Source organism: Crotalus tigris, unplaced genomic scaffold (genome assembly GCF_016545835.1).
Source record: "Crotalus tigris isolate CLP2741 ecotype Arizona unplaced genomic scaffold, ASM1654583v1 scf7180000017550.10884619, whole genome shotgun sequence".
Lineage (NCBI taxonomy): Eukaryota > Metazoa > Chordata > Lepidosauria > Squamata > Viperidae > Crotalus > Crotalus tigris.
The window spans coordinates 1,236,477-1,471,467 of NW_024096468.1; the positions used below are offsets into that span (position 1 = coordinate 1,236,477).

Below are 234,991 nucleotides of genomic sequence, written 5' to 3' on the forward strand. Positions count from 1 at the left end.
CTATATGGGTTCTTAGTGGTAAATATTTTGGTAACATATGCTTTCTTTTTCCAATTATAAAGAAAATTTTTGTACTTAGATAAAAATATACATTGATGCACTGTTAAAATTAAACAACTTGAAAACATACAGAGTGTGCTTTAAATTGTATATCAGTGGAGTATATCACTGTATTGTATATCAGCATGAGCAACCACATAAATATCTTATGATTTAGACAAAGCCCTTCATAAACTTCCTCCTTCGGGATTACCACTTGATATGGCAAGGTCAGTGGACTTTGGAGCAGTGGGGAGTGACGGGATTATCGTTGCTAAGCAAGATGGTCATGTGATGCTTATTGACAGAAATTTTGGTTTCAATTACTATCATTAGCTGAGGGTTATCTATACTCTTATTTTACAAGAACAAATGTATTTGAAACTTGAAAAGTATAAACTAATGGAAATGTGAAATTGGTGTCTCTGTGAAAGCAGAGCCGACAACCACAGCAAATATTGAAGATCTGGTGAATAGGCTGTTTCTTCGGAACCTCTCTGGGTAAGGAGAGCAGGGAGGTTGCCCAAATGTACTCCAGACAGCTACTCATAAGGTGACTGTAGGATAATGAGCCGAGGTGGTGCAGCAGTTAGAGTGCAGTACTGCAGGCCACTTTAGCTGACTGTTCAGCAGGTCAGCAGTTCAAATCTCACCGGCTCAAGGTTGACTCAGCCTTCCTTCCTTCCGGGGTAGGTAAAATGAGGACCCAGATTGTTGGGGGCAATGTAAAATATATATATGCATTGCTTACTGGTGTACACCGCTTAGAGAGTGCTTGCACTTAAAGCGGTATATAAGTCTCATAAATAAATAAATAAATAAATAATGGTCTTCCACAGGTTTGAGCATTAGGAGACGAAAGAACTGCAGCAGAGCTTTTAAAGGGCAGTAAGTTTGCAAGACTTTCTAATCACTCTTGAAAATTGTTAACCATCTAAAAGCTATTAGAGACCTTTGAAAATACAAGTTTGAAAAGTGAGTAAATGTAATTTTAACTTTGAGCAAATGAAAATTAACAATAAGCTTAAGAACATAAAGGATTTGAAATAAACATCAAAAAGCTAAATAAGATTTAAGAAAGTTATGAATGGATTAAGGGTAAAGTTAAATTTGGAATAATTGACCTACTACGATATATAAAATTTTGGACTTAGCTATAAAAAGAAATAGCTTCTTGTGGGAACTACAGTTACTTTAACTATCTTGACTCATAACAAAGATGAGATGTTTTTAGAAACTGGACACTAGAGAGAACTAAAGATTCCAAGTAGAAGGAAAACAAATACAAGCCTGCTTTTGGTGCCAGTTAACCGGAGCTTACAAAATGATATGAAACTGCATTAGAAATATTAAAGGAGATCTTTGAAGAATGGAACCAGAAATTAGTAACTACAATATCAACAGGATTAATAATGATACCTGATCATATGGATAGTTTATGTCCAAAAGATGCTTCTGAGGAAACAACAGATGTGGAACAAATTTTGTCTGACAAAAACAGAGAAAGTAGTGGAACTACAAATGACAGGCAAAGAAAATGATCTGGAAAATATTTTCTTACCTGGATCTACAAGAGACTTTTTAAACCCTTGAAGAATCTGTGTGATGGAATAAAGAAGAATTGAACAGAAATCAAATCCCACAACAATATTTGAATAAACAGTAAACATTAAGTCTTAAAAATAAAAGGAAGTCATATAAAGTTGTTTTATTTGATCAAGATAAGGGATCCCCCCCCCTTTTTTTCAGTTTTGGTAATTCTTTATAGACTTTGCTGACACTAGCATTAAAAAGTTGATATTTTATGGATTTGCTTATATATAAGGGATGGGTTAAGGGATAAAAGATTGTAACCATATAAGGGTGAAGAGTTCCTCAATTTGTCTATACTTTAATGAAAGCTGGAAGTTACCTTACATTTTTATTTTCTTTATATTCTTTTTTTTTCTTTTTTACACTTTATTCTTTCTCACTATTCTTTTTTCTTTGAGTTTAGTTTGTTTTTACTGTTGTAAACAAAAATTCTTAATAACAATATATGCAAAAAAGAAAGAAACCTGAAATTGCTAAAGCAGAAATTTAAGTATTTAAAGTTATGTTTTAGGAGTAAATAAACTTAAATGAACTAGAATGGGCCACTTTAAATCAGATGATAATGCAGTATTTAGGATATGAGCTCATATAAATTAATGGAATGGCAAGGAAAATTAACAAGAGCATAACTAAGTATGTGCTTGACTACTAGGAGCACGAAACTTGGAAACAATAGCTCACACTCATTTAAAATCGTATGTTTGCAGACATGTCAAACTTGCGACGTCACATGATGTCGCACAATGTATCAGGACAGTTTTGCCATTGCCGGCAATGGGGTTGGTGTGGCTTCTGGATGACGCGTCCAGCCCGCGGGCCAGCAGTTTCACACCCCTGTGTGATGGGGACAAGCAAATAATCATGGGAAAGCTCTCATAAATATTAAAACAATCTATACTTATTTACAAGCAGAATTATAGAAAGAGAAATACGGTAACATTCAGGAACAAAAATTGTTAAAAACTAAAGTAGAATGGGTAATACAGGATCGGCTGTGTCATATAATTTCAAATTATTTTAAGCCATTGAAAGATGGTGTGTAAAATGTACATTTTTTAATTAAAATAAGTTAAAACATGTAATAGGTCAGGAACAAAATAGGAAAGCACTAGACCAACTAAATTGTTTATAACTGCAGAAGAACAGGCACTTAAGAAGTTTAGCAGCTCTGTGCCAACAGATATGGAGAAATATGTAATCTAGAGGTTTGAAAATACTGAAGGAGGAAGAAGAGGAGGAGGGGGGATGTAAGGGAATGTGCAAATTGCACCAAGTCATTATGCAAGACATGTTTTGATCAGATCTTATAGAAACAAGAATTAGAGCCATACATGACTCCAAAGCCAAATGAATGCCAAGTGAATGGGTACGTTTCAGAAAATATAAATAGACGTGATCAGATAGTTAATCATGAATAATGAGAGATTGGGAATACAGATCTCTGATAATTGATTACAGTAAGGTCTTAATTGTGTAAATCCTGTCAAATGTGTAATAGGTATACCAGAACATAAAATTATTTTTCTGAAAAAAACTTTACAATGAATAAGAAACTATTGTAAAACCAGAGTTGAAAGGAACATGGTGATTGGGAATAGGAAAGGGAATAACAAGAATGCATACCCACTTAATAACAGTGAATATTTTATAAGAATAACAGAATTGAAAAAGATAATAGCTGGAATTAAAACAGGAGTCAACATTCTAATAATTTCAAATATAGAGATAATTCAACCTTGTTAGGTAATAATAAATAATTATTAAAACGTTGGTTATTAAAGTAAAAATAGAATGTGAAAAATATGAAATATTGAAATTAAAACCAAAAAATTAATAACCAGTATTAACAGAATAACAAGGTTGGAAGGGACCTTGGAGATTTTCTAGTCCAACACCCTGCACAGGCAGACAAATGGTTGGCCAACCTCTTCTTAAAAACTTCCAGTGTTGAACAGTCACATCTTTTGGAGACAAGTTGTTCCACTGATTAATTGCTCTAACAGTCAGGAAATTTCTCCTTAGTTCTAGGTTGCTTCTCTCCTTAATTAGCTTCCATCCATTGCTTCTTGTCCTGCCTTCAGGTCCTTTGGAGTAATTATAACCACATGAATTGATTAATGGATGGATGGATGAATAGATAGATAAATGAAGTGCAAAGAAGGTTTTGTTTTGTTTGGTTCAAGATTATGGTGTGTAAGAGAAATAAAAAGGGCATTAATCCCGGGAAGGAACGCAAAGCCAAATTTACACAAAATTATGGCACATAACGATATATCTATGAAAGTAATATATTTATATATTTCATGTAATTATTAAAGACCAGAATAGTTGTGAAAGCTGGACACTAGACAAAGAGCAAGACAATAGCTGTCTTCTAAATATTAATCCAGGAGGGATTAATAAGAGACAAAAACCAATAAACTGCATTGAATACCCTAAAGAACTGCTCTTTTGAAGTAATGATGAGCACATGGTGCAAGTGGATAATGGATTTTTAAGAAGGACAAGATTGGAGGAAGTAATATCTGGCTTAGGAGACTTCCATAAGGCTCTCCCACTGCTTAATAGCTCTCCCATGGAATTCCTCTGAGGTTTGGAGTTCTCTCTGTAAAGCTTCCATTATTTCTTTTCTTATCCTTAAATGCTCTGGAGACTAAATCCATATTCTCCAGTCTGGTATCCCTTCATGTACTGGAGGAATGTTATGTCTCCCTATCGCCTTCTCTTCTATAAGCTGAACATGTCATACAAACTATTGTTTGTAGGATTTAGCCTCCAAGTCCCTTATTGTACTCGTTGCTCTTCTCTCCACTCTTTTCAGTCCCTTAGTGTACTTTTTGTATTGTGGCAATCAGAATTGGACATAGTATTCCAGGTACAGTTGGACCAGTGCAGCATATAACTCTGTTGCTATTGCAGCACAATTATGCTTAATCTGTGGTTTACCAAAACTTCCAGTTCCTTCTTGTAAGTACTACTGCAAAGCCTGACGTGTACCTGTGTACCTGTTTTTTCCTGCCAAAGAACAGAACATTACATTTGTGAACACTGAACATTTGGCTGGATAGGTCCCAATATTCACGCTTATAAAGTCCTTCTTCAATTGCCAGTTTCTTTTCTGGGGTGTTAGCAATCAGCCTCAGCTTTATGACATCCACAAAATTTATGAACATCCCTTCTATTCCCTCATCTAATTTATGAAGATGTTGAGGAGCATTGGGCCCAAGCAGAACCCGGACATACTCACTGCATACTCTGCTCCATGTGGACATAGACCCATTACGGACAACACGTGGGATATAGTTGTCAACAAATCTATCTAGTAGTGGGATCATCCATCCCACATTTTTCCAGCTTCCCTAAAAGGAGACTGAATATGTCACACAAATATGATTTGCTTGTTTGTGGTTCTGCCAATGTGACTTGCGAACTCTGTTTTAATGGTTAGAAACTTAGGCGAACTCAGACAATGACTTACTCAGTTTTCCATAACGAGATAAATCATGGCTTGGCATTTGTATGAACACACACCAAATCTCCTTTAAAATGTAGGACGCAGTTCTTTCTTATAAGCTGTTCAAAATTCCCGGAGATGAGGAGCTACAGTATTTTTAAAAAAGCAGCCCGATGAGAGCAAGCGAGTGCTAATCCATACGAATCAGGAGGAGCCGCGGGAACTTTTGCGCCTGAGCCGCTTCGCTGGCAACCAAAGAAACAAGAGAGGTTGCTGAGGCTGCTACTAGCCCTGTGAGCCAATAGAGGGCGCTGCCACACCGCCCGATTCATCCCGCCTCTCTCTCTCTCTCTCTCTCTCTCTCTCCAGAGGGCGGGGGCCCGAGTAGCTTTGTAGGACTTCGCCGCGGTGGCGGCCGGGATTCTGGCGGAGCCTACTGGAGGTGGCGTGGGGGAGGAGGGGACGGAGGATGGCTGGAGCTGCCGGCGTCCGCGGCGGGAGCTGCAAGAACAGCGGTCGTCTACAAAGGGAATGACGGGGCACTTGGGGCGATAGAGAGCCCGCGTCCTGTCTCTGGCCCAGAATGGCTGGTCTCATCAAGAAGCAGATTCTGAAGCACCTGTCCAGGTAAAGGTGGCCCAGGGGGTGTCCCCCTCTAAGGTGATGTTCGAGAGGCGGCGAGCGCAGAAACCAGTTGGGCGCCGGGCTGGAAGGTCGGGCCGGGTGCGCAGCGGAGGGAGAGCCGGCCCCACTTGGAAGCGGCTCTGCGGCAACTGAAGTCGTGAAAGCGGAGGCCAGGTTCGCGAAGCCCCCCTCCCCGTGACCCTCAGAAGGGATTTCCTTAGCCACTCCCCCCCCCCCTCCGGCGTTTGTTTATTCTTCCCTGGTTTGATATTTGATCTCCTTCTCTATGATCAGTTTGTTCCTTCTCCTTTGACGTCTCTTTTGCCCTTTTCCCTGTCTAGAGATTAGAAGAAACCAGCTGTGGATATTACATTGACTCTTTAGTTATCACCCTCCGTCTTGAGCAATAATATTTTCTCACTGTATTATTGTATTTGAATGAAGGTGGATTAAAACATTCCTTTGTGTGCCTATGTGTGATATTTACACACAGCAGATGAAGGTTGATTTCTGATCTCTTTCATTCCCAGAGAAGAGTCTGAGATGTTGCTGATTTTTGTTTTGTAAAGACTGTATCTTCCTAGGTGGTTTCTTTAATCTTCTCACAACTAGAGTCCTAGAGATTCTTCAAGGATTTCAAGTGAATGTTTCCTTTATGAAAGACAGGAAACATTGCAATATTTTAAAAAAACACATCAGTTTAATCTACTTTATAGGGAGAATAAAATTGAAAAAAAATCTCTATGCAATCCAGAAGCCATGGAGAAAGAATAAGGAACACTTTGTATTTTTTGAGGAAAAAACAGTAACCTATTATTGAACATAGACACACATTCCTGGAATCTGGGTTCAGATTTATCTGGCTTCAATAGATTTGCCAGCCCCATTAGTTAACCTGTAGAATTTGTGTAACATTTGCTTTTGTTTTCACTTGCTAATGTTACTAATATGAAAAATTTTGGGTTAAATATAGGTTTAAAGGAAAAATGCAAATTACTATGTGATCATTTAATCTGAGAAGCTTTAAAAGTCCCCAGATGGTTTTGCTTTCCTAGTCAGTATCATAAGCAAAACCAGACACAGAGAAGGAAAATAGATTAACTTCCTCAAATCCTCAATAGCTTGATGCCCAATCTGCATATTATGGAAAATGAATAGCTTTACAACAGAGTCATTCTGTTTTCCTCTATTTTCTTTTCTTGCATATGGCAATATAGAATGAGATTCTGATGCAAGAGAGTATAGTTGCTTTTTGTTACAGTGGCTTAGTTCAGCTCACTGACTTTGAAAACAAAATATCAACAATTGAGAATGTGCATAGTAAGGTAGACTTTACTGATTTGTATCATTTTCCTCCTTTTTGATTTACCGTATATGTTCCTTACCTTTTTCTTCAGAGACATCCATCCCTATTGATTATTTGATTAGATTTGATCTGAATGACTTTGAGTAGTTTACAACAGAAACATCCGACAATAGTAAGGTAGATTAAGTGGAAAGAAAGTGACTGAATGATTTTCATGGATGTATGGCATTTTAAACCTATGTCTCTCTAATAGTAGTCTAACATTAATCATACTCATTATAATTATGCTGGTTCGCATATTGGAGGGATGATCGTAAAAGGTGATTATCCTTAAGTACCAAAGCACTTTAATATTAAATACAGTAATGCACAGATTCTATGAAGAGAGAACCTTGCTTGCATAAATAGTTACTAAAGATGTACAACGTCAGTAAATTTCAGTGCTGCCTTTAAATCCTTAACAGAGCACTAAAGATAAATAGTAAAAGAGCCAAGAAAGAATGATAGGAAAGACCAACAATATCCTTCATAATAAATACATTTATTATCAAGATGCTAGCTGGCAAAATAACTGATTTTCACAATAATAGTGTAGGTCAAGTGTTAGGTAAATACTGTATAATGTTCTTTTAATGGAAGGGCCTGGTTTCCTCAAGGAAAAGAAGAACGTAATTATATGGAAACATTACAGGAAGCCCTTGACTTACAACCACAATTGAGCTCAAAATTTTGGTTGCTAAGCAAGGCCGCTGTTAAGTCAGTTTTGTCTCAATTTACGCCCTTTATTGTCATAGTTGTTAAGTGAATCACTGCAGTTGTTAAGTAAATAACACAGTTGTTAGGTGAATCTGGCTTCCTCGTTGACTTTGCTTGTCAGAAGGTTGCAAAACGTGATCACATGACCCTGGGACTCTGCAACCGTCATAAGTACATGCCAGTTGCCAAGTTCTGAATTTTGATTGCATGACCATGGGGATAATACAAACAGTCTTAAGTGTGAAAAACAATCAGTCACTTTTTTCAGTGCTGTTGTAACTTTGGTCACTAAAGGAATGGTTGTAAGTTGAGGACTTACATTACTTACATTACTTATATTGATACATTTGATATTGGACAGTGTGTTTCTGGATGAGCCATTGGCAAATATTAGTAAACAATATCTTTTGGAGGCAAGGGAGTGGGATGAAAGTAGGAGGACTGTACAAGGATATTAGTGAAAAAAATTCTGCCCACGTTATTCAGTGATTCACAATTTGCTTGTAATGTTTCTGTTCCATAAACTGTATAAAAACAAAAGGATCGTAATTCTATTAATTTAAATGCTCTTATTTCTACATCTGCTTTTGTTTTGGTGGAGAGTTAAGGAAAATCAGTCATGTTAAAATAATAGACTTGCAAAATGCATAAGACTTTGGCGAGACAAAGGAAATGCAATGCAATCTGTACAGTTTCCTTAACATTTTTGTGACTGCAGTGTAATAGGTTATGCCCTTAAATCTACTTTAAGGGCAAAGTTGAAAAGAAGGTTTGGGATAATGGAATAATGAAGACAATAGAGAGTGGGTTGGCTGATCACAGGTGAGAAGGGGGGAGAGGAGAGGAGGGAAGAGAGGAGAGGAGAGAAGAGAAGAGAAAAGAAGAGAAGACTTTATTTATTTGGTCAAGTGTGATTAGACCCACAAGGAATTTGTCTCCAGTAACAGAATCATCATCATTAATCATTATCATCCCAAAAAGAGGGGTTAGTAAAGAAGATAAGAAGGATAATAATACTACATGGTTAAATATACATAGACATTAGACAGTACTGTGAGAATTAGGTGTTCAGTAGTGTGATGGCATGAGGGAGAAAACTGTCCCTGTGTCTAGTAGTTTTGGCATAGTTATTACATAGTTACATAGTTATTACATAGATGCTCTCAGTAGAAATGTTCTCTGAATGAATTTTACTAATAATATACTGTAAAGCATCAGAAAATAAAAACAACTTAATTTAAGATTTTTTAATTAAGATTTATAGAAGAAAGTTAAGACAATATTTAAAAGAGGTAATCCTTTTCACTCTCTTCCACTACCTTTTAACCATGACTTGCTCTATAATGCTTTCTAAAGAGCCAGAAAGTCTAATGACTAAAAAAATCAAGATAGATAATAGACAATAATCTTCTAGGTAAAATGAAGAACATAATTTTAAGAGGAGAGATCAGTTTCATGAAGGCAAACTGATCAGCTAGGAACTGTAATTACAGGTATTCTTTGGCATAGAACCATTATAGACCCTTGCCCATTACAGTCATATGTTGTGAGGATTTTATGACCTTTTTTCTTCCAGCATTTAAGTGAATGTACTGGACAAAAAACAAATGGTACAGTCATTAAGCAAACTTATGGTTCACTATAGGCAGGATTTTGCTGAAAACTGGAAATGCTGTAATAGTTTTGTTGGAAACTGCAAATGTCATAAATGCAGGGGTCCCCAACCCCCAGTCTGTGGACCAGTACCAGGCCACGGCATGCCAGCAACTAGTCCACACATACAAGGAAAACCCCATCACAGGATGCAGGCAGCACACAAAACCGAAATCATGGTCTGCGGAAAACCTCTCTCCATGTAACCAGTCCCTGGTGCCCAAAAGGTTGGGGACCTCTGCATAAATGCACAATATCATATTTAGTAACCTGGAGCTCAATGTGATACTGCTTTCTGAATTTTTATTTTACTTCTTTAATTCTTCCAGCTTCCATATGTTGAACAAAATTATACATGATGTGGAAAAAGTGAGCAGAAGAGAAATCTTTCTCTTTGAGATGCTAGATCCAGGTTGTCTAACAGATTAAAAAAATTGAAAGTAACCCATGAAAGCATTACTTTCAAAGGGCATTAAGAATTAAGAAAAGAGTATTACTTAAACACTACCAATGTGTGGTTCTTACGTAATGACCATGGCACTGAACAAATGTTATTTAATGACAAGATCTTAAGCAAGGACTACCTATATGTACTTTTTAAGTATTTCAAGGACCAGGAGAAAATAACATTTGTTCAGTGCCATCATAATTTCAAACTGTCACTGAATGGCATTTATTTCTGATCTTTAAAGCTAGAGCTAATGCCCCTGCAATCATATGATCAAAATTTGGCCCTTTGCAACTTGCCTGCATTTACGATTGCAGGGTTTGCTTCAACTCCCCTCACAGTCCTCTCTCCTCCCCATCTCTGCTCTTCTGGCCATCTTGCACTCCACCTCCCCTGCTGTCCTCTGCCTAGCACTCCACTGCCTTGCTGCCCTCTGCTCTACACTAACATCCCCAGCTGACCTGTATCATTCCTTCCTCTGCTGACATGGCTGGCCTGATCCTTTGCAAGGCAACTTCAGGCCAAGCACTGGCTTTCTGAGGCCTCATGTGGCTTTAGAAAACAATGCAAGACCATTAGCTGCCTTTTTGATGGGCTAGACTAGGGGTAGGCAACCCAAAACACTCAAAGAGCCACTTGGACCCGTTTCCCACCGAAAACAAAACACTGGGAGCTGCAAAACCCTTTTAATATCTAAAATGAAGATAACACTGCATATATCCTTTTTTACCTTTATTATAGGTGTGTGTGTGTGTGTGTGTGTGTGTTACTAATTTCGTTAAAAACACGAATCCTGGGTATAGTCATATTATAAAAACAAACAAACACGAACACCAGGAAAAAATGTTTAAACTAAAAACGTTTAATCTAGTGCCAAGCTTTCGTCGGCCAACTGCCGACATCATCAGGGCTTAAAACCAGTCGATGGGAGTCTCTTTTATAGTGCTAGTCAGTTTGTGCATACGACTCCTGGACCTCGTCATCGGTCCTGCTTGATTGGGCTGTGTGTTGGTTATATTCTTGATGTTGATTGATGCTACCACTCCGGTACTTGCTATGCTTCCTCCTCTCTCCTTCTTTGTGCGTGTGTTGTTATCTATCTCCTCACTACAGGCTCCTGAGTTCAGCATACTCCTTCCCCCCTTTTTTGTCCGTTCGTTTCCTCCGTGTTTTCCCAGTTACTCCTTCTCGCTCCATTGGGCCGTGCGCTGGGTATTCTCCTCTCATCTGTCCCACCAACTAACCCTACATGCAAGCATAGGGTTACGAGAAAGAGGGGTGTAGGCTCAAACACACAATGCAACAATACCCCCGTGAAGAGGGAATGCATACGATCCACATTAGACGAAGGCAACGGATCAAAACGGAGACTGCAACGCGATGATCGGGATGATGCAAACGTAATGAGCATCGGAGATGAAGAAGAGGGGGGGGAGACCATAGGAGATGATGTATGCGAAGGACATGGCCATGAACTTATGGGAAGGATAGCGGGGGGGGGGAAGATGAGGGGAGAATACCCAGCACATGGGTATTTAACATTTAATTATATATATCATAAAGGTAAAAAAGGATATATGCAGTGTTATCTTCATTTTAGATGTCAAAAGGGTCTCTCTCTCTCTCTGTGTCTGCCTCCCTCCCTCCCTCCCTCTCTTTCTGCCCTTGGTCTGCCAGTCCTCTTCCCCCACTCTCTTTCTCTCTCTCTCTCTCTCTCTTTCCCCTCTCTTTCTTTCTCTCTCTTTCTCTTTCTTTCTCTCTTTCCTCTCCCTCTCTCTTTTTCCTCTCCCTCTCTTTCTCTTTTTCTCTTTCTTTCTCTTTCCTCTCCCTCCCTCTCTTTCCTCTCCCTCTTTCTCTCTCTCTTTCTCTCTCTTTCTCTTTTCTCTCCGTCTCTCTTTCCTCTCTCTCTCTTTCCTCTCTCTCTTTTTCCTCTTTCTCTCTCTCTTTCCTCTCCCTCTCTCTCTTTCTTTTTCCTCTCTTTCTCTTTTATGACTCATGGACTTTAACTCCCAGAATTCCTGAGTCAGCATAGCTGGGCTAGCTAGCTCTCTCCTGCCCTTCCTGCTTCCTCCAGAGACGCCAAGGCAGGAGCCCCACCCAGTAAGCTTGTCAGCTCGTTGAAGAGGGTGAGGCCACTCTCTTTTTTACAGAGAGAGGGGGGGGGCAAGTGCCTCTCTCTGTCTCTGTCTCTCTCTCTCTGCAAATGGCAGAAGAGGTGCAGGTTGCTGACCTGTGGGCTAGGGACTAGGCCATCAGAAGTGGGAACAAGAAGGCAAAAGACAGCAGGGGTGCCAGAGTGTAGGCAGCAGGGGCATAGGATGCAGTGTGGAGCAGCAGGATAGTAGGGGCAGCAGATTGGCAGGGATGATGGATGGTAGCAGACTGCCCCAAAGGGGAGAGGAGATAGGTTGGTAGGGGCGAACAGAGGCAAGCAGGACAGGAGAAGCATGAGGTCCTCACCTAATGATGGCACAATCTTGTCCTAATAACTGCAACTGGGACTATTCTGAACTTCTGGAACTAAGAATTGCGATCACATGGTGTTTTACCTAACAACCACAAGACTTAATGATGGAAATTCCAGTCCCAGTTAGTGTTGTTGAGAACTCTCTGTTATGATAAATATATAAGTGAGGGCAGAAAGAGGTTTGGGGAGTAAGAGACTTGTCTTGTTTCCAGACCTTTGGTGCAAATTGACTGCGCTGGCACAAGTCACATTCTACAATAGCAAACTTTTTTTTTCATAAGAAGCAAATTATTGGATAAAAATAGTAAATTGAATGATACTGTATTTGCATAAAGCAAGGAATACCTGTATGGTCGTGTTGAATAATATTATATATAATATTGCCACATGTATCATGTAATAATTGTAAATATTAGCTTCTATGTTAATAGTTCATGTATGTTTACATGCTCACTTTTAATATGTGAAGTGGCCATTATTATTATGTGATTTTGGGGGCGGGGGAAAAGAAAACTCTATTATGGATAATAATAAGTAAGCGCTGGCTGTAGAAATTGCAACATTTTTAGGAGCCAGCATCTAATCCTTAGTATACAATCTATATTCTTAGGCACCATATTGAGTGATCAAGATTTTTCTAGCTTGTTTCAGTATTGTCACAGTGATTTTTTCCCCCTTGCTTGCTTTAAAGTTGAGTCAATCCCAATCTTTACTTATATGGACAAATGCTTATGACATCTGCCTATCCCCAGTGATCTTGATTCTTTCAAGATATGCCAGTGTTTTTGATTTTTTCCATCTGCCTTTATCAGTAGATATCAAGCTTGCTAGTTTTCAAGACCATTATTGGTTTGCATGACATAGCCAGGTTTCAGGGTTTCTTCATGTTGATTATTACCTCAAGGAAGCAGATAGTCTTCAGGTTGGACTGATTGGTTCTTCATGCGGTTCATAAAATCATTCCCCAGCATCTATCTACTTTTTCTTGCCCTTTCTCAATGTCCTCTTTCACAATCGTATATCGCCATTGGAAAAACATTGCCTTAATTGTTCTAATATTTATTATAGTAGAAATATCTTTTTCTTTGATGATCTTGTGTAAGTTTGTCATTATCTTTCCTGGAATGATTATTTCTCCACTATGTTCTCCCTCTTTATTTTTGAGAATACAGACAATTATTTTATTTCTTAAGACAAACACAGCTCATAAAGCATATTGGTTGATACTTCATCCGTCTTTTTAATATTTACCAAGATTTTACACATTTCATTTTTATTTTCTTAATAAACATTTCTAGGTTGTCTTTGCTTTTAGCTAACTGGTATCATCAATATATTTACAAAACAGTTACTCTTTCAGACTCTTATTTTGATTCCAGTTGTCATATCATCCAATTTTTCCATTTTTATAGTATCATTTTTATGTTTACAGATAACATAGGTTAAACAGGCATGCATCCTTGTTTCATTCCCCTTTTTATTCTAAAACATGCTATTTCTCCAAACTCAGTTTATATTCTTCAGAAGAATAATCAAGGATTCTGGCACAAGTTTCACAGTCAAAGATCTTCCTATAGTCAATAAAGAAATATAGAACTTCTTCCTACATTCTTTTGGTCTCCTCATTATTTATGTTGCATGTATATGACCTCTGCCTTTTCTGAAACCTGCCTATTCAATTGGCATGTGGAGCTTAATTTTTAAGTACCTCACTGTCTGCCAACAACTATCTCTTCTCAGAGCGAGCTGAGTTACCAAAAAGGTCAAGATGGCAGGCAGAAGGTTTGGCTTTGATAGTAGAGTCATACCTGTCATTTTGACATTTTTATCCCTCTACTGATTTCTCTGTCCTCTATATTTTTCTCACTATGATGCCAAAAAACAACTTATGAAACTTCAAACTGTCTCTACTTTACCAAATTGATGTTTGTAATAATTTGAAGCTGTTTGTGAGTAATTTTTAGTAGTTTGAGACACTGCTTTGATTTTGGCCTGTTGTGGAATGTGCTGTTAAAATTCTGGTTACAAGATGTAGAGATAATTTCTAAAGGGATCCTTTTTGTTGTTTCTCTCATTTACATAATGTGTGTGTGTAAATGTAGATATCACTTTTATTTTTGTGAATTTTATTTATGGGTCTGCCCAAAAATCTCTTATTATTATTCTCCCGAAAAGCACATCTTGAATTGATCCTTACTTGTACAGTAGTTAGAAGCTTTTGTTTACATGAGACATGAAAATTCAAATCTTAAAGAAATATTTTTAAGTTCTCAGAAGGTGAAATGGATTATCTGAAAATGAAATGTTTGTTCTGTTGCTGTGAAATGGAATGGGCAATTAATTACTAATTAGAGATAATGAAGAATTTTTAAAATTTTTCTATAGTAGTTTTCAATCTAATTCACACGCAATGGGTGGACATTTTTTTAACCAATAATCATCAATTCTTGTAAAACAAAATATTTTTATGCATGTATATATGCTATTACAGTATCTAGTAGCCATTCCTTCTTAGCACTTTCAGAAACAGTGCTTTACCAGATCTTAATTTACTTTGAATAGAGAGATCTCAGGTGTAATATATACTAGAGGTCTCCAACCTTTCCGGGCTCGAGGACCAGAGGGAAGGAGAACGGCTTCAAAATTGGTGTGCGTGCACATGTGTGCACGAGGCCACGCACATTGGCACAGCACTAGCAGCCCCATTCATGCATGCGGCCAACGGCCATGCAGCCCCATGGTGGCTAGCGGCCCATTCGTGCATGCACAAACAGGCCATGAAAACCACCCGGGCTAGCAGCACATGTGCAAATGGGCTGCAGACACCCATTCCACGCTAGCATTCCCATTTGCGCTGGCACACATGCGCAAATAAGGCCATAGGTGCTAGTGCAAGTGGGGGGGAAATGCATGCCCATGCGTGTGCATACCAGCCAGCCGTTTCCGGGACCTGCTAGCCAAGAGCCCGCAGTCCGGTCCAAGGCCAGAAACCATAGGTTGGGGACCCCTGATATATACTATTTGATAAGATTGCTGCTGGTTAGTAGAACATTTCTTTTAATTCATGGGTCCCCAACCTCCATCCATGGACTGGCATCCATGCATGCATGAGTGCAGGCAGCTCATGAAACCACGCCCCTCCATTCTGTGGAAAAACGCTCTGCACGGAACCAGTCCGCAGGACCCAAATGTTTGGGGGCTGCTGTTTTAGTTCCAAGTTCACTGAGCTGTATCAGATCCCCAGAGAGGAATCTCAGCATTATCTCAAGATTCCTTTAGATTTCTAGAGCAAATAACTTACAATTTCCCTGCCTCTCAGTCTCTTTCAAACTCCAAGGCTCACTCTTTCAACTCGAAACCCAATTCTTTTGTTCTTTTCTTGGCTAGATTTAGATTACATCATCCTTATCTAGATTGGTAGGTCCTGAGCAGAAAATCATTTGAATCACAATATACTCTTTTCAAGGGGGAAGAAAGGATTTAACTATCTTGAGCACTTAGCTAGCAGTCTTTGTTTTGTTTAAGGATTATACCTCTGAAAATATCAAGACATAACATTATTATTTAAGTGCTACTAATGTGGAATAAAACAAAGATTTATAATTGAGATATCTTTCAGATAAGATAAAAAGAGAACAATGTTCTTTTGCTTCTCATTTCTAGTTTTTCCTCTTTTGAATTAGCTGGGGAATTTGCATTACCACATTAAGCTATAGATTGCAGTTGCCTAAAATAACTGTAGTGACTGAAAGTAACCTCTGAGGTGACAGAATACTCTCAGTTCAAAATAAGTTATGGTGACCTTTGGTGGGATGTAATTTCTTCATTCTGTAACCCTCAAAGAGGTTGTACATTTGAAAGTAAGCCCTGATGCCCAAAAGGCAGGATAAAAATCTAATAACAATAACAATATGCAACATTTTAAAAAAAGACAGTTTCCTACAATTAAGGAACCAGCCTCACAGACAAAAAAGAATCAAAACTGAACATTTGCTTTACTTCCTCAGCAAGAATGGCAGATGTTTAAAGTTATGGCATCTAGCATATTCCGGTGAGAGATAAAAGTGGATGGCATTTCAGATGTTCCCAGAAGATCTACAAGATTGTTTTTCTCTCTGATGGATATTGTTTCTATTCTTTGAAACTTAAGAATCTGGACTTGGCCTAGATGTCATGGATATTCTCTGTAGTTGTGATATATATTACATACATCTATACATCAGTTTCTTCAGTAGTAACTCATCCACTATAGTGTTCCCAAGGTTTGAGAGAGAAAAAAATTCTGGAAGCAAATGATTGGCTACACAGATGGCAATGAATGGTGCCCATGGAAATACTTTGGATTCTTGAATTATAGGAAGCATTTTCATGATGGGAGATTTCTGGCAAGAAATGAGAAACATTGTACTTTTGAGGAGGGATATATGTAATGGTGGTATAGTTCTACATTTTTATGCAACCTTCACAATCTGAGAATTTATGTGAAGTCAGTGATGTAAAATTCTTAAATAAAGAAATCATATTCAAGATAATTTTGTTATTAAGAATTTGCTTCTACTACTATGTGTATTTCATTTGATATTTGAGCCAAGTGACAATCTTACTATGAGATAAATTTTAAGAGTGTGTTTTATAAATTCATGATATAGATTCAAGACTTACAGCAAATGGTGTAGGGTTTCCTGCCCGAGCAGGGGGTTGGACTAGATGACCTCCAAGGTCCCTTCCAACTTTACTACTATTATTATTATCTCTATATTTATTTTTGTTTCGTTAATCACATACTCATTTCTAAAGGAGAATTATAGCTATTTAATGTATGCTCTTCATATATTATTGATTTTTTTTCCCCAATGTATTAGCATTTTTACTAATCACATTTTGGCCTTTCCCTGCTCTGAGAAGCTCAAGGTAGCTGGGCTTTTCTTAGTTTGCCCATAAATTTAACCCTATGACATAATATTTTGGTCTGAGGGAATGTGAAAATGCATCTTCTGCACATCTGATCTTAAGAGTCAAAACTACAGGTAGTCCTCAGCTTATGCCATTTTGTTTAGCAACTGTTCAAGGTTACGATGCAATCTGAAAAAAAAAAGTACTTAGAATTATGACTGTTGCAACATACTTGCTGTTTCATGATCAAAATTTGGGCACTTGGCAATCAGCATGTATTTAAAAATGAACCCAGCATTTTGGGGTCAAATGATCACTATTTGTGGCTTTCCCCGCCAGCTTCTAACAAACAAAGTTAAAGGGAGATACATGATCACATGATTCACTTAACAACCAGAGCAAAAGAGATAAAGTTGGATGCAACTCACTTAATGACCACCTCATTTAGCAATAGAGATTCTGGTCCCCATTGTGGTCGTATGTTGAGGACTACTGTAACTGGTTGGCTCTTGATAATGTGGAATATAATTACAAAACAAATCCAATTTCAAGTAAACAAAACAGCTTATGCCTAATTAGATAAGTTGAACAGCAATAGAAAATGTAAAGTAGGATTTACAGTATTATAATCATTTAAACTGTTGCAGTAACTGAAGTAGAGCCATTCTCTTATAGCTTTGTTTAACTTGGCACAGCCCAAATTTCTTCCTAAGCAGTCAAGAGAGATCAGTGTGGTTCTGTCAAATTCATGCCTTCTTCTAATTATGATAGGAATCAGTTCAGTAAATAAACAGTGAAAAGTAATTGTCTTTTGAGAGATTTCTCTTTTTCCCCACACTTTATAAGAGTTACCACCACTATAGCATTAAGAAGGGAGCCAAGAAACTCATTATGCACTTCATATATGCTGACCTGTAATTGTACAACATTGTATTGTTCCTTAATGTTATAATAAATTGGTTATTTAGCTAGGGAAAGTGTCAATACAAATTGAATTATATGTTGTTTTGCATGAATATGGAATTTAAGGTTGGCCTGCTGAATGTGATGATATGATGAAAATAAAGCATGTGTAAAGAATAATAAATATTTGAACAATGCAATAAAAATTGGTATGCCCCCAAGGTTGTTTAATATGTTTATACATATATGATTAAGGAATGCTTGTGGTTACATGAGGAGTGATTTGTTTGGAAGCATGAATGTTCATGATATATGCAGGAATGTAATCAGGGAACCTAAATGAGGTAATAAGAAATATGTTTCTGAAAATGTATCAGACAAAAGTAATTATATTAGTGGAAACTGAAGTGAGCGATTGCAAATTATGCATAAATAAAATTAGACCAAAATACCTTGATGTTTTCTAGCATCCAATTTGATGCAGTGGTTGAGGTGCAGCTCTAGAAACCAAGAGACCATGAGTTCTAATCTTATCTTAGGCATGAAAGCTAATGGGTGACTTTGGGCCAGTCACTGTCTTTTGGTCCAATCCATCTCACAGGTTGTTGTTATGAAGGAAATAGGAGAAGAAAGGAATAGTAGGTATGCTTTGTATTACTTGTAAAGTAATAGAGGCAATTAAAAAAGTAATAATATGAAAAAGGGAGTGATTGATACAAAAGAGATTGAAATGATTTGATAATATAAAGAGAATGAATAAGGACTGAAACACGAAAAATAAATATGAAAGAAGAATGCATCTCTAGGGAGGAAAGATAGACTAAAAAAGCTGTGGTTGAAAGAGTTGATAACATCCTCAAAAGAAATTAAAAGTATAAAGAATAAAAGGCTATGTATGAATTGATAGCGGAAGCAAGGATTGTTTGCAAGGAAGAAAGTTACCGTGTGAAAATCGGTGTGGAAATATATAGCTATAAACTAGTTTAAATTTCCTTTTCTCTGTATTTAATTTCTTTGGCCTTTTAATACACAATAGCATAATGAAACAGAATAGCATGATGAATAGGTATGCATGAATACGTATGTGCTTAAGAATGGAACAGAGCACAAAGGAGGATATGATCCCTTTACAGACCACATTTAGCAGCTGGTAACATCCTTATTACATCATCCCATTGTGATGCTGACTCATGTTTTATAAATAGAACATTTTCTTGAAAAGTTACCATGTTAGTTGCAAATTACTTATTGATGAATCTAAAATTTAAACAATTCTTCAGTAATTCTAGTTACATCTTTATTGCACATGCAGAAAAATTCTGAAGTGATGTTACTTTATAGAAGACAGCTAACTCAGTTTTAAACTGTTTAACATGTACATGAGGCTGCTGGGTAAGGTCATCTGATGGTGTATGGGGAGGTATCACTAGTATGCTGATGATACTCAGCTTTACCTCTCCACTCCAAGCCACCTGAATTATGCCATTGATGTCCTATCCCAGTGCCTGGAGGCTGTGGGGGCCTAGATGGGGCGCAACAAGCTTTGGTTCAATCAAAGCAAGACTGAGTAGTGTCTGGTGTTTGGAACTTCTGGCACTGGGAGTTTCCATCTTTGGCTTTGGATGGAGTGGCACTGCCTCAGATAGAACTAGTATGCAATCTGGAGGGCCTTTGCACACTTTGGGGTTGCACACCAATTATGCCCTTTCTGGTCCAGGAGGCCTTTCTCGCTGTCACTCATGCTCTTGTGATCTCACATCTGGATTAATGAAATGCTTTGTACTTGGGAGTGCCCTTGAAGAGCTTTCAGGAACTTCGGCTGATGCAGAAAGTTGCAGCATGGTGTCAATAAGCCAATGGAAATCAGTGGGGCCAGTTATTTGGTACACGTAAACCAGTATTTTGTGAGCTGCGTTGGTTGTCAGGTGCTTCTGTGTACAATTCAACGTACTGGTTGCACTTTTAAAGCCCTTCATGGCTTGACACTGGGTTACCTGAAGGACACTTTCTTTTCAGTTGTTTCTGTCTGTCCGATCCAGTAGGACGGGTATGCTTCAGGAATGCAAGTTGGTAGTGTCCAGGAGGTTTAGGCACCTGCCCTGTGGAACATTCTCCCTTCAGAGATTAGGATGGGCTTGACTCTGCTAATCTTTGGGAGGGCAATAAAGGCCTGGTTCTGTGTACAGACCTGGACCCTGACTAGGTGAAAGGGCCTATTTTCCAGCTGTATTAGTGGCTATTGATTTTAATACCTTCCTCAGTTGCTATGTATTTCAATTTTTGCATTTGGAGTTTTCATTGTTTTTAATTTTAGTTTAATGTTATTTACCACTCAGAATCACTTTTTGAGATGACTGGCATGTTTATCTCTTATCTCTTTCCATGAATTTCGAATTTTAGAAAAAAATTGTTGTTAGCAGATGCAATACATTAAAAGCAGTGATTTCATCTTTCATGCATACAAGAACCTCTGTCTATGTGTGCCTCAGTGGTAGAGCAGGTTTGGTCTGCAAATAGGAAAAGCTGTCTATCCGAAAGTATAAGTGCATATAATTAACGTACTGATGATACTGTGTCCCATGCTGTCAAAAGACATTGTCCAGTGATTTCATGTAGATGTTAAAGAGGAGAGGCAAGAAACCCAAGCCCTGAGGCACCCTGAATTTCACCTGCCTAGGGCATGACCTCCCTCCTGCCCCCATACCAACAGGGAACAGACTCATAGAAAGGAGGAGAATCTCTGCAAAACTCTCTTCCCCAGAGATGGTTCAGAAGAGTTGCCATGGTCAATTGTATGGAAAGCCGCTGAGAGATCCAAGACACCCAGGAATTATCTTAGCAAACAATCCTGCATGGATTGTGTATTGTAATAATTTTGACAAAAAAATGGCAGTTAGTAATTAAGATGTAGATTTAGTGTTTGCAATAAACCAGTGTTTCCCAAACTTGACAATTTTAAAGCATGTGGACTTCAACTCCCAGAATTCCACAGCCAGCGTTGCTGGCTGTGGAATTCTGGGAGTTGAAGTCCTCATGCCTTAAAATTGTCAAGTTTGGGAAACACTGCAATAAACAGTTAGAAAACATTTGTAGCCAATATGCATAGCTAGCATGGAAATGCCAGACAGTCTTCAAACAAATAGGAAAAGAGGTTTGCTGCCCAACGTTTCCATATTTATTTAAGTCAGATCATAGAAATACAACCTCAAAATCAGAGTTGAATTTAAAGTAGAATATTCCATGCATACTTTTAAATAGAGACATTTTTAAAAATTATTGCTAGTTACTTGATGTTATTTCCCATTCCATTTCACTGTAGTACATAGTAATATATCTTCAAAATTTCTATACAGTATTTTTTCTTCCGAATTAATACTATGAATCATGGTCCCTAATTTTAAGAACTAGCCACCCAAAATTTAATATAATTATGCTAGTAAAAACATTATATTTTTAGCATTCAGAGAAATGTCATGTTTTAATTCTCTTGCTAGACTAAACTTAAGCAGTAAGATTGTTTGTATATTAAAACAATGATATGTTTTCTTATTATTTTCCTGCTATAAATGTTTGTGACATGACACTGTGGCTGAAACTAAGATAATGGCATCCCACTTGCTTCTTGGATGTGATTTAAAACTATATCATCCAAATCTTAACTCAGTATTCCGATCAATGGAAGTGTTTAATTTTATCTCCAATTTTATTAACTACAGGTTTACAAAGAATCTCTCCCCTGATAAAATCAACTTGAGCACCCTCAAAGGGCAGGGACAGTTGACTAATCTAGAACTGGATGAAGAGGTTCTGCAGAATTTGCTGGATCTGCCCACCTGGCTAGCCATTACTCGAGTTTTTTGCAATAAGGCCTCCATTAGGGTAAGCCAAAATTCCCATAACTATTAATATAGTATTTAGTATTTTCCTGTCTTAATCATTTTTCTGATTTTTTACTTGGATGTAAAAGTTGCTTGACTTTTTCTATAAATCTTCCCATATAAGTACTTTTGAAATCTGCTATAGCAGCAGTCCCCAACCTTTCCAGATTGGCGGCCCACTGCGGGTGTGTGTGAGAGGGGATGGTTTCGTGTGAGTGGTAGGCATGTGCACAGTTCTATTTGCGCTCATGTGAGGGGAGGTTCGCGTGTATGCACTCACCTGCCCCTTGCCCAGCCCGATTCTGAACAGACTGTGCCTGGTAGTAGGCCACAGTCCAGGCGATGGGGCCCCTGTGCTATAGCAACTGGCAAAAAAACATCAAGTTCTGAATTCCAGATGCTTCAGAAATTATAGCATAAGCAGTCTGATTACATTTAGTTTTAAATGATTGCCAGTTTGCTGTTAGGCTTCACATCTGACACTTGCTTTCATGCATAATTGGAGAGATTATATTTTGTGTCATGCTTGTACATTAATATAAAGAACACAGTGTTCTCTTCTTGAAAAAATTGCTGTAGGCTTCTTCTGGAATGAAATTAATTTTTCAGTTGATGTAAGCAAGTAATCATTTAAGCACCATTAGGATTTGGTGTTAAGGGCAGAAGCTTCATGAAAAATGAATTGAAAGATTTATTAATAAAAAAGTATAGCTCTGATCTTTTTCTGTTGGAGTAGCAAAATTAGGTCTGCCTGCTACATTTTCTTGAATGAGGATTAATAATTGAAACATTTTAGGAAAAAAATGTATTTGTAACATCAGAATTATCTACTCAGTTTAATACATGCACAGATAAACTATGAAAAAACTGGGTAATGAAGAAACTGGATTTTGTGTATATATTTTTCTTTGTTTAGCCTCTCTAATTGTGTGTGTGTCTTATATGCATTCTTTCCTGACATAATGTCAATATACTTGCTGATAAATTAATATAGGTTATAGCCTTTGTTTACAGAGCTAAGTTCAAACAAGTTTGAACATGATTATGCTCCATATTTAAGGGCATGTAAAAATTTCTTATGCAGTGAACTCAGGACCCAACTTTTAGTAAGTATAGGAAAGATGTATATGATAGTTCTATTTTCAAAAGCACGCTAATGTGATTTCATTTTGCATAAGTCAGACATTCTCAGACTGTAATACTGTGATCCTCATAATGAGATCAAAAATATTTTATATGTTTCTGTTTCCAGAAGTCTGATGTCTGAGAAACAAACAACATTATGATTGCAACAAAATATATTTTATGTTCTCTGCTATCTTTATTTTCTTGTTATTATATAAACCAGTGACAAACAATATAAAACAACCCTGCAAGTTTGGCCTATATGACCATATGCTATTTACCTGGAAATTAATTGCATTTATTTATTAATATTTTCTTCCAAAATTATCTTGTGCTTGGTTAGAAGACGACTAGCAACTGCATTTTAATAAGCAATGGAACTATACTATATGTACTGAAAAAAGGGAAGAACAGGATAAAAGTTAGCTTCACTAGCTTTAAAATGTTATTCTCTAATTGGAGTTTTAGTGCCTAGCAAGCTTTTAAAGCAGTGGTTCCCAATCTTATTGGCACCATGGACGTTTTTGTGGAAGACAATTTTTCCACAGACCGTGGGAGGGAGGGTGGGTTTGCTTGCTCATCTACTGCTCACCTCCAGCTGTGCTGCCTGCTCACCTGCTAACAGGCCCGGAGGAAGGGGGGAGGTTGTGGACCCCTGTTGTAAAGAATAATGTTTTGTGAACTTCACGATAATTCATTACACATCCAGTGTTTTGTAAAATTCTTAATAACACATTCTAACGTTTGACTTAGGCTTTTAGTTTTTAAGACCATTATCAATTTTTATCAAACATTTATTTGCACTTTCATTAATACTGAGAAGTGGGTGATTAATTTGTGCCCTTTCACTACTGTATGTTAGTGGGTCAGTTACTCCTCTGAGTAGAATTCTGATAGGATAAATCTTTAGAGGCAGGCTAGAACAGTGGTTCTCAACCTTTCTAATGCCGCGACCCCATAATACAGTTCCCCATGTTGTGGTGACCCCCAACCACTTATACATCACTGGGTGCCAGGGGCGTGGCCAAAGAAAAGGGGGAAAAATGGCGGACAGCCTTGTTTGGCGACCCCCATGAAATGGTCATTCGACCCCAAATGGAGTCCCGACCCACAGGTTGAGAACCACTGGGCTAGAAAGAAAGACTGCTTGAGGAAGGAGAAAGATTTTTCACTTTCCACACCTGCTTACTTTTCTCTGGTGGCAATAGTATTCCCTAAGCAATCTCTTATTTGCTGATCAAGCAGCCATAATAATAGATTTTACTAACTGTATGTGTATTGTTGTGTTGACAGAGGCCACAGGTATTTTATATAATACGTTACTTTGAATATCTCCCTAGAGCAGTTCACTCCTAAGTCCTTATGATTTGAACATAACGAATTAGGTGTTCTAAATTGTGAATTTATAGGGTAGCAGTTCACCTAAATTCACCTAACTCAATCTATTTTCTGAAGTGACTGCATCATTTTCCCTAATAGAAGGGCTGATATTGGTGATACTTTTTCAAGAGCAGAAATGTTTTAATTAACGTAACCTATAAATAACACTATTTTTGTCTTAAATACACATTTGACAAAGGACATCAAAGTTCACAGCACAAAATATTACTTTATTTCCTTTAGCAGATTAGCATTTGTATGCAGAGTATTTAATAAGGAATGGTTTTGTTTTTAATGAGTGTGTATTTCCATGCAGCAAATTTTGTCATGCTACTTTTCAGAGCATATATTTGCTAGAACTGATCTTTTTAGTACCACCCTAAACCTATTTAGTCCTTTCAGCATTTCCTGTTTATTTAACATTAATTCTGTTGTTTCAGATCCAGTGGACTAAGTTGAAGACTCATCCAATCTGTCTGGTAATGCCTTGTTTATCTCCTGTTTATCTATTAGTAAGAATTTGTAATCTATGTCTTTAAAAAGCATTAATTTTTAAACCTAAAAATAAGGTGGATATTACTGTTATTGGTCTCCATATTCATATCTGTTATAGTTGTAAGCATAGTTCTGTGTAATTTCTGTGATGAACATATAAATATTGGAAATAATTAAGCTAGTTGTAAAATTCATTGATCTTTCTCTTAGTTTTCAGCATTATTGGGTTTGTAAGTCTTTTTCATAAGAACCCAGTTTTGGATGGATACCTTACCATGTAAAAATGTGAATTGATAGCATTTTACATTTATTACTCTGCTACATCTTTTCCATTATTAAGCTACATCTGATATTGTATATATGAGTAGACTCACTATATACTCAGCATGGGAATGAATTTGAAAAATGTTTGAAAGAAAATTAGCCAAACACTTTGGGTTGATTAAAAGTTCAGAGTTAGAATAAAGTTCTTCTTTATATATTTTATAATTAATCTGCAGTTCATTACCTCAAATATGGTAATGATTGCTAAATTAGATGACTTCAAAAGAAGATTAGATGAATTAATAGAGGTCTAATGAGGGCTATTCATACTTAAAATGTAATGATACATAGTTGGATTGGAGACTGTGTCTCAGAATACAGATTGCAAGGCAACAGTGACAAGAGACATGTGTCTTAGTCTCCTGATTGTGAGCAAGCCAGAGAAACCTGCTTATCTGCTGTGAGAAACAAAATGCTGAACTAAGATGAGACTTGGCCTGATTCAGCAAAGCTATTTTTATGTTACTAATGACATAATTTAAAGGCCCTTCTTTTTTCAGGTCCCATATGTCAGTCTTTGTCATTGCTTTAGTTGGGAGTGATTTTGAGGATGTAAAACTTAGTTGGCTTCTAATTTATGCTAGATGTTTTTGAATAATAACAGTAGTGATATTTATTAGTGTGGGGGATAGTGTGTAAATTTCTAAATAGAAATAGCATGTTGAAAACTGCACCATGTGAAACAGTTCTAAATAGCTTGAAACTAGTAGCAAAAAGGTGAGATTACTGTACACGATATTACTTTTACCCATTCTAAGCCAGATTAGCATTGTTTATTGCTAATATAAATTGGTAGTTTTACACATCAAAATCAGCCAAAAATAAAAATCACATTCTGGGTTAGGGTTGGCAAATTGGTTTGTTGAACAACTGAATTGTGTTATGCATAGAAGTGAACTTAGTCATTTTGACAAATTCCTAATTGGTTTGTTTGATGGTTTTCGTTGTAACTTTATTACTATGTTTTGCATCTTTGTGGATTCATAGAAGTTACATTAAGGCAGAAAAGCAAACCAAAAATGGAGTAGGAACTTACATATAGTTCTGTTCACACATCATGCCAAGCTAAACCACAGTCTAGTCAGTAGCCAATCCCAAAATATTTATTCCATTTATAGGCTTGGCTAAGAAAAACAAACTTTGTTACTATTAGTATGATGTGTAACCCGGTGACTAGATTAGGAAAGAATTCTTATTGTTTAACCCTCTAGTATTTTTTAATTTTACCTTATTTTCTCCTAGCTCCTTCCATGTACTTTCATACCACTTCTCCATGTTTTTCTCTTTGTTGTTTCAAAGTATTTGGATAAAGTTGAAGTGGAGATGCGAACATGTGAAGAGCCCAGGCCACCCAACGGACAGTCTCCCATTGCTGTTGCTTCAGGACAGAGGTTAAATCTGCTTCTTGTTTTTTCTTAGTGTGCTTTTTGATGCAGTCTTTGCTTTTTTAGTTCAAATGGTACTGTGATGCAGTGGTGTCTGTAGCAGGTTTTTAACAGATTTAAAAATGGCAGGTGCAACCAGGCAATCAAAAGCTCATCTTTTTTAAACACGTTTCAAACATAAAATAGGATGAACTTTGATTGCCTTGTTATTCATGTTAATTTGAAGCCTATAGGTATCATGCAGATTCCCCCTTCAAGTTTTTTTCTTGATATCTTCCTCTTATAGCCACTCTCATATTTTTCTAATAAGGTGCAACTAACAGCAGCATCTCTTAGAGCTAATCTATATGGAACCCCCATTATAAAATTACCCCAGATTAATTTTCCCAGATGTTGGATGGGTACTAAAAAAAAATTTGTTGTTTTTTTTTTTGTTTGTTTGTTTTGAGGTGCTGAAGAAGAAAGATGTAAAAGAAAGCATTCTCTTATATGACTCTGAAGTTGTCTTTTTGAAAAGAAAAATAAGATACATAGGATATGTTGCAGCTGTCCTTTGGGACTATATCACATTGTCATTTTGGGACCAATATTTAACAGAAACTGTGCAACATATAATATGCTTTGTGTTTGCTTGAAGCATTGATTATAGCAAAGAAAACTTTTTAAAAACAATCCATATGGTTCTTGCCCTCTTTTGTTATCAGCTTTATGGGGCAAGCAAGGTTTATTTGTTTGTAGATGTATGAAGATATTTAATATTCTGTTTAATATTTTTAATGATAAAATAATGAAAGAGAACAATCTAGCTATCTGTCCTGACCTAGAAAAAACATAACTTTGCATAAGGCTAACACCTTTCAGTGTTACATACTTTAATGGTTAAGATGAGCTAAAGCATTGTACTCTATTAAAAATTATTTCCTCCTCTACAGTGAATATGGGTTTGCAGAGAAGGTCGTGGAAGGCATGTACATTACTGTCAATTCAATTACCATCAAGATACACTCCAAGGCCTTCCATGCATCATTTGAGTTATGGCAGCTTCAAGGATATAGTGTCAACCCGACCTGGCAGCAAAGTGATCTTCGCTTTACCCGAATCACCGATTCACATAAGGGAGAGGTAGGTCCATAAACAGGTGTCCTTACATTTGGAATGCTTTCTGTAGACTTGCAAAGATTTTAACATTTGGTTCCCTTTTTCGTTGCCCTGCACATCTTTTTGATTACTGTAGTTTGCCACAACCATTTTGAAATAAACTAAGTTGCTTGTAATTTTTTGTTCTTTTTTAAATTGTCTGTTTCCTAATCTATAATTTGCAACACTACATCAGACACTTTTAGGAACTTTTAAAAAAAAATTGTACCCTTTGCTTCCCTCCGGGTAGGTTTTAACATTTAAAGAACTCACCTGGCAGACTCTTCGAATAGAAGCTGATGCTACAGAAAATGGAGAACAAGATCCCCTCACTACCCCTCTAAGACTTATTACTAACCAGGGCAAAATCCAAATATCGCTTAAGAGAAAGGTGAGTATATATATATTGCTGAAAAGTATTATTGAATAGAATGATTGATAGAACTAGAATTCAGATACTTTGCATAATACCTTTTGATGTGAACAATAAGAATTCCCAGCCCACCCAGAATGGAATACATCTTCCCACAGCTTCTCTGAAGTTTGGAAAACAGAAAGACCTATGGATTTTTTTAAAAAAACAAAAAACATGTACATTTGAATAATACATTCCAGCTGCAAAATGTGGCGCTCCCAGTTGCATAAGTTACAATTATTTTTATAAATGAAGAATTTCAGATCCTTGATTTTTAGTAAAAAAAAAAAAAAAAATAGATGTGATACACGTTATACAGGTAGAGCCCTCAATTATGGTTGTAAATTGTGATGGTCATTAAATAGATGATCATGTGATTGCACTCAGTTTTATGATCTTTTTTGTGGTGGTTAGGCAAATGGTGGTGATTAAGTGAATTATTCACTACGGGAAATTTTTTTGCTGAAGACCAGAAGTAAATATCAATTTCAGGCAAAAAGTTGAAAATTGTGGTCAGTGCAAACAGCTGTAAATGCAGACTGGTTGCTGAGTACCAAAAATGTCATGTGACTGCGGGGCAGGGGAGGGGAGGCAGACATTGAAACTTCAAATCTGGATTGTAATTTTTACAGTCTGTCATAACTTCAAACTATCACTAAGGACTGTGTTGTTGAAAAAAGGGTCTGAATAGAAACTTGATAAACTATAGGTTTTTAAAAAGTTGTTAAAGGGTTGAGAGGAATGCTTCCGTTAAATGCTTAGGATATAGTGGTAGTCTTCCAAGTAATTTGAAGTATAACTTCTTACCTGGCCTCAGTTCATATTTACAGCCACTCTGATCAATTTTTCTTGATTTCCCAGACTTTTTTCAGCAACAGTATATATCAAGCATCTTTAAAAAAAATTGTATTATTAACTCACATTATAAGGGAAGCAAGTTTATTCTATAAATACATGTTGAAAATCATACAAAGCATCTTGTTTAAAGTACTATCAAATAAAGATTGTTCCTTTCTTTTTCAGATAAAAGTGATACATTTTCTTGTGTTCAGAGATTATTTAGGAATTAGGAATTAGTCCATTTGCTAACTTATGGAAAAAATAATTTAAAAATGTCACCCACTGAAGCTGCTTATTCTTGGGAATAAATAAAAATCTTTTCAGACAGCGTGCTGATCTTTTTCTGTTTATGAGCCAGACAAAGGATTGCAATGTGGTGGCATCTAAGCTCATGTTCCTTCTTGATGACTTGTTGTGGGTACTAACTGACTCCCAGCTTAAGGCAATGATGAAATATGCAGAGTCCTTGAGTGAAGCCATGGAGAAATCAGCTCAGCAGAGAAAAAGTTTGGCTCCTGAACCTGTCCAAGTAAGCATCTTTAACACATGTAGTTTTTAAGATATGCTCTCTCTCTCTCTCTCCCTCCCTCCCTCCCTCCCTCCCTCCCTCCCTCCCTCTCTTGTTTATTACATTTATGTCTCACTATAAGAAGAATTGACTCCTGATAGTTTACACAATACAGTATAGCAAAATTAAACTTATATTTTAAAAGTTAAACAAATCTTTAAAACAAACAGCTACTCTTCCCATCCACTTAATCAGTAAGAAATATAAAGATGACTGAGTCTTAACTAGAATCCTTCTCAGAACAGCTTGGTCTTCAGCATCTTCCTGAATGTGTCATGGACAGGCCAGATTGCACTCTAATAGAAGGCTATTCCAGAGAACTGGTGCTGCTACTAAAAGGCAACAAGACCTGACCTTGGCTCCTTTTACTTCCCAAAAGTGGGAGGTTAAAAATAGCTTCTTCTGGGATGATTTAATAGGTAGGACCAATTTTGATTGGAGTAAGCAAATCTTTAGATTTGCAGGTGCCAAACCACAAAGAACTTTATAGCTGACAAAGTTTTAATTTGCCAAAATAGCAGAAGCACGTGCTGTTCCATAGACATTTAGGATTGGATCTAAATTGGATATTACGTGACCATGGGGCATACTAGGATTAAAAAACTTATTAGCAAGAGGGGAACAAACAGTAATATTGTTTTCTCTTCCTCCAATAGTTTACCATGTTGCTTCTCACAAGATTACATAGTAAACTGTACAAGTTAAAGACCACTTGTTCAGTCACCATTAAAGTTTCAATGGCAGTGAATGAGTGATACTTACAAGGTCCTTGCAGTTCCTGCTGTCGTAGTGCCCCAAGGTGACATGATTGAGATTTAGGCACTTGGCAACTGGTGCACATTTGTGGCACTTGCAGCCTCCCATGGTCATACAATCTTCGAATTCTGGGAAGAATATAAATCAGCTGTTTATTGTTAAAAAATTTAAAAACAATAAAAGCAACTATTTACAATACTAAAACAAACTTAGCTTTTGCTGATCCACTGTCAGCATCTTCAGAGTGAAGTGGTGGGGGTGGAGAGAACTCTTATAAGCCTTGATAATCTAGTTTCTTACTCGTTGACCATGTGATAGGGCCATTCGTCCTGACTGACCGTAATTGCTTTAACTGTCCCGCCTCCCCTTGTTTGTACTCCAGTTCCACAACTTCTCTCCCTCCCCTCCTTGTCCATCTTCTCCTTCCTGGTGTTGTTGCCGTTGATGTGCCTTCTAGCCACTCCCCCACACTCACTTTAGGCCTCGGGTCCGGATCCAGTATCCCAGATGCCCTTTCACTGCTGTTCCCCTTTCTTCCATTCCATTTATCTGCCTGTTGCTCCTGTCTTCCACTGTTTGTCATCATGAATCCTATTTTCCCCAGTTTCCCCTCATGTCTGAGTGTGTGTGCATGCAGCCCTGCCCCGTCCTTCCGTCCCATCTGTCTGCAATCAGCTGGGCTGCCTGCCGGCTCATTCCTGAATTCACTCCCTCTCATCCTTGCCAATCCTGTCCTTGCATCCATTGGCTGTCTCCCCGCAGTCATTCTGGGCTGGGCACTCAGAATTGGCACTGTCAGGGCTCCTCCACTGTTGTCCCCCCTCTCTTTCTTACCCTGCTGATCCATCCGCTTTTCTTGCCTTCTACTATCTGTCCCTATGGGCCTAATTTTCTCCGATCTTTCTCCGTGCTTGGGTGTGCGCACACACAACCGCACCCTATCCTCCTGCCTAATCTGCCTGTGCTCAATATATATATAAATAAAACAATCACCAAGCATGGTTACAAATCTTCCAGTGCCTGACTAGAAAACCATATCTTTTCAATATTAGATAAATAAAGAACCCGGCAATTACCTTACAATGAAAAAGACTTTTGTGGAAGGCATAGAGACAAATCATCAGGGAAGTATAGAGTACTGGATATAGTTGTTTTTATTTTCTCATTAGTAAGCTGCTTAAATGTGGGTGAACAGTATTAGGTGTTAGGTTTCACACCTGATTGGAGAACCATACTCAAGAATTCAGTATTCATTAATGGTTGCTCATCTAGGGCAGGGTCAAGTGAGATGCAAGAATCATCCCTGCATACTGTTTTCCTCAACATTTTTATTAATGACTAGAAAGAGGAAGGGGGGAATAGATGCATATTAGCAGATAATTCAAAATCAAGCTGCATCTGGAGGGCTACACATTTTAAAGTCTTAGCCTTTGAGGCTGGGTGATTGACTGGAGGTGAGGGACAGTGATTCTTTCATTCATATTTCCTTGGCTTCAATCATGATCTCAATGATTGTTACCCTGTGGTAAGATGGCAGACAATAAATTATAAATAAATAAACAAATAAATAAATGCTCATTTTCCAATGTGGGTTAATCCCATTCACTATATTTTCTATATTGTAATTTGGGAAACAGGTGTAATGTCCTCTCTTCCCCTTCCCCCTATTGCCTCTGCAAAAATAACAACAATAACAATAACAGTCTTTAGCAATTATCCCAAGATCCCTATTTTCCTGTCTGCCTTTTTGTTTACTAATATTCATTCAGGGATTTAAATATGAAGTATTGCCTTAAATTAATGCATTCCAAAGCCTTTTTTTTCCTGTTTCCATAGGATGATTTGAGGTCTGTTGATACTATGTCATTTCCATTGTTCCTCTTGGGTTCTTTATAGGTAATTAAAACTTATTTTTCCTGCATTACAGACTACACCTCCTATTCCCAGTACCCAACAGACTTGGCCCCAGTCATTCGGCAGCACCCATAAAGCAATCAGCCAGTATTTTGAGTTGTATGATATGAAAGAGTCTTCCTATCACCTTCTTATTTCCCGTCTGGACCTTCACATCTGTGATGATAGCCACACTCGAGAAACAGGTAGCTTTACGTGGGTTGAAATTGGGAGAGCAGTATGACTGGTGAGGATTTTTTTTCCCTAGTGATAGGGGCAGACATTGTAAGCAGGTGTTTCAGCTTGGTTCCTCTTTCTTCCTCATTCCAGCTTTTTTATAAAATCGTTTCAGTAGCAAGAACTCTTATTTTGAGCTCATGGACACACATGGAATGTTAGGTACAGTTACAATAAGGATGCTGTGGGGAATTCTATATTCACAGATGAAATGGTTAACTAGTGAAATGGCTCCCCACCATGTCTTCCTGCCCCCCCCCTCCCATATAATGTCTTCTTCCTTTTTATCTTTATTTTTGGGGTACAGATGTTTCTTCCTAAAAATACTAGGCAGCAGCAACATTCCCCATTTTTCTAATGGAGCCTAAATAGCTATGGCCTATATTGGAAATAAAAGTAATATTAAAGGCTGATGCTTTTTAACACAATAGCTTCATATTTGTTTGTTTGTTAAAAGAATGTTAGAAAAAGTAATGTAGATAGGGAGACATGCAAGCATCAAGGAAGGTTGCTATAAATATCTTGATGCTTATGGGCATCATTCAGCTTAGTTATCTAATTATATCTGCCCTGATCTAATTTTCAAATTATAAAGTTTGATAATAGAATCATGCTATATGGCAATATGGAGACATTTTGGAGAATCTAATGAAAATATTTTTAAAACAAAAATCTCAGTAAAAATAGATGTTGAGGGATTTATATAGTTGACATCATTTTTAAAAAATATTCCAAAAGGTGAGACCTAATTCATTTTTATTAAAACAATGCATATTATTCAGAATGTTGCATTTTGGAATACCAATTCATATTCTATTTGTGTAAACTAGGCATATAGCAACCAAGGTAGGTCTAATTTTGTTCCATTTTACTACAGGTGCTTCCAACCATGGTATAATGGGAGGTGCAATGCAATTAACTTTTAGGAGGATGGGCTTCGACTATTATCCTTTCCACTGGGCAGGTATGTTGCAAAATTAGTGAGATTTTCCATAAGCTCCAGTATTCTATTACCAGCAAGTGAAATGAGTGTGGCAGGAGGAAAAATGCAGGGGATACTGTTAGCTTTTGTCTGAATTTGCTGCAATGGAGATATTCTGAAGAGCTGAATATATAGCCCATTCCTGAAGAAGAAGCAATAGAATGCCCAGCTATCAATGACACTTAAATTTAAATACAATCATATAATTGTGATCGGAGAAAAAATAAGGAATTATGTCATTAAAGGTGGACAGATAAGATTTCCTTTAATAAAGAAGACATCAAGGGAAGTCAACATTATTGAGCATAAGTAACAAATATTCATATGAGTAACAAATATTCATATGCTGTGTACAAATTCCATTAGATATAGGAATAGTTTTAAGAATGTGGTTTCGAATTAAATGGGAAAATTTGTTAAGCGACAATGGAAAACAGACAATTATCTCTTAATAAATTTTCAATAGGAAAATTAACTGTACAGTTAACAACAATAAATCCTTTTAACTTGGTTGATCAGAGAGAAGTGGTCCAAATTAGAAGTGAGTTTCTTCAAAAATGAAATGAGCTATGGCAGAATTATTGTCATTTTGTCAATTTAAACTCCCTATTTTTTCCCCAGGAGATAGCTGCAGACATTGGGTGCGATATTGCGATGCCATGGAGACCTGGGTACATTGGGCAAAAAAACTAGTGAATGAATTCCAAAACAAGATGGGAAAATATAGTGAAGAAATAAGTTCTGCCTGCTTTAAAACTGGAGAGAAGGAATCTCCCTTGAAAAAGAGACAAGGTAACTCCTTATCAAGGTTTTGCGGTTGCGGATAGCTGGGAGCAGCTTTCAGAGTAAACATGCAAGGTTTAGCAACGGCATGTCTTTGTTAACCATTCAAAAGTTCTTCATATGTGCTCCTATATTTACCAAAGTACCTCTTTTGATTATTTTACTATTCTGTAATTTGCTCAGCCAAAACCTCATTTAACTTCCAAATACTTCTGAATAGTAATAATAATAATTATTATTATGAAGTTGGAAGGGACCTTGGAGGTCATCTAGTCCAACCTCCTTCTCTGGCAGGAAACCCTATGCCATTTTGGACAAATGGCTATCCAGTTTCTTCTTAAAAACTTCCAGTGTTGGAGCATTCACCGCTTCTGGAGGCAGGTTGTTCCACTGGTTAATTGTTCTAACTGTCCGGAAGTTTCTCCTTAGTTCTAGATTGCTTCTCTCTTTGGTTAGTTTTCACCCGTTGCTTCTTGTCCTGCCTTCAGGCGCTTTGGAAAATAGCTTGACTCCCTCTTCTTTGTGGCAGCCCCTGAGATATTGGAACACAGCTATCATGTCCCCCCTCGTCCTTCTCTTTGTTAAACTAGACATACCCAATTCCAGCAACCGTTCCTTATATGTTTTAGCCACCAGTCCCCTAATCATCTTTGTTGCTCTTCTCTGTACTCTTTCTAGAGTCTCAACATCTTTTTTACATCGTGGAGACCAAAACTGGATGCAGTATTCCAAGTGTGGCCTTACCAAGGCGTTGTAAAGTGGTATTAATACTTCACGTGATCTTGATTCTATCCCTATATTAATACAGCCTAGCACTGTGTTGGCTTTTTTTGCAGCTGCGGCCCACTGCTGGCTCATATTTAAATGACTGTCCACTAGGACTCCGAGGTCCCTCTCACAGTTACTACTATTGAGCAAGGTACCCCCTATACTATACCTGTACATTTGTTTTTTCTTGCCTAAATGTAGAACCTTACTTTTTTCACCATTGAATTTCATTTTGTTAGATAGCGCCCAGTGTTCAAATCTGTCCAGATCCTCCTGTATCCTAAGCCTGTCTTCTGGAGTGTTGGCTATTCCTGCCAGCTTGGTGTCGTTTGCAAATTTGATGAATTCCCCATTTATCCCCTCATCCAGATCGTTGATGAAGATGTTGAAGAGCATTGGGCCCAGAACAGAGCCCTGGGGCATCCCACTACACACTTCCCTCCATGTAGATGCAGTTCCATTGAGGACCACATGCTGAGTATGGCCGGTCAGCCAACTACGGATCCATCTGGTGGTGATGCTATCTAACCCACATTTTTCTATCTTACTAAGTAGTAGGTTGTGGTCTACTTTATCAAATGCCTTACTGAAGTCTAAGTAAATTATATCCACAGCATTCCTCTGGTCCACTAATTTTGTCACTTGGTCAAAGAATGCACTAAGATTTGTCCGGATGATCTGTTTTTGACAAACCCATGTTGGCTTTTAGTAATGACTTTGTTTGCCTGTAGGTGTTCACTGATTCGTTGTTTGATTATCTTTTCCAGAATCTTCCCAGGTATTGAGGTCAGGCTGATAGGTCTGTAATTTCCTGGGTCCTTTTTTTCCCCTTTTTTGAAGATGGGAACTACATCAGCTCTTTTCCAGTCCTCTGGTAGTTCCCCAGTGCTCCAGGATCTTTGAAAAATATAGTTCAGTAGTTCTGAGATCTCATCTGCCAGTTCCTTAAGAACCTTGGGGTGTAATCCATCTGGTCCTGGTGATTTGAACTTGTCTAGGCTGGACAGGTGTTCACTTACCATTTTCTTGCCTATCTTAACTTGTATTTCTATTTTGTTTTTTATGGCACTATTTTTGATAGGTTGGTCTGTTTTTTCTCTTTGTGTAAAGACAGATGCAAAAAAGGAATTAAATAGTTCTGCTTTCTCCCTGTTCCTTGTCATCTTCTTGCCACTTTCACCCATTAATGGACCAATCGTTTCCTTCACTTTTCTCTTGTTCTTTACATGCTGAAAGAAGCTTTTTTTTTGTTATTTTTGACTTTGGTTGCAAGCCTTAGTTCATTTTGAGCCTTAGCTTTCCTCACTTCATCTTTGCAGGCTCGGGCTATTTGCTGATATTCTGACTTAGTTATGTGTATATGTATAGTGAAGACAAGGCAACTTTTACTATATAAATAAACTACTGTTGAAGCATCCACATTGCATTTTGCTATTTATGTGTCTCATTAAAAAGTGAAACTTAAGAATAAGGATGGGGTATAACTTATGATACTGTGTCAAGATGTTCAATAATGCATTCACATTTGGGTTCTGTGTAACTGTACTAAAAACTAATGTCTGTCAGGAGAAAAGTAGATTTCCTAGTGTTTCAAACTGCAAATGATGCTGGTTCTACCGGTAATACTTTTAAGAGCTTATGAAAGCTAAACCCTGGAATCTACATCAGATGTGTATATTTTTATATAAATATGTGCTTTCCATTTGAAATTGTTTCACAACAAGAGCAAATGTACCACTGTCTTCTGTGTGTATTAAAGGTGGGAGGGAAGTTCTGAAGTTTTGCTGTCTATAATTGTGGGTGAGCCCAAAGATAACCTCTGCATATTAAGGTATTTTAAAATATCCTTATTCAAAAAGCAGTTTCTGCCTTCTTCTGTTATTAGTCAAGGAAAGGACATTACTAAAGAGGTAGCTATGAAAATAACTTACAAATAAGGCAAGCTGTAACTTCTGAGTCTCTGCTAGTGATTGTTTTCTAAAGTAGAATTTTCAAGCACATATATATATAACCAACAACACTGCACATAACATACATGCATACGTACATACGTACGTACATACATACATACATACATACATACATACATACATACATACATATATATATATATATATATATATATATATATATATATTCTGAGGTTTTCGCAGGTGTTTGTGTGTAGGTCTTTGGTTATTCGGGTTTTCTCCCGCGTCAAATTGGAAGTGTCGTGGCGACTTTTCGACGGAGTCCCATTCGTCATCTTCAGGCTGGTGTTTTCAGCTTCTTGCTACTAGAAGCAAGAAGCCGAAAACACCAGCCTGAAGATGACGAATGGGACTTCGTCGAAACATCGCCAAGACACTTCCAATTTTATGCGGGAGAGGAGATCGATCGCAACCCAATTGAGACACACAAAGGGGCTAGAAGAAAATTGAATGATCTGCACCCCCCACACACCTAGCAAAGAGAGTTACGCATGTGGAGGTGGGGGAATAGGAATGACCACCGTTAGAAAGAGAGGTGAAAAGATCCTATCTAGCCCCAGGGTTAATGATGGAAGTGCGCACGGTCGAGTACGGAGAGGGGATGGAAAAGAACCACATGCTGACATGAGAGATGCACTCGGAACTCAGCACGGTCAGCTGGGACCGGTTACACAATCTAGAAGCCGGATGCAGGCAATTAGAGATTGTATATAAGGCTTCTCCCAATGACTGCTTTTTTAAACCCTGGCGATGTCGGGATTACCCGACAAAAGCTAGGTTTGGTTTATTAAATATTTTTCTATTTATTCTTGGTGATCATTATTTATTCGTTTCTATAGCATATTTAAGGATTTATTTTAATGACTAAAACAGGGTCCGTGGACTGGTACTGGGCTGCAGCATGCCAGCAACCGGTCTGCACAAACAAGCAAAGCCCCATCCATGGGATGCAGGCAGCACACAAAACCACACACTCTGGTCCGTGGAAAAACCTTTCTCCACGGAACCGGTCCCTGGTGCCCAAAAAGTTGGGGATCTCTGGACTAAAAGGAAGAATTTGTTCTGATGATTATGATGTTTTTGCTTTAAGATGCTGTTTCAAGTTCTCCAAAAAGCTCTACAGAGAAAGGGTTACATCCAGCCAGCACTCCCCCTCATGCCTTGCTAGGACTCCAACGACCTGCATGGAATAGACTCCGATCCAGTTGCCTGGTTGTTCGAGTTGACGATCTGGATATTCATCAGGTAAAGTTCTAAAATTTATATAGAAAAGTGAGCATCACATAAATATGTTGCCTCATCTGTGGCTTGTTGCTATTGATGGGGGGAAATGCCACTTAAGTAAGGAATCAAGGCGTGTGGAGTTAGATGCAACAAAGCATCTTTTATTGGCATGCAAAACTAATAGTGGTCACTGGGCTTCTCTCCACACTAAGGAAAAGACAACAACCTGGTTTTGTTATCTGTCTTCTTCCCCTTCAGGGAACTTTTACTTTGACTGTTTTGCCTGATATGCACTTAAGAATCATATGTAAGAGTAGATGATTATTTATTTCAGTGATTCCAACCAATGTCATTGGTGGGATATGATGGACTAGACCAGCACAAGGGACCACTGTCATCTTTTATAAATATAATTTCATTCAATAAGATTTGTAAAAGCTTAAGTTGGTTTCTTAATTTTTTTCCCTTCAGAGCCAAATAATAAATATCTGCTTACTTTTTTCTGATTTTTAAAGAACAGGTAATTAAAAACATATGCCTGTTTATTTTTTATTTATTATTTTTTATTTATGAGACTTATATACCGCTTTAAGTGCAAGCACTCTCTAAGCGGTGTACACCAGTAAGCAATGTATATATATATATTTACATTGCCCCCAACAATCTGGGTCCTCATTTTACTTACCCTGGAAGGATGGAAGGCTGAGTCAACCTTGAGCCGGTGAGATTTGAACCGCTGACCTGCTGAACACAGTCAGCTAAAGTGGCCTGCAGTACTGCACTCTAACTGCTGCGCCACCTCGGCTCTTTTTATTATTATTTTAATTTTTTCAAGTTTGATTTTTAACTGGTATCATCACAAATATTTTATGACTTTTTGCATTTACAGTGGAGCCTGTATTTCAACTTTATAAGAAATTAGATTTGTAATATTGATCTAATTCACAACAGTTTGTAATTCTAGTCAGTGATTTATAGTGGATTAACCAGATACTCTGAGTTTAAAGCTTAATAGCAACTTTGTTTTGCCTTTAAGAAATGATATGCCATATTTTATAACTCTGTAAATAACTACAGTTATATTGAAAAACTGTTATATCAATGACATTTTAGATGCCTTGTTTACATATAGGCGGTCCTTTTTTTAACTATCACAGTTGGGAATGGCAACTTGGTTGCTAAGCAAAGTGAACTGACTCACTTTCTTTTATTTTGTAGACCTATAGTTGTAAATGTGAGGACTGGTTATAAAGTTACTTTTTTATCACTGTCATAATTGCAAATGGTTGCTAAACAAGACAGTCACTAAATAAAGGCTATCTATACTTGCATTTTGCTAATTATATTTTACTATTTTATTTTGATATAGCTCCTGTCTTTTATAGTTTATATTCTTTTTTTAAATGATTAATTAAAAAAAGAATTTCAGTAGTTGTTGTTAGATGCGAAGTCATGTCCGACCCATCGCGACCCCTGGACAACATTCCTCCAGGCTTTCTTGTCCTCTACCATCTTCTGGAGTCCATTTAAGCTCACGCCTACTGCTTCAGTGATTCCATCCAGCCACCTCATTCTCTGTCGTCCCATTCTTCTATTGCCCTCAATCTTTCCCAGTATTAGGCTCTTCTCCAGTTAGTCCTTCCTTCTCATTAGGTGGCCAAAGTACTTGAGTTTCAACTTCAGGATCTGGCCTTCTAAAGAGCAGTCAGGGTTGATCTCCTCTAGGACTGACCGGTTTGATCGCCTTGCAGTCCAGGGGACTCGCAGGAGTCTTCTCCAGCACCATAGTTCAAAGGCCTCAATTTTTTTGCGCTCAGCCTTTCTTATGGTCCAACTTTCACAGCCATACATTGCAACTGGGAAAACCATGGCCTTGACTATACGTACTTTTATTGGCAGGATGATGTCTCTGCTTTTTAGAATGCTGTCTAGATTTGCCATAGCTTTCCTCCCCAGGAGCAAGCATCTTTTAAATTTTTGGCTGCAGTCCCCATCTGTGGTGATCTTGGAGCCCAGGAAGATAAAATCTGTCACTACCTCCATTTCTTCCCATCTATTTGCCAGGAATTGAGAGAGCCGGATGCCATGATCTTGGTTTTCTTAATGTTGCGTTTCAAGCCAACTTTTGCACTCTCCTTCTTCACCCGCATCAAGAGGCTGTTAGTTCCTCTTCACTTTCTGCCATTAAAGTGGTATCATCTGCATATCTTAGGTTGTTGATATTTCTCCCGGCAATCTTAATTCCAACTTTTGATTCATCTAGCCCTGTCTTTCTCATGAGGTGCCTGCATATAAGTTAAATAGGAAGGGTGACAGAATACCGGACTCTTTTCCCAATTTTGAACCAATCAGTGGTTCCATGTCCAGTTCTCACTGCTGCTTCTTGACCTGCATATAGGTTTCTCAAGAGACAAATAAGATGGTGTGGTACTCCCATCTCTTTCAGAACTTGCCACAATTTGTTGTGATTCACACAATTAAAGACTTAAGCATAGTCAGTGAAGCAGAAGTAGATATTTTTCTGGAACTCCCTAGCTTTCTCCATGATCCAGTGTATGTTGGCAATTTGATCTCTAGTTCCTCTGCCTCTTCAAAATCCTGCCTGTACTTCTGGAAGTTCTCGATCCACATACTGCTGGAGTCTAGCTTATAGGATTTTAAACATAACTTTACTTGCATGTGAAATGAGTGCAATGGTGCGATAGTTTTGAACATTCTTACAAAACTCAAAAAAGGAAAAGGAGGGAATAAGAATCAGTTCAAACTGCTGTCTCATATTCTGCTCATTTTCCCAGGAAAACAAATTGATTACTTATAACACAAGATAATACTATTTGAACAGTACAACGAAATAGCACTTCCAACATTTTAATTTCTGGTACTTTTCTTCTTCTAAGATCTTCTAGTCCTAGATTACATATTACATATACTTAAGCATAAAACACCAAATAGTATCACAGTCATAATTCATATGTATATAACTATTTATGCTATATTTCTGTTGCTTTCCAGGTTTCTACAGCTGGACAGCAGAGTAAAAAACCTTCAACATTGCTTTCATGTAGAAGGAAATTATTGAATCTTCCTGAACATACGTCAGCAATCCATCTAGTATTCACGGAGTACTATTTTCCAGACCACACTACTTTTCCAGGTGACCATCTCAGGAATCACATTCCTCTAATCTTTTGCAAAATTTGATAAAGGTGTCAACATTACTATTTCCTTCAGTTTAACATATTTCCCTTTCATTTCAGTCACGTTTTAATGCAAGAATCCTGTAAAGATAGAATAGCAGTTGCACAGTCCTTTTATTGGAGCTCTTTACCTGGAAGCATCCTATTCTTTTTACTTCTTTGTTATAGTTTAGAACAGTGGTTCTCAACCTGTGGGTCAGGACCCCATTTGGGGTCGAACGACCATTTCACGGGGGTCACCAAACAAGGCTGTCCGCCATTTTTTCCCCTTTTCTTTGGCCACGCCCCTGGCACCTGGTGATGTATAAGTGGTTGGGGGTCACCACAACATGGGGAACTGTATTATGGGGTCGCGGCATTAGAAAGGTTGAGAACCACTGGTTTAGAAGGTGTATGCTCTGTCTCCCTGGGGATTTGGAAATTTTCCCAAAGAAGGCCTGTAGGAGGCTTGAGGCATCCCTCTAGACCAGGGGTGTCAAACTGCAGGCCCACAGGCCGGTTGCATCATATGGAGGCCACGCCTACCCCAGCTCCGGCAATACAAAAAAAGTCGTAATACATTGCAACACGTGACGCAGCGAGTTTGACACCCGCGCTCTAGACCCATTTAAGGCAATCTCCATATGTGTTGACTGCAATCCCCTGTCATCTCCAGCTAGCATGGTCAGTGGTTGATCTAAAGCATTTCAAAATTGGTTTCAAGATTGATTGCTGTTGGAGACAAGACAGTGGAACACTAACCTGTATTTTTCTTCTTTTCCCCAGTCCCATGTCCAAACTTGTACTTGCAGATGAATGGTTTGGTTTTCACTTTGGACACACGGAGCATACTTTGGGTGAATTTATTCTGCCTTGATCTCTATCGCAGTCTACAACAGTTTAAAGCTATATACAAGCTGGAGAGCTCTGGAAAAAGAGAGGAACACATTGATATTAGATTGGATGGCTTTATGTTAAAGGTTTGTTTATTTGCTTTTTGTTCTACTGTGTCTTAAATCAGGCAGACAAAAAACTCTTGAGGTTAGGAGGATGAATGAAGAAGAATTTGTTTCGGTGGAACAAACTCTTTACTCAGCTACTAGTCTGAGAGAAAGTGACCTACTGATAATTATTATTGATAATTAAGATTGATTATTTCTATGAAATTTTGTCAACTGGGGATGTCCTTTGTATCTTTGCACTCTCCTAAGTGTAATGGGTGTGCATGAGAAAGAGCAAGTACATTTCAAAGAAGACAATCTGTGAAAAGCCAGGTAGGCTTGTTTGTTTTATCCACTGACAGCTTCTACATCATCTGCAACCCCCTTTTTTGGTTCTGCATGGAGTGATAGTCTTTTAACTGGATAATTTCATACAGTCATTTTAATTGAGTTTTATTGTTACTCATTTAGGGGTAATTTTTTTTATTATTGCAATGCCATCAATGTATAACCCATATGAAAATCAGATAAAGTCAATCAAAATTATTATCCCAGTTCCTTAAGGGAAAAAAAATCAGAAGTCTGGTAGCACCTCTCCAACTAACCATTTTTGTTAAAAGGCATATGCTTTTTATGCAGTTCACATAAAACTTTGTTAGTTGAAAAAGGTGTTACCAGACTCTTTCTGATATTTTGCTAACATAGGCTAAGATGACTCTCCTCCTACAGGCTCTATTAAGTAAAATTCTCCTTGAATTAGTGCTTGCAGTACAAGTTTTTGAATAATAAAAAAGAATAGTCAAGTCTCCTAATTACGGTAAAACTGTTTAAACAGAGTATATTTCTGTAATATAGACAACAAATGTCTTGTGAGATCACATGTTAGATTTGGAAATTTTCAGTTTTGCTTACTCAAGCATAACAGAGTTCTGTGGTCTTATCACAATCTGCCAGCTTCAGTTCCCTAATTAAATAACTGGTTATCAAGATAATATGTTAGCGTTACGCTATAAGCATTTTTTAAATATACTTAAATCATATTAGTTTCATTTCTGTATTTTTACAGCTATACAGATCGTTTTTAATATTCCTTCTGTACCTCCTACAGGTAAACATCCCAGTGGACAAAAAAGTAATTGATCACCAGGACCGTCCCCAGGGTCTCTCCATTTCCACATCAGAAGTGACAGCTACTAATACAAGGCATGCACCTCATTGCAGCTGTCTAGCCCTGCAGAACCTGTTCCGCAGATTTGCTGCTTCTGAATTCTTCCATTCTAGCTATACCAAATTTCCTAAATTTCAGGACAACTTTAGTCTCTTGCATACTCTATTTCTACGTCATGCATACCAAGTGGATACTGGTGTCCAGCAACACAGAGATTTCTGTCATTTTCCTGGCAAATCTTCCATTTTTGAAGATCTTTGGTCTGTTAATTTTACCCAGGTGTCCTTAGATTTTGAAGGGACCAAAAATTCCAAAGGAGAGGCCCTTAATTTTATCTATCCTTTTCCACTCTCTGTGTGGGCTTGCCTCCCAAAGAAATGGGAACAAGCCCAGGCAGCAATGCTGAAAGTTCCATCTACTTCAAAAGTTAAACTTAAATCTTCCACTACTTTTAGTAATCATACCAAGAACCAGGACTTTTCCGGTAAGGAGCAATTCTGCCAAAGATCAAAGACTGAGCAGAATTTGAGAAGCATCTACCTTACCCCAGAGGCAAAGGAAGTCTTGGAAGAAAGTTGTACTGTTAATGATGAAGAAAACGATCAGGATATGGAAATATCTGCTGACATCCATGTTCTTCTGTATTCAAGTGCACATGTGAAGGTGCAACTCAATCATTATCAGTATTTGATGCTACTTAGGATGACGGAAATGCTACAGACTTTTAAAGAGCAATTTACCCTAGACACCCAGGAAATAACTGGGTCACCTTTAGATTCCATAACCACTTGTATAGGAATCATGTTCAACAGTACTGAGATGGCTTTCCTAATGCATCCTGTTCCTTATTCTTCACTAGAGGCTAGATCTGTAGATTCAGATACTACCAGTCTAGTTGAATCTGAACTCTCACTTTCAGAGAGTAGGGAAAGACTAATTGCTGAAAGCACAATGCTGAAGTCAGATGTTAGCTCCGAGAAGGAAAATAGTAGTCCCATAAAAATGTTAGAAGATACTGGAACTGAGAATACAGATAGGAATATGACTGCATCGCAAACTGACGGATCCTTGAAAGAAGAAGAAGTTCATTGTCAAATAACTGGACAGAGGAGCCCTATAGAAGAAGCACATGAAGCTGAAGAAATCCCCGATGCAGAGAAAGGGTATGAGCATGTCAGCCTGTCTAAGACATCTGAAGTTCTTCCTTCCAGACCATCTTCCATTGTAGATCCTTTAGGTGGTATACATGTCTCTCTTAATGGGCAAGAAGAGTTGATTCCATTGAGAAACATGGAGTTGGAATTATCTAGTGCATTGCATATAACAAAAGGTGCAACCAAGGAAGCCTTGCATGTTACTATGGACCTCACTAAAGAAGCCATATCAATAACAAAAGATGCTTTCAGCTTGAGCAAGGAAAAAATGGCTTCCACTATGCAGAAAATGCTATTCTACCCCCAAATCAAGTGAGTAATACTTCAAACTAACACTACAATTAGGATAATAGTGATTATTACCATCTTCTGTTCTGTCTTCCTTTATGTGTTTGGGCAAGTGTAATCCAGAGTTCATTTTCCTGCTATTGAAATATTTAATAGACCTTTAATTTTACTTCCTTTTGATTACACTTCTTCTGTGAGGCTTGTCATTAAGGGAGCCTTGCCCCTTCACTTATTCCATGTGCTGGTTTCAAGATGAACTACTCTGCTGTGATATTAATGAATCATAGTTTTATGATTTTAGAAACAAGCTGTGTACATTGTAGATTATCTTTAGATAATCTGCAATGGTAGTCTAGAAGCAATTTTACTAAGCTGGTCTTTTTTTCTTGCAGTTATTTTATCATTGCCTTATTTCCTCTCTAGGGTTTTCGAACTTTACATTATTATTTTTTCAGAGTTATAAATGGCATTATGGAAAGTACCAGTTAAGACAATCTATTTAGAGATCTTTATATCTTTGCTACTTTTTCAATAGAGATAATCATTGTTGGTCATGTAATGTTTGAGAGGGCGAAACGATCCTTTCGTCCCGTACACTGAAGCCACTGAAGCAGCTCATTGTTGTCTTCTAATTAATCTTTGTATTTATTCTTGTGAATGGGTGTGTGTAGTAAAATACTGCTTATAGAAAATAGATACATGATTCCAGTGAGACAAAATATATATTCCATTTCTCTCGGAGAAGTAGAAAGGAAGAAACTGCAATGTGTTTTTTTCTTGCAGAATACAAAATTGCATGTATAACATATACAGATATGACCAGAGGTATTGGAATGCCTCAACCTTTTTCAAGTACTGGTAGTCCTCAAATTACAACAGTTCATTTAGTGATTGTTCAAAGTTATAACAGCACTGAAAAAAGTGACTTATGACAGTTTTTCACACGACCATCGCAGCATCCCCATGGCCACGTGATCAAAATTCAGATGCTTGGCAACTGGTTCATATTTATGATGGTTGCAGTGTGCCAGTGTCATGTGATCACCTTTGTGACCTTTTGACAAGCAAAAGTCAATGGGCAAGCCAGATTCACTTAGCAACAGTGTTACTAATTTAAAAAACTGAAGTGATTTACTTAATAGCTGTGGCAAGAAAGGTTGTAAAATGGGGCAAAGTTCACTTAACAAATGTCTCACTTAGCAACAGAAATTTTGGACTCAATTGTGGTTGTAAATCAAGGATTACCTGCATTACCAATTCTATAAATTGAAACTGACACAAGTAAATGGCATCTACTGTTCATTGTTCCGTAGAGCAGATACTTTGCTTTTGATGTGTGATTGGGCATGGACATAATTATTGGTATACATAAACTAATATTTTGTATCACACCTTTTTGAGGCAATAACTACAGTCAAACTCTTTCTGGAGCCTTGAATAATACTTTTATACTACTCAACTGGCAATTTGTTTCATTCTACTTGAGCAAAATTGTCCCAGTTATCTCATGTTTGATGGATCCTTCCCCCAACTTTCTTTAAAAATATCATTTTTTTTTGTGAACACACAACAAAACAGAGCTGGTGTGACTTGCCAAAAAGCTCTATTTTTGTTTCATCTGGCCAAAGGATATTTCTCCCAGAAGAAGTATGGCTTGTGAACATGCATTTTAGCAAATAGTCTGCTTGAGGGATTACTAAAATTTAATAATGTCTCTTAACTTCTATGGGCTATCAATAATTATGTCTATGCCATTTTTTTATTACAAGAATATGTTAAACAAAAAACAAAATGGCTTTATAAGGACTATAGAACAAAGAATGGTGGATGCCATTTACTTCTGTCAAATTTAATTCATGACAAATTGAGACTCTCTAGAAAAAGTGAAGGGACAGCAATACTTATGGCCACATCTGTAGGCTCCCATGATAACTATTGTTCATTAATACCAACTAATTTTGATCTGTGATTGTCAGCAGAGATATTTCACCAAAGCCTGAAGAAGGAGCAGTGACTCAAGTAGGAAGTAATAGTGAAAATACTCGTTTCTCCTCCATGAAGAAGACTTCTTCACAACATTCCTTTGATACCAATTCATTAGATGGCAGTGGTCTTGAAGATAGACTGTCAGTAGATAGTGATGGCAGTGATGGCTTTGTAATGCTTATGGATGCAGGTAATAAGAGCTTACTTGATTTTGGTCTTATTACAGATTAACCAAATGGAACTTAATGGAATTGTAAAGTAAAAAGGTTTGGTATTTTAGAGGATAGCTTACAAAGTGGCTATCTTGGGAAAATTGCATATTCACAAAACAAGTGTTGTGGCAGGTCATCACAAGACGATCATTTACCAGAATGGTTGGTATCTATTGTTCCAATGGAGCCTCTATTGGGCCCAAAGATATTTCTGAAATAAATATGCTAGTGCTTTCTCTTACAACATGCCAACTTTCCATTTCATTTTTTAATTCAAAGAATATGTTTTTAAAAGGCTTCCAGGAGCGGAATGTCTAGTGGGCATTGATCTGTGCCTATCAAGTATAAGGAATTGGCAGGGAGCTACATGTTGCCGAGCTGTTACTCTTAGCAGCCCCAAGATGGTGTGACAGTAGTAATGTTGGGAATTATATAATCTGGTCTGTTAAATGGTTTTGTTTGAAAAAATATTTAAAAGTTATATTATGGATAAAAGTGAGAACTTCTTAACCCAATTACGTCTTTAACCGCTTTTTCTTATTTCCATTGTGGTAACACAAAATTTATCTACTGCATAGGTTATATAGTGAATGAATCATCCTGGAGAGGATGATTCAGATAAAAATTTATCTAATAACCTGGGAATTCGTTTATTGGGGTGAAATATAAATAGACTTTATGTCCCTCTGAAATTAGCAATGTAATAATATATGTGAGATGATTTCAATTTCCTTATCGCCACGTGGACAAATGCACTCTGCTATGGAGATTTTATTATGTCTGCCTTGAAGTACTGCTGATGGAAGAGTATTTTATCTAGCTTTAAAAATGCTTTTCTCAACTTGCAGAAAATTAGGTTTTGCATATAACACATTGATTCCCATTTCACTTCACATTCTAGGATGTCTGGTTCGAGGTCAATGACCATCTCATTGTGGTTATCTGGGATGTTAAGCTCATTCTTGTATAGTTCTTCTGTGTAGTTTTGCCAAGTTCTTAAAGAGATGGGAGTACCAGACCATCTCATTTGTCTCTTGAGAAACCTATATGTGGGTCAAGAAGCAACAGTGAGAACCGAACACGGAACCACTGATTGGTTCAAAATTGGAAAAGGATGCCAGCAAGGCTGTATACTGTCGCTCTGCCTATTTAACTTATATGCAGAGCACATCGTGAGAAAGGCAGGGCTAGATGAATCAAAAGTTGGAATTAAGATTGCCGGGAGAAATATCAACAACCTAAGATATGCAGATGATACCACTCTAATGGCAGAAAGTGAAGAGGAACTAAAGAGCCTCTTGATGCGGGTGAAGAAGGAGAGTGCAAAGGTTGGCTTGAAACTCAACATTAAGAAAACCCAAATCATGGCATCCGGCCCTCTCAATTCCTGGCAAATAGATGGGGAAGAAATGGAGGTAGTGACAGATTTTATTTTTTCTGGGCTCCAAGATCACCTCAGATGGGGACTGCAGCCAAGAAATTAAAAGATGCTTGCTCCTGGGGAGGAAAGCTATGGCAAATCTAGACAGCATACTAAAAAGCAGAGACATCACCCTGCCAACAAAAGTGCGTATAGTCCATGCCATGGTTTTCACAGTTGCAATGTATGGCTGTGAAAGTTGGACCATAAGAAAGGCTGAGCGCCAAAGAATTGAGGCCTTTGAACTATGGTGCTGGAGAAGATCCTGCGAGTCCCTTGGACTGCAAGGCGTTCAAACGGGTCAGTCCTAGAAGAGATCAACCCCAACTGCTCTTTAGAAGGCCAGATCCTGAAGTTGAAACTCAAGTACTTTGGCCATCTAATGAGAAGGAAGGATTCACTGGAGAAGAGCCTAATGCTGGGAAAGATTGAGGGCAATAGAAGAAGGGGACGACGGAGAATGAGATGGCTGGATGGAGTCACTGAAGCAGTAGGTGTGAATTTAAATGGACTCCAGAAGATGGTAGAGGACAGGAAGACCTGGAGGAACGTTGTCCATGGGGTCGCGATGGGTCGAACACGACTTCACAATTAACAACAACAACAACAACATTGATTCCCATGTACCCTAATTTATTCACATTCTATTATGTTGGGACAAGTGTTGACTTCAGTCTGAAACTCTACATCATTTATGCTATGATAATTGTTTGGCTTGATCATAGCCTATTGATATTAAAAATGGTAGAGAGGACCCCTAGGAAGTCAACTTATACTTCAGAGCCTGTTTCCAGGGAGAATACAAATTATCTGGTAAAATTTAAGGGGGTCACTCCAATTGGAAAGAATTATATTTTAAGCCAGCATATTATCATCATCTTCCAGGCTGTGACCTGGATAAACCTCATTCCTGTCTCGCGTCTTAACTGGGCATTTGGAATTCCATTGGGAGCAGCTAAAATTGATCGCAAAAAAAATAAATGTTTACACAATTTTCACTTGTTGAGTGTTTTGATGGCGAGATTTTTTTTCTTGTCATAGATTTTGATGGTCATGTAATTGATGTTGATAACCTTACCAAAGTAGCAGAAACTGAAAATCAAATATCGAGATGAAGAAACAGGGATTTATATTTAACACTTGGTGCCCTCTGAGCCTTGTTATTTGCTTATAGACATTTCATTCCCCAACTAGATAACATCATGCCATTGATGATGTTACCTAGTTGGGAAATGAAATGTCTTGCACACAAACAACTGAGCTCAGAGATCACCAAGGACTCCGTAGTTAAACCCAAGCTATATATATTCTCTACTGAACCTTTTTTTGATTCTCTTTAAGACAAATAAAACTATTTATAAAGCAATATTCTTTCTGGATATTTCTATTTAATGTTGATGTCTAACCTATAACCCTAAACTTCACAAATTGTTCTCGGTTTAAAGACCAACAAGGGCAAGCCCTGCTTAGCTTTCTAAATTTGTGAAAATTGGCTACGCCCTGCCAGTGTTGGCTGATCAATAAAGAGGGCAATGAATCACAAGTATATTTAGGGAAATAAAGTTCTTCAAAAGTCTTGATTATGACAATATTAGAAGAACCATTCATAACTTCTACCAAGAAGTTGTGTTGGAATTGAATCCATCTTTTTTATTATTACATTCAAGTCTAAATGTTACTCATTTTTATGGAAAAATATAGAATTCTTAATTATTTTTACAATTAAAGAGACTCAGTTTGGATTTTTTTTTAACCTCTATTTTCTTTTTTTTCCTGTGAAAAGTTTTTTCTTTGTGGAATTATTTCTCTTTTTGTTGAAGTGGCGTTTTAAATGGGGGAGGAGAAGCTTAAGAAAAGGACGAAATCTATTTTTGTTTTAATGGCTGATTCTATTTTTGAATACTTGGGAGCCCCCCTCCCAATTTTTTTTTAGAGAGACTTAAAAGAGGCTATGTATCTGGAGAGTATTATTTTCTTTTATTCTTTATGTTCTCCGAAAAGACTGATTATTTGATTAACTTTGATTATTCGTCAGGGGACATCTTCTGCTGAAACTACTTATTGTTCTTGCTAATTTTTTCCGTTCTCTTGGAATTTGCATAAAGGAAATAGACTAAGAAACTTGAGGGGAGATGGATATTGATTGATTGTGTTTAAACATAGTCTCCCCCAAAAAGATAATGTCTTCAAATATGATAAAAATGGAAGAAACCCGTTCAGATTCTATTTATAAATATATTTTAGATAAAATCTTAGAAAACACGGAGATGATAACTGCCTGCAAAAAGGAGATTTCTTTATATCGATGAAGTCATGCACAAGCTTTAAGTGAAACTGTAGTTTGTATTCAAAAGACTTGCTCTCAGTTCACTGAGATGGAAGAAGCAAATGTACAGTTGGATTATCAGTTGATACCGGGAAAAAGCCTTGATATAAATGGTCAGATGACCTATAACAAGGAAATGGAGGAGTTTACTCCAGAAGGACAAACTGATTTGCATTCGACTTTCTGATACAGGAAAAACTATTGGAAGAAGAGCAAAACTTGACTAAAGAGGACTATACTAAAAAAATGATTTCAACTAAAGTTTATGCAACTTTAAAAAAGATGGGAAATGACGTTATGGCACAAGCTTTTCAGAATGACTATAACTTTTATATCAGCCTAAGAAAATGAATAATGGGAGACCTCTTGTTGCTATGTACAGTGTGGCAGGAGACAATGGGAGAACTATTTGCGGAACTAGAGACTCGACTATGGAAACCTATTTGGAATAGAAGGAAACCCAGAATAAAATATAAATATTAAATCTGAGATGATAATTATGGATAGTAAAGGTTTTATAGCGATTTGGACTGTCTTGGATTTGGTTTTTGTTAAATGGGAGGCTATTATGAAATTATTTAGAATTTAATACTGAAGTATAGCAAGAATATGTGGGGGGGGGGTTGTGTGTGTGTATGTTTGTTTTTCCCTTTTTGTGGTTTTTGTTTTGGAATGAGATGGATTGACTAATGAAATTTATATCCGGCAATATATTTAATGAAAATCTGTGTTAGAAATGTACTAATGAGACTATAATAATTTAAATAAATAGAAAGCGTTAGTTTTGATTTAAGCATTTAATTCATATACAGCGATATATTAATGAATGAATTGACTATAGGATTGTACTAATTTGATTATTATATTGATATTGAGCGGTTGAAAGTTTTTATTGATTAAGGAAACTTATATTTAGATATATTAATGAATGAATTTATTTGAATCTATTTGATTATAATATTTTACATAGATAGAGAGGGAAGTTTTAAGAAACATTGTGTGAATTGTATATATATAATGTTATTGTTTTCTTTTTGTAATTGACCACCATATCTCCACGCTGGTTCTTAAGCTTCTGTTGGTGTAAAATGGAAAAATAATAAAAATTCTTTATTAAAAAAAAAGACTCAGTTTGATATAGTTGTTAAGGTACTGGTCCAAAAAGCAGAAGACTGAGTCCTCAGCCTCCTTTAAGCTTGAAAGCCAGTTAATTATGATTGTGTATGGTGTGTGTGTGTGTGTGTGTGAGTGAGAGAGAGAGAGAGAGAGAGAGATGAAATAATAATTATGGCAATAATAATTCCCCAAACATCTGGAACATCACCTGAACATCATCGGCATTAACAAAATCAGTCATTTTCAAAAAGGCAGTTTACATCTTGAAATGATAATTTTAACAACATTAAGTAACAACATTTGTTTATTCAAAACCCTTGGGAAGGATTAAGTAGATAAAAAATGCCAAATCCAATCTAAATATCTGGCTGACTGCAAACAACAGCAGCAGCAACAACAACAGTAGTAATAATAATATAGTATTCTTTATTCAGTTCTAAAACTTTCCTTTCTGGGGGCAAAAGAAGTTGGAATTCTAGATAACTCATACTATAATTAGTACTGAAGAACTGCAGAAGGTTTTTTTCCCCAGAATTCTTGCAATCTTTTCTGTGCTAAAAAATATTTAAAATGTTATATTTCTTTTTATTTCAGAGCCCAGTCTTGATCTTCTTACATTAGGACAACTTCCCCAGATCCTCAATGATAGAGACATTAGAGCAAGCTCAGTGGGTGACGAAGAAAGAGGATCAACCTGTGTTAACAGCTCAGCTTCTCTGAGTGGACAGGATCCTAATACTCAGTTGGTCAGATTTTTTTTCTTGTTATTTTACCAACAATTTTTCTGTGGAATTTGAGAGCAGCATCCATTTATTCTGAGCTTTCTCTTTTAGGTTTCTGTGCTGGTGTTAAAAATGAATGAATTGAACTGTGTAATAGAATCAAAGGGAGATAATATGATACTTGCTCTTCAAGCTATGGAACTAACTCCTGAGCATGTAGGAAATATCAGTATGTGGCAGTATCTGCAGAATGCTCCCACAGGTATGCTAGTGGCCAGCAAAATATTTAGCTTCATTTGTCAGCTTTGATGCAAATGTGCAAATCTGTGAGTAAAACCTTTCTCTTCTAGCACAGTTGTGTCTTTCAGTACATAGGTGATATTGAAATAATAATCCCTCTTTTCTTCCTCTCACCAACAATGGGGCAAAAAAAAGCAGGTAATTTTTAAAATCAGATATGCTAAGAGTTAGTATCAGCTTCCTTCATGCTAAGTGTTATAGGCAGAGCTGAAGAAAATAAGTGGTGAAGCATTTGCTTGATACTGACAGGTGCTATCAGATTGCTGATTTTTTGCTCCCATAGATTAACCCAGCTCTTCTCCTATCGTATCCTTAAGAGTGATGAAGCATAACGATCCAATTGTTCTTTAGCTTCAACCACTCCTCCTCTTTCCTAACACATTATTATTATAATACGGCAGTGTTTCCCAAACTTGACAATTTTAAGGCATGAGGACTTCAACTCCCAGAATTCCACAGCCAGCAACGCTGGCTGTGGAATTCTGGGAGTTGAAGTCCACATGCCTTAAAATTGTCAAGCTTGGGAAACACTGTAATACGGGAACAACCCCCCACCCACCCACTATCCTAAATTTTAGAATATTATTTTCTATTAAGGGTCACTTTTCCTTAGAATTTTCTATAGTGTTTCGGTGCTGCTATCAGATGTGGATAGAGCTGAAGTGTGTAGCTAGGGCTGTTTATGGCCCCAAAACTTTTGGTTGCAGTTTTCAGGATATTACTACCAAATTGCAGTTTTGAAGAATGTCAGAATAAAAAATTATTAAATACATATAATAATTAATTGTAATTAATTTTCCCCAATTTTGTTTTTATCCTTACCCCATCTAATTTCTAGAGGTAAATTCTTAGTACCCGGTTCCAGTGCCAACCATGCCCTTAAACCCTTAAAACATTCAGTTAGAGTTGTAGGTTTTCATTCTCTTTTTTACACACCTTTCATTCCCTTTGCCATCCAGATCTCTATATTTAATTTATAGTAATGGTAATATAATTATTACTGAAAACTCTCTGTTGCAATGATTTTATTCTTCAGCAGATCCAAACACAGAGAAGTCTACAACTACTGAAACTATCCAAACCCAACCTGTGGTGTGCTTACGATATGAAATTGGACCAAGTGCTGCAGTGCACTCACCCCTGGCTGTCCAAAATGGATTTTTTCATATGCTGATCCATAGCTATGAGGCAGAACTTCTGACATCATCTCTTTCCAGCATTGGACTCTTCTTTGAAGATGAAGTCATTCCTGAAGTTATTCCCATGAAGATTGAGATTGTGAATACCAAGATTACATTAAAGGTAAGTTTGTAGTCTTAGCATTAAGAAAGGTTGGGAAATGTAGGAAACTCCTGTGGGAACCATTTCTGTTTCTACAGTGTTCTGAGAGAATTATTTATATAAAATATTTAAATTAGATGAACGGTTTATTCTCAAATAATTAAAATTTAAGATGTTCGTATAATTTGATATTGAATGTCATTATTTATATTGAAAGTCATTTTGATAGCTCATAGTAAAATAAATAAGTGGGTAATAAAATGTTCCTCACTGAAGAAAAATGAACATGGTTTTTCCAATGCTAGTCTCACTAACCTTTGGAATATAACAGATAACCCGCAATGTACAGGCCCTACGTGACCTTTTACAGAGGCCCCAGACCTCGCCATGTTCCCCTATAGCAAACAGTTATGCTCAGTCTTCATTGTGAGGACAAAGAGTAGGGCTTATCCACTTAAACTCTTTTAAAAACAAAACCACGAAGTGAAGTATATATAAATAAATATGGGTAAGAATAAAAGGATAATTGTTATTGTGTGGGGAGGAAAGAAGTTAGACTATCTGTTAGTTTTTGACAAATTAATAAAGGATTTGGAGTTATGGCTGAACCAGTCTGATGGATAGTACCAAATATTCAAAATACTAAAAATAAAATTAAAAAAGCAAAGTACTCTAGAGTCTAGAGCAAGTCTAGACTGGCACTGGGCTGTAGCATGCCAGCAACCGGGCCGCGCAAAGAAGCGAAGCCCCAACCATGGGATGCAGGCAGCATGCAAAACCACGCCCCCCTCTGGTGTGTGGAAAAATCTTACTCCATGGAACTGATCTCTGGTGCCCAAAAGGTTGGGGGGCCGCTGCTCTGGAGAGATAATTAAAATAAAAGGATTGAGAACAAAATAGCAAATACAATGGAACATTTGTGTAAAAAATCTGGCATACACACTGGTAGGAGTATTGAAGCTAGTAATCACGAAAAATGGGATCCTACAAAACCAAGTGAACCAAGTCAAAAACTGACCTAAACAGCAAGTAGATTCTGATTTTGGGGTTGTTAAAGGATTAATATTAATATTTTGTAATACCCTTATACAATATTTTCGTATAGCAGTACTTGGAAAACAATCTATCGTTCTGATCATTATATTTCAAAGAAAGAACTTGAAAAATCAGATATGGTATTGAGATTCAGATATTTAGGAGATGGAGTATTTTTCCTTTGAAACAAGTTAAACACTAAGAACTATGGGTAGTCCACAATTAATGACATTCTTTCAATGACCATTCAAGCTTAGGGTGGCACTGAATGAATGCTACTCATGGCCGGTACTCAAAGTTCTGGCCATTCCAGCACCCCTGTGGTCATATAACTGGCTCACACTTTATGATGGTTGCAGCATCCTGCAGTCTCGTTATTTGCAATCTTCCCTGCCGGCTTCCCACAAGCAGAGAAAACAAGTAGAGAAGGGTAGCAAGTTGCTCAGGTAGGTCTCCCCCACCTGCAGCACCCACTCTCAGCCCCACTATCTTCATAGCACAGTAGCCCTTCAGGCACTGCAATAGCCAACCCAAGCCCCACGGCACTCATGTCTTATCCCAGTGATCTTTGTCATGCACCTTGCAGCAACCACTTATCTACCCTGCTTGGAAACTGCCTGGGAGTTACAAATTTCTACCGCTTCCCCACTGATTTTTCTTGTTGGAAATTGGCAGGTTGCAAGGAAGTCCTCTCTTAATGACTCGCTATCCTTGCTTAATGATGGCAATGTGGCGTGCCAGGATTGCCATTTCTAAGTGACGTGGGTCACATTGCGCTTTACAACTGCTTTGCTTACTGATGGAAATTCTTGTCCCATGTACCATCATTAACTGAGGACTACGTGTATTTGGTTTAGAAGAAAAGAATACCAGAGATGCAAAGTTTAATTTTTTATTTTATATTATCATTTTCCTACTAAAAAACATCACAGAGAAAAGCTAATTTCTTATAATCTAGCAAGAATAGAGAATAAAGGGGAGAATACAAATTCAGGCACAAACTCTTAAATTTAAATATTGTTTTTTAAAAAATCAACTGGACACAGTTTAGGAAGTGACAGAGCCTACTGGAGCTGGCCTTTTAGGTGGGCTGATAAAAAGATGCTTCTTTCCTTCTCATTCTCCCTCTGTTATGCTTAAATTAGGATGAATAGGTACATTCAAATTCCTCCTGTCAAGATTGTTGCTTGGAGTTTTTCAACTTCCTGACTTAATTCCCCACTCCAGAATAGTTGATAGGCAGGTGCCTACTATAGCAGAGTGCTTTTCTTGAAATGTAGATTAGTTTATAATTAAAAAAGTTACATGAATTTATACATCTGTTTTGGTACTTATCAGTGAGGACAATCCTAAATCTATTTTCAGTCAAGGTTTAGTACTTCATTTTCCCTTCTCTTTTATGTTATTTTGCCTTTTAAGCTCATTGTAGAGTTAATTGCCTCCAGCCTGCGGCACTTGCCTCTGTCAGCAGAGCTCTTAATTTCATTTTGTAAATTAGGAGAATGAATGCCTGAAATTGATCTGAGCAAACAGATGGTCCGTAACACACTACAGATGTCTTTCCTTTGTATCTGTGTGGAAAGCTTCATGGATTTAAATGCTCTTCAGCTTATTCAAAGGGGATTATATTGGTTGCTGTATCTTCTCCTTCTTCTCCCTAGCATAGTGCCAGATCTGCTTTTTTTCAGATCAACCAAAGAGTTGATCAATTGCTTGTGACAGGAATTGATTGCCTGACTTATTACATTGTAGGCTAGGACAGAGTAGCCCAAAGTCGCCCAGCTGGCTTTCATGTCTAAGGTGGGACTAGAACTCACAATGTTCTGTTTTCTATCCTGGTGCCTTAACCTCTAGGCCAAACTGGCTTTCTATTGGTTGCTATAGCAGTGCTAAATATTTTTGAAAAATAGATCACACTAATCTTCACTATTCTGATGTAATTGTCCCAGAGTACTTTTTCCAAAAGGGAATTGGTCTCTCTTAATGTTTTGCTTCTTGTTCAAGAAGCTTCTTCAGTTCTAACTGAAGGTGGGGAATGGCAGGGTTAGTGAAGGAGAAACATATGGACAGTGGGGAGACAAAAAAGTATCTGAATGTTTCCAGGTAGAAAAATAACACAAAATCTTAGCATATCAGAGATTAACCAATTTATGATTATGTTAGTTTTCATGAATTATGTGCTCATAGGGGTAACATTAGATGTGACATCTGTGGAGAGAGAAATGATAAAAGAAAAGGTACATCAGATTAGTTTGCTTAATATTCAGAGATAAATCCAATCTGCAAACTATTAAAAAGCAAAGGCCAAAAAGGAAACAAACTGCCCTGACCAGATCCTCCACTATTATACACCAAGCAAACATAGTTAGTGAAAGCCAACACAATAGATAAGAACAACTAAAGATAACCCAGTGCATGTAAGCAAGCCTTATCTAACAGGCATTCAGTATTCCCGATCAAGGCATATAAGATAAGCATCATAAAAAAGCCAGAAAACCCCACTTTCTGATGTCAGAACACTGACAATATTACCTAATTTGGTAGGGGAACTTTACTAATTGATAAGGCACTTGTAACCTGCATTTGCATAAGCAACCCTTTTCCCACTCCCTATTCTCCAACCGTCTGAAGCCAGTTGCAGTTCACCAAAGCTTATGCCTTTTAATAACATTTGTTAGTAAAGGTGCTATCAAACTCCTTCTGATTGTTTGTAAGAGAAAAAAAAACAGGTCAGCGAACACCAAGATCCCAACATTTCATGTATTCTCCACTCTTGCTGTTGTGTATGTGCATCATCAGCCTTAAATCCCAGTCTTGAATTCATTTTATTTTTTTTATTACCTGACAGTTTTTCTAGTTTTAACAAATACAGCATATGGAAACAGCCATATTAATATTAATATTAACATAAGAATATTATAGTTAACACAGGTAGTTCTCGTCTTACAACAGTTCATTTAATGACCGTTCAGAGTTGCAACAGCAGTGAAAAAAACTGACTTATGACCATTTTTCACATGTAACAACTGTTACAATATCCCCATGACCACATGATCAGAATTCAGACACTTGGCAACTGGCTCATATTTATGCAGAGTCCCAGGGTCTTGTGATCACCTTTTGCAACCTTCCAATAAGCAAAGTCAATGGGGAATCCAGATTCGCTTAACAATCATGTTACTAACTTAACAACCGCAGGGATTCACTTAACAATTGGGGGAAGAAAGGTCGTAAAATGAGGCAAACCTCACCTAACAAATGTCTCACTTAGCAGGAGAAATTTTGGGCTCAGTTGTGGTCGTAAGTCAAGGACTACCTGTATAAGTAATTAGAAAGAAAATATTTTATAACATAGGATAATTTTCTTTGTTTTTTTAAGGATGACAGTCCTCGAGTATATCATACCACTCCTGGTCCTGTGCCTATAATTTTAGCCATGGACCACATTGTTGTTCATTGTAAAGATGATGGCATGTTCTTTATAACAGGTTAGTACCCTACATTCCAGTAACACTGACTTATATGAGGCTGCAGTTCATGTAACTATAGATAAGATAAGATAAGATAAGATAAGATAAGATAAGATAAGATAAGATAAGATAACCTTTATTGTCATTTTTTTTACTGTGGGCACACTGGCACACATCAAAAATGAAATTTAGTTGCCCGCTCTCAAAGTGAAACACATACATGACACAACCTAAAAACATACTATATATAACATATGTATAGACCCACACCTCTACATATACATAACAAATAAATATTAAATACTGTCCATCTTGAATATATAACAGAAGGAGGAAGCTTGAGAGTTCACAAGGTTAATGCTGTAAGGAATGAAACTATGGCTGAATCTGGATGTTCTGCTTCGGATACCACGAAACTTCCTCCCAGAAGGTAACAAGGAAAACAGGTCGTGAAGAGGATGTGTAGTGTCCCAGATAATCTTACGGACCCTGCTCAAGCAGCGCTTCTGTGCTATGTCCTGGATGGGAGGGAGGGGACTGCCAATGATCTTTTCGGCCATTCTCATCACTCTCCTGTCTGAAGCAGTGATGCTTCCAAACCAGACTGTGATGCTGTATGACAGGATGCTCTTGATCATCCCCTTGTAGAAAGTGGTCAGGACAGGGGAAGGAAGATGTGCTTTTCTCATGAGATGCAAAAAATGCAGGCGCTGCTGTGCCCGCTTCACCAGTTTCTCACTGTTGAGCGACCAAGCCAGCCTACTATACTGTATCTCCTAGAAATCTCTAACTCAGCTTTCCCAAATCTAGCACCCTTTTTATGTGTTGGAAATGTGTTATGTCTGGGAATTGCCATTATTTAGATTGTAGTACATGTACAGCGTGTCAGTTTGATGAAAACTATTATAATCTGTCTCAGTTTCTCTTTGTTCTAACTGCTGCACTGAAGTACATTAGAGAAGTGCTAATATAGGGAGACAATAATGCTGTTAAATATTGTCATTCAGCAATCTGACTCCATTATATTTAGTTGTTCAGTTAAAAAAAAAATGAGACGGTAAGCTAGAATTACTGTTGTGTAATTGCAGAGATATTATTTTATACTTTACCCTCCAGCTGCACAGAGAGAAGAAACTTCTGCCCTGAAAGCAATCCAGAAAAATCTTAAGGAACAGCGTATTCCAGCAGAGAGAATCTCTATAGTTTCAGCAGGAAGTGATGATGAGCCAGAGGTATACCCTATGTGTCCCTTACCAAATAGCTTGTAAACACAAAAGAAAAGATGGTAGACAGAAATATTCTCTGTGTGTATGTTTATTTTTTTCTGGGGGTATTTACTTCTATGTAAATACCATAAATAGGGTGCTTCTAAAAACCCTCATTTCAGCTTCCCCCTTTCATTTTTGGAAAAAGAGGAGCAAAAATGCCTCCTTACCTTTTAAAAAGATGGTTATTCGAAACAGTGTTGAAAAAAGAGTGTTGACATTTAATAATTGGTTTTCATCAAAAGCTATGATATTGGAATATTCATTAATTCAGATATTGCTGTAAAGTGCCCATGATTGGAATAAGGAATAGTGATAAAAAACAAAAATAATATGATATGGTATTATACTGATGTGATAGTCTTCAGTAACACAGCTTCTTTGTTATTAATGTTTAAATAATAAATCCCTAGTACTATAACTAGATCATATGCTGATTAGCATATGCGTAACTTCATTAAAACAAATCCCAACTCTAATTATATTGATCGACTGTAATCTAAAAAAATTCCTCTTAGAACTAGGGTTTCTCATTTGTTGCTTCTTTTTCCTCTTTCAGAAAACTCCAGTTTATTTTCATAAAAAAATAAATAATTCAGGCATGAAAAACAGCATTAACTGCATGAGTTAAAGTATGAGATTTAGGCACTCAGTGGTATAAACATTATGTTCTTTATTGTAAGACAATAAGCATGAATTCTGCTTTATGTTGTTCAGTGAGGCATGCTAATTCATGCTGGTTTATTGCTTTTGCTTGCCTCCCCTTAAATTTGCTGCTCTCTAGGTAAGCAGAACACTGAATTGCTTTTCAGATTGATAACAATAGTTAGAAATCAGATAACATTCTCTTAATATTCCCTTATAAGAAATGCTGAAATTAGTTACTGCATTAAATTATTGGCTTCCAGTAAATAATTAGATTTCTCATTCTGCGAATAGTTTTCCTGGAAAATTTATTCTAGTTATAATTTCATTCATTCATTATATTCATCCCTAGCTTTAATTCATAGACAAAAATCACAGCATATAGTACTGCACTGACTATTTTTTTCATCTTCACAACAGTCTTTTGAGGTATGTTAGGTTGAAAGATCATGAATGTCCCAAAATGATTAATGGCTAAATAGAAATAGAATTTGAATTCAGGTCCAGCACCTTTGCCAGGCCAAGTTTACCCCACATTTTACAATCTTGTTTTGTATTTTGCAGTTGAAAGCAGCATTCACTTTGGAACAAGAGTTACAGGACACTCGGAGAGCTCTTGCAGAAGCCAATCAGGACAAATTACGCTTATTGCAGGAAATCAAGAAATACAATCCTCTCTTCCAGCTTTGACAAAAAGACTTGAGCAAGAGATGCTCAAAGCATTCAGAACTTACTACCAGCATTGAAAAGGTTTGCTAAAAGCGAAGCAGTTAATTTGTTCGCCTTCATTCAAGAGCTGCTACCTTGAAAACAGAAGCAGCATGCCATTACAGGAGATGGAAGTGGAGATGTAGCAAGAAAGCACATGGGAATAAGATGAACGGGAGACTGGATTTAGTAGCCCAGCTGTATCTGGAAAAATATGAAACTGTACTCTAGCTAAAGCATGGCACTATTATCAGTTGAATAGTGAGACAAGAAAAAAAATTACTCATGAGTTATCATAAAGTGGTGCTAATAAACATGTTTCTTGCTATGACCTGTTTCTTACAGATAGCTGTTTGGGACATGCTCACCCCATTCTGCTTAGCTCAGGCCTAATTAGACAATTCTGCTATAGCAACATGAGTTTGAAATATGGACTGGAGATACAGTTACAGACCCAGCACAAGAAAAAAAAAAGTGCTCGGAACAGAAAATACAAAATCCATCATCATTGTTCTTAGAGAAAAGAATTGAGGTGGCCATAATTTCTCATGAAATTATATTTTCCCTAGTCTCCTTTCTTTATAATACTGTAATCTATCAATGCAGTATTGGTACACTAACCTTCCTTGTGCTTAAGGTTCACCACCTCCATTAAAATGGATTTACAGCCATTTTGGAGTACAATTTGATGAGAAAGTGCCTGATTAAACATTTTATCCTTATTCATGAAAATATAAATAACTTTATTTTCATAACTATAACTAATAATGTTGGAGAGGTTTGGAAATGAGATCTGTCAAGTCACAGGTCATGTCAATGGAACAAAAACTTTTTCTGGAAGATGTGGAATGCTGCTAGAAATTGTTTTAGCTGCAGAATGGTTGACCTTTTTGCTATCACTTTTGTATGATATTTGGAATGAAAGAAAAACAATTTGGCTCTAAAATACACAATAGCAATTTTTATGAATGTTTCTAAAACTAGAATGATATCTCCAAAGAAATATTAGAAAAGTTATATATTGCTTCCCAAAATAGTTATGTATCCATAACTATGCCAAAATAAAACAGAAGCAAATAGTTGCTAATAATCCTTCTATAACAGACCATAAGATTTTCAATTAAAGTTATCCATACCATCCAACTATAACAGAAAACTCTCATGGATTTTAATCTAGATTTTTATGACTTAGTTTTGACCACGTATTGAATGCATTTAAGTTTTATTATAACCTGCTGTAACTGCCAATCAAATAGATAACTGGCAGAATCTAAAGTGAACAAATTTGGAAAGCATATCAAAGGCAAAGATTCCTTTGTTTTGAATTTAATTCCTGTTGATTATTTGGGCAGATAAAATTCAAAATCTGAATTTATCCTTGTGAAAGCAATTAGGGTTAGGCCAGGTTCTAGCAGCATTTCTCACTAAAATGTAGTTTTAACTCTAAGCCTGATGTTCTTACATAGAAAAGAGTGACTTTTAAAATATGCTGAGTCTTATTATTATAAATAGATATAGATACTCAAAGTTTATTTAGACCAAGGCATGAAGGATAATAGAAATTAATTAGTATGAGTTGGTAGGTATCAAATTGAACAAAGTTTATACTGTTTTACACATTTGAATCCAAGAATGGAAATGTGCTATAGGCATTACTGAGCTTACCTTTACTAAGCCAGCTCAAAATTCACAAAAAATATGTGTAACATTGTCAGTTGTCCAGAATACTTAATTGACTATCTAGTAACAAAATAAGAGAGGAATAGGAAGAAAACAGACTGATTTTGAAGCTCTGGCATCTGTACTCAGATAAATCTTGAAACATAATACAGGTAATCCTCGAATTACGAATGTAATGGAGCCTGCCCATTCCGTTCTTAACTCAAAAACTTGTGGGAGTGAATCTTGTACCTTGAACGCAATTCATTCCCTACTTGTTAAGACACACGTGGCTCATTAAGTGAACATAAGGTATCTCAGGGTGGGGAAGGCCATGGAGGGCCTAGTGGAACAGGTCCCAATGCCTTCCCGACCCACTAAGATACCTCTTGCTTCCCTCTCCCTTCCTGCCGTGCGGGACTCACCTTGAAAAGATCTTTTTTTCTGCCACAGCTCCTGCTGCCGCCCGAATCTAAGGCTGGGGAGCGCTTACACAGGTCTCTGGAGGCTGGATTCGGGTGTCTGAGGCCTTTTCCAGGCCGCTGCCACCCAGAAGTGAGGCCGGGAGACACTTCCGCAGCTCTCTGGAGGCCCGTTTCTGGGTGGCAGTGGCCTGGAAAAGGCCAACAACGCCTGGATCAGGCTTACAGAAAGCTGTGGAAGCGTTCCCCGGGCTCAGATCCAGGTGGTAGTGGCCTGGAAAAGGCCTCTGGCGCCTGGATTGGGCCTACTGAGGGATGCAGAAGAGTCCCCCGGCTTTGGTTCTGTTCTCAGTTGCAGAGAACAAAGGCCTAAAATAGCATGAGATCACACAAGATCAGTAGTGTGAGATTTCGCGCCACTGATCTCATGTGATCTTGCGTTACTTTAGGCCTTCATTTTCTGTGAATGCACCAAAAGCCTGGAGCAGCCAAGAAAGTGAAGGATCACAATCTTTGCAGGGTGAGTATTGAAAAGACCTGAGGTGGGGTTGGGGAGGGAGGGAATAACCAGGGTGAATGTTGTATCACTGTGGTCGCTCGTAAGGGTGAACAACTGCCATGGTGCTGCAACATTCGTAATTTCGGGACTTGCTTTTAAGCACTAGGGGTCTCTTATTGTGTAATTTTGAACATTCACTAAGGGAATGCTCATAACTCGGGGATTACCTGTATAGGAAAGGATTGTGAATTTTTATAGCAATTTTTCAAGCAGCATCTTGTCAAAACAATATAATGGATCAGAGTGCAGTTATTATATGTCCTTTATAGATGGCATTTTCTGTTTTTTAAAAAATGGAACATGGTGAGGATAACAAGCTTTAGTAAACAGCTGTTTGCTTGATATTATCCAATTTGTTTATAATAACATGCTAAATTTAGTTTATGCACTACAGCTAATCTTTGTCTAATAATTATAGTTCTTAGTTGAAGCACCCACCTGTTACAGAATGATCTTTTTCTCAAATTTCTGCTTTTCTGCCTGGATTGCAATAGAGCAGTCACGATCTCATTTTCACCATGTGAATTATGAAGAACTTTTTTTAAAAAAAGCTTCTGCTTCTAATAATTTGTTAGCCTTTGGGGTTATTTGTAGAATTGCTGAACTCTAGGAAGTTTTGCAGCTGTGCTGTGCTTCTGTCGGTTTCTTTAATTTAATGGTAATGTTTTTTGCTTATAAGATTGCATGTATTCTGGATTTTGCCTGTTTGCTATGTAAGGAACAGTTGTTGCTTTTACACTTTTCCTGTTATCTCTGTTACAATATTCTAAACAAACCCAGGCCATGCACTGGAGTAAACATTATTCTGTCTCTCCATATTGGATAATGCCCTTATGGGACAGTCCTTCTTTAATATACTTGCAAAAGCACTCTTTATCTAAAGAGTAGTGTGCTTTTGCAGATGTATATGCCTATTTTTTCTGATGAATAGAACAGTCTGTGACTATATGAAACTGCTGATAACCAAAATAACACATGTAACTGTATTTTCTGTCAACTTTGACAAGAAGTTTGTTAATGAATATGTGGTTGTTTTTTTCTCTAGATCTAATTGTTGAATAATTGCCCAAATATGTTGGTTTATTTGAACAAATACATGTGCACCCAATTTTTTGAAATTAGAATGAGGCAAGTGTGAACATTTACATTCGGTGAAATACACATTCTGTTCACAAAGTAACTTTTCATTTAGAAATGCAGCAGGGTACAAAAATCACAGTGTATTTTATTATACTATATAGTCTCTGCATTTTTGACTAAAATAATTTTATGTCTTCCAATATAAATTTGGTTTAAAATAAGGCAAAATGTAGAAACTGTAAACTGTATACTGTGGCAAATAAATTGGTGTAGTATGCTTGTTTCAGTTAATAGAAACTACAGCTTATTAGCCTGTTATGGCATGAATGCCTCAGATGCTTCCGCTATGTTGAGAACAATTATTTATCTAAACGTAACACGAGAATAAGAGGAAATCCATTGAAGCTGATATTTGACTACAAAAAGTATTTTAGTCTGGTTCTGTTTTTGAAGATGTTTTCCTTCTATGCTGTATTTATATATGTGAAGAACAAAACTCTTTATATAATGTCATAGCTGACATATCAAAAAATTAATTTTAAAGCTCTACACTATAAGTCTGTATAACTACTTCTGTAATTTCAAACAGGAGAGTATATGGGAATAGACAATATGTGGTACAAGTCTCACTTGAAATCTAAGCCTTCAGTATATTGGATCTCTTTCTCACACAATATGGTTTCCTCTTGACTATACTGGTTCTGTGAACCACTTTTAAAAAAATATGTATTAAAATGCTTAACTTCTATTTCCATTTATTTATTTCTCAGGCTTAGGTTCCTATCTTAGACTTTATTTATATTTATTAATTTATTTGTATTGATAATTGCAATTAATATACATTGTGAACATTTCTGAACTTTTCAAAAACACTTAAGGGCCTTATTAAAATGACAAGTTTTAAAAGTTTAACATTAGCTTTATGATGCACAATTGTTTTTGATAATTCTTTACAAGTATGTGGCATGTTTCCTTGATCTTGCTGTAATAGTTAACAAATTCTATATTTAAGTTGAGAGATCAATGCAAACTTAAATATTAGGATTAAGAAGAAAAATAACTATAATTACTATGCTAGATATAGGTGTCAACAGATGTAATGGTATCTGCAATACTGATAGTCCTCAGGTAACAACCCTTATTGGGATTGGAATTTCTTTTACTAAGCAAAGAAGTCATTAAGCAAAACATCACATGACGGTGCTGCTTAACGATGGCAGTCCTGGCAGCGGTTGTTAAGCAAAGGTATGTGACTATGACTTACGACCTCCTGCAGCTTCTCCATTGACTTTGCTTGTCGGAAGCCAGATGGGAAGGTTGCAAAAGCTGATCACATCTCCTGTCAGCTCCCACAATGATCCAATCCATTCCCAGCTTGATCCCTGCCAGCTCCATTCCTTGATTTTTCCAAGTCAAAGGACACTTTCAGGGGATCACTCAGCCAGAAGCCAATTGTCCTGCTCAAGCTGTGTCCTGTTCCTCCCATCTGCCATTCTCTTCCCTTTCTCTAGAGCATAGTCAAGATAAAGATGCTGTTATATTCCACCACCCTCTGCTAACCATCATCTTCCCCTCCCCTCCCCTGGCTGATGATGGCTGGCTTCAAGCCCATAGCACTGAAGGTGGGACAGCAGCAAGGGGCAGTGGCAGAATAAGCAGCATCTTTTATCTTAGCCATGCAGTGCAAGGTAACCAAAAGGGCAGAGTTGAGCCCAGTACTGTCAGCCCCTGTGCAGTGGGGCTTGGGGCCAGCAAGCCCAGGGGAAGGGAGCAAAGAAGACAAAGATCAGCTTGGAGTGGGGACAATGGAATATAGTGATCTCTTCATCTTGGACATGGTATCTAAGGCAGCCGAAAGGAAAGAGAGGGGAGGAGATAGGCAAGAGGGGAGAGCTAAGTGGAGGCTGTTTGCACAAGGCAGAGAACATGACCTCGGGAAGCTATGATAGTTATGTGGGCTAGTCCCCAAGCATCCGAACTTTGATTACATGACCATAAGGACACTGTGAAGGTCATAAATGCAATGTTGGTTGTAAGTCCATTTTTTCAGCAGTGTAGTACATTCAAATAGTCACTGAATGAACAGCCATTAACCTGTAACATTTTTTAAAAATTTTTATTTCCTTTTAAGAGAAATCTCAAAATCATGTTTCAGAAGTTTCATGTAATCTTGTTACATCAATGTTTCTTATTCTGCCTTCTTAGAAAATGTTTTTATATTTAGCACAATATACCTGCAATGTAGTCTTACCATTACCCACTCAGAATTATTGCACAAGTAACATCTTAATTTTGCAGAACTTGACACTGTTAAATAATCTGAAAATACTCTCAGAAGTCATTTTCATTTCAGTGAAAACATCTCCATTCCACTTAGATACTTTTTCTGCTTCCTCTTCAGTGATAGAGAATTTTTTTATATTTTGAATTTGGAATCTGTCCTCGTGATTTCAGTCGTCTGACTGCTTCACGCATATGCTTGGGTTGCAGAGGTGGCGATTCTCCCCACTTTTCACATACATCTAACGCTGTGCAAGACAAAAGTAAATCTGTTATGCTAGCTGTCAATTCAGTGGAATAGAGCTGTGCAGATGTGATAGCAAAATCCTTCATATTTCTACATGCATTTTAGTAAACACAGTTACTGCCATCTATAAAATTATTACTTTTTCTATACTTTGCTATTTTGTGCAGTTCAGTGCAGTACATAATGTTTCTGCCTTCTATTTGCCTCACAACAACCAACATAGGAAGTGGGTTGGGCTATGAAAAAGTGACTAACCCACTCAGTCAACCTAATACCTAAGGGAGGATTAGAACTGTTTCTAGTCAAAAGCACTTTAAAACATTGCACCAGATTGGCCTCTTTATGTCCCAAACTCTAATAGAAAGTCTGTAAAACTTAACATTAGTTTTCTCTGCTGCAGAACACACTCCATATTTACATATACACTTTTGTAAAATAGTAGGGGAAATGTGTTCTGTTTGTAAGCAATGGGGGGAAAATAAGTAAAAGCATTTGCATGTGTATTGTATTACTGCTATTACATAAGAAAAAATATCTGAACACTAATTTTATTCATTTATATTTAAGTGTCCCCTTTGCCAATTAAAAAAATAAGCAAATATATAGCTGATAATATTTATTGTTTGCTGATTTAACAATCTTGTTTCTCTTAAAAATATTGACCTGTTATGTGTTAAGTAGCAATATGCATACTAGGGAGAAGAATATTATTTAGGAGTAAAATACTACACAAAATAGGGATGGGCAAAACTTGATGTTTTGGTTTTCTGACATCAATATAGTTAATTCACAACTGGAATACAACATCCGGAAGACATTTTTACCATACAACTATTTAAAAGATGGATTACTAAAAGCTAAATAATATATATATATACATACATATACATATATATACATATACATATACATATACATATACATATACATATACATATATATATATATATATATATATATATATATATATATATATGAAAGAATAGCAACATTGCAGTAATTAGTAAGGCATGTCTTCAGTTAATGGAAGCTACAAATAATTAAGAACTAGATTATTCTTATACTTACCCTCTTCAACTACTTCTCCAACGAAGACTTTAGAAATTCCTGACATGGCAATAACAACGTTCTGAGACACAGAGGTTCCAGTAATGGACTGGATCAGCTGAGAAAGGAGGAGAGGCAATTCCAGAGAACCCAATTTTTTAGATACTTCTTTTACTTCCAATCCTGAACATTACTGTGAACAATAGCATGAGCAGAGGTGGGCGACTTTCCCAGGGATGCAACTCATTTCTCCATATCATCTGGAAACCACAGGTAGCATAACCCCATGGAAGGTGAAATCACTGGAAAGGACTTTTTAATGCTTTCTGAGGTTTGAATGAGAATGGGAATAGAAAGTCTCTAGAAAGCAAATCCACTCCTACTTAAGCCCTTAAAACGCCAGTAAAACCCCTAGAACTAAATACTGTACTATTGAAATTGAAGGCTTTAAGGATAGGAGTGGAAGAAACCATCTCCAGTTCCCACTTTTTAAAAGGAAAATTCAGAATTACACTTTCCATAGTGAAAAAAAGGCAACCATTTTCAACAGCTCAGAGTTGAGGTGCTGAAAGGCTGCAGAGGTAATCCCGGGGACACATGTGAATTTCCCACTTCAGTATTGGCAGCAGAATTTTATGGTAAACTGAAACTGAGTCTATTCATGTATAATAATCAATACACATCAACAAATCTGGGAGGGAGATGGGCGGTTTCTAAATTCGATAAATAACGGGTCCTTGGTGCTCTTTGAGCTTGGTTGTTATAAATAACCAACAAATAATCAATCAACACATACAAATCAATCTTACCCGTTTAATAGCAGCCTTAGGGAAAGCTGATCGTCGATACATCTCATATCGATTTAGCTGTTCTTCAGAAAAAGAAGAAACCAGGATTCTGTGGCAAACAATAATTACAGCGCTTATTTAAAATTATAAAGTGAGAAAGTTAGTGAGATTGTGTAACATTCCATTGATAAACACTTGAGTTAAATCTAGCATTTTATTTCAGTGGTGATATTTCCTGAATTTTGCTCTAAACGTTTTAGTTAAAGGACGGTGACTTTGCCCATTTTTCCTAGCCTAGATGCCTTCCAATACAACTTCCCACAATTCACAGAAAACCATTGGGTTTCAGGAAAAAATAGAAAAAAAAAAAGCTAACATATCTCCTATTGCAGTGCTTCTTAAACATGGTTCCCACTTTTAAAAATTATGGAGAACCCCCAAAGAACCTTTTGTATATGTATTTTTACCATATTAAAAATTATGCATCCATAGAATAATTAACTGGAACATATTGCAAATAATATAGTCCTTGAATTATGACCACAATTGGAACTGGAGCTTCTTAGCTAAGTGAGGAAGTTGTAAAGCAATTCACTCTACAAAATCTTTTCTTTTTGGAAAGGGGAAATGCATATATGCAAGTTAATAAAAACAGTCCGAAGAGGAAAGTACAACTTAATGCCAGTTGATAATTACCTATAAGTGATTGACAAAAAAAAAGAAAAAGCTTTGCACTGGTAGTTCAATGGTAGAGTTCTTGCCTGCCATGTGGGAGCCCTGTGTTTGATTCCCAGCCAATGTGGGGAGTTGCCTTTTTTGAGAGAGCTGGTTTGATGTTAGGGTTTCAGGCTAGGAATGAGAGACTATGAATTCTAGTCCCACCTTAGGCAGAAAGCCAGCTGAATGACTTTGGGCTAGTCACTTTCTCTCAGTTCTGAGAAGAGACGATGGCAAACACTTCTGAAAAACCTTGCAAGAAAACTGCAGGGACTTGTCTAGACACTGCAGCTCATACTTGTCTAAGTAATCCCTGAGAATCACACAAAATTGAACAGAAGAAAAAAGAAATGACAAAATACCTGACATCACATTGAATGCTCCCCTAAACCAGGGGTGTCAAACTGCTGACCCATGGGCTGGACGCGTCACGCCAAAACTGCACCCACCCCATTGCCGGCAATGGGAAAAAAGTCACAATATGTCACAACACATCATGTGACGTCGCGAATTTGACATCCGTGCCCTAAACAGTTTCCATAAAGTGTTCAGTAGACAGTCTTAATTTCTAAAAATCCCTGACAGAAAAAAAACATAGTTTGCCTTCCTAAAGACAAAACAGCAGGATACACCTTTTCTCTACTCAATTAGCATTAACAAAAGCATGTAGATGGAGAAATACTCACTGCATTTTTTGAATCTCATCTTCATCAACTTTATGTTTTTTTTCTTTTTTCTCCTTTATCTCTATTTTCTTGGCTGCAATAGATTGTGATGTAGAGTCCTCTAACTCTCCAGCGATCAATTCTTTGCATTTAATCTAGACAGAAAATTGATTATAACTCAATTATGTTTACAGAAAGACAAGCTTTCTCTGAGTCAAGCTCAACTCCTAGTTAACTGATATTCATGAAGCAAAACAAAAGTGGCTTGACACTACTTCCTGATTGCTTTTAAACTTTTTTAATTTTAAGCATCCAATAATTGTACTTATAAAGTACAGCTGTTGAACACCTAGTTTTTATAATCTTTCCATCATACTACATGCATGATACATAACATAAAGGTCCGCAACTTAATAATACAAGGTTTGAATATTTAACTATTATTCCTATCCTCTTTAATGCTGATAATTTATATATTTGTGTACCTTCTGTAAACTATATTTACCAGTTATAATTCAAATGAGGGAAAGTGAAAAATCTGATGAAAATAATTGGTGGATATAATATTTGATTTTATGCTAGAATCATAGTAAGCGTAGTACAGTGGCTAAAGAAATAAAATGAGTACTCAGTATTATTTTTCGTGTTTTAGTCTCTTCCTATACATGTTACTGAAAAGTCTTGAGCTGATCAGTCTTTTACAATGCCATGCTTTGCATTACCATTTTTAAGTATAACTTGTTAAACATAGGTTAAATCTTTCTTCAAAAGAATAATGAACAACTCAAAATGCAACCAGCAACATTTAATATTTGTGTATGCAGAATAAAGATGAGAAAAAAAATACTCTTAACATTTTGTATTCATTGTATGCCACAAGAATCCAAATAGGGAAATGAGTTTCCAGGATCTAAATGACTATGACTGTGTAGATATACACACAATAGTCTAAAAGATAAATAAAATTCACCAGAAAACAGCAGTTACCTTCTATCTATATATAACTAAAACTCCAGTTCCTGTTTAACTGAATTAATTTTTGAACCAAAGTAAATTGCTTTGGGCTAGCTTACAGAATGTGTCCAAAACCTGGAAATAGAGCATCATAGGACAACAATGTTTGAACCAAGCTATCTATGATCTAAGAGAATGCATTCAAAATCTCGGACCCATAACTCCGGTGGAACCGAAATCAGGCAAATTTTATAACATATTTTATGATATAAAAATTATCCCAAACAGCTTATTACATAAAATGTCATAAAATTTCCTGTGCTGATATTTGACTGTGCTGTACAGTTCAGTAAGGGCTATTTTGAAGATAGATCTTTCAATGCATCCCAGCCTTTCCAATGAAGGCAGTAAATTAAAATCTCCGTCATTGTTGAAGGTATCCAGGAATCTGCTAAGGAAAAACCTCTAAAAGGGATCACGAATTTCTAGTTCTAGTTAAATACGGAATTCCAAGGAAATAGCAGGCGAGGAAAATCCCCGTTACTTCGGGGCAGCAATCACCGTGGAGCAAGAGGACAGGATCAGCAAGGAAAGCGAAGCCCCCGTTTCTGCGAAGAAATTGCGTTGCAAGGTTTTTCCCTCCTCACCTCTACAAGTTGTACTTCCTCTTTGATACCAGCTGGTTCTCTCTCCTGGCGTTCCGTCACTTCTATAGCAAGGACAGAAGACTCAACGGAAGAGGGGGACGAGACAACGGGCAGAAGACCATCCTCTTTACCAGACTCCACGGCTTCAGCCATGCTAAACAGAAAGTAATAGTGCGTGTCGCGCCTTGATGACGTATTAGGGCGGCGCTGGACGTCTTGTTTCCATGAGAACGCATCTCCCCCCCCCATAGGCGAAACTAGTAATGCGGAGTTTTGTTTGCTGCCGTTGGAGAATGAAACCTTGCAGGCGAGATTGAATTTGCAGATCCCAGGCCACGTAGTAGCTGTCTAACCGACAAAACAATGCAAACTTGAGCCCCTTTTGTTTTGACATCCAGCAGCAACATATCAACAGAAGGAAAGGTAAACTAGGGCAAGAAATTCCAAAATTACGAATGCAAACAATGCATGTACATTGGAATAAAGACCGATGCAATGCGCAGTACTCTATTCACACAACGCACTAAGCAGCGATGCGGTAACGTGGGATTTGAGGTAGCGTTTATATGAACCCCACCAAAGCTGATTTATACAGTACAAAAATGGTAATCAATAGGTAAATGTTTTGAGTGGACCCGGATAATAAAGCATTCCCCTGAAGCCACGTGTTCCTATTTCCTCAAAAATCTATGCACAAAGGGTAAACTAAAGCATGTGGCTTTTAAAGGCTCTAAAGTAAATTGAAATATAAAGAAAATTATGCACAAAAAGAATTTAAAAAAATATAAGAACCTTCTTATATTAATGCTGCATTAATTGTTCTAGTACTCAGGTCACTGCTTCAAAACAAACACAGGAAATTAAAAATAAGTTCTTAGAACTTAGAAAGTCCATGCAATAATGTTTTTTTACAAATCCTATATTTCCAACTTTGAAATGAAAAAAATTGCACTTCTTTAAAGCAGGTATCTGTCCATGTTGGAATAGATCACTTAGGGGTTCCTTAATCTCATCCTAGATTACTTCCCTTTTTTCAGCGCAAGCTTTCCAAATATAAAACTTTAAAATAATATTCATTGATGCAAATAGAGATTGCTTAAAGTTTTATTACTGCTAGGAAGAGAAAATATTTTTTTTCTTATCAACCCATACCATTGTGTCTGCACAACTCTGACAAACCACAATCGCTAAACTAAAATTAAGCATGACATATTGGGATAATGCACACATCCTGCTTGTTCTGGCACAAAAATGTCTAACTACAGAGGACATCTCCTCAAAATGTCAGCTCCATCTAACTGCTGACCCATTGCTGAGACAGCCTGAAGTCAGGTGTGGGAAGTTAGCCCAGAGAAGGAAATATTAAAAGGGCAGAAAAATATATTTTTCCTCAAAGAGATTTTTTAAAACCAAACCTGGCCCCAAATCTATCTCTCTGCCCCAAGCAAGAGCTAGCCCCATACAAGCGCAGATGTAAAACCATCAGAAAGTTGAAGCCAGAGCAATCAAGAAGACAAAGAGAAAATCTGCATGCCCCACCCAAACTCCAGGAGTCATTAGCCCCATCACCTGGAAAGCAGGATATGATAATAGGATTCAACCACAGATATCAAGGCCTAGAAAAACACTCAGAAATAGCCTCAAGGTTCATGCCACAGGAACAGGAAACTTCCAAACAAAAGGCTAGAGGGGGTATAAAAACCTACAGCCCATTGCTCAAGATCTTTTTCTTCTCCTCTGCTCTTTCTTGCAAGGACCATCTTTCTGCTTCTTCAATAAACTGTAACCTTCTTCCCAAAGCAGTTGCCATGTTGCTTATTTGTTCCTGGCTTGGATGAACCAGGATGACGACTTACTTCTGACACAGGTTTACATGTTTCAGTGTGAAAATACAGCATTTTCTTTCTTGACAATCAAGAGTGCCTGGAGGAGAAACATTGAGTTGATATGGCTGGGTTCAGCTTCAACCTGGCAGGTCTACTGTGAAATCACTCTGTCCTGTCTGGTTGCTAGGTACTGTGTCACTACTGTTGTTTGGCTGTGGCTACAAGAAGATCAGACCTCTTGTTTGTGTAACCTACGTCTTATTCTTTTGCAGGATTTAGATATTACAATGTTGATCTTTGGGAAGAGAGCTATCCTGCACTGTAACTTTGTATCTATATTTCACTATTAAGGAAAATATATTTATCTCCTAGTAAGTAAATGATTCTAAAAAAATAAATGGTGCTATCTAGAAATTTTCCAAATTCATGCAGATTAGGATTCTGATTTCAAAATGCAGTAATATGGCTGGGTATTAAATAGCATCTATGAAAACTTTTCATAAAGTTAATACATACTTCAGTTAATACATACTTCAGTTATTTTTCACTGTGACAAGCATATTAAATTCATAAAATTGATAACCCTGTGGTGAAAACTTTAAAAATTTATTGGCAGAATGCCCAGAATGCACTGCATCAATACATTTTTTCCTGTGGTTGGGGACTTTGGACATGACTCTAATTTCAGATGGGGAAAACCACAAGTCTTTGCTTTTGTAATATTGACTGATGGAGCTGTCTAGACAGCAGTAGCACATGGTTCTGTCTTAGGCATGCATTAAGGGCACATTCAGTCCCACATTCTGAAATGGGAGGAAAGCATTGTAAAGCTGCTGTGCTAAAACCATTATGTCTTAACTTGTTATGTGAATCAATCCACCACATTATGCAGTAATGGCTTGTTTTGGTATTAAGGACATGAATATGATTAGATATTTTTGATGTTGGTCTTTTTGAGAGAGATGTTGCAGAGGTGAGAGCTAATTGTCTGAAATGCAGTAACAAATTTCTCCCAAGTTGCAATTATGTTTAAAATAGTTTTCTCAGTTCAGCTATGCTTCTTTTAAAGCCTATTTGCAATGGAAGTGAATTTAAAATGTGCATTTTGAATAACAGCAGTTGGAAAGCAACTTAAGCCCAGGCAAAAATTGTTTTGCATGCAATCAGTTTGATGATTTTTTTTTTTACTACCGGTAAGTATTGATGACATGCAAGCATAGTAAATAATTTACTGGGTCCCCACTTCCCAATGCATATGTCAGTTTGTTGTAGTATCCCAAATTAATCTGAATTAAATTAACCCAATATTCTGCATTCACATAAAACTCTGAACCTTTAACTAACTGTACTGAATGTGACTAGGTGGGTTTAGCATATCTTGCATACATGGCAAATCTCTGATAAAAATAGCTGGGTAGGAATAAGTTTTCAACAGATCTACCTCCTTTTTCCTTCCATCCATTTGTGACTAAAGCACTTTTAGTACAGTATCTTCAAGGCCAATTTCAACCCCCCAAATTTGTCCTAATCAGTATTGAAAGGATTGGCTTTTAAATATTGATCTTTCAGTAACAAATGACATTTTTGGACTATTAATGTTAAGTGAGCATTCTGACAGTCTGTTCCGCCTTTCACTCCATCCAATTGATTTTCCAATTTTTACACCCCTTTTTTTCATCTCACAGATTTGCTGGTTACATTCATGAGCTTGAAGTTCATTTGGTCAATTTGTTTTCGTTCCATACAACGAACTATTGGTAGAAATTGGAGAAGAAAAATATAGGTTTCAAAGAAATGAGCTTGAAAATAGCTGAAGCGATCTGGACTATAGTAACTTCTGGCACAGATTACATTAAATGCTCTAACTTCTAAATGGGACTCAGTGGGCATGAGCCTTTGTTTACTACACTAAAAATATGTTGATAAATGTTCTGTGACTTACCTGACCTTGGTGAGCAAAGTCGAAAACTGCTGCTCGGTTGTTCTCAGCGAAATATCTAGCGTGTGTATCGCTGCGCGTTTCCCTACAAACTTTGCATAGCTGGACTCAAGTTACTTGAGAACAGTAATCAGATAAACATCTTCACCTGGAAATTTCTCAGCTTCTTATTCTTAAAGGACGAAGAGTTGTTGTTTTTTTCTTTGAGAATTTTGTTCTTTTGTTGGGAAAGACCTTCTGTCCTATTCGAGTCAGATCCTTTTCCCCCCTTAGAGTGCCCAAAATGTCGCGAATGCGTACGGAACTGCAACAGCTAGCCGGTCCCTTTACCGTGTTTTACCACATCTTTGCAAGCACTACCCGCCGTAAGAGACAGCCACCAAAGAGCGCGACCGACCGCTCTTTTCTGTCTCGGCTTCATTAGCCGGACCGGGGTTGTCGAGGCTCAGTCAGGAGGTGTGGCCTTTCTGGCCCCGCCCCGGAAGGACGCGCCGGCCGGGTTGAGGCAGCGGCGGTAGCCGAGGAGGACTAGTAAAGATCGGGGGCTGGTTTCCCGGCCCGCGTCGGGCCATGGGGAAAGAGCAAGAGCTGCTAGAGGCCGCCCGCACTGGGAACCTGCCCGCCGTGGAGAAACTGCTTTCGGGCAAGCGGCTTAGCTCGGGCTTCGGTTCTGGGGGCGGCTCCGCGTCTTCAGGGGGCGGCGGCGGCGGCGGGGGGCACCCGCTTTCTAGCCTTCTCAGGTAGGTGCCTGGGGTGTGGCTTGCGGAGCTCTTGAGAGTGGCCGGGGTGGCGCTGCCGAGGTTGACTGCGGGAGCCCGTGTCAGGCAACTGGTTTGCCTTTAGGAAGCTGGGGGTGTGTCCCAGAGACTTGAGAATGCCCGGCGATGCAATTGACCCATAGGTAGAATCTCCGCCCCCCAAAGTCTCACGGGCGTCACGCTGGTTAGTGGTCCATTCGTGTGTTTAGTCGCAGCGTTGTGTTGGGATCTTCTGGGGGAGGAAAGGTCTCAGACCTGCGCAGCGAGGAGAAGCGAATCGAAGCTGCCTTCGAGGTTCTGAAGAAAGCAGGGGTGTTCTCGGGTCTCCGGATTCCATGAAGGAAGGAAGGGGCTTTTGGTCGGCTTTTCTATTAAGAGGGGCAAGAGCTATGCCTATAGGAGTATCTCTGTGAACGTTGGTTGGGGAGACGCGTGTTTAAAGTGTTAAAACCTTGTAGGCTGAGGCTGTTGTGTGTTATAAGAACGGAGTTCTTTTGTTAATTAGTGAAGCCTCTTAGGCTGCTCCTGCCTTCTTTTGTATGTTTTTAATTAAATATCATAGACATTGTTGGTATACAGCTGCGGATCAGGTCCGGATTTAAGAGAGGTTCCAACACTCACTCCGGTGGTTTGTTTTCCTTTTTGTGGATGACAGTTTGTTTTTAGATGTCTGAGAAAAAGAATAGAAGATATGAAATGTATGCAAAGAGAAGGAAGCATAGGAAATGTGAAGTTCACAGGTACAAAAAAGTAGAAACAAAATTGTACTATAATTGTGTACCACTGCCAAAGTTTCCAAATCTTTGTAGTATTCCTCTGGGTTTTTTTGTTTTCCTTACCCAAAGGATCATTTTACTTTTACAAAACAATTTTCTGCTATGCCTGTTTCAAAAAGCTGGAAAGTTTCTCTTGATACCTGTCAGGTGACTCTTGAAGATTCTGTGTACTTTTAAGGGAGGAAGTACATATGTTGAAGTGGCTCAGAGGCTTTTCAGTAATGCAGTTTAATGTCTAATGAATTTTTGGCTATTTAAAGCTATTATGTGTAAAATGGTTCTTGACTTTTTTCTGTGTTTTATGCATAACTCCAATATTAAGAATAGTTGCTAAAAATGCAAAAGTACATATCTGGAGGCTTGGGGGCCTCGCTGTAATAAAAATCACTTTTACCAAATGAACTTTAGACAAAAAGAAATCTGCTTAGGCTACTTGCCTAAACTGTGTCTGCATCTGCTTGCTTCACGTTATATACAGACTTGGTATATATTACTTGGTAATTTTGTGACTAAATGCAAAATATTGCAACTTGTCTTTGCCTTCTGTAATTGTAAAGCAACACTTGGCGGTTGAATTATAAATATTGCTTGGGTCCATATACTGCATTAAACTACAATACAGGTTTGTTTGGGTTTTTTTTTGGTTTTAACATATTTTATGATCCTAGCCATTGTGGTTTGTAAATCATGGTTGATAGCAGTGTATTCAAAGACAACAATTTGTGGCTTATTATGTAAGGCACAACTCAGTGCAGTACGTGAACTCTGTCACTGTGAGCTGTAAAAATATTTAACTATTCAGTCAAAGTAGCAAATTGTAACTCTAGTTACAGAGAAGCTGCTTCCTATACCATTTGAAGTACAGTTAATTGTACATTTTTCCTGAACTTTATACAGTATGCACCTTCCCCATAGGTGCCAGATTATTCCGTGCTTTAATATTTCTAAATCTTATTTCCTGAAATGACAGTGATCTGAAGGTCTTAATAGATGCTTCTCCACCTATGACTTTCCTAGGCTCCCATCACCCTTAAGCAGGTTTCCGATCATCCTATGGTAAAAGTTCCAGTCCTACAAACAATTAATGTGAGTAAACAATTGGACTCATTAGGAGAATATCTTTGCATTTGAAATTAAATGCATGTCTGTTGGAATTGGCTAGAGCCTGTGATATGGCATGTGGGCATATTCTGTTTGGAAGCATGGTTTGAATACTGTTTCTGGAATGTATGCTTTAGAGGAATTAACTTTTGTCATGTCTGAAAATTTGGCAGTGAATTATAATTTACTGAATTTCCTACCAAGCTTTGGTGAGTCTGTGGATTATCTGTTATACAGAATATACAGTGGGGCTATTATAAATGTAGACCTGTTAGAAAAGCCATATTGCTTTAGGAAAATATTAAGTAGCATCCAGAATGTGTGTTGGTTCTTCAATATGACTTATTGCTAGAGGAGTGGAAAGATTTTTAATTTATAAATATGGCCAGTATATTTAAATGTCTTAATCATAGAAACGCTAATCAGATTGAAAGAATTTGAGGATGTTCTTTGTGTCCTTTATGATGATAAAGACGCTATCATTCTCAGATTTTATATGATTTCTGTAGGTACTTATAATAACTTGAGCTGTGATGGCACGGTGGTTAAAATGCAGTATTGCAGGTTAATTCTGCTGACTGCAAACTGCCAGCAGTTCAGCATTTCGAGTCTCACCAGCTCAAGGTTGACTCAGCCTTCCATCCTTCTGAGATTGGTAAAATGAGGACCCAAATTGTTGGGGGCAATATGCTGACTCTGCAAACGACTTAGAGAGGACTGCAAAGCACTGTGAAGCAGTATATAAGTGCTATTGTTATTACTAAAGAGAAGAAGGATTGCCAAGAAGGAAATCCGAATCTTAACCCATTTACTGTAGTTGAGATAGAATTCCAGACACCAAGGCTTTGCATGGGAATGTATGACTGGCTTTTCCTTGCTAACACTAAGGTTGGACTGGAACCTTGAAAAAACATCCCAAAAGAAAGCAAGGGCAAGCTACTTCTACACTGTTGTCAAGAATACAACATATACATGTCCATGGAGTCATCAGGAGTTGAGATTATCTTTACTTAAATACTACCTGTCCTGTTGTATGTAATATTAACCTGTGTTAAATTAGTATATTACTAAAATGGTTACATTGTTTAATATTTTTATGGGAAAAAACTGTGGTCATTAGAAGCAGAGGGTCATTGAATATGAGATGGGTGGCAAATAAATGTCCTAAATAAATAAATAAACAACTCAATGACACATAATCATGTAATATTTTACTGTTCGTGGATCTCTCCTCCTGTTACTCAAATTTGTTTCTTCAAGTCCATCTTGACTCCTGGCAACTCCTGATAGAGTGCTGTCTCCTTGGCAAAATTTTCAGAAATGGTTTGCCATTTTATTCTTCCTAGAGTTGAAAGAGTGTGACTTGTCCAAAGTTACCCAGATGGTTTTCTATTTTGTCAGGTCTAGAACTTGGCAATCTCCTAATTTCTGAGTTGGTGCCTTTGCTTACTATACCAAACTCGATTTCTTTATTATTACTACTACATAAATCATACTCGATTTGCAATTGAAACAACACAAAAGAAAACAGAGAATTGCAATGATATGAGATTTCAGGTGAGTTTGATCATAGGGGCTACACCAGATTAGGTTACTTATAAGTCAAGAATGCAGGACTTGGAATTTGCAAAATAGAGAGGTACCTGAAATAACTGTCACTCTTATGGATTTTCTTAAAGGTGCACTTCAGAACTAAAAGTTTCATAATTTAGGAGCATGAAGAGGATTCTTTTTAGTTAAACTGAAACTTGGCATACTATAATGTATGTTCAGTAAAAACTGCCTCTGAAGAATGCAAGTGAGATTCAAAAGATTAGCATTCTTATCATAAATTCCTAGGTGGTGGAAGAATTTAACTGGTATGAGGAAAAAGCCATAAACTGGCTAAAGCCAAAAGCCGGCAACTCATTTCTAGTCCATGGGTTTGTAGTTGTTCATTCACATATTTTGTTTAGTTTGCTCTGGATGGGATTGTGCTTTTCAAATGATCATAGTTACAATTCAGCAACATTCAAATATGGAACGTTTTCTTTGGGAGGCTCACCTAGTACGTACGTTGATTTTTTTTTTTTTTTTTTGTACCAGGCAATCTGTCTTTCATTGCAACATAACTAAAAGTATGCTCTGGATTAAATAAAAATAGGGGAACTTGCAGAATTGCAAACTCTTAGCTGGCGCTCTTGCACACTCCCTATGCATCTTTTGAACAACATTCTAATCTTTTACTTCAAATGCTCATATTCTTGATTTTATTCATGTTACTTCAAGCAGAAACAACATTAAGAAACTTATTTTGGGGTTGGGGGTATTATTTTTAAATAAGAATTTGAAACAGGCATTGTATACATGTTTTCCTGCCCAAATTATGCCTGTGTATCAGACTGGAAAAGCATATCACTTCTGCTTTCTCAAAAGCGTGTACATTTAGTTGCAAAACTGCAAAGCTGTAAGTAGGGAAATGATCTTGCATTCTCTTAAAATATCTTTAGTTGAATTCAGCAAAATAGTACCATGCTGACCAACAATTATTTTCAAGAATACCTTCAGATTGACTTACGTATTTAATAAATTCATATCATTTTATTATTTGGAATTTTCTGTTAAGGATTACATTTTTTCACAATACTTTCCCAAATGGTGGGAAGCAGTGAACCGATTGAGCTAAACTAGAGCCTTCTTTATGCTAGGTACCTGAAATGTTTTGGTACATTTTGAAGTAGAACAACAGAATGTAAATGAAAACACTGCTTTTTAATCCAATACATTTTTAAAAAGATCTGACTGATCTACAAAATTTAAATTTCTAACATAATTAAAGCCAGGAAAAATATTTTCCTCATTCTTTTCCAGAAGAAGGAAGCTGTGAAAAAATTGAAAGACATTTTGTCAATCTTCAGTCACGTTGCTATTTTAGCTACATGAATTATGTATAGCTTCACTTGTTCATAAAATTATTGTGCTTGGCCTATTACTTGTAGAAGTGTGATTCATCATTAAAAGATTGGTTGAGTGATTTTTCTGCATCTCAGATTTTAAGGATCCAATGATAAATTATATAGATTAACATGTTTTCATAATAAAAGCAAAATAGTGGCTGATCTAGTGAATTCAGAACTTTTGAAGAAAGTAATATATAGCAGGGCTCTGATCAGTGTTTAAAAGATGTGTTTCAGGAAGTATGTTAGCATAAGTAAATGTAATTCTGAATTGTACATGCACGCTCATGTGCAGATCAACATATGTAAATCCTTAAAGTAGTCTTGTGGGCTTTCCAAAGATGTAGTTGTTTTAGAGCTTTGAAGAGAGATGTTTTACTAGTGTTGAGCACATCTCAGGAAGCATCCCTTTTGAATGCTTGGCTCAGTATTAGCATAAGAGCAGTTCTTCTGTTTCTTCTTCTTCTAATGTTACTCTGCTAATTGCCTGAGTCAGGTACCAAGAGTGCCCAAATAAAATCAGCATCTGTAGGGTGGAGAGATGTTACAGTCTCCCACTGGCCAACAGTTAATCAGAGATGAAGGATGTAAAAGGAACTCTTTTCCCCTCTTTTTCCCTCTGAATAACATATTTGGTACCCATTATTCAAATATAGTATTATGCATAAATCTAACACGTTCATTTTAATATTTACTAAACTCTTTTTAAAACAATTAAGAAACATGACTGTATCCCCCAAAGTCTGCAGTGTTGTGTGAATGTTCTACATTGACACTCATAAACAAATTATTAACTTCTTGTTGTTAAAGAAAAGGATATATGACTTAGAGCGACCTTTTCCAAATTAGTGTCCTCGGCTATGTTAAGATATCTTCATTACTTGAGGAAGATGAGACAACTGTCTTAGATGAAGAAGCAATCAAAATTGGCTTCAGGATAAGTGCTGAAAAATCGAAGATCATGCATGTGAGATCCACTGCATAGATATGAGGAATCACTCTCCGATCACAACAACTTGAGGAAATAGAAAGGTTTACCTAGACAGAGTAATTGCCCGAAATGGAGATGCAGAGATGGACATCAAGGGGCGCATTGGAAAAGCAACAGACGTTTTCTAGAGGATGAATAAAATCTGATCCTTGTTGTAATATCACTAAAACTTAAATTCTGTTTGCTTGCCTCTATTTATGCCAGAGGGATCTGGAAGGCATCAGCGAGTATTAACAAGAGACTTAATGTCTTTCAGCAAAGATGCCTTCACTGTATCCTAACGATTTGCTATTTTGACCATGTTACTAACGAGAAGTCCTCCAAAAGAATTTTTCCTGCAAATTACATAACATTGTAGCACACAGAAGACTCCAATGTACAGGTCATATTCTCTGTATGGAGAACAGTTGAATCCCCAAGATGGCAATGAGATGGACCCCCCCCCACAGTATATGTTAGGTCAGTTTTGTCATTCCAACTTACAATCTTACAGTAAGTTCAAAGACAATAGTAGATTTTAAAACAGTCCCACTGGATTAGAATATTTGGATAAATAGTTGTGAGTGAAGATAATGAGTTCTACAGGAACCAGAGAACCAGGAAGCATAAATGGTTTAAAGGGGGGAAAGAATAAGTTTAAAAAGTGAAAGTAATGTCCTTGAGCAGAACTTTAGAACTGGAACATATCTACCTTTAGCAAGAACTAATCCAATAAACTGAAACATGGCATCTGTTTGATGAGTTCTCTGTGCACCTATTGATGATCGTAATAAAATAGATAGCACAGTGTACAGATTCTTAGAACAAAGAATTGGGGCATAGAGACTGATGTGATAGCAGACAACCACATGATAAGCTGTTTTAAATGTTATACTTGAAGATTGGAGTGTACACCACAGGGATGCTGTTTTCAATGGCATCACTTTAAAGCAGACTTCCTGTCTTGGATTCTGTCCAAATTTATGGTCTTCAGCTCAGCAATTTTCAGCCCTTGACATTTGGAGAACATCTAGCTCAGTGAAGATTGTTTTGAGGAATGTAATGTATTCCACTTCTTAGACTTTCTGAGTATATTGAATGACAGTCACAAATTGAAGGATATGAATAATTCCCATCTGAAATACAACTATTTCAGTTGATTATTTCTTTTTAAATAGAATCATCAAGACCCTCCCTCCCTAGTCCCTCCCCTCCCAGACCCTCTGAGAAGTCCACAAAATCCAAATTATTTGCCAGGCTATGTTGAAAAATAACATAGTATTAAAATCCCATTAAATGATCATGAGAGTAGCGGCTACAACAGCCTCAGTTTTAATTTTAAAATATAGTAAATAATGATAAAACCCATACAAATAAAAGCTCTTTGATGTCCTCCATTATTTTTAAAAATAGGATGGGGCCCTGAGAGAAATACTGTATAGGGAAAAGACTTCTACTTTTAAGCCCATCTGTCTTCAGTCCATCATGGCAATATATCTGTGTCTTCTCTAGAGGTATGATTTCAATAAGATACTTCTTTGAGAGTTAATGTAGCTGGAAGATTATCTGAAAATATAACAAAAAAAATGGGATTTTGGCTTAGGCAAGCTTTTAAGGCATCGGACTTGATTTCCTTCCCTCTCTTGAGAATATAAATTCAATTCAATAAGACTCTAAATGGCCTTCCTTTTAATAATGTTTTTCTTGATTGGTGAGTGTTTAATGATTGCTTTCACTTTATTTCCATTTAAGAGCAACGGAACCATTAAACTTTGCTAGTGTCCTTATAACCTACAGTGACACAAGATAGCACAGAAAAAGGGGAAGGAGGGGGAAGAAGGAGAACCTGAGAAGGGACCTTCCTGAGAGTGAACATGACATAATCTGGAAGCTGTGTAGATTCTATAAGGCCAGTTTGTACAAGGCTTACCAACAAACCACCATACAGACTGATCATACAATTCTGAGGTTTGCTGGTTCCTCCCACAAGTAAGCATCACTGATAAACCGTGGACATATTTTTTGTGCAATATGTTCTTTAAATAAAAAAATTATCTTGTTCCTTTCCATATAAGCCAACAAAAGAAGCAAGCTACTTTTCCTTTTAAAAACAAAACTTGTAAGAGGAGCACGTATTAGGAACGAGTATAATCCTAGATTGGTGGTTAGCCTTCTAGACCCAAATCAGAAACTGCTGGTTTCTTGGTTATTCCCTCCATTACAGTTAAGGCGAGTGCTAAAACAATGCCACTGCCATTCTGAGCAAAGGATTTTGCTAATCTTCCACATGGGGCACTTGGAATTGATGGCCCAGGAAGGGGGGGAGGGAAAAACCCAGTTTATAGAGAAGGGGGAAAAAAACACCAGGTCAATCAAAGGTTCACAAGGTAAAATATACAATAAAAGTATACAGCCAAAATATTAATAAATATTTAATACAGAATCCAAATAAAGTAGCGCCCATCTATAATCCCACCAAGATAGTATCACAGCCGAAAAGCCCATCAGAGGAGCCCATCATGTTGAACTGCTTCTGGAATGCAGTCAAGGTGGGAGCCAATCAGAGGTCTCCACTAGGAGGCCCTTCTGAATGATTGGCAACACCAAAAAGCAAGGTGGGTGAGTTGCATCCCCTCTTTCCTAGAGTGGGGAACTACTGGCAGCTTCTCCCAAGTGGGTCAAACTGGCCAGAGTTAAGTCCAGTTGGAGGATGTAATCCTGTACGTAACTTGGTGCCATGCCATGTAGGGTTTTATAAGTTAGCACCAGGACTTTAAATTACACCTGGAAGTAGATTGGTAATTGGTGTAGCACCTGTGGCATTGGTGTAATGTACTGCTATCAATTAATGCTTGGTAACAAATGAACTACTATAGTTAAACCAACTGCATCCTTTGAGCAATCTTTAAAAGTGCACTATGTACAATATTTTATAGCAGTCTCAACAGGTAGTGATAAGGGCATAGATTCTCCTATCCTAGGGGTAGGCAACCTTGGCTCTTTTATGATTCTTGGACTTCAACTCCCAGAATTCCTGAGCCAGCATGGCTCAGCTTGGAAACCTCTCCCTTTCCTCTCAGCATGGCTGGCTCAGGAATTCTGGGAGTTGAAGTCCACGAGTCATAAAAGAGCCAAGGTTGCCTACCCCTGTCCTATCCCAAGGAGGGCTGCAGTTGGTATTTCAGCTGAAACTGGATAAAGCAAAGACATCCTTGGATCTGACCTTCACCTGCTGTTCTAACAGGAGCTGCAAGTGCAGAAAGACCTTCAAGTTGCAAACTTTTGCAAACATTCAGAGTGCATGGAATTGTTACCAGTACTATCTAATGGAGATAATTACCTTGTCTGTTCCTGCTTTTTTATGCATTATTAGAATATCTGTATATGAGAGTATCTATCTACTTATATAAGACATGTACCATTAGGTTTTACAGACGTTCAAAAGATATGGACATAAAAACTGGAGGAGGGAAAACAGTGCTGCAAAATATTGAACATTCTCAAACGCTATATGAATTTTTACAACTTTTGGGGAGGAAAAACTACATAAATGAAGATCAACATTAAAACAAGGTTTTGAAGATTCCAGTTGTAAGGTTTATAATAACAATGCTGCTTTATTTTTTAATCTGTGCTTGGTAATATTGCAATTAATTATGACTTCTCACTCAGTTGGCTTGTCTGATATTCCACACCCTGTATAGCAAACAACTGTTAAGTAGGGCAGGCCTCTCTCAACTGTGAGAAATGTCGTAAGTGTTGATTGTGCACTGATTTATTTGCACCTCATTTGTGTTTACATTATTCTTTACCATGTTAAGGTTTCTATATTTGCAGGCTCCAAACAGTGACTGCAAGTTTATGAAAAAATGTAAGAACTTTATGACATAAACAACAGACTTCCATTTGTAACTTGTAATAGGTCAGTAATACATTTTTTAGAAAATTAATATTCATAATTTGAATTTTTAATTCTGAAATGAGAAACATTCTATTTTTATTAACTAATAATTCTTAATTCTAACTTTGAGTGGAGGAAGCCGATAGCTTGCCAAACTGTTTTTGATGTCAGAAATCTAGAATAATTTGGATAGTCTTTCAATCTCAGTGCCAGGTGTACAAATTACATATTCATCAGAATATCTATAATTATTAACTTGACATAGGTAGGGTTTGGTATCATGAATATATTCTTCATCTTTTCTGCAACTACCTTTCAATCAAGCACATATTCTTTTTTTCTTCTTCATTGATTTATTCAAAACATTAGCTTGCTGTGACATTTGGGAGGACAGTAATTATCACTAACTATATAAACTGCCTCCAAACTATGATTTGAAATGTGTTGCTAAGTAAAGGAAGAGGAGGGGGTATGAAACCTGTGTAGTGATGTTGTTGACAACATAATGATTTGACTAACACATTTTAACTGTGACCATATAATAAGAGGAAGATCTTCATCGCTGTGATTTTGCTTGCATCTAGTTTGTTCACTATAGTTTATGATAAGCAACAGGAAATTCAATATGATTAAAATTGTTGACGGCAGGAATTATTAAAATTATTGATATGGAACAGTTTCTACTGAATATGTCTAATATAATTGACAACTTTGATTGTCAATTAACTGCAGCCATTTGGCTAAATAATACATGAGCCATCTGGGAGGGAGCATTTCATTGAGCCAGTATTTCAGACATTGAATTTAAGTGAAATTTATGATAAAATATTTAAAATAGCTGTTTCCTATAAATTGATATTGGATGTAGTAGACTGGATGAGATTTAACTATTGAAACCTCTAAGTGGTCATTTGATAGGCAGTTCAACTTTAACTTATTTTGGATGGAGTTATACTCCGTTTGAAAATTCATTTTTGCTTTTTTGGCACATTCCCAACTGAACATGGCGCTCTTAGATGATGATGATATAAAAAATGATAATGGGGTAAGACTTAAGGAGCCCAATCTTGTAAAATCTCTGTTTTCATATGAGATTTCCTGCGTTCTAAAGCTATTTATTTCATACTTGAAACATCATGCCAAATTGCGTAGTGGTACTTATTGCTTGAAAAAGTTGTTTGCCTCTGTCATAGATTGGTATTGAAATCTATGGATCCTCAGGTTTTGACTGGGTGTGTACATGCACAATTAAAGCTAGAACGCCAAAGGCATTCTGAGAGCTGTCCATATTCATATATGTCTTTATTACAGCCCATTTGGGATTTCTGTGTTCTGTTTTTCAGAAATGTTCAGAAACTACAACAGCTCTGGATAATTAATTGGAGCTGGGCATTGGGATCGAGTAACTGATCTATTAAACAGTTCCATTACTTGACTATAACTTGTAAGCTTATGGGACTTAGTGTGAGGATCATATCCTCTCTTGTAATTTTTCCTGTGCTTGAAATTCTAAGGTTCTTTTGTTTGGGTTGCCAAATCAAAAATACATTTTTTATATTTTACAGAAATATGAAAGTGGGATTTTCAGTTGCCATTCTTAAGGTTTATAACTTCCTGATAAGTGAGTCCAGGCAAGTTTTATCTTTTATTCTTCTGATAGTGTGCAATATGTTTATTTAGTTAATACTTTCTGGAGTAAAGAGGTTTGTTACCTAGTTAGATTTAATTGTATATTGTTTGTTTTATTGATGAGTCTTTAATGGTATTTTGTTTATGTTTTGCTGTGTTTGAACTGTGCAATATTAAGAAACATCACTGTTTATTTATTCAGCAGATATGTATGGCTAACCATCTCCATTCAGTGTGCCTATGAACAACAACCAGCAACGATTAAACAATATCATGACCATGAGGAAAATAATTTTAAATAAAAAGCAAGATTGTGGGAGAATAACCACCAATTAGATACAATCCAATCATCTTGCAGGCTCCTAATGGGATCCCCAAGCTATTTGGAAAATAAATGGTCAAGCAACTTTTTTTTTTACAGCTATAGAACCATATTTTCTTCCCATTTTTCTCTCTTCAGAGGTCACAGCTTTGATGAAACTGACATTTTTATTTTTAAAGAACAAAGCAAATATGCAAAGTCATGATAGGTAATAGAAGTTAATATTCTTGAGACTATCTGTTGACGATAATTGCATATGGAAGATTTTAGCTTAGAATGTAAGAGATATATAAGAATGATAAACAACATGATTTATGAAAGAAATGAAACTAGGAAAAATAGACATAGTGTTTATTGAAAGTAAAGCAAATACGAAAGATACGGATCTGAATAGCGATGCTCTGAGGTTGTATAATAGAATTAATGAATGGAAGCAAAGCTGTAGTTTTAATTACAGGCATATCTAGGAGATATTGTAGGCTTGATTCAGGCTTCCACAATAAAGCAAATATTGCAGTAAAGCAAGGTACGCATTTTTTTAAATTTTCCCAGCATATATAAAAATTACGCTTACAGAACACCATAGTCTATTAAATGTCTAATAGCTTTATGTCTAAGTAAAATAATGTACATACCTTAATTAAAAATATTGCTACAAATGCTAATTTGAATCTTCAGCGAGTTATCTTTTTTCTGGTGGAGGGTCTTTTTAAAAAATGCAGTATCTACATCAATAAAGCAAACTGCCAAGAAACAAGGTATGCCTGTATGAATGAGAGCTAAATATATGAATTGGCTTAGATGGTAATGGGTACATATGAAAGGTGTATTTCATAGCTTGGTGATAATTGCGTGGGAATGATGACTGATAATGAAAGAATTACATATGAGCTCTGGGGAAAAATTGCAATATTTCCATTAATGCTTTCCATTAAGCGAAATGATTGAATAGATGCAAATATGACATGAGGATAGAGCAAAAGTGATAGACCCAAAATAAATAAGAATAGCATTTTTTTAAAAAATGAGTATCTGGTAAGAATGGAAGAAAGAGAAAAAAAAGAGAATACCCAGCAGCAAGGATGGTAGATTTGATTACAGAGGCAATGGTAGCACAATTGGAAAACTTATAGGCCAGTTTGGAGATCTGCCTTTGTAGTTGCAAAGACAGATTTGATTGCACCTAATCAATCAATTAATTTATCTAATCTGTGTAGAAAAATATACTGTGTTTCCTTGAAAATAAGACTGGATCTTATATTAAGTTTTGCTCCAAAAGTCCAAAAAGGCTTATTTTCCAGTTAGATCTTATTTTCGGGGAAATACGTACTAAATGGGTCCATCTGGCTGACGATCTTAACTGGGGCTTATTTTTGGAGTGGGACTTATATTACGAGCGTCCTGAAAAAATCATGCTAGGGCTTATTTTCCGGTTGGGTCTTATTTTTGGGGAAACACAGTGGGTCTGACAAATCTTCATTCATATATACACCAAGCAAAGAAATGAATCTAAAAGCATGATTAATTTGGGCTTTTGAGCTTTTATCAGAACAGATGTAATTAAACAAGAAAGTGTTGAAATAATTTGATATAAAACTGAAGCGGAGGAATGATGCAAAGAGTATTTTAGAAATATGTATGGGAATGATGAAGGTATGCCCAGCAATGGAATTGAAAGAAATGCTATCAGTGATGAAAAGGAAGTCACACCTGTGGTGAGAATGTGGAAAATTGGCAAGACTACAAGGTGTAGATGATGTAACTGCAGAAATACTAAATTGTGTATGTAGCTTGCTTATGGAATGACTGTGCCTCTTGTTTAATGTTTGTGAAGATTTTATCTGCCTCTGATGATTATAAGAGTGATGTTATTGTTCCCTTCTATAAAGAGAAAGATAATGAAGTAGGTTAACATCTATTAAGGGAATTTGTTTATTAAGTTTGCCTGGGAAAGCATTTGACAGAATTGTAGTGGAAATCATGTAAGAAGGGTTTATTAGTAAAATGGGGAGTGCATTTTAGCTTTATGCTGGGCAGAGGCTGTGATGAGTGTATAAATGTGAGAAGGTTTATTACATATTTTCTGGTTGAGATAAAATGCATTAGAAAGTGAAGAGATTAGAATTATGGTAGGTTTTGAATGTATATGGAGTTGAAGATTGGTTGATGAATTACATAAGTGTTGTGTATAATATTAATAAAGCATATGTAGGAACAGAATGTTTAGCAAATGTCTCAACATTAAGCACAGAGTAAAACAAGAATGTGTAATTCTTTTGGATGTTTAATGTAGTTATGTATAAAACTATGGGGAATGCCTGTGGTCATATTAGAGATGTATTGGTTGGGAATATAAGTAATCCTCAATTTATGACCATTTGTTTATTGTTCAAAATGAAAACATTGCTAGGAAAAAAAAGACTTACAATTGGTTTTTATACTTACGACCCTCACCGTGCCCCTGAAATCACATAATCAAAATTCAGGTGCTTGGCAATTAGCATGTATTTATGACAGTTGCAGCATCCCGTCACATTTCTCTGCTACCAAGTACAGGGAAACAAAGGTCTGTGGGATTAAAACAAAAAAAGTTCCATCAGACTTTTCACGAGATTTTTCGCGAGAAGTTGGAAGTTCATAACTCGAGAACTACCTGTACCGCTTGGTGACAGACGTTCCAGTCTGAATTTTGCTAGTAAGTCAAGGACTATCTGTATGCACCTTTATTTACAGATGATGTGCCTAAGAACCAAACAATTTCCAATGAATGTTAAATTGCATGATTCAACAAACAATATGGATTTGAAAATCAATGTATCAAGGCTAAAGATAATCATATTTGAAAGAGAAAAAGGAGTACATTTCTTGTATAATACACGTAAAGGTCAAAACATTATAACAAGTGATTGAGGTTTTATAACTTTCAATAATATGTACTAAATATTTGAAAGTTCAGGAAGAAATGTTAAGATATACAAAATTTTGGCGTGAGGGAATGGTTCATATCTAGGAGGAATGAACGTTGCTCAAAATAATCTCTACTCAAAAAAAGAATATTGACTCATACTTCTGTTTGAAGTGGTATTTTTTGTTGTCGTCATTGCAATATATAGTTGGGTTTAAGTATGCATAATATCGGGCCAAAGATAACCATATTTGACAGAGAAAAAGGAGTACATTACTTGTACAGTACACATAAAGGTCAAAACATTACAACAAGAGATTGAGGTTTATAACTTTCAATAATATGTACTAAATACTTGAAAGTTCAGGGAGAAATGTTAAGATATGCAAAATGTTGGCATGAGGGAATGGTTCATATCTAGGAGGAATGAACGTTGCTCAAAATAATCTCTACTCAGAAAAAAAGAATCCTGTCTCCAAAGAAATAAGAAATGACTAGTAGATGATTGTAGAAAATGTTCCATTAAAAAAAACCTGCTGCAAACACTTGGGCAGCACAAAACAATATTCAAGTCCTAATTAGCTATAACATCCAAGTTATCCCCCTTGCTGCCTGCTTGGCTACAACGGAAAGACCATTTATGTCATACTATTATTATAAGCCTTACCAATACTTTCTTAGCAGAATTGTTCAGAGGACACAGGTAAGATAGAGGTGTTCCCCAGAATGGCAAATCTTAGACAATTAAGCATGATTATGGCTTTTCAGATCTCAGAGTGAATTGCTATGATTAGGTAGTAGTTGATTAGATTAAATATGTTCCATGAAAATAGTGAGTTACTTACTATATAAACAATGTATTTTGCTTAAGTGTTGGATTACTGTTCTGTTATTTTTCCAGTAGATTTTATGAAAAATAATTTAATATTAGGGCTATGCAAGCTTTGAAAATGGTTAGGAAGATATACTTGACCAAGCAGCACCTAGTTATTTTCTAAAGTTGCCCTATTTTATTAAGGCTTCCACTTGAATATGAAAAAATAGCTTCTTTATTAAAATTAATATGATTCTTAAAAGAGTCACAATTTTTATCAGGCTTGGGTAGAAGCCTAAAAAATTGGGTGCTTAGATGCACAGAGGTGCTGTATTTCTTTAAGATATAAAGTAATTCCTGAGATGTGTATAATTCTAATAAATATTAGAATTACTACAGTATTACATTCAAGCACAGAACTACAGTTCTTTAAACTGGAGATAAATAATACTTTTTATCTATACCTGTGCTGCTACCTCCCTGCAGTGTTTTCTGTGCAGTTAAATAAATTGCTTTGAGCTTCTGATAAAATATGGGTTGTTCATTTATTTAAATAATTGTATGATCATCCATCTTGCTCCATGACTTTGGGCATTTAATAGTAAATTAAAAGCATAGCAATGAAATGTAACATTTTTTAAAAAATAGCATGATAACATTAATACAAAGCAGTCAAATTCCTAAAAAAGACTTTACTTCAACAACTATACAACCAGGCCATTGGACTCAACTAGAATCCCAACCTAATGCTTGAGGGAATAGCCAAGTTTCCAAAGCCTCTGAATCTTCGGGAGAATGATGTTCCATAGGACAGGCACTGTGGCAGTAAAGACACCTCTTTTGGTTCCACTAGATAAGGGGTCCCCAACCCCCCGGTTCGTGGATCGGCACCAGTCCACAACTTGCCAAAACCCGGTTTGCTCAAACAAGCAAAGCCCCATCTACGGGATGCAGGCAGTACATGAAACCATACCCCCTCCGGTCCGCAGAAAAATCTCTCTCCATGGAACTGGTCCCTGGTGCTCAAAAGATTGGGGACCTCTGCACTAGATGACATTGGTTCAAGAAAGGGATCCAAAGCATGCCCAGCCTTGTTGGTTCTGGGAGGATGAGCAGAAATGATCAGAAAGAAACTTCAAAAAAACGCAGCCCTATGCCATGCAGGGTCTAAGATATGACAATCAACACCTTAATTGCACCAAAAACTGAATTGGGAGCCAGTTCGGCTTGCAGAGCAGAGATGTTAGGTGGGCATACTGTGGAATGTCCCAAACCATCTATACTACTACATTCTGGAACAGCTGTAGCATCTTAATGCTCTTCAAGGATATGGAGCTCAATGTGGAGCTCATTACAACTGAGAGATGACCAGCATATGACTGACTACAAGGAGGGTTTTCCAATCCAGGAATGAGCACAGTAGGTACACAATAGGTACACTATGCAATGATATTCATAGCCATGCCTCCAACTGCTCCAACTGTGGAAAATATCTGGATCCAGGAGACTTCAGAACCAATAGCTACTTATCTTGCCAGTAGAACTGAAATCTGTTCTTCCTTATCCAGACCTCTATAGCCTCGAGACAAAGAAAAAAATCTTGGTAGCCCATGTCAGAAATGTATATAAGTGTGTATCATTTGCATACTGGATATGCTTTACCCCATGGAGCTTGATCAACTCACCCAGCAGCTTCATTTACGTATTGAGAAGTAATGGGGAGAGAGTAGAACTTTGTGGCATCTCCCAAACTTCATCTCAAATGAAACACTAACAGTGCAAAAGACTTCTTCCCATTCCCATATCTCAAATCTGGTTTTATTTTATCAAAATCTTTTGGATAAAACAATGGTTTCTTGAGAAAAAAAACAAATGACTGCTTCTTTCAGAACAGATGAAAACATCTCCTCCCTCGAAGTAGCATTTACTACTACATAGATCCAACCACATGTTGTTTCTGGAAGGCTTTAACCAATGGACATGTTTCTAAAACTCAGGTGGCCAAATTCACAATCTCAAGAACTCTGGCCATTTCATCAGGACTAACAGGCTTAAACATTTCTCAGGTAACAAAACAAGATTGTGACTCAGCGAACTCCATATGATATGAAGAGACAGAATCTAACTGAATAAATCTAAATCTGATCTGACACATACTTTGAATAGTGCCCATAAATGGAGTATTGGCTTACCCATTTTCTGGCTCGGTCTTATAAATATTGTATTTATAATAAGCTTAAAACTATTTTCCATGATGTGTATCTTTAATGTCTATCTATAAGTTACTTATAACTAGCTATGCTAATGTGAATTTTGATACAAGAATTCTCTTAACACAGATAATAATCCTGAATCTTGTCCAAAAGGGATGAAAGATAAGAAAAAATATTTTGAACCTGCTTCTAGAAGATTAAAGGGGTGAACTGGTGTCCAGATTTATGTCCTTACTTAACCATGCAACTCACTAAATGGTCTTGGGATGACACTAGCTGAATTTAGACAATACCCAGAGGTATGGATTGCTTAGCTATTTTCTTAACTGCAGTAAACTACAATTGGTTTGTTTGCACAAACTCTTAAATCAGAAACAATCCAAATTGTGGCTTTTGGTCTTCCACCGCTACCTCACAGTGGTTATTTTATAATGAAGTGAAAACAGATTCCTGAGTAAGCTTCCAGCAAAAAAATTGACAAAAACAAATAAAGAAACTTGAACATTTAAAACTACGGTATATTCTTAATATTTGACTGGCCTGAATATTTAGCAGCAGAACAAACTAACAAGGGGCTGGATTGTAAGACAACAAAAGCCAAATAAATAACTGAGGCAAAGAATGAATCCATTATTATGTTCAGAATTTTGAAGAAATTCATTCTCATGATACTGCTAAAACCCAACAAAAATTTCTTGTTAATTTTACTAAAACATAGTTTGCATCAGATAAACATTTTTGCAGACATTTAAACTCTCTAGAAGTCCAGTTCTAAAATCCAATATTAATCCTGTATGCTATAATGCAGTCCAGTATATGTTTTTTCTTTCCATTCAATTGTGTCTGATACTCAAAGATTGCTTGGACAAGTCCCTGCAGTTTTCTTGGCAAGATTTTTCAGAAATGGTCTGTCATTGCATGCTTCCTAGGGCTAAGAGAGAATTACTGGCCCAAGGTCACCCATTTACCTTGTGCCTAAGGTGGGACTATAACTCACAGTCTCCCTTTTTCTAGCCTGATGCCTTAACATTATGTCAAATGGACTTTCTTTAGTATAACTCTTCAGAGTCAAATACAACTGAGTTAATTTTAAGACATTTCTGAGCATGTCTGAGTATAAGATTGCAGTCTGAGTGCTTCTTGGAAGTAGTGTGTCTAGCTTTTTTCCCACTTTGATAGTGATCTTTCTTACTATGTTGTATATTACAATAGTCTTTTAAAAATAATTAGCATATACAAGTAGAAATTCTAGTTTATAATTTATAATTTTTCTCTGTACTTTTGTAGCTATGTGAAGTATGGGTCCCTTTTATAGATCAGTCTATAGTTCTCATCTCTGCAATGATGTAATCTCTTCCTTATGTAATTTATATTAATGAAAGGATAATTAATTTGAATTACTGTTTACTAAGCACATGTAGTGTGTTAATGTCCAGGTAGAAGGCAACAAATAGAAAGCAGAATTTTAATATTTTTAAATAGAACTTAAAAAAAATTCACAAGATTTGGCTCATCAAATTGTGAGAAATGCTCAGAAAGATTGTCTTGCATAACTATCAAGCTACTGTGTGTTCACTAACATACTTGCACACATATATTAAAAGATTAAGCTCATACAATTGTTCAGTCCTTATGCCCTCTCTTAAACAGTAAAGTTTGATTTGTCAACCTACCAAGTTATACACACACACAATTCACAAAGTTTTGGCATGAAAATAAATACGGTCTTTCCTAGATACCAAATTACCATGTGGTCACCATTATATATATATATACGTACACGTATTCACAAGCTCAAAAGTTCTAGCTCATCAGATTGTCTTATATCTACCTATTTTTTTAACAGTCCCATAAATATTGTCTTACTGTACTTTGCTAGCAATTTCTAGTGTATGCACCAGCATAGTCTCTTCCCAGTTGTTTCTCCCACCTGATCTGATCAGGCAGGATCAGCTTCCTTCACGTCCTGTTGACTAAGTAATGCCAGGTGGTCAGTCCTAAGTTCCTTTTCTGCCATAGCACTCACCTTATGAAGTATTCTCTCTTCAGAGATCAGGATGACCCCTACCCTGCTGGTTTTTCTTAAGTCCTTAAAGAATAGCACTGTGCCCAGACCTGGAGCTTTGAGTTTTTACAGGGACATTTCTTGGTTAATTTAATGATTATAATGAGTGAATTATTCTCAACTGCTCTTTATTTTAATTTTTGTATTGTTTTAAATTGTTTTTATTATTTAAATGTTGGGTGCCCAAAGTCATTTGATGAGATGGGTGACCATACAAATTGAATGATCATAACTCTTTGATAGAGAAATCAAGTGCAGGCGTTTCTCTTTGAATTGATAATGAGTGAAGAATAAGACAGTAGCCAAGAATCATAAATTGTTTAAATGAGAATGTAAAGAAAAGGTATGTTTGTGGATAAGGCCACTAATGGTTCATAGGAAAAATAAGAGACATGTTATATAAATACAGGGGTAAAGCTATAAATGGTTATTACTTATGTTAACTATTTAAGAGTCGGTTTGTTATATTGGTTAAACTAGCATCGGGCTAGAAACCTGGAGACCACGAGTCCTGCCTTAGGCATGAAGCAATTTCCCTTCCTCCCCCATTATCACTAAAATCTGCAACAGGAAGATTTTTCTACACAGAATTATTTCAGTTCTTATCTTGAGGACAGGCAATATTTGGTAATATAAGATTGTTCCAATTGCATTGCCAATTTTGCATGCAAAAAAAGGATGATTCAATTCCAATTTTGCACATTTACTCTTGTCCACTGTAAAGAAAGTCAGGTAAATTGCTTTCTGTTCTGTCAACTTAAAGGACTTGAAGATGGATGTAAGGGACTGAGACCATTTATTGGGATAAAGATTAGAAGACAGAAAGTGATTGTCCTGCTTACACAACAAGACAAAGCACGTTTTGGAATTATAAGAAACTGGTTTTGTGACTTTAGCGTTGAAATTTGCAAGAGAACAGAACAACACAAATGAGCTGGAAAAAAAGCATTATATGCTACTTTTTTGAAAGACAAATATATTTCTACATCTTATGGTTATAACTGATGATCAACATTTGATACTGTAGCACAGGCACATTATCCAAAATTGTTATCCTGAATTCACCACATTTTGCTGATTTTATAACTGTTCTGTATACTGCAATTTTATAGCTGAAATAGCAAGCTGATTTTAGATAGGGCAATAAATAAATCAGAGTTGCATCTTTTCCATCTACTATAGCACATTTTATGTAAAGGCTTAAGCTTTCATGAGCTGACCTCATAGCCTAACATGGTTCTCTCCTACAATACATAAGGAAATATGTCAAAGATTCTATCCCCATTTTCCCCAATTTTCTGTTTGAGTAGAAGAATGAGAAAAACATTTCTCCTGGCTTTAGAATTTCTAGAAAAAAAAATTTCATTTTAGAAAAAAAAAAACCCTATACTCTAATTACCCTGAACTCTTTCTTTGGGTCCCTGCAGTTGAGTTTTAAGCAGAGTTCTGAAAGACAAGGTGTGTTTTCTAGCTCTGATCTGTTCTGCATCAACCCTAATATGTAAATGCTATCTTGTTGTTACTTGTACAGTATGAAGGTGATAATGAAGCAGGACAAGTTCTCAGTCCTCAAGTATAGAGGTCAAGGTTAAGGAACTCTTACATATTTTGGCAGCCCATTTTACATTTGAAATGTTTTAAGAACTCTCAAAATCAGGGGTGTCAAACTCAATTTCATTGAGGGCTGCTTCAGCATTGCAGTTGCCCTTGAGGGGCCGGGTGGGTGTGGCCAGGGTGGGTGTAGCCTACTGGATGGGCATGGATGGAGTGGGTGTGGCTTACTGGGTGGGCATGGCCAGCTCTACATCGTTTGCGTCAAGGATGCCTGTGGGGGCCTGGGCAAGAGTGGGACAGATCTGAGGGTCTCTGGCAGAAGGGGGTGGGACCGGGGCAAGCGCCAAGCATGGTCCATTTCTTCATTCCTCACAAAGGGTGACACCTCCCCAGCATGCACCCAGGAGGCGGGGCCGACACGGCAGGGGCTGGTTCCATGCTGTTTCTAGACGACCTTGTGGAGCTAAGACTGAATGCGCTTCAGCATAGATGGCCACCGCAAAATTGTACATTGGCTCCCGGCCGGCCTCACTGTTTCCAGGATGGCTTCGTGGGCCACATGAAACCACTTCGCGGGCTGCATCCGGCCCCCGGGCCTTGTTTTTGACATGTCTGCTCAAAATGATATTATCTCAAGTATTTTTTTTTTTGTTGGTGGTGAGGTTGACAAACTCATTGTAAGTTGTCTTTGACTTATAACCAGTTGGTTAACAGTTCAGAGTTACGACAGAGTTCGTCCCCCAAAAGGTACTCATGATCTGGTTCCAAAATTCTAACAGTTTCCCCCCCCCCCGCAGTCACATGTCTGCATTTTGGATGCTTGGCAACTGGGCAGCATTTGTGGCTGTTGCTTAACAACTGCAGTGTTCACTTGATCTCCATCACAAAACATCAGGTTGGTTACATGGATGACTTGCTTTATGACTGTCAATGTATGTCCATACTTGCCTAACTTAATTACAGTCATAAGTCAAGGATTATCTTGCACCTATTCACCTCAGTTTCTTAGGCTCATTTCCTAAAAAGCATCAGTTCAGAAATGGTTAACTGTCCTAAAAGAGGACAGTTAGCTCAAGAGTTATGAGAAGCTGCAGCAGGTCCTTGTGCTAGTGAGCAGATTAGCAAACAAAACACAAACCCATCAAACCAAATTGGCAGAATTAAGATTCAAATAATAACCAACTTCTCCCCCCCCCCCAAAAAAAAGCCTCTTGATCTTTTCAGTGCCTGAATGGTTTCCTGGCAAATCCAATGTAGAGTAATATGGAAAATGCCTCAAATCCAGTGGTGGGATTCAGCCAGTTCACACCACTTCATCAGAACCAGTAGCTAATTTTTTGTTGCCCAGGCCCAGAATGGACTTCCAGAAGCGGCATCCACACAGAAAACCGGTTGTTCACATATCTGAATCCCACCACTGCTCAAATTTCATAAAATCTTAATTAAAAAATAGTTGGTTCCTTGAAAGATGAAAAGCATTCGTTGCACAATTCCATATTATTGAAAGTGTACTTCTTTGAAGTAAAGATACATTCATAGATATATGCTACTGTTATAACTCTTTTGAAGGCTTTTTGAGGAATAATATATGTATCCATCTGTAAGTATCATCCAACAGATGTTACAGAATTGTATCACAGAAATGAAATCTTCATTCCTAAGATGACTTTTGTTTCTTAAACAATATAAGCTTATACAAACAATAAATTGCAACTATGAACTATTTTTACCAGTCATATTGTTTTCGTATAAATTATTAATTTAATTTAATCCTTCTCCCTTGTTTTTTCTTCCCTCACTTCCTTATTAAATACCAAATTATTATTAAATATATTTTTGCATCTTTCAGATAAGAATATAAAACAAAAAATAATTAAACTAACCTCCATTTATTTGGAAAAATCTCATACTGTGGCTCAGCCAGGAGCTAATTATTTCATTTTTAACATGTTGGTGTCATTGTTGTATGCTGCTAAAAACATCTTGAATTCAGAAATGCTTGTTTTCTCCTATAAAAATTGAAATGCTAATATTAGAACATTACACATACCAAACAAGACTAGAATATTAAGTACTATTTGTGCCATAATGTGTCGCAGTGTAATTGGCAGTGAAACCTGATTAAGTCTTCATTCAGCTGATGAGAATTTGTTTGAATTAACTTTGTAATTCAGAGCTTAAGGTACTTATAATGTCATTTCTCCTTAAAATTGTCATGCTACTATAGAATAAACTGTATTTCCTTAATACCCTTGGAGTCAAGAGAAATTGCTTTTTAAAGAGGTCCTTGATTCTGTTCTTCATTTTAAAAATTATCTTATACTTAGGCACTATGAGTTATTTCCTTAGTGCAGGGGTGTCAAACTGCCGGCCCACGGGCCGGGTGCATCATAGCGAAACTGCGCCTACCCCATTGCCGGCAATGGCAAAAAAGTTGCGATACGTCACAACACATCATGTGACGTTGCGAGTTTGACACCCCTGACTTAGTGGTTTAGAATTGTTAACTTGTAAGGAGCTTATAGTTTGTAAACTCAGTTGTGGACACTACTTGATATTTATTTTACTATGGATGACTAAGGAAGGCATAAGAATACTAAACATCATCTCATTACAAACTCATCATGCCTTTACAGGAAATTATGCTTTTCCAGTTTACATAAGTGTTCATTTTGCTATAAAATAATGAGAAAACAAATAAGTGTGAAATGAGCAATATAATCACTTGCAAATAATCTGTGCTCATGTTAGTTTTAAATTCAAGCATGGTAATATTTGAGAATTATTACTCAGTACTAATAGCACTTATTAGCACTACCGGTACTTCTAAAAACAGAAGAGAAAAGGTGAAGCATTTTAATAGATTTATGCTGCCATTAATAAAAGCAATTAAGACTTCATTTAGTTTGAATTGTTTTTGTATGTAGGCATTTTGAGGTTATCTTTACCTTTGTATATGCAATATTTCAATGCTATAATAATAATAATTTATTAAATTATTAAATTATTATCATTTGATTGATTCACAGCAATCAATCAAACAAACAAAAAATATAGTAAAACCAGTAAAGCACCGACCCCCCCCCCCAACCTTTTGGGCACCAGGGACTGGTTCCATGTAGAGAGGTTTTGGCCTGATTTCACATGCTGCCTGCATCCTGCAGATGGGGCTTTGCTTGTTTGCGCGGCCCACTTTCTGGCATGTTGCAGCCCTGTGCCAGTCCATGGACCGAGGGTTGGGGACCCCTGCAGTAAAGCATAAAAGATAAAATATTTGTCAGGACTTCACAAAAATTTGAATTAATGTATTTCAGCATTATTAATTTTAAGATATCATAACACTTCTTTTGCCTCTAGGAATCTGCCTTCATGAATTTGCAGTATAGGAATTAGTAATTTATGTTTCTTTGTATTATCCTTTATACAGAGATATTTTGTGATTTTTATTACAAATCTACAATGAACCTTCTCAGGGAGGAAGTCTGATTTGAAAACTCAGTATCATGAAATATTATAATATTATTGTGTTTGTGTGTCACTTGTTTTAAAAAGAAATCATTTGCAAAAGCAATATGAGATTTCCAAATATTACTATGCTTGAATTATAACCAACATTTTGACTATATAGTGCATTTCACACCCATTTGCTATTATGGAGATTAATCTAAGCATTTCCAGTAGTATTGCTAAATTCTGTACTCTCACACAATACATGTAAACCAATGTGTCCGGTTTGGTAGTTAATTTGACTTCTAGTGTTTTAAAAATAGCCCTTCTGTATTATGACTTGGTTTTATGATGAAATTGTTTTTCATTTCTTAAGCAAAATACATTGATCTGACTGTAAAAATGCATTTAGTAGGACTATGAATATTTTCATTGGTAACTAGTTGTGTTATCAGATTGGAGAAAAGATGAAGATGAAAGATTCATTTAAATAAACATGTACAGTAGAGACAAAAACAAATTATCTAGCTTCCCTTATTTTCTCTTTTGTTTTATATATTGCTTCATTGCAGCTTGTGCTACTTGTGGATCAATTCGCTTGAATATTGCCTGAAGAGTGCTATCACAGATATAAATAATAACCATTGAAATAGTAATAAAATACTGATTAGATAATTGGGATAATCCATCTCTGTGATCACCTGTTGTTGTTTTTTTGTTTAAGATAGCAGCAAGTTAATATTGTGTCTTAGTTTGTGATTACAGAGTATGTTTTTTTAGTGTTATTCTCAGAAAATCTGTCTCAGTCTGATACTGTTTATTTACCATACACTGTGTCTTAATGTATAATAATTATTTATTTACTTTTGCTTTACAGTATCTGGAGAGGACCAAATGTGAACTGTGTTGACAGTACTGGATACTCTCCATTGCATCATGCTGCTTTGAATGGGCACAAGTAAGTTTCCTGTGTCTCAAATAACTTTTTAAACAACCAGCCTATTAAAGTAGCTAAAACTAAATAAACCCTATAGCACTTTGCAAATAGCTTCCTTCAAATATCATAATCATCAGGATTATGCAGTGCACTATGCCATATTATTGTTAAATGTATTTATTCAGAGATGTTGATATTTTGGTATTTTAGACATGACTGCCACCTCCTCTTTGAGCAGGAGCTGTGAGTCCAGAAGAACCCCTAAGTTATGGATCAGGTTCATCTGCAACCCTTTCCATAATTAATTTAATTAAAGTCCCAAATCTTGAAGCTCTGAAGAGCCAAAGCCATTCGGCCTTGCCAGGGTTCAGCTGAAGACTGTCATCCCCCATCCAGGCCCACACAGCCTCTAGGCCAGGGGTCCCCAACCTCCGGTCCTGGCGCGGCATGCCAGCAACCAGTCCGCACAACAAGGAAAGCCCAATCCACAGGATGCAGGCAGCACATAAAACTATGCCCCCTCTGGTCCATGGAAAAACCTCTCTCCATGTAACCGATCCCTGGTGCCCAAAAGGTTGGGGACCTCTGCTCTAGGCACTGCGAGAGGGCGGCAGTAGCATCACTTGAATTACCAGGAATAGAGTGATAAAATTGAGTATCATCAGCATACTTACATATAATGCTTATACAGAGAAACTGCAGTTTCTCTGTTCATCTTCATCAATCCAGAAAGCTTTTCTTTAAAGAGGAGAAGCAAAAGACTTTTCAAGATTCATTTTCTCATGCTTGTTATACATTGGTTATAGTGGGATGAGAAATTTTGAAATGTAGCGATTACTTCTGCAGCCCAGAGACAGTTGGGAGACATATATATTTAATAAGTTATTATAATATTTAGTTTACATGATTTAATAGGGATTTTGCTAAAATCCTAAAATTACTTTAGTTACTTTGTTAGGAGTCTAGTTTAAAGCACCCCCCAAAACTGGCTGTCCAGATTCTACATGAACATGTCCAAATCCACAAAGGATTCTATTTGTACTTTCCATATTTAGTCTGTACTCAATTAGTACTCCAAGGCCTCTATTACAAACTCTGCTGCCGGTCATATATCCCCAATTTTAAATCTGTGCATCTATCTCTGTTCTCCACTTCTTTCTCTTAAAATTTAATCTTTTGTCATCAGCCAGTATCTTAATTTCTCAAGTTTATTTTGACTGTTATCGTATTTTCCGGCGTATAAGACGACTTTCTAAACCATGAAAATCTTCTCAAAATTTGGGGGTCGTTTTATGCGCCCAGTCGTCTTATACACCGGAAAATACAGTAGTTTTGTCTTCTATGCCATAGCTATCCTAGCCAATGTTATGTGATCTGCACATTTGACAAGCATTCCTTTAGCACCTCATTTAAGTCCCTAATATAGATGTTGAATACACGGACAAGGCCTGAGTCTTATAGCATCCCACTTAACTTTCATTGTGGTTCTTCTTAATGAATAGCAATTAACAAACACCCAGTGTGAGCTTTCATGCCAGCAGTATATTCATTTAATTGTCCTTCTATACAGCCAACATGTAACTAGTTTGCTAATCAGAATACTATGGCCTGTTTTAATAAATGCTTTGCTGAAATCAGAACATATTGGAACTGCTTTAGTAATTCCCAAGTAAAAGTAGTACTTTCCATCCCCAATAGGAAAACAAAATTATTAGTAATGTTGCATTTTCATGAAATTTTCCTCCTTCACTGTTTTCTTCTTTTTATGAACATATGTTGTTCTTTAGGTTTTTTTTTAAATTGAGCAGCAAATTATTTCTGTGGGACTGAAGAGTACTTGCCTTTCACATCTATATCTATTCTGTTCTGGAGAGCTGTTATCAGTATGTTTCTCAGTCCTTACATTGGCTGGAAAGTTGCTCTTTACTGCCATTTAAAGGCTGCAAAAGAAAATTCTTTTTCTAGAGTAATGAACAGACAATGCAGCTGTGGATTCTCTGTATCCTTTTATAAACAAACAAACAGAATAAGTTCAGTGTTTCATTTTCAGTATTTGTTAAGGTTTACCTCTCCTCCACAACACTATAATTGGCTAAACTCACCACAGATTCTTTTGCTACTCTTTTTTTTTTTTTTTTTTTATCCCATTCTGGGCCCTCCCCAACATGTTAGCAGTCTAGAAGAACAGGCTCTACAGTTGTTCACTTGCAGCTGTGTAATCAGCATAATTTGCAGTTCATTTGCATCTTTGAGAAAGAATGAGCATTGGCTACTTGCTTGTTATCCTTTAATTTGAAAAAATCATGATCTTTGCTGATAATTTCTTTACACAGTTGTTTATACAATACAAGTAAACAATATATGCTGAAACAGTGAAATCAAAAGCTTTAATAAGGATAAGAAAGGGCCATAGGAACCTTTGCAAGCGTGCTATGAAGATTATGTAAAACATCTGTTAAAGTGCCTAAAATCTACTCAGAGGTAGCGTCTGCCTGTGCTGGTCCTATGGAGATGACCTTTGGCTTGGGCTTGTCCAGTTATCTAGGTTTGATTTGATTTGATTACTTCCAAGTAAGTCCTTAGGTTGATGATTCTGTTACCTACATGTTAGGTTCTGTCCCTTCTGGTTGGTCAAGGCATCCTGAGAGGTGACATTTAGGTAGGTGACATGTAGCTAATCAGTAGTAAATGCTTTTTTGTAAAAGGGGATGGTTCCATGTGCCCTGAAGGAGACAGTGGTTTACCCCTTCTCAAGAAGTTACTACTGGACAATTTTTTCTCAATATCTAATGTTCCCTTTTTGGGAAAGACTATTGAGAAGGTGGTAGGTCTACAATTTCAAAGGGCTGTAGACAAAGCAAATTATCTGGACCTGTTATAATTTGGTTTCAGGCTAGGATACTTATAGCACTGAGATGCAATTGATCACACTGGTGGGCTTGGAATGGGTATGGTGTATCCATTTGACCTCTCATTGGTTTTCAGTACCATCAATTATGGCATCCTTCTCAACTGGCTGACATGTTGGGAGTAGGAGGTCTTATTGGGAGTAGGAGATCTAGTTCTCTTTTCTCCAAGGATGGTTCCAGTTGGCATGTGAGGAGGAGAGGTCCATCTTTAGACCTCTACTTTTGGGGTGTTACAAGGCTTAATTTTCTCTTGTATTTACCATCTTCATGAAACCTCTGGGGGAGATAATTGATTGCATATGTCAATGCACTAGCTAGACCAGGGGTAGGCAACCTTGGCTCTTTTATGACTCGTGGATTTCAACTCCCAGAATTCCTGAGCCAGCAATTCTGGGAATTGAAGTCCACGAGTCATAAAAGAGCCAAGGTTGCCTACTTCTGAGCTAGACCAAGTGAAAAAAATCCACTCCAGAGCAAGGCTAAAATTACTTTTCTTGAAATTGGCTGTAGTAACAGAATCATGCAACTTGTCCTCCTAGTTCAATAATTTGTAGAATTCTGTCTAAGCTATAATATCAAGATACTATCTGTCTATTGTAGATTTAAAATATATCTCGTACAGACATACCCCATTGCCTGCGGTAGCAAATCATGCATATCTCCATCAAGATCATCTTTCTTACTCTTTATGGCATGGGTCTCAGTTTTACATCTGTGACCATACAAGTGGTGCTGGGTAAGTGTCTTCCCAGTACCTAGAAGCTGTAAAAATCTGGCTGGAGAAGATCCGGCTTCAGCCCAATCTTGACAGGACTGAATGGCTGTTGTTTTTTAGGGCCACCTCAAATCTGTTGATTTACCATCTTTAATTCTGACTGAAGTTATACTTTCCTGGTCAGAGTTGGTATATACTGCCGGTCCACTTGGACTCAGTGGCAGCCTGAATAGCAGATGGCAACTGTAGCCAGGAGAACCTTTGCACAAATATATTTTATGTGCCAGTTTCACCTTTTCTAGATCTGGAATCATTGCTGACAGTCACTTATGCCTTTGCTACCTCCCATTTCCAATGTGTTCTGTATGGCATATCTTTTCAAGAGCATTTGAAAACTTCACTGGTCCAGAATACAATGGCCAGGGCACATATAGCAGCACCGGAGTAACATCTATGTAACACAGATGCTGCATGAGCTGCATTGGCTTCCAGTGGATTTCTGGTTGAATTTAAAATGCTGATTATCACCTTTAAAGTTCTATATGGCATAAGGACAAATTACTTGTGGGACTGCCTATCCCTAATGGTTCTGTTCATCCATCTAAATCTGGGTCTTCTTGATGGAACAGTCTTGCCAGGTTGGAGTTTGGAATTTTACTTTCTCTGTCGTGGTGTCTGCCTTAAGGAATAACCTCCTCTTAGAGATATGGATGCCCCAATCTGGTTGGTCATAAGGAAAACAATCAAGATGTGGCACTAGGATTAGGATCATAATGAAGCTAGCATGATATGTTTGATCTATGGATGTGAGTCTTATTAGGGCCTCAGCACTGTCTGTTTTGCTTTAATGGTACTTAGTAATTGTATTTTTATTCTTGTTCATCATCCAGACTTCCTTTAGGTAGATGGGCAGCCATATTAATTTGTTAAGAAAATAATCAAATAAACTGTATATCTAACTCATAAGGAAAAAAAAGTTTATTCTTGCAAATTAGATTTAAACACTTGTCTGCTTATAGATAGTTTGAATAACTAAATGCATTCCTAATGCATTAACCCTAAGCCTGTTTATATAGATACATTTCATCAACTAGGCTGAAAGTTACCTCCCAGTTAGTGAATTGCAACGTTATTTTCTTTTGGTGGATGAACATAGGCTGTTTTCACTTTCCAGTTTTGAAGCAACCCTGGTGAATATTTGAATTTGGAAATGTTTTCCAAGTTGACTGATTACAAACTGATATTCTTATTAACACATGTATCCAATTTACTGTTTGATTTTGATTGTCAAAATTCTTCTGAAATTTCATGGCATTATTCCGTCCTCAGGGATGTTGTGGAAGTTCTGTTGAGAAATGATGCATTAACGAATGTGGCTGACTGCAAAGGCTGTTATCCTCTCCATTTGGCAGCTTGGAAGGGAGATGCTGAAATAGTGAAACTGCTAATACACCAGGGACCCTCCCACACTAAAGTAAATGAGCAGGTCTGAATATGTTCCTTTTTTGTGCTCTTAATGATCTTACATGGTTTGTTGTGTTATTCCATAGGAGGGGATGAATACAGCATCTGCAAGAATGAATTTGTTGTTTGACATCTTGCTTGAGAAATGGCTAAAGGTTAAATACTATTATTGTTCAGCAAATTTGAAAAATTGTATCCTGAAAGCTGTATTTTTGGTTGATCAGATTGAGAACTTAGAAATGAACAATGGCTGAATTGGTTCATATACAATGGGAGAATTTTAATCATTATTCCTATACCCCACCCCCATCCTATGCCACAATTTTCTGCACAGTTTGAAATTTGACATAGTTGGTGCATCCGTTTATTTCTGTGGTGAAACAAATCTAAACAGCTTTATTCTCTTTTTGCCACATTTTGTAGTTAGCTTATACTGCTTTACTACTTATGCTTAGTAAGCTAATCTTGTGCAGTTAACTACAATACAGCTTTCAGATATTAATAATTAATTTACTAAAATGCTGTGCTCAAATGGAAGAAAAACAGCAATTGTTTCTGTTGTTTAAAATGCTACCATTTGACTTGTATGATTGAAAACTTTCTTGTGTACACGGATAGACATATACACCTCTTAGTGCTAGTATTGGTATCAAGACCAGGTAAACTCTTACAATATTGCTCCAAATTAAACCGGGACTAGTATATGGAGAAAGAGAAATATTGGGAATACTAGTGAGTTTTCTCATGAAATTATTTCACTTGCCTTTAGTTGTATGTATGTATTTGTTTACTAAGACATCTATGCTGCTGAATACATATTCCCAGAAATCAAAGCAGCTTACAGAAAGACAAAACAAAGGATCAAACACTTATCTCACATAAAACATTTAACAGACATTTAACAGACATCCATGGAGGTAGGCTAAACCTCAACTTCCACAAATGCATTTCTAAAAAGTAAAGTTTTCAGAGCTCTTTGGAAGGCCAATAATGTTGAGAAGCACTGGGTATCCAGCTGTAAGTTATATCATAGAAGGCATCACCAAGAATGAGGCCCCAGGGGTCTATTGTCCATAGACCGGTAACTTTTTTCTTGCGGAAAGTAAAATTATAACAAACTCATGATTGTGAGGCTTATTACCTGTGTTAACAAGCAGCTTAGCATAGTCTCTTACAAATATTCAAAGAAGTTCATTTGCTGACTAGTAATGTTTTTTGTGATTGAATAGCCAAATGTACACATTCAAAAGTTTTTAATAATATTGTTTGGAAATCTTTTTTGTCAGATATTGTTTATTGTGCTTCTAGGGAAAAAAACTTTGTCAATCATTTTATTGTTAACATTTTCAATTTTACAATGCCATTTGCAATTCGTTAATAAATTGGATGGGGCCATATGAAAATGAAGGCTCTTGCAATCTATAGCTAGCATGAGGCCAAATATTTGTAAAATGTCATAGTGAAGTGTTAAATAGAGAACATAAGATTTTTAGTTGAGCTTTGCATGTTGTCTTTAAAACAATATGCATGATCAACTATTGACAGCTGGAATGGCTAGTTTACTTGATTCCTTTTCATTGGAATGAAATATTGTCATGTTCTATCATTTCTTCCCTTCAGAATCACTCACTGCTTTTTTACTATATCCTGCCATTTCATCATCACATTTTCTTTTCCTCTCCTTTTTGTAGAATGCTCTTGAGATCAAAGAACTCAAAAAGTACGGCCCCTTTGACCCCTATATCAATGCCAAGGTGTGTACTTTGCTGACAGGATTTCACTGTATCATTACTCCAACTTGTATTTTTGTGCTCTTAGAAGCCTTGTCATCTAGTTCATTGATACTGCCTATCTCTTTAATGTGATATTTGTATTAAGCCATGTTTGATTTGGCTGGTTGGTAAAAGTTTACTTGATGTTAACAAGGTCTACCAGTGCTTTCTACTTGGTTACTTGTTGATTCCCAAAGCAGTAATAGCATTCAAAAATATAATTTCAAAACATTCTGGTATTGTTTCCCTATTTAATAAGAAAGGGAATAATATTGATAATGTTTATGGTATATTATCCAAAACAAGTGTGCATTCTTAGCAATACTGAACTTCATTTTGTTAATAGTAATGATGCTACATAACACAGAACTATTTTTGTTAGTGCTTGGATGAGGATAATAATGCCTTTATTGTCTATGTGGATGTATGCATGTATCCATTTGTGTGAAAGTATGTTCATTTTTTCTTATTTCACTAGTTCCTTTTTCACATCTGATTCTCTCTTAAACTGTATATGGCCTATAGCCTTCTGCTTCTAATAATCATAAGAAAAATAGAAAAGCAAATCCGAAAATATTGAAAATAATCTTAAATTACTTAACAGATAATCTAATAGAATATTTAGAAGTATCTTAAATGATTCCTTGTTATAATGAATCTCAAAATAAATGTTTGTTGTAAATTAATTATTTTAATTTTTAGACCATCATATTGGATTAGCTTACATATTGATTTTTGAGGTCCAAATCAAATTGGGCTCTAAGGGTATGGTTTTAAATATATTGAGATTATCAGAGTTGGAGATAAACAGGGTGAATTAGTTTAAATTACATGCTTTTATAGATTCAGACCGCAGTGAATATAGTCTGTAAATGTAGAGTAAACATTAATGTTTGATATAGTAAATTATAGTCTGCATAGTACTAAGATTCATAATGTACAAGTTTTGGTGAGGATTACAGCATCACTCTGCTTGCTCAGTTTTACCTATATGTCTATGATAGTTTTTGGACATTAAGGAAGTTTCAGAAGCCATATTCAATCTCTGTATTTTTCAGTCTAAAGTAGATCGACCCAATGGTAAAAGCTGAAATTGAAGTGCTTAGACATTTAAATCAGAAACTGAAATGTTTTTAAAATCACAATAGAAAAATACTAATTTAAATAATTGATTGAATTATTTTCTTTTTGATAGTTCATATATATACATATATATTCATATATTTCTTTACTATAATAGTTGAAATATTTGCACCTGAACGAAGGAGTATAATCGCTTTTGTTGTAATGGATTTTTATTGCAGAATGTGTATCTATATTTAGCTAGGAAATTTATGAAATTTGTGATTGCCTTGGCTATCTGTATATAAGTTAGAACATTAAAAAGTATAATTTATTTAAGTACCAAAACTGGAATCCAAAGAACTGTAAAACTAGTTCTCTGTGTCTGAATAGATGTTTAAAAAATTTCCAAGTGTTAAAAAAATCTGTAACACATATAAATAATAATAAGTCAGTATCTATTTGTGAGTATACCTTAGATTTCCAGAAACAAGAAAAAGTAGATACTCTTGATGATACATTTTTCCATTAAATGAAAAAGAATGTTGTTAGGAGTCATACATTTCTATAAATTTTCAAACACTGTATGACCCATTGTAATGTACACCTCATGATAAAATAATAATAAGTCAGTATCTATTTGTGAGTATACCTTAGATTTCCAGAAACAAGAAAAAGTAGATACTCTTGATGATACATTTTTCCATTAAATGAAAAAGAATGTTGTTAGGAGTCATACATTTCTATAAATTTTCAAACACTGTATGACCCATTGTAATGTACACCTCATGATAAAATGTTACAAATTATGATCCACAAAGCATTTGATCATTTAGCTAGAAAAGCAATCTTTAAGCAAACTGAATGAAGTTAAATTTTAATACAGTAATTATTTTAGGCAAATGTCATTCTAGCCACATTTAATTTCCAACCACTTTCTTTGCAGTATAGAGTTTATGCTGCTTTTTAAATGATTTCTTAGTTGGTCTTCCTTTCTCGGTGGAAGCAAAAAACATGATCTAGAAGTCATCATCTAAGTAGGTTATATATCAAACATTAAAATGCCAAAAGTACACAAAAATGCCCCTTGTTCTATTCTCTGTAATCTTTAGTGGAAACACCAGCAACAGCAAGGTGAAGATATAGAAAGAGTGCTCGCTCATTCATTGTTTTGTTTCCACCAAGCCAGATCCCTCTGGAAATCTGGAGGAGAGCATCAATGTCTTTTTAAATAAAAGATATTTTAAATCTTTAAAATGTTGAAGAGGAAAGTGAGATTAATATGTTTCTACAAGGCTATTTTCTAAGCCTTTTGTAGCTTAGTATTATTTTCAATTAATGAATACTATTAAAATCAAATGTTTAAACTAATCCAGCCTAAGAAGCATATTCCTCAAAGCTCACTTGGAAGGCTAAACAGCATAGAAATGAAGATACAATAAAATATGTTACTTTAAACAATACTTCTGAGAGTCATGCTGATCTTCTCCATATAGTGGATCAATGTTTCTCAATCTTGGCAGTTTGAAGATGTGTGGACTTCAGCTCCCAGATTCCCAAGGCTGACTGGAGTATTCTGAACTAACTGGAAATGATGCTTTTTATTTCACCAAACATTTGGTTGGGTTGGGACCCAGTTTAGTATAAAGTTTGAGGCATCAGGCTAGAAACCGGAAGACTGCAAGTTGTCATCCCACCTTAGGGCCAAGATCATCTGGGGATGCTGGGCCAGTCACTTTCTGTCAGCTCTAGGAAGCAGGCAATGGCAAACCATTTTAAAAATGTTGTTAAAAAACTGCTGGGACTTGTCCAGGCAGTTGCCAGGAGTCAATCCTGACTTGAAGACCTTTGTCCACAAACACAGAGAATTTTGCTATTTTTTATAAAGCACACAGTTTTATTTAAAAAAAAAACTAGGAAAAATGCTTATGAATGTTTAGTTTTGCGACAGCAGGCATTTCAGTATAGATGAGTTAGACAGTGGGTTTTGATAAATTGGTAATTAGACATATTTGTGCATTTTCCCCCAATTGAATTATATATGTACATTTGTTTATAGTTAAAAGGTACTTTGGCCTGACTGTCAGAAGAAGACCCATGATACATAAAAACATTATGTGATCATACATTAGAATTGGAAATTTTTTTTCTAGAGTTAATATAGTTAAAATTACCTCAATTTAAGTCGCTGTTTTCTTTCCCTCAACTATTTCTTCTTAGAGTTTCGTTGGGCTTGCCAATTGTGATCACGGTCTCAGTTTTATGGGCTTTTCTCCTTTTTCTCTTAAGAATTACAGAAATCAGTCTCAGGCATTTTCAAAAAGGCTTGCTTTTTAAAAATCTCAGTTGGGCTGTAAAATTTTTGCATTAATAGGCTAAAGCTTTTGAAAGAATTGGGGAGCTGTCAAAGCCATCCTCTTAAGGAGTAGCAATTTCATCCTATTAATGAAGATTCTTCAGATTTAAGTCCTGTCAAATGTGCAGCTATTTGGATGCACAGCTGGATCTAAACAGCACAGATTACACTGGTTGTAAGAGGTGGCATCCAAATTTTTAGAATAAATAAAAATAATTGTTTGCCACAAACTTGAAATCAAACCTGGGCTTTATAAGGATTTGTAAAATTTTGCATTTCAGAAGTGCCTATATCTTCAGATGTTGTTGGCCAGCAGATTTAAATGTCTAATTGATGACTTGGTTAAGAGGCAAATGAGAGGTTGATGACAACAATAAGATGTTAATCATATTAATCTTTTTTTTAAAATTCATTCCTGCGCATTCAATCATTATTTGTGCGTTAACCTTGTATAAACTAAGATACTGTAAATTATATTTTTTCTGTTAATACTGGAAGTTACATAATATGCAGAGTACAACAAATAGGTAGCAGCACCTGTCTAGCCTTGTTTTTCCCACAAGTAAAGCAGCAGCAAGCCTAGTTATTGCTGGGATAACAAAGGGCCAGGTAATACTAGGGCTGTAGGTTAGACTATGCAATTGAAAAAAAAATCTTGGAAAAAGGCAGTGGCAAAATACTTTTGTCTTTGGTCAAAACTCTGTATGTATATGTCCATACAATCCCTAGGATTTGAGCTCAATTTAGCCAAGAACTATCTTTAGTCCAGTTTATGTCTCCCCCCCCCCAATGTTTACTGATGTGGTATATTATGTATAGTTTGTAATATAATGTGGTTAGAAGATATCACGATTTTTCATTATCTTTCATTAAACCCTACATCTTAGTTATAAATCCTGAACCATATGCTTTTCCCTTTATTCATGGTGAGATTCTCTGCATGCTGCTGAATGATGCATTACCTCATTTACAATCACCTTCACTATAAATCTCTTTTTCCTTGGCAAATGTTTGGCTTGAATTGTTTCTTCGCCATCGTTGGAAGTGTCTTCCTCAATTTTTCAAATGTTTGTGCATGTCTGTCATTGTTCATAGTAACTTTCATTTGTACATTCCATGTATTTTATGTAAAGCACTCTGACTGTTCATCTATTTCCTTTCTGTTTCAGCTAGTTTTGTCAGGTGCCCATGAGACATTGAACATTATTGATACTGCTAGAACAAAAATAAATTACAATGAACCTCTCTTATATTTTGTCCAGTATAGTACAACTTTTAAAGTTCTAATTTATTTACTTTTTAAACAATTGAAATGTTTTTGTGAAGCCAGGGTTTTGTTTAGGTATATTTAACCATTATAATTACACACAGACACACACACACCATTTAAATGGTTAAATACACTGTTTGAGTAGAATTTTTGTGTTCATTTATGTATCAGCTAGAATCTTAAAGTACTTTGGTTTTCACATAGCGTTTAACCCAATGCTATTTTATAATTCAATGACTTCCCGATATGAAGCCCAATTTCAAAAAAGCATTTGGTCACATGAAAGAGCTGTTTCTTGACATATAATTCGTTTCTATAAGTTGATAATATTAGTCATAGCAGTGGCCTTCTATATAAAATTAAAATAAAATATAATAACAACATAGTGTCAGATTAGTTAATAAAAGGTGAATTCTCCAGAGAGAAATAACACAGTCATGAAATATGATTTATTATCGTTGTTGGCTTGCAAAATGTAAGTTTGTAGCATTTGTAGTAACTTTTATTGAATGGATAAGTAATGCTTGGTGAGTTTTAAAAGTGAAAAAAATTATAGAACAGTACAAGTAATATTAATCTCAAAATGCAATAATAGATATTTTATCTATTTTTTTCTGTAGCAAATGTTTGCATGTGTGCATATGTACATATAAATAACAATGGGACCATGATGTACTCACTATGCCACTGCATGCATAGTAGAAAAGAATTGAAACAGTTTTAATACATTTATATTTAAAATAAATGTTCTCTTTATTATAATTGTCTCTAAACTCTAATGGTTTTTATATTTATGTAATCTTAGAATAACGACAATGAGACAGCATTGCACTGTGCAGCTCAGTATGGCCATACAGAAGTGGTGAAGGTTCTTCTGGAGGAGTTGACTGATCCTACTATGCGCAATAACAAGTTTGAGACTCCTCTTGATTTAGCTGCTCTCTATGGGAGACTAGAGGTTGTGAAGATGTTGCTTAATGCTCATCCTAATCTATTAAGTTGCAATACTAAGAAACACACTCCCTTACATCTGGCAGCTAGAAATGGCCATAAAGCTGTAGTTCATGTACTTCTGGAGGCTGGCATGGATAATAACTACCAGGTATTTGTTTAAAATTTTGTGTATGGAGTTTCAACATTAAAGTAATGTTTCAGGATCAGATTTAGTATTATAGCTCCCTGTTTAATAAGAACTTTTCTATTCACTGTTTTATTTCATCATTTTATTTCATCATATTTATTTCATCATTTTAATATCCCAATTATATGCTGCTCAGAATTGGCAAATTGAAGCAGCCTATAATCCCAACAAATACAAAAGATTGTTAAATACATTTATTTTGAATTCATGTTAAGTTTGAAATTTAATAGAATTATGCTTTCAAATTCTTTCAAGTTTAGCGGATTCTGTTTTACTCTAGAAATCTAGACTTTTTCTAATAGTCAGCTAGAAAACTTCTGGTGCTTAAATCCTGTATTTTCAGCTGGATATTGTCTTTTTTGTTTTAAATTCAAATTAAATAAAATTCAAATTAAATACAGAGGGTTTTTTCTCATTGATTGATTAGAGTGATCAGCCTGTATTTTTAAAGAAGCTGATTTAAGTTGGAATACACTGCAACAAATAGCTTCAGTTTGTGAACCTGGACATACACTTTTATTGTTTTCTGATGGTATTCTCAACCCATACTTGTTTTACAGACAGAAAAAGGTAGTGCTTTGCATGAAGCTGCTTTGTTTGGCAAAACAGATGTGGTACAGATATTGCTAGCTGCAGGTGAGGATCTTTTAAACATATTTTTAAATTTCCTATTTTTGTTGGTGGTCTTAGTGTTGTAAACATTCAGCAGCCTTAGCATAGTTCTTGAGAATGACCAACATAATTTAACTTGAATCTTTCACCCTCCTGTTTAAACTTCTTCAAGCTAAAGCCTCATGAATGTTTAGTATAAACTAGTAAAATTAATAAGAGCTAAGCAGGAATTGCTAAAACCTCTAATTGGATACGGAGATCAGGAGATTATATACTCCAAGAACTTATATTCATTTCCTTTCTGGAATTATTATTTGCTTTCACTACAATTGAATTGTAAGTTATAATTTAACATATTTATTGCTTTATTATTTTAAGTATTCCTATTCTGCTTCATTTAAGTATAGGCTTAATTGCTTCTTATTAAAAATACAATAAAATATACTTGTCTTAAAATTATAATTAAAATAAAAGCACTTCCCAAATTAAAAATGTTTCTTCTAAAATTAAGAGCCTTTATATGGCATAAGGGCAGCTTTAACCAATAATAATAGTAACAACAACAACAACAATAAATGAACATCGATGTAGGGCCAAAATGTACATTTAGGAGCAGTTCTATTTATACCACATTTTGCTATGTGAGTATATGCAATATTTCTTAATGTTCCTGAATTACTGTGTATAATGTCAAGTTTCTCTTTGTGTTGAAGGCATTGATGTGAATATAAAGGATAACAGAGGCTTGACTGCTTTGGAGATTGTCAGAGAACTTCCTTCTCAAAAAAGCCAACAAATAGCAGCTTTCATTGAAGGTAAATAATTAAACATGAAAGAAGAGAGGGCAAAGGTTGAGAAATAGGAAGCACACTAACATGACACACTATCAACTATAAAATGTGTGAGTTGTTTTTCAGTTAGGCAATTTCTAAAAAGCCTACATTGCTCAATTAACTACATTGTGGATACAAAGAAAGCTAAATTGAGCAAAAAGATGTTTTCCCTCATTTTTGTACTTCCTCAAAATATGGTATTAAATTAATAGTTTCCTGGTTCTTACTGAATTTGATCATTGTCTCCTCAGCATTGTACTGTATTTTTATCCCACTTCAAATTAGTTATAAATGTAATGCATCCCTTGTTTATTTTTGAGATTTATAACTTCCAGGTCAGACACTTTTGAAAGCAGTCTATATTGCAAGATGCATTAAGTAGGCAGAGGAAGAAAAGTAAAACAGAACCATTTTCCAGCCATAAATTGTTTGTAAATTAATTAAATGCATCCTTAAAAGATGGGGTTTTAGGTGGGTTCATTTTTTAATAACGGACTAGTGAAAGATCAGTGCAAATGCATCGGGACTGAGATACAAAATCAGGCATCACACAGAGAAGGATTGTTGACCATTTAATACTATTGGGGAAGCAGCCATCACAACATTTGCATGAGGAAAAGAACAAGTCTTTACGTTTTGAGAGAGTACAGAGGACAGATTTAATATTATATAAATCCAGTGTCAGTGTGCCAAAAAGGGGTTAGCAGGAGTGGCTTTTTTTTTTTTATTTCCCTCCCTTCCACTGTCCATTTACTTTACAAAGGCCTTCCTGAATGGAGTGAAGTAAACGAAATGGAAATCTATAAAGACTGGAAAGAGTCATGATCCATTTTTTTAAAAAAAAAATATAGGTAGTCCTCAACTTAAGACCATTTGTTCAGTGATAATTTGAAGTTATAATGGTACTGAATGGAGAAACATTTCCTGACAGAAGTTACGGCTGTTGCAGGTCATGTGATCAAGATTTGGACACTTAGCGTATCTGCCCCTATGACTGAAGGGTGCTGCCAACACCCCCCTCCTCACCTATCTCTCTCCCATCCCAGCTGCTCATTTGGTCCACTAGTGCACACAAAACTGCCACAACCCTGGAGGCCTCATCCTGCTCCCTGCCACCCCACCATATCCAGATCCACTTACCTTTGCCTTTTTGTGCAGCTACTGTCAGGTGTGCCAAGCCGATGCAAGGCTCAGCCAGACATCTAGTGAACATGTTGTTTCTGAAGGGTAAAATAGCTTGAAAGAACCTTTCTAACCTTTAGAAACATCATGATCGCTAAGCTAGAAAGCTAGTGAACATGATGTTTCTGAAGGGTAGGAAGAGACTGATGCTTTTCCTGTGATTGTTCTGAAGGCTGTAAAGACCCTCTTTCTAGCCTTCAGAAACTTCCTGTTCGCTAACTGCCTGGCTCCACCTTCAGAATAGTTGCAGTGTGTTAGCCTTTCTACCCTTCAGAAACGTTGTGTTTCTGGCTAGAAAGTTGGTAAATATGATGTTTCTGAAGGGTCAGCCTTTTTGAGTTTCAGAAAAGATTGTGTTTGTTATTATTCTAGCCAAAAAGCTAGAAACCTATTCTCTACCTATATTAGCAAAATCACAGTGTTGGATTCGCCCAAAATAAATATGCAGAACATACCTAAATATATGAAAAGTAGATTACTGTATTTTGCTTTTGAAGACTTCAGGTAGCAAATATCTTACATGTCATCTTATTTCTGTTGTATTTCATTTTATTTGTTCAGACTGTACAAGAAAGAATCTTGCAACAGCAGAGGAAAAGAGATCGCCGCCTTTAACTGCTTCTACTGAAACTTCAGTTCGGATACCTCAAGGTAAACTATGAAATGTATTAAATTATTTGTTTAATAGTAATTTTATTAAAAATTAAAGCTGCAACAATAAAAAAAACTTATATAAACTAAAAAATAGTGCAGAAAAAAAGAAAATAGACAAAGTGGAAAAGAAAGGAAAAATAAGAATATAATAAAAAAAGAAATTATAAATAAATGATTTCTGCTTTCCCCATAATAAGTATGAACAATTATCACCTTTTCGTAAAATACAACAAATGATCTCTTCTTCCCATAAATCAGCTCTTATCTATAACTAGTTCTTTAAAAACCTTATCATTTCAGTTCTGATAAGCTCTTAATATTGAGATTATTAATACAGTACTCTTTCCATCTTAGCTGATTTGGATTATAAAAAACATTTTGGAATGGCTTCCACAATATTCTTACATCATCTGTTTCAAGAATTTAAAGCAGATAGTAAAATAATGCAAAAGAAGATTTAAAAAATCCAGTGTATTTCACTGGTGATCTGTAGGGAAAGTACTAGTCCTCTCCACCCCCCACTCCCTCGTCAAAATAACTCTGCAGTTCAGAACAAAACATATGTCGATCCCAGTTCCTAGTCCATAGGCAAAGGTGATATATGAATTAGAAAGTTATGGAAATAATGAAGTCCACCTTTTATGCCTCTGGCATTGTGGAAAGGAATGATTGTAGCCAGGCTTTCAAAGACCAGAGTTTGTGAGTAGGATCACTGCAGCTATTGAGGATTTTGTACAACTGTTTCTGATTTAACATGTTTGCTTTCTTTAGGGAATGTGGAGAAAGCAGTGACAGATCTGATAACAGATGTTGATGGCAAGCCAGAAGAGTGTCCATATGAAGTACTATACAATGCAACCTCCTGTCATTCTTTGGACAGCCTAGCCAGTGGAAGATCCTCAGACAGAGATTCAGTGAACAGGGAAGCTGAGATGACTGGTATTAAAGTGACAGGAGTGAGACCTGTATGTAGCCTGATGTGTGTTATCTTTTCTTTTTTATAGGAAATAGACTGGGATAGATCACCAAGCCTCCAAACTTGCAGTAAATTAATAGCCCAGCTGTACAGTTTGGAAGTGATAGAAAATAATTGTTAAGAGCTTTAGTTACTGACTACTTGGAGGCCATTTTCCCTTGCTATGAAATTCTCCCAGGAATTGTCTCAAGTTCATAGTGTGATGACTATTTGAATTTGGGTGAATTTCTACCACTATATATTTTGCTAGGGACTGTAGCTCAGATTAACTATTTAGGAGCAAGGGAAAAAATTCTTGTCTAGAATATGACTTTCCTCTGAACATTTTTGCATGCAGTTTTCTTCAGATTAAAAAATCACTATACCGTAATAATCCTGAATGTTAGATTTGTTTGCATTGTTTTATTATATTAATTGGCCAGTAAATCAGTTTGTCATAGAATTTATGGATATAATCCAGCAGGGGGAGCTTGGAGGCTTTACAGGCTAATTAAAATCACTTAAGTTAGTTTCTCTGAAAGCAATCAGTTTTATTTAAAGAATCCACCAGAGTTGATAAGTACTGGATTTGAGCATGTTATGGAATTTTATTGCACATTAAAATACGGATGGTTGCGGTTTATTATAAATATACAAAGTTAAATATGAATTTGTACATGCAGCCCAAATATGCAGATTTATTTTGAAGTTATCAGTGGTTGACATTTACTAGATCAGAGGTAGGAGAGCCAGTTAAGGCACTGAAGCAGGAGTAAGGAGATTCAGGGATTGACTTTTCCCTTAGGGACAGAAGCCAGTTGGGTGACGTTAGGCCTCTTACCTCCTCTCAACCGAAATCAGTGTCAGGGTCTTTGAAAATCAGTTGACAAACTTCACAGTAAGAACTTGGTGAGTGCAGTGCAAAAACACTGCAACTATGTGAGAAAAATGCTAAGAAGAAGACAACTAGATTTTGTATGTGTTCACATCATTTAATTTAAATTATTTCATTCTAATGGAAGTCATATTTTTATTGGGAATATAACATTGGATATAGCCAATATTGTTATATCCATTTAGAAGTGAAATATGCAGAAAATTTATCGAATGTGAGAAGATATACATAATGGGACATATTTACTTCTTATCTCTCCATAGCAGCTTTGAAAATGTGAATCTAGAATGAGAGATTTGTTACATAAATTCTGGCTTCAGCATTCCATTATAAAAATCCTTCATTGGGTCAGTGTGGGCTATTATCATGTAGGTTTGTTTCTTTGGCTAGCACTTCTTGGTTTCTAGATTCAAGTCCGATATTCTGTGCTGTCAATAAATGTGTATATGCGTTTGTTTTAGAGGTATATTTGAAGATTGAAACAGGTTAATGAAACAGGTTTAAAGAGAAATATATGATATTTTTAATGTCTGCAATATGTGCATATATCAGCAGCTTTTTAAGTGTCTTCTGAGATCAGTAACCCAATATTAACGGTATTGATTGATTAACTGATTAATTGATTATGTGCCATCAAATCAGTGTCAAATCTTAGCAACCACATAGATTTTCTATATAACAATTTGTCCCTAACTTGGTCTTTCAGTGGCGAACCCTTCTTCACTGTAACTGACTCCATTTACCTTGCTCCTGGTCATCTTCTTCTTACCTTTCCTTGTATCTTTCTCTGCATTAGAACTTTCTTTAGAGAGCCAGGTCTTCACATAATGTAACCAAAGTAGCATAATATGAGCCTGACCATTTTCCCCTCAAGTAAGAACTTGGGGTTGACTAATTCTCTTCTTGTCCTGCTTCTTCAGTGTCCAACTTTTTCCTCTGTAGCTGCTCTATCAAGCACTACCTACCAAGTCTGTGAAATATTTATTGAATGATAATTGTGCCAGTTTTGTTATTAGAGAAATTGCAAATCAAATAGTTAGGACATCTATGTAGTCTACAAAGTTCAAGGGAAGACAAGCAACAAAATGTACACAATTCAGGCTCTCCACTTTTGTATTTTTATTATGACATTGCATGTAAGAAGGTAAGGCACAGTTTTGTATCCTGAGGCCACATCATTTATTTCATCATTTTGATCAAATCACTTATTTGCTTTGCTGCAGTAAATGTGTTAATGTTGCATCAAAAATGAATTTGAACTGAGTCATTGACGATTATTTTTTTGAAAATTGTAGAGAGAGCGTCCACCACCTCCTGCAAAACCTCCCCCTGATGAAGAAGAGGAACTTGAAGATAAAAAACATGATGCATCCTCAGTGGTAAACATCCTTATGTGTCCTCCTTGATGTTAGTGATGTGGAGGGAATGCCAACACATTAATATGTTTAGAGGGTAATGTGACATTTATAAAAAAAATATTTATTAGTGGTTTTAACTACCATATCAGCAGGCTTTTGCCAGGATTTTTTGCCATGGTCTGGTTTGCATCTGGCAGTCCTTTAGCCTACTTTCGATTGATATGTATGGATACTCTGTAGATATCTTGGTATTACTCTATAGAGTGGAGTATTTTCAGTTGATATGTAAATATATGCTACCTAAATTGTTCTTCATTTTTTATTTGCTAGAAAAAATTCCTTTGGAGAAAAAGTGCTTTCCTCACAATAAAATAAGTTGTAGCTCAGGAGCCATGTTTTTCCATTGGGGGAATGAATCTTCCATATTTAGTTTTCCTGCCTATGAAGAGAAGTTCAGAATATTGTTAGCAAATCAGCATTCTTTGAATTCTTTGAATTCACAAACCTGTTAAAAATTATAGGGGTAGCCTTCAAAGGGACTATCAATCTGTAATGTGACAAAAGGAAAAACAAACATATTAGGAAATCATCCCTACTTGATTGCATCCACAACTTTGGAGGACAAACTTGGCATGTTACTCCAAAACTTATAAGTAGGTTGTTCATTTCAAATTTAACTTAGGGTAATAAGAACAAATTGAGATCAAACTGATTCTAGAGTACATTTTTAACTTAAACTATAATTTACAGAAGCTATTTACAGAAATTGGGCTTGAATTAAAATAAGAAAAAGTGAAAAGGAGAGGGAAGCATATAAATTAATTAAAACTTATCCAAGTTGGATGCTCAGAATCTGCAAATGTTTAGTGTCCAGCTTTCATTGATACAAGAAAACATATGCTAGCTTTCTGGCAAAACCCTCTGAGATTGTGGTTTACACAAAATAGTATGATCAGTTGAAGGTAGATAAATTCATTTTCCTTTTTATATATTCATTCTCCATACTTTCATAACCAACACAGCAATTCTGCCTTTCCCAAGTATTTCTTTTGATACCTGGAGAAAATGATCATTCAGTTCTAAATGCTTTCAGATGAAATTTACTATCCTAATCCATTCCAGATTTTAGTTAGATCCAGCTCTGGCACTGAAACAACCTTTAGGAACTGAAACAAGAACAGAGTTTGTTTCCTACATTACTAACAGTGCAGCTAGATGTAATTGCATAAGTATCATCCCGAGGGAGCTGCATGTGTTGCCTGTTTATTTCCTCTCCCAGTTCAAGAAAATAATTTTGATCTTTAAAATCATATATTGCTTGGCATCAACAGGTATAAAATATCTATCTGTACCAGCCTGTGCTTTAAAATTTGCTGGAGATAGTTTCTTCAAAGCATTTTCTATGCATTATGGTAATATGAGATTTGTCACAGTACCTGATTTTTGGATTGCATATATGATTCATACCAATGAAGTTGTGTTTTTATCACAAGTTAAAACCTTTTTTGGGATACTTTTATTTTAAATTGGATTCTAAACGCATAGTGTTTTAATATTGTATTCACAGTTACATGATTGTTCTGGAATCTTATTTCATATCTCAGTCAGATAACTTTAAATGAATTAATAGGTTTAAAAGAAATAATACTATATACAGTACAAAACGTGTACACTTTCTACCTAAATGGAGGAATGTCAAAATATGTAGTTCTGAGACTACCATGCTGTGGCAAATATTTACCATTACTTGCCACTGCCTGATGCTTAGTATAATGCTGAAAATTTATGAAAATACACCAGTTGGATTCCAAAGGGAAATGGGGACTGAAAAAATACAGAATTAATGGAAATTCAGCATAGGGAGAAGTGATTCAGTGGGGCTGTAGGGCCATAGAAATGCTGAAACTTATATTTGTTTCTCATGTATACGCGTATATTAATCTCTTTTATGTTTTGCAGCGATCATGAAAAGTAGTCAATGCACTATTAGTTAATAAGAGATGCAATTATTATTAATTTATGCCTGTGTCTGATTAGGGTTTCGTCACCAAAAGAAAAAATAGAGGGAGCACAGCTGATGAAGAAGAAGAACATCCTTATGAACTCTTGCTAACAGCAGAAACAAAGAAACATGTTACAGTAGATAAAAAAACAAAAGGTAAAGACTGTTATTGCAAATTGTATATAATTAGCTATCCCCAAAACTAATCTTGGGCAGAAGGTAAGAAACTGAAACAGTTTTAGCTTTTCTTTTAAGTTAGCAGGATTGACTTGTTTTGTGTGCCCACCTAGCAATTTCTTTTCATAAGACTTTGATTAAAATATTCTTGCTTTGGAATCTTCCTGGTAGCAGAAAATGACTCAAACTTTTGTTGTATGTTTATTATAGAAAACCAAGCAAAGTGTATGGTTAAAATAGCCACAGTGTTTTGCAAGACACCTCAACTATTTGGGAAATTTCTCCTTGCTTTCCCAATTTGTGTGCTCATGCATACGAACTTTGCTCTCTTCATTTTGCAGTACCTAGCAAATTCATTCAAATGTATCTCTTGCTGACCTAGTGTCCATTGTCCTCTCATATTACTGAATTCTCACATCTGTAAGAGCCTAGCTAATGTGACTTGTTTGTGAAACAATCTTAGTTCTTCGCATTTTAAAGGCTGATTTGAGATTACTTTATATGTTCATTTTCCAAGCATGAATTCATACTGTAATAGAAGAAGGGTTGATTGTTTCTATTCTTCCTATTCATACTAATGGTTTCTCATATTCTGATAAAGGTAGAATTAATAATAAGAGCTATGGCTGTTGAAAAGGTAGCACTTTAGATTTTGTGCATTGTGACTTGAAATTAGTCCCATTGTGTTTTCAGGTATAGACATTAGGCATTAACATTCTTTTTATTTTTTCATCTGAAACGTATCTTATTAAGTCAACCCATTTTCTCTATTGTAACATTTATTTCAGTGGATTTTGTACAATATTTCTGAAGTAGCTTTGGAAAGAAATGCCTACTTAGTTTAATATTTTTTCCAGAAGAAATAATTCAGTAGTTATATAGCTTTTCTAACTATATGACTTCAATAAGCAATTGCAATACTAAATAATAAGAATTAAAGTAATCTCTTAAATAGAACACTTTTGATTTGCTTCATAAAAATAGTATGACTTCTGAATCATACATCCTCCTTTATTAAAAAGAGCATTATGTGAACAGTAGGAGAAAATAATCAAATTTGGAGGATTCCTGTCTAAATTTAAACCATATTTTAATATTATAAGTATGAATTACAGCAAGGCTTCAGTTTTCATGATTCCTCATTCCTCATTCTCTCCCATAATTACAATATTTTATTATCCAGAGCTTAGTTCTAAAATACAGCTAAAATTTACTGTGTTTTGAGATGTCCATTTGACATTGAAAGGTCTTTTTCGAGTCTCTATGCATCACACATATTAATTATGCAGATTTTAAAAGTCATCAGTGGAAACCTTTTGAATTTAGGTAGCTTTTTTTAACAGGAAGTACTCTCTCCAGTGTGCATGATCCTAAGCATGATTTTTCACCTTTTCTCATAGTTTATTTTAGACTATCACAAAAAGAGCAATAAGATCTGATCCTTCTCCATATTCATTTGTTTAGTTGAAGGCAAAGTCCTGGGTTTCTTTTTCCTGCATTTATCTTCTTCATGTTCATTTCTCATTTCAAGGAAAATTCTATTCCCAAAATGTTGGGTGAAGAAAATAGTTTAGAAATTAGCCTACACTTTCCCAATAGACTGTTGCCCAAGTCCCATTTCTGAAGACCCAAAATTGCCCAAAATATATTCTTTCTGTCCAGCATTATCAAGAACAGTTCTTATTATCAAGAACTGTCCTTGTTTCCAAAAATTCATCAAACTGACTACCGGTTTTTCCTACCTGCATTTATTACTGCTAAATCAATACTGCCAGTTTTTAAGAACATATCCCAGCATGTTGTTTTTAGCAACTGTTCTTACAACCCTCAGATCTCAGATCCTCAAAAAATATTAGCACTAATTGTTCTTGGCCTATAAACTCTGGATCTTCAGAAACATCAGCACTTTTGTCATCTGAGAATGGACTTCAGACTCTGTCTTCCAGTACTCATGAATAAGAATTCACATCATGCACTGCTTCTTTAAAATATCCTAGGAACTTAGATTTTTTTCACTGGAACCCTACCCTATGCAACATCATAATATTATCTAATTTAATTCATTAAATTTTGAGGCCACCCAACTCCCAAAAAATCTCTTAATGTAAAATATATAACTAAAGAAACATGACCGTCAAAAATTCATTTGTGGCTCTTCCCAGTGCTTTTTTTTGTAAAAAAAAAAAAAAAAAAAGTGCCGGAATTCACACATGTCATACAACCCGCCTTGCCTACCTACAAGGTTCCATCCAAAAAAGGTGCTGGAACTCCGTTCTGGGCGTTCTATGACAAAAAAGCCCTGGCTCCTCCTATTTCCTCAGTTTTGCCTGCCATAATGCTGACTTCTAAAAAGTACTTGCTATTGATGCTTGCAGTAGAAGTGCTTGACATTGAAGGTACCATTTCATATGTATATGCATTGCAGCAGTAGACAACCTCTTTCAGATTCCTCACTACTTGTGCATATGGATGGTTATGGAGAGTTGTGTCATTGACTCTTATTCCCATTCTTGGGCTTTCACTGACCAGCAAAGAACAGATTGTCCTAATTGTCTGGGAACAAGTCTCTTAAGAAAAACAATTAAGCAGTGTCAAAGATCTGATTCATTCCGTATTTTCTCCATTTATAAATATAAGGTTTGGAACAACAATTTCTTTTAGGAACCAAGGAAAAGCATTCCTCCATTATGGAGGAGACTTGAAAACAGAAAAAGGAACCTCTGGTATAATGGCTGTCCCATGATAATCCCAGGTTCCATTGATCAAAAGATGATGGATCAGTTTTGAGCTCTTGAGTCCCACTTTACAGATATCTGTCCAAATGAACAACAACAAAAGGACAAAACCAATGCACAGGATAATCTTAATTCTTCTTGTCTTATTCTCAATTCAGAAGTTCAGGACCAGTTGAAAATTCTGTGGCTATAATTCTAACACCATTCCAATGCTGATCTCTCTGATCTAGTAGAAAAATTATACACCATCACTAAGAGATCATTTAAACTAATACATCTTATCTCAAAGTATAAGATTAGAGAAAGTTAACTGCTTTTCAATCACATTATTTCAGGCCAATAATGTCCTCACCATCTTGTTTTATTGTGGAGGTTCTTCCTCAGTTCCAGACTCTTGTAGCTGCGCTTAAATGTTGTGACTTATAAATTGGCAGGCACTAAATTATTTGGTTGTTTTTTCTCTCTTTCCCAGTGCAGGCACACTGAGGTAATAGTCACAATATAACCTCTTGCCCTTGCAGCTTGCTGTTTCTAAATTCATTAGTTGTAATATAATGTTAGTTATAATAAGATATTTTAATAACTTCCTAATTATAACCTATTGTCTGTCCTCCCTTCTCTGCATTGTAATTCTCTTTGAAAAATAAGCTCCAAAATGAATGACAGGTCAAATGTTCATAGAAGGCTCATGATGCCCTCCAGACATGATTACTCTTCTTTTGAAAGGCAAGCATTAAAAAGGCAGAAGAATCACCAGGCTTCAAACAGGGCTCTGAAACATTGTGTTGCTTTTGCATTCAGTTTACTATTGTACTCTACTAGTAAGCCTACTTCAAAATGATTTGAGAAAAAGGCATTCTGTGATGGAACTCCATTCAGGAAGAATCACATCCCACATTTTGAGTAATATGGTATTGAGACATTGTCCCAGCAGATGGTAGAGTCTCACCTTTGGCTTTGTGACTCCAATGAATGACCATTATTGAAACTCCCATCACATTCTATTGCTGGGAATTCAATTGTAGATAGCCATCTTTTCTTTGGAGATAAGAGATTATAAATCTGGTACTCCTGCTTCCGCATGCCAGGAAGGCTCACCAACACAGTAATCAGATGCAGAGTTCAGAACAGGAAGTACCATTTTCTCAGTACTAACAGGTTGTTTTCTTGAGGCTAGAATCTTCAGCCTTATGATTAAGGAGCAGGCACAACTGCTTTAAGATCTTGTTTTCAGTACTGTTCAAACATGATGTAGCTGCCGTGTTAATTACTGTGCATTATTCTTTGTGGATCTGGCCTCCAAACATGTTTTATCAAGTCAAAGATTGTTAATACTTTTGATATATATTATAGCCCTTTCTATTTTTCAATACTGGAAAGAAGTTTTCAATACTGGTCCTATGAAAATGTGCATTCTGCACCAATGGATAAGGACTAGTAGAAGCATGAATCATGAATGAAGGTTTTATTGCCCCATAGCCTTCATTCTGTACATTTCCAGCTACTGAGCTTGCCTACTGAAGTATTGGCAGTTTTTAGGTGAGAAAGAACTGTCTCCAGAGCCTTATATCTCAAAAGATGATAGAACGATCTTTCAGAAGCAAAAGAACTAAACAGCAAATCAATATTTCCAGGTATGTTAGAGTCAGAGTGAAACGAACATTATGGCCATAGTGGGCACCCTTAAGGAGATATAAATTTCATATCTTCTGGATTGAGCTATGAAGTCATGGTCAAGACTGAAAATTTCCCATTTGAAATGTGAAGCCTTGTTTAATGAGAATAAATCATGATAACCCAAATGAGGTCCAGAAGCACAGGACTGCAATAAAAATATTGGACTTTTACTTACATCAGTAGTAGTGTTTCTGATTTCAACATAGAAACTGAAATTCCACAGTTCAGCATTGTTTGCCTGGATATCTAGAGTGCATCTGGGCTTAATCTCCAAGGTGATAATTCTTCCTTAAAGATTGGATACAAAATTCTGAAGACACCAATCATGCAAGCCAGTTCCTTTAATTATGAGGATACTGTAGCATCCTATGTGGAGATCTACTGATCCACTATTTCCCAAACTGGGTTTCTGTTATCACAGATTCATAAGACCTTGCTATGAGGATTGAGGTTACTGGGCTCAGTTCCCTGAAACATCCCTCAACATCCTACCCAGCCTTTTGATACAATCCCAACATTTCTAAAGTATTATGGTGTCTTCTTTCTAAGGATGTTCTGGTTGGGACTTTATTCTAAACATTTTACATTTCCTAAAATGAAAGAGAAACTCTGCCTCCTCCCCATTGTTAGTGCTTCAAGTTCATGATGATTACACTCAAATCAACCTACTATTGCTCCACCAGATTGACTACTTAGTATACATAGATACAAAGTTGCCTATATTCTTATGAGCCTCATTCTTTTTGCATAAGCCCTGATAACTCACTTCAGGGTATTCTCTTCAGCTTTGCTATATCATTGTCAAATTGCATACATTTATTGTGATAGCAATGATATATTTAAGATGAATTACAGTCTAATCCAATTGGATTAAAAGAGCCAGTTAAAGTTAAAGCTATCGGGCAAAAATTGAAAGACCTTGAGATCCTGTCTCAGTCCTCGGAAGCAGCCAATGGCAAATCACTTCTAAAAAATCTTGCCAAGAAAACTGTAGGACAAGTCCAGGCAGTTGTCAGGAGTCAACACTGATTTTAAAGTGCAAGCTCTCCCTGTCGCTCCCTCTCCCTCTCCCTCTGATTAGTGGCTAGTCTTCACGAACTACCTCACTCATTATGTATTTTTCACTTTGGCATTGTGCGTCTAACCTAGATTAATTCTTATCCCTTTGTAGCCAAATATTGATTGGTTATGTTTCAAGTGAGAGATTTTTCCAGCTTTAGGTGAAGATGCCATGAATTAAAATGTAATATTTATATTCAAAACCTATAATTAAAAATGGTCTATTGTAATACTATACCATTCACTTGGTAGGAATCTAAAATTATGACATAAAGCTTACAGAATGTATTTTATTATCCCTCCCCCCCCACCCTCTAGGCAATACAGTATGTTGTTGCTCATGTGGTAGAGGAAAAGTTGAGCCATTTTGTTGTAGAACTAAAATACGGGTGTCAAATTTGCCACGTCATGTGACATGTTGTGACGTATCATGACTTTTTTCGCATTACTGGAGCTGGGGCGGGCACGGCCTCTGCATGATGCAACCGGCCCGTGGGCTGGCAGGTTGACACCCCTGAACTAAAAGGTAGTAAACCTTTTGAGGGGAGATTTTAGAACAGAATTCAAGTGATCCCGTTCTCCAGGATTGTATGTCTTGCTTTTAACAGTAATTTGCTAAAGACAGATTTGTATTGCATACAGTAAAAATATTTTTTTTATTTTTAAATTCTTAGGTGAATCACCTTTAGGTGCTGCCTGCAGTGTCCAGCCCCAGGTAAGACAGATATAATTTTAGTATAGATTATATCCAATATGCCAATAGACGTTCACTCATACCAAGGAATGTTCTCTTCTTCTCCTTCCTCTGTCCCTGCTTCCTAAGGAGGGACTTGCTATGGAAGGACCTGGCTTCTGGAGTGTATTTAAGAAGAAAACTCTGTTCTGCTGAGGACTGTCATTGTAAAAGTAGACCTAACACTATTTGACACTGTTGCATGCAACAGTGCACATATAGTATATACAACGCAACAGATCCAGTTTACATTTTACAGCTGTAGAGTTAAGTATTAAGAAAAACCGTTTTAAAACTATGAGATGGTTCAATATTTATGAGAAGTTTCAAGTTCAAGACACCTCCAGAACAGTCAAAACATCCTGCTTTGAATTTGAGACAGCTGTTTGCTGTTGAAATAAGGTGTTTTCAACTCAAGACAGTTCAGTTGCAGCGTGGTTCAAATTTAAAACATTTTTGCAAAATCCTACTGAGATCTATCAAGGTATATGTTTTCATTTCCTATATTTTATAGCAAACATTGAAACAGAACTGAAATTGTTTAATGCTAAACAACAGTAAAATGATGAAAGGATAATTCTAATTAAGAAAAATGGAATACTTTATACAGTGAATCAGAAGGGGTTTTTTGTGCCAGGGTGGATGGGTGGGGAGGACGACACTTGCTTTTTATATGGATTTATGTTCTTAACCATTGTAACCTGCCCAGAATCATTGAGAGTTAGGTGGCATATAAATTTAATAGGTCACACAGTCAGCCAGATGTTGAGATATGATAATAACATGATATGATGATGTTGATGATGATGATGAAACAAATACCAAATGTAGTAAGCATCTAGATCAGGCCTGCACAATTTGTAGAAGGGAAAAGACTACATCAAAAAAATTAAAAATAATCGTGGCTGTAAAGACTACTTTTGACTACAGATCAGCTGAATTGTGGCTGGCGGAGCAGTGGCAGTGCTGCAGCTGGAAGCCTCATTGAGGCTAGGAGACACTTATCATGATTTATGAAATGACAGCAATGGTTATGTTTGGTGGCAGTAAATTTATTGAGTTTCTGAAAAACCTGAAGTCTGAAAACAGTCTGAAAACACAAGGCTTTTTGATGGGCTGTATGTAGTCCATGGGCCATATGTTGTGCAGGCTTGATATAGACCTTCTGGTTGGAGTAGTATATAGCTAAAAGTATTGATTGCTTTTGGTTTCAGGAAAAAAATTCAGAAGTCATATAGATATTATTCTTTGTCCTTTTTTAAAATAAAATTATTTATTTTAAATGTATTTATCAAATATTTTTATGATACCGTTATAGTAAAGTGGAAGTAGTTGTTGCCACCAAAAATTTGATTCAACAAATAATACAGGCAATAGAGTTTTCCTATCTATCGGTTCAAACTCAAAAATGGTATCTAACATTTAGATTTTGCATTCTGTTAAAAATACTGATATAATCAGTAACAGCATTTCAGAATGAACAGTGATTCTCAACCTTTTTAATGCCGCGACCCCCAACCGGTCGTAAGTCGAGGACTACTCAACCGGTTGTAAGTTGAGGACTACTCAACTGGTGCAGCACCGTTTGCAGAATGGGACTTTTGGCAGGCTCAGCAGGGCAGAGACAGCCTGGACAATTCCTATTGGCTTTTGAAAGCCAATAGAATTAGACTCTATTCAAGAGAGTCTATTCTATTGGCTTTCAAAAGCCAATAGAATAAAAGGGAGTAGCACAGCTAAGGAAAAGGGGGAAAAAAATGGCGGACTGCATTGTTTGGCGACCCCCATGAAATGGTCGTTCGACCCCAAATGGGGTCCCGACCCACAGGTTGAGAACCACTGAACTAGGCATTGTCAGAGATTAAGGGCTCATTATTGCCTGAAAGTATTTTTTGTCCTTAACCTTGTTTAAAAACTAGCAATTTCCCATCATCTCTGGCTAACATGGTCAGTGCAGAGGAACGAGGAGCCACAGATGAGATCAACATATTAATTCTAGTTGATTATTTATTTTTGCACTTTAATTATTACCATTTGTCGAAGTTTGTACTAAACATTTGAAAATATTTGGAAGCATGATACATAAGGTAAAGAGGTATATGGAATTATATTTCACTTACATAATTTTTATTTGAGGCATAAAGGTTAACTTTTGATAAATCATAACTAATAATATTACAGTATAATATTTTACATGATTCTTTATAGGTATGGTCACGAAAAGGTCTATCTTCTCAGGATGGTCAGTGGCCACTAAATTGCCAAGCTTCTTCCGATTTTTCTTCTAGCCATTCTGAACAATATTCAAGTCCTGAATCTCAGTTGGTTGAGATGCCAAAAGGTAGGTAATCATTCTGAGTGATTCCAACTTCATAGAAACCTATGAAGAAAAAAATGGTATTTGCTTTTTAATATATGCAAGAATCCTTTGATCTAACTAGCATGACAAAAAAAATTCAAAAGTCTCTTAATAGGCCTTTGCTCATGCTGGGAGATTTTTTTTTGTTTGTTGTTTTGCTTTTGGGAGATGGGAAACACAGCCACAGTTTCATTGCAACAGTGACCACTTTGTTGGATTTCATAGCTGCCTCTGGAAGAATGCAATTTCCAGTGTGTGATACACATTGTCAGCTGCTTTTCCACCCTCTGATAGCAGTGTTGCTAAATGTTAACACTGTGTATAGATGCCATATTAAGCATTTTGTGCAAACAGTAAAGTGCAGAGGCATTTTATTCATCTTTTCATATATGTTGCTATTAATATATTATCACAGCAAATCTATGAAAGCAGACAAGATGTTCCTTTTAGACACTATACTTCCTCTGGGTAGCTTAGACTGATACATTTCCTCTGCTATACACATATTAAGATAAGAATCTTAATGTAAATCTGGTCAGGATGTAATTTTGTTCTGTAAAATGCTCTCAGACCAATTGTTCTTCATAATTTTGCGTAAGAAAAACAAATGCAAAAACATTTTTGCTGGGAAAAAAATATGCACTGTACCAAACACAAGCATAAAATACTTTGTATCTCTACAATAAGTGATTTTATAAAAAGTATTTTCTTAGATATTGAGTACATTTTAAGCTCAGAGGAATAGCAGCCAATAATCATAATTTTGTTAAACCTACAGAATATGTCTTAAGGAAAAAAAAATCAATAATACATAAAGCAAATAAGGTTATTAAATTGATATCAGCTGTAGCTTAATATTTAAGAAAAGAGTAATGATTTATTCTTGTGAAAGCTTTGTGGGATATATATCATGTTAAATAGAAACAAAAACCCTTAGAAATGACTATATAAGGTGTATCATTGAAACAACCTTTCCTGATTTGTTCTGATTTCTTTGTACTGATTAATGAACAAAGGCTCCAATTGAGTCAGAGATAAGTACTTTCTGATTTGATTTAGGAATAATGAAGCACTACTGAATCCTTGCAAAATGTAACCTAACTTTGGCTGAATAGAGCCTACCAGAGTAATTTTATTTTAATGTTCTTCTGGATTTGAATTTAGTACCTTTCATATCTATGTTTGTATGTCCAATCTAAGATAAGTACAATAGAAAAAAGCTTCACTTTCTGTTTCTCAGATATTCTTCAGTGAGTAAAGTACCATTGTGAAGAACCTAGGTTGAATAACTTGGCTTTTATCAATATTAAATATTGGGCAACACATTAATGATTGTTGTTCAGAGTGGCTCTTTGCTATAAGCTTTTACATAATTTACATCAGTGAATTATTCATGCTTTAATCAGGTTTTGATTTTTGATACAATATATTAAAGCATGAGTCTTAAGTTATAATGTTATCTCTCTGCTGCAATACATATTCCAAGCTGAAATTCAGTGCAGCAGTAGATCATTTTATGTAGTGAAATAAGTTAATAGCAAAGTGAAGCTTTAAAGGAATTATTGCTGTTGCAAAAGGAGGTGAGTTCAAGTCACCAGGGAAGGAAACAGCTGTCGGGTGGAGGGGGGAATTTGTTCATATTTGCAGGTTGTTTGCAGCTCATCTTTCCCCACCCAGCATTCTGTGCCAAGGAATAGGGAGCGTTGCTCTAAATAACACTTTGGCCTTTATAGAAATATGTTCCAGGAGACTCAGTCTCTCCCCTCCCCCCACCCCCATCCCTTTGCTGGGTATAGTTAGCACTTCTCCAAACCTTATATAGCAAGGGCTGATTGTTAGTGTTAACAGGAATAAAATGAAACAGAGCGGGCTGCCAGATTGCATAAATCAGGCCACTGTTTAGAATTTCATAAATGCTCCAACTTTGGGTAAAATCTGAATACTCTGAACAATGCTGTTCTTTCTTCTTCTTCTTTCTCTCTCTCTGAGGGAGAAAAGCTAAAATCTTGTTTCTCTTGATCTTTATGTGTTGGGTTTTATTTTGGGGGGGTTTCTTACCCTTTTGAAGACCAAAAAAGGTTCAACAGAAGCCACAGCCAAGCAGATGTCCAAGATGCCCAGGTACTGGATCAATTCTCAGGTCTTCTGCATGGTTCTTCTCCAGTGTGTGACATAAGTGAGGACCCTTTGAGACTCATTTCTGCTGTGGGCAAAGGAAGTACAGAAGGAACTGCTATGCAGCTGGAAGATGTTGAGGCTTCTGGATCGGTACAATCTAGTACTGCAGACCAGAATAAAGTGGTCTATTCAGCCATACGCCATATCCGTGACAAGTTGGATTCTGGAACTTTAGCACATCCTCATTTGCCACAGCACCCCGGTAGTGCTGAGGATGGAGACAAGAGCAGTATTGTGGGAAGAGTTCATCCAGGAAGCAAGTCCAAAGCAGACCTCAAACTTAGCCGTAGCTTATCAAAATCAGATTCTGACCTTTTGACCACCTCACCAACAGAGGACGATACTATGGGGAGCAGAAGTGAATCCCTTTCCAATTGTAGCACTGGGAAAAAAAGGCTGGAGAAATCACCTTCCTTTGCTTCCGAGTGGGATGAGGTAAGACCAAGCTGGATTTTTTTTTTAAGTAAAATAAAAATTGCTGCAGGAATTCAATAATAAGAATGGATCAGGGATGAAAGAGTAGGAAGCTCTGGTAATTATCCTAGCGCTGGATTTATTTGACAGATAATTAAAATTATACCTATAAATTGAATTCAGTTATTTACTCTTATGTGATGCAAAATTTAGGGAAAGTTTTAAAAGTATTCAGTGTTGTCTGAAACAGTGATGTTCTGTTCAGAATCAGTTGTCATATTTGAGTATGTTTACATAGCATATTCTCTCTAGAATAGCTTGTGAAAAAGGGTGGGTCGTACTATATATCTAGGGCTCCTTTACATTAGTGACAAGACTTCAGTAAGATCAAGGAGTACCTGAATGTTTTTGCACTTTGTCTTATAATAGTTAATTCCAAGGATTAATGGGAAGTCAGCATAATATGTGTGAAATCCTTCCTTAATAGAAATTTGTTCTGATAAGAAGTCAGCAGAGATTAAGTGCTGTTGGTCAAACAGCATTAAAGCATTTCTTGCTTATTCTACTCTGGCTTAAATGACGTTGTGTGAGCATGCAAACTGCCTTTTATAGATTGGAAAATCTATTATTAAATAGTTAAGACTTGTTGGGGAAACATTATGCCATGCCAGGTCTAAAAAGAATATTAAAGAAAATCCATTAGCAAATAAATTAGGGAGGTGAAATTGTATAGATTATAAATTGAAAGTATGAAATCATTATTTTTATTGTGTAGTGCTGGGTCTTTTGGAGTACCTTGCGTGCAAAATATTGCAATTTACAATATTTACAATTTACAATCTTTTTAGAAGATTGCACAGCTGCTGTGCAGTCCTGGGAAAAGATGTCTATATTTTAAGATACACAGATGTTGCCTGTGTGACCCTATATACCAGAGCTCTTTTTCACAACTGAATCAGAAGTATTGCACTAACTGCTATTTATTTAGAGTGCAATGGTATTTCTTATAATAAATACATTAAGCTTTCTATTAAATTGCAGTTCTTATATAAAACATATTTCATTTCAAATACATGGTGATATATACATCTGTATATACATCTAACCAGCTCAAGTGCTGGAAAGCCTGTTTCAAATTACTACATAATATTCACTTTATGCTACAAGTTACATAATTATGAATATCACGTTTTGTTCTGAAACTGTTGCTTGCATTGTAGAAACAGTATTTGTTACGTTGAGATTGTTACTAAACCAGTCTAAAATTATTATTGTGAAGAAATAGGTCTTCCAGAAATGAAGTTATTTTAAATACTTCAAGTTTTTTTAGCTGAATTACTAAAGTACTTACAAAATGCCCTTTTAATATTGCTATAATGCTTAGCCTGTTTCTTCCAAAATTTTTGCATATATTATCTTTTCAAAATCTGAGGAGGATCAGTAATTATATACCCTAACAGAATAATTTACTTTTGTTCCATTGGTATTTTAATGACAACTTGAATTGTATCTTTATTTAAAAATTTAAATTAAGTAAGTTTAATATTTGTATCAAAGAGTAAGCAGTGATACTAGAGGTATAATGAATAATTAATCATTACTATTAAAATATTCTGCAGTTCTTTGCGATACTTATAGACTAGATCTTTTCTTTAATAACAAACTGCTTTTTCCTTTCTTCTTAAGCATCTCTCCATCTCAGGAATAATTGTGATTTTATGGATTGAATTCAAATTTAGTTGATCACACTTTGTTCCTAATAGAATAAATTAAGTGTGAATTATTTTTCAAACTTTTTGACTGATTTATTGGAACCTAAAAATGGGAATAATAATGCAGAATTGTGTATTCTACTTAAGAGGAAAGATATATTGTAGAACTAAAATGCAGATTTGGAGAACGGCAGATTATTAATCTGATTATAATGCAGTGTTTGCATGAGTATCTGTAGTAACTATAGAGTTCAGAAAAAAATATTTTTCTTTATAAGGCAAGGTAATCAAGGGAGGGAGGTGTTTCAAAAATAAAGATACAAAGAAAGTAACATAAAACAAAATAGAAACAGAAACGTTCTATTTCTAAATGTTTTGTGTATGAATTTTTGTGAAACATCCAGTTTCAAGCATGAAATGGGATGTTCAAGCATTCTGGAGATGTTTTAAGCTTGAAATAAAGATATTTAAACCCTGAAACATTTCCAAAGAGCGGGGTGGCCTGTTTTGTACTCAAAATTGGGACATTCTGTGAAATTTTTATGCCCCTAGAAGTTTATTATATTGGTATTTGTATATTTATACCAGAGTGCCATCTATTATTTAGATTATGTGCAATTTACAGTTGCAAAATACAGCAGTTAAAACAATATTATTTAGGCCCATAAGGTCCAGTGGAAAAATCACAATTTTTATTGCCTTCCTATTAACAAGATTTAGGGGCATTCTGACTTCAGGAAGGCAGGCTAGGGGGAGGGGGGGTGTTCACTTGGCAAAAGTGGGAAGTGTAAGTGAAATCAATCAATTCTAGGCTACAGGAGCCTAGAGCAGTATGGGCTCTAGAGTGAGGAGTGCTACAGCCAAGAAGGCCATCCAGTAACTCTCCACCCAAATCCTGGCGTGTATGTAGAAAAATGCAACACATCCCTCCTGGCTAGGGCTTATGGAGTGAGCAGATTCCAAGTGGTAGAAACAGTTTTGAAAATAACGAGAATCAGTTAATCTTAAAGCAAAGTGATCCATCCGTGTCTTCAAGCCTAGTATTGTAGAGCAGTCCAGGTGTTGGGCTAGAACTAGAGAGACCAGGTTCAAGTATGCTCTTGCAAGGACAGTCACTGGATGATTCTGTGTCAAGCACTTACTCTCAGCCCAGCCTACTTCCCAAGGTTGTTTCTTAGAGGAAAAAAATGGAGAATGGAGTGCTATGTGTACCACCTTGAGCTCATAAATGAAACAATGAATAAATTGGTGGTTCAACCTTGCAGTTATATGGAATTATAGATAATGTCCATCTAGCCATAAGGTTAGTTATTTTTGTCATTTTCTCTTTAATTTGCTGTCACAATTGCTACACTTTTATTATAGATTATTTAAAGTCTGAAAGTCTGTAAAAATTTCTCAGTATGTTTCTATAGACTGATCTAGAAATTGGTGTCATGTAAACTAGTCCATTGCTTCTTTAGGGTATTTTCTGTAAGGTAAAAGAAAAATGTTTGATATTATAATAATCAAATATTATTATTATATTATTAAATAACTTTTAAATATATAAAAATGATTGCTATTTATTGCCATAGGAGCAAATACATATTTTACTTCAGCTTTGTCTAATGTGATTTCTCCAACATTGTTTACTATTCTGTGATTCTGTTTCTTGTTATTAAGATTATAAGCTGGATCAGTCATGCTTAGATCAACTCTTTTTTTCCTATGGATGGTCACATTCACTTTCAATAGGACCATACTGGATGTTTCTTAAGGAAACACTATTTAGAGCAAAACAAAAATATATTATAGATATTATATGTTGGATAATATAATTGATTTCCCTCCCCTAAAATATTGTAAACCTAGACTTAAAGTACAAACCAATTCCGAACAAAGTTGGAGAAGCTTGATGTAGCTGTTCATTTTACTTCTCAAGCAGAAGAAGCTACATGGAATCAAAGATACTTTGTGTTGATGCTTTAAGTAAGATAGAAGGAGTTGAACTGATTGTCAATAAGTTCCATTTTCAGCTAGTATTGCACCATTTCTTACATTTTATTGAAGTTAATATGTTGAATGGCATTTACAACTATTTACGTATAGAAATATGAAAGCACAAAGCTACACATTAGCTAAAAAAGCTGCTTATTAGATTATTTCACTGGAGAATAAATTAGAAGGAATGAACTTTTATATATTAGGCTGTGGGTAGCATAAATATTTGAGTGCTTTTAAACATAGCTGAAGGCTAAAGTGGTAAATTTGTTTTTGTAATGTGTTTATAAATATTCAGTACTCCCCAAATCAATGTGCAGCACTCAAAGCACATTATATTTTACATAAAACTGTTATTGTTGTTTTTGAAGATTGAAGTGAGATATGTAAAAAATTGAAGTGAGATATGTCATTCTATGCCAGGATGTAGCACCCAATTTTTGGAGATGTATGTGTATCTATTATAGGACAGCATAAATAAATTTATTCAAATACTTAATATCTATTTAAAGTGATCTACTTCTAAATATGCCTACACTAAATATAAATCATTTTGGGGAAGTCTAAGAACAATAGCATAAAATTAAATATTTACAAATAATGAAACACTGCAGAAATAAGAAAATATTATTTGGTTTTTCAAGATTCAAAGGTGAAATTCATTGTATCAGGCTTGATTATTTCTCTCTTGGTGTTCCTACTTTGTAATCCTACTGAGATGCTAATATTATTCTGGTGACTTGGTCTAGTGCTTTTATTATTAGAAAGTAATTAAATTGTAAGTTATGAAACAAGACTGGATTGCTTGCATCAGATGTATGAGGTATTTTCTACAAGTACTGTTTCTTTTCATAGAGTAGATTTATCACTGTTTAATATACATTGGTGGGCTTCTATACATGTACACATACAAATAATTTGCATACTGAAGTATACTGTCGAGGGCTTTACGCTGGTAGGATGTCATGCCTTCCCCTTAGCTGTCCTTGAAGGCCAATATAGGAAGGTGACTCTAGACACACGGAAACAATAGAACATGTGCTTCTCCAGTGCATATACTACAGAGATTCATACTAGGCATATCTCACCATTATTACATAAATACCCAGGGTGCACAAGACAATTCTACACTTTCCTGCTGCTTTCATATATTAATCCTGCTATAACATATAATGTTGCCAGATTCTGCACAGCAGTGTTTAAAATCTGTCAGACGATGACTTGTGTGATAAACGAGTCCTAATTACCATCTAGCTTATCATACTAGAGTGTTCTCTACTGTGATAGATTTAGTCAGCCACATGCTAACCTTTATGCTCCTCTACACCCATCTAATGCTCCTTCCCCTCCTTTTAGATTCCTTTCAGATTTTGAGTTTTGTATATTTACTTTCTCTTTTATGTTTTTGGCTTTTAATTATTTTTTAGACTCTGATGTATTTTCTACGCTTTCTAATTTAATCTACTCCACCCTCCATGTGCTGGCCTTTGACCATAATAAAGATTTGATTTGAATAATTTTACAAATTATTTTGAGAAAATTCAGAGATTTATAAACATCCAGGAACTTGCTCTCTAAAACAGTGGTTCTCAACCTTTCTAATGCCGCGACCCCATAATACAGTTCCCCATGTTGTGCTGACCCCCAACCACTTATACATCACCGGGTGCCAGGGGCGTGGCCAAAGAAAAGGGGGGAAAAATGGTGGACAGCCTTGTTTGGCGACCCCCGTGAAATGGTCGTTCGACCCCAAATGGGGTCCCGACCCACAGGTTGAGAACCACTGCTCTAAAACATTTGTGGAGCAGCTCAGGAAGTCTGCCCTGTGCTTTCCATTGGCTACATGCAGGATTGAAAACTATATTAGCTTGACTGACTATGCAGAAAAACAATCCACGTGCTTAAAATTCTCAGATACATGTCCTTTTTGGCCACTGATCAAGTTGCCAGACACCAGAACTTGTACTTCAGAGAACTATGATACCATTGCTAGAGTTTAGTGTCGATATGCTTATGCCAAGTCATTCCATGACATAGGGCAGTGGTTCTCAGCCTTTTTAATGCCACGACCCCCAACCGGTCGTAAGTCGAGGACTAGTCAACCGGTCGTAAGTCGAGGACTACTCAACTGGTGCAGCACCGTTTGCAGAATGGGACTTTTGGCGGGCTCAGCAGGGCAGAGAAGCCTGGACAATTCCTATTGGCTTTTGAAAGCCAATAGAATTAGACTCTATTCAAGAGAGTCTATTCTATTGGCTTTCAAAAGCCAGTAGAATAAAAGGGAGTAGCACAGCTAAGGAAAAGGAGGAAAAATGGCGGACTGCGTTGTTTGGCAACCCCGTGAAATGGTTGTTTGACCCCAAATGGGGTCCCGACCCACAGGTTGAGAACCACTGACATAGGGGTTCCCACCCACTGTACCTCACAGTTTATTTTGTTAAATTGCGTGATGTCAGATCCATGGCCATTCTCATTTAAATGCCACCTTATATTCCTTCTTTCCTGTAATATTCCTATTTCCAAAGCGCCTGAAGGCAGGATAAGGAGCAACGGGTGGAAACTAATCAAGGAGAGAAGCAACCTAGAACTAAGGAGAAACTTCCTGACAGTTAGAACAATTAACAATTAATTCTGGAACAACCTGCCTCCAGAAGTGGTGAATGCTCCAACAGTGGAAGTTTTTAAGAGGAGACTGGACAGCCATTTGTCCAAAATGGTATAGGGTTTCCTGCCTGAGCAGGGGGTTGGACTAGATGACCTCCAAGGTCCCTTCCAACTTTACTATTATTATTATTATCTGGGGAAATATTTTTATTGCTTTCCTCAACCTTTGCAAAGACCCGTGAACCCCTTCTGTTTAATGCAGCAGTATAGGCATGCCTCAGTATGCCTTAATATACACCACTATGCCTATGTATTCTGTGAGCTGCACTGGTAGTCAGTGACGTTTGGGTGCAGTTCAGAGTGTTGATTATCACCTTTAATGATATGGAGGGATAGATGGATCGATTTTGTGCCATTCAGTTAGAGTCAGTTCTTAGTGACATAGGTTTTCTCCATGATAATATGAAATTTGCCACCAGTGAGATTTGATTAATGATGGCAATTGGGATTGCCATTGGTAAGTGATGCAGCAATCATATGACATTGCACTGTTATGACTGTATCACTTTGTAATGGAAATTCCAGTCCCAATGATTGGCATTAACTGAAGATTACCTATATTGCTTATACACTCTCTGTATGGGACAGTATATACCCTTGTCTCAATTTGCCAACCTGGAGCCAGTTTCAACATGTACTGTCCATTCTATAGCTTCTTAACCAGTATATAGCGTAAGGATAGGGAGATGTTCTAAGCTTCTGATTTTTCTAAGCTTCTGCAGCTTGAAATGATTAACACATTTGAAGGCCTTTCTGTAATTAATAAAGCACATACTGACTTCTTTTTTTAGCATTCTTTGATTTTTCACAATTATTCAGCAAGCATTAGCAATAATGTGTCATGTTCCGAGGAATTTTTCTAAATCCAGACAGAACATCTGGCATTGCTTTTGCCATATAAAGTTCTAATTTGTATTGGATGATCCTAAGCATTATTTTGCTAGCATGCGACCTTCGTGGCATGGGGCCAGGTTGTTTCAGGGAACGCCTAGCTCTTATGATTTCTGCTCTTTCAGTAAGATCAGGCGGAGTTTGTGTGCTTTAGATCAGGGTTTTTCAACCTTTTCACCCATTGTACCACTTTTAGGATATGGCAATATCCGAGTACCATCAGTCACCTAGCAAGGTGTCAAAAACTTGATGGCCAAAAAAAAAAAGGAAAAAATTGATAAAGTACAGGTAGTCCTCGACTTACAATAGTTCGCTTAATGACTGTTCGAAGTTACGATGGCACTGAAAAAAGTGCCCCCCAAGCCACAGCCGGCAAGACACCTGCCTGCCCACCCGGCGGCACTCTTCCTCCTGTTCGAGGTTTTCATTGTTGTGCGCATTTCTGTTGGGGATTGGCAGTGGAGGTGGGGTGGGGGGTGTTTGGTTTTTATTCCACCCATCTGCTGGGTGGTTGCAGCAGGTTTTGGTCACTTCACATGACCCTGGGACACTGTGACCATCATAAATATGAATCAGTTGCCAAGCATCTGAATGTAAATCACAAGACCCTGGAGATGCTGCAACATTCCAGCTGATCGGCACTTCTGGTCTCAGCAGAAGTGCCAGGATCAGTGCCGAGCTCCAGCTGGAGCCTGGCGCTGATCCTGGTGCTTCCACTGAGCCCTGACAGCCCCGAAGAAGCGTCAATCAGCTGGAAAGCGGCACTGATCCTGGTGCTTCTGCTGAGCCCTGATAGCCCTGCAGCTCCAGCCATCTCTCACTCAGGCTTGTGCAGTGCTGCCACTGGTTCAGCTCATTCCCCTCCCCTGCTACCACTTTTCTAGGATGGTCGCGTATCACCTGCCAGGTGCCAATGTACCACAGGTGGTACCCGTACCACTGGTTGAAAAGCCCTGGTATAGATTACTTCAGCCATGTCATCTCTTGGGACCAGGAAGTGTGTCTTTTCTTTCGTGGTGCCTGCCCTCTGGAGCAATGTCCTGTAAATATTTCTTTTTATTGTTTTTCTGTTTCAAACTGTAAGCCACATAGTGTCATTCTGGATTTGGGTGATTACCAAATCTGTAAGAACTGTTGTAAATTCGGTGCTTCTTCCATGCACTGGGCTAAGCCCAACACAAGCTTGGATTTGCATTTAAAATCTGAACTGTCCATCAGCTGTCAGTTTTGTCCCCATGCATTTTGCTCTGCAAAGTCAAATACAATAGATGCCTCTCAGTGGATAACACAGAAGAAACAGCTTGAACAATCATATGGCTCACTCTCATATCACTGTCACTCAATATTACTTTTCATTAGGATTTGTTTCACTTTGGCTGAATATTTAGAAGGGTTATCTGGCTGTGTTGTGTATTTAAGATGCCAGATCTGCTGGTTTGTGGTGATTCATTCGTAAATTTCGATTATTGTGGCAAACTGTCTGCTATAATTTAAGGTTTCCATTCACATTGAGAAAAGTGATGGGCTAGAAAATTGTGATTTCTCTAGTCTAGACAACTAACCTGGTTTTTACTTCTCATGAGGAGCAAGCAAGGTTACTGACTCACTAGCTTGTTGGCTTTCTTGTAGGACTAGGCTGTGGTTTGTCAGATAATTTCTCAAATCAGAAGAATAGCGTTTCAGATTTCTGAAATTGTACAAACTGGTATTTTCAGTCACCCTATTCTGGAATATATCCCTGTGATTTTAGTTGAAGTTAAAAATTGTTCAGGGTGGAGTCTTTTGCCATTGAAAACAGATATTTCCAATGATAAACTGTGTGGGACCCTGACAGAAAGGAAAGGTGCTTGCAGTTAAAGATGAGCTTCTTGCTGAAATAATTAGAAGATTCCCTCTCATGGAACAGCAGGATTTTTTTTCAGATAATACTCATTAATTTTAGAGCAAGGGAGATACAATGATAACGCTTGTGAAATTGATAATAATAACTTGAGGAGAAATAATTTCAGAAATTTTGCTGAGTTTAGATAACTTTATGATTATACATAGGATGACATTTTGAAGACTGATCCCCTTATGTCTTGCTCTAATTCCATTCTAACAAGAATACAAGAAACCATTCAAAGTATTTTTCTTACCTTTTAGACAAATATTATAGTAACTTTAGATTTTTAAGTAAGCTGCTTCCATTCATTGCCTTTTTTAAGTTGTTAAATACAGCTTTACTTGAATTAAATGAAATGCTGTCGAGTAGAAATTTTCATATTATCCAGCTAGGCACATTTTTGAAATTGTTTTGCACTATAATGGTGGGCAGTGTTTTTTTTTATAGTGCATCTATTTTGAATATTCTGATATTCAGTATTGGATATGGACATCTATTTTGGGGAAATCATAATGATATTCTCTCCATTTCCCTTTCCCCATAAAATTTATAATTTTCCATAAATTATGCTTGAAAATTCTTGTAATATAATTGAATGTAAGGTAGAAATCATTTATTATAAATCTAATCTATTGTATTGATTTATGCCAATAGCTGTGATAAAGTAAATTCAAAGCTCCTCAAAAAGAGAAAAATATAGACATTGTTTTTCTTGTATAGATCAAGGATCTATGGCTTTACTATAATAAATTCAAACTTGGCTAATAAACATTGCCATCTTATGGTAGAATAAGGAAAACACCATCTTTAAGAAAACTGTTCCTTTTATGTCTTATATTAAATATCCCTCAAAGCAAGAACAATGAGTATTGGGGATTTTTTTTAGTAAATATGGAGATAAACTAAGGGCCTTAAAATTATTTTTGTCTTACTCTTCAGATGAATAATTTTAACTTTCCTAAAATAATTCTGATTTTCCTAGAAATCATTTTCCTGATTTGAATACTTACTGCACAGAATAGTATAAGGAGTAATTCTTCTGATTCTATAGTATTATTGCTATTTTAACCAACATTACTCAGGCTTCACAATCATAAATAAATTTCCCATTATCTTATTGACTCAAATAGCAATGAATGTGGTATTACTCAAGTGTTTCTGACCCTTTGTGACCTGCTGGACATCATTTTTCTAGGATTCTTTACCAGTAATTATGCCTTTGAATTCTAACTCATTCATATCTATACAGAACATAGTTCTGATATATTCTTTATGCACATATTTAATATAATTTATTGTGTAACTTTTCCAATAATCCTTAAACAAGTACCATAGATATGACAACTACTAAATTAAACTGACCAAAGAGTGAGGGATCTTTGATGCTCTCTGACCTTGGTAGTTTTCTTGCAGATGTTTCATTACCCAAACTAGATAACATCATCAGTGCTAGTAAGGAGTGGGATTCACTCTCAGTTTATATTTGGGCAGAATTGGGGTATTGCATCTATCCTTGCCCTACTTTACCTCTCAATGATTTTTGATAGCATTGACCATGGTGTTCTTCTGCATTGGCTCAGAGGATTGAGAGTGGGAGGTACAGTGTTGCGCTGGCGTACCTCCTTCATTCAAGGCCAATTCCAGAAACCATGGCTCCTGTGTCATAGATCTCAGGCCTGTTTTAAGATGCTACATATGTACCTACAAGGAAGCAGCTTTCTTTTAAGTATATAGTTTGTGTGTTAAGGGGCCAGTTGCCTTTTGGCCTTGGGTGTCAATGGAAGCTCACTGGCTGGAAGAGGGTCCATTTGAGTTTTGGTTGGAGCAGTGAACAGGAGGAATGTTGCTTTTTTGCTCTTCTAATCATTACATCAAAATTAAATTAACCTGCTGAAAGAGGAAATCCTATACTTTTTACTTCACAGAAGTTTATCAATGTATGTTCTAGTCTAAAATAACTCTGAAATAAATTAACAAGGAGTGGTAAGTATTTAATGAAGGAAGTAAAATAGAAATAAAATCCAAAATATATTAATTAATATGTCAGATTATTTTCCAGCAAAGAGATGTCAAGGTTCTTCATTTTCTTTCTTTCTTTCTTTTTTTCTGTGGATGGATGGCTGGTGGCTTTGAATGAAGCCTTTTGGCAAGTGGCCATATTTCAACAAAAGGAAGAGCACAGCTGTTCTAAATCAATGGAATTTTTTTTAGATTTAAATGCTGCAGAGCTTGCATGTTAGGGATGCATAATAGGATTTATCAACCCGACAGAAGATCAGAGCTGTTACTTTTACCAAAATGAACTATTTACTTGAACCTTTAAAATCTGCTAAAAATGACTCTGTATAAAAAGGCCTTAAGATTACATGAGTGTTTGTAAATCTATGCCCTTCTTTCCCCTGCCCTCCTTGAAATGTCCTTAGAATGATTGATGTCAGAGACACCAGAATGAATTAAGTATAAAAAAAAAATGTCTCAAGTTGGCTACTGACTAAAGAAATGAGACTCCACAAGATTTGGGGGTTTCACAAGGTTTTTCAGTTAGGATAATCTCATTTTGCTTCTTTCAGCTACTATTATTGTGCCACTTAAACTGAGAGTATTTATTTAAATATAGCTTTATCGCCTTGTGATTTCCAAGTGGTATACAATGAAAAATGAGAAAATGGAATTTGTCTTGCTTGTTCCAAAGGTCATTTTTCAAAAGGCAACTGGACTTTCTTTGTTTTTTTTCCCTTGAAGACGTTTCACTTCTTCAAGGGGGGGGGGGAATAACAAAAGTCCAGTTGCCTTTTGAAAAAGCATCTTTAGAATAACCATGACCTGGATGACTTTGAATCTCCATAGACATTTGTCTTGCTTCCAAATGTATTTGACATGAGTAAAAAAAGCATTTCAATTTTCATAAGTTAGGGTTTATATTTTCTATTTGATCTGCCTCCATTTGTAGTCTTTACAGTCTATTTTAGCAAGGCTGACTAGGCAATTAAAGCCCAGCATTTTTGGAATGCATGAGATTTGGGAAGACTGTACAAAATCAGTATTTTGGATACATTGGAAGCCTCAATAAGGAGTCGAAAGAAAGACATTCTAGTTTGATGAATAAATCAGTTCACAAATTTTGGATCCAAATTGCAATATCAGCTATTAGAAAAATTGTACTTTTAAGTTAAAGCTATAAAATTTGACAGTATACAGTATACATGTGTTCCAGCAAATATTTTTGTGCAGACAGTGAGAATACGAGAATGAGGATAAATTCTAGATTTGTGAGGAAGTCCATGTATGTATATTTACTTACATCTGTATAACCATATAGAGTTCACAAAAATCTTTCTGGTAAGCTGCCCTCAAAGTTTCTCATCTTTCTTCATCACCCTCTCCTCAAGGCAAATCTTGAATTCTGGCAGAAACTGGAACTCAGATTACATTTGTTACAGTCAAGCTGAGAAAGAAATGTCGTTATCTTTTGCTATCTGTTTCTATTATTGTACTGCCATAGTTGCATCCTGTTTTGTAAGGCAAAACGTGGCAATGTGGATAAATGTAATTGCATCATGTTAAAATATAATATGGGTTTAGTTTGATTTGGTGTGATGTGTAAACCATGCTGTTGGATAGATGTGCGTGAAGTCAGCCAATTGTGACTTATTCAAATTATGCCTGAGCCAGAAGAATGAGGGCTTAAAGTCAGGAAGCTGCTTAGAATGAAGCAAAGAAAACTTTTTTTAAAATGTGAAATTATGGAAAACTCTTCTTGTCCCTTGTTTTATATTTTCTCTTAAGTCGAATTATGTTTCATTTGATTGAATTCTTTTGGAAAACATGTTTTGCTCTTTCCCAGCAGTTTCAGGAACAAGTGCCTGATGACTCCGAAGTTCAGTCTTTCTACAATGTAAGAAACTCACAAAGCTTTGTTCTGCTGGGAACTAGTCTGATGCTACGGTTGCTTAGTTGTGCAATTAATTTGTGCTTTCTTTGTGTTGGTGTGTTTTCTTTACTAGTAATGAGGGTCCTGTGACATTAGATGCTTGCAAAATTTTGTATGGTAGGGATCTGAAGCTTTTTTTTTTCTAAACCTCTGCAAGATCCACTTAATTCTGACTTCGTGCTTAGTGCTATTGCTTTGTAGAATCAAGTTGAGAGAGAGAGATAAGTAAAAGACATTGTGGCTCTTCTGTCCCAAAATGCTTAGAAGATAAATTTTGAGATGAAAAGGGCAGGTTAGGGGGGAAAAAAAAGGTGTGATGTCCGGTAGGCCTGTGATTATTAGAAACAATTCCAATTTAATCTCAAGCCCTGTCTGGAATCTCTATTTCCAAATTTAGTTTTCCTTTTCCTTATAACTTTTTGCATTTAAAAAACAAATTTCTTGTTTCTACTGTTATTAAAGTGCATCTTAACTTGACAAATTAAATAATTATATGTTGCAATCTTGGGTTTTGTTTTTATTTCCTCTAATTTGCACTTTATACCATCCTTAACAGTGACAGCTACAGTATTGTACTTTAAACAAACAGAGAATATTTGAAAATTTCTGAGCATGCAATTGATGTGGTACAATTCCTTTATTTGTTTATATTAAATTCCTTGGGAGGTTCCTGGCCTTCAAGACTACCTGCGGAAGTACTTTCCTAATTTTTAAATTGCCTTACTTAAAAACCATTCTAACTACTGTTTCTTTTTTTTTCTTTTTGAATTCTTAATGTTTGTGAACTTCAAGATGATCCTGCAGTTTATTCTGATTTGAGTGGTCTTTCTCTTCTTGATTGTTGACATATTCCCCAGTATGCTCTTTCTTTATTTTACTTTCACTTATTATTACATTTCTGCTGCCCAATTCTCAATAACTCTGAGTGGCTCACAAAGCTGCTACTTTTTGCATTTTTTACAACTTACGTTAATGCTTTTGCAAGTTTTAGTTGAAGCAACTTGGTATTGGGATCTGTGCCTTGAAATCTCTCCTTAGCTGTAATAGTGTGTTCTTTGTAAGTAGAAGGATTATATATTTTGAACATTCAAAATGATTCATATTTAAGCAAATCATAAATGGGAATTTACTAAATAATTGGAAATAACTTCTGTAGACTTGTTTCTCTAATACTAATGTACATACAAGTATGTATATATTTATTTTTGAAGATGACATAAAACAGTCTCTTTTGAACAAACAGCTTTTGTAATTAAGAATTTCTCTACTGCAGTTACATTTTTTGTGAAAAAATGTTTACTAATGTTTAATATATTTTTTCAGATTGAGAAAATCATGAGTTCGATTGGTGAAGGCATTGACTTTTCACAAGAGCAGCAAAGAATGTCAGGTACTGTACTGAATTTTATAGACGGATATGAGTTTTGTCTCAGGCTGCCATTTTTATTATGTCTGCATTCAAAAGAAAAAAACAAAAGCCAATGCAATAAGTTTAACCTGTTTGGGGTTTTTAATTTTTCAAGCCATGTTTCCATGTTTGGTGTTATCCTATTTCCAAGGTTCCAGATAAACTATTTTAAATAATTATTCTGTATTTCCAGATTGGATCGATAAACCCAAGGCTTAATTTAATTTAATGAACTACATTACTATAAGTAGATATTGTTATTTGTGTTAAATGCTTTGCACAACAGAAATTAAAATGTATGTACAGATGAGTGACAAAAATCTATCAAAAAGCCCAGATTGCTTCCCTAGCACTATTTGTAATATTTAGATAGGCTACATGTTCTGGAAGTCTTCTCCCAGAAGGCTACCAGAAGAAAAAGCTGCTTAAAGACATCTGCTTGCAGTCTTCTCTGGGACAGCTGGCTTTACCCATCCCTTACTTTTCTTTTTAGATAATTCTGGATCAGTGGTTTTAAATGGACTTTCAGCTGTAACAGTTGAGATCTGCCTTTCTTTGTTTCTTCCTTTTCCCAAAAGGGAAAAATAAGGGTAGGCAAGGCTCTAAGGAGCTGGCATTTGCTTCCAAAAGTGGTTAGAGGGAAGACCTTCAAGGTGGATGGGGTGGCGGTTGCAGATCAGAGAAGAGAGAGAAAATTCTGCTTGTGGGAGAAAGCTTCTTCATCTGTAACTTACAAATATGGCTAGGAAAATGGAGTCTAAAGAGAGAAAAATAAGGGCAAAACATATTAAATATGCAGAGTTTTAGTTTTGCTTAATAGTTTTTATTCAATTAGATCTATTACAAGGTAATGCCTTATATGTATCAGATGTAATCCCACTTATCATAGAAAGAGAGTTGGGCCAACATTTATCTAACCTTGATTGGAAATGGGTTTTGATAAAAGTTAAATAAAAACATTAAAGGAATCATACTGGATTGTATGAAAGTCCAATTTAGTCTAATATTGTATTCTTACAGTAGCCAACTATGGAAGTCCCACAAGCAGAACATAAAGTACTGAGTTTCATCTTTTTAACTGATCTTGCACATGAAACCAAATCCTACCTTAAAGGATTGATTTTAAACTTCTTAATATCTGTGATTTGCTTTCTAACCTTTTTGTGCTGTTGTGTCTCTGTGAGGATTTGGTTAAACCTTCAAACCCCTTCTCAAAAAAATGTATTTCAATGCAAAAAATAAAATGCACAGTTATAGGTTGTATTAACAAGAAAACTAATAATAGTCGAATGCAATCAAAATATTAATAGCAGATGTGTAATGTAGTAATACTCTATTCATCCATTAAATCACTAACAAGAAAAACTAAATTTCAGATAGTGGTTCATGAAAATCAAATTATAATTATTCCCATCTAAGTTCACAGACCCCCTGAAATCTTCCAACTTATGAACCCTTCTAGGACTTCACAGTTACATTCCCCACATCAGTAGTACCAAAGTATATCACAATTGCTGACATGAATCTAGCACTGTCTGTTGATTCAGATGGCCACATGATATATATTATCTTTTTATTAGGCAAGCATGTCACTATGCAACATACACCTCCATCACAATCTGAGTTTCCCTAGCTTGGAGATACAGCTTCAACTTTAGAGAATATATGTTCACTCTCTTGCAAACAGACTCATTTTAGAGATTATTTTCCTTTTTTCTGGAATAATACCCTAATTCTTCCAAGACTGTCATTTTGAACTACAGCAATGAACCATTATCCAGAGACTGAAACACAACTACCATAGCTGCAAAGATTCAACCATCAATCTTCAGTTTTTCCCCCAGATTAACGATGTTAGTTTCAAGAGAATAAACTCATTTCCTGAAAGCTAGGAACACATTAAAGTATATTGACAAATTTATGTCCAGCTGGCAGATAACAATAAATATGGCATCCAGTACAATATACAGGATAATGCCAACTATTCTGTTATAAAATTTATATTGATTCATAGCTCATCTTTATGCTGAAGTTGAAACTGTAACATTAAACTGTTTTGTCAGAGGCATTCTCACTCTGGTCATAGCTCCCTCTATCTTGAAACACCCTATTTCTATAGCTGCAGGTAGCTTTATGTGAATGATATTGCAACCAATTGAATTGGAAATTCTCGTGTTAAAAAAAAAGTTGTGGGTTAACTGATGTTGAATAATTTTTAATCTAAAAGATGTTATTTATATGAATAAGAATAAAGATCATAAGAATTGTAATGCTGTATTGGTATCATTTAATAATCAACAGTCTAGAGAAAGAATACAATTGTAACATTTTCAGTAATACATGGTTGTATAATCAGTATAGAAAAAAATACACTGAAAATTTCACTTTTGCATAATAACTAATGCAGAATTTTGGCATTGCCCTTTAAAAAAAATACAGCCCCGAGCAGAAGAGCTTTGGCAATGAATGAAATGCCTCCCCACCCAAAAAAATCAGAGGAAGATAATCAGTCTATCTCTGCTTCAAGTGAATATATATTTATGTTGCCTTTGAGCCAAAATTGTGTTCTGTACAGTCCATTTAATGCTTTACTCTTCTAGGTAGTCATACAGGAATTATAAATTACTCTAGTTCCGTGGTGGCGAACCTATGGCACGCATGCCACAGATGGCACGCAGAGCCCTCTCTGTGGGCGTGTGCACCATCGCCCCAGCCCTAGGCCTTCAGTCGGATTTTATAAAACCTTTTCGCTTTAGGCCTCCGCCGCCATGTGCAAAAAAAAAAAAAAAAGGTTCAATCAATCAATCAATTTCAACTTCTTGCGGGGAAAAAAAAAGATCTCGTAAAGTTGGAATTGATTGATTGAACTTTTTAGTCCCACCTAGCCTGCAGTTACCACTGCAGCCATGCCCACCCAATGGGCCACGCCCACCCAATGGGCCACGCCCACCTGGCACCCGACGATACATAAGTGGGTTTCAGGTTGCAGTTTGGGCATTCGGTCTCTAAAAGGTTCGCCATCACTGCTCTAGTTCTCTTAAAAAATGTCAGTCATGCAAAACTGTTTATTCTCTAGAGGTACTGTCAACATCTAGCTCGAGAATCCAAACTCCAGGTTCAGTTCATTTCCGAAAAGCTTATTGAATACACAACTTGGTTATATCAAAGAAAAACTAACTCTGAGGTTCCAACACCAATTCATAGACTTACACAATAGTTCTCCCAACCAACCCCCCAGTCTCTTATGTAATATATATCAACAAGTTCACTTTGTTATGGGAACCGCCTGCTTCAAATCCTCACTGTTATGGCAGGGGTGTCAAACTGCCAACCCACAGGCTGTTTGTATCATAAGGAGGCCACGCCCACCCCAGCTCTGGCAATGCAAAAAAAAAGTCACGATACATCGCAACATATCACATGACACAGCAAGTTTGACATCCGTGTCTTATGGTGTCCGTGACAAGGTTTCAGCCTCTCACGGTCTCCAGCTGAATCGAAGAGATTACATTTCTCCATTTAACCCATTTGAAAGTAACACCCCCCTCCCCTCAATATAAAGGTAAGATGAAATGCAGAGGCACATAGCTGCCAAAGTTTTATCCTTGACAGGTACTTCTTCCGGTGAACCCCCAAATGCACATATTATCTCCATATCCAAAACAAATAAATAGATAAGGATGCAGATTTAAATTATAAGTTTTTATGATAAGTCAGGAATGAAAAAACCAACCCCCCAAAAAAAGTATTTATGGATTCCAGTTTGAGTTTATTTAAAATGAAGAAAGGTTGGTCCACAAGAGATTTCAAAAAACTTTTTAATACTTTAAAAATAGCCAGGATTGTTTAGCTTATAGCAGACAATAGGGAAGTTAAGTATATAGTATGGGTAAAGGAACAAATTCAATGTTGCATCTGATTTCTAGACTCCAGAAATAATTCAGTGATCTATATCTTAATAGAACAGCCAATACATTATTATACGACTTCCATTTATTGATTATCTGCCATCAAGTCAGTGTCTATTCTTAACAACTACATAGATTGATCTTCTCCAGAGTGATTTATCCCTAACTTGGCCCTTTAGGTTTTCCAACAGTGCAGCCATTGAATCCATCCACTTACCTCTGGCCATCTTCTTTCCTTTCCTTCCACCTTTTCTGATATGTTGTAATAGAACAACCCCTATAATGTTTTAAGAGTTCCATTATATAACTGAAAAAATACAGATCAGCCATCTGGTAAATTTAGTTTATAAAAAATAGTGGAAGGGACATTGAATGTATTATGGGTTTGCCACAAAATAATTATAATTTATTTAGTATGCCTCTGAATACCAGGAGTTGGAGAGCACAGTTGGTAGGAAATATTGTAGTGGTTTCCTGCTTGGTATTTTCTCAGAGCCATCTATTTAGGAACTGTGTAGAACAAAATACTGGATTAGAGCTCTGACCCAATTCAGAATGAATTTCATACGTTATAGGACTTAGCTGCCACCCTGCAATGTGAATCTAGATGTATAGCTTTTGATTAGAAGTTTTTATTGTTCAGTACAGTACACAAAGTGGTATTTTTCATTTTCTTCTGCTGAGACCTGAATTTACTCTAGGACAGACATGTCAAACGCAAGGCCCGGGGGCCAGATGTGGCCTGCGAAGTGGTTTCATGTGGCCCGTGAAGCCATCCTAGAAACAGTGAGGGAATGGCCCAGGCCAGCCTGGAGCCAATGTACAATTTTGTGGTGGCCATCTATGCTGAAACACATTCAGTCTTAGCTCCACAAGGCCATCCAGAAACAGCCAGGAACCAGCCCCTGTCACGTTGGCCCGCCCCCTGCATGCATGCTGGGGAGGTGTCACCCTTTGTGAGGAATGAAGAAATGGACCATGCCTTGGCGCTTGCCCCGGCCCCACCCCCACCCCCTTCTGCCAGAGACCCTCAGATCTGTCCCACTCCTGTCCAGGCCCCCACAGGCACCCTTGACGCGAAGGATGTAGAGCTGGCCATGCCCACTCAGTAGGCCACACCCACTCCATCCACACCCACCCAGTAGGCCACACCCACCTGGCCCCCTAAGGGAAACCGCAATGCTGATACAGCCCTCAGTGAAATTGCTCTAGGAGATTTTTTTTTTCCTGTAAGAATCCACATTTCCAGAAGAGTCACATTCTTATGTTTAATGCATGGCTAACTGAAGGTATTGCATGCTCATCATAATACAGTGTTGACTGAAAAGTTTGCATGAAACTGTTAAAGTTCAGGTTTGCTACAGTATATGTTATTGTATATATGTCACCAATGTTTCATGTAATAATGTGATGCTTTATTTTACATCTTGCACTCATACTGATATTAACAAATGTGCTCAAACCCTCAGTGTATGAGGGTGTCTTCTGTTGAAGTTCAGTAATTACTATCCCTTGTCTAAGACCATACGGGCTGGAAATTTTGGGAGGCTATTGCCTACCTACAAACTTTTCAACTTGTTTATAAATATATTTAAGTATCTCGCTTTTGCAGCTATTCTACTATGAATGGTATTTCAGATTCTTTTACTAATAGATAATATGAGGGAAGAACATATTATTCAACTCACATTCTGTTTCTCTGATACGGCTAAGCAATCATACATAGCACTCCAAGAAAAATGTTTTTTTTCATACAGTACTTATCAGTGGAGAAATAGCTTTGTGTGATTTGAGGCATTTGCTGAAATTTGAGAGCTCCAAATAACACAGAGCAAGTACTTATATCTTAAAATGTATTATGTCTTGCCCTGCCTGGGTGAGCCAGAATATTACACATTCATTTCAGATTATATTAAGTGCCTCATGTAGTTAGCAGTGTCTAATATGACTCTGAATGTTTAGATTTACTGGACTGATCTGAATTTCTCAAATGTATGGTTCCAGTTTTGATTCCATCATTAACTGTTTGATGCTTTCATCTGAACTCTTCTGGAAGATATTAATATTTGCTAGAAAAAGTCACATCTTTTTATATCATAAATAGATTCAGCTTCAACCGTCAGCAAGTATAAGGAAAAATAGCATCATTGACAATTAGAGAGAAAATACAATTTGGAAAGTGAATGTAAGACTAGTTGCAGCCCACTCCTTCAAAAGTGTAATCAACGCATAGAAAAAAAATAGATTAGGAGAACTGTATTTTCCAGCTGTATCCCTGACATTCCTCTCCGTTCTTTCAAAGGGTGCTTAATCAGGAGCAGCTGAATTCCCACCAGCACAGAAAACCCATGTGCTTTGTCTCTTTATCTGTATTTGGCTCAATATATTGTATGGTGCTAAGGATCATACAGTTGATTATAGGCATGTTTCAATTTCTCCTCCACACAATTTTTAGCCTTTATCTACATTAATGTACTGATCTGGGAAATAATCACAACCTTTTCTATTCTCCATAAACACTTGACTGGAACATAAATTATGTTGAATACTACTTATTACTTTATGCTTCAGAAATACCAAATAATTTAGCTTTGTGTAACTGGATACAGTTTCTACAGTTATGCTTCTTTCTATTTTTTTTGTTTCTTTTAATGAGCTAATGGAATTAATAGTACTTGCTAGAAACTACTAGACCTATAACCAAATCTCCTTTTTTATATACCATACTTTCCAGCGTATAAGACGACTTTCGCAAGCGGTAAAATCGGCGCCGAAGTTGGGGGTCATCTTATACGCCGAGTCGTCTTATACGCCGGAATATACGGTAGATTACTACAGCATCACTGAAGGTTTTTGCAAATAGTAATTAAACCAACTAAGATTTTGATGGGAACAGCAAAATGCTGGAAGATCAAAAGTATCAAAATGTTGTAAGATTTAACTACCTCATAAGATTTCATTATCTCATGAGATTTCATCAATTTTTCAAAATGATTTACAGGTGGCCCTTGGGTTTTGACCACAATTGGGATCATAATTTCCATAGCTAAGCAAGGTGATTGTTAGGTGAGTTACAATTGATTTTATGACTTTTTTCCAAAGTTGTTAAGTGGATAACTACAGTTGTTAATTGCATCACACAATTATTAAGTGAATCTGGCTTCTCCCAATGATTTTGCTTGTCGAAAGCCAGCTAGGGAGGTTGCAAATGATGATCACATGACCACGTGATGCTGCAACTGTTGTAAATATATGCTGCATCCCAAGCATTTGAATTTTTTTTAATCACATTACAATGGTGATGCTGAGGTGTTTGTAAGTGCAAAGTCTAGTTGTAAGTCACATTTTTGAGTGTGGTTGTAACTTTGAACAGTCGCTAAGTAAATGGTTGTGAGTCAAGACCTACCTGTACATTTTCCTCCTGTCCTTGCAAGATTTTATTATGCTACCATAAAAATTGCTCATCATTTTATTCTACTTGGCTTTTTATAGTGGGGCCTGAGACCTATTTCTAGATATTTTCCCATTTTGCTTAGTATAAATCAGTGTTTCTCAATCTTGACAATTTTAAGGCATGTGGACTTCAACTCCCAGAATTCCACAGCCAGCAATGCTGGCTGTGGAATTCTGGGAGTTGAAGTCCACATGCCTTAAAATTGTCAAGGTTGAGAAACACTGGTATAAATGAAAATACAGATCTACATATATTTCTTACAATAATTAATATTCCTGCAATAAAGAAGACATTTTCCAAGAATTTCATTTGAAATTTCATGGGGAGGGGGAGGGTAATTAAAGTCCATTTGTTTGTGAATCTAGATGCCATAATTCAGTAAAGAAATAGTTTTATCTATGCATTTTCCAAATATAAATCCTAAATATGTCTTTTTGATCACTAAGTGAATATTCTGTTTTAATACCAAGAAAGGAAATTGGTTCCTGGATAACAAAAAACTGGAGTGGAATCTGATTTGTCACATTTTCTTCATTACCTTGGACAAAATAAGTAGAGTTGTCTCAGCCCCAAACAAGCCTTAGGCCCCCTTGAAGTATTTATCCTCAATTAAGAGAGCTAGCAACCACTGTATATTCAAGAAAGCAGACCTAGTCTTGAACATATGAGTCACTCTGGGATTGAATGATAGCAGCAAGGACTCAGGGCATTCTCTTGAGAGAAGAACAGCCCTGTGGGGAACATGAGTATTAGGTTCCAGAGTTGCAAATCTCTAGATGAGGGGTAGGCAACCTTGACTTTTTTATGACTCGTGGCTCAGGAATTCTGGAAGTTGAAGTCCACGAGTCATAAAAGAGCCAAGTTTGCTTACCCCTACTCTAGATGACCACATACCAATGAAAGTTCTATGTATGCTTTCACTGTTACCTTAGTAACTATCTTTGTCAATATGCACTGAATCTATTTGTTGTGCTCAGTTCTGTCTGTAGCTCCCCGCCTTACTTGTCATCCTGCACAAACCTAAGTTCCTCTCTAGGGGTATGCAATCCTGGAGCAGATCTTGATTGGGTTTGTTTTGAAGGCAAAGTTTTGGGTTTCTTGTGCCTGTGAGCCGCAAGATGGCCACTGTCTCCATCTTGTCTGTATTTGAACCACTGAAAAGAACAACGTCTTAACAATTTGTAGTATGATTTTATTGAAATTGATTGTCTGGTTTCAATAAAACTGTCTTAGAATTTTAACAAAGCAGCTGGATTCAGTTTTGTTTTTGTTTTAATGTGAAAACAAGTGGTTGCCATGGGTGGCTTTTTTGTGGTATCTCTAGATCCAGTTTGTTAAACGCTGCATCTCTAGTGCAGCCTTCCAGATAGAGAATCTTCTAGTTGAGGAATACAGATGCATTGAACTGGATATTGACAAGCCCCAGAGAGATTATATCAATTGCTGCTTATCCATATGACAGTCTGGTGGATCTTGAAGTTGTCGGCAGGCAGGGTGTATTATAACATCAAGATAAATTGTTGCACAAGCCTCTTTAGACAGCATTGCCTCTTTTCTGACATGTTTTTCATTGCTGGAATTTAGCATTCCCGCACTTTCATTGTAATCAGATCCATCTTACTTGACGGAGGAAGTACCAGAAAAGTAGCTACATAGGTCTTCATTTGGAAGCAGATACATAATTTCGGCTTCACTTCAAACATTCACTGGGGGATGGAATAGTGGGCATATTTGAATAATAGCCTCTGTTGTGAATTGAGCTAATATATAATGCTACATAATATGGTGTTGCCAATTGCAACAGTAGAATTTGCTCTGCTGGATAAATCTAATCTCAAGGTTTTGCAAATAGTGAGGTATTATGGTTACCTTAGGTCATTTCCTATGGCCATTTGGCCTGTTTCAGAATGAGGCAATTTATTAACAGTCTAATTTATTTTTTTTTATATTACTGACCTTGGGAAAATGCTTCATGTTTACAGATATTTTATAACTGCAGCAGTCATTTTTAATCTTATCACTGGCATAATGGATTTCTTTGTCAATGAATAAGAAAACTTCTAGTCCTGCTTCAGCCTTGGACTTCCACAATGATTCCAAGTGAAGTTCTTTTTGAATTGCTGTCCTCTGATGTCTTTCAACTAAGTCTTTTTTTCTTACCAATTGGATTTTGTTCTGGAATTTGGAATAGCTCCACAGTGCCTCTTAATTGATAGATCTTGGAGTTGTTCATCTGAAAATACCCGTAATTAGGAACTAAAAATGTGATATAAATATGTTTTTTTTAAATTTTTACTGAATATCTGTTCTGCTTTCAAGACTCCTGTGTCTTACATAGTTATAAAACTTACATTAATATCAAAACTACTAATACAGTTTTAATTATTTATTTAATTTTAGTATCTGTGTGCTTTATTATCTATTTTATTATTTATTCATGAGATTTCCTAAAGGCTGTCAGAAAAGCTTAGTTTCTGGAAGTCCATTACCAAAAGGGCCACTTTCACTCCTAAGTGGAGGGTGTTTCACATCATTGGTGACATAACTAAAAAGTAATATGTTCTGGTTTCAGCATCCTTCACATCACAAAAATGGGGTATCTCTAATAGTTTCTCCTGGGACATTTGCCTTGAACAATCAACCCTGGTTGGAGCAGGTGGTCCTTAATGTATCTTAATAAATAATTGCATACATATGCACTTTGAAAACTATTGGTGCCAATGGAGGGCTCACATGATCATTATAATGAAGCAACAGTTGTGAGTGCCAGTCAGTAGGCAATCTGCTTCTGTTAACCCCAGCTTCCAGGTAGACTTCAAAGTTTGCTTCATTACATAAATCCAACCAGGTTAATTATATGGCCCATACTGTACGTTCACACGAAGTAGCTTAACATCCTTTCCCTTCATAGAGTCTTGTGGTATCCATTTCGTACCTGATAGCCACCACTAAATGCAATTGACCAGTTTTTCCAAGGTGTTTGTCTTCCTGTGCAGCAGGTGACTTATTTTTTATTATCTAGAACTATTGTACAATCAACAGCCTTTTGAGGTTCATCTGGTTTGTTTTGCTTTCTCATAATGGCTCATGTGGCCAAAGTGTGGATGTAACTGCTTTGCAGAAAATATACTGATCCTGACAATATAGGCACATAATTGTAGGTATGCACAGTTCTGTAGACATTAGGCATCTGCTTTGTTGCCAGTTCCACATTATAAGATGACCTAACTGACTGCTGTAATTGTATTGTGAGGGAAGCAGATGATGGATTAGCTTTCATTCCACAACCATGGCTCCTTAAAATTAAATAATGATAAAATGGATACTTGTATACTTGAAACGGGCGTGTGGCTGGGTTGCATTTTTATAAGGCAAAACAAAGTACAGGTAGTCCTTGACTTACGACCACAATTGAGCTCAACAATTGGGAGACATTTGTTAAGAGAGTTTTGCCCCATTTTTATGACCTTTCTTGCCACAGTTGTTAAGTGAATCACTGCAGTTGTTAAGTTAGTAACACAGTTGTTAAGTGAAACTGGCTTCCCCATTGTCTTTGCTTGACAGTGAATGTTGGCTCAGAGTGTTGAATAAAAACCTGATATAATACACTATTTTGTGTGTGCAGTTTATTAATCAGAATTCTTTATGTATTAATTAGACTTGGATGAAGCTTAAGTCACATCATAAATCACATTATTGTGTGATTACAAATAGTTCTAAAGAGTTTACACTACACTGGAAGCTTCTAACACTACACAGAATTCATATGGTATACTGCTGGTAAAATACATTTTAAAAGCATTTAAACCATTATTTTAGAAGTTCTTCTAAATCAGGTTTTATTTCAATTTGCATTCTACAACTTTAAATTCCAATTTATCTAATTAAGTTTGACAGCAGTGTTTTCCATTCTAATATCCGTCTCCTGACTGCATGAACTTTCCTGCCTGAAAAATAAAATTAATCTGCAATAGTCTTAGTCCTATCACAGGTACAGCCATGAATTTAAATAACTGCTTTTGCTTGTCAAGATCACTCTGCCTAAAGATTAAGCAGTTACAATCCCACATGATATATTTCTACAGGAATTAACTGTTATAGTTGATTTTGCATAGACATCATGAGTTGGCCTTACCTAAACAATTTGTCTCATTGTAATGCTAATACGGTTGTCTCTTTTGCTGATATTCAAGACAGTGTGCCTAATAATTTGCTAGTCTCCTCTGAAGATTATAAAGTCTGTTATCAAAGTAGGACTGTTTGATGCTTTCAGTGTTTGTTCTCTGTAAGCAAGATGTGTCCCCTCATAGTGTTGGAAAGTATACCTTTTATCCTTGTATTACATCATCACACTTAATAGAGGCAAACCTTATTAAAAATTCCCAGCGCAGCAGTTTTTGCAAACAAGTACACAAGGTACCACGATAGCATTGTATATTTCGGTCTAATTTCCCTTACCTGCCTTCAACTGTACCCACTTTCTGAATCAGAATGTTTCTTCAGTTTACCTCTGATAAATTAATCCTAACAGATTATGTCAGCTTTACACCATAAAACTAAATAGTGTAACTCAGACTCATTGAATCCCTTCTGTACATTTAAAGTAGGCATTACGGGGCTTATTTTCTTCTCCTTTGCCAGCTTCTGTTCTGAAATCTGATCACTGCTTCTGCTGGGAGGGGTGTGGGCATGAGGAGAGGGAAGGGCACAGCCACTGGGAGAAGAAGAGATGCAGCAACTGTGGAGCTAGCTGGCCGCCTTTAGACAAAGCAGTCTGCTGCAGCTTTTTGAAAGAGACACACATGCCTGCCTGGGAAAATACGTGGTCCTTTTGCCTGCTCCCGGAGTGGAAAAGAAATTGTCCAGCACAAGGAGAGACTCTCTGAATAAGACAGAGGCTGCTGCTTGAATCTGGGGAGTAAATCACCCTGTGGCCAGGCTTTATCAAAGAAGGGAGGCGGAAACCTTTCCTGAGTGCTGCATCCCTGGTGCTGCAGTATGCATTAAGAAGGCAGGCCAGCTCCCGGGCGCTCATTAACATTGCTTAACAGAGGATCTTCTCTGCAGGCCAGTGCAGCAGGATTTCGAACCCTTTCCAATTGTTCAGAATCTAACCAGCATTGCATTGTGTAGGCATCACAGAAAGGAAGGAGCGGGGACTAGTTTTAAATGTGCAGAACTTCGAACAACCACAGGGTTCAAAGGCTGCAACCTGAGTGTCATCAATAATATTGTGCAAATTGTCTTCAAGGGCGGGCATGCTAAGAAGGCTGAGAAAAATACTGCGTGGTTTGCATAGCAATTTATCTGAGGACTGCAAAGCTGTGGAATTTGAACTTTCCTGATTACAATCAAGTGCCTCCAGTTTCAGCAAAAGAAAGTAACAAATTCCTAGACTTTCTTAGGTGTAGACAAAAGAAGAATTACTTTGCATAGCATCTAATTGTGGTTTGCATAGCAATTTACCTAAGGACTGCAAAGCTGTGGAATTTGAACTTTCCTGATTACATCGAGTATCTTCTGTTCAGCGAAGGAAAGTAACTAATTCCTAGACTTCTTATTTGTAGAGAAAAGAAGAGCTATTTTGCATAACTTCTGTTGGCCTTTGAAGAACTTACTTCTCATTAACTGGCTGAAAGGAGCTGCCAGAACAAATCTGATCCTAACTGCTACAGAGGATAGGCGAGGGGGGTGGGTGGGTGTTCAGCAGTTTTTGTTCCTCTTAAATCCAGGACTTTAAAGGCTTTGTTCTGAGAACTACTTGTTTATCTGTGTGAGGAGTGTGAAGGTGGTACTTGCATTTTGCAGAAGAAAATGAAGGACTGGCAAATGAAAGTCAACAAAGAATTGGCAGGAGCAGACTTTGGATGGAAAATGAACTGAATCTTTTCATTTTGCTCCAGTGTATTCATTTCTGCTCTAATCTGAATGTTGGTGCTGACTCCCAGCCCAGTTCAATCAGTACAGGCTGTCAAAATGTCATATATCTGGATAGGTAGTAAAGTGACAGTGGCAGGACTTCTGAGCTTAGGCTTGTCAATCATGCCTCCGCTCCTTATAATAAAATAACAAAGAAGAACCCTTATCATGGTTTGCCTGTTTCGGGACTGTTGGGGGAAAAAAAGTATAAGTCTCTATTCTTCTACTGCAGTGTGTGTGTGTCTGGGGGGGGGGGGGTTTGCATGTTTTCTTTGGATAGCTGCTTATTAATCTGGCTGATGTTGCTTTTCCGAACTCCTATTGTGTCTGTTTGTTTCTTTCAACTGCATGAAGATATATTTTCTCTCTAACTGCTTTGCATCTCCAATGCTAACGGTTTTCCTTACTATTGCACAAGGTAATGAATCTGAAGTAATGCATCTCAAGTTGAAGTTGCATGAATGCGTCTGCTGGGCTAAGTGTATTTATGAGCTGGACATTCTTGTTACTCCTAGCTCTGGCTTGGAATGATGCTTTGGAAAGTTTACAGCCCCTGCAGATGAGAGAGTAAGCTGACCAAGATTCTTGTGAGGTTTGGAGTGCGTACACCTGGTGAGGAGCATACTCAAGCCAGGAAATCAATGCATGTAATGCTTGGACCAGAGGGACAATTATAAACAACGTGGATTCCGAGTCTTAAGTATAACTGTGCGTCTAATTAATGCTCTAGATTGAACAAGACAGAAGCTTATTGTTCATGGTTGGTGTGCGGAAGAGGCGCTGTCTGCCATCTAATTGTGCTCTGGCCTTGGTTTGGCTCCTTTATGATAATGACGATGATGTGGCAATGCCACTTCTCTTCCTCAGAGTGCCGCTGCTACCGCCTTTATGGGTTTTCCTTTTTCAAGCGTCTGCCGATTCCTCTTTCATCAGGTTCACGGATGCTGGAGCAGAGTGTTGGGGAGTGGCTGGAGTCCATCGGCTTACAGCAGTACGAAAGTAAATTGCTTCTCAATGGCTTCGACGATGTCTGCTTCCTGGTGAGTAACTACGTGACAATCTGTGAAAAGGGTTTTGTTGAGCAAGTCCATTGATTTTGGAAAAGTATATTCAAATCAATACAGAAAAGTATCCTACTGCAGTGTTTCCCAACCTGGACAATTTTAAGGCATGAGGACTTCAACTCCCAGAATTCCACAGCCAGCAACGCTGGCTGTGGAATTCTGGGAGTTGAAGTCCACATGCCTTAAAATTGTCCAGGTTGGGAAACACTGTCCTACAGGCATATTTTCATGATGTTTGGCTCTCAGATTAAAAAGTTTGAACAGTCTTGCCTGACGATAAATGCTGGACTTTCCTTTTTGGAGTGTAGATTTGTCCTGTAAATTTGATGTTCAAGAGTAATTCTCAGTAAGAATAGTTGTATAGACATCTAGAAAGTAGTGCTGTGGAGAATTGAGCTGTAACCTTAAATGGAGATGTCTAATCGAAACATATCTGAAGTAATTCAACCCCTAAAGTACTCATATCTTAGTCCAATTTCAGCAGTCCGTCAGTTTGAGAATATATATTTCACTGCCATGTTCATTTATATACTTAGTTGCTTGTTGGTAAATGCCTGCAATGTTAAAATATATACCACATGCTAAATACTATGAAAACAAATGTATCTAATCTCCAGTATATTGTATACACTTACTGCAGATGTGAATATATTTCTTTTTTAAAAGATTCTGTCTTTATTGCTAAGCCTACTACTTAAGAACAACATTATTGGGAGAAAAGAAGCTTTAGCCCTAGCCATCTTAATTAAGATAAAAAAATACACAATTTATCTGCCTGGTATTCATTTCTTCTCTTAAAACAGAATGTCATTAGTATAGCTGAAATTGCTGAACGTTAGTAAAAATCTGCATAATTTTTACTCATTCATTGGCACAACGGAAATGAAAATTTAGTGGGAGATACATGACTTAATATAATTCCCTATCATTTTTTTTTACATTTAACCATGGAGAAAGTATTGTGAGATGGTGATTTATCAATCTTCAGTATATAAAATACACATTTGCAAGTCCTTCAGTGTAGAATATACCTAGTGAAATTCCATCTTTGAAACAGAGGCTTCTGAATTACTTTTTTGGGGGGGAGGGAAACAAGTTAGAAAATATGTTTCTCTTTGTTCAGTAGGTTTCATATGGAAGCCCAAAATAAATTTCCTGAATTGTTTAGATATCTACTTGTAAAACTCTTTGTTACTCAAAAACATCTAATTAGTTCTGAAACTGAGAAACAAACCCAGATTACACTATAATATTTTGCAGAACACTGCTTTAATTTTGGGTATTTCTGTGGTCAGTTTTAGAAAGTAATAGGGACAGAATGCAGTATTATTTGTTAGTGTTGTACTAGTTATTTCAAGGTTTCGCCTTCCAATTATCCAGCTACATTTGGATCAGCATACTGGAATGAAAATATTTTCTTTTGTTCATGACTGTTCTGTTTGTATCATGAAGTTTGATAATCATGCCAAAATTGGGACAGTTGAAGAGATGTTAGAGAAGGATATCTAAGTTTAGTTATTGTCTATAAAACTTTTGCATGTATTTAAATTTTTAACATTTAAATTAATCTTTAAAATTCAGTTATTATTCTAGTGTATTAGGCTTTAGGGCACACATGTTTATCCAGACTCCAATTGTTATAGTAATCTCCCACTTCAACACTTAAAAGCTTTTGAATATTTCAGTTTTTTCTAATAAAGATGAATGGAAGAATATTTATATTTCCTATTAACACATGCGCACATACATACACGTGCACTTTTCCTAGTTATAATTTGTGCTGAAATCTGAAAAGATGTTTGCTAGTCCTAGCAAGTAATCTTTTAATTTTTTAAAAAAACTTGGGATGCTATATAGTCTGTACTACTGTATTCTTTTGGTTTTCATAAAAAAATTGTTAAGTAAAGCAGGAACAAAATACTTAAATTCTCTGCATTTTGGAGGCTGTTATATAGTGTAAAAATGTGCACAGTAACGTTTTGCATATATATGTTCTCTCTCTCTCTCTCTCTCTCTCTCTCTCTCTCTCTCTATATATATATATATATATATATATATATATATATATATATATATATATATAAGACGAAAGCTTGGTGGATTAAATTCTATTTTTGATAGATATTCTCTTGGTGATCATTATTTTGACAATATGAATACCCCCAAGAGTCGCATTTTTGTTTTTATTTCTAAATATATATATATACACACACACACACACACACACACATTTATTTATTTATTTATTTATTTATTTATTTATTTATTTATTTATTTATTAGCCCTAGATTAGGAATAGGGAATGCCCCCTTCTCTTAAGAAATCCAGTTGTGAACTTTCAATACTTGGCTAACAATTTTGATTCCTGTGCACAAAGTGAGGAGGCACCAACTCAATTTAGTTACTTTAGCCCTCTCTTTTTTCTTAAAGAAAAATGTGTTGAAAATTCTAATTGACGTTTCTACATTTTTCAGATATTTAAAGTAGAACTAAACACAAGTGAAGAATTACACAAACCCAACCTTGGATTTTCTACTCACTTTCATGTCTTTGGTGTTCTTTCTTGCATGAATCTGGACATGGATCCCAACTGCTCGTATTTGAGACATATATTATAGATGCTACTGTTGACCAAAGTGTTCATTCTCAATACTCTTAATAGATTTCATAAAAGAACCATAATATCCTTTTAAAATAATTTATATTGAACCATAATTAACAAATATTAAGTACTTTATGGACTGGTACCTTAAGTCAAATTGGGGAAAATGTTATGGAAAATTATGGTCCCTTGTTTCATATTTTGTCAGTCTAATTTTTTAAGGTTTTGTTAAATAGTGAGTTTAGAGTTATATAATTCTAAAGGACTGGCACAAAGAAGTTACATTAAATCTCACTGATATATAAAGTAGCTAAGTACATTGAGTAATGATTTTCATTTTGCCAGATGGCTATTAAGCTAATTGCTTCAGCCATAATATAAATTAAGTTAGTTTCTGTTCATAGAATGATAAAACATAGTTCATTTTTTTGTCATTGTAGATAACATTGCCTAAAATATGTGTATATTTTGTTTTTAATATTGAAAAATTTCTAACTATATCAACATGGAGTCAGCAGGAGGTTTTTTTGTAGATTTACAAGAAAAATCAGAAAGGAGTTCTTGAAATATTCTGCTTTATGTTGAGATTAAAATAGCTTACACTCCACTACTATACATTTCAGTGTTAAGTTTCAAAATTCCAAAAGGATTAAAATCAAAAATAATAATTGGTATGAAAGGCAAGAGGATTGTGTCAAATATATTTTGAATAATACTCTGTAAATATTGCATATTATGAACCTTATGGTTTTCTGATAAATGTAACCAAATTGAGAGATGTTTTTGCAGCAATTACTGCGTTTCTCAACATAAAACATAATCTGTGAATAGTCCTTGGTTTGATCTTAGAGAGTAATGAATAGGTCAGATCATTCACAGTCCATTTAAATTAGGCAATTCATATAGTATGTGGGAAAATTAAATTCTGGAATCAAAGAAAGGAACAGTCAGTTAGTTCCCCTTTTCTCAATGCTAGGGAAGAACTGTGTTTTTTATAGACAGATTAGGACAAGCGTGGTTTGTCTAATGTAGCACATTCCTCTCCCATTCATGGATAACATTGGTAACAAATGTATTGGGGAAAAGAAGTAAATACCTTGCTAGCCTCCAATGTATTGTATAAAATTCACACACTATGAGGGGATAAAATCAAACAGTAATATTGTGTTTTATTCAGAGGCTGAAAGGCTAATTCAGATGCTATGTTTTAGTAGAAACTATTCATCAAATTGTATAGTCATACAATGAACTATAAATTACATTTGTTATTTCAGTCCAGTATTTTACCAGTTTACTTAGCCAATCTCTCGCAAAATGCAGGCTTATAAACAATTTTTTATTTCCACCAATGGAACATCTAGCTATGTTCCTAAAGTTATTGGGATAGTAATAGAATCCAGAGCTTTCCATCTGTGCAAATTTGATTTTAATTTTTCACAATAAAATATGCCATATGGGTAATGATTGTTCTGAGGATTTTCATAGTTATAAATTTTAATCTCCTGGTTGAACTCTTGCAGTGCATTTTACATGAGGCATCCTTGAAAAACCATTCAGAAATGGAGTTAGTACAAAATGCAGTGACCTCTGTGTGTAATTGGTGCTAGAGGCCACAAACATTAACACCTGTGCTTCAGTCCTTTGCAGTGGTTGCCCTAAGTTTCCACTGTAATTCAGAGTTTACTCCAAGCAATAAAAAAATATTGGCAATTCAGTAAAGGAGACTATTTCTAGCTCAGGATTGAAATGATGGGTCCTGGGTGCTCTCTGAGCTTCATAGATTTTATGCAGACATTTCATTACCCAAACTAGATCACATCAACAATGCTAGTAATGAATGCGGTTTTCCCTCAGTTTATATTCCTGTGGTTTGCTAGGTCAGTGTTAATGGGAGTGGTCTTAGATGTGTTACTGCCCCAATGGCAATTGGTTGAGCCATTTACTGTTAGCCTGAATGGCAGTTTCTTGTTTGGGGTATTGTTTGCTTCTTGATTAATGGTCTGATCTTAATTTTGGAGCTAATTATGCTCATCTGGACATAAAAACATCTTCCCACCAACAATCAACATCCAGATGTATTGTATAGTGAGGTATGGAGATGGCTTCAAATGTCATAAGCCAATACCTAGCATTGCCTCATTCAACTATACCTGCAAAAATGCTTCTCTAAAAGGTATTGTAATGAAAATTCAAAAATTGAAATATTTTATATAATACAGTATGCTACCACATGAGTCTTCTTCATATAAAACTTAGCACCCAGGTTGCATTTATAACTGGTTCCAGCATCCTGTGTTCACATGACCATGATTTGTGACATTTTTCTATCAGAAAATGGCAAAAAATCCAGCCCACTGGATACGCTGAATTTGCTTTAAGTGTGGTTCATTTAAAGACCATGTGGTTTGCTTAATGACTGTGGTATCTCAATAAAAATTGAGTCATTTCATGTGACTCAATTTGACCACCCAGACGTACAAACAACATTTCAGGTTTAATTATGGTCATTCAGTGAAGACTATTCGTAATACAGTTGGAGCTAGTTAACTTTTTTGCAGTTGTTTATTTTATTGTTTTCCTTGGTTTATTTTCCACTTTTTTCCCTGAAATTGCTCTGCTTATTAATTTTGCATTAATCTACTAATACTGATATATATAGTATATGTATAAATATGTATTTTCTTTTGCTGATTAAACATAACAACATGCTTATAAAATAATAACATAAATGTTCAAAACAATCAAAGTAATAAAAATGAAGAACTGATTAATGTAATGTAACATCTAAAGCTTTTGTGAAATATAATGTTTTAGAATATAATGTTCAAAAAAGAAGCTATATTTAGTTCAGTATTGGATCACTAGAATAAATGTTTTTACCTCTTAAAAATACATATATAATTGCAATATTTTTTGTGAATAGGGTAAGACCTAATATACCTACTAATTTCTAATTTCACCAAAAGAAGGACATAAAGGATGAGATGGCCTAATTTTTAATGTGTCAATTACTTTTAAGGGTTCAGTATGGGCCAAGACAACCAAAGATTGGATATGCAAAGCTGAGTACCATCAGTTCATTGCATCAATACTGAATTTCATATTTTTATATTCACTATCTGCATGATTCAACTATTAAGAATAATCAATATTTTTTTCTGTGTTCATTATAGTGTTCCCTCAAATCCACTGTTACAACTGTTTTGAGAAGTATTTGTTTAGTTTGGTTTTCCTGGGTTTGTTTAATTTGATAAATTGTTTCTAAAAAGATTGGATAGGAAACAAAATGCTCAGGTAATACTTCAGCTTGTCTTCACTGAAGATGAACCAATGCTAATTTTAACAGAAATGTTCCTAGCTGTACTGTATATCTAAAGGGTTGTGTTTTCCCTCCTAGTGTTCTGACAGATGACTGGCCAGTGGCGTGTAAAATGCTAAATGACTTGCCATTTTACCCTTCAAAGTGAATCATATTCAAAGGGAGAACCTCCACCACTCAGAAAACCAGTTAATATCTATACATGCATTACTGCCTTAGGCCAAATAGATGCAGCGAACTTTTTGTCATTCCTAAGCAATTTGTAATACAAAAAGCATTGGTACATAATGTTTAACATTTTTTTCTAATTAAATTGAAGTTAGTTTTGAGGTGGAAGGATAAATGCATTCAACTAAAATTTCAGATAGCAATGAGTGAGATGGGCATTCTTCAGGAATATTTTGGACAAACTGCTTTTGGTATTACATAAGCTCAGCTCCTCTCTGCTATTCATTAAATTAGCCTCTTCTTTTTCTAGGCTTCTGTGAGATCCTGAACAAAAGGGGTAATTTTTTTAAGAAACATTCATTTTAACGAATTAACTACTTAAAGCAGCCATATCTAATTCCAGACTTATATGGAAGCCTGAAAAACATAAAGATTGCTTTAATGAAGATAAAGAAAATGCTCAGATGAGCCTAAAGCACTTCTTTGAGTCATTTTCAAAGCGTATACAGCATTAGAATCCAGACTATATCCCAATTACACCAACAAGCAATGATTATAATTTTAAAAATCATTAATCTGTTCTTCTCTGTTGCCTACTGAATATGTCCAGAAAAAAATATAGAAACTGCAGAAGTATTGTCAAGAAAAATTAGAACATATTTTTGTAAAGGGAACATTTCCAGAAATTTTTTTATCAGCGTTAGTGAAGGTGATAGAAATGTTGACTGAGGTAACTGTATTTTCATAAACTGTTTAGCAAAATATCTTGCTGAAGCTTCCTTTTAAAAGTAATTATAGTAAAACAGAATTATAGTTCTGTTTATAGTAAACAGAACAGAATAGAATAGAATAACTTTATTGTCACTTTAAATGTACTCCAATCAGTATACATTAAAATGAAATTTCATTGCATACAGCTCTCAAAGAATCACCACCTCCAATATATACTACATAAATAATTGCATATACAGACATATATTCTATGACACAGAGAAACAACAGTCTAGTTTGGATGTATACATGTACATGGTGAGAAAAATGAACGAACATGTAATCTTAGCTGTTGGCAAAAATATAGGAAATGAATGCTATGTAAATGATCTAGCTAGCTGAATAATAAACAGGGTTATATGACAGATCCAATCTTTATTCCTCACTCTTTCTAGACAATGTTTGGAGCAAAAAAGCTGTCCAGACATAAATAAACACTATATTCAAAGCTTTATTTCAAACAGAAATCAAATGGAGAGTATTAAAGGACTTATTGAAAGATGTTCACAGGAAGACATTGAGCACTTCCTGTGTCTTCAGGTAGATGGCAAAGAATCAAGATTAACCCCAGAAACCTCTTTGAATAATCCAGTTTAGGAAACATATTCCTAAGAAAGCAGATTCATAGGTGCTTCTTGTCTACCTGTGAATGTATGGGAGGCTTCAATGAACTAATTCTAAGCACCATGTGGAAATAACAGCCAAATACAACAATAAAGTACAACAATATACAATAAAAAGTAATAATGTAGTTCAATTAAAACTTAGAATTAATCACAATAATGATTACTTTGTTTTCATGTTGTTTCAAAAGCAAATGCTTGTTTCCAAAATTCTTTTTGCTGCTTCCTTTTAAAAATAAGTATAAATTGGAAACCCAAAGCAATCTTTTTTATTAACTACTTTTTATTACTCAAAGAATGGTGTTATTCATGTGCTGTGCTGCTGGGCCTGATATAAAAAAGATAAAAGGGAGCTCTTGAAAAGGGTTCATCCTTTTCCATTAGTTATTGTGTGGCCAAGGCTAGCGGGAATCCTACTTCCTGTGAGACAACACAGAATTTCTATTTTATTTCAGATTGGAAAGTATCAATGCCTGTCAGAGTATTTGCATCCTAAAACTTTTAATAAACAACTAGCTAAAGGATCTGGAAAACTAAAATGGGACTACCGATCTAAGAGACAACAAGTTGCTTTCTGTATTTCACAGCAAATTGAAGTTCCATCTGCCTGTCTGTACTAGTCCTGATCTCCAAACAAGATACCACCATTTGCCAATGAAAGGAGATCCATAAAATGTGAAGGAACTCCAGCTAGGCTTGACTGACCCAAAGGGGAACATTGTAGTTGGTAGAACTTAAAATTCTTCACACTATAATGTTTTGCTGCAGGCTGAGCTTCTATACAATGTTAGCAATGATAGCTATAAAATATAACTTCTTAGAAAGCATTGGCGTTTATGTACAGTAAGGAAGAAGAGAAGGGGTGCATGAATTGTATAAACCCTTTTGTGACATTACCTTCACAAAAATCATACTTGTTTGCTACTGGTTAGATCTAATTGCAAATTTCCCTGTTTAATAATCACAGATTGTTATGTCTATTGATGGTTAAAACGAGCTAGGGCTTGGACATTTTCATCCTCCTTCAAACTGCTTCCTGACACCTGGCTCACCATGTCATCATGTCATTGTTTCTGATTGTCAAAAGCAGCTTATTTTAAATGAGAAGTTATTCAGGAGACTAAGGCCCTCAACTTGGGCGTTTTGAACCAGCTACGTGCATGTTAATTTTTTAACCATATAAGATAGCTTTTATTTTAACTATGTTGGTTCTTCGTAGACAGGGATTGTATCAAAGTAAATTTATATTGAGATAAGGTAAATCTTATTGCCATCCAGTATTGGTCATCTGGATTTTTACAGTCCAAATTTGGTAGTGGTGATTCGGTCATTTCTGACTCATAGACAGAACAGTGTTAGCAACTGTCTCTTTAAAACTTTGTAAACTCATGTTTGTCTTAACTTCTAGCTCTCTTATCTTCTGTCAGATTCTTTTTCTATTGTCTTTGATTTTTGCAACATCAGGATCTTCAACAATGACTCTTGACTTCACAAGTCCAAAATATTTAAGATTTAGCTTCATTCTCGATGCTGTCAGTGAGCAATCTGATTTTACTTCATCCAGTATGAATTATTGTTTTACTTGTGATTCAAAATATTTTCAACAATTTTCTCAAGCACTGCAATTCAAATACATTATTTTTTTCAGACTTTCTGATGACCCATTTTCACAACATTACAACTGAGAAATCACAGTCTTGGCAATATCTATTGTCAGTGTGCGATTTGTTTGCACTTTAATATTGTACCTAGTTTATCACATGGCTACAATCCCTGTCCTGTAAACCTTTGAGCCTAGGAAGATAAAGCATGTTATTACTTCAGCTTCATTTGCACTGCTTTGTCTCATCTTTTACAAGAAATTCCTTAAATCTTCCTTTCAGCAATCAGTATGGTATAACCAGCATATTTAGGTAGTAGATGCTTTTCCAGGAATTTTAATTCAAATTTCTATTTTTCTAGTTCTTGTATACCTCTGGATACAAGTTAAATAAGGTGACCTGAGTTTTCGCATTTACTAATGTCAGAGCATGCACAGTCTTATTGTGCTGAGGTAACCCATGAGTAAATACAGTAAATTGGTTTGTATTAAATGGTGATTTGTATTACACTATCTACAATATACACTAGGAACAAAATACATACACATGGTAATACAGCAAACTCCAACACACAGCAGTTACAGCAGGAAACGGACAAGAGAGAACACAGCAGCAAAAGCCTTCCCTTTTATACTCAGGCTCTTAAAGGGATACAGACACCTGCTGAGTCATTCCTATCATTGCATCATCCACCTTACATTACATCATTATATAAGCTGTTTAGCTATTAAATTATTACCTTGACAACTCATTACTCTCATGTTGTCCAGATCTTCTTCCCAACCTCAGTGATATTCTGTAGGGAGGTATTTTTGTCATAAAATAGGAGGCTCCAGTTTTTAAGAAAACTCCACAAACTCCATAAACATATTGATTCTCCTTAAAAATGGAATACTACCTGCTTTCAGAACAGCAAAAGATTGCCATGAGGCGGGTAGCCTCTGTAAGAAAGCTGAGCCTTACATCGTCAGGTGCCTCTGCAAAAAGCAAAAGGGTAAATTGGGTGCTGCTGGGCCCTGGACCTGGGCGAGGAGTAGGCCAAATTTGAGTTCCCAGGTACCAGTAGCTTCTGCTGTCCGGCTTTAGGCTGCCTTAGGTGGCTGAGTGGCCAGGTTGGGAGGAGGTCAAGGCCTGTGAAGACCTCAAGGAGCAGAGAACAGAGCATTGAATGCGTCAGGGTGATGGAGCCCTGGGGCAGATGGGCCTTGACCTGGGCTAGGTCTCCCAGGGCCTCCATTTGAGGCTCCCTGTGCTTTGCTTAATGACTTGGACATTCTTTTAATGGCCACATCAGGGAGAACAGGGAGTGCTGGTCATCAAGCAAGGCTGTCTCACTTAACAGCTGTGACAACATGCAGCCATAATGGGCAGGCTCGATTATGGTCATATCTCAAGGACTACGTGTAATGATTTTTGCATCTAACAGTAAAAGATCTGATTCTCCTCTAATGTGAAGTGACCAGTTCCAGATGTCTTTTTGACAGATTGCCAGAATATCAGTGTTAAATCTTGACATTTCTACTCCATCAAAATCTAGTTTCCTTGTTTCACAACTGACATTCCATATGCTAGTATCTTTGCAGCATTGAACTTTCCTTTTTCTCTGACCATATATACCTGAATGTTTTTGGATGTCCTTTCAGTTTTAATCCAGAGTATAACAATGCTATTTATACCTGCCTTGTACTTTCCCCCCAGTAATCAGTTGAATAATTTCCAAAGTAGGGAGCTTGTGTCATATTAACATTGTCCTGGTTGTCAATGCCCATTTGGTTTTCTTGACAGAATAGTGGAGTCAATGACAATTTTCTTCTCCAGGGAATTGTATTTAATAAGACCCTTGTCTGTGACTTGCTTACCATGGGTTACCTTGTTGGGAATATGCACTCCTATCTATACAGTTTTTAGCATCGTTGGGCTGTGCAAGCTTCCATTCGGTAATACTTCATGAAGGAGCCAGATTTTGGTAGCCATATCTTAAGGTACTCTTTTTGGAAAAAATGCTTCAGGGCCACTGATGTTTCTAATTTTCAACCTAGTCATGCTGATGTTCATATGAATGAATACAAATGATAGAGTTCTAAGCAGAGGGACCTATACTACAGGGAGAGACTCCATCCAGTTCACGTGCTGTATCTTCTCTTATTTGATGCAGGGAGTTCAGAATTGTTTGATCCCATGCCAGGCCATGGAACCAGGCCACTTCTTTTTGCATCCAAAAAGAGGGTCAAATTAAAGCTATCCATTTCACACCATTTTCTCTAATTAAAATCACATAAAGTACAACACTGCATTTTTCCTTTCAGGGAAGTTAAATATGCATTTTATTTTTTTTTTTAAGGCGCAAATAGCAACTGGGGAATTTGAACCGGGACAAACATGGGGAAAGCCTCATCAATCCTAATCGTGCTTGCAACTGCTATTTGTAGCAATGTAGAGAGTAGAGAAACATTAATGTCTATTTTGGACATGTGATTAAAATATTTCCTACTGGTTCTCCAGGTTCTTTGCATATTATTTAAACAAATCATGTTATTTTATTTATTGGTTACATAATATTCTTTCCTCCTCCTACTTTTCCTGCAACAACCTGTAAAATGGGTTGGGCTGAGAGAATGGCTGGCCCAAGGTCACCCAGATAGATTTCATGCCTAAGGTAGGACTAGAACTCACAGTCTCCTGATTACTAGCCTGGTGTCTTAACCACTAAACCAAACTGGCTCTCTATAATTTCTTTATAGTTTCCTATTTGTCAAAATAAATATTTAATACTGACCCAAGAAATGGTAAGTCTGGACTGATTCTTTTCCGGTGTTTATCCCAGTTTTAATATGTTGTTTATTACATAATCTCTTATAAATTGTTTCTCTTTGTGTCAGTCCAAAGATATTTGTGCAGACCACCAGGATTATGCTCTCTTAATAGAGGAAATCCAATAATAAACCCTATAATTCAGGATAGGCAACTAGTTGATAATGCAGTTTAAAGTTTGGGACTGCTGGAGGAGTACAGTTTTTCTTAAACTTGGCAACTTAGAATGTGTGAGCTCATATTTTAAAGTTGCTAAGGATGAGAAGCACTGCTGAGATATTTCAATTTAACCTTCTGTCTTTTATTAGACTATATAACATTTGTTATGTGTCTCTGTCATTTAGTACCTTATTTTCAATGTTACTGGTATCATCTAAATAGAATATTAAGCTTGTCATAATATTCATTGTTATTGCTGTATTTTTAAGGTTTTCTAGAAGATGAATTCTATGTTTCATAGCAAGTCCTGCGTTTATTGGTCTAAAGCAGAATTGTATTTCTAAATATTTCTTTTTTTTTTTTTGTTCTCTGTAGGGATGTAATGTTATGGAAGATCAGGACCTTCGGGAAATTGGTATTAGTGATCCACAACATCGCAGAAAACTTCTCCAAGCAGCACGTTCCCTTCCTAAGGTTAAAATAATAATCTATTTTTACATACAGAAAAAATGTTTTCATGTCAGTGTAATGATGGATAGAAAACTACAAGGCATTTCTTAAATGTTATAATAGAGTTTATTTTGGTGATGGACTAGATTTGAAAATAAAACACATTAAAAAATGAATAAAACCCCCAAACAGAAAAAATATGTTACAATTAATGTTAAATATTTAACATTAGTTAAACTTAAATAAATTTATGATTATGACAGGTAGTGGGCAATCTGTAGACTTCAGGCTGCTTTCATATAGGCTTCAGCCTAATTTCAAAGCATCTTAATTTGGTTCAGATCTGTGATCACTCTGAGCTTCAAGCATGGGTAGGGACTTTGAATTGCATTTCTCCAATCTCACTATAACACTGTGGTAACCTGTTTATTCAATAGTGTCACTTTTTGAGAAAGCATAAAAGAGCTAGCATTTTTCTTTCATGTAGGAGGTCAAATTGTAAAGTATTGTAAAGGTAAAAGTTCCCCCTGTCCATCTGTGTCCATCCCTAAGGGGTGGTGCTCATCTCCATTTCCTAGCTGAGGGATTCAGCATTGTCTGAAGACGCTGCCATGGTCATGTGGCTGGCATGATTATATACTGAGGTGCACAGAATACTATTACTTTCCCACCTAAGTGGTACCTATTTTTCTACTTAAATTTGCATGTTTTTGAACTGCTAGGTTGGCAAGATTTGGGGCAAGAATTAGAGCTCACCCCATCATGTGATGCTTGGGTCTTGAAATGCCAACTTTCCAGTCGACAAGTCCAGCATGTTAACCGTTGTAGCAAAGCATCCGATGACAACACTGAATATTTCTCTGGTTGAATTGTTGTGAATTGCCAAGTTATACCTTTCCGTTAAGGGCCATTAGAAAAGTTTCTCATATGTGGAATAGACTGAAAGAACCTGTTTCCAAGAGATGGCAGGTTTTAAGTGTCATAAGTGGGATTTTATCTCTTGTTTTTTTTAATTTCTCACTAAATAGCAGCTGTGATTTTTGCACCCTAGGTATGAAGTCAGACTTATATAGTCAGGCTTATATAGTGACCTGTCCCCATAAGAGGACTGGTCAGCACTTTGTAGAATTAAAGACAGTGCTCTTTCTATGATAGTCTGGGACTAGCTAGCAAATTAGTATGGTATAATAGCTAAATCACTTTTCTAAGAAAACTTAGGGAAATTTAAAGGCATGATCTGATGTTTACCAGTTGTGCTGGTATATAGATTAGTTTGCACAAGACAGGATTGGGGGAAAACAAAAGCTGAATTCCATCTATTCAGTGTAGAATCTTAAAGAGCTTGTCATGTACCTTCTTAAATCAAGGCTTTTTGAGACAGCACATCTGGACGAAATTGGAGAATCAAATAGATTCTTACACAACTTTGTATACAGCTTATGGAGTTAATGGATACAATAAAAAGTTGTTGCTGCTTAAAAGGTATATTTTGAAAATAGTATATAAATAAGAGATAGGAATAAATCATATCATAGACTCTAAGTCAGTGGTTCTCAACCTTTCTAATGCCGTGACCCCATAATACAGTTCCCCATGTTGTGGTGACCCCCAAGTGGGTGTGGCCACCAATAAGAGGGAGTAGGACAGCTAGGGAAAAGGGAAAAAAATGGCGGACAGCATGGTTTGGCGACCCCCATGAAATGGTCGTTTGACCCCAAATGGGGTCCCGACCCACAGGTTGAGAACCACTGCTCTAAGTAGTCTTCTATGGTAGGGATTTTGTTCATAAAATAACTAGAACAAGAATGCATGACCATAGACATTTACCTAAAAAGGAAGACTACTGGAAGCTAAAACTGTTTCTGTGTGTCTGTTTCCTGAACTGCTGCAGCAGCTGGCATTAATTGAACTGGAAAACAGGGTATCTTCAAACATAGCTTGCCCAGAAGACTGGCAGAAAATAATATAAGAAGTAATTACCCCAACACACACACACACTTAAATTTCTTATTCTTTGTGGTTGTTATCCTTTTCTCCAATATTTCTGTAGACCCAACTTTCAAAGCAACATAAGATGATATCAGATTTGGGAACATGGCAATTCTTGTGAAGAATTTATGATCCAGATTTTCCTTTAGAACCCCCCCAAAATTGCTTCTTCTTTCAGCAATTTTAGGCAACTTCATAGTTCTTAGGCAGTACTAAAGTATATTGTATTATTGCACAAATCTGCTTGTTTTCCTTGAATTCCAGAAGGCTGTAGTTAACAAAAGGAAATGCAGTTGCATTCAGTTCCAAAGATGTAATATCTCAACTTTGACAAAGAAGACATTCTCTCTCCCTCTCCCTCCCTCTCCCTCCCTCCCTCTCTCTCTCTCTCTCTCTCTGTGTATCAGAGAGAGAGAGATTGTGAGTTTCTTTAGGTTCACTACATTATTCATAAAGATAAAGGAATATCTTCCAAGTCTATTTTTACTCCAGAGTTAAAAGCAATTGTTACAACCATCACAACTATTGTGAAACGGTATTAACATTATCTAATTTCTTTTCCATTCACACTTTAGGGGGCCACTATTGTATCATACCCAAACTAGGTATCTCCAGGCTCTGCTCCCATTGGATCTGTTAAGAAGTACATTTGACTGTAGATTTTAAAATTAGAGTGACAGTCTCACTAATGAGAGTGGCATCTTGCCTCTCCCCTTTCCTATTTTTTATGGCATAAAATCAATTTGACCTGGTTGTTAAGGGAACTGTGTGACTAACTAAACAGCACATGACACTGATTGCCCTTTTTCTATAAAAAAGAATTGTAGAGAGAGGGGTGTTGAACAGAAAAATATGTGTATGTCTGATGCAAAAGCTATTTGGAATAGCTAATAATTTTCATGGAATAGAAAATTAACATACTGGCATTAAACCTCTTCCCACCAATTTTGCCTTCCAAAATTGATACTTTATCAATACTTAATGGAAAAAGAGAAGAGCCATTGAGATCCAATTAAACTAAGTCATTTGCCCAATGATTTATTTCCACTTAATACAAATTATTTATACCATTTGTTAAAAAAACCTTGCATAGCTGAATGCAATCTGACAATCACATTGAAATATCTAAAATGTTTTAAGGGTTGTTCAGTTATAATGCTCTATTCTTTGTGTTCTTTACAGGTGAAATCTCTAGGCTATGATGGAACTCAACCTTCAGTCCCTGCGTGGCTTGATTCCTTGGGGCTTCAAGATTACATTCAGTCATTTCTGTCGAGTGGCTATAGCTCTATAGACTCAGTGAAAAACCTCTGGGAACTAGAATTAGTAAATGTAAGTTGATACTTTATTGAATTCCAGTTTAGATCAAAATTTGGACATTCACTGTGTTAGGATAAACCTTAGCATTGTAACTATTTGAGAGAAAGTGTGGAGAGCCATAACATGAGAATCTTTAGTAACAGTATATGCTAACTTTGCCCTTCTCTCCAGGTACTCAAGGTGAATCTTCTTGGGCATCGTAAACGTATAATAGCGTCTCTGGCAGACAGACCATATGAGGAACCCCCACAGAAGCCACCAAGGTTCTCTCAACTAAGAGTGAGTTTTCAGTGTCTGCTCAGTAATAGTTTAGAGAATTATGAAGAATAGCACCATGGTTGTGTTTATGGGTCTTGTTACTCATTCAGATTTTTTTTTTTAACTAAGAAAGGTCTACAAAATAAATATTTTTTCTTTAAAAAAATCTCACTAGAAAGTGGAATTCAAAGTGCTAATTTTGATATATGAAATGTTATATGATTTGGAACCAAAGTAATTCCAGGACTGCTTAATCAGAATGCACTTCCTGAAGACAAGAGGAACTTCTACTGGCATTCTGGGTCAGAGAAGTGCAAAGGGGGAGGCCAGAAAGCTTCTGGCTTTGCAGAAGTTAGCAAAGACCCAAGTTTTTCTGAAACATCTTCAAGGAATTATTGTTAATCAATATTTCAGTTTGTATTTTTTGGTTCTTGATAATTTTGATTTGTTTTGAAAATGATTTTACTGTTTTGTGATATTATTGGTGTGTTTTTTCCCTTAACTATGGATGTTTTAATATAATTTATATTGCTACAATCCACTGAGAGCCTAGATAGCTTGGTTGCATATGTATTTTAATAATGATCATAATTATAATATAAAACGTATATAGACATTGACCTGCTTGGTATGCATATAAGTGACTTTGAAAATAATCAACAAAACAAGAGGGTTTTTTTTTTAAAAAAATGTCAATTTCTTGAATTTCAGTGCCAGGATTTGATATCCCAGACATCTTCACCTCTGAGTCAGAGTGACTCTTGCACAGGGAGGTCTGCAGATCTCCTGCTGCCTTTGGAAGATGCTGGGAAGAAGAGACATGAGAACATCCATGATATTGCATCTTATCCAAGAGCAGAGAAGTTTAGGACACAGGTCAGAAAAATCTGATCCCTTGAAATCATTTTGATAGTTTATCTTTGGAGATTATTGTATATTTCATAGAAAAAATGCCCAGTCTTGCAGTATCTATATCAGTTTTTCTGGCTGGAGAATATGGCTATATTCACTGTAAAAACAACAGCAATACTCTGTATTTCCAAAAAGGATGTGTGGGAAGGGATGTGACTAGTTCTGAATATTTTCTTGACACTGTGTCTGGGGATGGGAATGATTGATTCTTTCTTCCTCCAGTGGAGTAGCCAATTAATTCAAGCCAGTTTCTGTCTCCATATCTTGTATTGTTTGGCACTGGCACTGTGCCACAGGCAATTATAGTTCACCACAGGGACCAGGTATTATATGATCACAGAGTTGATAATTATACAGATGAATGTATGTTTTAGTTAGACAACAGTTGTTGAAGTAACAGTTGTTAAAAAGTTAAAGTAAACTGTGACCACAGTTTGTCAAATTAGCCTATCTCAATCCATTCTGTAAAGCAATAGAGCTCAGAACAGGACTTTTAACAATTCCTTCCACAGGACCTATACAGCACCAGCTAAGTTAGCAGTTACACTTTTTAATTTATTTATTTTGTTTATAAATTTTATTGTCCCTCCATTTTAACACAGAGTAACTCTGGGTGGAGTTTTCATCAGTAGCCTAAAATCTTTGAAAATTTTAAGAATTTCGTAAAGTAACATCATATTTTGCTGAAAAGTGTTTGAAATCCTGATTTTCACTAAGCCTTTAAGTAACAGTTTTAAACATTTTAGTGTGATTATTTTTATATACTTTTTACATAGCTGTAGATATTTATATACATAAAGAGAAGTGTGTATATTTATATATATTTAGATATAGAGGGTTTTTTGGAATACATGACTTGAAATGAATGTAATCTGTTTGGTTTCTTTATTTATTAATTAGTTCCTAATGAAAAGTTCTGATTTGAACAATTATTTGTGTTGTAGGAGGAACATCGTGAATCAAAGCTTACACTCAGACCTCCTAGTCTGGCAACTCCCTATGCTCCCGTCCAGCACTGGCAGCATCAGCCAGAGAAACTTATATTTGAGTCCTGCGAGTATGAAGCCAATGTAAGTATATTCTTGATTCTTGTGCATAATCTTGTAGTCCTCATACATTTTTATTGATTGCTACTTACTTTAGTCAAGTTAGGTTTACTAAGCTTACAAAGCTAATTTCAGCTGATGTGGCAGAATCTCCAGCTAGAGTAGAGGGGGAAATGACGAAGCAGTCTAACATGGCGTCTCTGTGAGAGGAAGCTACAGAGGCCAGCTCTTGAAGCCCTGACCTGCCTGTTCCCAAGAGAATGCAGTTAGTCTGGCAAGATTCTTCTGAACAGAGGAATAACAATAAAGTACTATGGCCTACTCATGGAGTTGTTCTGTTTTCTTGTGCTGACCTTATATGTACAAATAATTATACTATCAAGTGCTTACTATTTTCCTGCTTTAAACAGTATCTGGGGTCCATGTTAATCAAAGATCTTCGAGGAACAGAATCTACACAAGATGCCTGTGCAAAAATGAGGGTAAGTATGGAATTTATAAAAATTATTTTGATACCAAGGAAAAATAAATTATGTAATGTATAATTCCACAATTGAAGATTCTGCTCAGGATGTAGACTAAACTTATTAAATGCAAATACTTTTTTAGTATTCATTATCCTAAGCTACCATTTGGCCATAACTGTTTAACAGATTCAGTATAAACTTTTAAAGTATTTTGAAGTCTCTTTCCAAGCTCTGGTCCCTTGTGACATTGTTTTAAAAACCCAAATTGTAACAGTTGTGTTCCAGCAGCAATAAAGATCTTCAAGCACAGGTTATGAATCATTTGGCACTGATTCTCAGATCTGTAATTATCTTTACTCCTCCCAAGATTATCCAGAATACATTTTTAATGGCTTTATTGCAAGTTTCTGGCATATTGAAACTCCATTAAGACTAGAATCTGTTTTAATTTCTATAGAAATGTACATGAAGTGCTGCTACTTAAAATTTTGGCATAAATATTCTTTGCAAGCTTTGTAGCCCCCTTGATTGTACAAGTTAATTTTTCAACAATATGATTGGTAGAAAATAATTTCAACCAAAAAATTTGCAGTATTTCTGGCCAACATCTTTGGTTTGAGTTGAAATAGTAAGTATTTGACATAGATTTGCAAAATGATTTAAATTCTGGTTTCATCTGAATTATGGTGGGCTTGTATGAAAAATCCTTTTCAACTGCCACTTTGCTAATATTTTATTTCTGTCTCACAAGAGAACTGTAGTTTAGCCATTATTGATGTTTTTTCTTCATCTCTGCTGGGAGATTAACAGCATCTTCTTGCAAATGCCCTAATGGGAGAAGTTGAACCAGTGCTTTGAATTAGTATTTTATGTTGTTTCTTTTATTTGACTTGCCCAAAAGTTTGATAGTGTTTTTAATAATAGTCATAGAAGTTTAGAAAAGGAAATTATTCTATTCCCCCCAGTCCACAGGTCAACTGCAATTTCTAAAAGAATTGCAAAATTCTGTTAAGTTTACGTCGTTGTCTCTCTCATGATATACTAGCCTGTCACTCCATTTTAGTTTGTTTGTGTGTGTCAGTGTTCTCTGACTATAATCTAATTTTCAGCATTTTTAACTCAAGAATTTAGATTTTTTCTTTTATTATGTAATATTTCACTGCATTCCAGATCTCAGAAATGCAGCTCTATAAAATATTATTGCAAAATATCTTATTTCTGTAATTATTACTTTGAAAACTTAAACTGAAGTGAGAGAATTTGAAATATTTTGTGCACATGGTCTCCATTCTTGAGAAATTATTTAATCTGTGTCTATTAACTGTTTTTCCCTCTTTTATAAAGAAATCAACTGAGCATATGAAGAAAACCCCAACAATAATATTATCTATTACTTATAAAGGAGTGAAGTTCATAGATGCTGCTAATAAGGTAAGAAAATCCTTGCATTCATGATTAATATTCCAGCCTTAAGTGAAAAATGATAGTGCTGCAATAACATGAACATAATATCAATCTATTCTGAAAATCCTCAGGCCTGATTAGTAGAAAGACAAAGTATTCTGACAAAAGTGTAGCCCTGCACTGAGATGGGAGGTAAATACAAGTAGTCCTCGAATTACGAGTGTAATGGAGCCTATCCATTCCACTCATAACTCGAAAGCTCGTAGAGTGAATCTTGTAGAGTGATACGAGATCACTCCCTCGCTCATTAAAACGCATGTGGTCGGTTAAGAGAACATGAGCTATCTCAGGGTGGGGAAGTGCTGGAACAGGCCACCAAGGCCTCCCCAACCATGATAACACATGCTTTCCCCTCCCTGCCGCGCTAGACTCACCTGGAAAAGATCCGTCTCCTATCTGCCGCGGTTCCTGCCGCTGCCTGGATTTGAGGCTGGGGAATGCTTCCGCAACCCTCCCACGGCCCAATCCGGGCTCCAAAGGCCTTTTCCACGCCCGATCAGAAGCGTTCCCCAGCCTCAAATCCTGGCCGCAGCAGCCTGGGAAAGGCCTCCAGAGGCACAGGGAAATGTCTCCCAACTTCGGTTTCATTCTCTGTGGCAGAGAATAGAGGCCTAAAGCACCATGAGATCACATGAGATCAGTAGCGTGAGATCTCGCCCCACTGATCTTGCGTGATCTTGCATTACTTTAAGCCTATATTCTCTGCGAACGTGCTGAAGGCCTGGAGCAGCCAAGAAAGCGAAGGATCTCAATCTTCGCAGGGTGAATATTGAAGGCCTGGTGCCTAGGGAGACCCAGGCTGGGGTGGGGAGGGAATAACCACGGTGAATGTTACAGAGTCACTGCAGTCACTCGTAAGAGCGATATTTGTAATTTCAGGACTTGCTCGTAAGCACTGGGGGCACTCATCACGTAACTTTGAACAAGCATTAAGTGAACACTCATAACTCGGGGATTACCTGTACATACATACATATTTTTTATAAAGATTGTCAGATTGATTTGTCTTTATCAAGTGCTACTTCTTTCTCTCTGACGCAGTTGCACAGCTGTAACTCGTCTGTTACAGTTGCTATTAGGCAACTCAAGCTACCACATCCTGCTTCTACCCTGAAGTTTGGTCAGTCATATGCAGCCTCCACCTGGGCATATTGTGCCACAAAAAGGAAGCCTCAACTACATACCTAGGTTACCTTGATGGCAGTAATTGGTAGCAAAATGTTGTGTTGAAGTCCCAAGTCCAGTCCCTGGCAACTACAAGATAGAATTGGGAACCTAGTCTCTCCTGAACATCTACATTTACAAATGTAGTTTTGCAGTGTAGACAATATTGAGCTAAAGGGATCGATGGTTTGTAGCAGAAGGCAAATTTCAGTGTGAGCAGTGTGTAATTTTTATGGAAGTACAAAGTAACACAATGAAACTTTGTTTTGTTAATATTTACTTATGGTAATTTTACTATACAAATTGAGTAAAACAACTGTTTATGTATTGCAGAATGTAATTGCTGAACATGAAATTCGGAACATCTCTTGTGCTGCCCAAGATCCAGACGATCTCTGTACATTTGCCTATATCACTAAGGATTTGCAAACTAGTCACCACTACTGTCATGTCTTCAGTACTATTGATGTAGTAAGTAATATAACAATCAGTGCTTTTTTTATGGAGACTTTGTATTCTGTTTAATGATGTTCATCTGTAAGTCACTGGGCTGGAATGAAATCCTCTGTGAACAGGAAGTAAATACCAAGTGCTAGAATGCAAGACTATAAGAAATATATATGCCCCCTCTTTAAATTGTCTCTGGATATGAAGGGATCAAATATGCGTTGTGGGGCCAATATATTTTGTCACTACTTTCAAACATAATACTCAAAAATAACTTTCAGTATTAAAAATAAAAAGAAAGTTTCTTTAGTTTTGTAAGTTTAATGACAAAGTATTTTTCTCAGTATATATTCCTTATTCAGATCCCATTAATGTATATATAACAAGCAATTTAAAAACTGGCAACATATGTAATAACATCACACAGATGCCAATTATGTACTGCCAGTTGTCATTTAATGCGAATAACAACTCTTAGCATTTGTGTGATGTCATCATCACGCATGTGTCTTCATTTGCCTTCCCTTCTCTCTCTCTGCTTTCTTTCTCCCATGTAGATCAATTGCATTCAGATTTGAATATAAAATAACAAAATTTTATCAGTGAACATCATATTGTTCATTTGCTTCTTATTTTGAAACTTAAAAAAGAACCTACAATGCTTTTTTTTGCAAAAAATAGCTCTTCCAGGTTTCCTTCAGAAGTGTTGCAACTTTCATCATTATGGTATCAAATGGATATAGCATTTTACACTTTTGGAGAATACCATGTTAAGGAAGGCTTGTATTGGAAGAGGAGCGGAGTATACCAGAATTCAAGGAAAGAGTGTTGTTGCATGCATTTGTATGCAAACTCTATGATGTTAATATGGAACTATGCTAATAGTGTAGAATTCTAAAGTCTTCTTCAAATCCTAAATATCTTATTATAGCAGAAATAGTTCAAGTTCCTTCCTAATTAAGTAGTTTTATCTCTGCATTAATAAAAAAGGGAAATGGTTGCATTTTAAAAAATGATTGAATTCAGCATTTTTAAACGTAGGAGATGTACTGCTGTCCATACTTCATAATTTTTAAAGTTCATAAAAAATAGATTTCCAAAGGGCATTCAAAGATATGTTAAACATACAGTGCCACTTGAAAATAATGAAAATAAAATGAGATAACAGTAGCTGATTTACAATTGCAATGGACCTGCCCATTCTGTTCACAAATAGTGACAGTTGTTAAATAAGATGCACTCATGACCATCTTGCTTAATGACCTCTATCCCTGCTGTCCCCAATGCAGCTAAGTGACCACATGGGTCATTAAGTGGAATACCAGGTGCTTTACAAATGATGAAAAATCTTGCCTTGCTTCCCCAGTACCTTAGGTTCTGTACTGCTGTACTATCAGTCTTTGGGCAATAAAAGCAGTATTGATTACATGAATATTGAGGATAGGATTATTTTTTCCCCTGGAATCCAATAAACCCCCAGAAGCTGATTGCTTTGTGTATTTTTGGAAGACCTCAAAGAAATAGGCTAAAGAAGGAAAAAATAAAACTGACTCAAGATTCATAAAGCTGGATATTTTATTATTTATTTATCATTACCACTGATCTGCCTCAGAGAGGGACTCTGTTTCTTTATGCAACATTAGTTCTTCCTTCTTAGTCTGCTCACAAGGGTAGGGATGGTCAGGGTATATAGCAATAGCTCTCTTTGGAACAGGAGATTGAATTTTAATATAGAAGATAATCCAAAATGGCCTATAAAAACACCCTTAGAAATAATGTCTAATAATATTTTATCCAACCCTTTTAATTGAGTCCTACTGGAATTGATTGGCTGGTGGAAATGAGTTTTGATGGTCCTGTTCATCCATATTGATCAAAAAATTCAAATCCCAAAATGCTCAGAGTAGACAGATATGATTTCTGTCCATAGGTATTTATTGCAAGCCACAATACAAAAATAATAAGCATGCAGGAGCATCACAATATAAGCTTCACCTTTCCATATTTGTTTGATTTCCAATGCCAAGTACTTGACTTGGGGGAGGGGAGAGGCTTACAACATTATCACTTCCTTCCCATGCATGTCTTCCCATATGTGGACATCTATTTTCTATAAAAATATCACTATATTCAGCAAATTATATGCTGAAATGTAGGTTGGTTCAACAGAATTGAACAGCTGACTTTAGGAATAGTGGGGTGTCTGCCAAACCTAACACAGTAAATATATGTCCTTCAGTTTGATACCATTAGAAATGGTGTTTAAATCAGAGATCTTTTTGTTGGGTATTTTAAATAGAAAATACAGTAAAGAAATATGGTACTTAATTTTACATATAATAACGGTGGCAAGAATAGCATATGCTCAGTGCTGGAAAAATGAGAATATACCATCAGAGGAAGAAGTAATAAGAAAAATCCTGGACTGTGCTGAGATGGACAAATTAACAAAAGAGATAAAAGAAAAGGAAGACACAGAGTATTATATAGTATGGAACAAGGTGTATGTCTGGTTGGAGACTAGAAATAATAGAGGAGAATAAATATGGAAAGGTCAAAAGTGAAAATATGTGTACAATAATGTATAATAATAATATGAATTATTCTTAGTAAGAAGTAGAACATGAAGGAAGAAAAATGTAAATAAGAAATAATGGGGCTATAAGGACAAATATTTAAAGAAGAATAAGGGGGAAATGTAAATATTAGATTACCGTTACGTAATTGCTGTAAAAAAAGGAGTATATATTGTGTGTGTATGTGTGTTATGTTTTGCTTTGTTCTGTTTTGTCTTGTTGGTTAAAAATAAAAATTAAAAAAAAAAAAGAAATGGTGTTTAAGAATCTAGACTGATATTTATTTTTCCTCATATAGAATTGTCTAATAGTATGTTGTGAAATATTATATCCACACAAAAATTTCAGATTTCAGGAGATCCCAAAACAGAAGTGTATGAACAAAAATAGTATTCATATTTATTACTCTGTAATTGAAATTCTTGCTAATTCTCTCATATACCCTTCTATATAGTATTCCTATATTGAAATAATCTTGCAATACTTTCAATAACCCATTCTTTGAGGATTTTACATGCACTTTACATTTATTGAAAAGAGGAACTTACTGTTAAATACCAAGGTAATTAGTTAGCTGAAATTTCATATTAAAGGAACCAAATGTTATATGGTGGCTAATTCCATAAAATAACATTTAGTCAGTTCCTTGGAGGTGTAGCTTAGTTTTTTGTTTCACTTTTAATGATAGAAGATCCATTGTAGAGTATCTTCAGAATTAAGACCCTCTACAACAGGGATGTCAAACTGCCGGCCCACAGGCCGAACGCGTCATGTGGAAGCCACGCCTACCACATTGCCGGCAATGGCAAAACCAGCCCGATACGTTGCCCGACATCACATGACGTCGTGAGTTTGACATGCCTGCTCTACAGTGTGGAGGATGTTCAGGATTAAGACAAATTTAGTAAGAGAAAAAATTTAGTTATTTTATGTATTTATTGTTGGTCACTAACTATATGCAGGATTCATACACTATGTATGTTTCTAATGTGTCTTTTTTTAGTTGAATGAATATAATAAACTGATAACGAATATCAGATTTAAGACTCAAAGTTTCCCCAGTAAAATATAACAGATTTCCTGTATTTTTAAATATTGTTCATATTTTGTTTCTTTTTTCCAAGAATCTAACATATGAAATCATTCTGACATTGGGGCAAGCATTTGAAGTAGCATACCAGTTGGCCCTTCAAGCTCAAAAATCAAAATCTCCAGCTGTTTTGACTGCAGAAATGATAGAAACAAAATCTTCAAAACCAGTGCCTAAACCTCGAGTCAGCATGAGAAAGTCAGCAGTATGTATATCACATGCTTTTATCCATTCCTATAGAACTATGCACGTACTTAAATTTGTCAGAACACATCTTTCTAAATCTATCTACTTTCTGTACAAGACTGTTATTTTTTAATCTTTTATTTCAACAAATGTTCTAGAGCTCCCCAACCTTTGCGGCCCAGGTGTTGGGGACCCCTGGTCTAGAGAAAGGATTGGCTCTCTGTGGCACTCAAGCTCAAGCTTTTAATACTATCACATAACCCACTGAACATGTTTGGAAACCCATAATGTATTGTTCTTGGGAGGGGAATGTCCAGAGAAATGTAATATTAGAATTGGCACCCCCTCCCCATGTTTTGCAGCTTTTCAACTTCCAAAATATCTTATCTGCCCTTTGACCACTTGAAGCTTTATGGGATAAAAGTATTTCTGTGCTTGAAAGAATTTTACGGCAAATTGTTCAAGCCATTCTGAGCAGTTTCAGTTTGAAAGCCTCTTTCCAGTTTGAAATCAGATCCAGATTATTTGGGGCATCCAACTTCAAATTCAGATTCAAACTGGAAATATTTTAAATATGAAATATTTACCCCAATTCTAAAAAGTTTGTCTCCCTCCCATAGAGACACTTCAGCTAAGTGAACATCAGTTATCAAAGAATAGAAAGAATATAAATTACTGCAGAAGTTGAACATTATTGAGAGTCAACGTTTATGTTTTAAAAACAAATATAGCAAAAATATCTGCCCATACAAAATATGGTTTTGTTATTTGGTACATATAATTTGAGAGCGGGGAATAGGATCACAGATTGCCCTTGGCTTCAATTAATTACTGTATATCATTAACAGTGGCAGAGTAGAAATGTTTTCTCTAAAAAGCTTTATGGGGAAGAGTGACCTACTGATCATTGGCATATTTTCTCAGCTTCTGACCTGATGAGGTGGATTTATTCATCCACTCTTAGTGTAATGCCTCACATTTTCTAACAACTGCATGAAATTGCTGATTTGCAGTTACATGGGAAACCACAAAAATCGTAAATATTAAGTAAAAATGATATCTTTATAATATCTGTGCTGTAAAATTACATTTTTCTTCATAATTGCTGTTGCTCAGGCATATCTACACTTCCCTTTAACATGAATCTATTTTTGTTGCAAAAACTACTTGGGCTTTTATGTCAGCAATATAAATGCTTTTATATGTATATATTGTTCTCTCAAGCTTCCCATCGTCCAACAGGAACAACAGAAACACATAATTAATGACACACAAATCCTACTTAGTTTCTATTCTTCAACACTCCAAGATTATCCCATTAATAGTCTTTGTTAATCTAACAAGAAAATAAATCTTCTGGACTTCTAACCCATAAGATTTCTTTCTTGGTTGCTGTCCTTTCTTACCTTCTGTGTTTTGCTTACTCCCATTCCTCAGGTGCCGCTCCCTTCTGATAGTCGCTGTTGTTACTGTCATACCTGTACCACACACCGTCCTTCCTATCTACCGCTGCAGTCTGTTAGTCCAGGAACTAAGGTCTTTACCCTTCTTGCAGTCAAGTTTCTAGTTATTAAGCTTTTATTTTAAGTGCACCAAATCTCCTTCAGACTCCTTCATTTCTTTATCTTAGCTTTGATGCTCTTTATTCCATTCTGGATTACAATTCCACTTTACATTATGTAAGGCAGATTTTGAAAAGTGTGCAGTAAACAATATTTGGACTGATCAGATTCAGTTTGGCAGGCAAAAAAGAGAATAAACTATAAAAATATATGAGTACAGTAAGTAGGAATGTTTTGCTTAAAAATCAGTTCAATATTATTTTTTACTGAAGTGCAACTAGATTGTAATTACATTTCAACAAAACTTAACTTGTTCATATTCTTAATGTGCTCATATTCTGAAATGAGCTATGCTATTTTTTTTTGATAGAAATCTGATACAGATTTTTCTGATGACTACATATATACCATATGCATGTACACATATTATGTTTAAATGCCAGACTAGCTATCGTCATCCCAAATCTGTCGGTCTCTGTACATTGGTTTAAAAATGCACCTAATTTTATACTTCCAAAGAAAAAAGTTTACCTGAAATGTTCTTTCTTTCCAATGTTTTCTAGCTGGAGCAATCTGAAGAGGACCAAGACTCCCAGTCCCATGCTGGTGTATCCTGGGTAGTAGAGCCCAAGCAGGATTCCAAGAGGACCCTCAGCACTAAGTATGAGACTACTATCTTCTGAAAACAAATCTACATCCAACCAGTCTAACTGTGCCTTTGCAGTTTGATCTGCCTGCTGTTCTAAACCTTCCTTTCCCCCCATTGCTGGCACTAGGCATGGTGCCACCAGAGGCAGCAGCATAGGATTATCATAGACTAAACAGCTTTTTGTATCCATTTTCTACTGAACACTGTGAATTCTCCTAAAGGAAACAAGGGTAACACATTGAGAGAGTCAGCTGTTTTTAGATATCTTGAGATGGGAGAAATGAAGCCTGTGGGAGTTCAATATATGGATTTGGGAAAATCAACTGGTGTTTTTGATTTTCTCTTCATGTTGACACTGTGAATATGGAGTGAATTTACATTCCATAGGGCTTTTCTGTTTAACATTCTTGTTACTGGATGGTTCTACAACTTTGTTCCCTTGTGTACATACTGTTGTAATCTAGATTTATATCTCCATACTAAGACATGGCCACAACTGTTCCATGTAGCATTCTTTTACCTGTCATCTCAAAAGACACTAATTACTGTGATATTGTTTGCAAATCTCTTGCTCACCTGATTTCTAGCATGAATCCTGTTCCCATTCTTTACTGTTTCTGGATACCGGAATGTATGGTATAATGTAAAAGGCAGCTAGGCACCATGATCCCCCCCTATTAAGCACTTTCTTTTTTCCTAGAAGTCAGACTTAATATAGATAATGTTAAACAGGAATGTTTCAGCTCTCCAAGTATTTCTGATTAGTCTGTGTAGGATTTACAGTTAGACCTTTCTGTTCATGTTAAGCAATCCACTTACAATTAACTGTTAACTCACATTTCCTGAACTTTAATTAGATTGCATCTTACAAAGATACACACTACTTGCTATAAATAAGGATCAGAGGCTGATAAATTATAAAATCAAGGCAAATGATAGGAAAAATGGATGGCATGTTAATGTTGTATTTAAACACAGTTAACTTTTAGAAGAAAATATATCCAGATTTTACACAGAATATTCCTAAATGTACAGCATTTCAGGCACATTGGAGTTTTCAAAATATTTGTAATTCATCTTTCTCCAGGCAGGCCAGTAAACAGTATCTGACTTCTTATGTCTTTCCAACACAAATTTTATTTAGTTTTTTTAAACCAAAGAATGCAAAGGTAGATTGAATTTTAAATTACTGGCCTTTCACTGACCCTGAATGCTTTCCTTCAAAGCAGCAAGCTTTGCTATTATTGTGGAATTAAATAGCCATTTTGGACAACTCCAAACGTTCAGTTTATTTTGCGAGATGAACTCTAAGGTCAGCTGTCCTTGCCTACTGTCCTTCAAATAATTTGTTCTCTCTAACCAATTTTCCAGTGATAATCCAGACATTTCATATTATTCATAGACTGCAGAATTACTGCAACTGAATGACCTTATGTAAACTACCATACATTTCTCACATCTGTGGTTTAGTCATTGACAACAGTATAAACTTCCCTTGGTTATGTTTCTTTTAATGTATAAACTCATTCAATCCCTAGGTTCTTTTCATTAATATTGTCCCCATTTTGTTTGCCTTCTGCCAAGCTGAACTACAGACAACCACGTTTCTCCAAGGAAATGTAGTAAATGAGCAGAGCTCTAAGAAGCAGTGAAATCCTGGAGGTATGAAGATCAACACCCGGCTCTGGGTTGTGTCCTTGGCTGCTCATTAAGGACTTCCAGAGTTGAGTGAAAAGAGCTCCAAGCCACAAGCTGATAAAAGCAATATGCATTTTTAGCAAAAGAACTGAAACTTCTGCAGTTAAAAGACTGATGCCATGAATTTTAGTTTGAAATGTTTTTGTTTTCTTTATACTGTAAAATCCTCAATTTCAGCATAGCATTGATGGAAGTGAACAACAATAACTGCTAAAATAAAACATGAATATGCCTGTCTTATAATATAGCTTTACAATATCTGAATATTAAATCATTTATTCATACTTGGCTTGGAATAGTAATAGGCAGATTCCCAACTTGATGCAATATTAAATTTATTTTGAGGTACTAGCACCTAGGCTGAAAATTGTTCATTCTTAATAGTTACAGTAATAATTTAAAAGGGTATCTAACTTAAAAAGAATCAGAGAAATTTAAATTCTTGTCAGTTCTTGAACTAACCAGAAACCTGGTATAAGTAAGCCTACTTAACTGTATCATTGCAATTCAGCTGTTTCGTTAAAATATTTTTCCCTCCACACAATTTATAATAACTGGACTATGATTTCTCACATCTCAATCAAATAATTATATATTTAAAATGTGATTGGATTGTACTCTGTGGTTTGAGATTTTTTTAGAAGATTATTCACTGATTAGCACTTTTTATACTAGTTGATAATTTAAGAATGCTCATTTAAGTTCATAATTTAAGTATCTTATAATAACAATTACAGAGTATAAAAAAGTGGGGATCATGGGCATTATGCTAAAACAATTTATTTCCTTAATTCCACTAACAATGACTGCTTCAGATGGAAGCTGAACTAGAAAATGAATATCTGAAGCATTCACAGTCTTGAACACTGGCTTCAGTTCTGACTGTGATAAATAAATATCTCTATCCTATTCAAGAAAAATATAAGGAAGTGCAAATAATGCTTCGGTGAATATGATAGCTTGATATACCCTGTCACTGTGTTAATGATTTACTTCAATTTTTGTTACTGCTGTATCACTAAGATGTAATTTAGTCTTACTCTATTTGATTAAAAAATAGGAGGAAAAAGTATCATCCCAAATAGTTAGATTTGGGAATAATTCACAGATGAATTTCTTGAAACATAACATTCCTTTATATGCATATGTAAATGATATGCTGGTGTTGGTATAAATATTACTGTACCAGTAAGTCTGTTCTAAAAGAATGCAAATTGCATTTTTGCTAAGAAGGAAAGGATAGTTAGCCTTAGAACATATTGACAAAGATGTTGAAAGCTTCCAACTTGCTTCTTCCAGTAATTTGGTGCTTCCTTTCTGAGTTTACATGGACATAGCAATATCCATGGATGCATCTCTGATTAAGCATTCCTTTTAAGAAGGCAACTCAAGCCATTTTGGACTTGAGTTTTCCTAGTGATTTTAGCCATTTTTAGACTCCAAAATATTTGAGACTTTTCTCTCTGTGAGGTATAATAGCACACAGAGAAGAATACCATCTATTGCTGGCACTTAATCTGTTTATCGGTCCATTTAAAATACTACACTTATTGTAAGCATTCTTTTTTGCTGAAATAACATCTCCCTGTGCTGTTTTTGCTAGAACGCCTTTTCCAAAAAGGATAACCTAAAATTATAGACTTATTTTTACTTTATTGAGTCCAAGATGAGAACACTTTATACATGCTATGATGGATGAGCTACTGCTTATCTCTTGAATGGAAAATCCGTTTATGAAAATCAAAACTTCTGTAGAGTGGGTTTCTTTTTTTTTTTTGTATTTTTACACACTAGTGTCAGCTCACAGAAACTGGCCTTTAGACTTTCTTAGCTTGTGAGAAAAATCCTGAATTTGAGGTACATGACAATCTGCCCAGCCTTCTTTGGGAAAGAATTCTAAAACAGCTTCAAGCAGTGAGCTGTGCTGTTCTTCCAGGCAGGTATCTAATGATACCTCACTTTTTCAATACCTTCTTTGCCTGTGAAAATAAAAATGCTGGGTGATATTTCACTCCTTCACTGCCTCTGTTTGCATGATCAGTATGAATGTCTATCAGCAGGATTTTCTGCTATGCTTGCTTCTGAAGAAGGCAGGCAGATTCTTCATAATAGGCAGTTTGAATATCAACACTTTTATGCTAATTGTGATGTATGGCAGTGGGACTGATTTGTAATAAAATGTTATTTAATCTGTCTTTGTATTTTGATACTTGAACTATTTCCTTTTTATTTTCTGTATATAAAAGTTATTCTGTCTTTTTTTTGTGGTACCAAACATAACCAATCTGTGCAACAACATAGACTGACCTCACTACAACAAGGCGAGACTGTAAATATTTCTGAGCTTCCAACAGTCGTTTTGTTGTTTGTTTTTCATAACTGTATGAGTTAGAACTGAGTAAATTAATAAAATTAGACATCTCTGTATGAGTTGTGGTATATTAGTCTGTACTGGGTATTTTAAATCTACAATTCTATACAACTGATCTTTTATTGAAAATATTAAAACAAATTCTAATCATAGGAAGGGAATATTAAAGTTACTTTTCCCAATTGAAATAACATATACTAGCTACTTTAAAATCACAGGACACCATTTTGAGCTGTTTAAAGGTTTACTGCAGCAAACTTGGCATTGTCAGTTTGGTATTATTAGCTGTACCTTGCAAGTTCAGTGACCCAGCCATACAAGAGTTTGGGATACAGCAGCAAAGAGTAGGACAGCTGCTCTGTTGATCACATTGGACTTTGCATCAAAGTACTGTCTGAACAATTGCCAGTTTTAATCTCCCCTCTCCTTGCCATCACATGATCTGCCTCGTTAGGTTGTTAAGAAGAAACTTTCCCTGTTTCAGACTTTCCCACTGGAAGCAGCAATTTCTTCAGTATTTCTGAATAGTACGGACCAAATACCTGTCTGTTGTGATGAATCAAACTACCAAACCTCTGACCAATTTCCAGTAGTTCTTCTTGAATAGGAGTAAGGCCTTGCAATAGATTCTTAGCATTTTGGCCACCAGGATACAAACAGTGTCTAAGAAAAGTCTGGATCCGTTGCTCTGTGGAAATTAAGAGAGATTTGGAAATACGTAGACTAGAGTGTTATAATTATAGCCTCACCATTTGAGGCCCTCACTGATTAATAACTGCAAAGTTATATAGAAAAATTCAGGAAAGTGTAACATTTTAAAGAACAGAGATTGTACAAGACACTGATGGCAAAATAATTAACATGTATGTGTTTTAATTATATTTTATAACTCAAGAATATTTAAGTTCATCTTCTGACAGCTTGTGCATTTGGTAAACTGTTAAGATTTTTTTAGACATATTCTACATCCCAAGTAGTACATTTGATTAACACCAATCGTAACAGAAATGTAAGGACTGCATTGGAAATAAAAGGGAATTTTATCTTGTTATAAATGCCCTATATGTTGGAGACATATTCTGCTATCTTACTAAGATTTTCACTAATTTATTAAAACATTGCTTCAATTTAACAATATTTAAATCAAAATTAAAGGTACTTCAGTTACCCATCCAAGCAGGGGCACAATTCCTAATATTGACAGTGTTAAATACTTACAGTACTCTGCTCTGGGAATTTGTATTAAAAATGGCACTCAAACTGCTGCTTCTTGGGGAAATAAATGCAAAACTGTTTTCAAATAGGTTTTGAGTATTCTAGAAACTTTCTTCTATACCAAATAGTCCACAAATTGACCCTATGCCTTATGAATGACATTCATGATTCAGAGTTTGGTGTTGAAATTCATCACTTTTTATACCCAAATAGAAAGCCTTGCATCAAGCCAAACTTGAAGAACTTACCAATTAGAACCCGTACAGCATTGTCTTTATCTCCAAGGCTCCTAAGCTGGCCTTTGAGTGAAGCAGCCTTATCAGTACTGAGAGCAGGGTAACCCAACTGATGAAGTGTGGTATTTACTTCCATGTGTATTTGATTGCTGATATCCACTAACACATTTTCTGATCTAACCATACAATGATAACAAGCATGTTACTATGTCAATTGAAACTTCAATGAAGAGAAAGATTCCTAAAGTACGACACTGAAGGCAAATCAGTTTGGTATACTTTCTCAAAAATATGTTTTTGACAAAAGGTGAAACAAGATTGGGCAACAACTAATTAATTAGAATTAACATATTTGTTCCAGTCTTGTGGAGGGAGATACTGTATGTACATAATTAATGCAAGTGTTCAAAATTCAAATTGTTGCTTTTCCAATGAAAGCCCTATTAAGAAATGTCATTACTCCATAAAGATGGATACATTGTACCAAAGTATTTGTGGGACTGCTGCTGCTTAGCAGACTTGACCATCTGACGCATTTCTTCCCAAAGAACCTGCTAGAGTTCCACCTGTTGCAAGCGAGGAGGGACAGAAATGTTTCTACTTTTGAACAGGAGTGTCAGCACTTTAGCATAGCCTTCCCTTCCAGAATTTGGTCTACCCCTACACTTGTCACCTTTACATCAATTATTCAAAATAGATGTTTACAGAAAGTCTTTAATTTATAAATTTGTATTATATGTTACCATACTGTGTATATTAGATTTCATTTCTTCATATTCAGAAAACATTATTTTAAACTGATGAACATTGTAAACCTCAGTTATGGTGGTGATAAATCAGAGAGTTACAATAAAGCACAGAGCATAAATGGCCAGGAGTAACACTAAACTTTTCTTTTTGTTATATAGTGAGTTTTGGTTTAATTTGTGTGCTTATTTATAGCCATTTCTATCAACCCAATAGTGGGGAAAAATCACTTTTATCACCAAGAATGCAGCAATCTTTATAAAGGTGATTGCTTAGGGCAGGGGTAGGCAACCTTGACTCTTTTATGACTCGTGGACTTCAACTCCCAGAATTCCTGAGCCAGCCATGCTGAGGGGAAAGGGAGAGGTTTCCAAGCTGAGCCATGCTGGCTCAGGAATTCTGGGAGTTGAAGTCCACGAGTCATAAAAAAACCAAGGTTGCTTACCCCTGGCTTAGGGGAATAAATGTGGCTTTCCCCCAATCCCCAAAAAATGTAGCCTATTCATTCTTCTCAAATAATTGCAGGAAACAAAATTATACACTGATCTCTTTGCAGTTAGCATAGGTTAGTGGACAAGATTTAGGTAGGCAAGGAAGCTAGTCTTTTGAGCTTAGCATTGTATACAAACCAGGCCATAATGGTTAGTTCAGCAAGCTTTGGTTTGGTACCATACTGATTCCATAAATAGTGTAGAATGGATGTTGGCTTGATCAATTCTAGTCTTGTAGGTTGCCTTGTTGACCAGCCTTACCTTTCTCTATAGAGTATCACAAGATTTTAGCTCATTATAACCTGCAAGAGAGGGGGCTAGGAAAAGTTATTCCTGTCTTCAGAAATATTGAGATTAGAATAGCTTGCCTTATATCAGGGAGACCTTCCAGAAGAGCTTTTATTACTCTTTTCAGCCTATTGCCACATCCTGGTGAACTGAATAACTCATTTCCACATATATTGCTGCTCACTAATAAGACTGAAGCAATAATGACTAGCTGATTCACTTCTACTTGTAGAGCATGCAAACGTGCTTTGTCCATCAACATAGTCTACAAAGAAAGAATATTCATAAAATCACAAAAAGTGGAGGCTGAAAGAAATCTTGGAGATCACTGAATCCAAGCCCGTCCAGTGCAGGAATCCAATTTTCAGCATCCCTGACAGATGAACCTCTAGCATGTTTAAATACTTTCAGGAAAGGAGAATTTGTATTGGTTGCTGAGCTTTGGGCCTTCCAAAAATGCAGGGCCCAGAACTGGATGTAATATTCTAAATGAGGTCCAACCAATTCAGAATTTATAGGGAACAATTTTGTTTTCTAATGTTGACACTATAGTTCTGTTTATGCAGCCTGGGATTTTTGCTTTTTTAAAAAGATTTTTTTAAATAATTAAAAGTTTTTAAAGCTAATTATTCCCTATTGGTTAGGATCAGATCTAGGACAGCCAATACCCTATGGAAAATGAAACTGAAGAATTTTGAAAATGTAGACATTGACTAAGTTTGTTTCCAGTAGATATCCATATAGTTATAGTCTTCCATTGTGACTGTGTCCATTAGGATTGTGTCTCTCCTGAAAGTTTTATAATCTGGTCCAGAAGACAATATTTAGATTTTCTGTCCGGGTTGCTGATCTGTAGCATGTTTCCACAATAGCTGGCTGGTTCTTTACCTTCCCATATATTCTTATCCAGTGCTCTTCATTGGACCATCATGCTGAAATTTCTGGATACCAGTGCATGCGTGAGCTTCCCTCATAAACATTTAGCTGTTGTGTGGACATTTCTAGCATATAAAGATTAGAGTTGTACTTTGCTGGATTAAGATTATGCTTCCCTGTTTTTTATAATCATTCCTAGTTTTGAGAAAGAATTGTTTTAAAAAAGAACTTTTTACCTCAGGATATTGTTCTCTTCCAGGTTCCCAGTCCAGCAAATCCATGTATGCTTGATTTAACACAGCTGTAGGACTATGAATAAATGAAACTTTTCCAGTGGACATGGGACAAGTGGAAACAGGTGGTCCTTTGGTTCCAGAGGTGGATGAAGAAGGAAGCAAATCAGAATTTGATACTTCGGTTACTGCCCTGCGTAGCCAGTCAGTTGTATAATCTAGACTGTCTGCAGTGATGGATAATTTGGAAAAGAAACAGGGTTAGTTTTTTTTGTAATTTTCTTTCCTTATTTTTTGGATAGATGCTGATTTTTTTTATACATCCAGTGCACTCCATAAATTCTCATATAATTTCTAATTTGTGAAGATATATTCTTAGCATTATATCTTGCCTGTATTTTTAATTACTCAAGTTTAACAATTCAATTTGTTTCTGATTTCAGAAAAACTAGCCTTTTCTGGTTATTCCTTACATAATAATCTTCAGAACTACTGGAGTTTACCCAATTGACAGAAGCAAGAAACATACAAACTCACAGTAGCCTCTCAAGCTCCATAAAGTAACTTGACGAGGACATATTAGAAGATAGGACTCTAAATATCCTGTTATGTATTTCTTAAAGTGTTAATATCCTTGTTGTATTTATCTATGAGTAAACATTGACAAAGGCTTATAGGGTTTTGCTCTGTGAGTTATTAGCTTAGAAAAATGATCTAGCAATTGTCCATTGCTCACTCTTTGATACTTGCCTGGTAGTTTGTTCAGGAGTTCCTGAAATTTTTTCCTTTCGTATTGTACAGAGTGCTCCAAGAGATGGGGTCGAAGGCTTTGTATAGTAAAGTTAGCCATATCCATTTTCATTAGGTTCAGAACTCGGAAAATCTCTCTGTCATAAGTAACAAGATCATTTAGACTGTAATTAAATCATTTTGCAAATCATTCTGCATTGTAATTAAATCACCCTTTCTAGCAATAAGGAATCAAGCTTAGATTTTAAATTGTATTCTAAATTATGTAAAGATTATAGATAATTAGATTATAAATTGTATCCTAAATTCTGTAAGTTTATATCAGAGATGGAGACTCTCTGTAATGAAGACAGCTCATCTGGCATTCATAGCCCAAAACTAATCTCTCTTTCTCAAGTATCGGCTAAAATGCTTTTCTTCTGTCATTGGATTAGAAAAGAAAATGCTGTCCCAACCTCCTGACTCATGGTGTCTATTTTCTTTTTATCAGACAAGCAGGATAAGCAAATTTTCTTTTGTCTATTGCATGAATAATGTTGGGAATGAGCCTTAAGTTACTCTCTTAAATCTCACTGCATATCACCCAATCCTCCTGGTGAAATATAAATGTGAATCTGGCTCCAAATTCCATACCTTTGTTTGAAGTTGAGCAGCCAATAAATTTAAATAAATAAATAGATAAATTAAATTTAAAGTAGCCCATGTGAATCCTATATCCAGTATAGATATATTCATTTTAGTAGCTAAACTTGGAAGCAGATTGTTTTCTTTTTTCAGAGCTGTGCCAATATAGGAAATTGAAAATTCAGGAGCCCAGGCCCACAGCTATTGTTGCATACAGCACAATAATTTAATTCCTAATCTATATCTATGCCTTGCTTTAGGAATAACAACAACAGACGGAAGATCAATGTTTGTTTTACTTTCAGACTTTGTAAAAGTCTGAATTGAACAAACAGGTATTTCTGTGCATCTTTCCTTACTTATAGAGATGAAAAATGGTGAACTGCAAGTTCCTTTATAAAATTAAAGTTGTAGGAAAATTGTTGTGCTACAGGTTATATAGCCTACATCAGTATAATTTTAATAAATAATATATGATTCATATGGGATTATATTTCCTCAAAACTCAAACCTACCTGAGCAAATGAACTGGGTCTGCCATGATTCGCAGACTTTGTATTTCTTCATCTCTGATAGGTGCACAGAGCATTGCCATGGTGCCTAAGATGTATGTAGTGAGGTTGGGGATATCCAAAGCTCCATGCTCAGCTTCTTGCTTTATCAATTCGATGTCTAGTGCTTCTTCAATCTGACTTTTTAAACGTGTTTGTCGTGGCAGAAGCAAAGACAGCAGAGTCTATAAACCAGAATGGAGGACAGAAACAAATACCTTGTAAAAGCAAATGTTCAAACTGATTTTAACTGTTCAAGTTCAATACCTACATTACTGTAATAGAAATGTGATGGCTGAATGAATAGTACGATGTCTCTAATATTGTAAATCACCAACAGATGGCAGTATTGATGTTTTTTAACCTCTTCATTTTAGTTGGCAGAAAGTTGCTGTGAGAAAACTATTTCTGTGAAATGGGACCATACAGTGAATACTCATCAGATTGAATTTTAGACAGCTGAAGGGATCTTTCCAATTGAAATTCATCACCAGGTGCAGGCTGTTTGTTGGTACAAGTAGTTGAGTGCAGGGCCAAAAACTGTAAAGATGTCAATCAGGAAGACTTATTTATGTGACCAAGAGGTAGACAACCTATGATAGCAACAATTTTCACATAAGGTTGATGACTGAACTAAGGATAGTCAGCAGATCACTGAAAGGTAAACTTCTATCAAGCTTGATATTTTGCAATAATATCATCAAATGTTGATTTTTTTCCTTATTTCAAGATGCTGACTCAAAAATAAAAGCTTCAAGAGTTGACATTTGCCAGCAATGGTTGTCATACTATGAAAATGAAGGTGCAGAATTTCACAGCATCCTGTCAGCTGATGAAACAAGGGCTCACCAAGAAACAAAGTATCAGTCCATGGAATATCATCACAACAGTTCAGTTTTTAAAAAAAATCAAAACACAGGCTTCAGCAGGAAATTTCATGTTTTTTTGTGGCAGATTCATATCTATTTCTTTGAACTATCAGCTCAGAATGCTACACTGCAACACTCAAAATTTTGAAACAACAATTCAGCAGGATTCAAAAATACAAGGAAGAATTTTTTCTGCAGCATAATAATAGAAGGCCTCATACCTGAAAAGCCATCTAAAAGGCTTTGAAATTAGTTGAATCGCACTGTCCCCATCCACCATATACCCCAGTATCTAACTAGGAACTAAGTTGAGTCAGGGTACCATGTAACTTCCATCTTTTCTCAAAATTTAAAGACTAATTTTGTGGGCATCTGTTTAACTCAAAAGAAGAGGCGGAAAGGATTATTGGGGCCTGGTTGTAAAGACAAACTATGAAGTTATTTTGTGACAACTTTAAGAATCTAGTCAATCATTCACAGAAGTATGATGAATGATAGTGATTATTTGGAGAATAACAATCTGTAAAGAAAGAACTCATTTCAATAATTATTTTCCTGTTTTACTAATTAAAATAGTCCTATTTAAATTAACTCCTTCATGGATTACTGTCTTGTCATGGCGAAGGGGCTTGCGTAACTCAATGAAGCTATGAGCTATGCCGTGCAGGGCCACCCAAGATGGACAGGTCATAGCAGAGAGTTCTGACAAAATGTGATCCGCTGGAGAAGGAAATGGCAACCCACTCCAGTATCTTTGCCATGAAAACCCCATGGATAGTACCAAAAGGCAAAAAGATATGACACTGGAAGATGAGCCCCTCAGGTCGGAAGGTGTCCAATATGCTACTGGGGAAGAGCAGAGGGCTAGTATTAGTAGCACCAGAAAGAGTGAAGTGACTGGGTCAAAGCCGAAAGGACACTCAGCTGTGGATGCATCTTGTAGTGAAAGGAAAGTCCGATGCTGTAAAGATCTTTTCTCCACAGGAACCTGGAATGTATGATCTATGAATCAAGGCAAACTGGATGTGGTCAAACAAGAGATGAGAAGATTGAACATCAACATCTTAGGAATCAGCGAACTAAAATGGATAGGAATGGGTCACAGGAATCAGAGGACCATCAGGTATACTACTGCGGGCAAGAATCCCTCAGAAGAAATGGAGTAGCCTTCATAGTCAATAAAAGAGTAGGAAAAGCATAACTGGGATACTAATCACCAAAATGACAGAATGATCTTAATGCAAATCCAAGACAAACCATTCAATATCACAGTAGTCCAACCACTAGTGCTGAAGAGGATGAAATTGACCAGTTCTATGAAGCCCTACAACACCTTATAGAATCAATACCAAAAAATGATGTCCTTATCATCATGGGAGATTGGAATGCTAAAGTAGGAAGCCCAAAAATAACTGGAATAACAGGCAAGTTTGGCCTTGGAGTACAAAATAAAGCAGGACACAGGCTGATAGAATTTTGTCAAGAGAATACGATGGTCATAGCAAACATTCTTTTCCAACAACTCAAGAGATGGCTCTACACATGGACATCACCAGACGGTCAACACAGAAATCAAATTGACCATGTACTCTGCAACCAAAGATGGAGAAGCTCTATACAGTCAGTAAAAACAAGCGAGACCAGGAGCTGACTGTGGCTCAGATCATGAGCTTCTCGTTGCAAAAAAAAAAAAAGCTTTTTTTTTTTTTAAAAAAACACTCACATAGTTAACTTTTTGAAAATTCACTGCTGCCTTTGGTGAAGGGGCAGCACTAACTTCAAGCCTTTTAGGTAGTCCTTGTTTAACAATTGCAAATGGTTCCAGCAAAATCGTTGCTAAGCTACATAGTCACTAAACAAACCATGTGCTTGAAAGCGATGCTACAAAGATTGCTGGATGTTGCCATCTCATTCAGATAAAGTTCTCATGTGCAGCAATGCCAATGTTACTCTGACTACAGGGTGCACTGTTATCAGGTACAGAAATTTGGGGGGGGTACGCATTGATAAGAAAATGATTTTTTACTACTGTTTATTACCATTTATACCACTGTATGTATGAACAGTTGTTATCCGATACAATTGCTAAAGAACTTAACGACCACAATTGTGAAGTGAATCACTGCAGTTATTAAGTGAATCATGTGGTCGTTAAGTGAATCTGGCTTTCCCCATTGACTTTGTTTATTAGAAGTCGGCTGGGAAGGTTAGAAATGGTGATCACATGACCCAGGAACTGTCATGAATACATGCCAGTTGCCAAGCACCTGGATTTTGATCACTTGACTATAGAGATACTGCAATGATCATAAATGTGAAACACAGTCTTAAGTCACTTTTTTCAGTCTATTGTAACTTCAGTTACTAAATGAATGGTTGTAAGTTGAGAACTATCTGTACCTGTAATAGTTTTTTTATCACAAAAATTAGCCTGTTAGATATGAATAATGACATTCCCACTCCCCTTTAAAATTTACTTCTTTGATTTCTTGAAGTAGCTTGATAGTGTGAGAATAGTCTGGTGGCACTTTGGAGAGTTGTTCTTTCAGATTATCCCAAAAAGCTTTGTGCACTGTCTCTTTCACTCTGCTTTCTAAACTGTAGTGAGATAAAAGTAGCCATCTGTTAATATTTTTTCTACCTACAATATTGTCTGGAGGCCAAGTTTCATATAACTTTTCACCCCTAGATAAATATTCTTTTTCAGTCCAATCAATACTATAAGGAAATACTAGATCTCATTAGACAGTCCTATGAAAGATAAAGAGTAGGCACACATAAAACATATTTTGGGAACATATAACAGGGAATATCATTATGTTCAAATTTTCTTCCAGACAGCATTAAAACAGTATTCTGGGGAATACTATCTGGCTTTTTGAGAGAACTAGCAGTCCCAAAAGATCATAAAAAGAAAATCCTCTGTACTAGGGGAATTCTAAGCCACCATTCCAGATCGATATGGTTTGAAAAAGAAATGGCACATATTGAGTTCTCCAAAATATTCCATTCCAGGAATAGTAGAGTTTGCACATACTTAAATGGTTTGTTATTATGTCTTGAGAAGATGGGGTGAGAGCTAATACTATGCTACACATCTTGACTGAGAGTGGTCGATAAAGGGCACCTACAGATTTATTAAAAATCAATTTTCTGAATCATGCAAATAAAAACAGGTATGTATCACCACATAATCAAAGAGCAATACAAAAACAATAATCTGCAACATGAATATTTAATCAACAGTTTCAACTTTTCCACTTTCAGTCTTTATAGTAAATGTCAATCTCCTGCCTCTTAATCATAATCTTACATCTTTAATAAAAATTATTTATGAAGCCTATTTGTAATTTTTCAGTCACCAAGTGGTCTGACTACTTCTTGGTTATGCAACTCAAGTTTTTTTAAAAAGTAGTCAAGACTCAGCTTAATAACATTCAATTAACAAAAACAATTGCTTATTTGGCAATAAAGTAATCTAGACATTAACAAGAAGTTGAATGAAAATCATATTCAGCTATATTCGTTAAGAATGACAAACAGCAGACTTTTCCCCCAAGTATTATATGAAGACATAGTTCTATTGGGAAGATTCTAATGCTGGAAAAGATAGAAGGAAAGAGAAGAAAAGGACAATCACCTACAGGCTGCAGTTACTGTAGTAATGAATGCACTTTTAGAAAACCTGAAAAACCAAGTTAGAGAAAAATCATCATGGATAAAATCTCTGGAAAAGATAGAAGGAAAGAAAAGAAGACAACCACCTACAGGACTCAGTTATAAGAATGATGAATGCACTGTTAGCAAACCTGAAAAGCCAAGTTAGAGAAAGATTATCATGGAGAAAATCTATCTGCATGGCTGCTAAGATTTGACAACAATTTGATGGCATATAATCAGTTAAAAATATAGCTTTACGCAAAATTAACTGGAAACATTTGACAACATGGAGAAAAAAAAAACCTACCTGTTTGGTGATAAATTCACTTCTTGCAGTTTGAAGTCATGGTTGACAACAATTTCATGGGCTATTGTCATTTTTGAGACTTCATTCGCTGTTACCATGAGTTCTGAGATAGAATGAATTTGGGGAGAATTGGCTATATAAAAATAAAATAGAATGGTGCTTACTTGGCCCACCAAAGATATCAGGAATGTTTTTAAAGAAATGTACTATTTATAATTAAACAAGATATCATTTTTAATACAAACTCTGCTCATCCTTTCCACTTCTAAACAAGCAAACAAAAGTTTTTTCTTGTCTGTGGTAGACTCTGAGGAATAATTGTATAAGCATGAAATAAAATATTCCAATTTAAAAAATGTTATTAGCAATTTCTATGTATTTCTAACATCACAATCATAAACCTCACAGAAAGCCATTACAAAGTTCTCCAAAGAACAACAAATTATATAAGAATGTTGCTACCACTCAGAATTGATAGTACTTGTCTAGAACCAAAGATTTGAGATCCAAGGATAGAACAAACATGTTTCAAAATCCAAAATTGGACAAAACCAATTATACAGATAGCAGGGATCGGACAATCTTTTCCTGCAAATTTTGAGAATTGCCAGAATGGGGCAGATAAATTTAATATGAATTTCTTCAAATGAAATTATTTTAATACAGAATCTGTATAATTTAACCTAGATTTAGATTATTTTATATTAAGATTTCTCACCTAATGAAAATATTTAAAAAGTAATAATCAGTTTGCTATGTGCTTGGACTTTGAAAAGTGAATAATTTGCACATGTACCACTTTCTGAAAAATTGCATGAAAAATAAAAACTCTCAAGACCTTATTTCATTAGATTAAATAAATAAAGTTTTTAAATAAAAAAAACGGGCCAATTTTTTATTATTTATCTTGGAAATGTCTCTCTGCACTGCAGTTTAATCCAGATTTATTAAAGCACTACTTGTACCACTAATTATGAATCTGAAACAATTTGAGGGGATAGCATGCTATTTTGCCATAATTATTAATGATATTTGATTTTTCTAGCATCAGTTCAAATTACACATACAAGATGGGATATTAGGTGGACAGAGTTTAGGAATGTCTCCACCCTGGGTTTCTTCATGTTCCCTTGGTTTTCTGGAACTACAATCCGTGGTTTGAGCGTCACTGCAGTCACTTGAAGTAGTCTCTTTAGGATTAGGCATCTTGTTTCTAATGGAAAACACAGATTTTAAAATGTCATTGACTATCACATCAGTTTCTAAAGACCATGAAAAATTCATTTTTCTGTACTGAAGCCAGATTACAGAAATTATCAGAAAAAGGTATTAGAAAAAAATATGGCCATTTGTCTCCTAAGACAGATGACAATCGTGAACTTATGCCAAACTGAATCATTAATGGGAAACCTGGGATGGTGTCCCTGGTGGCGCTTTCCTCGGCACCAAACAGGATCGCCGCCCAACATTTTTAAAAACAAGGCAATAATGGGTTATACGACTGTACCAATAAAGGAGACTGTGCAAAGCACAGGTCATTCCATTTTTGAAGGCAATTTGAGTTCTCCCTTAAAATGTTTTCTGCCCCCAATACTCCCCTCTTGGCCGCCTCTCTGACAACGTCTGAAGGCGACCGGAGGCGACGAAGAGGAAAGGGAGCCTCGGGAAGGCGCCGGGCAAGACAGGAGGAGCGCCCGTAACAGGAGAAACCATACAGGCAGAGCGGTGCTCCCCTCACCTTCCCCGGGGAGAGCAGGGAGGGACGAGGCAGGGGCGGGCGGCGGGTGACCAGAGGAGAGGGTGCAGCACGGCCGGATTTTCTCGGCCGACCCTAAACAGCCAGCAGAGCTTCCAGGGCGGCGGTTGGGGCCGAAGCGATTCCAACCGAATAGAACCAACCACCTGCCCACTAAGGGGTGGGTTGCATCTGTTTGAGAAAGAATCAAGTGTAAGTGGTACGCGCTAACGGTCTTTCCGTGATAATAAGAATATAATAGTAGCGTTTCTTTTCCATCATCAGATGGAAGGTGACGTGGATAAGCTTTCTTCTCCTGCCTTTCGATTTTTCGGGAGAACGTGCCCCCCCCGCTCCTTTTTGGGGCATAAGGGTCATTCATGTGGCGTGAACAAAGCGGAGGGCGGAACCAAACGTCACAGAAATGGGAAGAAATTCATTGTTCCAGAGATAACTGAACAGAATTTCAGTGAGGTGAAATATTTTATTTTTGTGCCATAGCTACACTAATTATCACTCCACACAAACATACATGCTGTTAGCAGGCAGTGTTTTATCATAGCGTAATCGGAACCCCCTTTTTCATTCCCCAGTAAGATGCTCCAAGAACGGGCTGGGAATTTCAATTGGAATATCCATTGGAAGACAGTGGCGCCATCTAATGCCAAGATCTGGCTTTAAATAGAGACTTAAAAAATCTAGAGTGTTTGACTCCCCATAAGATTTCAGAGATTCCATAAACAAGTCTGGCTGTTTCCATGCACTACAATTCTCATCTGGAAGCAAAATAAAAAAATTCTAAGGGAACTTGCCAAATTTTATAAATGTTAATAATTTTACAGGAGATGTATTGCAAATAGCTTCTGGATAATAGCCCAACATTTTCTCATTGGGGCTGCTAAGTGAGATCAGCCCATGAGGGAAGTGGGCTAAATTGAGAAGTTGAAAAAAAAATCCCAGAAAAAGATAGTTGCAAACAGTTTCCATGCAGTAGCCAGGAAAACTGTGTTACAGTATAGTCACTAGCAGCTGAGTTGGATTTCCACATTTAATACAAATTAATACAATATATTTGGATTTTTCCAATTAACACACAATGAGTCAACAAGTTAGCTTGTTAATTAGATCAATAGGAATAGGCCCTAGAACCCATGGGAAATATTTCCTAAATGACTTAAGCAGCTGCTAAAATTTTACGTTCCACTTATTAATTAAATAGTCATTTTAAGACCAAGAAAATGAAAGGAACATATTTAGGCTGAATAAACATCTCCTGTGTAATTTATAAATCATTTTTTCCTGCAGAATCACTTCTTTCACTCTCATTCTAGTTCTTCATCCCCATGCTGACTGAGGAATTCTGGGAGCTGAAATCCACAAGTCTTAAAGTTTCCAAGGTTAGACACCGCTGTTCTATGTTCAGGCTGATAATTTTTAATATGTACTTCTTTTGCATGCTTCTTCTGTACTTAATCTGCATGGTCTTTTGTGCTAAATCTCCTGTAATCACATGAATATTCTGTAATGGATTTTCATTCTCATGAGTGCTAGTTTAGAGAGATGATACAAACAGCCTTAGCACACTATTGTAGGAAATGATATGCAAAAATGCTACTTTCTTTAGGGGAGCGATTATTATTATTGAGCAGCTTCTAATTTAGCTGTTAGTTAAGCAGGGTGACTAAAATATTTTATCGCTCTCTCACAACTGGGTTATCTGCCTCTATCACTAAAACCTCCTTTTAACTATGATCATTGAAATAATGGGCTATTCACATTTTCTCAGTTTAATAAATCTTGGCAGGTTTTGTATGGAAAAAAATATTTTATTTATTTATTTCTATGCTGCCCATCTCATCTAAGTGATTCTGGACTGTTAAACCTCTCTGTAAAATAAACTTGTCTGTATAATGTTTGCATAAAACCTCATTCCCATTTTATAAATGCATAACATGCACAGATATAAAAAAATCTGTTTGGATTTCACATACATTTTGCTGTAACAGATACCCCTTTCCTCTATTTCAGGGGTGTCAAACTTGCAATGTCATGTGACGTGTCGCAACGTATTGCTTGCGACTTTTTTTCCATTGCCGGCAATGGGGTGGGCACGGTTTTGGCATGACACATCTGGCCCACGGGCTGGCAGTTTGACATCCCTGCTCTATTTGTCTGTTAAATGTATAGTTTACTGCAAATGAAAAATGCTAATTTATAATATGGTAATCTCCTTAAGTATCAGTGTTCCCTTTCTATACTGCCTCACATTAGAGAAACAATCCACAGTTCTTTTTTCTCATAAAGCTAAACAGAATCATTTATCCAATCCTTATCTGAAGATTAAACAAGCTGCATTCTTGTGTATATTTGCAGAGGAGAGGAGTAATACACAGATCCTTTGGAATCCCTCATCAGTGCCAATCTAAGTTGTTATGGTTCTTCCCTACAATTTTCAGCCCATCCCTCAAATGGTTCAAACATTCTGCCTTTCATTTTTGTTTTCCTATATGACATGCTTTCTCAAGAATGTTGAATTTCTTGTACATAGCCAGAAAAGTGTATATGTATAATGACTGATGAGATCAGTATAATGATAATCATGGACATACATCTCCGAACTGCTCTGAAATGTACAGTATATTTCACATAAACAGAGCAGATGGAACCATATTGTCACATCAATGTATAATTAGAATACAGGTAGTCATTGACTTAGAACCATTTGTTTAGTGACGGTTTGAAGTTACAACGGCACTAAAAAAAGTGACATGACCAGTTTTCACATTTATGACCATTGCATCCTTTCCATGGTCAAATGATCAGAATTTAGGTGCTTGACAACTGACACATAGTTATGATAGTTACACTGTCCTGGGGTTATGTGATCACCATTTATAACCTTCCCAGCTGGCTTCTGGTAGAGTCAATGGGAGAAACCAGATTCACCTAACACAGGGGTCTTCAAACTTGGCCCTTTTATGACTTATGGACTTCAACTCTCAGAATTCCTCAGCCAGCTTGCTGAGGAATTCTGAGAGTTGAAGTCCACAAGTCATAAAAGGGCCAAGTTTGAAGACCCCTGACCTAACACCTGCAGTGATTTGCTTAACAACTATGGAAAAAGTTGTCTCTCATAAAATGAGAGACAACTCACTTAACAACTGTCTTGCTTAGCAACATACATTTTGGGCTCCATTATGGTCACAAATCAAGGACTTCCTTTACTTTACCTCATACCAAAAATAATTAAGTCACCTAGTTATGTTGTCAACTGAGTGTGAGCTTGTAAAGGAGTTGACTTTCTATCTGTGCAAACCAAGTGTGTTTCCACAATTGGCTGAATTCCAGTTAGTGTACAGGATTCTATATCAGAGCTGCAATACTCCAGCTAACTACTTGAATACAGTAAAAACCAGAAAATAACTGTTCTTTGCTACCATCTAGGTATCATTTGAGGGTACAATGACTCAGTGGTTAAAGATGCTGAGTTTGTCAGCTGGAAAACTGACAGCCCAGGTTGGAGATCCAAGTGCTATGTGACAGGTTGAATGGCCATTACTTGTCACAAGTCCTGCCAACTTGCAGTTCGAAAGCACGCAAATGCAAGTGGATGTTGGCTAATTGGGTCAATCAATTCCATTATGGTTTAGTATTTCCACAGCACATTGCCCTCTCAAGACTCTGCTGATCATATTATTTTTGCAAGCTGACTGTTGTTCTATTTATATCCCACCTTTATTATTTTTATTTTATTATTTTCACTTAAGGCAGTGAACTTACCTAATACTCCTCCCTCCCTCTGTTTTCTTGAAGTGGGTTGGACTGAGAAAGAGTGAGTAGCCTAAAGTCATCCAGCAGGCTTCCATGCCTAAGACAGAACTAGAATTCTCCTGGTTTTTAGCCTGGTGCCTTAGAAAAGTTGTAGTAGCTTTTATGATTGATGAAAATATATGTTATAAAAGCATAGTATGTATATGACAGTGAGCCCAGAAAAAATAATATGTAAACTAGAAGAAGTCCAATTTTAGGGCCATTTATATTCTGATGAATGTAACATGCATCAGACTTTAGAAGAAATTTTAGGATGCTTGTTTAATGCCAGTAGATGGCAACAATTTTCCTATAGTTTCCTGTAACATCAAAAGCCTGTCTATAAAATGTAATAAAGTTTGTCCACAGAAAAATCCATCTGCACTCCAGAAATGGTTCCTCTAACAATTCGTGGCCTATTAGGCATGTATGTACTACGTACGTATATACAGTATGTATGTACATATGCATGTACGTACGTACGTATCAATCAATCAGTCAAATCAATCAATTTTTTGTGGCTGCCCATCTTACACAAAGCGAGGGGACTATTTCAAGATGTTACACATGATGCAACAAGGGCACAGGCTCCTTCCTTCCAGGGGAATCTCCAGGCCTATTGAAAGAACTATGTTTTAAGAGATTTGCAGAAGGCCACTAGGTATGATGTGGTCTAGATTCCTTACTTTAGTAATCCTACCAAATATATTCTGCACTTTAAAAAGATACATTCCTCTCAAATGCTTATGACCTAGTGTAATTTGTCTTGATTATAAATTGCAGGGTTTTTTTTAATATGGCTAATCTGGCAAGAATACTGAGGGTAGGACATAACCTGATTTCCTTGGATGGGGAGATAGCCTAAAGCAGCTTTCCCTGACTTGATATAATTCTGCACTACAGTTTTCCTCATGCTTAGTTGGCTTGGCCAGTAATCCAATACATCTGAAGAAGCTGGTTCCCAGTGTTCCTTAAAAACTGTTAGCAGTACTCCAACTGTTTTTGTAGTTTTGTAAAAAGGAAATTTGATTTTAGATACTATCATGTCAAAACCCAAAATCTGAAGATGCATATGCAGATTACTGAATGGATTGGCTTTTCACTGCAACTGCACGGAAGCATAATAGCATCAAAATAAATGCTAAATGGATAACTGAATGTCTGATTCAACTCCTTTCATTTGTCTCTTTTTCTCCTCTTTTCTCCTACATATGCTATAGAGTTTTCTTTTGGGAGAAAAAAGGCATAATTCAGTGTTCTGCTAACACTCCAGAAACTCTTTTTTTCAGAACGTTACAATGCATTTCATAGAGGGAACTTAGAAATAGTCTGGAAGTTATTCCTTGGTTAAGCAGAGCTGGAACTGAACAAAAAGAGGTCATACTGTCTGAATCCCCTCACCCTCTGAGGAATGGCAGGAATTTCTCCATACTCTATAGGCTGGGGGAGTAATGCCCTCAGTGTATGGCTGATTGTTTTCACATCTAAAGCCTGTGCAAGGCCCCAGCTTAATGCCTGTCAAATTACAGGGGTATTAACCCTAGATCTCTCAGAGTGAATGGAAATCTTGAATGCTAGGGAGCCCATGGAGGGAGCAATGGTCCTATCTTTTATTTTGCGAACAATCTTCCTTTGAGGTGAATTGAAACTGAGCATTAATCTTATTCCCTCAGTAGCTGATACGCCCTTGAGGATGTCTCTGCTTCCATTTAATATACCTTCTTGATTATTTATTTCTTGAGCTGGTTTACTGATTAATATACCAGACTTAGATACCATACCATTTATTTTCCAAATATGTTATTTTCTGTTTCCTTTTCCATAGTTTCTGTTTGTACAGATGTAAAGGAAATGGGCATGTCAGCTTAAAAAAGTGTAGTAGTTTGGTACATTTGTATTACAATTCAGCTACAGGGCAGGGAGATCTGGGTTTATTTATTTATTTATATGACTGACTATGCCACCAGTTATGCAGCTTGTTATTCTCTGCCTCTACTATGTGGATTGGATGGCATTATCGTGTTTTGCAATAATGATATCCACAGAATTAGTGCACTGAGATCTCAATAAAATCAATCAATCAGAATAGAACTGGAAGGGACATTGGAGGTCTTCTAATCCAATCCCGTGGTCAAGCAGGAGACCCTATACCATTTCAGTGACTGTCCAGTCTCTTCTTAAAAACATCCAGCGATGAAGATTTAATGGAGATGCCATTTATTTATTATGTGGTTGCACTTACATACGTTTTCTTATATATCATAGCAGAATGGTTAAAGTACTGGACAAGGGATAGAGAGAACTGTCTACTGAATTATGATATTCACTGGGTGAAGGTGATCTGGACAAGTCATTTCCATCCCTCAGTCTAATATAGTTCATAGTACTGCTGTAAAGCTAAAACATTTTAGCTTTAATAATAAAAAATTATTACTATTAATAATATCTATATTTGGATTCATCACAATGAATAAGAAAATATAGGTTTTGATCATTCATGGTTAACAAAAAAAAAATCACAGAAAGTTTAAGTGAATGATGAGACATTATTTCCATTGTGATTTGAATGGTCACTAAATGAATTTTTGTAAGTCGAGGACTACCTGTATTATTGTTCTGAATCGAAGCTCATACTAGGTCAATGTGCAAAGGTAATTTCTCTTGATTTGCAATAAAAGCCTCAGAACTACCCTTCTTCTTTGGTGGACCTGTGACAAAAAAAATAAAAAAGAAATACTGAAATAAGATTCATGTTTTAATACAGCAGGTTCTTAAAGTGAATATAAAAATAAAATCTTTTATTTTAGTCCCGTGGAATGCAATCTGTTGTTATAACTGCAAAGATACATCAAGCAATTATTTTATAAAAATGTGCTGTGCTGGAAAATGTACCCTGAAATCACCAACCCATAAGATCCTGAGAACCCAAGGATCCAGACAGCCCAAGAGCTATAGCTGTAGTGTTAAATCAATCTTACATAGAATGTTGATCAAGCACAGCTTAAGTGCATGTATACTTTAGTAAAATACCTCAGGAAAGAATTACTTTATAGTTGATAAGGGTACAAAAGAGACAAGAGATTCTCTATAGTGTGAAAACATTATAGATGCATTCCTTCAAAGGCAATGCAGTTGTAACAAAAGAAACCTTCAGGAAAATAAGCCACTTTCTGGATTACGTTTGGCCAAGCCTGTGAGAATTGTTTGAGCAATGTATTCGTCAGTGCCAGAACTCATTCTACTATGTGGCATTAAAACAAACCATTGAAGAGCGGTGGTCAGCAACAGTCTTGTTAAAATCTGGCTTCAGCTTCGAAGAGCTTTGCTCTGACAGCTTCTCTTTCATGTTCCCTTGGTTCCAAAGCTCAAACCTCTCAGTTTATAAATCCTGCAGGCTCTCAACCTAAAGGACCTCCATTGCACATATAAATATACATGGATTTACCATAGCTATTCTCTCCTACTAGCAGAGTAACAACATGAAGAGTTACAACTGGCTAAATGTATGTTCCTGTCTGAATTTGGTGTAATGTATTTCCTGCAGGTTGCTCAAAAGGAAATGTAATTGCTCTGTAGAGCTTGAAGGTGCAGTAAAGAAAGACAACCTGGGAAAACTGGATAGAAAAGTTTAGATATTGATTTTTAATGTACTTATTTGACCTTATTAATGAAATTAATTTAATCCTCCCCCTACTAATCTTGTTTGCAACTATTTCATCTTGGGTTTTCAGGCACAGGACTATAATATACATTAGATGCTTTGCTTATTGTTTATATCCAAGTTTCTCTCCTATGCTTCTACTTCTCTATTTGGGTTTTTTTGTGCCCTTCAGGCAGTTTTTTATTTCTGTCAGCTGCCTGAGATAGCATTTTTTGGAAGTGTCCTTGCCTCTTTCTTAAACCTAAGAGAGGATGACTGGCTCAGGGTCACCAAGCTGGCTTCTAGCCTGGTGTCTTAACCACTATACTAAACAAGCTTTCTATACTTCTTCATTTCTCTGTTTGATGAAGTATTAAACACCCATGGCATTAGAACAAAGTTCTTTCCTTGTGCACTGAGTAAAAAAAGAGCCGGTCTACTGCTTATTTATTCTATTTTTATATTTTAAGTCGCCCATGAAGTTGTTTCTTTTTCCTTCTACTCTTACAGAAAGCCTGAGAAATTAGTGGAGAAATAGAAAGAACCTTAGGTATATTAATAAGATTTATAGTAAGCACAGACTTCAATCGACCTATTCTCAATATGATCCAGTGTTCTGTCTTATATGGTAGAATCCAGCAGTTAGGAGAGAAGTTGATGGAATTCTTAATAGAGAGATTCTGTTTTCTATATGTCATAATTTTCTATGCAGTGAAATATTTCTTTTCTTTTAGGCATCTGGAGAGAAATAAACATTGCCAGATTTTGAGATTATTTCCTCTGCAATATTAAAATTTTATGGTGGCTACTTCTATGCAGCAATAGAAATATCCTACAGCACATAAATTGTCTTAATACTGTATAGCTGTTTTAAGAAAATTAGGGAGAACAGGAAGAAGTGGAGTTAAGAATCAAAATAAAACCTGTAGCCTTAAGAATTTTGTATTTCTCCTCTTTCAAATGGTAGTTCTGGAAACGATTTTCACTTCTTATCAGTCTAAACTAGCTTTCTCTGACTGGAATGCAAGCCAGCATATGTAGAGAGTACCAAATTAGAGAAGGCTAGCTAAAGTGATATTCTGAAAACCATATGAATCAAATGCTAAGAATGTATATAATTTAATTGTTTCTGTTATTCTTTTCCAATCTTCAGAAGATTTGTTATGTGGGTTGGAGGGCAGAAAATCTTTACTCACACAGTATGTCACTAAATCATATGATTATAGCATTCATCATGTGAGCACCTACCAACTGAGATGATGCAGGGTCCTGGTTCACAAGCACACAAAGGCTTTGCTCCTGTAGGCAATTGTGAGGTAAATAAAGGTCACGGGATGGTATAAATCTGGAGTGGCAGTTTAGGTGTGACAGGAGATAAAGAGGTTGAAGATCTTGGTCACGTACTGCCTGCCTTGCTGCCCTTCCTAAGGTACTGAATTTTGCTACTGAATCAGTATTAAAATTTATCTGACTACTAACATCCTGAGATTTTAGCTTCCAGATTTTGAATTCATTGCGTTCAAAGTAACCATGGATGTGTCCAAAGTAATCTTCAAACTAACGTATACAGGTAGACACATACTAGATCTCATTTTTGCCTTAGAACAGTTGATATGTGATCCAAAGATGGAAGATTTAATTATAAATCCTTTGCTATGGTCTGATTAATTTTTGGTCCCAATGAGATTGGGAGCCACAGCTTTAGAGCTAATTTAGGTGATGCTTTATGGATCCTGATAGATTATAGCAGCAACCTGTGGATTTTTCCAGCAACCTGTTTGAGTCAAGCTAAGTAGAACTAACATAGAAGATGTGTGACAAATGCTAAAATTGGGATAAGTAGCTTAATCAGATTTCTAAAGACATTTCAGCTATAACTATTTTCACTGGATGAAAGTTAAGCATAGTGGGAAAAATAGAGTCAAATTCAACTGGGCACATCCGAGTAGTTATCTTGGCAAAAATAAGGAAATGCTTTCTTTATCATGTTTTTTTGGCTTCTAGTGCATCCAGGAATTTTCTGGTAGTCTTCCACCCAAGAACCAAATTTGGTGATACATTTCTAAAATAACAGTTGCAATAAAACAGCAAAAAGAGTTTTTCTCTTTGTATTTAATACATTGTTGTAGTTGTACCAATCATTGTATGCTACTATAATTACTGGAGCAGCCAATGTGGTGCCATAATAAGTTAAGTTTGGATTAGGGAAATTATATGTTTTGATCATGGAAAAAATAGTAACTTTAGAAAGATAATTTTCATCAGAAACCTGAACTGATTTTCCCCCCAGCCCTAAAGATCTGACTCCCCTCCATGATAGTACATAACATACAAAGCAAAGGAATGTGTTGTACAGAAAAGTTCCTTGTTGTATCTAATAAAACCTTTTCTGAGCTTTCACTGGTATGCAGCAAATATTTTAGGAATATTTGTTTGGAAATATATTACTCTCCCTGGCATACAAATATTGAAAAATAGTGATGTTTGCTAAAAATTACTTTAAAAATCTTTACATGACTAATAACTGATGTTAAAGTGTGTCTTTCAGATTGTATTAATTAGTTAATCAAGTAAATTAAGGCCACACATAAACTGAGTTAATATTTTAGCAATAAAGCTCACAATAGTAGTCAGAATTATACTGCAAAAAAAACTTTGTATCTTGTGGCAGTCGTCAACCAAAAGTAACAAAAAATATACTAAATCAAAGTTAAAAACTCACTATTTTCATAGGCATGGTGAACAAAAATCTCAAATATGAGATTATTTTTAGTAATTCTGTTTCAGTCTTGGGCTCAAATGAACAATTGGAAAATATTAACATTTATATTGACCTATTTTCATTAACAATAATGATATAACTTTAGTAAATAATCACTTCAATGTTCCTTAACTATAGAAATGTGGGAAATTCATATTTTCTTCTGCAAGAGTCATGAGCCATTTTTAGTTCTAGCTTAGATCATGGAAATAAATATTGCTGAAATATGAAGTATTCCATCCCTTTAACTCCTTTCAGGGTTCCTTGGCTAGAAAATAAAAAAGCACTCATATATCTGTCATCAAAATACCCCCATGCAAGCAATTGTCTGGGAATAAGCTCCTGATTTGTTTTTAATTCTCCTTTTTTGTTTGTTTGGGTTTTGGTTCCATGGAGTAATGTCCAATGTAAGGCAAAGATAATTTAAGTTTTCCAGTATTATTTCATAGCTATGAAGCATATGAAGAGCCTTTTCAAGATCCCAAGTCTTCACTGTTTTGGCATTAAGTCCAGCCTAGGCTGATAGTTTGGAAATCATTGTTTTTCAACTACTGGTGGGAATTGTGTGATCAGCGGGAATGTTGCAATAAAGCTTGGAATTAAGCAAGGGTCTCGCCAAGGTTAAATGTAATGAAATTAAATAAAAGATGCCCAGTTATACGGTTTGTTGTTTAGGCTATGGACATTTAACAAGTTTAGCTCCCTAAAATATAAATTTATTTTGGAAGTGTTGCATTTCTTTTGAAAGAAGTGTTGTACAGGCAGATGCCAAACCATGGTTATTATGGACAGATCACAAAAAAAGAACAGTGGTGGATGAAAAGCAGTGGACCTGTCACCACACACTTCTATGGACATCACAAAATACACAAGCCAGACATACCTTTCTGTCCTATTGTATCATTACCCGGGATCCCAAATTATAACACTAGAACTGACCAAAAGGAGTGTACATCTTATTAAGAGGAGGAAATATTCTATCAACTCTCCACTTCAGCACCTCCCAAAAAATCAAACATCAGATAATAGAAGGTGAGATCATGGTTTTGATGTCATAGATGGTAGGCAAGGCGGGTTATATGACGTGTGTGAGTTCCGGCACCTTTTTTTTTTTTTTTTTTTAGAAAAAAAGCACTGGAAATAACCAAAAAATTATTACAATCACATGGAACCAACTAAAGCCCACCAAAGCATCTTAAGTAAACCAAAAGGCCCAGTAGCATCAGAAGAAAAAAACAGGAGTCATCCACAACATAAAATGTAAACCATTATCTAGGACAAACAGTCAGAAAAGTAGCAGAGCATGCCATGAACATCAAGTAGCAACTAGAAGACATGATACACAACACATGGACAGACTTCACCATGGTTTCAACTTGGGAAACTGTGAGCAGAGAATTTCTGGAAGCCTGGTACTTGAGCAAATCAGCTATCAACAGGCTCATAAAGAACATCTAGATACCATTCAAAGAGACAATAAAAAGCTGAAAGTCTGGCCAGCAATCCACACTCAGATAAGCAGATATAAGCACCAAGATTAATATTGGAGAATCAAACAATAAACAACAGCCTAATCAAGGAACCATCAAGAACTCTTCCATGAATACTGACAGGGCAAGACACTTGTATATAAACATAGAGCAAATCCCACTACCATCTTGCACCAATTATGCTATCTTCATGGGTAATGAAATATCCGCAAGAAAACAATCAAGCTCAGAAAGCAATAAGACCCCTACAATTCAACTCTGAATTACAAATATTCTCTTCTGTGTTCATAGACAACATACTAAGCCATGTCAGATTCTATGAGTTGTTTATATAGTGTCACAGCACTGTAAAGTTTGTGTTTGGAAATTCATTCATTCTTGGTCTAGAAACAAAGATTAATTTTGACCAAAAAATGTCATAAATACCAATGGTAAACATTATGGTCCTCTTCATGTTTTGTCCCATTTTTAATGAAGATTTTTCCAATTAACCGTGGAAAAGACTGCATATTTAGAAACTGTTCAGAAGCTCTTCTCTAGCTGTTTAAAGTACATAGTAAGATAGCTGCCAAAGTGAGAAGTGTTAATCTCCTGGTAAAGAAAGCCTAGATACTGTATTCATCTCTTAGCAATTTGGTATTTATTCTATATATTTCAAATATTGGAGAAAACACTGATTAAAATTGTTCAGAGTGACCAAACGCTATTGTTACATTCATCCCTCAAGGTGAGGTGCAATATGCAAGGGTCCCTCTCAAAGTCAGTTGAAACTCAAAAGGGGGTTAAACAGGGGTGCATTTTGGCCCCCTTGCTTTTCATCGTTTATATAAGTGACATGGTAAAATGTTTAAATAAACCAAATCACCACCCCCAAAAAATAGGTGACTGAAGCATCACCATGCTGCTCTATGCAAATGATGCTGTGATCCTCTCCAGGACACCAGTAGGCCTTAAAAGAGTCTTGTGAGCCCTTGTCCAGTATTGCAATTACAATAAACTAGACATAAATTACAAGAAAACAAAGGTTATGGCTTTTGCAAAAAGGCCAAAACTCTACTCATGGTATCTTAATGGTCATAATATAGAGCAGATAACCACCTTTAAGTACCATGGGGTGCTCATCCATGCCACTGGCTCAAAAAAAGCACACAAAGAATATGCAGCTGCCTCTGGCCAAAGATCACCAAACGCCATCCTCAAATTTTTCTGCACAAAGGGAGGACACTATGTTCCAGCTGCAATTAAACTCTTTCTGGCCCGGTTGCTAGCATAGCTTCTCTATGGGACCTTGCTCAGACCCTCAGCTTCATGTTTCACACCATTGGAAAGAGTTCAATCCAAATTTATTAGAGCAATTCTCCAGATGCCGCGTTGTGTCTCAAATACACTTCTGCTCCTGGAGACAGGATTGATAAAAGTCAAAGCAAGAATCTGTATAGCTTCTTTGAATATCTGGCTAAAGCTTGATTTCTTTCCACAAGGTCTTGCTTCATTAATCCTCCAAGACATATTTTCCTCATCATGGATCAAGACAGTCAAATCCAACCGTGCCAAACTAGGCTTCTCTCCAGCCTTAAATTGGACTATGACCAAGCAAAACAAACCTTGTGACAAAAGGTAGAGGACATCGAGAGGCAAGCAGACTTAGGGATAGCTCCACTGTTTCTGGCTCCAGGCTCTATTAGATATGTTGTCACTTCCGCCAATTATCTTAGCCAGTTGGAGTCAGCAAAACACCAGAAAGCATTTTTGCTCACACGGTGCCATGAACTTCCATTGGCCATCCTGCGCGGCAAGTATAAAAAGATACCATTGACTGAAAGACTCTGCTCCTGTGGCTCAGGAGACATATTCCTTTGATGTTCTTTCTATAGAGATATTTGAAAAAACCTTATCCTCCCAATAATCAATAGGTATGCTGGCCATTCTGACACTACTTATCTCCAGTAGCTGCTTAAGGACAAACAGGCCGTGATTACAGTGCAGGTAGCTAGAATCTGCACAGTAGAACTGGGGATTTGTCGAAAACATAAATAAAAAATATATTTGAAAATATTATTTTAGATCTTTTTAATAATTTTTTAAAATTAATTTTATTGTATGTGTTCTTAGTTATTATTAGATCATGCTCAGTGCATTTTTATATATGTATATATGTAAGTAGCTTCCAGTTGCATATTTTACTGTTTCTGGCCATATGGCTGTAATAAACTGATTTGACTTGATATCGTTACATTCAAATCTACTCTATAGTGAAGGCTCAATCTTTCTCAGGTCATATTTTGGCCAGAAGTGGATTAAAAAAACATGGGGAGTATGATTAAAATGCATATACTATTAGAACAAACATTGAAAATTGCAAAATAGAGGTAACCTTACCATGGCATTTGCTGCTTTTATAGCTGATTAAATATAATTTTGGGTAGTAAATTACAGGGTTACACAAAGTCCTATGATTTTATTTTAAAGATTTTGGTTGTTCCTAGAGACAATCTCATAAGATCCCAGCTTTCCTTTAAAAAAGGCCCCAACCTTAAATACACCCTTGAGTAAATCTCATGAAGTTTAAGATCCTACATTTGCCAATCTTCAGTTACAACTAGAGAGAACCCTTGAAGCCTCAACAACCATAAAGCAAATAGCTTTAATTAATAATAACAAATATACTGCATTGATAAACTGGTCCACGTGCGGTGGGGCTACTTATATTTTCTTGAACACTTGGAATCAGCAATCCTACACTCAATACTAATAAGAATTCTCTCCTATATAGGCAAACAAGCTTATATTTTTAGTTAATCTTCTTGGCTATTTTCAATCACTATTTATAATTTCTGATAATAAATGATTCATATTTGTTTGTATGAACTGTTTTTGAAAAATATTGTCCTCTAGTAGAAAGACTGAAAAAAAACCCAAATTTGGACATTTCCAATTCCTTTTGACATGTGCAGCCAGCTTTCCATTTCACTTGATGCAAAGCAGAGATCAAGCACATACTCTTGCACTAAGCATTGCTTAAGCACATGTTTTTCTTTAGAACTCTGACAGTGATATTAAATTATTAGCCATCTAATTAGCAGCAACTCTGGGTTGAAATTGGCATACCAAAACCATGTTCAATGCAAAATTATAAAAACAAAGGGAGTTATCTTATCTTTTTTTTTATGGCCAAGCCATGAAATAATTTAGCAGCAACTATGATGCAACAACAATCTAGTCTACTCATGTATTGGTTAATATAATGGTTTACATTAATCCTGTAACAGAGAGGAACAACCGCAGCTTTTTAAACTTAAGGAAGAGACAGACATGATGAAGGAGCTGTTTAATTAACAGTGGCCTCAACTTCCCTGCTTGATTATCTCCAGTTTAAAAGATTACACATAATGGGATCAAAGAAATTTTGCACTTAAAATTTTATGCAGTTGTTCCCAGTTCAAGATTGGTGGTCTAATTCTATGTAAAATTAGTTCATAGAGTCAACATAAATGTTGTTTATATGATGATCCAGTTTATTTCTGACTTTAGCTACAATCTAATTTCCATGCTAAGACTATAACCCATCCATTAAAGTAGTCTAAGATATGTAACCGTTTTTTTTGTAACGTTACCCTTGTCTTACCCTTTTGGTGGCATACTGTGAGCTCCATTCCCTAACGTAGGAAGGGCCAAAAGAACTAAGTTTGATTTAAATAAATTGTGCATAAATACAGCTTAATGTGATTTTGTAGAAGAAAATCTTGAGTGAGTGTATCTGTTGCTGTTCTGACTGATACTAGAGAAGTTATCACTTGCAAACTCTTCAAGCATACCCATTTATAATTTATTAATTTGAAATGTATTACCATATATGCACACTGAATACCAGTTTGGTGCGATGAAGGCACCAAGTGTTACAGTCCTGCCTTAGGCATAAAGCCAGTTGGGTCAGCCCTAGGAAGGAGATAATGGCAAACTACTTCTGAAAAATCTTGCCCAAAAAACTCCATGAATCATACATGATTGAAAGGAAGAAAAAAATATATTGCGCACAATCTTGTCGATGTATCATATTTTTTGATTATTTTACCAAAAGATACAAGAACCACACTGTAAAATTTAACTAGTGTGATTTTTTTATATAAACATTTCAGTTGCAGGAAACTTTAAAATCAGGACAAGAAGGAAGTAGCTCTTTTGATTTGTAGATGTAATATCTGTTTGTCTAATGGTGTGTGTATCTTACTTCTAATTTTGCCTTTTGGAATGTTTATCCTCATTTTGGTCAAAGACTATACTCTTGTAGCCACATGATATGGATCAGTTCACTGCTTATGGAGTATTTACCTTGTAAATATTACACTCAAAAGATTTTGACCAGCGTATTAATTTTCCTTTGATAACTAGAGTTATTGCTCTTGGGGATTGTGGGTTGTGTACAAATGGATGTTCAATATTTATCAAACTACAAAATCCAGGGTACATAGGGAAATCCCACAGAAAATAAAATTGCACAGAACCAATATATTCTCAGTCCTCCACATGTACAATCTTTCTTTTTCCCTGACTGTCCTAGAAGATAAAGGCAGGACTAGTGGGGGGGGGGTGTCATCTGCACTACAATTCTTTGCTAACATATGCCTCATTCTACTCACTATTATTTTCACACCATGAGCCTTTGAGGTTCATATTAGCACTATCCTGCCCTGAAAATGCCAATGTTTCCATGTGGTTCCTTGATCCTGTTCTTTAGTTTGTGGTATAGAATTTAATATCTTGTTAACTTCCTGTTAAAAGTTGTTTTTCCTGTTTAAAATAACAGGGGTCCTCATAACAACTAAGGGAACAAAATTCTGGAGCCTCCTTTTTCAGACAGATGACCTAGGTGATTTGCTTTTGGATGTTATCCCAGATATGTTTGGGTCCAGAGTGTGGTCATGCCTTGTTCCTCCATTAATGCTTGGCATTTATCACTGTCCTTTATGTTGTGGACTTACCAGATCTCTTCCCTGCTTCCGTCTTTTTCCCATTTCCCATTTTTAAAACCATACTTGAGCACAATAGGATGAGTATCTGATTTACAATCTTATCTTCATGTTACATTTGTCAGCTAAGCCCTGTATCAGTAGTTAGCATACAGGTAGTCCTTGACCTATGACGATAACTGAGCCCACAATTTCTGTTGCTAAGCAAGACAGTTGTTAAGTGAGTTTTGCTCCATTTTATGGCCTTGCCACAGTTGTTAAGTGGATCACTTCAATTGTTAGTAACATGGTTGTTATGTAAATTTGGTTTCTCCATTAACTTTGCTTGTCAGAAAATTGCAAAAGGTGATCACATGACCCCTGGTCACTGCAACCATTATAAATACATGCCAGCTGCTAAGCATCCAAATTTTGATCATATGACCATGGGGATGCTGCAATAATCGTAAGTGTGAAAAATGGTTATAAGTTACTTTTTCCAGTAAAGTTTTATCTCAGAAGGTCACTAAATGAATGGTTGTAAGTCAAGGACTACCTGTATATATATCAAGGTAATGATTTAAGAGCTAACCAGCTTATGTAATGTAAAATGTATATGTAATGATGGGAATGACTCAGCAGGTTCTCTGTCCCTTTAAGAGCCAGCTGCGTCTGTGTCTCTTTAAGAGCCTTTGTATAAAAGGAAGGCTTCGCTGCTGTGTTCTTTTCTTCCATTTCCTGTTGTAACTATGGTGTGTTGGGTCCTGCTGTATTAGCATGTGTATGTATATTGTTCCTGGTGTATGATATTGTAGATAGTATAAGATAAACTACTATTTAATAAAGACCACTGTTTACTGTGTTTACTCGTGGGTTACCTTGCGCAATAAGACTGTGCACATTCTGACAGTATAGCTTGATAAAACTTACCAGGAGGGCATCTGTATCTGAGCTGCAAAAATCCAGACAAACAACAGATGGTACAACATTTTGCTTCTGCTATTTAGTGGTCGTTGGTTTTATGAAGTCCAGATATGGTCTTCCTACCAATCGCACAGCCCCCAACCTATTTTTTTTCAGTCCCAACCATCACTCATTTACCCATCAGCCAAGCACAATGTCTCAAAGCAACATACCACAGGGAGAGGGAAATGTCAAATGCATAAGGTCTTGTTAAATATAGCAGCTGTTCTTATAGCAAAGTAGTGATTTTCACTTTCCCATGTCTTTTGGCCCCACATACAGACCCCCAAGCCCCTAAAAATAACATGAGGAAGTGGGGAAGGTAACAGAGGGCAGATTTATGTGGAGCTAGAATAATAATAATAATCATCATCATCATCATCATCATCATCATCATCATCATCCTGGGTAAGGACTCGATAGGTAGACAAAATGCCAAATCCAGTCTGAACATCTGGCTGACTGTGCGATGATCGATAATAATAATAATAATAAAGTTGGAAGGGACCTTGGAAGTCATCTAGTCCAACCCCCTGCTCAGGCAGGAAACCCTATACCATTCAGACAAATGGCTGTCCAGTCTCTTCTTAAAAACTTCCAGTGTTGGAACATTCACCACTTCTGGAGGCAGGTTGCTCCACTGGTTAATTGTTCTAACTGTCAGGAAGTTTCTCCTTCTAGGTTGCTTCTCTCCTTGATTAGGTTCCATCCCTTGCTTCTTGTCCTGCCTTCAGGCGCCTTGGAAAATGGCTTGACTCCCTCTTCTTTATGGCAGCCCCTGAGATATTGGAACACTGCTATCATGTCTCCCCTCGTCCTTCTCTTCATTAAACTAGACATACCCAATTCCAGCAGCCTTTCCTTATATGCTTTAGCTTCCAGTCCCCTAATCATCTTTGTTGCTCTTCTCTGTACTCGTTCTAGAGTCTCAACATATTTTTTACATCGCAGTGACCAAAACTGGATGCAGTATTCCAAGTGTGGCCTTACCAAGGCATTGTAAAGTGGTATTAATACTTCGCGTGGTCTTGATTCTATCCCTCTGTTAATGCAGCAGATCTGCAAAGATCAGGCTGAAATGTGGAAAAGAAGAATTGAGGCCAGGGTACATGAAACAGCTTTGATTTCTGTACCTTTTCCACTAGCAAGGACTATTGCCAAAGTTGTGTATGTTAGTGTCTGGTTAAAAAAAAAAGGTCAGCCTGGAAAGGGGATCTGTTGGCATACTGCTAATGTGGGTAATATAATTCAGCACTAAGCTGAAACAGAGCCAGGAGTGAATCAACAATAGGAAATTTATAGAAATAAAAATACTTTCAGACAATCAAATGAGTGAATGACATTTTTTGGCCAATGAAAGGAGGGGTGAATGCTACTTTAAATCAATAGCAGGAAAATGGCCTATATCTACTGGTGTAGCTCTGAATTATTTCATATTATTTTTAAGAAGCTGTGATTTTCATGCAGTATTGTTTCCCAAAGTGTTGTAAATTATTTTTAAACAGACCACAGCTTAGCATAATCTTTGTCATTAAGCCTTCTTAGATTTACTGAGAAGTAGGTTGGCACTTGAGGCTATTCCACTAGGTCTATTATTTGATACTAAAAATGTTTTAAGGCTAAGGAAGTTGTCCGTGAAGCATATTTCTTGCTTTATGTACTACAACTACTGCTTGCAAGGAGTTTGATCACTAATTCAAGATTTGCATTTTCAATTAGCTTTTTCTAACTTGCCTTCTGAAAAATATTTTGGATATTTTCCATTAGTAATATAGTTGTGGAATAACGGAGAAGATTGCTATAAATATTAAAAACTTACCATATGTACACTTCGTACACACATTTAATTTCTTGAAGTAATACAAGATGCATATAAGTGTATAACCTTTATGTATCATTATTTCTTGTAAGAAAATTGCTCCAGAGAGCTGAAATCAGGAGCTGTGATAATTTAACAAAATTCTCCTGCTTTCTGTTCACCTTAAGAACAATTAACATCATATAGGGGTGGATTTAGAATGTCTATCCTTTTCAGTATGTATAAGCCTGCTCGAATCTCATGGAATGGGGAAGGCAATTATTTATACTTATGGAATCACTAGCACTGATGATGTTACCTAGCTTGGGTAATGAAAGGTCTGTAAGAAAACAACCAAGTTCAGAGAACACCAAGGACTCCTCATTATAGAATCAGGTATTCTGAGTTTGGGAATAGATCGCTAATATATGAAAACTAATTTTATGTACAGTATGTAGCTGCTTAGCACTGGGCATTTTTAAAAAAATTCTGGATATGTAAAGTTGGTATAAGTATTTTCCACTTGTTGTTTGTGTTGTAAAATAGCTGAGCAATAGGACTGAGTCTCAAACTTTTGCCTTTTGTGACAATTGTACTGCCACCATTAACTTCCAATGGGCAGTCACCTAAAGTCTTCCTCCTACTATCAATGTGTGTTGGAGATAAGTTTCCTATATCTTGTCCTGCCCCTCTGGTGATTGAAAAAATAAGAAGTAATAAATAAAATATGACTCAATCTTCTGGCTACATGTTTTCAAGCTATATGGTTAGAGGATTTCAGCCCTTTCTCAGGAAACAGATCAATCTCACAAGAAATAAACAAAATCATGTGTCATTACAAAAAAGAAGCCATTAAATTAACAGCTTTTAAAATGTAAATCTTACAGTGCATTCATTCAGTGCTATAGAAAAGAAATTACAGAGTTCTTTTGATCAGAATCAGCAAGTTAATTGAATATCCATAAGAAAATGCAAAGAAATGCTCCAGACAGATCACAAGATGGCACTGGTCTCAAATAAATAACAATTTATATGACAATTTCAAAAAAGATCAGAATAACAAAATAATGCTGTAGGAAGTTCAACTGATTAAAGTTTATAAGAAATTTATAAATACAAATAATAAGCTCATACTCAAAATGAATAATAGGTAAAGGCTGAAATTACAGAGTTTGTTAGCATGAATGGAGAAATAACAGTAATATATACTTGATTCAGCACCATACAAAATAAAATATTAGCTCAAATTTAACAATTTAATTCAAATCCTGGCTAGATCATCTATAAAAATAGAAAAACAGACATTTTGTTTTCCTTTAAAGAAAAAACAAAAAACACAAATCAAAAAAAAATCCCCCAAACTGACTCAGGATTTAAAGCTTCCTAACATCCTTTTTTTCATATATCCTACAGAGGAAGAAATGGTGGATATCTGTTTTTGTATCTGTCGTAAATGACATCTCTCCTTTGGAAATGAATTGAGGCATTTGGGCATCTGTGAACGTCTGAGCTATTGATTGTCAAGGAAGGCACATTCATAATATTGTGCAATTTATGTTTTTAACACATAGTTCAACATAGTTAAATATCTTTTTTCTTAAAATAGGTTTCCAGATTTAGAATATTAAAAACACATTGTTTAGCTTTCTTCAGTTTGTCAAACATAGATGGAATTACATGCTTCCTTAAGTTACAGCAGCAACAATAGTGGTCAACATCAGCTACAGTAAAGTCATTTTTATATCAAAGAATCATGTATATTTTGACCCAAAAGTGTAAGGTAATGGTTTTTCAAAAAATGTTCCACTTTCTGACAAACTTGAGTGTTTATGTAGCTCTACCCCATCCAACTGGCTCTCTCCTTCCCTGAAAGATGCTGATTACACAGGAAGAATTAAGATTATTATTGCCATCCAGTATTCAAGAGTTTTGGCTGGTCTGTAGCATGAGTTCACACTATTTTAAAGCACTAACCTCTTGTGTACTTGGTGACACATAGGAAAGAGGATTAAGACTAAGAACAGCAACCATTTTCAGAACACAAACAAATCTGTAGTGCCAATATGTTTTTTAATAGAAAATACCAACAGGCATTCTGGTGGCTATAACAAAATCTCTCTAAAGGAAACCAGCCTAAAGAATAGAAACAGACCATGCATCCTAAGGGAAGGAAACCATATGGAGAAAGTTGCTGTAAGAGAGTGTCATAATTGAGGTTTTTAACTGAAGGTCAAATGAGGAAACGGCACAAGTTTCTTTGCATCATTGAAAACGGTTTTGGATAAACGTTGTTTAGTTATGAACACATATTCCGACTCTCATTGTTTTATCTTAGTATCTGCTTCCATTTTATAAAATAGATGACAGAAACTATGAAAGAGATGTTTGGTAAATTTCTTCTCATGTTAAAGAAGTATAATCAAACTTGAGACATGTATATATAAATCCACCGCTAACTATTTTTTAAAACTTACTGTTTTGAATTACTCACAATGTAAGTAAAAGACTGTTCATTGAAAGAATATACATTGTGATGGCTATATGAAGCTGCTGAGTTTAAGGATCAGGACTTTTGGAGTTGGGTCTCATCAAAATGATAAAGACCTCTAGACCAGAGGTCCCTACCCTTTTGGGCGCCAGGGACCGGTTCCGTGGAGAAAGGTTTTTTCACAGACTGGAGAGTGCGTGGTTTTGTGTGCTGACTGCATCCATAGATGGGGCTTTGCTTGTTTGTGCGGAATAGTTGCTGGCATACTGCAACCCAGTACCAGTCCAAGGACCAGGGGTTGGGGGATCTCTGCTCTAGACTACATATTCATTTCAGCTGATGCAGTGGAAGCCTAGATTAGTGCTTAATATTGATAATGCCCTGTGTGATGAAGGCCAGTAAAGTGACACTCAATCTTGATAAGACTACTGTATATCTTTTATCTGCCCAGAGTTTGCTTGTCTTGTTCTATATAGTTTGGAACCTTACTATATGTAAGATTATGGATGAGGATGAATGAGAGGACTTTATTTTTTATTATGACGCATCATCTATAAAAATTTCTTTGGCTGGAAAAACTTCTCTGTCACTTGGTATTCTGGATCTACTGTATATATCTATATCATGAATAAGAAGGGGTGATGCTGTATCATAAAAAAATATTCTGGCATGCATTCTTTTTGCAACATATTTATAGAACAAAGAGCAACGTATCAAAATCAAAATTGTTTCCTTTATAGATATTATGATATTTTCATATACTTCCATCAACAACTCTAACCTCAAAAGCATTTTAATAAATTGTACTGAGATTATTATACTTGCCCATTAGTAGAAGCTCCTATAAAGTAGGAAGACTACAGTGTATCATCTTGTGAATCTTGGAGAGACACTCAAGTTTGGCAGATTGCAGTGGTTTCCAGCTCATACAATAGTTGCTCAATTGTTGCTGGGATCCAAACATCTTTTTCACAGTAGCCCATCTGTTGTGAGAAACGTCACTTAATTTTTCCCAGCATTTAAACCACACTTGATGTTTCTGGGAAATTTTTGCTGGAAGAATTGGGTGGTCAAAGTTGTAGCTGCAAATACAGAAAAGTTTTCCAGGAGAAGGAGGGGGAAATATTTTAAGATAATGCATATTGAGGAAGCCAGACTGCAGAAATCCATGCTGCTGTATATTCTTCACAGCAGCCATGAATAATTTCTTAGCTTACAATATTAGGATAGGCATAATAGCTCCTGAACCAAAATTAAATAAATGTATGGATTAAAATATCTTTCCAAATAATAAGGAAAGGTTGTTTATAGTGCAATTTAGACAAATACCTCTCTGATAAAATAGTGTAGTATCTTCTCCGTACAGTGTCAGGAAACCTTGACAGGAAATGAGGTAGACTTACTAGAATTTATCAAGAGATAGGATAGAGACACATTCTTGCATTGAAATGTTTTGAAGTGATTAATATCAGCCAACCCAAAATCAATGCTTATTTTTTAATCTAATAAATTTAAACCTAACAGCTGGAAGCCTTAATAGTTTATAATAAACACACAAAAAGGATAAAAGTAATAACACAATTTGAGTTAAAACATGTCCAGTAAAATCAAACTAAATGCAAAATTAAACTTCATTTAGAAAGCTTGGGAAAATAGTCTTCGCCTGGCATCAAAATGATGCTAATGTTGGTGTCAATCAAACCTCTCTGGAGAGGGCATTCAATAAAAGGGTGCCTCCACAGAAAAAGCTATAAAGAGCAATCTAACCCCCTTTGGAAGGGATACCTGGAGGAGGCCTCATTAGAAGATTTTAAGATCTGGATAGGAACATATAGGAGAAAGTGCTATTTTAGGTAACAATATTGTCTTTAAATCATTGTTAATTCTTGATTTAATGGACTTGCACAGAATTTCCTCCCTCCTATTCCCATTCTTAGTTTGCCATGTGTACTGTTTTATATACCTCAAAATGTAAAATCTAGCTCTACCATATCTGAGGGTCTCCCTATTCATTCTAGTGTCAGACACTGTTTATCTGTTCTAACTTAATGCCCAGTCATCTCAAATCCCAAAATGTTGCTGCAAGAGGAATAAATAGATCATTTATTTATTGATATTAGCTATGTGCCACTCTTTATTAAAGGTAACAGGATGATTCCCAACTGTTTAGTATAATTCCAGTGACATTGTTAAATGTGAAGCTAAAAACATAGTATTGCATAATAAGTGAAAGAACCTAGAAGAAATAAAACCCGGTGCCTATAAAATAATAAAGTAAGCTTCCATTAGGAATGGGATTCCTCAGCCAATGTACCAGAGCCAAAAGGCCTTAAGCAAGGATCTCTAGCATAGTTATGCTGCATTCCTCCTCTGTTCTATAACCTGCAGCAAAGTTAAATAATCCAGTGAGTTGGACAAGTTACTGACAACTAATTTTAGAATGCTAGATGGGAATATTATTAGCATTGCATTTGGAAAGGTTCCATATTGTTACAAAAGAATAATGATGTCTACTCTTTAGGTTTGTTTGACTTTGATTCTCAGATGTTTATGTATTGGCCTCCAGTAATAATACAAGTCTCTACATATATTAATGTTAGTATTAGAACAATATGCAATTGTGGTGATCCAGTAAAGTTGAAGGCAATTGATTTGTATAAGTTTACATTATATAAATAAGTATCTCAGGACATAATCTCTCCCACTCTTCTTGGGATATTCTTACTCTGTTTCTAAAAACTGTTTTGTTTTTCTGCTGTAATTTCTGTCTCCATCCTATTTTTGTTTTTCCAGATCTCTCAAGTCTTAGAACATTTGTTCTTCCTGCTATTGATTCTTTCAGCCTTGTTGCTGATTTTGAAGAACTAAAGTCAGCCGGGAGTTTAAAGCTACATCTTGAGTTAATCAGCACATGATTTTCAACTTGCTGAGGTCAAGATTCTAATTTCACGTGGATTACAGTGGCAACAAAATCTATATAATTGATCTGTAGTCTGGTTGCTTTGTCTTATAGGTTCCTGCAGCACATCCTTATGCTATCTGATTAAACAGCTGATCCTATTTAATTCAGCAGCAGGACATGAGTTTTGATAATTGTGAAACACAACTCTCCAAAACCATTTATAAGCCTCTTTGTTATACTGTGCTGAATAAGGAATGTAACACTTTTAAATATGGACTTTCAAATTTCTCAGAAATATGACTTTGTAGACTCTTGGTCTCAATTTTATATATCATGCTGTGTGTTGATTTGTTTACAATTTCTACTAAAACTACTTATCCCAATCTTCCTATATTGAAAAATACAATGCAATAAAAAGCTTAGTTTAAATAGCAAAATGAGAAGGAAAGACAGTCAGATAAAATAGGCTATTGAACAATGAAAGTATATTGAAAGGCAGAAGAATGGCTAGTTCATAAATCAGATATGGTGGAAAGAGGAAGACTTTCACCATTCTGCAAAAAGCGAACAATTGGGGAAGAACACATCTCAGAACAAAATTTCCCCTATCAAACTAGGTATGTGGGCAAGTCTGAAGAAGCCTTTTAGATTTTTTCAGTGTAACAGATTGTCACTGGTGAGCTACACTTGTTGTATCAGATTGTTCATAGGTGCTGGGACAGCTAAATAGCAGAAAAAATGCTTTTTTATAAAGAAATTATAAATTATTGAGAACTAATCCTTCAATAAGATAAGGGATCTTGGGAAATATGGAATTGAATCTGATGTAATAATTCAGTAGATCACGCAATTAAGTAAACAGTGTATCATTATAGTGAGGGATCACTACAGATCAATAGAGACTTACATGGAAATTGGTGGTATACAAATTTAATAATATTAATAGATAAGAATGTACCATAAAAATGCCTATATGTATAAGACTATGCTATGTAAGACTATGCATTAGCTTTTTGCAGAGAGAGATTGTTTTGTGGACCAGTCTCACACAGGAGTCTTTTATCTGATATTATGTAGTTCAGATTTACCACCTAAATGAAAATTATAGCTTGCAGCCTGTTGAAGAGTTATGGAGATGTCATAGATTTTTCTCCCTCTTTTGTATCATTAGGGTTACAGTAACATTCAACTCATATTGCACAAGTTTATCCTTAAGTCATTTTTGGAATTATTTGTTGAATGAAAGGCAACACAAACTATGAAATAATACTAGGAGAAAACAATCTCATCATGTACTACTACCTCTCCACTAGACTTTGCAGTCTAAAAAGCAAGATGTGGACAGGATCAGCCCACGATATTTCACTACTTGAAACAGTAAGTGATAATTTCCTTTCAATGAATGAATATAGACAATTCATATTATTTTTGTATGCAGGAAAAATAATTACATAAACCTTTTCTTGGAAATAAAAGTATCACAAGATCAACAATAAATTAAAAAGCAGGTTTATTCTGCCATTTATCTCCTTATAACTTCTATGGCATTTTGATTGAACTACTTTTCTATATCAATCTGTGCCAGTCTGATATCCTCCAGAAATGAATGAATAGGGAATTGAAATCTCAAGACACCTAGTGATTCAGTCATATAATTGTACATGATACATGGCTAATTTTATTCACTTTTAATTTTCTCTTCTTTTAGCATGGGTGCTATCATATTTAGGGGTAGGAAAGGTTAATTAGGGCAGTTAAGCCAAATGTGTCAGGTATATTATAGCATCAAATGCAAGTTCCAGCTGATTCTATAATTAAATAACCATTTCTACCTTATTCAGTAAAATATTAATTTATTAAAGATTAAAATTAGATGTTTGAATATTGTACAAATCCTATGAACAGTTTAT

The 234,991-nt window shown here is 36.2% G+C and overlaps 4 protein-coding genes and 2 long non-coding RNA genes across 35 annotated transcripts; 3 read left to right on the top strand and 3 right to left on the bottom strand.

The window, feature by feature from the left end:
* The first annotated feature begins 5,482 nt into the window (after positions 1-5,482).
* UHRF1BP1 (UHRF1 binding protein 1) lies at positions 5,483-66,138 on the top strand. 9 transcript variants are annotated; one of them, XM_039339093.1, is made up of 21 exons: positions 5,483-5,713; positions 21,853-22,015; positions 24,960-24,998; positions 26,581-26,729; positions 27,656-27,845; positions 28,111-28,251; positions 29,474-29,644; positions 32,367-32,538; positions 33,447-33,533; positions 34,173-34,343; positions 38,163-38,317; positions 41,309-41,450; positions 42,259-42,452; positions 43,522-45,047; positions 47,000-47,199; positions 52,678-52,829; positions 52,917-53,067; positions 54,145-54,407; positions 58,801-58,909; positions 60,008-60,123; positions 61,366-66,138. In XM_039339093.1, the coding sequence occupies exons 1-21, from the start codon at positions 5,670-5,672 to the stop codon at positions 61,489-61,491; spliced, it is 4,461 nt and encodes a 1,486-aa protein (XP_039195027.1). In that variant the 5' UTR covers positions 5,483-5,669; the 3' UTR covers positions 61,492-66,138. The 9 variants fall into 9 exon arrangements, with proteins under 9 accessions (XP_039195027.1, XP_039195052.1, XP_039195006.1 ...); XM_039339072.1 differs by having other exon boundaries at positions 5,485-5,713; positions 54,142-54,407; XM_039339084.1 differs by having other exon boundaries at positions 5,486-5,713; positions 47,003-47,199; positions 54,142-54,407.
* A 1,193-nt stretch (positions 66,139-67,331) lies between these two features.
* TAF11 (TATA-box binding protein associated factor 11) lies at positions 67,332-74,333 on the bottom strand. The gene is made up of 6 exons (XM_039339373.1): positions 74,281-74,333; positions 72,575-72,728; positions 70,995-71,128; positions 69,613-69,700; positions 68,825-68,921; positions 67,332-67,757 (listed from the first exon to the last, which is right to left on the bottom strand). The coding sequence occupies exons 2-6, from the start codon at positions 72,725-72,727 to the stop codon at positions 67,627-67,629; spliced, it is 603 nt and encodes a 200-aa protein (XP_039195307.1). The 5' UTR covers position 72,728; positions 74,281-74,333; the 3' UTR covers positions 67,332-67,626.
* Positions 74,334-76,347: 2,014 nt separating this feature from the next.
* On the top strand, positions 76,348-195,757 carry ANKS1A (ankyrin repeat and sterile alpha motif domain containing 1A). 20 transcript variants are annotated; one of them, XM_039339189.1, is made up of 30 exons: positions 76,348-77,079; positions 88,347-88,412; positions 102,608-102,688; positions 107,621-107,777; positions 109,447-109,509; positions 115,021-115,317; positions 115,917-115,992; positions 116,682-116,783; positions 118,545-118,634; positions 119,409-119,602; positions 121,783-121,866; positions 123,883-124,003; positions 130,170-130,210; positions 132,437-132,569; positions 134,656-135,200; positions 148,159-148,209; positions 149,569-149,635; positions 163,868-163,974; positions 176,428-176,526; positions 179,674-179,823; positions 179,983-180,090; positions 180,781-180,945; positions 181,926-182,051; positions 182,438-182,509; positions 183,839-183,925; positions 185,456-185,593; positions 189,270-189,440; positions 190,859-190,957; positions 191,547-191,644; positions 193,217-195,757. In XM_039339189.1, exons 1-30 carry the CDS (start codon positions 76,910-76,912, stop codon positions 193,218-193,220), a joined length of 3,762 nt encoding a protein of 1,253 aa, XP_039195123.1. In that variant the 5' UTR covers positions 76,348-76,909; the 3' UTR covers positions 193,221-195,757. The 20 variants fall into 20 exon arrangements, with proteins under 20 accessions (XP_039195123.1, XP_039195099.1, XP_039195167.1 ...); XM_039339261.1 differs by lacking the exon at positions 76,348-77,079 and adding exons at positions 77,307-78,959; positions 86,718-86,802 and having other exon boundaries at positions 191,547-195,757; XM_039339165.1 differs by having other exon boundaries at positions 191,547-195,757.
* Positions 132,222-134,783, bottom strand: LOC120306337. Its single transcript, XR_005556248.1, has 2 exons — positions 134,646-134,783; positions 132,222-132,608 (listed from the first exon to the last, which is right to left on the bottom strand). It is a non-coding gene; the product is annotated as an uncharacterized LOC120306337 (long non-coding RNA).
* Positions 195,096-208,436, bottom strand: TCP11 (t-complex 11). 3 transcript variants are annotated; one of them, XM_039339343.1, is made up of 10 exons: positions 208,287-208,436; positions 207,616-207,761; positions 206,549-206,681; positions 205,059-205,179; positions 201,677-201,897; positions 200,538-200,674; positions 199,791-200,014; positions 198,759-198,943; positions 197,165-197,328; positions 195,096-196,389 (listed from the first exon to the last, which is right to left on the bottom strand). In XM_039339343.1, exons 2-10 carry the CDS (start codon positions 207,752-207,754, stop codon positions 196,160-196,162), a joined length of 1,554 nt encoding a protein of 517 aa, XP_039195277.1. In that variant the 5' UTR covers positions 207,755-207,761; positions 208,287-208,436; the 3' UTR covers positions 195,096-196,159. The 3 variants fall into 3 exon arrangements, with proteins under 3 accessions (XP_039195277.1, XP_039195284.1, XP_039195292.1); XM_039339350.1 differs by having other exon boundaries at positions 208,264-208,408; XM_039339358.1 differs by lacking the exon at positions 208,287-208,436 and adding an exon at positions 208,147-208,274.
* LOC120306338 lies at positions 199,910-203,279 on the top strand. The gene is made up of 3 exons (XR_005556249.1): positions 199,910-200,047; positions 202,090-202,206; positions 202,443-203,279. It is a non-coding gene; the product is annotated as an uncharacterized LOC120306338 (long non-coding RNA).
* Positions 208,437-234,991: the final 26,555 nt, after the last annotated feature.

Excerpts from the sequence above, each read along its gene's own strand:
- TCP11 (XM_039339343.1), bottom strand. The coding sequence starts at position 207,754 with ATGCCTAATCCTAAAGAGACTACTTCAAGTGACTGCAGTGACGCTCAA. Across the intron at positions 200,675-201,676 it reads GACCCAGTTCATTTGCTCAG|AGAGATTTTCCGAGTTCTGA; the intron begins GTAGGTTTGAGT and ends TACTTATGACAG. Across the intron at positions 198,944-199,790 it reads GAAGAGAACAATATCCTGAG|ACTATGTTGATGGACAAAGC; the intron begins GTAAAAAGTTCT and ends CTTTCTTTGTAG.
- TAF11 (XM_039339373.1), bottom strand. The coding sequence starts at position 72,727 with ATGGCTGAAGCCGTGGAGTCTGGTAAAGAGGATGGTCTTCTGCCCGTT. Across the intron at positions 71,129-72,574 it reads AGGAAGTACAACTTGTAGAG|ATTAAATGCAAAGAATTGAT; the intron begins GTGAGGAGGGAA and ends TTTTCTGTCTAG. Across the intron at positions 67,758-68,824 it reads TGGAGAAGTAGTTGAAGAGG|CGTTAGATGTATGTGAAAAG; the intron begins GTAAGTATAAGA and ends TGTCTTGCACAG.
- UHRF1BP1 (XM_039339072.1), top strand. The coding sequence starts at position 5,670 with ATGGCTGGTCTCATCAAGAAGCAGATTCTGAAGCACCTGTCCAG. Across the intron at positions 33,534-34,172 it reads TTATCCTTTCCACTGGGCAG|GAGATAGCTGCAGACATTGG; the intron begins GTATGTTGCAAA and ends TTTTTTCCCCAG. Across the intron at positions 38,318-41,308 it reads ACGATCTGGATATTCATCAG|GTTTCTACAGCTGGACAGCA; the intron begins GTAAAGTTCTAA and ends GTTGCTTTCCAG.
- ANKS1A (XM_039339165.1), top strand. The coding sequence starts at position 76,910 with ATGGGGAAAGAGCAAGAGCTGCTAGAGGCCGCCCGCACTGGGAACCTG. Across the intron at positions 116,784-118,544 it reads AATAGCAGCTTTCATTGAAG|ACTGTACAAGAAAGAATCTT; the intron begins GTAAATAATTAA and ends TTATTTGTTCAG. Across the intron at positions 176,527-179,673 it reads CAGCACGTTCCCTTCCTAAG|GTGAAATCTCTAGGCTATGA; the intron begins GTTAAAATAATA and ends TGTTCTTTACAG.